Source organism: Camelus ferus, chromosome 9, assembly GCF_009834535.1.
Source record: "Camelus ferus isolate YT-003-E chromosome 9, BCGSAC_Cfer_1.0, whole genome shotgun sequence".
In the NCBI taxonomy this organism is placed as follows: domain Eukaryota; kingdom Metazoa; phylum Chordata; class Mammalia; order Artiodactyla; family Camelidae; genus Camelus; species Camelus ferus.
The window spans coordinates 16,390,496-16,627,079 of record NC_045704.1 but is presented as its reverse complement, the minus strand read 5'-3'; the positions used below and the strand labels follow the sequence as shown (position 1 = coordinate 16,627,079).

General features: G+C 44.4%; 11 protein-coding genes, 2 long non-coding RNA genes and 1 pseudogene across 21 annotated transcripts; 10 read left to right on the top strand and 4 right to left on the bottom strand.

The window, feature by feature from the left end:
- The first annotated feature begins 17,942 nt into the window (after positions 1–17,942).
- On the top strand, positions 17,943–31,460 carry LOC102514759 (interferon-inducible GTPase 5). Its single transcript, XM_032488174.1, has 2 exons — positions 17,943–18,062; positions 28,398–31,460. Exon 2 carries the CDS (start codon positions 28,465–28,467, stop codon positions 29,857–29,859), a length of 1,395 nt encoding a protein of 464 aa, XP_032344065.1. The 5' UTR covers positions 17,943–18,062; positions 28,398–28,464; the 3' UTR covers positions 29,860–31,460.
- A 1,491-nt stretch (positions 31,461–32,951) lies between these two features.
- Positions 32,952–34,983, top strand: LOC102522852 (annotated as a pseudogene).
- Positions 34,984–36,688: 1,705 nt separating this feature from the next.
- SMG9 (SMG9 nonsense mediated mRNA decay factor) lies at positions 36,689–54,284 on the bottom strand. Its single transcript, XM_032485886.1, has 14 exons — positions 54,031–54,284; positions 51,271–51,426; positions 49,057–49,131; positions 48,704–48,968; positions 48,511–48,608; positions 46,782–46,894; positions 44,771–44,882; positions 42,829–42,924; positions 42,365–42,450; positions 39,749–39,855; positions 38,953–39,060; positions 38,665–38,793; positions 38,252–38,396; positions 36,689–37,203 (listed from the first exon to the last, which is right to left on the bottom strand). The coding sequence occupies exons 2-14, from the start codon at positions 51,418–51,420 to the stop codon at positions 37,125–37,127; spliced, it is 1,563 nt and encodes a 520-aa protein (XP_032341777.1). The 5' UTR covers positions 51,421–51,426; positions 54,031–54,284; the 3' UTR covers positions 36,689–37,124.
- Positions 54,285–54,431: 147 nt separating this feature from the next.
- Positions 54,432–80,280, top strand: LOC116665683. Of its 2 annotated transcripts, XR_004322318.1 has the most exons (4): positions 54,446–54,537; positions 56,252–56,393; positions 79,801–79,946; positions 80,095–80,280. It is a non-coding gene; the product is annotated as an uncharacterized LOC116665683 (long non-coding RNA). The 2 variants fall into 2 exon arrangements; XR_004322317.1 differs by lacking the exons at positions 79,801–79,946; positions 80,095–80,280 and having other exon boundaries at positions 54,432–54,537; positions 56,252–59,216.
- Positions 63,097–75,350, bottom strand: KCNN4 (potassium calcium-activated channel subfamily N member 4). The gene is made up of 9 exons (XM_006175036.3): positions 74,984–75,350; positions 72,023–72,118; positions 70,399–70,829; positions 68,684–68,819; positions 66,235–66,345; positions 65,999–66,117; positions 65,574–65,643; positions 64,170–64,337; positions 63,097–63,737 (listed from the first exon to the last, which is right to left on the bottom strand). Exons 1-8 carry the CDS (start codon positions 75,140–75,142, stop codon positions 64,173–64,175), a joined length of 1,287 nt encoding a protein of 428 aa, XP_006175098.1. The 5' UTR covers positions 75,143–75,350; the 3' UTR covers positions 63,097–63,737; positions 64,170–64,172.
- A 4,102-nt stretch (positions 80,281–84,382) lies between the features above and the next one.
- LYPD5 (LY6/PLAUR domain containing 5) lies at positions 84,383–89,584 on the bottom strand. Its single transcript, XM_032487399.1, has 6 exons — positions 89,425–89,584; positions 88,216–88,458; positions 86,541–86,669; positions 85,778–85,954; positions 85,423–85,569; positions 84,383–85,198 (listed from the first exon to the last, which is right to left on the bottom strand). Exons 1-6 carry the CDS (start codon positions 89,582–89,584, stop codon positions 84,939–84,941), a joined length of 1,116 nt encoding a protein of 371 aa, XP_032343290.1. The 3' UTR covers positions 84,383–84,938.
- A 13,023-nt stretch (positions 89,585–102,607) lies between these two features.
- LOC106728492 lies at positions 102,608–120,837 on the top strand. Its single transcript, XR_001364738.2, has 3 exons — positions 102,608–102,782; positions 108,833–108,935; positions 119,112–120,837. It is a non-coding gene; the product is annotated as an uncharacterized LOC106728492 (long non-coding RNA).
- Positions 114,667–136,393, bottom strand: LOC102513040 (zinc finger protein 404). 4 transcript variants are annotated; one of them, XM_032485884.1, is made up of 6 exons: positions 136,334–136,393; positions 135,384–135,462; positions 127,364–127,477; positions 123,670–123,728; positions 121,258–121,384; positions 114,667–118,021 (listed from the first exon to the last, which is right to left on the bottom strand). In XM_032485884.1, exons 4-6 carry the CDS (start codon positions 123,676–123,678, stop codon positions 116,490–116,492), a joined length of 1,668 nt encoding a protein of 555 aa, XP_032341775.1. In that variant the 5' UTR covers positions 123,679–123,728; positions 127,364–127,477; positions 135,384–135,462; positions 136,334–136,393; the 3' UTR covers positions 114,667–116,489. The 4 variants fall into 4 exon arrangements, with proteins under 4 accessions (XP_032341775.1, XP_032341774.1, XP_032341776.1 ...); XM_032485883.1 differs by having other exon boundaries at positions 136,257–136,363; XM_032485885.1 differs by lacking the exon at positions 127,364–127,477.
- Positions 136,394–140,136: 3,743 nt separating this feature from the next.
- ZNF45 (zinc finger protein 45) lies at positions 140,137–154,472 on the top strand. 5 transcript variants are annotated; one of them, XM_032485878.1, is made up of 8 exons: positions 140,137–140,210; positions 142,732–142,814; positions 145,088–145,250; positions 145,340–145,414; positions 146,796–146,842; positions 149,013–149,139; positions 149,685–149,780; positions 151,858–154,472. In XM_032485878.1, exons 5-8 carry the CDS (start codon positions 146,828–146,830, stop codon positions 153,684–153,686), a joined length of 2,067 nt encoding a protein of 688 aa, XP_032341769.1. In that variant the 5' UTR covers positions 140,137–140,210; positions 142,732–142,814; positions 145,088–145,250; positions 145,340–145,414; positions 146,796–146,827; the 3' UTR covers positions 153,687–154,472. The 5 variants fall into 5 exon arrangements, with proteins under 5 accessions (XP_032341769.1, XP_032341771.1, XP_032341768.1 ...); XM_032485880.1 differs by lacking the exon at positions 142,732–142,814 and having other exon boundaries at positions 140,149–140,210; positions 146,802–146,842; XM_032485877.1 differs by lacking the exon at positions 142,732–142,814 and having other exon boundaries at positions 140,149–140,210.
- A 498-nt stretch (positions 154,473–154,970) lies between these two features.
- ZNF223 (zinc finger protein 223) lies at positions 154,971–162,994 on the top strand. Its single transcript, XM_032487398.1, is given in 7 exon segments — positions 154,971–154,975; positions 156,746–156,849; positions 156,852–156,931; positions 156,934–156,996; positions 156,998–157,207; positions 157,209–157,439; positions 162,848–162,994. Coding segments are annotated over 7 exon segments (840 nt in total).
- LOC116665681 (zinc finger protein 234-like) lies at positions 162,972–173,886 on the top strand. Its single transcript, XM_032485876.1, is given in 7 exon segments — positions 162,972–163,129; positions 165,935–166,029; positions 168,665–168,791; positions 169,960–170,052; positions 170,816–171,513; positions 171,515–172,450; positions 172,452–173,886. Coding segments are annotated over 6 exon segments (2,103 nt in total). The 5' UTR covers positions 162,972–163,129; positions 165,935–166,014; the 3' UTR covers positions 172,686–173,886.
- A 4,956-nt stretch (positions 173,887–178,842) lies between these two features.
- ZNF226 (zinc finger protein 226) lies at positions 178,843–190,602 on the top strand. The gene is given in 7 exon segments (XM_006175033.3): positions 178,843–179,184; positions 180,918–180,998; positions 183,606–183,651; positions 185,451–185,577; positions 186,182–186,274; positions 187,309–188,786; positions 188,788–190,602. Coding segments are annotated over 5 exon segments (2,409 nt in total). The 5' UTR covers positions 178,843–179,184; positions 180,918–180,998; positions 183,606–183,636; the 3' UTR covers positions 189,484–190,602.
- Positions 190,603–196,006: 5,404 nt separating this feature from the next.
- Positions 196,007–213,891, top strand: ZNF227 (zinc finger protein 227). Its single transcript, XM_032485875.1, is given in 8 exon segments — positions 196,007–200,456; positions 202,922–202,994; positions 203,191–203,335; positions 203,426–203,487; positions 205,133–205,271; positions 206,049–206,171; positions 210,851–212,676; positions 212,678–213,891. Coding segments are annotated over 5 exon segments (2,451 nt in total). The 5' UTR covers positions 196,007–200,456; positions 202,922–202,994; positions 203,191–203,335; positions 203,426–203,427; the 3' UTR covers positions 212,981–213,891.
- A 10,280-nt stretch (positions 213,892–224,171) lies between these two features.
- ZNF233 (zinc finger protein 233) lies at positions 224,172–234,510 on the top strand. Its single transcript, XM_032485882.1, is given in 9 exon segments — positions 224,172–224,255; positions 227,578–227,638; positions 230,332–230,455; positions 231,148–231,231; positions 232,646–233,736; positions 233,738–233,923; positions 233,925–234,077; positions 234,079–234,355; positions 234,358–234,510. Coding segments are annotated over 8 exon segments (1,962 nt in total). The 5' UTR covers positions 224,172–224,255; positions 227,578–227,623; the 3' UTR covers positions 234,390–234,510.
- Positions 234,511–236,584: the final 2,074 nt, after the last annotated feature.

The window sequence follows — 236,584 nt, the reverse complement described above, 5'->3', positions numbered from 1 at the left end:
TGTGGTTGTGTAGGAAAATGTCTTTATCCTTTAGACGCTGAAATATTTGGGGATGAAATAATATAATGGCTCCAGTTTACCTTAAAACACTTTAGCCAAAAAGTAGGTATTGCTGTTATGATGGTTTTGTGGTTATGCGGGGAAATTTTTCTTATTTTTTACAGATGCTCACTGAAATATTTAGAGGTTGAATGTCATTGATGTCTGCCTTTCCCTTAAAACACTTTAGGAAAAAAGAAAGGCAAAATAGCAAAATATCTGTATCAATTTTATCAAAGTAACTTACCTGTCTCCTCTGTGTTTGTAAAGATTCAGAATAAGTTTTTTAAAAAGGAAAATGAAGTGCAAACAATAAAATAGTCTATCCCTCTCAAGATGCTTCTAACCAGTCAGAGCAATTTAGTGCAGTTGAATTAAATGCCTGAAACAGTCACTGGCCCATATGCAAGGCTCAACAGATTCTTTCAACATTTACCGAGGACCTGCCAGGCACAGGTCCAGGAGCTGGGAACACAGCAGGAAACAAAATCCCTGTCCTTGTGACTGTGACAGTAGGGAGTAAATACCCGTTGTCTAATCTATCGCTGTCAGGCAGTGATAAGTAAAATGCAGAAAAACAAACCAGATTGAAGTTACTGCAAGGGTACAAGTGAGGCGAGGTTGGTTTTAAGCCAAGTGATCCAGGAGGGCTTTCCTGAAGAGGTGGCATTTGAGCAGAGACTGAATGTAGTGAGGGAAGAAGTCGGACAGATGGTCCAGGGAGAGTTCTAGGGAGAGGAAATAGCCAGTACCAAGGCCCTGACGTGGGAGTGGACCTGATGAGATCTAGGGACAGCAGAGAGGCCAGTGTGACTGCAACAGAATCAGGAGGGACACAGTGGTAGGCAGTGAATAAACAGTAGCTCTGTCTACACTATGGTAATGATTATACAATTGTGATTCTTACTAATTCATCAGAGCCTTAAGGTAATCATTTTAAGATAAAGTGAGAAAAATCCCAAAGAAATTCTCTCTTCTAAGAGGCAGTATAGCTTAGTGGTTAAGAGTGTGGGGGTTGGGACCAGACTGTGAGGGTTCAAATTTCAGCTGCTCATTAGCTGTGTGGCCTTGGGCAGGTTACTTAACCTCTCTGTGCCTCAAGTCCATTATCTGGAAAGGAAAGCTCAGTACCTCCCTCCCAGGGCTGTTGGGCTAGGGACATAAAAGAGGCACCTGCCACATAGTACGTGCTCAATTTAAAAAATCATCGTCACTATTGTTGTTACGCCTGACTCTAGACTCTGGCCCTGCAGTTCCTCTCTGGGGGATGAGCAGGGAGGTGAGAAGTCATAGTCTGAGGATGGCGGTTGTCATGCTGACCCCCTAGCTGGATCACCCTAGATCAACAGATACCCTCCTTCTCGAGCTTCAGTTTCCTCATGTGGAAAATGGGACCCCTCCCGGGACTGGCATGAAGACTGAAGGGGATATTAATGCATATGAGGTGGGGGGATAGAAAGATGGGGTGTTGGTCCAGGTGGGTTTGAGACTCAGCTCACCCACTTGCTCGTGGGGGGCCTTGGGCGGGTGGCTTCAATCCCTGGATCCTGCCTTTTTCCAGCTATGAAATGGGTCTGGGGTGGGTGGTGGCGTCTCTCAGTGGAAGGTAAGTTCAGGTCTGGAGACACACAGAGCTGCGTGGTCTGGCACTAACCACTTCCGGGCAGGATGACCTCACTGCTCTGGGCCGCAATTTCCTTCCTGGTTGGGAGAATGAGAGCTCTGTCTGGGAGCCCTCCCATCTCTACCCAGGCTGCTCTGGTCTCCCGAAATCCGTCCATCTGTCTCCCTGTCTGTGTCTGTCTGTCTTTTTTCCCTCTCTGTTTTGATCTTTTTCTTTGTCTCTGTCTTGCTTTGTCTCTCTCCATCCCTGTCTCTCGTTCTGACTCTGTCCCACTCCCTCTCTGTCCCTCTATCTCTGTATCTTTGTTTCTTCTTTCCGTCTCTTTCTGTCTCTCTGTCCGTGTCTCTCTCTGACTCGTTCTCTCTCACACACACAAGTGACACACACTTGTGAGGCCCAGTGACGTGTTACAGGAGGGCGCAGGCAGGAGGCTGGGCCGTGCTTCATCCCAGAAAAGCGGCAGGAACGTCCCTCCTCCTCGTGACTCACCTGGGCCTCACCTGGCTCCTACCTGTCTGCTGGGTCCCCAGGGAGGCCCCCAGGTTTTGGGGGCTTCCCGGGGCTGAGGAGAGGAGACTCTCGTGTAGAGACAAAGAGGGAGAGAGATCAAGAGAAACAGAGACACAGACAGAGGGAGACAGGAAAGGAGAGACAGTGAGAGAGTAAGAGGCCAAAGACGGACAGATAGGGGACATCTGAGAGGGACAGAGACAGAGACAGAGACTGAGAAAACAGCAACTGAGAGCTGAAGACAGAGACAGCAAGAAATAGAAGGACAGAGAGACAGAGAGAGAGAGAGAGAGATTGACAGATGGAGTTATGGAGAATGACCTCCACTTGCCTTCAAAGAAAGAAAAGCAAAGACAGAGACTGACAGATACTATGCGCATGCAGGCTCATCTGAGAGCCCCTCAGCCTCTTGCCACCTGCCTGAGGAAGTGACCATCTCTGTCCTGGGCTGATTGTGGGGGCAGGTCTGTGGCCATTGCCTCCCTAACTCCAGGAGGCCTGACAGGCAACACTCATGAGCTTTCCCATCCTGGCCTGATCACCTCCTAAATGGGGGGCATCTCCGCTTGGGGCCTCAGCTTTCCTCTGTAAAAGCGGGGGCACAGAAGAGGAATCACCCTCGGGATTGGCAGAGCCAGGAAACCCCTGAAGTCCACACCCTTCTTCCTCCACTTTCCAGACAGAGAAACTGAGACCTGAAGGGGGAACTTTATTTATTTTTTATTTAACCAATTTTTAAAATTGAAGTATAGTTGATTTACAACCTCGTGTTAGTTTCTGGTGTACAGCAAAGTGATTCAGTCATATATATATATATATATATATATATATATATATATATATATATATACATACATATTCTTTTTCATTATAACTTATTACAAGATATTGAATAAAACTCCTTGTCCTATATTGTAGGAACTTGTTGCTTATCTGTTTCTTTTTTAAATGGAGATACTGGGGATTGAACCTGGGACCTCATACATGCTAAGCATGAGCTCTACTGACAAAAGGTAAGAAGACCATTGTTCCCCTACAGCCTCCGGAGGGAGGGCTCTGTCAACCCCTTGATTTTGGCCCTTTAAATCATTTCAGATTTCTGACCTCCGGTGCTGTAAGAGAATACATTTTTTGTGGCTTTAGACGCTAAGCTGGTGGTAATTTATCATAGCAACAATAGCAAACGAATACAGGAGGTTAAGCCACTTGCCTATAATGACTTGTAAGTATAGAGTCAGGATTTGGACCCAAGCAGTCTGGCTCTGCCGCCCGCGATCATAACCACCATGCTGAGTGTCGCTGCCCCAGGCAGACAAGAACCAGGAGTTAGAAGCCCCCAGCCTCTTTCCATCCCGTCCTCCACCAGTCCTCTTTGCCATGCTTCCCACTGGCTTCATGGGGTTGGGGTGACCTGGGAAGAAGAGGGAATCTAGAGGGAAAAAAATGTGCTGAGTTTGTGCAGAAAAGAAAGGTTCTCCTGCCTCCAGCACGTTGCAGTTCAAGTTCCACTGCTTAGCTGCCATAGCAGAAATAACCATTGCAATCCAGGGGCCAATGCTGCTAATGGGTAAAGAGCTCCTATTAGGGGTTAAAATGTGTGCCCACCCCCCCCCACCCCTGCCAGGAAAGGAGCGAAGGAAGGAAGGAAGGAAAAAAGAAAGAAAGAAAGAAGGAAAGAAAGATGTTGAAGTCATAACTCCAAGTACTCAGAAAGTGACCTTATTTGGAAACAGGTTTGTTGCTGATGTAATTAGTCAAGATGAGGTCATAGCAGAGTGAGGTGGGCCCCTAATCCAATATGACCAGTGTCTTTATAAGAAGACAGACACTGAAGACAGAGACACAGGGAGAAGGCCATGTGATGGTGAAAGCAGAGGTTGGAGTTATGAGCTGCCAGCCCAAGGCAGCCAGAGAATCACCAGAAGCTCGTAAGGGGCCAGAGAGGATCCCTGTGTTTCAGAGAGAGCACAGTCCTGCCAACACCTTGACTTTGGACTTCCAGCCTCCAGATCGTGAGACAATATATTTCTGTTGTTTTAAGCTCCCCCTACCCCCGCCTTGGTGGTACTTTGCTGTGGCAGCCACTGAAAATGAATACAGATTCAATGAACTAATAGAAAAATTAGGAAAAATGGGAAGCACAATGGCTCTTATAGAAATGAAACTGGAAAGGGGGGAAGGTATAGCTCAGTGGTAAAGCACCTGCTTAGTATGCACAAAGTCCTAGGTTCAATCCCCAGTGCTTCCATTTAAAAAAAAAATTTGACACTAAAATACCTTTTGCATTAGCTGGCTTTTGCTGTTACACCACCCCCAAAATTTAGCGGCTTGAAACAACAAAAATTATGCCTTATGCCTTAAGATTGTGTGGGTTGGCTGGGCCCATCTTGGTCCAGGCTGGCTCAGCGAGGCCTGGTTAGTCTTGGATGGCTTCACTTGTAGGTCATCGGCTGGAGTGGCGGGGGTGCCCAGAGCCCTTCCCATCCTCCGGGAGGTAAGCTTGTTCACATAGTGGCAAAATAGGTTCTCAGGAGCAAGAAAGTGATAACAGAAGCTGCAAGTTCCCCTTAGGCTGAGGCTCAGAACTCACACAACATTATTTCTGCCACATTCTATTGGTCGAAGAGAGCTCCAAGGCTGGCTCACAGTTGAGGAGAAGGAAAGAGATTCAGCTCTTGATGGAAGGGGATGCACAGAATTCATGGCCACTAGCATCTTACCACGCCCTTTCACCTACAGACTGGCAAAACTAAAAGAGTCAGATGATGCACAGAGTTGGAGAAGCCGGGTGGAAATAGACACTCCCACATGCAGCTGGTGAGAGTGTAAATTGTTACAACCCCACTGATGGTCATTTTGCAATCGCTCTCAAAATTACAAAAGTAGAAAATTCTTTTGATGTTGCAAAACCACTCACCTCTTCTGGAAACTTGGTACACATGTTCTTCACTGCAACGGAGATTGTAATACTGAGCCATAGGAAAATACCTGGCTGTACAAGAGGGACTTTTATCCAATGGGAAAAAGAAAGAGGAAATTGTATAATTCAGATTACACGATGGTCAGGTGGAAAAATCCAAGGGCAGAACAGTGTATGACATACCGCTGTTTGTAGGTAAAAGGTGGCTGGGGAGGGGATGCCCAGCCCTTATTTGTTTGGAAGCGCATTAATTAAAGAACTCTTCTGATATCCCCTCACCTCCAGGTTTCAAATTAAGGGCAGGAAAATGTCCCTTCTCTGCCTCCCTGCCCTTCACGCTCTTCACTCCAAAATCCTCATATTTGTGCAGCTTGTGGCCTGTTTACCCAGACCGAGTTATCAGCTAACTTTTGCGGAGACTGGCTTCTGGTCACAAAGCCTCCAAAACACCAGGCGCCACTCCTTCCTCCCCTACTCCAGCCTCCCTGGGGACTGTTCTCCCTTCTTCCCACTGCCTAAACCAAGGCACTCGGGATTCACCTGGGAAGGAGGTGGGCTTCCTCCCCAAACTTGCCCCTGCCTCAGCACCCCATCAAGAAGAGCTGCCTCCGGGTTCCTGTCTCTCTCCCTTAGGACCGGCACCTTTCAAAGATTGCTCCTTGACTACACACCCTGATTGAGGGACCTGCCCCAGCGTTTGGGAAGCCTGACAAGCCTGCGGAGTGCCCTTGGACTGGTCTTTTCTCTTAGTTGAGACCTCTCCTCTGAGCCAAGGGGAGAGGCCAATTCCAGCCTTGCCAGGCCCACTGCTAGATGATGATGGTGATGATGGTGATGGTGGTGATGATGGTGGTGACAGTGATGAAGGTGATGGTGATGGTGGTGATGGTGGCGATGGTGGTGATGGTGATGGTGATGTAGCGTTGACTGTTCTCAGCACTCTGCATAATTCAGCTCATTTTACCCCCACAGCAGCCCTTTGATGTAGGTCCTCCTAGCTGCTCTATTGGAAAAACAAGAAAGCTGACGCTCAGATGAGTGATTTCTCCAAGACCACCCATCTTGAAGCAGCAGAAGTGGAACCTGAATCCAGGCTTTCTGGCTTCAAAGTGCTCACCCCTCTCTGGATGGGTGTGTGGTTTCCTTGAAGCTTGAGCATCACTAGTAAAAATCCCCCCAGCTGTGACATAGCCAACACTTGTCGAGCGCTTATGGGAGGCCCTGGGGTTTGCCAGTTTAGTGGCTGAACACACTGAGGCCCCAAACAGGGGAAAGGATATCCCCTGAGTTACCCTTCAAAGGTAGGGACCCAAAGCTATTAATAATAATAACAACAACAACATGCCCATCACCCTTCTCCACTATGTAGTTTCGGTCTTGTCCCACGTGCCCCTTGGGACTCAGTTTCCCCATCTCCCTGCTCCCTAACACCCCTTCTCCCCTGCCTGGTATCTCAGTGGCCAGGGTCACAGGTGGGGCCACTATTTCCTCAGCCTATTTGCTTTCCCACGTCCAGGACTGCCACCCCAGCCAAGGCCCTTGAATAAAAGGCCAGGGCACCTGGGTCTGGCTTCCTCCTCTGCGGTCTAGATCATGCTCTGGCTCCTCCCTCCCCTGGCGCTCCTGGGCGCTCTGGCAGCCCCAGAAGGTAGGTGCATTGTGTGTGATCCCTCAGAGAGGGGGAGGGTTGGCTCAAAATCAAGCGGGTGGTGGGATTCTGGCTTCAGAGTCTGAGCCCCGGCTCCTTCTACACTCGGCTGTTCGTCCAGCAGAGGCAAGTGGCGGGAGTGTTTGAGAGCATAGTTCTGAAGCCCAGCTGCCTGGGTTGTAATCCTGGCTCTGCCCCCTTCTTAGCTCTGTGACCTTGAGCAAGCCACTTAACCTCTCTGGGCTTTAGTTTCCCCATCTGTGAAATGAGGATGATAATGACCTGGCATCTGGGGACCATGGGGGGCATTCATTGAATCAATACATTTGAGGAGTTTTTTAAGAGCTTAGAGTAGTATCAGGTGGTATGTAGCCTTGTCTGAAGGTGAGCTCTTATTAATAACTTATTATTCCTTTCCTTGGCCTGCCTGTCTCCCCGTTGGTGCTAATTCTACCACCTTTGGCTCAGGCTGGGAATCACAGGATCCTAGCCAGGGTCTCACTGTGTGATCTTGGGTGAGATGCCAAGTCCATCTGGCTTCAGTTTCCTTATCTATAAAAGGAAGGTATGAGATGAGGTCAGCAGTTTTCAGACTGCTCCTTGGAGCCTTGAGGGTTCTTGGAAAAGCTTCAGGGGTCTCTGGGAGGTTAAGAAGAAGGCTTAGTGGACAGACAGGACTCTTCTCAGCCCAGATGATGAAGGGAAATAACACTTTAATCTATCCTGTTCTTCAGTTGTGAGGGAGATGTTGAGAGAAGGCGTTCCATGGCGAGCCCTAAAAGATTAGGGAGACTGTCAGCAGCTCCAGCTTGGAGAGGCTGATTCCATCTCCAGACCTTTGCCCACACTGTTCCACCCACCTGGAATGCCATTCACACACCGCGGGGAAAGTCATTCTTAATGCTCTCCACACATCCCTCCCCTCCCACCCTCAGTCTTTAGATCTATTCTTGAATCATGTGTGAGTGTGTGTGTGTGTGTGTGTGTGTGTGTGTGTGTGTGTGTGTGTGTGTATGAGTGTATGTGTTTGTTCTCTTTCTCAAATTGCAAGGTCTGAGCACACCTCTCTCCCCGCAGGGACCTCCAAGATGTATCCAGTCTGCCCTTGGCTGGGAAACTGCACTGAGAGAACCTGTCCTCCGGCCCAGGACTCCTGCCTGTTTAGCCAGCTGCAGCTGGGTGGGGGCAGAGAGGATGGACAAAGTGCGTGGGCAGGGGGTTGGAGGGGAGAGGCATGGACGGGCCGCCCTGGGCCTGGAGGTTCCCAACTTTGCCTGGTAGCACAGCTCAGTACCGCAGGGAGTGGCAGCGGGGAGGGGTGGTGTCCACACCAGCTGAGGTCCCAGGTTGACCTCCGGGATTTGCTACAGAGTGGGCAGAGGTCTGGGGGGGCGGTGTTGGAGGGGTCTGTAACCTCTCCTTAAATTCTATCATCAGCAAATGGGACTCTCATCAAGCACGGGCCCTGCGTGGCCCCTAGGGAATGCTGAGAAGGTGTCTATGCCCTGACCTACAGCCCCGACTTGGTCTCCGGGTCAGCACAGCCTGCTGTGAATCAAACAACGGCAGCAGGGCTGCCCAACAAGGTCTGTCAGCGGGGCCTGGGGGTCACACACCCGGGTGGGGTGTCACGGGAACCTGGCCCTGGTTGCCAGCTCTGCCTGGCTGCTTGAGGCAAAGACAGCCTTCATTTTCTCCTCTGGAAAATGGGTGTGAAATAACTTTGGCAGGGGGTGCCTCCAGCACAAAGCTGTCGGCACTTGAGAAACGGTAGCTGTGCTTGTTGAGAGCTCGGGGTGGGGGTGGGGGGCTGCGCAGAGGCCCCAGACTCTTATTTTCTCCTTAGGAGAGGGGCTGCCCTGAAGGTTAGCCAAGCAGAACGAGAAATGTCATGCGCGGGGACGGGCCCAGATCCCGGGTGAGGGGAGGTGCTCGCTTTCAGGTGCTGACGCTGCATTTGCTCCACCTGGACAGTGAGCCCCTCCTCACCGGCCTCACTCTAGACCTGGCTCTGAGTGGTGATAAAGATCAGGTTTTTGGCTGCCGGGTTCTTTTTCCAAAGAAGGCATTTGTATCTATTTGACAGGTGTAGCAGTGGGGAGAATGAGGCCTTTCCACACTCGGGGCTCCTAGCCTTCCTTCTAAACCCCTGGGATTTCCCTTCTCTTAAACTGTCCGCATCAACCAAATAAAATAGCCAGGGGCAGGTGGAGAGGCGGGCATGCTATTCTGTACATAAAATGCCAGTTATGATCATAACTGCTTCAAACAAAACTCCTATGTGCAAGGAAAGGTTGAAGGGACCACCTAGGAATACTTTGATCACAGCTGTGCTCTCCGTAGAAACTTTTTTTAGTATTTTTTGAGGGTAATTAGGTTTATTTATTAATTATTATTATTATTTTTAATGGAGGTACTGGGGATTGAACCCAGGACCCTGCGCATGCTAAGCACTGCACGCTACCACTGAGCTACACCCTCCCTGCTACCACAGAGACATAATGTGAGCCATACAGGGAATGAAAGCTTTTTGAGTAGCCACATTCAAAAGCACAAAGAAATGGATGACATTTATTTTAATAATAGAGCTTATTTAAAGCAACAAATCTAAAATATTATTTCAACAGGGAGATAATCAATATGAAATTACTAATGAGATATTGTACTTTCTTTTTTCAAATGAAGCCTCTGAAATCTAGGGTGTGTTTTATACTCACAGCACATCCCAAAGGGAACCAGCCACATTTTAGGTGCTCAGTAGCCACGTGGAGACACTAGTCACGTGTCAGCCAGCGCAGTTCTCTCATCTGCTTTTCTGTATCTGCCAGTGTTTCCATACAAACCTCCATTAAAACGATTCATGGTTTAGTTTTGACTCAGGAAAAATATGCTTAGACAGCTTCCTCTTAAGTGTTTCAGGTTTCTAAGAAAACTCTGCAAATTAATCAGATGGTGGAGAACCTGCAAGCCACGGTCCTACTCTTTTGCAGAACACCACAACATCTTAAAACCTGAAACACCAGCCTCACTTTTTCATCACTTTTGGAGGCCGGGGTCTTTGAGGGAGGGCTTTTGCCTGTGTGGTCAGTGTTGCATCTCCAGGACAGAACCTGGCACACAGTAGGTCCTCGAGAAATCTTTGTGGAATTAATTAAAGAACATTTAGGATTCAGCCTGAAGGTTTGTTTAGGACAGAGGAGCAATTTAGGACCAACCCCACCTAGAGGTGCTGTTCACTGCTCCTTGGAAAAAGTCTTCAAGGGCTGGAAAGAGGTGGCTGAGACTAGGCTGGTCCCACTTTGGAGGAAAGTGCCCCGGGGGGTGTGGGTGGAGGCAGCAGGTCCAGAGGGCTGGTGGGGGAAGGAGGGCTGAGAGGTGGGTGGACCTCAGCCCCGTCTCACCCTGACTATACCCACTCCCACCAGAGGCAGGACCCAAAGCCCAGCCCAATGGGGTGAAGTGTCACTATTATTCTGGGGATAAGTTGGCCCCATGTGACTCCCTTTCCATCATGAACTGCACTGGGAACCAGACTCTGTGTCTCACCCTCCATGGGACATGGTCTGGATATAAGAGTTCCTTTCCAGAGGTTATTTGCATGGCTGGCCTCGCTCCCACCTGCACAAATGTGTTGAGGTTTATTTGCATGTCGGTTCTGGTTATCTATTGCTATTTAACCAATCACTCTCACCCGTAGTGGCTTAAAACAACAAGAATCGTATTATTAACTCTTACGGTTTCTGTAGGTGGGAAATTCAGAACACAACTGCAGGAAAGTTTTGAGTCTCTCATGTGGCTGCAGTCAGAGAGCGGCTGGCGCTGGAGCTACAGGGTTGAGAGCAGCCAGGGGCTTGCTAAGCATCTCATCCATGTAGGCTCTGGGCCTTTCCATGTGCTCTCTCCACATTGGTTAGACTGGGCTTCCTCACAGCGTAGCTGCCGCCATCTTTACATGGCAGCGGAAGACTTCAAGAACAAGTATTTCAGCAAGCAAGGTGGCAGCTGCATGGCCTCTTATGACCTAGCCGTGGGAATCACACGATGTCACTTCTGCCACGCTTCACTGGTTGAAATGGTCGCAGAAAGTCCATCTGGTTTCAAGGAGAGGCGATACAGACCCGCCCTTCTTGGTCTCAAAGAATTTGCAGATGTATTTTAAAATCATCACTGTGTGTTTGCAAATGGTTGGAACAGAGGCTTTTTGAGCAAAAGGCTTAGAATAGAGCTACACTGAGCAGAGGACAAACTATGAAACCAACACAGTGATAGAGAGAAGTGGCCTGGGCTTCTGCTCCTGGCAGTCTCAGGGACTAGCTCCCCCAAGAACTTTTCCTGCTATAAGCTGTAGCATGCTGGGAAAGTAGGGTGAGAGGAACCAGAATGGTGGGAGTGGTCCACTCTGGTGGGGAGAGGCATTTTACCACTGCCATTATTTAGAAATGCTGGTATATGGTGATGATAAAAAACAGATTGACTTTCACTTGATTTTATTGTTCTTTTAAACTGCTCTGCAAACAATGCACCCTCTTATATCCTGCTTCTGGGATGGATTGCTCCCACTCCCCATCTCCCTTGGTATTCTGATGTTTACAAATGAACTAGATGCTATAGAAAAAAAAATGTTCCCATGATTTTGGGTGCTTACAGGAAATTAGGGAAATTTCTGAAGGTCTCCAAACAAAACAAAAATGTGAGCAGAAATAAGGAGAGCAGTGAGTAAACATGGATGGCACAGTGGCCCTGAGAACGAATGCTGTTAACAGCCTGCTTTGAGTGATTAGATTTTGGGTCCACAGCATGGTTGTGGAGCTGACCCTTTGACTCCCACATAAGCCAAGGACCTTGGAAGGAGGTTGAAATGATGCCAGCTTGGTAGTACTCCCGGGCTTTCAATATAACCAAAGGCAAATCCCCATCTAGGGAAAAGTCTCCAGGACTCCCACAGATGGACATCAACCGAATATGAACTCATAATCCAGAGCTCAGGAAATGCGCAAGGAAACAAGCCACCATGAGTGATAGCAGAAGTAACAAACAACAGATACAGATCAACAAGGAGCTGTTGTAATTAGCTGCTACAGAACATAGATATATGTGACACATGTTAAAAAAAAATGAAGCTAGGACTGCTCCCCCACAAATGAGCAGGCAACAAGAGGTTGTAGGAAACGACCAGAAAGATTTGAAAATGAATCATATGGAACTATGGGAATTTTCAGACAAAGAAAGGCAGACATCAATGTGAAAAGGCTCAAGCTCTGAGTTTCCCCCCTGCAGCTTACCCCTGTTTCTGCAGTGGATCCCCAAATCCTGAAGAGCCGTGCTACACCAGAGATCTGCCATCTGCAAGCAAACAGCACCCTGGGCCCAGAAGAGTCTGGATTTCATCTGACCGACAAGCCTGAATGCTACTATGTGGCTTCTCTCGCTCAGCCAGGTGTCTTGAACCCTGACTTCCTGAGACCCTACCCTCTCTATCCTTTCTGGATTCCACATGCCCTTCCCAATCCTATATGTTCCCAGGGTACTCCCTCCCACTACCATAATGCTCCCAGGGAGTTCAGTTACCCATATGCACACACACACACACGCGCGCGCGCACATACACACACACGCGCGTGCACACGCACACACACACGCGCGCACACACACACACACACGCACACAGATTCACACCACCTGACACCTGGAAGTAGAAAATTCCGTTGGCGCATATCCACACATCCACAAACATCTACATTTACATCCCAGCACCCAAAACACACCTACAGAGGAGCGCACATTTCAAAACACACACATCCTGTTGTGTAAGCGAGACTAAGAGATCTTGGTTTAAATAAGAAACCTGGTGGTCTTTTCCTTTTCTTCACTTCCTTGCTTGTGAAAGAAGACAGATTTGCCAACAGTCTTCTCTGGGTTGAACAAAGAACATGGACAATAATTTTTGTCTTCCAGAAAAGAGAGATGTTAATTGAGATAGTATTTACCAGGGCAACAGCTATCTAAGTGAGACAACTGAACAGAATGACAGGTGTTTCAGAGGCACAAAGGCAATTTTCAAACCTGGACAGAACAGCATCTCGTTAGCTCTGGGGACATAGAAGTCGCTTTTGTTCGAACCTACACAGCAAGGACAGTTCTGTGATGCAGAAGAGGATGTGTCTGCTGAATCTGCGGGCAAAGTGGGAACATTCTCACCAACACTTCCTCAGATTACCAGCTGCTAGGAGTTTTCCTTTTCAAAACTAAGCCCAGGATTAAATGAATGATCACAGTGAAGAAAAAAAAAAGAGGTAGACTCAATCTACAGATGCTAAAATTTGCACCATGGAAAGGGAAAAAGGGCAAAATAGGATTGCTAACAACTGGAACAAGGGACATGGAATTTTTGTGTATACAACCCCTGTGGACATGTAATATATCCATGCAGGGACACGTTGGTTGTCAGAGCCAAACACATGGACTGGGAAAGAGACAGGTACAAACACAGAAACATACAAAAGTACAAAATATACACAGACGTGCTGAAACACTTAGTAACATCCACAAACATTCGCATCTGAACACCAACGTCTACATCCAAGCACCCCAGACCTTGCTGGAAACACAGACACACCCAGACACAGAAATATACACAGACCCACAAAACCAGCCTTGTACACATACACATAAACACGTGCTCTGTTCACACAGATATGCACGTAGACACCTACACGTACAGCAACTCACGGAGGCAGACACACGAACATCCCCACCCTTCCTTAGACCATTTCAGAACGTATAGACAGAGCGCAACGCGGGCATGCACAACCACGTGTGCACAGAGAAATGGGCCTGCGTGCTTGTACACACAAACTGCATAATCACAGAAGTGCACACAGCAGCGTATTTGCGTAGTCACAGGTACATACCGATATGCTCAGAAATGCACACACACACACACACACACACACACACACACGTTGTCCTCCAGCCAGCTCATCTGCCTCTTTCCCCAGGTTCCCAGGTACCTGCAGCCCACTCCAAGGCTGAGGGCACCATCTGTTTCACCTGCTCAGACATCTACCATTGTGACCCTCTCCCCTGCACGGAAGACAGGAACTACTGCCTTCAGATGGCAGGCGTCGCAGGTGAGTGCCCTGCGGACAGGACTGGGTAGGAAAAAGCCACAGAGGCTGGTGTCAGTGGAGGATGTGAGTTTAAAGTCTGATGCCACGTTTGTCATAGTTATTTATTGCTGAATAACAAATCAGCTTAAGACGCAGTGCCTTAAACAGCCACCAAAGGACAAATACTGCATGATTCCACTTACATGAGATACTGAGAGAGTTGTCACAATCATGGGAAAAGAAAGAATGGCAATAGTTTCAGTTTTGCGAAATGAAAAAGTTCTAGAGATCCATTACACATCATGTGAATATTGTTGTCACCACTGAACCATACACTTAAAAATGGTTAAGAAGGTAAATTTTGTATTATGTATTTTTTCAACAATAGCTCCTTTTTTTTTTTCTTTTAAAGTTGGGGAGGTAATTAGGTTTATTTATTTATTTATTTTTAGAGGAGGTACTGGGGATTGAACCCACCTTGTACATTCTAAGCATGTGCTCTGCCACTTAGGCTGTATCCTCCCCCCTTAATTATGTTTTTTTTTTAAACCACAATGATAAAAAAATAACTTCATGGCTCAAAACAACTATTTATTATTTCTCACAACTTGTTGAATTGACTGAGCTCAGCTGGGCTGTTTTTTTCTGCTCTAAGGAGTGAAGGCTGAGGTCCAAGGTGTTGGCTGCATTCAGCTGGGAACTCAGCTAAGGCTGAATGTTCGATAGAGCCTCTTACCTTCTGGGACCTCTCTCCATGTGGGCTGTCATTAGTCTGTAACCTAGTTGAGTTTCCTTACAAGACGGCAGTTAGCTTCTGAGGAGAAAGAAGTGGAAACCATCTGCTTCTTAAGAGACAAGCCCGGAAGTGGGGAGGGTAATAGCCCAGTGATACAGTGCATGCTTAGCAGGCATGAGGCCCTGGGTTCTATCCTCAGTACCTCTATTTAAAAAAAAAAAAAAAAAGGAAGTAAATTTTGAAAAAAAAGAGATAAGCCGAGAACTGTCATACTGTCACTTCTGCACAGTCTACTGATCAGAACAAGTCACAAGGCCAGCTCAGGGGTGAGGAAATAGATATCACCTCTTAACCTGGGAGTGGTAAAGTCATGTTGCAAAAAAAGCATGCAAAAGTCTGCATCTACTGAAACATTCTGACCAGGGAGCCCCCAAGTCCCCTGTCAGTCTGCCCCATAAAGGGAAAAGCTGGATCTTCTGTAAATGGGATAAAGAGTTGAATTGAAACCAGCTCTTCTCTGGCATAAATTCCAAGAGGCGCATGAATGGGAGAAATAGGAATTCCAAACCAGGAGGAATAGTAAGGATCATGTACCAGACCCAGCGCTGGGCATTTCTGGGGTTCTAGAGAAGTTCCTGGCTAAGCCCATGCAGGACTCACAGAGAGGTTAGGGAGAGATTACAGGTACAGAGCAACCTTGTCAGGGAAAGAAAGACTTTCTGAACCACGTGTCTTGATGAACAATGTCAGCAAGTGCATTAGAGGGCACCTAACGCATCTCAGTGCATCTCAGGCAGAGTGAATGCCAACAATGGCACCCAGAGGGATTTAGGGAGCTCAGCTGGGGGGTGGCTCATGACTACTTCTCCCCCTGCCCTCCATATCTCTCCAGCCTTAGGCAAAGATAACTGTGTTGCTTGGACAAATTATTCCTGCGTGGCCTTCAATGACTGCACATTTGACAACTTCATCTCTACCTTGATGTACAGCATTGGCTTTGGCTTCTGGATCAACATTACCTGTTGTCAAGGCAACTGCCAAGAGCCCCCTCCTCTCGGTATGCTGCCACCAGAAAGCAGGCAAATGGGTGGCCAAGGAGGTGATGGGGTGACTTTGGAGGAGAGTTTGTCCTGGGTTGGGGAGGGCAGGCACTCAACCCCCATTCCCCAACCAAGCTGCCCTAAGGCACCCTGACCCCAGCTCAGTGGGAGAGACCGTTGAGGTCATTAATTCCCCTGTAGTAGAGCCCATGAGTGCACGAAGGGCCCTGGGAGGTCCTGAGAGTCCTCCCTTTTGCCCACGCTCCCCTATACAGCCACTCTGCCAGCCTCAAGAACCCTGAGCACGTTCTTGTGTCCTACGTGTCCTGGGGGCCACTCAGGGCCCTGCAACCACTCCTTCTACATGCAGTGTCCCAGCGGGGAGACTGAGTGTGTCCAGATGAACCTGGTGTCGGAAGAAGGTAAGATGGGCGTGATTGAGCCTGAGTGTACTTGGGTTTGGATCCAGGCATGCCTGGGTTTGGGAGTTCATCTCTATCATTCACTCTGTGTGGCCCAAGATAAGTAACTTCACCTCTCTGAGCCTCAGTTTTCTCTCCTGATAAATGGGAGTGGTGGAAGCACACCTCACAGGGTTTTGGGAGGAGGAAGTGAGCTTATGAGAGCGGTGATGTAGCAGAGGGCATAAAGCAAGATTCTGGGGCCAGGCTGCTTGGGTGCAAATCCTAGATCTTATGAGCTGGATCACCTTAGGCTGGGGGTTTCCTTTCTCTGTGCCTCAATCTCCCCATCTGAGAAAGGGGATAATTAGAGTCTCTTATCCATAAGACTGTTGTGAAAATTAAATAAGATCATCCATTAAACTTCTAGATGAGTGCTGCCCAGAAGAAATACAATGTTCACATGTGTAATTTAAAATTTTCTAGTAGCCGTATGAAAAAGTAACAGGTAAACTTAATTTAATAGTACACTTTATTTAACCAATATATCCAACAGTTATTTCAACATGCAAATGATATAAGAAATTATAAATGAGATATCTTATTCATTTTTTCCTACTAAGTCTTTGAAATCTGGTGTGGATTTTACACTCACAGAATGTCCTAGTTTGTTTGTTTGTTTGTTTATTTATTTATTTTTGGATGGAGGTACTGGGGATTAGAACCCAGGACCTCCTGCATGCTAAGCATACACTCTACCACTGAGCCATCCCTCATCTCCATGTCCCAGTTTAAACCAGCCACATGGCAAGCACTCAATAGCCACATGCAGCTAGTGGCTACTGTATTGAAAAGCATAATTCTAGAACATAGTGAGGGCTATGTATGGTGTTTCAGTGAATCTAAAATGATATCCTTGCAGGGGTAGGGTCTAGCTGAGTGGTAGAGCACGTGGGTTCAATCCCCAGTACCTCCATTAAAATGATATTGATGGGAAGACAGGAAGGCAGCTCTATTCAGAAACGTTAAAGTGTATGTGTGATGGGAGCATGGGAATATGCGTCTTGGAATTGACAACATTCAATTTTAGTGGCCATGACTGTTATGTGTGCGTAAGGCTTACATGGACAGACCTTCAGTCAATCACTGTCCAGAGATGGATGTGTCGGCGAACTTGGGTTTGTGTGTACAGTGGCATGTGTGTATTGTGTGTATGTGTGTGTGTTTCCTTAGAGGGGTGATGTGTCAGCAGGGAACCTGGGTGTGTTTGTGCAGATTGTTTGAGCCTCTGGGGGCATCTTGGGTGCTGTATGTGATTGAGATGTGCCTGTGTGCATGTGTATGCGCTTGTGTATATGTGTGTGTGGGTGGGTGTGGGACCATGACTCACAAACACGGCTCTTTGAGGAAGTGTACTCCAGTTCAGTGCAAGAGGAGATAAATACAGACCATGCCGTGACACTAACATTTCTTTCTCAATTTTGTATTCTAGAGAAATTCAAAGATAAATAAAAGAATGAACCATTTAGTAAGCCCCACGTACCCTTCATCCAGCTCCAGTAATTATCATGGCCGATCCTGTTTCATCTCCACCCTAGCCCCATCTAATTTTGAATACACACTCAGATATCCTATGACTCAACCCTAAGTATTTCCACACATCCCTAAAAGATAACTGACCTAAAAATAACCAATCGTGATGAAGTGTTTTACTGTTGGCAAAATAAGGCTATTTCACTTTCACATTCCCCATCAAATCCTCAGTAAACTAGCTACATTTGTATATTTACCTTTATACATAAACAGATCACATCCTATCGTATTTACTATGTCATATACGGCCCTGAGAGGCACAGAAAATAGTTGGGAAACCAGCTGGAGGAATGTGCGATGCAGCGTGGCCTCCAGGTGTTACAGTTTTCATTCATATTGAACACAAGTAAAAGAGCACCTGGAACGTAAGTGTAAGGTGTAAAGACTAAGAACGGAAGGCACGGCCGTGACCAGTCGCAGCTCAAGAATCAGAACATTCCTGGTGAGTTTTCCCGAAGGACATGGATTTGAGGGCCTTAAGTTCCCTCCGAGGTTGGCCCGGTCCCATGTGTCCCTTTCCATGTGACAAAGTCTTTTACGCAGGCGACCCCGCGGGGCTGGAGGGAGTTGCAGGGAAATCTGCTTGGTTTGGAGAAAACCCCGGCGTCTGGGGATGGCGGCGCGGAGATGGTGCCAGTGGTGACGCACGTGTGCCAGGCGCGCCCGTGCAGGGGGGACACCTGCCCGCGCGCATCCTCACGTCCCGGTCCCCACGCGCGTCTCCGCAGGCGGCGGGAACGTGAGCTTGGGGGGATGAGGCACGAGCGACCTGTGCGACAACGAGGGGTTCCCCGAGCTCCCCGGCTGCCGGCTGGCACACCCGCCGGTCTGCAGGGCCAGTCAACGCGCGGTCATGGACTCCGAGTGCTACTCGGGCGCGGCGCCTGGCGCCCCCATCGCCCTGCCTCTGCTGGTGGTCGCGCTGGGCATCGCGGCCCTCTCTTGAGCCCTCCCACCCCAACCATCCTCCCCGTCCCCGAACCCCGCTTGTTGTTCGGCTAGATGGCGCTCTGATCTATACTGGGGCATTTCTAGGGGCCTGGAAGATTCTGGTGAGAAAGTAAAAAACCAAGAGTGAGCCTCCTCCCTTAGATGAAGGGCTTCCTTAAGGCTAGTCCTCTGTCCTCACACCCGGAGCCCAGAGGCTATACCTCCCCCCTCAGACTAGGCTGTTTTTCTTCCTCATAGTAGAGATGCTGTCATGGTTACACATTCTCCTTCAGGTTGGGGGCCCCAAAGACTAAGCATCCTTCCACAAAGTAGGGGGTCCCCAACACCAGGATACTCCCTCTGGCTAGGGCTGTGTCTCTTCTCGCCAGCACTGGGAAACAACTCCTGCCTCTGTCTTCCTCTTCAGGGTCTAGCAAAGTCCTGGGCAGCCAAGGCGGAGCTTGAAGACCAAATGCACACCCAAGCCCCCAGGCTTTTAGAGCAGCCCATTCCACTCCCACCATGGGCTCTCCTCAGTCTGGACTCAATCTCCCAGTTGTAACCAAATCTGAATGAATCGCATCCCACAATGCCGAGTGCTTTGGGTTTCCTTTTTCTGACATCATACCCTGGAGCCCCTTATATGGTCTGCTCTCTCTTCTGGGGGTTCTGGGATCTGAGGGGATGTGCAGATGACAATGCCTGGGAGCCAGGATGGGCATAAGATCAAATGCTCAGTCTCGAGTGAGCATCATTTTAGAGCAAGCATTGGACCCAAAGGATTGAGCAGAGAGGTAAAGCTGGGGAACTTACAGGAGGCAGAATGCCAGGAACCATTTGCTCTCAGCTGGCAGTAATAGAAAGTCCAACTGAAAGAACTGAAACAATTCACCCCGCATTCATTTAACCACTATTTATTGATCACCGTGCTATGCACCAAGCACAGTTCTAGACACTGGAGACACCTAGTAAACAAAATCCCCAGCTCCCAGGAAGGTTATGTTTTCGTGGGGGAGGAAGATGATAAACCTCTCATAGGGTATTCGAGACAGTGATGAGTACTCTGGAGCAAACAGTGCAGGGAAGAGGAGTGGGGACCACTGCTAAAGGAGTGCACTTACGTACAGGGCAGGTGAGGAGGCCTCGGTGAGGTGACAGCTGAGTACAGACCTGATGGGGCTGTAGGGAGGGCCATGCAGATGTTTGGGGAGCCAGCTGGGGGCATTCCAGGCAGAGGGAATGGCAGAGACAAAGGCCCTGAGGCAGGAGCAGTGAGGAATAACTAACGTTGTACAGAATAATAGAAAGAACGGAGGTGGGGGTATCCAGGGGTCATTAATTCAACAGTACAAAGTACTGCTTTTTACTTGTTAAGTAATATGCCTAGAAAGCAAAGATTTTGTGTTTTATTAAAATTATTTCCTCTGCTTCATGTGATCTTAATCAGATCTTTGATTCCTTAGAAAAACAGAAACTTCTTAATATTTAAAGAGCTAAGTTTTGCTCAGAACTATGTAACCTTCTATATTTGCCTTTGAAATCTTTTTGTTACTTTGGTGAAGTAGGCAAGTGTCATTGCATGATAATCTGTGATCCAATTTAGTCAAGTATCCAAAACCTTTTGATGTTTTTTTTTGACAAACTTCCCCCAAATAAAATTCTAAATAAAATCTTTTTGACCTGAAAGTAACTTTGGGAGTTTCCAGAGGGCCTCTGCAACATCTTAAAAGATGCATTCCCTTTATTAAAAAATAGATATTAAACTTATTAGGCTAATTTGGAATGTTAAATGGCATGGTAAACATTGTCAAATAAGTGATGGTAAACCTTCTTAGGTTATATTGCATGGGTGAATATTATTAATGTGTGTTCTAGAAATTGTATGAATTCCTAACATTCTGATATGTCCTGGTATGGTATTTTGGGACATAATTCTGGTTACTGTCTTAAAATGTGTGTTTCAGAAATAACCAAATTTCCTTGTCAGTTGCACTATACTGAACTTTCTCTCATCAGAGCCCTAGCCATTGCCATTTTTGAGTCCTTTCTCTTTTATAAACAGTTATTGTTTTATTCAGGTGCTTTTACAAAAGCATTCCTGCAAAAGCACTTCCTATTCAAAGCGATTCAAGGAAAGGACTTTTGACAAGTACAAGTTTCTGCTAACTTTAACATCATAAAAGTGACCTAGGTAAGAATTTCCAGAACTAAAGAAAAAACTGGATTCAAGCAGAACAAGTATTCATTACATAGGACTGAATGAACTGAGGATGATTATAATGTTTAAAATCACTTTTTGTTTGAAATAATACTGTTCTTTAATGCTTTGTTTTCTCATATTTAAGGAAATCTTTCCTCTTAAGCTATCTATGGCTTAACAATTTGACAAAGTACACCTTTGTAAACAAAAATTAAACATTTACTTTCTCTCTCTACTTGATCTCCCTCAAATTTGGAAATTTTTGAGTATTATTTTTATGGCGATATAGTTATTTACAAAAGTTCAAGAAAAACCTATTCTCCTTGTAGTGGGACAATTAGAAACATTGGCTGTGTGACCAAGGCTTTAACTGGAATATCATATTCAAGTGAGATATGCTTAGACTCAGATAGGACCAGACAACTTTAAGGAACTGCTTGAACTTGGGCTTGGCTTCCTGGCCTTGAGAGGTTTTTAAGAGTTCCATCTGAGATTCCTTACAAAAGTTCCAAAAAAAAAGAGATTTAGAAAGAGCTTATATGATCAATCACTATTCTTGCTGCATTTATGTAAATTTATGTAAATAATCAGGCCAAGTTTAATGCAAATAAATTTAATTTTACTCTGTATCTTTGATAAAAATGGGAGCAACTATAGAGAGAGAAATTATGTTTGCATCTTTGTCTATAATCCAATCTGTAATGGTCTCTGAGGTTTTGCTATATATCTCTAAATTGGACTGGATCCCGAATACTTCTAGTTTCTTCAGATATCTGGCTATGAGTCTCCAAACTAATGTTTCAGTCACTAAGAGCAAAGATTGCCCTTGGATCTCCTTGGAAGGGACTATACCAGGTACTGCTCATTACCTGGATGGCAGCCAAAATTCAGGGACTTGAACCTTAGAGACGCATCTCACAGCTGAGAAAGTCTCTGCTTTCTGCTAAGACCTGTCTGTCTTGGCTTAAAAGCCAGCCTAACCAGTTACTAGTTTTGTGACCTTGGGTGAGTATCTAGACCTCAGCTTTCCCGTTGGTGAAATGTGGTAATGATGGTTTCTACTTATAGAACTGATGTGAGGGTTGAATGAGTTGATACGAGCAGAGAAATCAGAAGAGCACACGTGGTAAAAGTTCAGTCCAAGTAACCAGGAGCCTTTACTATTATTACTGGGGAGGAGGATCCCCTTTGGATCATGCAGCCAGGATATGCATTTGACTCCCAGAACCCCTTTCTTTCTGCTCCCGACATGGCCTGTCTAGAGAATGCCTGCCCTGAGGTGTGGGTGCGGAAGAGCCTGGGGTGGCAGGGCGGGGATGAGGAAGGAAGGAGATGTTTCTGTGGGACTGAATCCCCCACAGATGGGGCCAGGATATGATCCACGTCGCTGAGCCAGCAGCCCGTGGCAGGTGTTCAGGAAATGCTTGCAGGCGGAAGCAGTCATTGAATGAATGACCGTGACCCTGGAGTCTGCAGCGGGGAGAAGGGGACTTTGGGGGTGGGGGGGTGGGGCCAACCTGGACAGAGACTTTAATTTTATTGTACATTTCTACTGAAATAATCATGACACTCCCGGAAAAGCCTTTGGTTCCCCCCACAGGTGAAAGGTGTAAAATCCTCACTGTGGGCTGTCATGATACCTGGGGCCAGGTCACCTCTCAGGCCTCATCTCCTCGAACTCAACCCCTCGTCACTCATTTCCCTCTGTACTAGCCACCGTGATCCTTCCTGGACACACCAGGCTCACTTCTGCCTCAGGACCTTTGCACTTCCATGCCCTCTGCCTGGAATGCTCTTCATCCTGATGCCCACGGGGCTTGTTTCCTTACTTCATTCAGATCTCTGCTCAAATGGAATGTCACCTTCTCAGACAGGCTTTCCTGGACCACTCTCAAAAATAGCACACTCCCTCCCCCAAATCACTTGGCTATTTAGTGACCTAAAACTTGTTATTTCTCACAAGTCTGTGGGTTGGCGGGTCTCAGCCAGAAGGTCCTGCTACTTCCATGTGGTGTCAGCTGGGGTGATTCCTATGGCTGCATTCAGCTGGAGCTCAGCCTGGCTGGAATGTCCCTGATGGCTTCAGGCTCATCTCCACGTGGCCTCTGTCTTCTCCATGGGGTCTCCCCAGCAGGGTAGCAGGACCTCTACATGGTAGCCCAGGGCTCTGAGGAGGAGAAAGCAGAAGCTGCCCTCTTAAAGTCTGGCTGTGGAAATCCCAGAATGTCATTTCTGCTACATTCTGTTGATCACAGCAAGTCACAAGGCCGGCTCAGGTTCCGGAGAGCATAGAGACCCTCTCTCTTGATGGGAAGAGCAGCCTGTGTCTATGGAAAGGGGAGAGATAGTTGGCAGCCATAGCTACAGCAAATACAGGAAGTACCATCTCCATCACTGCTGTGTTCCTGGACTAGCAGACGCCTAGTAGACACTTGGGAAGCACCTTCATTGATTCTGTGATGTGCCTCCCACCTTTGCCGCATTTTAGCAAGTCTGAAATCAGGAAGAGTCACAGTCGATGGCGCCTTACAATCGCCATCAGCCAGGCAGCCATGGTTTCGTAGCTGTCACCGCCTGGATGTGATAATCCAGCTGCTTTGAATTGCTTCACGGCTGCTCCCCAGTGGAGGACAGAGGACTTGTGGTGTGCAACAGCAGGGCTGTCCATGGCTCAGGGGCAGGAGTGACTCCATGGAGCCAGACTCTGCTTGTAGGTACAGCTGAGCCAGTTCACATCCCTTGCATTTTCTTAGTTGGCACAGACAAGATAATAAGACACAGATGGCCTTTGCCTTCATGGAACTTATATTTTTGGGAAGATGTAGATAATAAACAAAAATATGATAGTGTCAAAGAGTATTCCTAGATAGACACATGAGTGGTATATGATAAAAATCCATATATTCTAAGTCTACAAAGAGCTCTTGCAGTAAGTGTAAAATAAACATTTTAAGCGATAAAAGGAAATAGAATTTTATTGGCAGTAACCGCCTCCCCCCCCCCCCCCTGCTTGTTAGTGGGATAGAAAATGATGCATCTGACAACCAGTGGCACCTCAGTTTGGATGATCTGGGGAGCAAACTGGTGGAAGGAGTGGATGATGGGAAGATGTGTTCATCTCGTGTGTCTGTCTCCCCTCAGCCTCAGCTCCTGGGTTTTGTGTCTGTCTTGGGAAGACAAGTGGGAAATCAGAATTCTAGCCCTGGTTAGATGAGCCACTCCTTGTGACAGGCTTCACACCCACACCTGGCGCATCCTAAATGCTCAGTAAGGGAACACTGGGCCCTAGAGTGTGATCACATCAGCACCCCCACCAGCCCAGGAGGTCTGTAGGAGCAGAGATGAGTGTGAATCATACATCTGGACCAGCACAGGGACTGGCCTAGAGTCGGGTCTAAACAGATGTTTGTGGAATGACCAAATAACTCAGTGAATTATTGGGGGAATGAGCTCGCTCTCGCGCTCTCGCTCTCTCTCTCTCTCTCTCAACTCAGCTTCTTTGCACGGGCTGGTGCCTTAGCCTGGGAGGCAACTCCCTAGCAGGCCATGATTCACTCCTACTCATCCTTCAGATCTCAGCTCAGATGCCTCCTCCTCCAGGAAGCTCTCCTTGACCCCTGAGCTGGGTCAGGTGGCCCCTTTGTGCTCCCACAGACCTCCAGTGTTCCCCATTCCAGTCCAGCTGGCTCTGGGCCTCCACTGTCTGGGGATAAATCTCTGAGTCCTGTGGGGGCAGAGGCTGGGGCTATCTGGGACATTGCTGCGTTCCCAGCACCCAGCCCAGGACAGGGCCTGGAGAGATGCTGAATGTTTGATGAGTGAAGAGAGGAGAGGAGGCTTGGCAGACAGGCATGGGTGCAGCGTCTCTGGCTGGCGCTCTCAGGAGCTGAGAGAAAAACCCCTGGCAGCATGCCAGCCAGTATCAGACGCATCTGTCCTGATGGCCCTGCAGCTGTCTTGGCACACAGTCACCCTGAGCTGTGACCACCCCCTTTTCCTCCGACATGGAGCCCCCATGGGCAAAGCCTGTCCTGATGCACTTCTGGGGCCCTGGCTCATGTCTGGGCACATGGGATCAGGAGCTGGAGGAGAATGAATGGACCTGGTGGGTTTCTAGAGATGCCATCCGAATTTATTGTCTGCATGTAATCGTGACTCTTCTGGTCTGGAGGTCTGTGTGCGCCTGAATGCGGGTGGTTTGCGAGGCTGTTGCATCATGTTTGTCTAAGTTTGGTGTTTCCATAATGACTCTGTATTTGAGGATCTGTGTCCTTGCTTTCCCTCGTGGGCTAGAGGTGTGTGTCTGTGAATTTGGCGGGGAGGAAACCAGGTCTGTGTGTTTGCTGCCTGGAAATGTCTGAAACTATTTTGCAATCTCAGGGTCTCTGCTTTTGCGTCTGTCAGCGAGGATGTGAATGAATCTGCGTGATTGCTGGTCTGCATTTCCCTCTTGACTGTGGTTTAAGGACGCTGTGCTCTGTAATCAGCAGACTACTCTTCCCCATTCTCAGTGTGGCCTCGAGCTAGTCTCTTCCCCTTCTGGGCCTCCACTTCCTCCTCCGCTGTTTTTGGAGGCTCCTTTCCAGAACTAAGCTTCGAATCCTTCAGGAAAATCCTTTGAGTAGAAGGGACCTCGGGTTACATCGCAGGAAATGGGGGTGGAGGAAGGCTTGGGCAGAGAGGAGGCCAGGAGGAGACAGTTACAAAAGGGCCAGAGGGTCCAGGGGAGGCTTAGAAGCTGCAGAGATGGGGCCGGAACTGAAGGGAGCTGGGGGAGTCCCCTGTGGCTGGGGTTCGGGTATCTTGATCTCTAGAACTTCAGCTCCTTCTCTGTGTGCATCTCAATCCTGTCCCTAGGGTCCCGGCTCTCTGACTCTGAGTCTGTTCTGTCTCTGAGCTGGTCTCTCATTCACTGTGTTCTCCTGCCTGACTCTCCCTCTGTTTTTTTTTTTTTCCTGGGAGTCTCTTTCCCACCTCAGCTCTCTTCTCTCTCTCTCTTATTTTTTTTTTTTTTTGGAGGGGCAGGTAATTAGGTTTATTCATTTATTTATGTTTGAGGGAGGTACTGGGGATCAAACCCAGGACCTTGGGTGTGCTAAGCATGTGCTCTCCTACTTGAGCTACACCCTCCCTGGCACCCCACCCCTCTTTTTTCTCATTCACATCTCTTCCTACTTCCGTCTCCCTCCTTGTCCCACTGATGCCATTTGTAATGGTCTTGAGGAAGCCGAGGAGGCAGAAAGCAGAATGGAGGAAGGTGTCCTGGAAGAGTCAGCACCTGAGTTGGGATTAGAAGGATGGGCTGGGGGCTTGGGAGGAGAGGATGTTCAAATTCCAGGGCAGGAGGAAGGCCAGGGTCAGGTAGCCTGGAAACCAGATACTGAATTGGGGTGTGGGCACTGCCCCACCGCCACCTTGGGCCACAAGTCCTGGCCAGGGCCAGGCAGGGTCATGCTGGCACAACCTTTGGTGAGGTGGGTAGGTGAGTAGACAGTGCAGAGAAAGGAAAGTGAATGACTTGTTTGGAAAACTGAGTTCTGGGATGGAGGAGAAATAGAGGGTGGAGTGGCCAGCAGGGCCAGGTCCTCAGATGCCAGGCTGCTGAGCTGGGACTTTGTCCTGGGGGTGATGGAGACCACTACCAGGTTTGAACAAGTCTTGGTGTCAGAAAGATCTCTCTGGGTCGCTGGTGGGGAACTGGGGGCCCAGTGAGACCAACCAAGTGAGCAGCTGGGGGTGGGATCCCTGCCCCACCATGGGACCCCGCCCCCTGACATCACTCACATTATTGCACTAGGGCTGGCTGGCCAATAAGCTGCAGCTTGCTATTATAATGGGTCCTAGCAACGGGCCCCGGCCTTGGGCTAACAGGGAGGAGACCCCACCAGCAGGGAGAGTGTGAGGGGAGAGGGAGAGCCTGCAGGGCAGGTGAGTCCCCCCGAGGGCAGAGCTCTCCAGCTGGGCCCCTTGGGTCAGCCAAGGCAGCTGTGTCCAATCCCAATCCCAGCTCCCTCAGCCCTAATTCCACCCAGTGGCCACTGGCTGTCCACCCCTTGCAGTGGGACCCAGGATCTCCCACTTCTCTACCCAGGCCATGCCCAGGGTGCAGGAGGGACTAGGTGGAGCCTGGGGGAAATACCCCTGCCTGGGATAGAGAATCAGACCTGGCGGGAACAAAGGAATAAGAACCTTCTTCTGCAAGGGGTGGGAATGGTGGAGGGGATGGGGGCAGCCAAGGAGATGAGAGGGGAGGCAAAGACACATGGCTGAAGGGAGAGCAGCTCTTCGGAGGGACCTGGGTTTGAATCCTGGCTCTGCCTCTAAGCGGGGACATCACTTTTCTAGTCTGAGTCTCAGTTCATCTCCATCTGATTGGGACAATGATCCCTGACCTGAGCGTCTCTCCCAGGGTTCCCTGAAGAGCCTTAGTCAATGAGGAAGTGTATTTTAGAGGCGATGGACAAGAAGAGAGTGTGACCAGGAAGAGGGAGGGCCAGGGAAGCTCTAAGGTGAGGAGAATGGGATCTCAGGAGAGAACATCATGACGGCTCCGGGAGGTGGGAGGGGACTTGGCCGAGCATGGCCTGCCATGCAGGGCTCAGTGTTTAATGAGATGCCCGGTGTGGGGGTCTCCCCTACGCAGGCACTTCTACCAGCTGAACCCAAGAATGTCTCCAAAGATGACCTAGGGACAGACAGATGATGGCCCTCATGATGGTCACAGCAGCCCCACAGGGTGGGCAAGGTTATCTTCCAGGGTGCAGACCCTGCAGCTGAGGCTCAGAGAGGGCAGGAACATCACATAGCTAGGATTGTTCATCATGATCATAATAATGACAATGCCGATAACACAGACTACCTGCTCTGGGTCAGGCACAATTTTAAGTGCTGTCTATGTATGAACCCATTTCATTCTCAACAGCCCCGGGAGGTGGTTTGCTATCATGATCCTTATGATCTTACAGTTGAGGCTAGTGAGGCAAAGTTAAGGAACTTGCCCCTAGTCACTCAGCCCTTCCGTGGCAGAGCTGGGGCTAGGTCCTAGGCAGCCTGGCTCCAGGGTCTGGGTCTGATTTGCCATCACTTCACGTTGCTCCCAATCGCAGCAGCAGGAACGCAGTCGCTCTCTGCCTGGGCCCAGGAACTGGGCTGAAGTCCCTTCCTTTGCAGTCCTGGCTATGTAAATTGAAGGACCAAGCTTCAGATATTTAGAAATTTCAGTCAGTGTCAGTAGAGCATTAAGCCAAGAGCTGGGCCTTCTAAGTGTGGGGCCCTGTGTGACCGCACGGGTCACAAGTTGCCCATAAAACGGTTCTCATTCCTAGATTATCCCAGAGACTCCTTAGCGCCTCAGAGGCTGGTCAGTCACTAGCAGAGAAGCAAACAGGCTCAGAGAGTGCCTCATTTTACCCCAGGTCACACAGCAAGTTAGCCGTGGAAATGGGATGTGAACCGGAGCCTGCCAGACTCCAAAGCCCCCCACCCCACCCCACCCCCGTCCAAAATGCACCCCAGGTTTTTAAGGAGGAGAGGGCTGTGGGGTTCTCGAGGGACTTCCTTTCTACCCCTGGTGTATCTCTCTCTCTCTCTGCCTCATGCCAAGGCCCAGGAGGCGTGAACTGCTCCCTTCCCACCCCTCCCCCGCAGACGCTGAGGCTCCTGCGTCAGTCCGTGACTCTCCCACATCCCCCGCGCCGCTGAACCGCTGGTCACCATGGCTACTTCCAAGTTGCCAGCGGTGCCCAGGGAGGAGGAGACCACCATACTGATGGCCAAGGAAGAGCTGGAGGCCCTGCGCACCGCCTTCGAGTCGGGCGACATCCCCCAGGCTGCCTCCCGCCTCCGGGAACTGCTGGCCTCCTCGGAGAGCATCAGGCTGGAGGTGGGCGTCACAGGCGAGTCGGGCGCCGGCAAGTCGTCCCTGATCAACGCCCTCCGCGGCCTGGGAGCCGAAGACCCCGGCGCGGCTCTCACCGGCGTCGTGGAGACCACAATGCAGCCCTCGCCCTACCCGCACCCGCAGTTTCCAGACGTGACCCTGTGGGACCTGCCAGGGGCCGGCTCTCCGGGCTGCCCCGCCGACAAGTACCTGAAGCAGGTGGACTTCGGCCGCTATGACTTCTTCCTGCTGGTGTCCCCGCGCCGCTGCGGCGCCGTGGAGATCCGCCTGGCCTCCGAGATCCTGCGCCAGGGCAAGAAGTTCTACTTCGTGCGCACCAAGGTGGATGAGGACCTGGCGGCCACGCGCACGCAGCGGCCCTCGGGCTTCAGCGAGGCGGTGGTCCTGCAGGAAATCCGCGAGCACTGCGCCGAGCGGCTGCGCGGGGCTGGCGTGAGCGATCCCCGCATCTTCCTCGTGTCCAACCTCTCGCCCATGCGCTACGACTTTCCGCTGCTCGTGTCCACCTGGGAGCACGACCTGCCCGCGCACCGGCGCCACGCCGGCCTGCTGTCGCTGCCCGACATCTCACTGGAGGCCCTGCAGAAGAAGAAGGACATGCTCCAGGAGCAGGTGCTCAAGACGGCCCTGGTGTCGGGCGTCATCCAGGCTCTGCCGGTGCCCGGGCTGGCGGCTGCCTACGACGACGCGCTGCTCATCCGCTCGCTGCGCGGCTACCACCGCAGCTTCGGCCTGGACGACGACTCGCTGGCCAAGCTGGCGGAGCAGGTGGGCAAACAGGCCGGGGACCTGCGCTCGGTCATACGCTCCCCGCTGGCCAACGAGGTCTCCCCTGAGACTGTCCTGCGGCTCTACTCGCAGTCTTCCGACGGTGCCATGCGGGTGGCCCGGGCCTTTGAGAAGGGCATCCCTGTGTTTGGTACGCTGGTGGCTGGAGGCATCAGCTTCGGCACCGTCTACACCATGCTCCAGGGCTGCCTCAACGAGATGGCCGAGGACGCCCAGCGGGTTCGCATCAAGGCCCTGGAGGAGGATGAGCCCCAGGCTGAGGTCAGCCTGGAGGCGGCTGGTGACAATAGTGTGGAAAAGCGGGGGTCTGGGGAGGGGAACAGTGAGGAAGCCCCGCTCTCGGCCCGCCGGAAGCTCGGCCTCCTTCTCAAGTACATTCTGGACAGCTGGAAGAGGCGGGACTTGTCCGAAGACAAATGAAAGTGCAGCCCCCACCCCCGCCTCACTCACACACCAAGCCTTAACAAAACCAACCCAGCAAACAAAAAAGGCTGATGAGAGATGCAGTTGCTGAGGGGCGGGGTGTGGAGGGCCAAGGGAGGCAGGTGGGCCCAAGTCCCAGAGGGGATATCCTGACCTGGGGAAGGAACTGACCTTGGGAAGGAGAGGTTCAAGGTGTGGATAGGGGGCCAGGGCTCTTTAATGGTCTCACTCTTCCTGGTCCCCAAGTGGCCAAGGGGGATTTGTGGGGCGAAAAGGCAGCCTGGCCTGGATCCAAGACAAGAGCACACTATCAACCTAGGTGGGTGGCTGAGTAGGGACTGGGGCCTGCAACCTTGTGTCCTATTTGGAGACATCACCCGTGTCCCAAAGGCAGCCTTTGGCAGGGGAGGGGCAACCAATTGGAGCCCGGGATGCGCACAATGCTGCCTAGCAACTGAGTTAAACAGGAAGATGGGACATCCTGGGCCAACCCTGCTGCCTGTGAGTGATGGTGGGACTGGGTGGCAGAGTAGGGGAAGCCAGTTGGCCACTGGGCTGGCCTCTGTGCGTAGCCTGGGGAAACAGAACGGGAGTGAAGGTGGAGAGAGGGTGGGTGGGTGCTTCTATGAGCATCCAAAGGGGGAGGATGCAGGGGCACAAGCGGCCACCTAGAACAGGTCTCGTTTCAGAAAGATGGTGAGTGTGTCTGTGGGTGGATGTGTGTGGCGATAAGCTTGCTGATGTGTCTGTGATTGGGAGGAGTCTTGGTAAGTCTCCGTGATTTTGATGCTGTGGGTCTAAGATGGTGAGTAGTTGGCTGAGACTGGGGTTCCCAGTCTGTGTGCTTGGCTGCTTGGCTGCGTGGCCGTGTGTGAATGATGAGATGGGTCTGAGAGTGAGGCCACCTGGTGGGATTTCTGAAGCTGCACGAGGCTTCGAATGACAGAGAGTGTGCAACACACTGAGTGACGGTATCGGTCTGGCCCAGGCATCCCTGGAAACCCAGCTCCTTGGTACAGCCTCTCGGTCTGTGCTTGGCTCTCCAGCCGGGATGCAAGAGTGAAACTGACACCTCATCTGCTCAAGCTGAATTTATATGCTGAGTCAAGGGTCACAATGTTTAAAAAATTAAAGAACCACCAGACTGGAGGGCTTGGACAGGAAAGATTGCCCCAAGAGCTTCTGTGGGCTTAGATGAGGATCAGGGAAGAGTGGAATTTAGGTGCAGTTCTCTTTAGGGTGAGTTTCCAGGAATTCACTAGGCAGCTCTGGTACAGTGGAGGTGGCCTTACCCCAGGTGCCCACCAGTACTCCCTGAGGATATTCCGGGATCTGGTGATGGTTCTAGCCTCATCTGGGGGCCTCAAACTACCCCTGAGTCTGGGAAACAGACTAAGAGGTTCCACTTATACTTGGAGGATTAAAGAGAGGGTGTCAACGCTTGTTCCTAAAGAGCTCCTTGCTTTGCAAAAAGATTTTTTTCTTCCCAGAACGCCTCCCACTGTCTCCATTGGGACTATCCGGGTTTCACATGGACCTTTCTGCACCAAAGCTTTGTGGGTGATCATGGTAGGGATATCTCAGACCTCCAGATGCACAAGAAAGATGATTCCTTCCAAATCCATTCCAGAAACAGCCCACATCCCTAGACCTGTGAACCCTCAGACATCATTTTGAGCACAGGGCGACTGGCCTCCAGTGTCTTGGACGGAAAGGTCAGGCGTGAATATAGTGCATGCTCTCACCGCACTGGGTCTAAGGTCAAGAGAGAATGGGTTACTTTTGTCTCCTGCCTCCAACTGTTGGTCTAGTCTGGTCCCTTCTTTCTCCATCTCTCCCTTCCCCATCCCCGGTCTCGACCCTTGGCCCCTGTTCCAGCTCAGACGTCACCCTCCCCACCCAGGTCCTGCCCCCCAGGGCCCTCACCTTGCCTCCCAGGCACCAGTCTCATGTACCATAAATAAGGCCACAGAGGGCTCTTTCTAATGTCCACAGACCTCCCCCTCCCCTGCTCAGAAACCTTCCATGGCTACTCACAGATCAAGATCCAAGCCCATCCCATGCTGGCCTCTGCCTGAACCTCGTCTGCAGTGAGACCCTGAGTCTTCCTAAAACAGCAGAGCTGAGAGGGCTCTGAGGAGTCCGCTCTCCATTCAATAGGTGAGGAAACTGACGCCCCCACCCCTCACAGAGGGGAAAATGAAGGCTACAGAGGGGACCTGACTTGCCCAGCATCATCCCGCAAGTCCCTGGCATGGCTGGCACTAGAAGCAGTTGTGCAATCCCAGGAGGTGAGTGCTGCTGCCCCGTCCATCATACCAGCGAGGACTCAGAGGCCAAGTGGCAGGACAGGGCTTGCCTGAGTGCCCACTGTGGTTCCTGAGCAGACGTGGGTACTCACAAGCCAGACAGTGCAGGTGAGCAATGTGTCCACTAACGTACCAGACCCATCGGGTCTCTTTTCTTAAAGTGGTCCTGGCACATAGTGGGGCTCAATTGTGCAAAGATTGGGGGCGGTTTGTAAGACAAAAGCATCAGAGGGAGCTGGTCCATATCCTGGCTCCGGTGCAGGCTGTGAGACATTTAGCAAGTGACCTTTACCTCCCTGAGCCTCTGTTTTCTGCTCTGTAAAGTGAGGACTTGATGAAATGATGCATGTGGTTAGAACAGTGGCTGGCCCAGGGTGAATATTAAACATTAAGCTTACCAGCAATGGATGAAGGATTCCAGCTCTGAATCGCTGCCCTGTATGGCAGTGATTGATCCTAGTGCCTCGTGCATGGTCAATGCCCCCCAGAAGTTAAGAACTTGAATTCTAGCATCAGGAGACCTCATTCCCATTCCCAGTATCCCCATGCATGAGCTGGAGGCCTCAGGCACGTGATTCACCTTCTCAGTGCCAAGTGTGGGTAGGAAGGGAATCTCCTTTTCTGGCTCTTCTGAGGCATTTATGAGATACTCCAGGAGGAGAACCTGGCAGTGATGAACAAATGTGAACTAAGATAAAGCACTAGCGCTCGGCCTGGCATACTGTAGCACTCTCCGCGCTATTACTGGTGATGCCTCAAATATTTCGGGCATGCTGAGGGATGGAGAGAAAGCAACTCAGAGTGAAAATCCTCCCTTCCCTGTCCTCTCCAAGGGCAGCAAGTCCTGAAGACAGAGAACTGGGGGTCGGGCAGCCCACGGCAAGCGAAATTTTCCTATCATGCCTCAGCCAGTCCAAAATACTGGAGCTCTCAAGGGACACCAGGGCTCTGAAGGAAGCCTTTGAGGCAGGGGACCTGCCAGCCATAGTCACTAAGTTACAGTCTACACTTCATTTGCTGGAGAATGTCCACCTGGACATTGCTTTAACTGGGGGGACAGGCTTGGGCAAGTCAACCTTTGTCAATGCCTTCGGGGGGCTGGGGGACAAGTACTCCAACTTGGCCTACACAGGCGTGGTGGAAATGACTGTGGACCCTACGCCATCCCCGCACCCCAAGTACCCCAACATTGTCATCTGGGACCTGCCAGGCATAGGCGCACCGGCTTTCCAGGCTGACAGATACCTCCAGTACAACTTCTTCCTCATCCTTAAGTCAGAGAGCTTTACTGCCAGCCACGCCCAGCTGGCCCATGAGATCCTGTAGCAGGGCAAGTGTTTCTACTGCGTCCGCTCCAAGGTGGACATGGACATCGCCGCCTCGCGCAGTTGACCTCGCCTCCTTCTTGGAGGAGAGGGTGCTCAGCCAAATCTGGGATGACTGTGTGCGGTGGCTGGAGGGTGAGGGCCAGGCTTTGGGGGGCTAGATTATAGAGGGATTGCCCACCCCTTCCCCTGCATCATCTCGCTGAGGCCCAGAGTGGGGAAAGGGGCCGCCTAGCGTCACAGAGTATCACAAAGTGGGACATTGCTTACAGCTGCCATTTCCTAGGAGTTGGCACTTCTGAGTCACTGGTGACAGAGCCCAGTCACTTGCATTAAGGAACCAAAATGTAGGTACTGGCTTGTGTATTTCCCAAGTTAGAGCAGTGCCAATGTGATCCATCCATGTGGATGCTGGCACGTGTCGCTGGTGGCAGGTGACGTGTCTTAAGGGCTCACTGCAGGCCAGGCACCACTTTTTGAACTCAGTTCCCCACCATGACGACATCCCCAGGAGGTAAGGACAACAATCCCCTTATTTTACAGATAAGAAGCCCAGAGAGGTTTCGTAACTAGCCCGAGGTCACACAGGGAGTAGGGAGCAGGCTGGGATCTGAACTCAGGCAGCCTGGCTCCAGGGCTGATGCTCTTAAACCACGTGCTGTACTGACCCCCGGCAAATGCTTGCGCAAGGCAGCTGGGCCTGCTGGGCGCAGACACCCACTGAAGGTGCTCTTGCCTCCGGCAGCGGAGGGCCTCAGGGACCCCCAGGTCTTCCTGCTCTCCTTGTTTGAGCTGGGCAAGTATGACTTCAGCCTGCTGGAGGAGTCAATGGTGAGGGGGCTAGAGAGCTGCAAGTGGCCCGCATTCCTGGTGGCCCTGCCCAACGTTCCAAAGCCCACACTGGAGAGGAAGGCAGCCTCACTGCAACATCACATCTGGCTGGTGGCCACCGTGGCCTGTGGAGCCAACCCGAGTCCAGTGCCGGGCGTGACAGAAGTGGCGTGCAACCTGTACACACTCACCTGCTCCCTGGAGGGCTACCGCCACAGCTTAGGCCTGGACAAGGGCTCCCTCAATAGGCTGGCAGAACAGACAGGCGACCCCTGCACAAGGTCCTGGAGGCGCTTTGGGGCCCGAAGACCAAGTTCAGTGAGGCGCTGGTGGCAGAATTGCTGGGTCAGGCCTCCAGGGATGCCTCAGCGTTCAGCCAGGAGCTCCTCAACATGCCCACCCCGGGTCACCTGGCTGCCTGTGGCCTCTCCTTCGCCATTGTCTACCGGATGCTCCACACCTCCCTGGAGGTGGCCGTCAAGGATGCCCAGAGTGTGCTGGCTCAGGCCATCAACAACCCCGAGCACAAGCTCCTAGATAAACCTGATCAACAACCCCAGCCCCGAGCCTAGGCCAGCTGCAGGTGGCAGCAAGGGGTTGGGAGCATGCGGGCGCCCATCTGTGGTGTTGGGGGATGGGAAGGAAGAAACTCCAGCTCTCACTCTACTGGACTGACCTGATGTGCTGTTTTGTGCTTTTGTGCCCTGGGTCTCATGCCCTCTGGCCATTGCCCCTGCTTTCCCTACTCCAGTGAACTCCCACATCAACCAGCGGTCCCCCTGGGAAGCCGGGGGAGGGGATGGGACATGGGAGTGCTCAGTTCTGACAAGGCAGGGAAGAGCCACTAGTCTGGTGGAGAGCAGTAAGGAGGGTGTCCATGCAGGTTGGGGCATGGGGACAAAGCATTTAGAAGCACTTCAATAAGAGGGCAGTGAATGTCACAGCCCTCTCGAGCCTTGGGGGGTCATTAAGGGAGGCTTCCACCAAAGGTTTCAGTCAGCAGGTGGCAGGGCCAGAGCCTGCCCTGGGTGTCATATCTCCCGACCTGCCCCAGGTCTGCAGTCTCACATCCCGCCAAGAACCTCTCTGGCCTGAGTGCTTTCTTCACTGCCTACCACCCTCTTCAGCTGTGCATTTTTTTCAAAAGACCCTGGGGATTCCCATGACCTGGACACCTGAGGGCAGGGGGAAGGCATGGGGGACTGGACAGGTGAAATCAGCTGGTTAGATGGGGACAGGCTGCTTTACTGAAGGGTGGAGCGGCCTGATTTGCGCATCAGGACTAATTTGGGATTAGGGTGTGTGACCTGACTCATCTGGAGGTATACTTTGGGAAACACTAAGATGATGTCCCTTGTGTAACTGAGCAGGTGAGGGTAGATATTGTAATGAACTGTACGGTGTATTTAACTGAGAGGCAGGCTCTGGATTTAAAGGTAGGGACCACTTCTCAGCAAGAGTAGATGAGGCTTATAGGGGACAGAGGCCACCATGTTTAACCAACAGTAGGCATCGTGTGGAAAGGTAACACCTGAGGACTTGAATGAGGGAAGAACCTGTTTTGACTTTAGGGGAAGCACACTGGGCCCTCTGCATCCGAGGGCTCCACATCCATGGATTCAACCAACCTGGGATTGAAAATACTCAAAGAGAAATTTCAGAAAGTCCCACAAAGCAAAACTTAAATTTTCCAAGTGCTGGCAAGTATTTACATATCACTTACAGTGTATTTACAACTATTTACAAAGCACTGACACAGGATTAGGTTTTTAAAGTAATCTAGAGATGACTTACAGTGGCCAAGAGGGTGTAGGTAGGTTATATGCAAATACCACGCCATTCTACACAGGGGATCAGAGCATTCAAGGACTTTGGTATCTGCAGGGGGTCCTAGAACCAATCCCCAATGGACACTGAGTGACAACTGTACTATATTTAATTAACTGTATTTAAATTAAGGACATGTTCTATTTTTTAACACTGAATTAGGCACTGTATTTAACTAGGCACCAAAAGGCAGGCACCGTCTTCACGTGAGAGTGGCCGACACAAGGGTAGTCACTGCATTTAGCCAGTGGAGGACCCTGTACTTTCCTGTCCATGACAAGGGATGGAAGGCTTGATGTCACCCCAGGAAACAGAACTCCTCTTTCCAGAGGCTTCCTCCTTAGCGGAGACTGGTCTCATCTGCTCCCAACTCAGTGACCTACAGTGGATGTGTCTCCATGGGCGGTTCATTCAGGCTCCAATGGGTGGCCACAGCTCATCTGTCCCCCAAGGGCTGGGACCTGAATTTGTGAAGCTCCCCAGGACAGCATGCTGGGGAAAGGGGAAGAAGAGGAACCCCAGAACAGGCTTGCTTGACAGTTTTTATTCCAACCATCAGATCTGCTCCAGTGAAGAGCCCCTAGATCCTGCCTCACCTAACAGGAAAGGGCCTGCCGTCAGGGGAGAGGGACCTGCTGCTCCTGCCCCTGCAGAGGGAGGCCAAGATGGAGACTGGGCTTCCTGGTGACCATCCAGGCTCCTCCCACTGCCTGTCCCTGTAGGGGACTGAGGATGGGCTGCCCTGCCCACCTTGAGGGCAGGATCTCAAGGTCATCCCCCTAAACAGCGCTCCATTGAGGGTGGGGGGCCTGGCCCTGGACACCTCGTGTCTCTGGGCGAGGAAGTTGTGGTCCCACGCCTGGGAGGTCTGCTGCCACTCTCTACTCCGTGAGGGGAGGACGTGCGTGCCCCTCGCCAACCCCTGGGGCCCGGAGGGGGAGTTCGCTGCCTTACATTCTTCCCCTTGGCTTTAAGCCAGCAGGCGGCTGTACTCTGCCAGGGCAGAGGACTTTTTCACCCCGTCCCAGATCCGGGCGGCGTAGTGGAACCTGTGAGAGGAGGTCAACAGTCAGGGCTGCCCTGCCCGTGGTCCCTGCCTGACCTGAGAGGTCAGTCTCCTCACCCAGGATGCAGGGCAGACGCCAAGCTGAGCTGAGGCAGCCTGGGCGCCTTACTTCTCCCAGAGGAAGAGAGCCTGAAGGTGCCTGGTCTTGGACTAAGACCTCAAGCCCCCACCTCTAAGCTCAAACTTCTTCCCGCTCCACTCGGTGTTGGCCTTTGTGGGTGGCGGGTCTGTCTCCACCTCCCTCCAGAGTCTTGTGATGATCAGAAACGTCTAGCAGCTGTGGAACCCCCCTACTTCCCCGATTCTCCTCCTCCCCACTGGGCTCTGGTTTAGATCAGTGAGAGCAGCGCTCTGACCCCGCTGGCCCTGCCCTCGCCCGAGTGGCCGCCTGCTGCTGTGTGTGCACCCCTGGCCCCTTCTGGCCACAGCTGACTGCAGACAGACCCAGGGGAACCACGCTGGAGCTATGCCTCAAGTTTCTGTTTCCCTTGGAAATTAGATGATGTAGACCTGAATCTGTGGCAGATCTGCTGTGGGCTCTGGACACAAAGTCATGCAGAATTGGGGCTGGGGCGGTGGTGCAGGGCTCAGTGAGGGCAGGTGGAGAAAGCCCGCTGGCAGAGGAGGAAAACTGGATGAGACTTCACTACCCTGTGGGGGCCGATGGAAGCTGCAACTCTGGCTCCCGATGGCTTTTCCATTTCCTCTTCTGTAAGACTATGCTTTCTGCGCTCAGGATCTTAGAACACATCTTTAAACTTGACCAGGCTCACTGGTCTTACTCTGTGCAATCAGGTGACACCTAACCACAGGTGTGTGATCTCCCTGGGTGACACTTTCTCTGAGCCTAAATTTCCTTACTAGGAAAGCTGGTGACAAGATCTACACTCCACTGGCTCATAAGGATTTCATCTTAAAGCAACAAGATGGTAGTAGTCACCTTGCTGCCAAGGTATGGAGGGATTTCTGAAACCCTCGATGTGGTCCAGGTGGGGGCCTTCACCCTGACCCCCTCTGCCAAGTGTTCTCACCAGTTCTTCTCAGTGAGGATCGTGTGTGACAGCTGCGGCCGGGCCATGGACATCACCTGGCTCCGGAGCTTGCTCACTAAGGACTGGAAACTGGGGTGGCCACGGTACCCAGGGAGCAGGGAGAAGAGTGGGCTGGAACCGGGTCCTGGAAAGTTAGAGCAGGATGAGGGGGACAGCCTGCCGAGAGAGGAGGCTTCCTTCCCGTCGACAGCATCCTGGGCTTCCAGGAACACCTTCCAGGACTTGGAATTGTGCTCCTTTGAGAGGGTCCAGGTACCTCAGGAACATGCCAGAGTCTCCCCTCAGACCAGGGTGGGTTCCTGTCACCCCCAGACCGGGGTAGCCTGTGTCTCCCCTCAACCAGGGTGGGCTGTGTCTCCGCAGGGACCAGATCCCTTCAAGGGGGGCTGTACCTGCTCTTGGTGGGTTTTCACTCTCTGCTTCACTGTCCATGAAGGGGACCAGGAACAGGTTGACCTCGGAGTCCAGGAAGTCAGGCGGGAGCCCCGGGAAGACGTTGCACTGTAACATGGACAGAGTACCTGGCGGAGAGAACCTATCAGGCTGCAGGCACCGTGCTGCAGGGCAGCGGGCGGGGTATGCACGTGACGGTCAAGCTGGGGTCAGGAGCGGGCTGGGGCTATATGACCAGGAGCCAGGAGGCCGCTGGCCAGCCTGGGGGACAGTCGGGGGACCCTCACCCTTGTAACGCAAGTGGGAGTGGGCCATCAGCTGGTCAATCATCAGGTGCATCTGCCGCAGCTTCCGGGGACAGAAGTCCTCTCGGCGGGCTTTGTTCTGCAGGAAGACTGAGGGTCGGGGGGGAGACGGGCCTGTGGGGCAGCGCGCACTCGGCCACGTGGACGCCCCTTCCCACATCAAAACTCTGCCTTAAGCCCGAGTTCCCACCACTCATCGTGTTTACATGACCAGGAGCCTCGCTTTAGTACCAGGCCCTGTGCTGGCCCGTGCTGGGGACCAGAGAAATGAGGCAGCTCTGGTTTCTGCCCTCAGGAAGCCCCCTGTCTGCTGCAGACAGAGGCAGAAGAGGAAGACGGCCATGTGATCAGGAGCAGGACAGAAAGACTGAGGGCTTGGTGAGGTGGAAGGAACTGGATCTTTACAGAAGCAGTGCGTCCAAGAGCAGAGCAAGGACAGAGCAGGCCAAGGAGCTGCAGGTGCGGGGGCCAGAGCAGGAGAACAGGGTGCACAGGGCCTCTGGGGCTGACTTGACACTCACTCCCTGTGCCCCGCGCCGGGAGATGTCAGGGACCCAGAAAGAGGCAGACTAGGGTCCTGTCCCCAGAGCCAGACTCGGGGGTCCCACTCCTGATGGCCAGGGGCACCTCAGAGGAAGTGGCAGCTAATCCTTTTTGACTTCCCTCCTCAGAAACCTCATAGTTGCTCCCCCAAGCACCCCACTTCCCTAGAGTGCTCCTGGATTTTGCCCGCCCCTCTCCCCACTGCCCACCCTCCAGGCCCCAGAAAGCCACTCACCCAGGTGGGGGTAGTACTCAGTGCCTTCATCGGAGCCTGAGGAGCTGCTGGACTCGTGGCTGGGGGATGGGGTGGAGGGCTTCACCATCTCTGCTGTCTGGAGGAACCTTGGGGTTGAGGGTGAGAGGTTGGTGCTCTGGCCCTGGCCCTCCATGTCCCACAGCCTGGGGAAGGAGGGGGCTCCCTGTGCAGATCCGATTAAAGCTACAGCCACACTCAGAAAAATGCAACATACACACCATATTCCTCATACAATTTCAGGGAATCCGGGACAACCTTGTCAGATACCACTCCATGGTATGTCAACATACGTGTGTTTTTTAATGAGTTTATGCTATCAAGAAAAATATTTTTTAGAGAAGTTTTAAGTTCATAGCAAAAGTGGGTGGAAAGTACAGAGATTTCCTATAGACCCTCTGCTCCCTGCCACAGCCTCCCCATTTGTCAATATTCTGATGACACATCATCATCACTCAAAGTCCATGGTTTACTTCAGGGTTCACTCCCGGCATTGTATGTTCTATGGGTTTTGACAAAAATCACACATATCCACTATAGAGAATCACACTGAAGGGTTTCATGGCCCCCTAAATTCTCTGTGTTCTACCCACTCACCCCTCCTTCCCCCTCCCCACCCCTGGCATCCACCATTACTTTTAGGTCTCCATAGTTTTGCCTTTTCTAGAATGTCACAGAGTTGGAGTCATACAGTATGCAGCCTTTTTAAATTGACTTCTTTCATCTCATAGTATGCATTTAAGGTTCTTCCTGGTCTTTCGTGGCTGGACAGCTCATCTCTTCTGGGCTCTGAGTAGTACTCCACTATGTGGAGGGACCACAGCTCATTTACTCATTTATCTACTGAAGGGCATCTTGGTTGCCCCTTGATTTAGGTCATTAGGAATAAAGCTGCTATAAACATCTGTATGCAGGCTTTTGTGTAAGCTTTCAGTTTATACGATTTTGAAATAATTTGTCCAAATATGTCAAAGTAAACAGAATAAACCTGTTACCTAAGGTTAAGTGATGATGGGATCTGATCAACTCTGGGCCCTCCCCTCACACAGACACACGTACAAATACGTGGTCCCCAATTTCAAGGGAGTCACCTGCCCTGAGACGCCCAGTTGTAGACTCTGGCTTCAAACCAAGGCTCTGTGCGTGCCAGCCAGGGCCCGTACCCCTACCAGATGTAAACTCCACAGAGCAGTCTGTCTTATCTATGTTTGTCCACACCTGTGTCCCCAGAGCCCAGGACAGCGAATGGCATGCACAAATGTCCAACACATCTGTCATGTGAATGAATCCCAATGAATGATGGTAGCAGGAGGGGGAGTGCAGGTTTTAGAATCAAGTCCCTCAGGTCACAACAGCCAGCTCACCCGGCAGGTCGTTTCAACTGTTGGCCAGACCTTCAGCTCACCCCCAGGGTTACTGACACAAACACTAAGTTCCCATGTGTCAGTTGTTTGCTATGTACCAAGCACTGTGCTGAATGCTTTACATTCTTAAACTCACCGAGTCTGCATGAAAGTTTGCCTATGAGGAACTGTGGGAGAAGCAGGCCCTTGCCTAGCAAGAACTGGGATTCAGACCCAGGGCTGCCTGACTTGAGACATCTGCTTCCTTCGGGTTGGCTCTCCCCTCCCCACAAGCACCTGTTCCTTCCTGCTGTCTGTCTAGGCTCTGGGTCCCAGGCTGCCAGCCTCCCCAGAGCTACCTCCTGGGGCCTGAGGCCAAAAGGAGCCCATGCGGCCACAGGATCAGGATTTTTCCAAGGGGCAGAGCCAGGAGCCCAGCCTGACCTGACTCTTAAGGTCCGATTTGGGGGCATTTCTGGAACCTCCAGCTGCTTCACGCAGGACTCCTGCCAGGTCCTGACTCCCTCCCTCTCCTGTCCACCAGGGTACCATGGGGATGGTGCACACGACTGGAGGAGGACAATGAGCCTCCAAGGACCAGACAAACCAGCTCCCCAGGACGTTATTCGTTCAACAAACCTGGATTAAATATCTGCCTTGTGTTTGGCACTGTGTGAGGCACTGGGGATTCTGTCACCCTGGGGCTTACGTTCTAATGAGGCAGCCAGACCAGAAAGAGGTCTGTGCCATCCCGCCAGGGAGCAATCCGTGCAATAAAGGAAAACACAGCAGGGTGTGAGCGGGAGAGTCACAGGAGATGCAGTGTGAGCAGGTCAGGCAAGGCCTCAGGGTGACCTGAAGGACATGAGGAAGGGAGTCCGACACCTGCAGGAGGAGTGCTTCTGGCTGAGGGATGGGGTGCAGAAGTCCGAAGCTGCACTAGGAAAACCATGAGGCTGCTGTAGCTGTGATGGAGGGGGTGAGGGGAGGGAGGTGGCAGGAGAGGTCAGTGCGGTGATGGTGACCCCATCACGTAGGGCCCCATAAACCACACGTGGGAAGGACCCTGGATTGTAGTCTGAGTGACGTGTGCAGTCATGCCGGGTGGTCCGTGTATTGAGGGAGGTGAGGTGGCTGTGTCCTACTCCAAATTACATTCTCAAAGGGTCCCTATGGCTGCCGTGTGGAACTGTGAGAGCTGGGCAAGGCGCCAAGCCTCAGGGCCTGCCCGGCTCCCCACCCACCAGCTCCTCACCTGTACAGGCTGAGGTCCGTGAACCAGTCCTGGACGACAATCACCACGTGGCACACCGTGAAGAGGAAGGCAGCAATCTGGAGTGACTGAGGGTAGGCGGGAAGGGACACTCGAGTTGAAGCTCCACTCGGCCCACCCTGGGGTTCCTGATCCCAGGACTCAGCTGAGGGGGCAGCAGAGCAAGGGCCTCGGAGCCTTTAAGTGCCTACTATGTGCCCAGACTGTGCTGGCACTTCTGCTACAGACCATCCCTCAATTGGGCAAGGGGGGCGTGATCACCTCACTTTACACAAGCGGATATGGAGGCTTGAGGGGGGATTTTTCCAAGGGGCAGAGCCAGCAGCCCAGCCCGACCTGACTCTCAGTGCTGGGGCACCCAGGGCTCTCAGGAGGCAGAACCCAGGCCGACCCACCCCAGCTCCCCGACAGGAGGTGAGGAGCTGCAGGCCTGGCTCGGCCCTCACCTGCATCTCCACGTAGGTGTGGGGCAGGCTGTACTCCGGAGGCAGCTTGCGGTCGTTGTTGATGAGGTGGTCCAGGATGGACGGGCTCAGGATGGGCTGGAGCAGGAAGAGAGGGAGGGGTCAGCGAAGGGCTGGGGGCCGGGATCCCAGGGCACATGGCCATCTGAGTTCCACGTGATGATGGCAGATGCAAAATAAGGTCGGAAACACAGGCAGTTTCTAATTAGTACAGAGCCAGTCAGTGGGAGGAGGTGAAAGAGAAGTTTCCAAGCAGACACTTTCCCCAGCTCTTTTACAGAACACCGCTGCTCTCGAGCGCCGCGCGCCCCCGAACTCTCCTCGTGCTCATCCATCCAACGTCTACTTGAATGAGTCACATCCCTTGTTGTGTTAGCTGTTTCAAATGCTTTCAAAACTTCACTAAGATAATGACTTAGGTCAGGAAACAATGATTAGTGTGAAGACTGGTGAGGATTTAAAAACTGCATCAGTGGCTGTAAAAGAATTAGTGGTGAGCTTGTCACCTTTTCTTAAAGGAAAATTCCATTTAAAAATTACAAGAACCAAAATGAACTGGAGAGTCTACCCACTTCTTACTGCAGTGAGTGGAATTCTTTAAGAGAGGCTTCCCTGACGGCTCACTTTCTAAGACTCCAGACTCCACAGTGTTTCACTCTGTCTGGTTTTAACTTCTCCGCCCCACGTGGGCATGGCCCACGCACAGCCGGTTCAGTTCACCTCCAGGTCCCCGGGGTTCCTGGCACTGGGCCTGGCACACAGGTCTCACACCACATCTGTGAAAGGTTTCCCAATCTCCATGTGATCAATGTGCACAGTGGCCAGAACTCTGTTCCTCTAACAGTCAGTGAGCATCAGCGGAGGGCCAGGACCTCTCCCTGGGGAGCTGCGGGCAGGTGGGGAGTGGGTGCAGTGCACAAAAACCAGATCCATCAATCCTGCTGCAGTGGGAGGTGCACATGGGCACTAGCAGGCGCTCAGAGGAGGGGAAGGCTTCCGGGAGGAGGCAACGCCCAGTGGAGTCTTCAGGGAGGAGAAGGGTTAAATTAGCCAGGCAAACAAGGGGAGAGAGTTCTAAAGACAGGGACACCGACAGCCAAGAGTACTGAGACCCTGTTTCATGTCAGGCACTGTTAGGACTTTACTTTCATTAACATGCTGAAACCTCACAAAGACCCTGTGAGGGAGGTAACATTGTTTTTTCCACTTAAGAAAACTGAGGCATGGAAATGTTAAGAAACTCGGCCAACGTTGCACAGCCTGGGAGAGAGACTATGGCGAGGCCTTGTGGTGTGCGTGGTGGGGCCGGTGACTACCCCTGAGAGGAAGCCAGAGTCTGAAGGAGGCAAGCCACACCAGCCCTGGGTGCCAGGCTAAGGAACAGGGACCCTGGGGAAGCTGAGGACAGTGCCAGTTAAACGCAGGGCAGGTCATTTCTAACAAAGAGGAGGAGCCTGGAGGCACACCGCGTGCCCAGTCCCATGTCAAGCCCTCTGCCTGTGCCATTCCCGACTCCTCACAGCCACCTAGGGAAGCTGAGAACAACTGTCACCCGTTTACAGACGAAGAAGCTGAGGGAGGGTGTGTGTGTGGCTGGGATGAGGGAGGGTTAAAACTTACTCAAAGTCACCCAGCTGGTAAGGATTAAAGGCCAGATTTGGATACAGCCCGACTCCAAGGCCCACACTTTGAACTGTGTGTGATTCTTTAGGCGCCTGTGCACACGCTGGATGGGAGGGGAGGGGGGTTAAAACCTGGTAAGAAGAGACGGAGGGCCAGGAAAAGACACACTTGCCCAAGGGCACTAGCAAGGTCATGGCTTGGCTAGAGCCACGGGGCCTCCAAGCAGGGTTCTGGCTTAGGTACACTCGGGGATGGAGCTGAACACAGCACGCGCCAGAGTGAGGCGAGTGGAGGCCGGTACCTGTGTGTCCAGAAAAACAATCCGCTCCTGGGTAATAAAGAAGTCGATGCCACTGGTCTGGTTGCCCCCTCGCTCCTTCATTTCTGCGCTCTGGGCCCGGAAAACATACGCCCTGTGGAGAGGAGCAGATGGGGGCACTAGAGGCCTGGTTCTCGTCCTTCGACGCCTTCAGAGTGTGGCCCAGTGAGCAAGCACGCAAGATGTGATTCCCGCCTGCTCACAAAGCCTTCCATCCATGGCCCCTGCGGTCTAGGGGCTACACTGTATACCACATGACTCCACTCCTATCCATAAGTAGATCTGTTAACATATTCAACAAAATCAGTAAACAGAGGTGTTTAGGAGCAGGGATCCTGCCAGACTGCCAGGATTTAAATCCCAGCTCTGCCTCTTCCTGGCTGTGTGGCTTGAGTAATCTCCTTAATCTTTCTCCTCAGTTTCCTCATCATCAATGGGGATACCAATAGTCTCAAGTTCTCAGGGTGACTGTGAGGTTAATATACGAGAGAGAGGGTAGAGGCTTGGACCGGGAGGTGGGAGTAAAGGAAAGAAGCAGGCAAATTCTCAAGATAATTAGGAGGGAAAACTTAAGAGACCTGATGGCAAGAGCTGGTACCAAAGTCCACTGGCTGACCTGCCTCAAAAAGGTACGTTACGCCTATAAGATTCTCTCTAGCTTGGGAGTCCTGAGTTGAGAGCTGTGGGGAAGTTCTTCTAGTTGAGGGTGGAGGCTGACATGAGAAGAAGGCTACCCAAGAGAGTGGCAGCTCTCCCAGAGCAGAGCCGGGCTGCGCTGAAGCCAAAAGTGAGAAGAGAGGGATGGAGCCGACCCGGGAGGCAGAGCAACCCTGCAGTTCTGGTTCTGGTGATGCATATTCTCATGACAGTGGTTCTTAACCTGTGGGTTTCCATCAGGCCCCTCTGAGATCTGGTGGAAACCACAGACCCTTCCCCTAGAAGAAAAGCCTGATTGTAGATGAGTGTAAAATTCTGCATATTCCGTCAGAGGGTGCATGGACCCCTGATGCCCATTCATGGAGTCCAGGGTAGTATCACCTGCTTTGTAAGAAACCAAGCCCCTGTGTTTTTTAAATAACCCCAAGTGCCTAATGCCCCTCTCACTCCCCATCTGGATTCTCCCTTATTAGACTGTCTCTGTCTCCTACTTTGCCTTCTCTCTTTCCTTCCCTGCCCCTAGTCTGGGGCCCTAGTTCTTAAATTCCCTCCTCCCCCAAATCCTCTCCTGTGACTTCATCCTTTATCTTTTTTTAATTTTAATTCTTTAAATTTTGGGGCAGGAGGTAATCAGGTATTTATTTACATATGTTTATTTTTAATGGAGGTACTGGGGATTGAACCCAGGATCTTGTGCATGTTAGGCATGCACTCTACCACTGAGCTATACCTTCCCCCCTCATCCTTCATCTTTGCAATCACTCCCCATTCCTGCAGGGGAATGCAGGACTGAAGCTGGTCTAGAACTCATGCCCCTCATCCAGGTCTCCTGCCCCACTGTCTCCCAGGCCACGTTGGCCACATCCTGGAGCATTTGCTCTGTGTCAGGTTCTTGTTAACTTTTGCCTTCCTGATCTTGTCTCAGCCTCTAAAAACCCACTTTGCAGAAGAGGAAGTGAGATAGTAGGAGGTGAAGGGCCCTAACCAAGGTCAACTAGCTGGTGAGTGGCAGCGCTGAGACAAGAGGTGAATCTAAATCCAGACTTAATGAAGACATCATCCCAGTTCCTGGCTGGGCCCTGTACCATTTTCTGGAGCAAAGCAGGGAGGGAAGGATGGAAGAACAGGACTGGTTACCTTGGAGCTACATGAAGATTTGGTCCAGCCCCTAATCATCCTCGTCTGACAAAGACATTGAGGTCAAGGGAGGAGAAACAACTTCCCAAAGTCCTTGGTGACACCACTTACAATACCCAGGCCCACGCTCCCCTGACCCAGGTGGGTGCCCACCTCCCTCCCAGCCTCTTCCACACACTTCCCCAGTGACTCCCCTCACCTCTGGTCCTCCTCAGGAGTGTTGGCTGACAACAACGACATGACCATGGACTTGCCTGTCCCCTGGAGGCCCAGGACACCAACCACCAAGACATCAGTCTGATCCAACAGGTACTGTGGGAAGATGCAGCAATGTGACCCTGAGAAATCTGTCAGTTGCGGGAGCAGAACGGAGAGAGGGGCCCTGGAGGCTTCCGTGGCTCACATACCTGCCTTGTCAGATATGAAGGGAAAACTGTCATGGCCCCAAATCCCCTCAATTGGGCAAAGGACCTCTGTATGTGCATGGTAGTGAGGCATATGATTGTTCTGGGCACAAAGAATGGCATCTGCGAGAGCTCCAGAGTAGAAAAGAACCTGGTGTGGTCAAGACACTAACAGGAACGCGGGTGGCTGGAACACAGTGGGAAAGGGCTGCTTGACTTTTGGGAGAGAAGGGCAGAGGCACAGAACAAGACAATGGGGGAGGACAGGACTGGGTAACTGAGGACAACTGGAGCAGACTCCCGGGAGGTTTTTGGCTTCAGGTAGGTTGGGAAACACGGGGCAGCAGTGAGCAGGGAGGGGAGGCCAGTCTGTCCTGTCTGTGGGACTTAGAAGAGTCCTGGAGAATCCTGAGATCTACACCTCAGGGCCACTAGCTCTGCTGACTTTCACCACCAGGGGGTGTAAGAGACACGCCTTAAGGAAAACAGTCAAGTACTTAAGGTGGCTGCTGCTCCTTAGAGTCACCTGGAGAGCTTAAAAAAAAAAAAAAAAGACAGCTAATCCTGGGCCTAACCCTAGACACGTTAAGCAGAATATGGATATCTAGGGTTTGCTTTGTTCTATATGATAGAACCTGATTAAGTCTGGCTATTTAAATTTAAATTAATTCAAATTAAACAAAACTAAAAATGTAGTTCCTCAGTTACACTAGCCACAAATGGGGATGTGTGGATCAGTGCTCAATAGCCACACACAAAGACAGTGGCCACCACATCAGATGGCACAAATACAGACCATTTTCATTACTGCAGAGAACCATCAAGTAGAAGGGTGGGGCCTGGACACTGGCTCACTCGCTCTTTTTTAAAGCTCCCCAGTTGATATCAATGTGAGCATGGACATAGAAAGGCAGCAGGGGCCTGAAAACAGATGGGCTTGGCATGCTGTCCTCATAAATCCAAGCTGCTGGAGAAGGAGAGGGGACACCTAGCAGAATCTGAGCAGGGATGTGGTGACAGGTCGGGGGGAAGGCAGCAGGAGAGGGGAAATGAAGACTGGAGATACAATGGTCCAGGAGGAGATACGTAGGAGATACGACAGAGATACGAGGTCTGAACTAGAGTGGGGGCCGCTGGGATGGAGGGAAACCTCTGGAGCGTGACATTCAAACCAGTTAACACTAGGACAGCGCGGGTCTCAACCACTTAGGGGAAGGACTGGAGCAGGCCCAGGAGGGATGGTGCAGGAGATCCCAGCACATCTGCTGTGGTCGTGGCTCCTTCTCTGCTAATCAGTATCAATGTATTTCAGTAGTTCAATGACCAGCACAGCTGAGCTAGTGTAAGCCACTGAAATTCAGCCCAGCTGGCTGAGGACTTTCCAATCCAATCCCTCTCATTGCTGCAATTGCCTGAAAGCTGTCCAGTCTGGCATCACCTACCAAGAGGGTGGGGAGTGGGGAGGAGGCGAGGGTGTGAGACCCGGAGAAGGTGGAGCAGGGAGGACCTCCAAGCCCCCGGTACCTCGATGGCACTGTCGCACCAGTTCATCTGGTCATCCACCAACTTGATGCTGTGTTTCATGCGCTCAGGGGGCAGGAGTTTGGCCTGGCCCACAACAGCTGGAGACAGGAGAAAGCAGGAGACAGAGGGTGTGCTGAGGGCCTGTGCGAGGGGGTTCCAGCTCCCATCCAGACCCCGCCTGGCCCCAACTCACGGTCCATGGCTGCTGGTGCAGCAGTGCCCATGCCCCGGTTCTGAATCTGGTACACAGGCTGCGTGGGCCTCTGCCCTTCCTTCTCCCCCTTGGGTGGCGCGGGGGCCGCAGGGGGTGGGGGCGCGGTGCCCTCGGGGGTTGAGGCACTTGTTGAGGCCACAGGCCCTTTCCCCTCCTCCCGTGGTTTCATGAGGACGATGGGTTTCTCAAGAGGGGTCGGAGCAGGCGGGGCAGCAGGGGCTGCTGGAGGCGGTGGCTGTTTTGACTACGGAGTGAGAAGGTTCCAGTCACTGGAGGAGATCTTGGCCCTAATTGCTCCCAGCCTCCCTTTCCAAAAATTCTTCCCCACTCACCCGCTCTGCTGGAGGTTTGGAGAGGATTATGGGGGTTTTCTGCATGACCGACGCGCTTGCCTCTTCGCTGCCATCCTGCGATCAGGGAGGGCGGTTACTCAGGAACGGCTCCCCTGACTCCCTGGCCACTCCTTTCCATGCCAGGTACCCACCATTCTGAGTAACTCCTTCAATCCTACCAACAACTGTGAGAGATACTATTATCCCCACTTTACAAATGAAGGAATGGAGATCCAGAGAGGTTAACTGGCTTGCCCAAGGTCACACAGCCATTAAACTGTGGAGCCAGGATGTGAAACCAGGCAGCCTGGCTCCAGAACCATGCTGTGGGCCCCTCCATTCGGCTGCCTCTGCTAGACAAACCAAGGGAGGAGGAGCCAGGGCTCTGGAGCTAGATCGAGCCAGGTTCAAACTTGGCCCTGGCTTTTGCTGGCTATGTGAGCGCAGATCAGGGACCGCCCTCACTTAGGCCTGCTTCTTCATCTGGTGAATGGGGATAGAATTCCTTTCAAGGCTGAAAGTAGACAGGACTCATTGAGAGCTGTCCACTGGCATTCAGGGCATGGCAGGTGCACACTACCCTGTCCCAGCCTCTCCTCCTTGGCTCTGCTCCAGGGCTGGCCAAGTCGGCGAGCTGATTCCCACACCTTGTCCTCTTCATGCCTCTGCTGACTCACCCCCGATCTGCTTCAGAAAAGGGAGAGACCCGAGTCTGAGTCTTATTCTTTCTCTGGTTCCCTGAGTAAGACAGAGTCCTGACACCTTTCTGGGTCTGTTCCTTCACCCACATATTGAGGCTACTTACTGAAATCCCGTTCACTCACTGGCCTACGGTGAAGGGCAAACAAAAGGATATGAAAGTGCTTTGGTAGGAATAGTTGAGTGGGGAGAGAAGACAACAGCTGGGAGGCACCATGGTGCCTGACGGCGTGGGGGGAGTCCAGGACGAGGCCCGCTGGGCTATCACTGACACTGGGAGGGAGAGGAATGGCAGGAAGATGCTGAGGTCAGCGGGAGACATGGAGGATGTGAGGAGTCCTCTGCCAGTCAGAAGGCTGCCAGGGCTCAGTTCCAAGGTCAGGGTCAAAGACAAGAGTCCTGGGAGCTATTGTTCAAAGACTGAAGCTGAGGTGCAGGAAGATGGTAATGTTCCCCAGAAGGATGTGTGAGGGAGACTGCGTGTTCTCACTTCTGCTGCAACCCCAGGGGAGGAACAAGCAACAGCCAGGCTCACTGTGAATAAATTTCCTTCATGTTTATAGTTTTATGGCTTCAGAAACTGGTCCCAACCGTTACCTTCTTCAGCCCCACCAAATAGCCCTCAGAGGTGGGTGGAGCCCTGGGGAAAGAACCCGGGGGAGGGGGCAGGTTCTGGCAGTGAGTCACCTATGCCCAGGAGAGGAGCCAGGCAGGGGCCGGACCAACACCGAAGCCCACGATTCCCAGGCCGGAACACTCTATGGCAGGCAAAACACTGCTGTGCCTGAGGCTCCCTTGGTTTGGGGTTCGTGTCCTGGCCCCAAAGCTCATTGACTCTGTGACTTTCTAAGCCTCCTCTCATTAGTGAGAATTGGATCTGCCGTAGGCTCCACTTCATGGAGCTGCAGGAGCTCAGGAAGACCCAAAGGGTAGAAAGCACTCTGCACGGGGCCAGCGCACTGCATGCTGCTCAATAAACAGAATCAGCTGCTATGATCATACGACTCCTTCAAACATGAGTGCAGGGCACCTCTCGGCTCAAACTCTCCAATGCCAATTCCATGCAGTGAAATTCTAAGTTTTTCAGGGCCTACCAGGTCCCATGTATGTGGCCCAAGTTCTCCCTCTGACCTCATCCTCTAACACTTTCCCTTCTTCTTCATCCACTGCAGCCACACTGGCCTCTTGGCTACTCCGTGAACTCACCAGGTGAAGGCCTCAGGGCCCTCGCATCTGCTGTTCCTTCTGCTCTGAGTGCTCTTCAATCAGATTTTGTCATGGCCAGTTCCCTCCACCTCCTTCAGGTCTCTGCTCAAAAGTCAGTTCTCCAGAGCGGCCTTCTCTGACTGCTTCATCTACAATAGCCCCTTTATCGCCCTCTGAGGGAGGGCAGTCCGCTTTGTCCCCAGATGTGTCCCTAGCATTAAGATGATGGCCTGGCACCTGGCAGATGCTCACCAAACTGCTGCGGAAGGAGTGGACACATGAATGCTGCCCTTGGGCCCAGACACTCACCCGTCTCTCTCTTTCCCAGGGTGCAACGTAGTCCCTCTCCCGACCGCCAGGCCCAGAGAGATTCTGGGGGCCACCAGGGCCTGGCTCCTTCCACCGTCGTCGCCTCTCTATCCCGTAGAGCCCAGGCTGACTGTGCCCAGACTCAGACATGGTTACCTACAGGGAGAAAGAGGTCAATTCCAGGGTGAAGAGAGTCTCTCCCTACTCTATTTGGCTTACTCTGGACTATTAAGAAGGCACTTCCTTTCAAGAGAGCTCTGTGGCTGTGGTGGTGACTGCTAGCTGGCTCCCAATACCCATTCTTAATTTCTTCAAAGAAAGAAAACCTCCAGTTCTGGGTACATGGCTATCCAGAATACACTTCTCAGCCTAGTCTGCAGTTAGGTGTGGCCATGTGACTAAGTTCTTTCTGGCCAATGGTATGACACTAGAAGTGTGTCATGGCAGCATTCAGAAACTTTTCTTCACAGACTCTGGCACATGTCTTTTGTCCCTTCCTCCTCCTAGCTGAAAGGAATGTGGGTATGGAGGCTGGAACTCAAGCAGCCACTGTGGTCTGTGAGGCAACTTAATGGAAGGAAGGCATGGCAGAACAAAATACAAAGTTCAGGGGTTCCCTACTAACCAACCTTACATTGCCTATCTCTGGAGGCAGTGAGAAACAAATACCCTTCCATTTCTTGTAGCCAAAACTATTCCCAACTATTAACCACTTAGCCACAAAATAAATAATAGCCCAAAGGAGGAAAGTCACATAAAAATGGGACATACTCTTTCTCAAAGTGCAGCAAAGTGTTTCCTTACAAATCTATAACACGATCCCCAGTCTGAAAACTACTCTTTTGATTACACAATATGGGCACATGTTGGGGTGGGGCTGCAGCATTCAAGGGCCTATTTTCATCTGGTGTCCTACATCTCAGCATATTTACCTTCCATTCCTAATGGTCTGCCATCCATCACACTCCAAGGTCTCACTAGTGTTTAATCTAAGATGTTATAAAATGTAGGATAACCTATATGACACTCCCTACCATTCAACTAGCTGTTTACAGGTCCCTAGGGAGTTTCTTCAGCTATTTATACTTCATTCCAGGGAAGTCTTTGTCTGCAAAACTGTGAGGCCAACCGCTGCAGCTCACAGGTCAAGTGGCAAACTGTAACCTATGAACCAAATCTGGTCTGCCTTCTGTTTTTGTAAATAAAGTTTACTGGAACACAGCCACATCCCTCAATTTACACACTGTCTATGGCTGCCTTCTTGATACACTGGCAGGGCTGAGTAGCCGAGACAGAGACAGTGTGGCCTGCAGGGTCTAAAATAATTAGTCTCTGGCCCTTTACAGAAAAAGTTTGCTGACTCTTGCTTAGCTCTTAAGTGCCTTCATATCATTCTATGAATCCCCCCACCTTCCACCCCAGTATACAGTGACATTAACACGTCCCTGGGAGACACTTTCCCCAGAACTGAGGTTTCTGTTTACAGGATGCAAAAATAATTTTGCTAGCCAGGAAGACATTTGTTTAGCTCCTCTCTCACTGCTGACCTCTCCTTCAAACACAACTAGGTGGAAGACTGTCTTCTGAGACAAAGGAAGGCAAGGCCAGTTTACAGATGCTTCTGCAAACTGATTTATTCAGCACTTAAATGTTTAGTCTCAGATGGAGAGTCCCTTCAGAAACTGGGATTCCGCCCTCCTTTGCAATTAAGCGTCTGTTTACATATTATTCTGGAAACCTCCCTCACACTTACTTACATCTGTCTTCATGCCTCAGTGGAGATCCCGCTCTAGCACTAAGGTGTCTGTTTAAATATCTGTGAGGACCCCCTTCCCACCCGTTATTCTGGGAACTTCCACAGTATTTGAGTCTATTCAACAGTCTCTATGGGGAGCTCCCCAGAATTAAAGGATCTACTTACAAGCATTTTGGGGACCCCCCAATAATTTCCAGGCTCCTCTGGGGATTCCCCCCAAAATTATAAAGCCATCTCTGTTCATTTACAGGACTCTTACAGTAACCTCCCAGAGATTGAGTCTTAATTACAAATTCTCTGGGGGGCCTCCTCAGTACTTAAGCATCTATTCACATGCCCCTTTAGGGAATCTCCCAGAATCTAAGCGTCTATCTGCAAATTATTTGGAGAGACTCCAAATTCCTAACTCCATATTTACGGTCTAATGAAGCACCCCTGGCCGAGAACTTAAGTCTACCCACACTATTTTTCTAAGAACTCTTGAGCACTTACACATACAGATACAGTCTCCTATATGGGGCCTCCTCTAGAACTCAAGTCTACCTATATTTTATTCTGGGGATGCCCCACCATCAGGCATGTGTTTATAAGGCCTCCCGTGGGGAACTCCAGAAGTTCAATTTCTATGTACACAGTATCTGGAGATATCTGGAGGACCTCCCTGTGTTTAAGGATCTGTTTGGACGCCCGCTCCAAGTGCTCCCAGAACTTGTTTCTCTTTACACGTTATTGGAGGGATCTTCGAGGAACTTTCTGGTCAGTTTACAGGCCCTCTCTATTACGGTCTACCAGAACTGAAGTTCCTACATACACATTATTTGCCTTCTTTCCACCCTACTCCCGCCAACCCGGTATTTAACCGGTTACTCTTGGCTCCGTACACAGTTACGCACACCCGCGGGGCGTCCGAGCGACCGGTTAGCGGTCGAGGAGGGGGCGGGGCCCCGAAACGCGCCCCCCGCCCCGCCCCGCGCCTGCCCCGCGCGGGCACGCGAGCCCCTTACCTAAGGCGGCTGCTGATTGGTTCCTGGGGCGCAGCGGGGCGCGCGCTCTCCGTGACGGGGGTGGGTGGGCTGGGGGCGGGGAGTACCACCACAAGCCACCGGCCTGTAAATGGAGTCTGGGGGTGCCGGGAGTGTGGGAGAGAAAGGGAGAGAACCCGCACCAGTTACTCCAGAACCGGTGTGGGCATTCCAGAAGCGGCACCCAAGGAAGGACAGCCCGAAGCAGGAAGAGACAGAGGCGATATCGCGAGGCAAAGCCGAGCTCAGGTCTCGCGGGCTGCCTTACGCACGCGCCGCGGGCTGGGCGCGCGAGCTGGGCGCGCGAGAACCGAGCGTGAGCGCCGGGCTGAGCATGCGCTGATGGAGATGGTTGGACGCAGCACGCATGCGGATTACGGAGGGGCGAAGGGAGGGCGTTGCGACTCGGCCTCAGTGCGCGTGCGCTTCGCTGGAGGTATGAGTGGGCGCACAGAAAAGAGGAAGAGGGGGCGACCCGGGAAATTCGAGGTTCGAGTCCCACCTTCTCAGTGGTGTTGGCGGGATGCGGTCGGGTGGGGCGGCAGGGAGGAATTTCAGTGTCCTGGGCTGAGTAAGTGGTGAATGAGTCAGACCTGGCGTATGCGCTGGAAGATGTCCCGGTCTGTGGAGGGAGACAGCTAGGGGATCAAATCACTTAGGGAAGGGCGAAGGTCTGGTTAGACCTTGAAGGGCAGGGCGAGGGAACCCCAGGAGAAAGGTCCAGACTGACTAGGACTCATGGAGTTCCACCGGGGTGGGAGGTGAGGCAGCTGAGATGGGCAGGTCAGATCTTGAATGCATGTGAGACGCGGAGTGGTCCCTACGACCGCGTAAGTCTCTCAGGGGCCGCGGTGGAGGAGGGATCCAGTACAAAGAGTCGAGATTCAAACGCCTGCGGGCGGATCCCTGAGCGCGCCAAAAACGAAAGGCCAGAGCACCGCCCGCGGAGAGCGCATGCGCAGGCCGAAGGGCTTCGCGACTTTTTACCTGGAGCGGGTGGTTGGTTGCCAGGGGGAACGACAGATTGTTCAAGAGAAGAGAGGAGTATAAATATATTCATAGATACGTGAGTGGGGAGTTTCCCGTTTTTAATTTGAAATCTTAGTAGTTTTTTTTTTTCGGGGTGAGGGGAGGTAATTAGGCTTATGTTATTTATTTTATAATAGAGGTACTGGGGATTGAACCTAGGACCTCGTGCTTGCTAAGCACTCACTCTACCACTGAGCTACACCCCTCCCCAGTAAAGTCTTAAAAGTTATATTTGAGCACAGAATGCATGTACATTCTGACAAAGTTCAAGCAGCCAATGGGGTACATGATAAAAGTAAGTCTCCACTCTGGTTTCCATATTCCTCCATTCCTAGAGCACCAGTTCCCAGTTTCCTGTGAGCTGCTGTTACAGCAAAGCATTGGAGTTGAGAGCTTGAGCCTGGGTTCCCATAAATGGTGGGGGACCTTGGCCAAGTTCCTTAACCCTCTCTGCCTCTAGGTCCCTGTTTTTTTGGAGGGGTGGGTAGCGGGGAGGTAATTAGGTTTACTTATTTTTCTTTTTATTAGAGGTATTGGGGATTGAACCCAGGACCTTGTGCATGCAAGCATGCTCTCTACCACTTGAGCTATACCCTGCTCCTTGGGTTCCTGTTTCTGAAATGGAGATGTGGGGCACCGGCTGATGATACTGGCAGAGTTAAATGGGTGAAAGTGCCTCGAAGAGCGCCTGGTAGCACTACGTGCTGTCATTTTGTAGTTTACGAGGATAATGATAGTGATTGAGTCTGAATCGCCCCCTCCCCTCCATCCCTGCTACCATTTTCTCAGCACAGGTACCAAGTGGAACCATATCTCCAGGCTGTCACAGGCTGAGTGAAAACAACCACCAGATAGACTAAGTTGAGAGTCCTGTTGTTTATGGATTCTCCAGAAGACTGGGTGTTTGGTGGAGATATACATGACAAGCTACCTTAGTGTTGTTTCTGTCAGTGTCCCTTTTAAGCATCTTCATTTGTTAGCTCGTATCGTTTTCTTACTTGAATTTCTCAACCCCATGTTACCCTCCATGCCAGTTTCACATATGGGCAACCCTCAGAGGTGGAACTTTGACTTAAGGGAAAAGGAAGGACTTGGCGTTGGACCACAGGCCCACTGAATACTAGGTTCTGGCTTACGTACCTCACTCCAACCTTCTCCCCTCCTCATTTAACAGATGCAGAAAATGAATCTGAAAGAGAAGGGCTTACTGAAGTCCCCATAGCCAGGAAGCATCAGGGCCTGGACTCAAACCCAAGCCTGCCTGCCTCTAGGGTGAGCCCACAGTTTTTCCCTGGCAACAGGCAGCCTGCCTAGCGGTGAGTCAGTGGTGCAATCAAACACCCAGAGAGCTGCCTTTTCTCTTATATAGTGAGATGGAATGCTGTTGTGTGAATGTACTTTATTTAATCACTTCCTACTGATAAACATTTAGGCTGTTTCTGAACTTTTGCTCTTGTGAACATTTGCCACAATTAATATGCTTGTACATCTGATTGCATGTATATGATAGTATTATCATTAGAATATCTTACTTGAAGTAGAGTTGCTGACTCAAAGGGTGCATGCACTGGGAATTTTAAGAGCCATTGCCCAATGACCTATTCATTCCTCAGTTCACTTCTCTGTCCATTTCTTTCATTTATTTGTATATACTGAGTGAATTATGGAACTCCAGTCATCTGCCAGGCATGGCTGTCAGCTGGAGATCCTATAGTGAATAGGACAGAGTATCTGTCCTTTAGGAACAATTATCGTAGTGGGGCTAGCTGATGCCAGGTAAAAGATGCTTGAAAGGAAAAATCAGGATAAAGGAATTGGAAGTGATGGAGGTCACAGAGAGTGACAGGTCTGTCAGGGAAGGCTGCTCTAAAAAGGTGACATCTGAATAGAGGCCTGAAAGACTGTAAGGAAATGAGCTTCATGAAGATGCTGAAGAACAGTAAGTAGAAAGACCACGAAGCAGGAGTGAACCTGGGTGTTCTTGGAATATCGAGGTGACCAGAGTGGCTGGAGCAGAGTGGAAGAGGATTATTTAGAGATAGAGCTGTAGAGAGGGCCAGGTTGCATGGGGTTCTTATGTGCCATGGTAAGGGCTTTTGAATTTACTTTCAAGTGTAACAGGAAGCCTTTGGAGGGCTGTGAACAAGGACCAGGATGTTGTGATGTATGTTTTATAAAGACTTCCCTTGTGAACATGAAAAAGTAATAACAGGTTGCATGTGGGGGTGAAAGTTATAGGTCAATGTGGATCAGAACCATGAGGAAGACTTCTAAAGACTTACATTTTTGAACCATGTGACTGTCACCTATGCACATAAAAGCTAAAGCGGTCCTGGCTGCCATGAGGAGAGTAGGATGCAGCTGGGCAGGCCTGGAAGCAGAAGATGAGGAAGCTGCTGTCCCTGCCCGGACGAGAAATGATGGTGACTCAGGAAGAGGGTTGTGTGAGAGGAAGCATGAATCAGGGATGACTTGAAAGTTATCCTGAAGGTTTGGGCCCCACCAAGTGCGTGAAGAGTGATGCTTTCTTTTGTTTTAATTAATTTTTTATTGACATATAGTTGATTTACAATATTGTGTTAGTTTCTGGTGTACAGCAAAGTGATTCAGTGATACACACACACACACACACACACATACACATATATATATACTCTTTCAGATTCTTTTCCATTATGGTTTATTACAGAATATTGGGTATAGTTCCCTGTGCTCTACAGTAGGACCTTGTTTCGGAGTGATGCTTTTTACCAAGTTGGGGAGGAGTAGTCTTGATGGGAAACTGACAAGCTTTGAACTTCTTAACTTTGAGGTGCACATAGGACATCAGTTAAGTGGTTGCAGTTGGGAGAAGCCAGGGTTTGTAGATACAGAATTTTTACTGCCTTTTCATTATGAAATTTTGAAAACATATATAAAAACATATAAAATTATTTTTAAAAATGTACCATAAAACCTTTGTGTATACTTGGTATGTGTTTGGTCTAAAGAACTCCTACCTACCCACCACCCAGTATGGACAGTCATCTACATTTTACTTGTTTCTTCTATTTCCTTCTGGTACATACATATAAGCACATTTTTTCCTTTAGTTTCTTTCCTAATTTTTTAAGCATTTAGGCAAATTGCAGCTGTCCTGCCATTTTATCAGTAACTATACAAGTATGCTATTTGAGGGGGTTGTTAATATATAGATGGTATTTAAAGCCTTGGGATTTGCTGAAACCAATCCAGACTGAGGGGCTGTAAAGAGCAGAGACTGGGCCCTGGGCCTCTCACATTTAGGAATCAGGGAAAGGACCAGCATTCTGGACAGAGGCTAACAGGGAGCAGGAACATTAGGACAAGCGATGACCTGGGGCCAGGGGAACAAAGGGTTCCAAAAAGATGGTGATCAACTAGAGGAGCAGCAGGTGGGGAGGGCAGAACTCAGTGGTAGAGTGGGTGCTTAGCATGCACCAGGTCCTGGGTTCAATCCCCAGTCCATCCATTAAAAATAAATAAATAAACCTAATCCCCCCCCCAAAAAAATTAAAAAACAAGAAAACAAGCAAAACCTAAGGGGCAGAGTTACGGGCAGTAGCTGGAGGTGGACATGGTGTCTGCCATGAAGAAAACATGGCTGTCTTATCCCCCTGTCACTGTGTTATGGAAATGTTTCAATATCATAATACAGATTTTATAAGGAAAAGTTTATGGGTACTTATTTTTCCTTAGCTTTTTACTGGTGAGGTATAACTTAAATGTGGCAAAATACAGAAAAGGCACAGATCTTAAGGGTACCGGTCAATGAATTTTTATAAATATATATACTTGTGTAACCACTATCCAAGTCAAGATACAGACCATTTCCAGCACCCCAGCAATTTCTCTTGGGCCCTTTCCCTGTCAACTCCCCCACTCCAGAAGCAACCACTGGTCTGATTCTGGTCACTGTGGTGAGTTGTGCCTGATCTTGAACTTTATATATATGAAATCTTACAGCAGGTCTTCTGTGTTGTCTGCCTTCTTTAGCTCTTTGGTCTGTAAGAGTCTTCCCTTTTGCTGAACGTAACAGGAGTTAGTTCTATAGAAACTTTGAAAGGATTTCCACACACTGATTATTTTGCAATATCTAAAATAAAGCCTCTGAATATGAATTCCAGATGTTTTGCAGTTTGGTGACTCATAGGGAGCTTTAAGGATAATGGAGGATATAAAGTGCTTCATGTCCCAGTGGCGTGTTTTTAAGATGAGAGGGATGACAGCACGTTTGTGTGCTGATGGAAGTAAGAGCGGGGAAATGGACAAGAGAGGAGACTCAGGACCTGGGTCCTCAAGAAGATAAGAGAAAGTGCAGACGGGGTACAGGTGGAGACGGGGTTGGACCTGAATAGAAGGAGGGCCAGCTCATCCTGGTAAAAGAAAAGAAAGTGTTACCATTTGACATCCCCTCCAAATTATAAAAACCACTCTCCTTATCTTTATATGTTGGAACTATTCCACACAGCATCAATGCTCAGAACAGGTCCTTGGCGTGCAGTCTGGTGTTGATGGAGATGATATGGCTTCCATTATGGATCACAGTGAAGAACTGGCCAAACACTGGCGATGTTTGTTCTATGTGGGTGAGGCAAAATGGATGCGAGAGTGGTGTGCAGTTACAGCGAGGAGTCTTTGGGAAGGAACAGGAGTCCTGGGGCAGGAGCAGCTGTGATACTGTCATTTGTAATAAATATGTACTTAGTCTTTGTCCTGGAGTCTGGCACAGAGCTCCCAAAACTGTCGGAACTTCCTGTGATGAGAACAGATGCCAGAGTCTTTTGTTATGTTAATGAGGTGGCTTTTGGAAAGCACCTAGGTAACCTAAGGATGGCTGGTTGCCAGGGGACCCGACCATGTGATTAGAGGGTTGAGACTCCTAGTCCTGCACCTCAGCCTCCAGGGAGGGCGGAGGGGTTGGAGGGCAAATCGAGGGCCAATGGTCAATGATATAATCAATCATGACTATATAATGGAGCCTCCATAAAAAACTCAAAAGCATGGAGTTTGGAGAGCTTTCGGGTTGGTTGAACGTGTGATTTGGAGAGAGAGGTACCTGGAGAGGATATGAAAGCTCCCTGCCCCTTCCCTGTACCTTACCCTAGGCATCTCTTCCCTAAAGTAGTTCCTGAGTTACTTCTTTTCATAATAAACCAATAATCTAGTAAGTAAATAGTGTCTCTTGGTTCTGTGAGCCACTCATCAAACCCAGTTGCTGGAACCTCTGATCTGTAGTCAGTTGGTCAGAAGCACAGGTGACAACCTGGATTTGCCATTGGCATCTGAAGGGGGAGGGTTGGGGGAGTCCTGTAAGACCAAGCCCTTAAGCCATGGATTCTGATGCTGTCTCCAGGCAGTGTCAGGGTTAAGTTGAATTGTTGTGTCTGAGAATTGCTTGGTGTGGGGAAAAACCTCACACACTGGAATTGGGTGCAGAATCCTGAGCAGCCAGGACAGGGAGGCTGGAGGAGGGCTGGAGCCAGAGCCTGGAGAGCCCCTGCTCTGCTACCCCCCACCCCCAGCCACAGGTGAGGCCTGTGGGTGTATTCACACTATCCCGTAGTGAAAACAAATGCATACCTGGCTGGTCCCAAGAAGCAGGTACCAGGTGTGCAGCACGGTTCTTTCAAAGTTGGGCAGAAGGAGTCAAGATGGGAGGGACGTGAGAGTTTTCGGGACCAGAAACGTCAAGCTGGAGCTGTGTGGTGGCTACTTGGGTGAATGCATTTGTAAAAATCAACTAAGCCTACACTTAAAATTTGTGTACTTTATATAAAATCAGTCTCAATGAAAGAGAAAGTGACTTAAGCCTAGGAGCTAGACTTTGACAGAAGGGCAGGTGGGAGCCATGGAAAGGTTTTGAGCAAGAGAAGGGCCCAGTCGTGTCTGGGGCCATGTAGCAGGGGAGAGGGGGTTGTATGTGTGGGAGAGGCCCTGCCCTGAGCCTGGGCTCCTGACTGCCTCTCTAAGCCTGGTAAGCCCCAGGCCTCTCTGGACCCACTTTTCTCCACCCAGTTCTCTTCTGGGAGAGGAGGCAAGACAGAAGGAGGAGAGAGAAATGGCCAAAATCACTGTGAGACAGAGTCCCTCAAGGACGGAGCCCTCCGACTCATGCCTACAGCCCCCACCCCTGGTGCAGGGCCTTCAAGAAGTGCCAGTTGGTTGAGGGGATAGCAAAGGTTGAGGGGTGGGGATCAGGACCCATGCCCCACAGTGGAGAATGGGGGCAGGGAGGTGAATCTGGATCCGAGATAATTCAGAACAGGAGCTCTCTTGCATGTGCCCTTAGTCACTTAGGCAAAGCCCCCTCTAACCAGTTCCCATCTCAGCGAAACTAACGTGGCAGGTGATGAGCCTCTGGCCATCCCAGGTGGTCAGCGTGTTCATTCAGTGCTATTCACCGAGGCTCTGCATACGCCAGGCCCTTGACATTGAAGACATGATAAAGAACAAAAATGAAAATCTTGGATGTAATGATCTCCGAGTGTCTGAATGGGCAGCTGGCTAAGTGCTGGGGCGCTCCAGAGCCAGGCTGCCGGGATCAGATCCCAGCTCCCCCGGCTCTTTCTTGTGGTTTTGGGCAGGTTTCTTAATTTCTGTGTCTCAGTTTCTTCATCTGTCAAATGGGACCAGTAATACCCACCTTACCTCCTTTTGCAGAGGTTCTGTGAGATCATTTATATAAAGGACTTAACATGGGGCTTGGTGCAGTAAATATTCTTGTGATAGAGGCAGGTTCATGGGGCTCTGGGAGCTTCAGAGAGGGCCTCCTGGAGGAGGGGATGTCTAAGCTAAGACCCAAAGGAGAAGTAGGAAGGAGTTCACCAGCTGAAGCAGAGTAGACTAGGAAGGGAATGAGTCTGCAGGGGATCTGGCAACACTGAGGAGGCCTTACTGCAGGGGGAGGGTGTTGGAAATATCTTTGGAGGGCCTGTCTAGTTCCCGTTGACTCTCCCCCCCAGATAGGCTGGCGGCCAGAGGAAGGGCAATCAGTGGGAGTGGGTGGCATAAGCCCCAGTTTAGCTCTGGGGGCTGAGGGGCAAGGCTGGCTGTGGACCTGCAGGGAAATCCAAAGATAGCTCAGCAGGGGATGACTGGCAGCCTGGGCTTCCCCACAAATCAAAGGAAGTGAGGATGAGTCAGCCTCTCAAAATGGAACTAAGTGGCGGTGGGAAGGGAGACCTAGGTCTGGGGTCCAAGGCCACTCTGCCTGTGACTCACCTCAAGTAGGGCAGAGAAGGCGGGCTCAGGAGCAGAATGAGATGGGTGTGAATCTGGGCCCTGCAGCCCAGATTCTCTCTCTGTCTCTCTCTTTTTTTTTTAAATTATTTTAATTTTTCTTACTTTTTTCTGGCCCTACTCTTGAAACTTCAGTTCCTGTGTCTGTACAGTGGGATGGAGTGGGGCAGGGAGTGGGGGTGGTGATTTATAAAAAGAGAGCGCAGAGCTGGGCATACAATAGACCTCCCCTTTTCCTGTCTGAGTCCCGGCAGATACGAAAGGAGTATATGGGATGGTCTGGGGTTCCTGTTAAGTCTCCTGATGGGTGAGTTGTCGTCTAGGTTCTGGTGGATATGAGTAGAGGGAAAAAGGCAGCAGAGAAAAGAAAAAGGGCCGCCATGCATTCCTTGTGTCTGAAAATCAATAGCATAATAAAAACAATTAAGTATCTCACTTCGATTTGCTTCTTACTAAATGCCTGACCTCCCCGCTGCCCCGCTGTGCCACTCCTGGTTTTAATCTTCACAGCAGTCCCATGGGGAGGTTGGCTTCATCTTACAAGTGAGGCAAAATGTTCAGAGAGGTGAAGCCACTTGCCCAAAGTCACACAGCCAGTGGATGGCAGAGCCAGGATTTGGACTGTGATCTGTCTAAATTGGAAGCCCTTGCTCTTAACCTCAGATCTGGGCGAGGCAGGGGGCTGGTGTTGAGGACTCACTAGCCTGCAGACCTGGGAGGGCACTTCTGGAGGCCTCTGTTCTATAGATGAGGAAACAGGTTAAGAGAGGGCAAGGGCCTTTCAGTGGCCGATCTACTTGTTTGGAGTGTGGTTATGTTTAGAAAGAAACAATAACTTCTGACTTTAACATTTATTACAAATAATGCACCCTCCACCCCCCAGTCCACCTTATCCAGACAGGTAATTCTCTGCTGCTCTGGAAAAATGGTGTCCTCCTCGCTCTCCCACCAGGGGACGCTGCCTCCCACCTCATCCCAGCCTCAGGCCTGGTTCCTTTGGCTCTGCCGGCCAGCGGGTGACTGAGGCAGCCCAGGATCCTGGACGCCCCCACTCCCCTCCTCCTCTGGGACCCAGGAGTCCCAGCTCCCAGGCAACTCCACGTCTCACTGAAAGCAGGTGGTCGTCTGTAGCAGCAGACTGAGGGTGTTTTTGTCGAGGGTATTGGGGTAGGGGTGACCATTTTCCCATTTGGGGCCTCGGTGGGGGTTGGGCCATGGCCTCCCTCCTTCAGCCAGTGTCCCCTCCAGCAGCCAGCAGCAAGTCAGCCCACCCCAAGGTGGGGCCCCCTTAGATCCTCACACTTGAGGTGCTTTCTGCCTGGGGCTGCGACAGGAGTAGCAGGGAAAATGTCCTTGACCTCAGTCCTGGGGAAAGTAGTCTGGTTCTTCCTCCGTGGGTCCTGGGGAGACACAGAGAAATGGCTAGACAGGCAGGCCAGACACCAGAGGGAGGGCCAGAGCCGGGGCACTGAAGTAGAGACAGACAGGAACCAGTGGGTGGAGGAGGAGGGTAGGTGGTCTTGATACCAAGAGACAAGGGTGTGGATGGGCACTTGGGCAGAGCCAGAGAACATGTCCAGGGACAGGCAGAGACAGAGACCATGCAAAGAGAGAGGGAGAGGGTACTGATGGTCAGCGGAGGGCAGAAGGAATGTCTGCTTCTTTTGCTGCCAGTTCAGCCCGGAACTTGGAGTCCTTTCCTCCAGACAGAGCCAGAGCAGAAGAGAAAGAGTGGCCGGATCCCCATCTCCCACACCCTTAGCCACGTGAGGTGCCAGCCACAGGCATCCTTCCTCCAGGATGCTCTCCTGCCCAAGTCCCAGCCCCCTCACCAGCTACGTGGCCTCCTGGCTTGGTTCTGGAAGCTGCCGGGGCCCCAGGGCCGCACTAAGCAGCTCGGTCAGGGTGTCCAGCCTCCCTGCCAGCACGTCAATCCGCTTCTCCAGGGCCTGGTGTGAGCTGCTCAGACCCAGCTGCAGGTCACACAGGATCATGTGCATCTGGGCAGGGAGAGGTCGGAGGGATCAGGGGGCTGGGGAAGGTGCCCTCCCGCCCTGTGGGGTGAGGCAGCAGAACCAGCATTGACTAAACCCTTACAGGCTCTTGGGGATTATGCCCAATAAAAGCAGTTACCATTCCTGCCACATCCCAGCCACCTGGCCCAGTGCTTCTCATATATAGTTTAAAATCCTCCTAAAAGTGAGGGGAGCGAGAATCTTGTTTCCATTTTTAACTGCTGAGGAAACAGGCCTGGAGCTGTTAAAGGACACGCCCAAGGCAGCACCTAGAATAGGGAGGCCCTGGGACGTAGTAGGTGCTCACTTAAATCTTTGTAGCCTTGATGACCTCCTGGCTTCACAATCCACACAATCCGTGTCCCCTGCCTTCTCAAACTAGGATTCACAGCTTCATCCTTGAGGGTGTGCGAGCTTTCTATAAGAACTCTTAACTTCCGTGTTTTGGGCCGGATGGATAGCCTTGGAAATCAGGACCTGCCAATTCCGGCACATCTAGGCCACCACTGCCTCACGGAGGCCTGCCGTGCAGTTCAGGGGCCAGCATCTGGGACTGTGTTTACCATGGCACAGGTGCCAGGGGCCACTGTTTGAATTGTCGCGGACTAGTGAGAAAAAAACAAAGGCTACCGGATTAGCAAGAGGTTCAGTGAGCCAAGCTGTGGGGCCACAGGGCAGGGTGCTGACGTCACCACCTCCTCCTAGCACTTCAGAGTCAAGTGGCCCCAGCAGGGAGGGCCAGCTGACTCACATCTTGGCCAGGCAAGGGTGCCCAGGATAGGAGCACCCAGGGCCTGGGGCCCCGTCTTCACAGTAACAGCACAGATTGAGTTTTCCCGAAACAGTGTCACCCTTTTGTGTGTCGGGGCTGTTAATTTTCATTTTATTGCTTTGCCCTTTATGTTTGAACTTGGTTTGTCAATTTGCTTTGGTTTTATTGTTGTACAAGAGTTGTAGTTGAAAGGAATTTTTGTATCCGCCTAGTGCAAATAATTTAACATCAAACACTGGAGTTCTTTGTACAAGTTCTTTTAAGTTTGGAGGAAGCTGCATCTTACAGGAGGAACTCTGTTGCATCATTCACTCACTCATTCACTTATTCATTCAACCACAAACCTTTATTGCCTGTGTGTGCCAGTGGTCCCTATTCCCAGGCCAGATTTCCTTACCAGCTGCCCCTAACCTCCCTCTTCCAGACCCCCATTCAGGGGATCCTGGTACCTTGGAGATGTCCACCATGGCATTCACTTGTTCCCGGAGCTTTCTGTGTTTCAGCCGCACCTGGCGGAACCTGTAGGACAAGGAAATGGGGGATCAGAAGTGGCCCTAGCTCGGGGTGAAGTGAGGGGAGGAGAGACCCACGGAGAAAAGTACAAAGAGGAAAAGCCAGAGAACTGAAGGGATGGGAGAGGGTGGCTGCACCTGTGAGCCTACCTCCCAGGTAGAGGCCCAGGCATCCAGTCCCCCAGGCCCTCTGAGACATGCAAACTGAACTGTCACAGACACACACAGTCAGTGTGAGGTCCAGGTGGGCCCGCACGTGGGCATCCCAACCTGGGCACTCATTCCTGCTCGGACACACAAGCTGTGCATAGAGGAGGAGACGCGGACACAGATGCACACGGCATGCACACACAGGCCCTCACGTGTTGATGGCAGCCAGCAGCCTGCGCTGGTGCCTGCGGGCAGGTCTGGAGTCCTTCCTGCGCGTGTGTTTGTAGAACATCCAGGACTCTTGAAGCACCCGGGCGGCTGACTCCTTCATCTGGGGGTGGGCGGCACAGTGTTGATGGAGATGGACCCCTGGGGCTCTGGGAAGACAGGGCGGGGGTGGGGCCTCCCGAGACTGAGGGAGGGGTGTGCCCTGGGCGCTGAGCCTCACCTCTTTGGCATACTGGATGTCCATCATGAAGTTGTGCACATGCTTCTCTGCCTTATTAAACTCCAGCTTCCGGGCCACCACAGCCACCAGCAGGGCCGTGCAGCAGACCCCCTGTGGGCACAGCAGAGCAGTAGGGCTCTGTGGGCAGCCATGTGCCACCAACTCTCTCCCCTTGAGCCCTCCCCACAGCCACAGATGCAGGCATGACCACCGCTAGTTGACAGAGAAGCATACAGGCCTAGAGAGAACCAGGGTCTCACAGCTCCGACAAGCAGAGCCAGGATCCTAAATTACATGTCTGGGGTCCAACCCCTGGGTGTGGCTTTTACACCATTAGACTGGCCTCTTTTGTTAAGAGTGTGATTGGAGATAGGAGAGAAGGGCTGGTTTTGAGTGAGGGGCCGAGCTCTGGCTCCTGTGGGACCCCCTCCTCCCCACAGCCCAGCCGGCCATCAGGTCACCAAGGGTGTCCCTCCCCCTCCTTCCCACTTCCACAGCCTCTGCCCTGCTCTTGCTGTGTCCTTTCCCTCCTGGACATTCTTTAGCCTCCTCCTTATCCCACCCAAACCCCGGGGAGATCTAATACCCAATTATGACCCTGCCCCCGTCACATTAATCTCCTAGGCTCCAACTGTCGCAAACTTCATAGAGAGGCTTTTAAGGCCTTCCAAGGTCTAGGCTGCTCTTCCTTCTCTGCCCAGCCTCCCTCCCAGGCAACTCAGCCTCAGCATCATTCTTTCTCACCTGCCTGAGCACCTTGGTCTGAACAGTCACTCTTTTCCCTTCCTTTTCCCAAGGCCTCTGGTCCTTCAAGGCCCCATCAAATCCCATTGCTCTATAGCACCTGTTCACTCTCCCTGGAGCTGGAATCGGTCTTTGTAGCCTTCCTCCACCCTATGTGTTTCCGCTTTGGACCATCAGAACTGGCTTGTCATTTACCAGTTACCAACATTGGCTTGGGGACTGCCTCGGTTCCAAGTCCAGCTCTGCGCAAGTTATCTAATCTTGAGTTTCTTATCTGTAAAATGGACACACCCTCACACTATTACTCCGAGGATTCCATAAATTAACACCTGGAAAGTCGTCAGAGCAGGGACTGCACGGAGTCTGTGTCCAATAAAAGTTAGCCATTATTACTATTATTATTATTATTGTTATTGTTATTATTTTGAAGCTGGGGAAGGTAGCCATTATTATTCCGTTGTGCCATGGAACCTCTGGGCCAGGAGTGGGCTGTGGGCTCTAGTGCAAGTCACTTTCTCTGTCTCTGTCTCAGTTTCTCCTTTTCAAATGAGACAGGAGGTCCCAGGCAGCCCTGAGGGTCCCTGACCCTTTGGGAGTGTTGTGCTGGCTGAGCCTCTGCCCCACTTCCTAGTTGGAAAGGCTCACCAGTTGGTGGGGAGGGGGAGTTGTCACATTTCCCTGCCACCCCATCCAGCACCTGTGGACCCAGGGCTGGAAGATTCAGCATGTCCTTCCTGGGACGACAACAGGGCTGGGGGAGGGCAGCTTGAATCCCTGAGGGTGAGGGGAGCCAGATCTCATGGGGACATGAAGGCCAAGGCATTGGGGGCTGGGTACTGGAGGGGGATAGAGGCTGGGTGGGGGGAACTGGAGGCCTGGGTCTCTGAAGGGAAGGGAGTGGTTGTCTAGATTTGGGAGGAGGCTTGAGTCTGGGGCTTGGGGAGCCTCTGCCTCATCCTTGAGGACACAGGAGCTGGGGTAGGGATAGCTGGATGCTTGGAACCAGTTACGATAACAGTGTCAACCATCCCTACCCCCTGACCCATTTATGGAGCATTTCCTATGTGTTTTAGACCCTTTACATGGTTTAATTCATTTAATATTCTCAGGAAGCCCATGAGGAGGACAGTGGTATCAGCAGCCCTGGTTTTATAGATGAGGAAGCTGAGGCCCAGAAAGGTTATATGGCTGACTCCCAGCTAGGAAGTGGCAGGAGCAGGATTTGGACCCAGGCAGCCTGCCCGCACAGGCTGCTTTTGATGATTGGACTCAGTCGCCCTAATGGAGGCTGGGAGACTGGGTTCCTGGATGTTGGAGGAGCCTAGACCTAAGAAACCAGGTTCTTGAGTGATTGAGAGGGCAAGTGGCGGGGGAGACAAGACACCCACGCCTTAATGGAGCTCTGCACTGGATTCCTGGATCCTGGGAGGAGACAGGGCTGGGAAGTCAGGGGCCTTTGTTCCTGAGGAGGATGACGGCTGGGGTCCTAGGTTCTGGAGAGAGCAAGGACTTTGGGGGTGGATTCTTGGGTTTTCAAGGGAAACAGGCTGGTGTCTGTGTCCTGGACTGGGAACAGGACTGTAGGGACAGACACCCAAGTTTCTCAGGGATGTCCCTGAGTGCCTTTGTTGGCTCCATGGTTTCCTGGGGCCCAGGGTATGAGCAGTTTGGGATAAGGGTAGGGTCCCTGAACAGGTAAACTCACCATGACCCCAGTGCAGAGGCAGACAATCTTGCCCCAAATGGTACCCGGCACCACGTCCCCATAGCCGATGGTCAGGAATGTGATGGGGATGAGCCACAGTGTGTCTGAAAGGTGTCCGGTGGCATTAACAGTCTGCCTGTGGGGAAGGGGTGGGGGTTAGTTCTGAAACGCCACCCCAGGGGTTTCTGTGATGTTTGATACCGTTCTTATTAACATGTACCCACTGTCCCAAGAAGCATTCAGAGAAAAAGCCAGTAAGAACTGGGCTTTGGCGCCTGGCTTCCTCTTTGCTGTGAGATTTGAACCTGGATCCGGCCAATTCCTAAGCCTGTTTGGTTTTAGCTAGGCTACCAGGGCTGCCAGGCATGTGATTGAGGGGGTTTAGAGGGGGCCACTTGTCAGACTGGCAGGAAGCTACATGACCCCGAGGAAAGGGCACCTTTTTCTAACTTCTCAAAAACTCCCAGATCCCTGATATGACCTGGAGACGTCCCTATCAGGACTAGAAAGGTGGGACTCTCAAAAGGCTTGGCAGGACTCTACCCCCTTTCCCCCTCATTTCATAGAAAGGGACATTTTAGGCAGTCATGGAAGGGATTGAAAATTAGGATTTGTCTAACTCTGACCCACAGTTAGACCAAAGCAGGGAAAGCATCATTCATCAGCGCCCCAGATACCTCAGACCCACTGAATTAGTGTCTGGAGGTGGAGTTGAATCTTCACTAAGCCCCACCCCCCTCATCCCAAAGTACATTCCAGTTTGAGGACTTCTGTCTTGGGATTTAGAAATTTGACTTCCTCCCCATCCTCCCATTTTTCAGCTGAGAGAATTAGCAGGAGGATCACTTACAGATCCTGACTGATTTCCCCACTGAGAGAACCGAGATCTGTAAGATGAATGAGATTAAAAGCTTGAAAGATTAGAATTGCCAGGGAGATTTTAAAGATGGTGGAATTTGACACCCATTTTACAGAGGCTCAGAGAGAAGAGATCTAAGGGCAGATCTTCTCATTCACCACCTCCCCTCAAGAATCCTTTATCAAATGTACTAAAGTAGAAGTTCTCAGACTTGAGACAGCATCAGAATCAACTGTTAAAACAGATTGCTGGGCCCCTCCCACCAAGAGTCTTGGATTCCATAGATCTGGATGGGGGCCTGGGAATTTGGATATGCAACCAGTTCCCAAGTGATGCTGCTGGTCCTGGAACTACACTTTGAGAACCACTGGCCAAGACTACCCCTGATTTCTTTACCTGTAAGATAAATGGAGGCCCTGAAAAGGTACAGGCCCAGCACCAGGTCAAAGTCTAGCAGGCAGCCTGGAATTCCATACCAATTCCCTGCAGGGCAGTCCCTTCCAGAGCAGCCCCCGGGTCACCCGGAGTGCCTACGGTGCATCTGTGCTAATTCGGAAAAGGTGTCCGGTTCTTCAGTGCAGATGCAGCCCTTGGCCAGGCCCCAGCGCCTAGCTTTGGAGACTGAACAGATGCCTGGAAACCTAAGGTAGGAGAGGTTTGAAAGCAGGAAGGGCAGGGCTTCCTGGGGTCTGTGTGTGTCTGGGGAGACTGGAGGCTGCAAGTGGAGGAAAGGGTCTGGGGCTGGCCTGTGGTGTCCTCCCACCCCAGTGGGTGAGAGTATGGACAGATAGCTTTCCCCAAGTGGCTCCTCCAGATGCTCCAGGTACCCTCACTCCACACCCTCCAGCACCCTCACCTCTCGGCCACCGACAGCACCCAGGCGGTGGTGAGCCAGAGGCCAAGCGTGAGGCAGAGCAGTAGGCGGCCGGGGTGCGTGTTCATGTACAGCTTGGCCACGAACCAGTGGCGGAAGCGGACCTGGTTGAGCGCGCCAATGCTGCGGTAGGAGGCGTTGAGCAGGACGCCGCTGCGCAGGAGCACGGCGCGGGGCACGAGGTAAAGGCGCAGCAGCATGACCAGTGACAGCACTGCCTCCCCCTGGCCCAGGAAGCCCGGCCAGGACTGCGGGACCGCTGTCTGCTGGGACCTGGAACGCAGCGTGCACGGCGGGCCACTCCCAGGCACCGGGTGCAGCCCGCATACCACCAGCTCCAGCACGATCTGCGCCACCTGCCGCCCGGTCAGCGCCACACGCCAGTCCCGGAGCCCGTTATCCGTCATGAACAACTGCGGGGAGGGGGCGGACGGAGAGGAGAAGGGGTCACACGAAGGTCAGGTGCTCGCTCCCCAGCCTGCACTGGAAGATAACGGGGGTGTGCCTGCTGGGCACAAGAGGGGATAGAGCAAGGCCAGGGCATGGGGCTGGGGAGGGTGGGGAAGGAGCAGGGCAGGACCGAAGGAAGACATCTCTCCACCTTCTCCCCTGTCCTAGGTTTAACCCACTTCCAGAGCTTACAGCCCAGGAACACTTATTGAGTGCCTACCGTGTGCCAACATTGTTCTATATACCGAGGATGTGGGCGAACAGAACAGAAACCCTGCCTCCCTGGAGCTTACGTTCCACATCCATGGAGCCATGTCCTGCTCCTTTTTGGGGGGACACTATAGTAACTGCAGTCATCCCAGTAGCAAAAACAATAGTTAGCATGTATGGGGCACTTTGGAGGTACTAGGCATTGCTCCATCCCTTTTATGGGTTGTGACTGCACACAAGTCAGTGAGGTTGAAAGTATCCTTATCCCCATTTTATAGATGTGGAAACTGAGGTCCAGGGCTCAAATAACTGCTATTAATGATAATGTGTACTTATTGAGCGCCACTTGTGTGCCAGGCACTGCAAGGGGCACTACCTCACATGGCCAATAACCCGCATTTTATACCCAAAGGTATGGGGGAAAGAAGGGCAGGCAATGTGATTGGGGATGTGGGGGATGGGATGAGAGGGGAAAGGGTAGAGAGCTGAGTGTCCAGTGAGGCATGAGATAGGAGGCAGGATATGGGTGGGAAGGGCTCCTGGGTTTGGGGGTGGGTTATTGGGAGCTCAGGTGTAGGGAAGGACCTGTGGGCACACAACTAGGATCTTGGGTTGCTTGGGACTGGAATAGGTGAGGACTCAAGGATGCAGAAGGAAGATCTGGGAGGCTGCGCCCTGCCTGAGTCTGCCTGAGGGCAGGAACTCTCAGCATCTACAGGAGTGCAAGGTGAGACCAAGGGCAGCAGGTGGAGAAAGGTCAGAGCTGCTCCAGGTGGCTCTGTCTGTCTGTCAGTGGTTCATCCCCTCCGGGTGGATGAGGGTGTGGATGCATTGCAGGGTGGAGGAAGCACATTACTCAGCCCAGGAGGTGGAAAGTGTGAGCCAACAGGGTGTGGTGGGGGCAGGGGGGAGCAAGGAAGGGACTCAGGGGCTGGGCCTGCCCTACCTGGACCTCTTTGGCGTGAAAGGCCGCAATAAGGCATAGGAGCAACAACGTGGAAATGCTGATCATACATTTAACCAGGAACAGGTAGACCGCCCACTGTCGGGAGGGAGAGAAAAAGGGGTAAGATCCTAGGTCAGTTCCCTCTACCTGCCTCCCAAACCCACATCCCTTCTCAATCCCCAATTTCCTAGTTTCTTAATCCCCAACCCAGTTCCTCCCAATGTCTCAGGTCTGGGGACGTCTCAAAACCATCATCTGGTCCTCAAGGAGAGCACCCTCTTCTTTCCCACTGGGACAGCCCTGGCCTAGATGCCAGTATCCACCCTCCTCCTCAGCTCTTCTAGGACCACACGCCTGAGGAAAGGCCTTGAAACGCACATTCCTTCTTAAATCCCCATACCCTTCCCCGTCAAAAGTAATTCCTCAGTTTGTGTGTGTGTGTGTGTGTGTGTGTGTGTGTGTGTGTGTGTGTGTGTGTGAAGGGGTGTCTAGAAACAGACGTTTAGTCTCTAAAGAGCACCCCGCCCCTTCCCTTCCCACTCAACTGGTTTCTGCCCTAGAGAGCAACTTCAAGTCCCCCTGAATCCCCCCCACCCAATCCCCAAGGAATGAGTGACACCCTCCACTGCCCTCATCCAGGGAGCTGGGTCCCTGAGACCCGAGCCTAGCTCTGAGAAGGGCCCCCCAGTCCTGCCCTGTGCATCTCCTCTCCACCTGCCCCCGCAACCTACCTCCTGCCCTCCCTCCTGGCTCTAAGCCCAGGACAGATCTGGCCGGAAGCACATGGCCTCCAGAAACCACGGGAAGTTTTTTTTCCCTCTCTTTGTGTAACAATAACTTAGAGGAATCTAGAATTCTTGAGCGAAAGATTTAGAGGAGACTGGGGCTGCTGGATTCCCTAGGAGGTGTTGGGGGGGGGGGTTCCTGCCTGGGAGGTGGTCTGGGGACGAAGGGGCCACCTAGGCTCCCACACGGAGCTCAGCACCTGTTTCTCCTAAAAGGCTGCCAGCTCCCCTCGCCTGGCCAGCCTCTGCAGGGGAAGAGGGCCAGTTTCCTGCCCCAGGGAGCCTACCCCCCCTCCCTGAACAATGGTCCTCTCTTGTCCTTAGCCCTCCCCCCCCTTTCATCCTTCCATGGCTCCGCAGTTACCTGTCTTCTTTGTTTTGTCCCAAACAACACCCCACTAGACACAACCCCCTCCCCACTCCCCAATCCACTTCTCTGGTGGTCCTATCTCCTTTCCAGTTCCTCTTGCCCCAGATCCTAGACCCCTTTCTCTGTGGCTGTACCACTCTGTCTCTCACTGCATCTGTGTCTTGGTCTCTCTCTGTCTTTGTCTCTCTGTGTATCTCTGTCTCTCTCAGTCTCTGCCTCTGTCCCTCTCTCCATCCTCCCCTTTTCCCCAACCCCTGCTGATATCCCCGTCATGTTCCCCTGCATCCGTGGGATTTGGCACCTGCCTCTGCCCCTGTCCCTCCCCTCTGGTGAGCAGGTGCCTGGATCTCAGCAAAATGAGCCATTAGATTGCGATGGAGGTGGAGAGAGGACATGGATGTTGTCAAGGCTGTCACAGAAAGGGGGCTGAGGAAGCATGTATTTCAACCCTTACCCCCAGTTTCCAGTTGGGGAAACTGAGGCTCAGAGAGCTGCAGCAGATTTCAGAGTCCCACTGCTGGACGGAGGCAGCAGCCTGGCAGGTGGTGGAGGGAAGGCAGCCATGGGAGGTGAGAGGGCCAGGGGACAGGGTGGCGAAAGAAAGACCACCCCACCCCCCATCCTTCCCATCAGCCAAAGCTCTGTCCTCACCTCCCCTGCTGGCGGGGCACTGAAGCATGGGAGCGGTGGGTCGGCCCAGCCATGGGCTTCCTGTTGGCAAGGGCTTTAGCGGCCCCGCCCCCTCAGTGCCCGCTGCCCTCGCCTGGCTACCCAGCCAGAGGAAGCCAGCCTGCCCTGACCCTCCGTGTGGCTTCCGGTCACTTCCAAGCTGTCTTCCTGTCCCACCTGCAAATTTCAGCCTGAGCCTTGTCCCCAGGAATCCCCCAACTCAGTCCTCAAATCAGTGTGCCCCAACCAGTCCCAATTCCTGGTCCCTTACCCCAGACAGATCCCCAACCCCTCCTTTCCTGTTGAGTAATTCTGTCCTGTCCTTAAGCCGCCAATTTTGACCTGGGTCCTTCATCTGCCCCCAGTTGCTGCCTGGACTGGGGCTGAAATGTGCTGGGAGCCTGCTCAAACCTGTCCTGGGGCCCCATCTGTTCTTTCCTTCCCCACTCACACTAGCCTCAAAGTCAGTCCCTCTTCCCCTAAAGATACTCTAAGCCTCCTTCAAACTCAGGAGTCAGGACCCCCCCAGCCCCTCCTCCCCTGGGACCCAGGAGTCCAGGCTACTATAAACCTACCTCTCCCTTATTTCCCAGCCTGTAGATTCTGGGGAAGCTGAGCTGCTTAATGATAGAGAAAGGGGAGTGGGAGGTGGGGGCTGGTTGTTTTCCATTTCCCATCCCCACTCCAGCCAGTCCTTTGGTTTCTGCCCTTTGCTTTTGAGATACTGGGTAAACGTTAGAGTTTAGATAAGGACCAAGGAACTGCTGCCTACTGGAAGAACTTAATCTCTCTTCTCACCACCCCCTTCCCTGAACCTGGGGTTACTGCTCCACTAATCTGTTCTTGGGAATCTCCAGTATCTTATCAGCCAACCCTGGTCTGCAGGGGTCCTGGACCTCCAACTGTCTAATTGCAGTACCTTTAAGACTGACACTCTGTGACCCCTATTCCCTTCCTTTTGCAGAGAGGGCTGCAAACATTTACCTCCCTAGGTCCCAAGAGTCCAGCCCATAGCCTCCTCCACTCTCAGACCCAGGAGTCTTGGTCTCCAGCCCCTCCTCCCTCAGACCCCAGAATCCCAGTCCCCAGCTCCTCCTCCCTCAGACTCAGCAGTCTCAGGCCCCAGCCTCCACTCACCGAGCACCCCCCAAACCATAACATCTCCGCGTGCAGGACCATGAGTCCGATGCCGATTCCTGCCAGTGCCAGTGCCCAGCCGGCCAGCCGCTTCTCCTGCTCCAGCAGGCGTTTTCGCCGCCGCAGGGCCCCCAGGCCCGGCACCAGCTCCCCGCCCATGGCCCCCGGGGTCTTGGGGCTCAGCCAGCTTCCTGCCCAGGGTCCCGCACCTCGCAGCACGCAAAGGGCAGCCACTGTGGCTTGCAGGTCCCTGGCCTGCACTGCTCTCTTGCTCTGGACTCTTGCTTTGAGGCACAGCAAAGCCTGTGCCCTCTGGGGGGTGGTGACTGCTGGGCAGGGCGGGGAGGTGCTGGGGAGGCCCCTGGGCAGAACGGAGGCTCCCCAACCCTCCCTCTCAGACTAAGGAGGGGCTGGGGTGTGTCTTGGGGCCGAGCAAGGAAGAGGCGTGCGTTCACGTGGATGAAGACACACACTGACACACAATGGGCTTTGTCACACAACCGTCTGCAGCGTGTAATACACACCTACACTCAGGCCACACCCAGACACCACGCGACACTGGGTGATACACTCTCACACACAGCGTGGCCGGAGACAGAACCTAACACCCATGAGCACACAACACAACCTACACTGGGTGACTCACAACTCCCGGCAAGCTCTGAAACCCACAGCCACACCCAGACACCACACACATGGTGTGACACACGCCAGCACTTGCCGAGGCAGTCAGCGCCCCGTGGCACACATGGCCACCCAAATACTGTCCACACACAGGCACACACGTTGCAATCAAAGTTGGCACAACCTCCTCGGACACAAATGGCCACACTGAGACGCCACACAGGGTGATGCCAATTCATAGCTACACAGAAACAACAGATACCATGTGTTCCACAAACACACAATCTGTATTGACCTAGCAGTATCCAAATGCCACATGCAACATATCTTTGTGAACAGGGCACTCATAGCACCTAGATGTCACACTCCCGTGGAATGATAACCAACAGGTGCAAACATACAATTAAGGACACACCCCTGGCAGCCTCCAATCACTCAGCATGTAGAGGAACACACAGACGTACTTCATGGCACACGGTGACTCCAGCACATGTGTTCATAAAATGATTCACAACACACATGGATTCACCTCAACACACCATATACCCGGCGCACAACACCATTCAAATACACAGTCAGAGAGCAGGATGCATGTAGGGACCTACAGGCTTAGTGACACACAGAAACCCCAGTAGCACTTGCCCCATGTAAGACATTCTGATCTACTTTGATGCATCATGTGGCACAACCCAGAATGGTGCCCCACGGGGCCAGGCACAAGCTACACGGACCCCGATGCCCAAGAGCAATGTGCACAGAGTAAATCAGGCACCGTCGCCTCAGACTGACAACACATACCGCACCTACACACGGCCTGGGACACCACACACTCCGACACGGGTGGCCACACAAACACAACATATACAGAGTAATATGCAAAGACAAAATGACGCAGAACACATTGATACAGTCTTGCCAGCACAGCCTTTCACAAACACCACGTGTCACACGAATCAGCAGATGCGACCCAGTGACACAGCCGACACTTAGAGCTGCATCAGCACCACACATTGCATCAGGAGACACCCTCTGGTACAGTGAGATCCATAGCCCTGCAAACACAACACTCCAAGTGTGGGTACTTGGGCTGTGTTCTTGGCAGGGAAAGGAGCAGCCCCTGACATGGACAGGTACCTCAAAGGAGACACAGGTCACATCCCTGAGTGATACACAGCTTTACACACACGATGCCATAAAGAGACACAATACACACTGACAGGCAGGAAAGCAAATACTATGCAGAGTGATGCCTGGTGACTCCCAGAAGTCACAGCGACACAGCGTGTGACCACATGCAGCAGCACAGAAGTCACATACGGACCCGTACACACCATACACCTGGACACAGATCAAAACCGTCTTACAGCAATGCACAGGGACCCACTGGCGCAGTGACACAAAACTCCTCGCATGGTGTCACCGGTGGCCCTCTGGACACCACTCTTGGGGGAACACACGGATGTAACTCCTCGCCCCTCCCGTGTCATATGTCATGCAGGAACGTGGACCCGCCAGCCACAGCGCAATAAGACACACAGAGGCATGCCTGGCATCACACCAACGCAACCCACACAGACACACCCAGAGACACCAAACCGCACACATAGACCCACCCAGTGACAAAAACAACCTATGCTGGGGCCCCGCCCCATGGCACAAATGTGATTCCCACTCGGGGTGAGATGCGGTAGTGGGAGAGTGATGGAGACACTCCTGGACGTCGCTCGCATATCTGCTGGAGAAGATGCCGCCCATCTGTCTCTCCCTCTCTCTGTGCCTCTCTCCTTCCTCTCACCTTCTCGGGGCCTCACCCCAGTCTTTCCAGCTCTGGAAGCCTCTGGGTTCGTCCTTGTCTCTGACCCTGTCTGTCTTCCTCTCCTTTATGCCTTTGTCTCCCTCGGTCTGTTCTGGCTCTGTCTCTAAGTATCTCTCTGTCTGTTTGTGTCCGTTTCTCTCTCTGGCTCTGCCTCTCTTTGTGCCTCTCTGGCTCTCAGCAACTCTTGTCTCTATCTCTGCTTTTCTATTTCATTCTCTCTCCTTGGCACTGACTCTGCCCCCTTGTCCCTCTCTGTGTTCCTCGCTCTCTGTCTCTGTGCTCCCGTCTCTGTCGCTCGCTCTCTGATTCTATCTCCATCTCTGTGCTCTTTTCTATCTCATTCTCTCTGTCTCTAGTGCTTCGTATCTGCATCTCTTGTTGATTCTAGGTCTTTCTCTCTCTGTCGGTGACGCGGTTTCTCTGTCTTGCTCTCTCCCTGCCTCTAGGTCTCCCTTTGGGCCTCTCTCTATCTCTCTCTTTGAGAGTCTCTAAGCTGACCTCGGCCTCCGTTTCCCTCTCCTGTTCACCAGCGCAGCTGGGGGACAGCCTAGCCCCTTCCAGTCGCGCTCCAGCCTCGCTCAGGTGTCAAGGACCGGAGACGCAGAGAGTGCAGCTGCCTGAGAGGGTCAGCAGCCACAGAACAAGACCACCAGCCGCAGGCCCTCCACAGCCTCTGTGCTTCAGTGCAGGCAACTGTGAAAAACTGACCCAGACAGAAGAGAGAGGGAAACTTTGAGTTCTGTAGCCAGAGGGGAGGGAGGGAGGGAGACAGACAGAGGAGGTAGGGGAAGAGGTGAAGGAGAGAGAGAAAATTTTTAAAAATCTCAAAAGAGACAGAGACAGAAGAAACCCAGAGGTAAAGAGAAAGCAGGAGTCAGAATGAAGACATGGAAGTTAGAGCAGAGGGAAATTTTGTCTCCAAAGAGATCATGACTAAAAGAGAAAAACAGAGTGAAGGCTGGGTGTGGGAGACGCCAGGGTGGGCAGCAATGGGGTCGCAGTGGGAAGGGCACCTGCCTCCAAAGGGAAGTTCTGGGCTGTGTGGGTCAGTTGGTTGGACACGCGGCTCCAGAGCCAGCTCCCTCCAGCCCAGAGAGGGTGACTCAGGGCCCCAGCGCTTCCTGTGACTCAGTCTTGGTCTCAATCCTGGAGTAGGGAGTGGAGGGGGAGAGGGGTCTCTGGAAAAGAGGGAGGGGGGACCACCAGGGGACCCCTGTGCCGAGAGGAGGGGGTGGGGCAGCTGAATGGGACTTTGAGGGGAGGAGGGGCTGTGGGCCTGGACTCTTGGGTCTGAGGCATAAGGGGCTGAATCCCCTATTCCTGGTCCAGGAAGACTAGAAGAACTGATTCCAAAGTCCCTAAGACTTTTCCTTTGGCTTCGTCCCAGCTGCCCCACCTTCATCCCAGCCCCATCTCCGGGCCTGGAAATGTCCCAGATGCCTTGGGGCCCAGCCGGAAGGGGCCAAAGACAAAGAGTTGTTTAACTAGGCAGGGTGGCGGAGGGGTGAAGAGGGTGTCTCAGACGGAAAGGTCACTCATGGCCCAGGGTTGTTCAGGGAAAGGCGTGGCTCAGCCCCTGGGGGAAGACATCCTGAAAGTCTGAGGTCTGTGGCAGCAAATCCTCCACCGCTGTTTTTTGGATTTAGCCGTTTGGAGGCTTCAGGGCATTGGGGTACTGCCACCTGGTGGTGTCTTTGGAACTGCAGGCTCTCTGCTTGTCTAGCCTCGTTTCTGGCTGGCATTGATGGAGCGTCAGGTACTGCTTTAAGCGTTGGGGATACAGTCTTAACAGATAAAACCCCTGCTCCCATGGAGCTGTCAGGCTAAAGGATGGAGACTTTGTGGCTCTGTCAATCTCTCCCTTTTGCTTTTCTCTCTGTGAGTCTTTCCTTCTCTTTCTGTATCTCACTGGCCTTACTTCTTAGTTTCTGTCTCCCTGGTCTTTGTCTCCAAGTGCATGCCTGTTTTTACTTTCTCTTTGTATCTCCGTGTTCCCCACCAATTAAAAATTATGTATTTTATTAGGTTAAATTTATATATATTTTGGGGGGAGGGTATAGCTCAGTGGTAGAGTGCCTGCTTAGCATGCACAAGGCCCTGGGTTCAATCCCCAGTATCTCCATTAAAAAAAATAAATGGAAAAAAAAGAAAGAAAAAATATATATGTATAGCTCTATCACAATCTGGGTGTCTAGAGACTTTGGGTCAGTTGAGTCAAGCCTTAGTGTGACCATGGCCACTGACTTTATATTTTTGTGTGGAACATAACACATGTTCAGCCTGATTTAGAGACAGACCTAAGTTCATGTCCAGCTCTGCTATCCCTATGTGCCCTGTGAAACCTGTCAAATGGGGATGCTTGTATTCTGTTTCACAGGGTTGTTTGAGGATTAGGTGAGGTGGAATATCTGGATCCCTCAGCACAGGACCTGGCATATGTAAGCACTTGTGGTACATTGTCTCCCAAGCTGGTTCCAGTAATTCCTCCTCTCTGTGCCAATGTGTGGCTTCTCCAACCAACAGGTAGGCTCTTTGTTCCTTCTCCTTCAATCTGGCTGGCTTTTGGATTGTTCTGACTAATAGGTTGTGGCAGAAATGCTGCTGGGCCAGTTCCCATTCCAGTTCTTAAGAGATCTAGAAGCTTTTGCTTTTGTTCTCTTCAAACTCTAAGACTGCCATGCTGTGAGGAAGCCCGACTGGTCGAATGGAGAGGCCTTGCAGAGGAGGATCAAAGCATCCTGGCCAAAAGCCCCAGTCCAGCCCCAACTGAATTCAGCTGCTTGAGTGACCTCTGAAGAGACCAGAAGAAGTGCCCAGTCAACCCTCAGAATCCTGAGAAATAATACACAATAGTAACAATAAGTTATCATACTCATCTGTTCACTTTTATGTTTTATTAAAAGTTTCCATAATAAAAGTATATATGAATATGTATATATGAATAGCTAATGGAATAGATAGTAGAAATTGCACTTTCTAAATTGCAGCTAGTATCATTTTGCTTCTCTCTTTTTGCCTCTTAGTCTTTCTTGACTCTTTCAGTCTCTGCTTGTCTTTCATATTTTCCTATCACTCTTTATCTCTTGCTCTTGGTGTGTCTTGGTCTACTACTATCTTGCCCAAACCCCTCCTGCCACTTTCCCCTCCATTTACTTTGCTCCCCCACATTGGCCTTCTTGCTGCTCCTCAAACACGCCTTGCCCTTTCCTGCCTCAGGGTCTTGGTGCCTGCTTTCTCCTCAGCCTGTGTGCTTTTACCTCCAGTCTACTCATGGATCATGCCTTTCCTTCATCCATTTGCTGCTTGATACGGTCTCCTCCTTGACCACCTCTTCAAAAATGGTCTCCTCCCACCTCATAAATAACCCTATATCATATTTCATTGCTTTGTCTTTATCATGGCACTCAGGACTACTCAAATGATCCTGTTTTCTTGTTTTTCTAATTGTTCAGGACAGGGATCTTGCCATTCCCAGCATTCAGAACAGTGCCTGGCGCATCGGAGATGCTCACTGGCTGTTTGTTGAAGGAATGCTCTTATTCAATAGTACTGATTGGTTCTCCTTCAACTCTACCCTCTCACCCTGTTCCATACTGTCCTGGAAATGGGAAGGATGTCATTTCCTCATTTCCTTTGTCCCACCTATAGGAGTTGAGTTGCTGTCTGTGGTTCTGAGACCCAGTGCTGTGGATCTGTCCTTGGTCCTGACTCAGGCTCCCATTTCCATTAATCCGGGGAGGGCAGCAGAATGTTAGGAAAGGGACAGTGTGTGCATGATCCAGGCATTGGACCATCTGGATCACCGAGAGAAGGCAGGCATCTGAATTCTGAAGGGAGGGAGTGCCTGGGTTATTGGGTTCAACAGGTATGTGTTCTGTCTATCATCTATCTATTCATGCATACATACATTTGTATACATATTATTATCATGGAAAACTTCAAACAAACAGAAGTGCACTGAAGAATACAATAAACCTCCATGTACCCATATAACAAATACCAGCTCATGGTTAATTGCATCTCACCTGTGCCTCCTCCCACTTTCTCACTTCCTATGTTATTTTCATGCAAATCCCAGACATGATATCACTTAATTATATGTCGTATTTTGTATTTTGTTTCTTTTTGTTGGGGTTTGGCTCATACATTGTAAAGTTCACAGTTCTTAGGAGTACAGCTTGATGCTGTCCTACCTGTGTATAGACACGTGTGACCATTACCTCAAGCAAGCCATTGAGCACCTTCATTGTCACAAGAGGTTCTCCTGTGCCCTCTCCCAGTTGATACACCAGAGGTAGCCAGTATTCTGATCTCTGTCACCAAAGATTAAAAAGCCACACTCGGAGAGTCCCAAGACCTGGGCTCTAGCCTTGACTTTACTGTTGGCATTAGTAATTTTTTTGGTATGAAATATACCATGCGTGCAGAGAGTGCATAACTATAGAGCTATATATTGGACAAGTGACTATATTTGTGAACCTCCATGAAATCACCACACACCGAGAGAGAAAACTGCCACTCCCCAGAATCTTCCTGTGTGTTCTTTTGTGACCACATCCCCCTTCCCAACCTCTAGAGGAAACCAGTCTCCTCACTCGTCAGGAATTTTACTCCTCAGCCCTGACACATTCTGTTTTCTTGGTTCTTCCTTCTCCCTCTGAGCCCTTCAACACTAAATGACCTCTGACCCTGGAAACCGTGAATGAGAGACCCCATCACCAACCTCTTCCTGGTCTTGCTGCCTCTTTCCCTGCCGTGGGTCCCCTGCAGGATCACAGGGACAGCTGGCTTTGACCATGCTTCTCCCCTGCTTGAAGCCCTTCTGTGGATCTCCATTGGCTGCAGGGTAAGTTCTGGAAACTTTATCCTCATCTGACATTTTAAGCCCCTCAGGGGTGCTGCCATCCTCTCCATCCTCATCTTCTTTTCTCACTTTGTACACAGACCACGCCCCGCCCTGATGCATACAGTCCTTCCTACCTGGAATGCCCTTCCTCCTGCTCCTTTGCCAATTCCTGCTTGTCATTTAGGAGTCTTCTCAGAGATCCATTCTCATTAAGAGCCTTCTCTGGTCTACCTCTTTGGAGTTCCCTTAGACCTTCGTGCTTTGTGATTCATCAGCCATGAGCCTCCAGGTTTGGGACTGTCTCTTTCCAGGCCAGGAGGGCTGGGTTGGGTCTGACTCATTGCTGGGTCCCTGGCATCACCCAGTTCAGAAGAAGAGGTTATAAATGTTTGCTGACTGTCCTTCCCTGTAGCTCCCTCTGTCGCTTATTTGTTCCTGCTTCTGTCCTGCTGTCTCTCTGCCATTTAACAAATGTTTTCTGAGACCTTGTTGTGGGGTGGCCCTCCTGCCTGGAATGCTCTTCCCTACTCTGTCCACCTGGTGACCTCCTACTCACCCTTCAGGACCCAGCACAGGCTTCGTCCTCAGTGAAGTCACCCCCGATGCCCCAACCCCTAATCAGAGTAGCATATCTATCTATCTATCTATCTATCTATCTATCTATCTATCTATCTATCTATCTATCCACCTGGTGTAAATCCTCCAATGGATTCTGTATCACTCTGGAATCGAACAACAGAACTAGTGGGAGATATATATTAAGAGATTGATTGCAAGGAATTGGCTTATGTGATTTTGGGGGGCTGCCAGGCAAGTTCAAAATCATAGGGCAGACTGTCAGGAAGGGCAGGCTGTCAGGAAGGACAGGCTGGAACTGTTGGTCATGGGCTGAAGCTACTGTCTACAGGTGGATTTCTTTTGCAGGGAGGCCTCAGCTCTGCTCTTAAGGTGTTTGAACTGGCTGAATCAGCCCCTGGCCAGATGATCTTGGATAATCTCCCTTAGTTAAAGTCAACTGATCATGGACTTTCATCCCATCTCCAAAAACCATTCACAGCAACAATGAGATTAGCATTTGAATAAATAACTGGGACTGTAGCCTAACCAAGTGGACACATCAGACAGACCACTGTAGCTTTGAACCACATTTGCAATCAAATTCAAAGTCAGCTTTCCCCACTAGAAAGGCTATTTCCTAGACGGTGGGCACTTTTGCCTGTTTTGTTTACTGCTGTAGGCCCAGCAACTGGAACAGTGTCTGGCACACAGTAGGTGCTCAGTAGTTGGGACAAATGTACAAATAATGACATTCAGCTTCCCCATCTTTGTCAGGCTGTAGGGACACCTAGAGCCCCTCTCCTTGTCCTCACAGGCATGTAGCAGCGTTTCTGAGATGCCCTCCTCCCCACAAAGCTGCCTGGCAGAATAGAGTTGAAGATGTGGAAGTCCATCCTTGCTATGGCACTTACTTGGAAAATCACTCTCTCTTCCTGTGCCTTGGGCAACTTGTCTGCAAAACGGGGATGCAGCGCCCTTTCTTGTTTACCTCACCAGGTCATTGGGAGGATTAAGTTGGGGGGAAATGATGGGAAAGGACACTGTAAAGCACGTGCACAGAGGATGTGCTGGAGGATTCCATGTCTATGAAGCTCACTTGCTTGTGTAAGTGTCCTGCACACCCTGGGTCCCTTCCTACCTCCAGCTCTTTGTCCAGGCTTTCTCCTTGACCCAGAATGCCCTTCCTCCTCCTTCTCTTTGCCATTTCCTCTTTATCCTTTAGGATTTTGCTTAAGGTTGCTTCCTCCAGGAAGTCTTCCCTGATCTCCATTGGTTGGAGAATTTTGCCTGGTTCAGCTTTGCCTCCAGTGTTTTTCTGTCAGTTTAATCAACACTCATGTGTCTGGGAGGTGGAGTTGCCTAGCAGTTCATAGGGCTTGAAGTCACACTCCAGGTTCCCCATTTACTGGATATATGAGCTCAAACAAATGCCTTCACCTCTGATTTCCTCATCTGTAACATGGGGATTAAGGCAGTTGGCTACTTGGGTGACTTTTGTGTCCCTGGGACTCCATATTCATCCCATTAAATCCTGATCACAACCACTCTGAAGTAGTTCTTGTCATTATGGTAGGTTTTATTTTCACCCCTGCCTGACAGATGAGGAAACATAGGCTCAGAGAGGTTAAGGATCTTGCCCAAGGTCACCCACAGGCAAGTAGAACTAGGGTTGGAATCTATGCAGCCTAGCTCCAAGGTCTGGGCTCTGAACTTCTAGAATATACTGGATATACTGCTTCTTGAGGCTCCCCTGATGATACTAATAAAGACATCATCGTAGCTCCTTGCTGGAGCTGGTCCTAGGCTCTGGAGAGAGAGCACAGGAAATGGGTTTTGAGGAACCAGGGCTTGGTGCTGAGCAAGTGATATCTACGATCAGGTCTGCTCTTCATGCAGGGTGGGATGTGGCTGTTTCTTCCCACTCTGGGATGCTGGGGACTCTGCCAAATTTCTCCTAGGCCTGCTGACCAGGTAAGGACTGGGCATTGGTGGGAAAGTAGGAGGAAGAAAGAGACAGACAGGAGTGCAACATTCCAGGGACTGGGCAGTGAGACCGGGGTGCGTGTGCCCTGCCCCCAGCATCCTGCCTGTGGAGAGGCTGGAGGGGCTGTCTATGAGGAGAGCCCGAGGGGCCCTCTCAGAGTGCCAACCATTAGGGGGACCGTGAGGAGCAGGAGCAGGAGGTGGGGCGCCCGGGGAGGGGCGGTGGCCGAGGCACTGGTGAAGGACTGGCTCACGGAGTCCTTGTTGCAGAGATGCCCCTCACAGCAGGAGCCCTGGAGGTCGATGTTGGTCCACGGGCTGGTGGTGCCCTTGATGGTACAGGAGGGCCGCTGGCAGGTTCTGATGTACACAGGGACTGAGAGATTGCCTGGGGGTAGAGCAGTGGGGAGGGGTCAGAATCGAGGGAGGCAGCTGCACCTGAACCTCCATCTCAGAGGCCAGGGTCACGACTGGGCCCTTAGATCACCTTCCAGTCTCCCTCTTTAGAATAGGGCCATGCCTCCTCTTTCAGACCGGAGCCACGTCTCCCTGTCAGGCCTGCCCTGTCTCCACACCGGTTGCCCAGGCTTTCCTACAATCCCAGGTCCTCACCAGCGGTCATTTGGCCATTGCCCTGGAAGCAGACGCTTTGGTCCTGGTGACACTGGACCCGTCGGGATTTCTCCGGGGTGCAGTCCTCTGGATGGATCCCCACGCAGGCGTAGCACTCGATGCCGCTGAGCGTGGGTGGGTTGGGCGCTGGCAAGAGTGGAGACGTACACTCAGATAATGGTCCTCAGGTACGGTCGTGCGGGTTGCGTGCGCACTGCCTGGCTCCAAGTAGGGGCTGGAATCCTAGCGGGCCTACGGGAGGAGCCCGGCGGAAGCCACGCCCCTCCCGCCTGGGCCTGGGCCCCTCCCAGCCCGGTTGGTCCCGCCCCACGCCCAGCCCCGCCCCCTCGCACACCTGGGCTCAGATTGGGGAGGGAGTCGTGGGTCAAGAGGTGCGCGTTACAGAAGTCGGTCCCACAGCCGCGCACCACGGAGTAGTCGGGCGGCAGCGCCTTGTCGTTCCACTGCATCTGGCCCGTAGGCGGGCCTGTCCAGCACCCCTTCTGTACCAGGGTCACTGCGGCGCGGTACCCTGGGGGCAGGAGGGGATGGGGTCTGGTGCACTGCCTTCTCCTCCCCAGCCCTCTCCTCCTCTCCCACGCCCCCTCCTGTCTTACCTCTCCACCTCTCTCCCTCCGGTCTCTAATCTCTCTCTCCTCTCTCTTCCGCCTTCTCCTCCTCCCCTCCTCCTTCTCCTCCAACTCCTCCTGGGCTCTCCTCTCTCACACAGCCCCACTTCTCCTTCCTGCCCTGCCCTTCCCTTCCATCGCTTTCTCCCTCCCTCTCAAACTCCGCTTTCCCCTACAGCTCCTCCCCTCGCCTCTTCCCCTCCCTCTCATCACCAACCCTCTCTGCCTCATCTCTCCCTCCCGGCTTCCTTTCTGCCCTCTCCCACCTCCTCTTCCTGGCCTCCCACTGTCTCCTCCTCCCATCTCCTGCCCTCATCCCCTTTTCTCTCTCTCCCTTCTCCTCCCTCCACCTCCCTATCTCTAGCCTTATCTTTCCCCTCCTCTTCTACCCAATTCCACCCCCAGCCCCCTGACTCCTCTCCCTCCCCGCATCTTTCATCCTTGTCCCTGTCTCACAGCCCTCCCTTTTCTGCACTTCTTGCCCCTCACCTGTGTTCAGAGACAAGACAGCCTCAGAGCATCCGTGGAGACAGGAGATGTTGAGGAATTTCGTGCCACTGAGGTCAAAGGGCCCAAAGTAGATGTGCTGAAAACTGTAGCATTGCAGGGCTTGGGACCCTGGGGAGAGGAGCAGGGGTGGGGTGAGAGGAGCAGGCCAGAGATGAGCCTGTGCCAGGAACTCAGGGCTCCACCCTGCAGGTGACAGTCACACGGGCCAGGTTCTTCTGCTCTGAGGGGAGACAGGCCTTATTGCCTTGAGTTAAGCAGGGTGGTTCTCACAGGATGCTGTGGCTGGTCATGGCTGTGTCTACCTCTTGACACAGTAATGACCTCTGCACCTGTCAGTCCAGTTCTTTCCCCCTAGGCTGTTCCAGATCTCCACCCTCTCTGGAAGCCCACTGAGATTTTGATAAAGGAGGAAGTGATTCACTTCTGCTCTGTTTGTCCCTCTCCCAACTAATCTCACCATGTCCAGCAGCACCAAAAGGCCACCAGTTGAAAACAGACACTTTAATACAGTCAGTGGGATGTGCAATCTCATATACAAATACACACACAGCCCCAGCAATACACACACAGAACAGATACACAAACAGGCCACACAAAATAAGTACCATACAGACCCTCCAGTAGAACTCCCCCAAACTAAGGCACAGCATCTCACACAAGCAAAATCACAATCACAGGCAGAAAAACATATGGATACAGAAACAGTCACAACACACAGACCCAGAAACAGAGGAAGTCATACCCAGAGAGAGACAGATACAGACCCAAGAATCACAGACTCACAAATAAAATGAGAGACCACAATTAGGTGAAGTGAGAGATCCACCAAAAAGAGACCCACAAAAATAGACAACTTAAAATTGTATTCATATGCAGGATACACAGAGACGCGTGACACAGATACACAGAGAGACAGACACACACATCAAAGCACCCAAACATAGGTACACAGAGAGAAATACACGCCTGCCAATCACAGAGATGCACAGACACAAAGAGAAACAGATATGCAAATTGATACACACATCTCTTTTACAAAGAAACCGAGGCTCAGAGATAAACAGACCCATAAAAGCATTTGTTCAAACACGCAGACACCAAATCTTGATACAGAGAAGCACACACAAGCGCAGAGACCCACAGGACATGCTAACACTTAGACACAAACAGAAATCAAATTCTCTTCTGTGAATGAGCGCACACACACACATACACAATCACTGGGAGCAGGCGTAGCCTCCTTCCGGCCTCTTGAATTCCCTGTCTTTGTACTTGCTTCAGTCCTGATATGAATATGTCCCTGTCCTGACCCAAACTGGGGGAGGGGGTTGCCCAAGGATGAGGCTAAGGTTCCCCGCCAGTTCTGGAGGGAGCCTCCATGATTCTCCAGAAGAACCTTTGAATGGGGGCGTGGGCAAGGAGGATGGGAAAGGCTGGGGTGGTGGACGAGAGACAATAGAGGAAATCAGTGATATCGGAAGAATGGAGGAGGGAATGAGAAATGGAGAGGACACGGTCTCCAGGCCTCTTCCTACCAAGACCCAGGATTCAGGCCCCCAGCCCCTCCTCCCTCAGACCCAGGATCCAGGCCCCAGCCCCTCCTCCTTCAGACCCAGGAGAATCCTACGTCCCCCCACCCAACTGCCCTTCTTACCATTGGACTCAAAAGTCTGGACACCTGTCAGGCAGAGAACAGTCCCAAAGAGGCACAGCTGGACGGTTCTGGGGACTCCCATTGCCAGATTGTGGAGCTGAATGGAGACACCGAGGACAGCTCCTCTTGCTCTGATTTCTGCCAGGCTGGTTCTCCCAGCCAAGCCCCAGGCATGCCGGCTACCCAGCCTGGCCAGGATTCCTCCACCCCCGCCCTCCCTCCCTCGCTTGGGCTGGTCTCCTCCTAGATAATCACGATGGGGTTGTGTTGTGTCCTGGGTTTGAGGGAGGAGGGGCTGGGGCTCTGGATCCTGGGTCTGAGGGAAGAGGGGCTGGGGGCCTGGATCCTGGGTCTGAGGAAGGAGAGGCTGGAGCCCTGGATCCTGTGTCTGAAGGAGCAGGGAGCTAGGGGCCTGGAACCCTTAATTTGGGGGGGGATTTGTGTTTTGCAGGCTCTTTCTACCCTGTTCCCCACACTGTTCTAGTCTGAGGTTGGCACATGTGGTCTCTTGATTTCTCTCCTCTTCTTCTGCCCCAGCACACACCACCTAAATGGGACCACGTCTCCAGGCCCAGAGACACAAACATCACCTCCTTCCTGAAGACTTCTCTGACTCTCCCCACCTCAATCATCCGCCCACCCTCAGCCTCAAGCACCTCCCTGTCTCCCAGCCTTGGTCACCCTGGGTTGGGCTGGTGTCTGTCTCTTCCATCAGGCTGTGAACTCCTCAGAGGCCTCAGGGGATGTTGGTGATGTATGAATGAGTGAATTGATGAAACTTACAAGCAAACAGAGAGGCAGAAAGAGAGTGACAGGGAGATAGAGACACCTGGAGAGGCAGTTACACATGGGATGCAGAAAGACAGACAGACCTGGTGTGGACAAATGCAAAGGTAAACAAACCCAGACTTGATGAACGGGCCATGCCCACAGAAGGTGCTTAATAAGTGTGTATTAGATTCTTAAATGAATGAATTAAAAAACATTGGGGGAGGAGGGGGAGAGTATAGCTCAGTGGTGGAGTGCATGTCTAGCATGCACAAGGTCCTGGGTTCAATCCTCAGTACCTCCATTAAATAAATAAATAAACCTAATTATCGCCCCCACCCCAAAAAAACCCCCAAACCCAACCAAACAAAAACATTGGAGGAGATGAGACACAGGCAGACAACCAGAGGGATACACTGTCCCCTAAAGACACAGACAAACCCACATGGACACTCAGACACTGGTCCACATGGATGTCCCTGCAGGCGGTGGGAGCCAGGGCAGAGACCCCAGGTCGGTACCTCCTAATCTGCCTTGCTTCTCGCGGCTTGGAGGAGCACCAGGCAGGTGCAGAGGCCGTTTGGATGGGCAGAGGCGACATAATGGCAGTGACGAGCGCAGCCTTAAGAGTCCCCTGAGCTCACCGAAATTTTACATGGATTTCTTCCTGACTGGGTCCGCGACCTCCCTTTTCTTAGAACAGTTACTTGGGAACACGTGTCACTGCAAATTCTTCCTCTGTTCCTTTGAAATGGAGGTAAATCTTCTCCCGGCTCTTGCCAGTTATACAACCCAGGAATGACTTTCTTAGGGACCTGGAGCCATCCCTTTGAGATATCATCAAGGAATATAGAAGCCCTGTCCCTCGGGCTCTGTGAGAAGGTAGGAGTTGAACTTGAATACACAGCAATTAGCAAACACAGATGGCCAGATCACAGACAAAAACATTTGCAAACTCAGGAGCAGGTCAGTGTGCTATCTACTCCCATGGATCAATCTCCCCTCTGTCTCTGGCACTTTCCCACGAGCCCATCCAGCGCTGAAAGCCCCTCCCATCTTTTGTTTCAGCGGAGTTGAGTTTAGTTTCTTTCTCCTATTGCCATAGTCTTGAATAAAGTCTGCTGTGCCTGTTTAACTTTTCTCAGTGCAATTTTCCCTTGACAGCAAACACCCAGGCACGGTGGACACTCACCAGAGTCCTGGACCCACTCTTGCCAAATCCCTGCTCCTCCCAGCAGACCCCAGTTACCCAAACCTGTTTTGTATCTAAATTATTCTTCCTGTTTCTCCCATCTCTGCCCCAGGCTCTCTGTCAGGGGCTGGTCCCTCAGGGGCAGGGTGGAGCTAAGGGCCCCTAGAGAGTAGAGACTGGCCAGGGGAGGAGGCTGGGTTTTCTGAAGCCCGTTTGAAAGGTGGAGGCATTGGAGGTGTCCACAGAGCTTCACAGTTTCAGAGTTTGAGTTGGGCAACCAGTGTGGGAGTGTGTGTGTGTGAGAGTGTAAGTGGCTGTGTTAGTGTGTGGTTGTGTCTGTGTGATTTTAACTCTGGCCACCTTCAGATCCCTTAGGATGCTGTGAGATATCAGGTGGGCAGCTCCCCACTGCAGGAGGTTGTTGACCAAAAAAATTAATCAGTAGTCCATCTAAGAAATAAATGAAAAATTGTATTCAAGCCAACCCGAGGATTATAACTCAGGAGACAGTCTTTCCGAAAGCTCGGAGGACTGTTTCCACCCATCAGAGGTTAAAGCACAGTTATATACGTTTTTGAGACAAAGGGGTAGCTGTCAAAATGTGAAGGAAAAGCCCAGCTGGGCTAAGAAGCTAAGTCACAAATCTAAGTGTAACAAGTGTCGGATTACTGATGTGAGTTCTGCTGGGCTAACTCGTAAATCTGAAGTTTAGTGTCAGTTTACTGGGCTAACAAGCTAACTCGTAAATCCAAGCTCTATAAGTGTCAGTAACATGATCTGTTCCAAACTGATAAGCTCCAGTGTACTGATTCCTTGCTTTTTGTTGTTTGAACCTTATTGGCTAATAGCCCCATACTTGTAATTAACCCTATAAAACCTCATGTGCACGTCTTGGAGGTGCTCAGAGCTTCGGAGCAGAAGCCCCTCTGAGCCCGCCGGTGTAATAAATCTGAGTATTCCAACCCTCCGAGTGGTGCTTGTTTCTTGGCTGGCCTGTCATTTCCATAACAGAATGACAGATTGACAGTTTACACAACCCTGATCTGCAGGTACAGAGCAAGTCCTGGGGCTTCATGATCCTTTACACGTTGAAGAAGGAAGTTATCTCTTAAGGAGGTCTGGTTAATGCAGATGTACAATATACACTAAGGGGAAAGGAGGATGCCCAAATGGGCAGAGAGAATTTTTATGTTTAGATTTTTCTTATCTTGCCATAAAATAGGAATTTTATTTCATCAAGGGTAATCACGTGGAGACCCAGTGATCTAGGTCTAGAGATCTTGGCAGGGCTCCTGCATCTACAGAGGATGAACTCCGAGTTCCCTATGAACCCAGAGGTTCTTCTTCTTCTTTTTTTTTTTTTTTGGTAATCACTTTTTAGTAATTAAACTGGCAATTAAGTGATTAATTATTTGAGAGATTGGGGAAAACTGAGGGTGTTTTGTGGTGGCCATTAAGGTGCTACTTTTCAAACTTTTCAAAAATTGTCAAACACACACAAACACGCAGAGAATAGTGCACCCATCACCTGGACTTGGCAATTTTTAACATATCGCTAATCTTGCATTATTCTTCCCAGCTTCGGTGCTCTTAACCAAATCTTGAATTGGATTCTTGCATTTGTTTTCTCAAAATATTAATTTTACTGAAAACACCATTTCAGTGTAGGTGATTTTCAAAAGGTAACTTTGGCTTATGTTCTAAGGTACCAATCTTTAGGAACATCATGAACAATTTCTAAAAGGGTGCCACTTGCTACCTTGAATTGAATTCTTAGTGTGTTCATGTCACCAAATCCACTTTCTCTTTGCATGTTGAATAGTTTCAAGTCTATTTTCAATAAATGTATTTTCAATACACTCATTTATTAGAAGCTGGAGAGTGGTTGTGGAGTGCTTGAATAATGTTTAAAAATTCAGTGGTATAGAAAGAACTTTTTGCTGCATTATTCGTTACTCGGTTTAAAGAATGGGCAGAAGAAGGATTAGCTCTTCCAAGAAGAGAGAAAGGAGGCAGATCAGGAGGTGTTACCCAGTCTCTGCCCAACTCCAACCACCTACTGGAGCATCTGTGTGGATGTCTTCAACTGCCTGTTGTTGGAGCATCCACATGGGTGGGTTGAATGCTTTGAACAATTGTCAAGGATCTTTGGTTGTATTCCATAAGTCCCCATGAACTTTTCCATTCCCATGCACACTTACAAAGCCCTGGCTTCTCAAATGATTTTTCCCCCAGATTTGATTTGTTTCAGCAGTTTACTAAACGCAGGCATCATCTGTGTTGGTGTGTATCCTCTACTGGACAAAAGTCCCCGAAGCGCTTACACATACGAACAGGTGCAATCTAGAAATTCACCTACCTAGCAAGAACTGTTAACTGGCTTTTAACTACAAACAGGCTTTTGTAGCCAAAACAATTAAGAGTTACTTAGTATTCCTTACCTTATTCGAAATGATTCCACTAATCCTTAACATGATATAATTGTAATGATTTGTGTTTTTTTAAAATGTCATCTCCTAAAATAGTGTGTGACTTCACTTGCTGACAATCTTTATATTCTGCATAAATGTTCTTTGATACGTTATTAGAACTGGGGAGTTTTCTTCTGGAACTCTAGTCACTGACTTGCCAAAAAACTGAATTGTGTGTATTGTGTGCCAGTATTTTCTTTTATTTTCATGTAAACTCTGCCTGCCACATCAATATTTCTTTTTCAGATCAGATTTACTTTTTTTTTTTTACAGTTTAGTAGTGTTAAGTATGTTTATATTGTTGTGTGACCAATCTTTCGACCTTTTTCGTCCTGCAAAACTGAAACTTTAGACCCATTAAACAACATCTTCTCATACCCTCTCCCCACAAACCTGAGCATCCACCATTCTACTTTGTGTTTCTATGAATTTGACTACTCTAGATACTTCGTATAGGTGGAATCGTACAGTGTTTATCTTGTTAGGACTGGCTTATTTCATTTAATATCATATCCACATGGTTCATCCATGTTGTAGCATGTATAAGAATTTCCTTTCTTTTTAAAGGTTGAATAATATTCCATCATATTTATATACTGCATTTGCTTTATCCATTCACCCATCGAAGTGCACTTGGATTGCTTCCACCTCTCGGCCATTGTGAATAAGGCTGCAGTGAACATTGGTGTACAGATGTCTGTTTGGGACCTTGTTTTCAATTCTTTTGGGTGTATACTAAATCAGATCCTAACTTTGAATACTGCAAACTATTGTGGATGTGCCCTTCACTTTCTTGTTTTTAAATATGTGATCAAGGCTACCAGTTTGTGTGTGGCCCCTTGGGAGGCAAGACTGAGGCAGAGATTAGTGCTAAGGACAGTGGGACCCAAGGTGTGGAAGGGAAGCAAAGGGTGCAGGTCCAGGAGAAGCAGGGCTGTGATGCAGTCCCAACAGAAGACTCAGTCCACCCCAGGAAGCTCTGGTGTGTGGGGCTCTCAGCAGCTGAGGCAAGTCTTCAAGGGGGCATCAGCTGAGAGAAATCCTTCGTTCCTAAGCAGTTCTTGGTGGCAGATCACAGCATCTGCCACACTCTACTCATTCTCTTTTTTAGTGTATTTTTTTTCCAGTCTCCAGAGTTTGACATAAAGATGGGTTACAGGAATCTTTGAGATGAAATAAGCTTACCCGAATCTGATCATTTATTTCCCAATTGGAACGATATGGTGAAACAACATTTCTGTCTACCATATTGTCTTTTGGAAGTTAAACATTCTTATTTAAAGGGAATAATTTTAAAGAGTTTAAATTTGAGTTTGATATCGTAACATTCAAATGTTGAGTTTAGATTTAAGACTCTAATATTCAAATTAGATGGCTGGGTACCTGAATTGAATTAAAGATGCAAAAACCATATTGAATTAAAGGATTCTTCATTTTCATTTTTCTCCTCTTCCACTCATTTCTTGAAATTTTTCCTTCATGGTTTACATGGAGGTAGGAGGTAAATTCATGCCAATCATTAATGGGTCTGGATTCATCTATATTCACCTGAAATAACATCTGTGGAAAATTTTTCCCCGTGCCACCTTATTTTTCACAAAATGTATTCAGTGAACCAGTTAATTCTGTAATAGTTTTCCACTTTCTGATCCTGATTATTTTTCCTTCTTGATAGTGTCAAATAGAGTTAGTTTTTTTCTTTTAAGAATTTTAACATCTTAAAATAATATGCAGGTAACAAGTCATTAAATTTAAATAATTGTTAATTTTTATACTGTTGCAATTTCTAAAGCAATAATAAACACTGCTATAATAATATAATTAACAGACTATTGTGTAATACTCTTTAATTTCCACCCACCTACGTTCTTTGTGTATTACTAATGGTAATTGGATGTTGGTTATTATATAGTGATTTATGCCAAGTGAAAAGACATATGCATTTAAATTTGGAATTCAATAATTCTGGTCTGGTGCAGTAAATAATTTGTAGAAATATGAACTGCAATATGAAACACTGACTGCAGCCAAAGCACAGATACCAATAGGGATTTTTTTTTTAAGATTCTCTGTATATTGGGTGGAAAAGTAGTTCTTTGTTTAGAAGCATGGGCTATTTTAGATGCTATGAGATCGACAAAGTCTTTCCATTTTCAGACTTTTCCTTTGTAAGTGGAAGATGAATGGGTGCTACCAACTCTGTTGGAACAAGACACTTTACTGCCATCTGCTGGAAAGTGGTTGCAATAAATTATAAATCACTTTGAAGTCAGCAAAAGAATAACAATATACACAAACATTTCCAAAAATTTGTTTTCAAAATAATAAAGATGTCCATGATGTGAATGGTACTCCCTTAGGTGTAGTGCTCTTGTGCAGTCCCCAACACAAACAACTGTACATGGTGACACTGGAAAGCCACACACAGATGAGGCAGATGTGGGAGAGGGATGGGAGGATTGGCTCATGACAAAGAAGTCAGAAGGCTTCTAGGAAGAGATCCACAGCCAGAAGTAGCAGGACTTGGGAGTTAGATAGGAGTGGGTTTTAAGACCATCTCAGTGGATGATTGGGATCAGGGACAGGCAAATCAAGATGGCAGGTGTTGTTGGAAGGTCATCATTTGTGGGCCAGGAGAGCCAGGCTCTACCCTGCATTTAATGTGTCTCCTTAAAAGAATCCCTCCTTCTCCCTGAGTTTCTTTTGCTCCTTTTGGATGTGGGGGAGGGCAAGATTTGCTGTACTCTGGGAGCCCTGACCTTTTTGACCTTCCAGGTTTCTGAGAACTAAAGAGACTGGGGTCTCCAGGAATGGATGGGAGGGGGCAGGGATCATATGGTGTCACTGTAGGAGCAGAAATGGCTGAACTTCAGGGAAAACTTGGCCATGTTCTGGCCACACCAATGTATACACTCACTCATGGTCTACACTGGTGGGGTGAAGGACTAGGGGATCTCAGATAGTGTTGGGAAGAACACTCAGAAGAGTCTCTCTTGATCCCTGGATTTCTATCCACAAATTTTTTGGGGGGAGGGCGGTAATTAGGCTTATTTATTTATTTATTAATGGAGGCACTGGGATTGAACCCAGGACCTCGTGCATGCTAAGTATTCACTCTACCACTGAGCTATACCCTCCTCCCTGCGTCAGTTAGCTTCTGCTGCACAACAAGCAACAGACAGAACTTAGTGGTTTAAAACAACAAGTATTTTATGTATCTCCTGATTCTGTGTCTCCCGGGTTGTTCTTCTGGTATGGGCTGATTTGACTGGTCACTGTTGGGCTCTCTCACGTGTCTGTGGTCAGCTGATGGGTTGGATGGTGGCTAGATGATCTAGGCTGGTCTCACTCACAAGACTGCTAGCCAGTCAGGCCTCAGTTCTCCTCCCCATGGGAATGGCAAAATTCCAATGGGCAGCGAAAAAGGACAACCTCCAGTAAGCAAGTGATTTTCATGCCTTTGCTCTGCAAAGTTATGTTTGCTAATGTCCCTGGCCAGCAAGTCACCAGGCTTGCTCAGTCAGTGTGGAAGGGCACTAACAAACTGTGTGGACAGAAGGGAGGGGAATAATTCATGGTTATTTTTGCCCTGTCTGTCTACCTATCTGGGTTGAATCACTAAAGTCCAGTGACAGATATCATTTTGCTTCACTTCTAAATATAAATCCTGGAGTAGGCAAGGGATCTTTCCTCAGTGTGACTCTCCTCTTCCCTCTCTGCAGGCGATTTTTAAAAATTTTTTTTAAAATTGAAGTATAGTTGTTTTACAATGTTGTGTTAGTTTCAAGTGTACAGCAAAGGGATTCAGATATATATCTATATGTAGAATATCTATATATTCAGATTCCTTTCCATTATAGGTTATTACAAGATAACCCTGTGCTATACAATAGGTCCTTGTTGTTTTTCTATTTTATGTATAGTAGTGTGTATCTGCTAATCCCAAACTCCTAATTTATCCCTCCCCTCCTTTCCCCTTTGGTAACCATAAGTTTGTTTTCTGTGTCTGTGAGTCTGTTTCTGTTTTGTAAATAAGTTCATTTTTACCATGTTTTTAGATTCTACATATAAGTGATATCATATAGTATTTGTCTTTCTCTTTCTGGCTTACTACACTTAGAATGATGATCTCCAGGTCCATCCATGTTGTTGCATATGGCATTATTTTATTTTTTATGGCTAAGTAGTATACCATTATATAAATATACCACAACTTCTTTATCCAGTCATCTGTCCATGGACATTTCGGTTGTTTCCATATCTTGGCTATTATAAATAGTGCTGCTGTGAACATTGGGGTGTCAAATACTCACTTTAAATAATCAGTTATTGGTGTTTAGCCTCTCTGTTGCATCAGTGTTTTCTACTTAATTTATGCTTATTACTTGCTTTGACACTTTTTTTTGTTATTCACTCTGGTATTCTTTGTTTTCTAACTTCCCAAGTTGGACAAAGCCTATAATTTTCATCCTTTTTACTTTTCTTTCTTTTGAACTTATGTTACATTCTGTACGCAATAAATGTAATACCTAAATTTCTTGGTGTTCTATTTATGTTGTTTGTTGTTTTTGCTACTGAAATTCATGGTGGCTTGTCTCCTTATGTTAAATTTAGGGTCATCTGTAAAAATTCTTCAAGACATGAATGGATGTTAAAATCCTCCAGAAATTTCCTTGATGATTTCTCCAAACATCCTGGCACTCCAAGCTGAGGATCAATTTTATACTAATATCTCAGCCCAAGTTTCCCAGTACATGCTGGCAATATAAGTCAAGCTACTAACAAAGTATTAACAGAAGTATACAACAATTTACAAAAAGGATCTTACATCATGCTGTAGTTGGCTTATTCCAAAAATATAAGGTTGGTTTAACATTCAAACAACCAATGTATTCTTACCATGTTATCAAAATAAAGAAGAACTTTACGGTCATATTAGAGGATACAGAAAAGACATTTGATGAAAAATCAGCATAAATAATAATAATAATAACAATAACAACAACAACAATAATAATAAAATAATAATGATGAAAACTCTTAGCAAACGAATTGAAGTGAACTTACTTCTTCAGATTAAGAGTGTCTATTTTTTAAAAAGAAAGAGCAAACATAATACTAAGCAGCGCCCCCAACAAACGTACCACGCAACAAACGTACCACTCAACAAGCACACACAATACTTGTCACACATAGTCACAGAGCTATATGCTGACGTGTCGCAGGCATTGATGGTCATACATACACACTTGTACCACATAATCACAGAGCTACACCCCAGACCTGTCACACATCACACAACACGTTCACACCCCTGCTCATGATACACAAAAACACGGTTCCATCACAGTCACAGATTCAGCCTGATCCTGTCGTGCAGAAAGTGCTGTCTTCTCTCTGGTGCACACACACATACAGTTTGTCACACAGTCGTGGAGAAACACTCCAGATCCGCCCTGAGCACCAGATAAGCACATGCAACGCATTCTACATACAGTCACAGAGACATACACTGGCCATTTCGTGTGCACAGACGCCCTCTTTTACAAACACTTACACACACACACTCCATCCGTCACAGGACATCCCAGTCCTGTCATGTGCGCAGTCATGCAAATGCAACATCATCTTTCACACAGTGAAAGATGTGGCTCTACCATGCACACGATGTTCACACACAACCCCTACACCATGTCTGTCCCTCACCATCATGGAAACGTCGTGTCCCATACCTGACTCTCCGTTGCACCTGTCCAGGAGACACCCTGACCTGTTTTGACCACCCCTCCCCGTCACATCTGTCACACCAGCAATTCCTTCAGCAGCTTGCGTTCTCCTGGAGCGCTTCCCTCCCGCCAGTGGCCGCCGGCTGGGCTCCGAGTTCCCAAATTTCTCTCCGCTTCGCTCTGCATCGATTTGTCCTTCCACTGGACCTGCTCACACGCGGAGCCCCAAAACCACTAGGATGCTGTAGGGACACTTGGGAAATTCCAGGTTGTTTGGGCCCAGTGGCCTATGGGAAATGTAGTCCAGAGCTGGAAAAGCAGGAGACACAGGAATCCCAAGGTCCATGGAACCACCCGCCTCGGGGGTTTCTGGGAGTTGTAGTCGTTGCTAGCATTGCGCAGGCGCCTGCACCTGAAGGCCTTAGAGGGGGGTATGCGTGTGTGCGTGCGCGCGCGCGCGCGCGCGCGCGAGCGATTAAACGGCTGTAGATAGATGTAGCTTTGTTCTGGAGGCAGTTCCTAGCGGCAGATTCTCACAAAATTTGAGATGGTATCCACTGGGGTTCCAGGGCTCCCACCTGGGATTAGTGCTGAGGATGCTTAAGTCCCTTACACAAAACGGTGTAGTATTTGTATGTAACCTATGTGCATCCTTCCTTATACTTTAAATCATCTGTAGATTACTTGTACTTAATACAATGTAAATTCTATGTAAATAGTTACTACTTGCAGCAAATTCATTTTACTTTTTGGAAATTTCTGGAATTTTAAAAAATATTTTGGATTAACGGTTGAATCCAGTGATGCCGAATGGGTGGATATGGAGGGCTGACTGTATTTAAAAATTATGTAGACTTACAACAAAGTGAATACATTTAGAAAACTAAGGTAATAAATATCCAACATGTTACTTCCTAATTATTAACTATCCTCTTGAGATTATGTCTATTGCATCTGTATGGTGGAAATACTGTATCATGGTATACTACTGTCCATCTCTTCCCAACCCCACCTGCAGGAATACCACATTGGTAGCTAGAAATTGGCCATGACCAGGACTGTTCACACCATGGGAACTGACAATTGCAACAAATCAGGGCTTGATTTACTGTTTGTTGATTGGGGGTTGGGGAGCTCCCCAAAGGCCTATCTCCTCCTTCTGCAATGTCCCCCTAGTGCCGTTTCCTGGTAAGGCTTACCATTGTGAGCTGAGGCAAAAAACTGATAACAGAAAAAAATGACATACTACATTTTCACTTATCAAATTTAAAAAACATGTACATAGTATACAGTATTGTTGAGAATGTGGCAGAAATGAGAACTCTCATAGGTAGCTATTGGTAAGGACAACAACCTTTTGACAATTGAGTTGAATTAGTAACTATTACAATGTCTGAAAACAAACCCCTAATCAATGAGCATTTTTACATTTAAGAATACAGCTTACAAAAATGCTGACTTGAAGGGAAAAGGTGTGGATATAGTAATGCTAACTGAAGCCATGTCTGTAATACTGAAGAACTGAAACCAACCTCAGTGTTCATCTTTTGAGGAATTGTTACTCTCAGTTGACCAATATGGTAGCTATTTGTGGCTATTTAAAGTTATTAAAATTAAGTAAAATTTAATAGTCAGTTACTTAGTCAGTCTAGTCACATTTCAAATCCTCAGTAGCCAGTGTGACTAGTCATTACTATATTGGACAACATAGATATAAATAAAACATTATCAGCATCACAGAAAGTTATATTGGACAGTTAGATAATAATTCAACATTTAAAAGGTGTTAAATCTCTATATTCCACACTGGGAATAAATCTGAAAAAAACCAAAAACACTAATTTGAAAAGATACATGCACCCCAGTGTTCATAGCAACATTATTTAAAATTGCCAAGGTATGGAAGCAACGTGTGTCCGTCAACAGATGAATGGATAAAGAAGATGTGGCATATATATATATATATATATATATATATATATATATATATATATATATTACTCAACCATAAGAATGAAATTTTGTCATTTGCAGCAACATGGATGGACTTAGAGGGCATCATGCTAGGTGAAATAAGTCAGAGAAAAAACAAATGCTGTATGATTTCACTCATATGTGGAATATAAAAACCAAGCAAAAAACAAAATCATGAACAAATCCAACCAAATCTAACCAAACATGTAGTTACAGAGAACAGAATGGTGGTTACCAGAGTGGGAGGCAAGTGGTGGGGTGGAAAGTGAAACAGGTAAAGTGTGTGTGTGAGTCAACCACACTGACTCCATTTTGCCAGCTCCATCTCAGGCCCACAGTCCTACTCCCACGCCTCTCTGCATGACTGAAACTTAGCCCACTCACAAGGGCTGCGCCCAGTGTCACTGTTTGCTTCTCCGGAGTAGATCCTTGGAGCTACATGAGAGGCTGTCTGCTGGGCTATAGTTCTGAGTTTGGCTCAAATGACTCTTTTCTATTCCAAGTATAGGTGGCTTAGTGATGATTTCCGTCGACAGATGGATGTATGGATAAAAGGAAAGATGGATTGATGGATGAATAGAGAAGAAAGCAGGGGTGGCCATACTTACATTACACAAAATACACTTTGTCAAAATTTCAAGCAGGGCATAAAAATACCAAGAGAAAATACGTGAAAGCCTACTACCTTGTGATAATGATTTTGAGTATTTCTTAGTATCTTCTAATGCATACACATGTAAATAACAGAGATGTATGTATGTATTTTATTTTAAACTTTTAACAGGCATTTTTCTTACATCACTTACCAGTTTCTCCTCTGTACCTACTTTCACAAGCCCCTGCACTCTCCTTGTGTAGAACAATGTTAAAAATCTGGCATACATATCCCATAACTTTCTCCATGTTCATACAATTCATATACAAATGCACACAGTTCCCTTCAACCTCTATATCAAGACATATTTAAATTTCATCACAAGTAAATTATTTATAACTAATGAGGAATATACTTTGAAAGTATACAATTATGTAAATACAATCCAACTTAAGAAATAGAGTACACAAAGTAACTCAGAATCCTTCTGCAAACTTATCTCTTCATCTTCCTGCCTTCCTGTAGTTTCCGCATTCCTGAATTTTGTCATATCCTGTTTTTTTAAAATTACGTACCATTTATGCATAAAATACCATTTATTTTGCCTCTTTTTAAAGTTTTGTGAATGGAATTATACAGTATGTATATTTCTGACTCGTTGCTCATCGTATTTGTTAAATTCTGTAGCTTTCACTGCTGTGCACTATTTCACTGTAGAGGTCCTCCACACCTAATTATCCATCTTTGATTCATTATAAAATATCCAAATTTTTGGCAGGTAAGTTGCAAACCTTTTTCTGCATGTTAAATTTGATTCTTCCAAGACGATGTAGTAACACTATTTTATAGGTAACAAAATTGTGGACTATTGTCACTCACTGTCACAACACACAGTCACATATAGTGGTTGGTAGTCAGATAATCAAACTAACACATACCAAGCGAGGCAACGTTGTACAGTTTTTCAGTCCCAGCTGGATGGTGGTCTACTTTCACAATCAAAAGAAAAGCGTATCAGGAAAAATATCTCACAAATATTGTCACCTTCAGTTACTGACATTAAGAGAAACATACAAAGTCACAGACCTCAAGTCTCAGTCCTACAGACACCTCCTCAAGGTCCCCATGGGCACAATTACCATTCACGACCACTTATTGTTGCTTTCCAACAGTGGCATATAATATCTAATATAAACCACCTTACCCCAAAGGAAACAAGATTCACATTTGCAGAAACTACCCCATGAATATAAACAACTCTACACAGATTTCCAGACACCGAATCGGACCCACAAGCTCACGGAAAGCAAGACACACTCATTTTTTCAACTGCCAGACCCTGCTCCAGTCTCTCGTACCCCGATTAACGCGCGATGTCTCAGCTCACCGAGGGGTCCCTGGTCACCTCCCACCCCATTCCCATCCCCACCCGCTCTGGATTCCACAATGGGTTCCTCAGCTTTCGCTGAGAACCTTTTAATTCGCCCTTGGCCACGATAAAGACAAATGAGCCATCAGGTTCGCGCAAGACACAAATGTCTCCCTCCAGCAAAGACCAGAAATCCCGGCGACCTTTGGAAAACCTTCCTCTGATAGGCAGAGCCGAGTTGCATGCTGGGAACTTCCGGGGCTTCACCTACTGCGGACTACATTTCCCAGAAGTCGCCGAGCACAGGTTTTCGCTGGGTGGGGCCAGTTTGCCTAGGAAGAGTGCTTTGAACCGCCTGGCTCCGAGCCTCCGAGGATTTTCCGGCTCTTATTTCCCATGAGCCTCTGGGCCCAAATTAACCTCCGTCTCTAGGTCCCTTTCCGGTGTCTTCAAGGTGCTTGGACTCTGGGCGGTGAGTTGGACCTGTCCGAGGAAGTAGTCAGTGCAGAATGAGGGTGGGAGGGCTCCGGCGACTTCACCGGAGCCGAGTCGCAACCGGCAGTGAGGGTGGGGTGGGGTGACACTGGGAGGCGCTCGGGGTAAGAAGGTCCTTGTCACGAACAGGCGCCTCAGGGCGTGTCGTGTCTGGAGCCTCAGTCTTGTATGTGAGAAGAGTAGTGCGTGACAGATGGCGTGACAGGGCCCGGGGGTGTCTCCCTCACGATGTGTGCCTTTGGGAATATGTTGGTGGGGTAATGAGATGCGTGGCCTTATTTGTAGGTTCAGTTTGCTTTGGCTGTGTGCTCTGGGTTCCCTCTAGACTGTCTTAGGGACTGCTGAAGTTAAATGACCGCAAGAAAAGAAGTCCTGTACTAAGCCCTAGAATGTACATTTCCAGCAACAAGGCAGAGATCTAGTCTTGGAATGAGAATTTTACATCTGGAAGGGTCCTCGTGACAGGTTTCTGGGAAGACATGATGGGGAAGTCCAGGAAGTAGAATTCCTAGAAGGGGGCACTTCATTTGATACAGGAAAAACAAATGTGAGGCAAGAGCAGGGCCATGTCCCAGGTCTCAGTTGAGCCCCTGGGATGTGCCCCGGCTTCATAGAGAAAAGAATTCAAGAGTGGACCACAGTTGAGTAAAGGTAGGTTTATTTAGGGAGATACATATTACATAGAGTGTAGGCTTTTTCAGAAGATGAGAGAAAGGCCTTGATGTGTAGGGGTTGGGTGCTCAAGTTAAAGTGTAGATACACACTGTGTAGGCAGAGTGTGGGCATCTCCCAAGAGGAGGGAGCAAGAAAGGCAGCAAGGTGCCGTGTTGCTAGTTTTTATGGGCTGCGTAGCTTCATGTGCCAGGAAGTGGGAGGACCATTCCAACTACCCTGGGGAAGGGGCTGGGATTCCCAGGAATTGGGCCACCACCCACTCTTTGACCTTTTATGGTCAACCTCAAAGCTGTCACGGTGCCAGTGGGAGTGTCATTTACCATGTCAGTAACATAATGAGCATATAATGAAGCTCAAGGTCTACTAGAAGTCAAATGTCCTACCATCATGAGCCTCAAGGCCTACTGGGAATTGAATCTTCCACCATTTGGGTGTTAATTGCTCTATCATTCCTTGAACGGCTATGCCTTGCCCTACTTTCCTCCTGTCTCACCCTGGGGGCCAGCTACATGTTTCACTGGAACCAGAATCCTGTCCCCAAGAACTGCTGTCAACTCAATTCCAGCTTCCCCTTTAATTCCATTTGTTTATGTGTGGATAAGGCAGATGTGGCCCTGGAGGGTGTTTCATTTCTGTTTTGTTTTTGGTTTTGTTTTTAGTTAAGTCTCCCAGTGTTCCAAGAAATACTAGCGTCTTGTGGTTTCTTTTTTCTCCCTCTTGCTGCTCGGTTTCTAAAAAGGACCATGAGGAGGAGTGGAAATTGTTGCATATTTAGAAATCACAGATCTGAGTTTTCCAGAGAGATAAGATGGAATGTGGGATTTCTTGGTCTCAGCCTCAACTTGTATGAGATCACAGGCTTTGTGAGCTTTCAGGATTAGAGTGGGGAGTGAGTGGTTCTTTCCAGGGACTCTCTAGACAATAAACACCAGTGTCAAAGTCCATTTTGTTATTGGCCAGGATGTGCCGTCTGTGCCGTGTCTGATATCCTTTATCAATATCCTCCAACTTGGGGACAAGGAATATGTTAAGTGATGGGTGGTTGATGATACCATGTAAGAAAATGATCTAGACTCCTAACTGCTGGGTGATAATAGACTCCTAGAATTAAGAAAATCTTTAGAAGTTTTGTTCAAACTAAATGTATAATAGTTATTGGTCTCATATATCAATATGATGAACTGAATTACAGCTCATAAACATTTTGTGTATTCATCATAATAAGAAAAAATGCTTGTGATATAATCTAATAGAATCATTCACTTGAGGCTTAATGGTAATTCTTTATGGAAGTCACTTTTCTAAAACAGATTTTATAGTACATTTGCGAAAAAAGTCTTTTTTTGTGTGTTTCTTAAAGGGAAAAGATGGTATAGCAATTCACATTTATAAGGAATTTATGAAACAGGCACTTAGCAGGTTGTATATATGTATATACACCCATAAACATCTGTATCACTTCCCCCAACACACACTATTTTTATTTAATAGAAGAGAAACTGGGATTATTTTATATATTATTAGATCTGGATAGCTGAGTTATCTCACAGAATCCAGGAAGTTTTTTTCTGCTGTAACTGGATTCTTCTAGAACATGAAAACACTCTGCTTTAGTCCTATTAATTTTCTTACTTTTCCCTACCTGTACATCTCACAGTGATTGTTATATTTTCCTCTTCTTATAGTTTATTCTTCATAGTCCTCTTTTTTTCCCCTTGGAAATATTTTCTGAAACTCTTAAATGTCTTTAATTTCACAAGTAATGTGTGGCCATCATTTAAAAAGTCCACACTGTCTCCAACATTTATTATTCATGGACTTTTTAACGATGGCTATTCTGACTGGTGTGAGGTGATACCTCATTGTAGTTTTTCTTTGCATTTCTCTGATAATTAGCAATAAATTAAGGAGTTTTGTATGTAAACTTTTTCTCAAAATCTTGTGAATATCAGGAGAAAAGACTGTCTCTTCGATAAGTGGTGCTAGGAAACCTGGACATGTAAAAGAATGAAATTAGAACACTCTCTAACACCATATACAAAAATAAAATCAAAATGGATTAAAGACCTAAATGGAAGATCAGATACTCTAAAACTCCTAGAGGAAAACATAGGCAGAACACTGACATAAATCACAGCAATATTTTTTTTTTAGATCTCTCTCCTAAAGTAAAGAAAACAAAAGCAAAAATAAACTTATGGGACCTAATTAAACTTAAAAGCTTTTGTACACAAAGGAAACCATCGACAAAATGAAAAGACAGTTCTACTGAATGGGAGAAGATCATTGCAAATAAGGGGTTAATATCCAATGTATTAAACAGCTTATACAACTCAACGTCAAAAAAACAAGTAACCTGATTAAAAATGGGCGAAAGAACTGAATAGACATTTTTCTAAAGAGGACATGTAGAAGGCCAATAGGCACACAGAAAGATGTGTGTGCCTCAACATCACAATCATCAAGGACATGAAAGTCAAATCCACCATGAGATATCGCATCACACCAGTCAGAATGGCTATCATCAAAAAGAACACAAATAACAAATGTTGGCAAGAATGTGGAGAAAAGGGAACCTTTGTACATTGTTGGTGGGAATGTAAATTGGTGCAGCAACTGTGGAAAACAGTATGGAGGTTTCTCAAAAAACTACAAATAGAACTACCATATGACCCAGCAATTCCTCTTCTGGATATATATCTGAAAAAAAAAACACTAATTCAAAAAGATACATGCACCCCAATGTTCATAGCAGCATTATTTACAATTGCCAAGGTATAGAAGCAATCTAAGTGTCCATCAACAAATGAATAGATAGAGATGTGGTATATATTCACAATGGAATACTACCCAGCCATAAAAAAGAATGAAAATCTGCCATTTGCAGCAACATGGATGGACTTGGAGGGCATTATGCTAAGTGAAATAAGTCAGAGAAAGACATCACTTTTGTGTGGAATCTAAAAAATACCACAAACTAGTGAACAAAAAGAAGCTGACTCACAGATAATAGAGAACAAACTAGTGGTAACCAGTGGGGAAATGGGAGGAGGGGCAGTATAGGGGTAGGGAGGACAAAAGGGTTTTTATGAGATTACATGAAGTCATGTGTGTGAAATTTTTGAAAATTGTAAAACACCACAGAATTTAAAGAACCTTTTTATTCAATAAAAATCAACTAAAAAAGAAACAAGTCTTGTGAATATCATTTATTATATCTACATAATTAAAATATCTATCAAGTTTTCCAAATTTTTTTGGAATACAATACTTTATCTTTCTGTACATAATTGTTGTTGATCATTTTCAAACCTTGTTAATAGAAATAATTGTATAGAAATGTACTTTTTTCACTCTAGTTTATCTCATTAACATGAGATACATAGATGGATTGCTGGACTTAAACATATGCTTATTTTAAATAAGGATATAACATACTCTCTACAAAAGTTATGTATGATTTATTTACCACCAAAATTGATTAGGGATTAATAGCACATCAAAGTTAAGGTACAACGGATATTATTTTAATAAAAACTTGCTAGTGTCAGTTTTAAGGCCAATATGGCATATTTTATAACATTTTTATTTGTCGTAAGCTAGACAGTTTTTATGTACACATTCATTCATTTTTTATTCCTCTTTTATTAAATCTCCATTTCTATCCTTAGCTCATTCTTTTTACATTGATGTATTCATATGTATATTATTTTAAAAATTAAGTTCAGTATTTTGTTTCTCATAGTTGGAACAAAAATTTTCCACTTAATTTGCTTTAACTTTGCTCAAGGGAATATTGAAACAGGAGCTTTACTATTTTCATAGGTAAGTTTATTCATTATTTACTTTGTTTTCTACTTGGATGTCATGCACCCACACATGGATTATAAAAGCCTTCATTTATATTTTATAAATATATTGGTAGTCTATGTTTCTTTCATTATTTTTCTTATTATAGTTAAAATACATATTATAATGTTTACCATTTTAACCATTTTTAAGTGTTCAGCTCAGTAGGAACTAAGCAATTCACACTACCACTATCCATCTCCAGAACCTCTGCATCATCCAAAACTGAAACTCTGTACTTATCAAACAGTAACTCCCCATCACCCCAGCCTCTGCTCCTGTAAGCCCCTGGTAACCACCTTCTACTTTCTGTCTCTGAATTTGACTGTTCTAAGTACCTTATATAAGTGAAATCATACAATATTTGATATTTTGTGTCTGGTTTATTTCATTTAGCGTAATATTTTCAGGGTTTCCATGTGGTAGCATGTATTAAAATTGTACTCCTTTTTAAAGCTGAATAATATTTCATAATATGTGTAAACTACATTTTGTTTATGCACTCATCTATTGTGTACATGTGTTTTTTTCCACCACCTTTGGCTATTGTAATGTTGCTATGAACATTGGTGTACAAATACCATTTAAATTCTTGCTTTCAGTTCTTTTGGGTATATACCTAAAAGTGGGATTGTTGGATTACAGGGTAATTGTATGTCAAAATTTTCGAGGAACCACCATATTGTTTTCCACAGCAGCTGCACCGTTTTACATTCCTACCAGCAATGCACAAGAGTTCTAATTTCTCCACATCCTCTCCAACACTTGTCATTATCTTTTTTCTTTTATAATAGTAGCCATCATAATGCATGTGAAGTGGTATCTAATTGTGGTTTTGATTTGCATTTCCCCAATAATGAATGATATTGATCATCTTTTCATGTTCTTTTTGGCCATTTGTATATTTTCATGGAAGAAATATCTGTTCATTTGCTCACTTAACAATGGGGTTGTTTGTTTTCTGTTGTTGAGTTGTAGAAATTCTTTATATATTTTGAATATTAATCTCCTGTCAGATAAATAATTTGAAATTTTTTTCCCTTTCTGAGGGTTGCCTTTTTACTACATTTATATTTACCTTTGATGCACAAAAGTACTTAATTTTGATGAAGCCCAATTGATTTATTTTTTCTGTGCTTTCGGTTTCATGTCCAAGAAATCATTGCCAAATCCAGTGTCATGAAGATTCCCCTATATGTTTTATTTTAAGAGTTTTATAGTATTAACTCTTACTTTTAAATCTTTGATCCATTTTGAGTTAATTTTTGATTATGGTGTGAGGTACGTGTCCAAATTCATTCTTCTGCATGTAGGTGTCTAGTTTTCCCAGCACCATTTGTTGAAGAGACTGTTCTTTCCCCCATTGAATGGTCTTAGCCCCCTTGTCAAAATCAATTGACAATTGATGTGTGAGTTTTTATGGACTCTGAATTCTATTCCATTGATCTGTATGCCTGTCTTTATGTCAGCAACACAGTTTTTTATTATGATACCTTTGTGTAGGCCCCCGCTGAAGGCTCTGGAGAATAAGCCATGGGCTGAACTGATAAACAAGCTATGAGGAATATCATGTATCCAGTATGGATGGCTGGATAGCCAATGACAGGTAAGATCCTCAGAGGAGGACAACCTAAGACAGGCACAGCCGGCTGGATGAGAGATGGCCTACTTAATGAAGTTTCGTGATGAACTTTAAAACATAATCTGTCCTTGATCATGTAACATCCTGTGCTTACTGCAGGAACTTGGGGACCTAAATAGATTAAGATTATTAACATTGTCCTAACTTAGATGATATGTGAGGCATCGTGCATGTCTGATATAAACCCTTTTCCAAGCATCAATAAACAGAGAACTGCTTCGCTTCTCTCCACACGGTGTTCGTGTGTACATGATATCACACCACCGACATTTGGTGACCCGATGTGATATCAGCGTGGCAACTACATGTAAGTAAGGGGAAAAATTTATATCGGGGACTTTCAGCCTATCAGGCATGCCACAATGTAACTATGGGACAGCAGCTGACAGTACAGCAGACAATTTATTTCCGTATTCTGCAGCAATTGTTAAAGGCTATTTCAAAGCAGGGCACTCTCCCAGGTGCCCCTCAAAAACAAATATAGGAAGTCACTGTCAGCCAAAGTCCCATCTCACCATTTCTGACCTCATCACAGCTTCCCCCGGGAGCGCAAGTTTAGCTCTAATGACTATTGATAATGAGTTGATACATGACAGTAATAAAACCTACTTAATCTCTACTGGAGTTTGGGGACCTTTACCTTCTGGGTATTTTGGATTGCTATTAGGGAGATCATCTGTGGGCTTAAAAGGGTTAACAGTTTTACATGGTGTTATTGATAATGATTATACTGGAAAAATTAAAATTATGGTTCATGCCTCTTCTTATTACATTATTCCTAAGCAATCTCGAATTGCTCAAATTATTTTGATACCTTATTTACCTGCTCAAAAATTTGCTGAAAATAATAGAGGAGATAAGGGCTTCGGACATACAGGACAGAAAGCTTTTGGGACACATCCATTAACCGATAACAGACCTGTTTTAACAGTTTCAATACAAGGAAAGCAATTTACAGGGTTATTAGACACAGGAGTGGACAAAACTATTATTTCCAGTTTCCATTGGCCTTCTTATTGGCAAAAACACAAATCTGATGTCACTATCAAGGAGTTGATGGACTGATGGCACCTAAAATAAGTTCTCACCCACTAAAGGTCCAAGGGCCTAAAAATAAAATGGCCTTTGTAACTCCTTTTATATTACCAATACCCTGCACTCTATGGGGCAGGGACTTTCTTGCTCAGTGAAACCTGACCTTAAAGATGATCCTTTTTAATAGGGGCTGCTGCTACTATCCCAAATATTATTCCCATTGCTCTAACATGGACCCAACAGCAACCTGTTTGGGTGGAGCAATGGCCCCTTCCTAAAGAAAAATTACAAACATTACAAAAATGGGTTGCAAAACAACTAAAGTTGGGTCATTTAAAACATTCTACTAGTCCTTAAAACACACCTGTTTTTGTAATAAAAAAAAATGGAGGTTATTGCAAGATTTGCATGCAAAAAATGCTGTAATGCAACCTATGGGACCCTTACATAAGGGGCTGCCCAATCCTTCACTTATTCCTGACTCTTGGCCCTTACTTGTTTTTAACATAAAGGATTGTTTTTTCTCATTACCTTTGCACAAAGCTAATAAGAAAAATTTGCCTTTACTGTTCCTACCTGTAACAATCAGGAGTTTTCATACTACTTCATGAAGTCCTGCTAGACTCTGTTTTTGGTGCCTACCTGCCTCAGCCCCCTTTCTTAGCTCTTAGTTGCAATACATATGAGTATCTTTTTATTGATCTGCCTTTCTAAATTAACAGGCAGATCTTTGTAGGCAGATACATTTCAGATTTGTCTGTATGTCCCCTTAGAAAGGCTATCTTAGGCTAGAAGAAGGTCCTTGGTCCCAGCATCCTGATAGGAAATGAAATCACAGAGACAGAGTGTCAGAGGTTGTGATTAGAACTTATGCAAATTTAGTAGATGGTAGGTTGGTGGAGGAAGGAGTTGAAATATTTGTTTCTGGGCTGAGAGGGGTAAGGGCCAATCACATGTCTACAGGGGTTAATTTGGGTATAGGAGTTCACGGGAGTATTTATTCCCGGCCTTAGGACAGAAACTTCCATCCTTACAGTGTGAAGGACATACGTCTTATATCTGGTTCTTTATGTCAGGAATTTACCTCAAAATAGGTCAAGGATGGACATCATAGCCTTAATCCCCAGACTTTTCTGTGGGTCTAGTTTCAGTTCTGCCTCTTTAAAGAAAAGCTGTAATCACCCTCTGCAAACTCTGAATGAATCAGAATATGGCATCCGTTTGGCTAGAGTTCTATCTTCACTCTTGAAAGAAACTAGGATTCCCACAGTTGGAGTTAGGAGTCCAGAGTTAATAAGTCCAAGTGTCAGAATGGTATTATTGTAAATTGGTCATTTAGGAGATGGCAAGACAAGACTGTTCCCTCCTGGATTGTAACCCCCCTTTCTCTACCTGCCTCAAAGCATTGCTCTATTTCAGTTTCCCAAAGACAGACATGGGGGAACAATCAGTTACTCTAATCATAAAAGCCAAAGATAGCAGGGTTTGATAATTCCACTTACTTCTGCCAATGCCCACTACTTGTGTTTCTCAAGCTTAGGAGCCTTTATTTCCATAAATCAACATGGCTGCTCTTCTTCCCTCAGGGATAATCTCAAATAGCATCCCCTAATGCCTTTACTTCTAAAAGTCATGCAACTTTCAAAAATGTCATTTAGCACTTCCCTCATCCTGCCAGAAAAACATGTCCTAGAAGGAAAATATAAGTGCTTCCCTCTTGCAGGTACTTGAGTTTTTGATGAGGTGGGGATGAGTACTTACAAGGGAACATTCACGGGAAATCTTTACTCTGCTTTTGATGGAGATGAGATAGGAGGGTTTGATGACTGTTCTTAGTGTACAGCAACCTGGGTGCACTGATAAAGATTATGTTTGGCTGTGAGTAAGACAGATAGACCCAGAAGGACAGTGGTTCAACCAAGAAAAATTTTCTGTCACATAAAATTCTGGAGGTGGGCAATTTAAGTCTGGCATTGTGGCTCTGCTCCAAAGCCCTCCAAATCATCGTATTCAAATCCGGGCAGCAGAATGGAGGCATAGAGGAAGAGAGAGAGAAAAGGGGATGAGCCAGGTACACTTAAGGAATGTTCCCCCAAACTGCCACACAATTCTAATTATCTCCAATTGGCCATAACTGAAGATCCATGGACCAATAAAGTGGGGAAAGAACCATGAACCTAAGTGGCTTACATGAGCAAAATTTTAAAAAATTTTTATTATTGGAAGAAAGGGGGATAAATACTGGGAGTAATTAGCAGACGTGGCCCCTAATTCAGATACCAGTGACAAACACAACTTCCTGGACACTAGCACTGGTATAGAGGATCTAGCAGATTGGAATAAATTAACTGAGATGGAGGCTTACAGGTATACTTTACAGTATTTGAAAATCTTTCCGGAATTTTTGGTTTCTCACATCCCATTAGTCACCATGTCTTGCTGATTCTACTTGATACATGAAAAATATTTGACATTTTTCTATCACAGCTGTAGTGGAGCTTCCTTATGTCCAATCTGGATTATTGTGATAATCCTAGTGATAATGTGCAGATACCTTGCATTTAGTTTTTTCTGATACTCCTCTTATTCCCACACTACATCTAATATATTATATATTTCCACCAGGTTGAACTTTCTAAGACATAAGATTAGTGTGACTAAAGAACTAACTTTTTAATTTTATCTGATTTTAATTAATTAAATCTAAATTTAAGAACTGAAGCAGCATCAAATATTTTCCTATTATTGACAACATTGTTTTGCTAAGACTGCATTTCACTGTAGTCACTGCATTGCATAGATATTTTGTACAAGTGTTCATGTTATATGTATATGTTGTGTCTAGCATTACACAAATACAGCACTGATCTAGTTGATGTCATGAAATTGATGTGTTTATCTGAATATTTTATGAAGACAACATGAGTTCTGCTGATATGAAGGAAATAATAGTTGGTAACTAAATTAATTATGATTAAATTAGTATTCTAGGTTTAAAAATAAGTATGTACATATTTTTAAACTTTAAAGAAAAATGTACTACTGATGCAGAATCAAATGGAGGTCAGTGCTGTGGCCAGAACAGTAAAAAATAATAGACTGGAAGTAGATATACTGTGAATTTCATGACTAATGCCAACTACAGTTTGCTGTGGCAGAGCAAAACAAAAAAGCTGTTTAATTATGTTAAAAAAAAAAAAGGTTACGTTAATAAAGTGGAAAACATTGTGAGACATTTTCAGCAGATACATAGCAAATTTGATGAGAAATTTCCTCTTGATAAGCAAATAAGAATAAATGAAATTAGTTGCCTGAAATCAGAATTAAATGTGCAATGAAAATTTTAAATAAATTTTAAACAAATAAAATTTAAATAAATTTAAAACATAATCTGAGCCTATAACTTTGTCTAGCTATAAAATGGCTTCGGTCTTGCACAAAAGAATAAATCAAATTTTAGATGGTGATATAGCAAGATAAATGATTAGTTTTAATTGTGGAAATTTTATTATGATTTTATAAGAGACTAAAAATTATACAAAAAGTGAAAAAGTCTTCAATTACCATCTAACAACTGCTCATAGAATACAAGATCTTTCTAACAATGTAAAAAATCAGCTATCTCAACATTAGAAAAGCTACACATACTCTTCTTTAGCTTCAGATGAGTTGTACAGTATAAGATACTGCTCAGTTATTACTCTGGGTATATTTTATCTCAAAATATTTCCAGATCAAAAAGAAATGTTGTCCGTTTGCAGCCTACAAAATCAGATTCATAGCATAGATATTTTCAAATTTTTTATATATGTCAAAAAACAATTTCCACTAGGTATGAAAAAATTCATTTCTAAAACAATGCTCTAGCTATGTTAGGTTAAAAATGTGGATTCCTTAGAATTTTAAGGCAAAAGTCTAACGTCTCCCTAATTGCTTTGCTCCACAGTATGAAAAGTATCATGGTTTAGTATATACACATAGATATTATGAATCATTATTACTTTATGGAACTGTTGAAACAGGAAACAATGAATTAATTTATCATATGTTCTTTGCCAATGTGCACTGGTTGAATGATTGAGTTTTACAAAGATTTACCATACTTTGAACTTTGAGACTTAAAAAAAATTTGCCAAATGTTTCATAATCAAAACCCCCAAAATGACAATGTGATGTATGTTTTCTCACATACCACACTGCATATAAACAAACAAAATCTGAAACTCCAAGGAGAGGAAAACTTTTTTGTGGCCTAGATAAAAAAGTAGGAACATTTGTTGAAACTGAAACTTTTCATACATTAATAAAAATAATTTTACATATTTTCTAGATGAATCAATATAGAAAATATTTTCACTGTAATCAAAAGCATTGTGAAAATATTGCTTGCAATGAAGAAATAGGAAATCTTAGTTAAGAAATAGAAACTATAACAAAGTACTAAATAAAAAGTCTAGAATTGAAAAGTGCAATATCTCAAAATTTGATAAAACATTTGATAAAAAAAGCTTAACAGCAGAATTGAGAGGACAAAAAAAAAAAATCAGTGAATCTGAAGACAGAGCAATAGAAATTATCCAACCTGAAAAACTGAGAAAAAACATTGATAAAGAACAGAGCCAATGACCTGTGAGACAGTATCAAAAGATTTAACATATGACTAGCTACTTGGAATCCCAGAAGGAGAAGTAAGGGCAGAAAAAAAATCTGACACATTACACACAGAGGAAAAACAGTTCAAATGACTTCTTATAACCTATGGAGACCAGAAGTCAGTGATATAATATCTTTAAATATATCTGTATCTGTATCTATATGTGTATAACAAACCTCAGAATTCCATAGCAAGAAAAAAAATCCTTTAAGAACAAAGGCAATCCAGAAAAAAAAAAAAACCTATGAAAATTCATTAGCAGACATGTACTCCAAGAAATGCTAAATTAAATTCCTCAAGCTGAAGGGAAATGATACCAGATGGAAATTTAGATCATGTGGAAGGAATGAAGAGCATGTGAAAAGGTAAATATATGAGTAAATATTTAAGATGAGGGGTTTTTTTTGGTCTTGATTTTTAAAAATACGTAAGGCTGCTTCAATTTCCAAGTGGAGTGCTGATGTGATTTTCCATGGATTACTTCTTAATTGCAAAGAAAAAACTGTACCAATATAATGGAGAGAGCTGGTGGTCAACACATGAACCAAGAGATCAAACATAGCTTCACTTTATGTCACCTGCTCTTGTACAAATATTGAATACACAGTATTATCTATGAAGTTATCTTGCCAAAAATTTAAAATCTGAAACATAATGAGGCCTCTAGACGTAACAATCCAGTTCACAATAAATAGGAGGGATAGAGAAACCAGTTAAGCCTGCCTGGAGAAAAATTAGGGCAAATACAGAATGTGGAACATTATATGCGTTACTTCTCCTGAGTCTTCAAAAAGTTTAAGTTACAAAGCAGGTGGAGGATAAGTTCTTGACTAAAAGAGACTCAATAGCCATAATCATGTAAAATATATGGGCTTAGCTTGGTTTTTGGCTTTTAAAAAAAGCCAGCACTTTTAAAAGACATTCTCTAAACTGGAGAAATTTGTAAATGGACTGATTACAGAATGGTATAGGTCTACTGTTAATGTTTTTAAGGTGACAGTGGCTCATTGGTCATATAGATTATCTTTAAATCCAGGAGTTGTATGTTGATTTTTTAGAGGTGAAGTGATGCCTAAATCATTCACTCCAAAAGCACAGAAAAATGATTATGCAGTATATATATTCAATATGTGATAAGTGTGATACATGTGAATCTGTATATATACATTTTTATATGAGAGAGAGAGAGAGAGATACTGAAGGTAGAGGGAGAATAAACAAACCTAAACCTTCATTGGACCACTGTTGTGTCTTTTCTGTAAATTTGAAAATTTTCAGAAACTTGAGGGAAACTTTTCCATGTCAACATCTGTTTTCTGTCAACCTGTCACTGTTAATATCTTAAGTTCCCTGAATTGTAGAGAATGTAGATTCTGTTACCTGTATTATAGAACTTATCATAAGAAAATTTCTTCAAATCACTTTCCAATTTTTCATTAGCTATGCTCTCACTCTTCAACAAAAGCATAGAGTTTCTTCCCATTATTAATCTTCAGGGGAATAAGCTTTGAATAAAACAGTTTCTTGTTTAATATGTTCTATGGGAATTTGTCCAAAATGAATTATCTAAAGTAAAATATGGATAAGTGATGATAGAAGGATTTAAAAAATATACTCATAGGGTCTTCCTTCCACATGAATTTGTTTATAGTAATGCTAGTAATTATCATTTTAAATGATAACAATATTTAGTAAGCAAATACTGTATCAGACGCCCTACCAAGCATTTATAATTTACATTAAATAATTTAACCTTTACCATAATATCATTATGTGGTGGAAGAGTGATAATGTTAAAGGATGTGCCATGGCTAACAGCTTTCTGACTCTCATTCCATTAAGAGTTTCTCACCTGTGTGAAGTCTTTGATGTTGCGTAAGTTGATAGCAATGAGGAAAGGCCTTCCCGCATTCCTTACATTTGTGTGGTTTCACACCAGTATGAATTCTCTGATGTTGAGTAAGTCGATCGCTTCGATTAAAGGCCTTCCCACATTCTTTACATTCATAAGGTTTCTCACCAGTGTGAATTCTCTTATGTTGAGAAAGACCTGAGATAGAACGAAAGGCCTTCCTACATTCTTTACATACATATGGTTTCAAACCAGTATGGACTGTCTGATGATAAATTAGTTGAGAATTAAGTCTAAAGGTTTTTCCACATTCCTTACATTCATAAGGTTTCTCCCCGGCATGGATTGACTGATGTGTTTTAAGGTCTCCTACACGACTGAAGGCTTTCCCACATTGTTTACATTCATACGGTTTCAAATCACTATGAATTATCTGATGTTGAAGAAGGTATGAATGGAGCTTAAACATCTTCCCACATTCTTTGCATTCATGTGGCTTCTCACCAGTATGAATTCTCTGATGTTGTGTAAGTTGAGATCCTCTACAGAAGGCCTTCCCACATTCCTTACAGTCATAGAATTTCTCACTGCTATGAACTCTCTTATGTTTAAGAAGGCTTGAGCCCCTACTAAAGGCCTTTCCACATTCCTTACATTCATGAGGCTTCTCACCAGTATGACTTCTCTGATGTTCAATAAGCAGATAGCTGCGAACAAACACCTTTCCACATTGTTTACATTTATATGGTTTCTCACCAGAATGAATTTTCTTATGTTGATAGAGACTTGAACGATGACCAAAGGACTTTCCACATTCCTTACAGATATAGGGTTTCACACCATGATGAATTTTCTGATGTAGACACATATGTCGATATAACCTAAAAGTTTCCCCACATTCGTTACATTCATAGGATTTCAAGCCAATATGAATTTTCTGATGTTCAGTAAGGTGAGAATGACGTCTGAAGGCCTTCCCACATTGCTTACATTCATAAGGTTTCACACCAGTGTGAATTATCTGATGTTGAATAAGCTGTGAATAAAACCTAACGGCCTTCTCGCATCCGTTACATTCATAGGGTTTCAAATCAGTGTGACTTTTTTTATGCCTAATAAAATGCTGGAGAACTATAAAGGCCTTTCCACATTCCTTACATTCATAGGATCTCACACCACTGTGGTCTCTCAGATGTTCAGTAAGGTGTGAATATTTCCTAAAGCCCTTCCTACATTCCTTACATTCATATGACTTCTCTCTAGTGTGAATTTTCTGCTGTAGGGGAAGGGATGTATGTTTTCTGAATATCATTTGACTAAAGTATCCCACTTTAGGTGCCTGTTGTCTCTCAAATTCAGTTCTGATCCATGAGTCATTCCTGAAAATAAATCCCATAAGGTTGAGAGTTGAAGGTTTACTTCTTTTCATTGGCTCACAATGGTATGAATTTACTTCATAGCTGCTTTTTTCTGAAGATAATCCTTTGCTCTCAGTTGTGAAGTCAATGTCTGAAAGAAAACGAGAAAATGTTAAACAAATGCTATCTTCCTATACTGGGGGTCAGAAAAGGCCTTCCATAGTGAGAACAGTGATAAATTGACAAGTATATCCATTAGAAATGAAAGGGTCGTCAAATCCTAAAATACAGTGATGAAATTGTTTAAAGGCAAGAAGAGCTCAGAAAATTATGAAAGTTCACACAAAACTATAAAGTTTGTGAGGAGGCAAAGAGAAAAAGTCAGCAGTTCTCATATTTAGTGTGGATCAGAATTACCAAGGGAATTTATTACACATACTACCCTTCCGATATCCACTGAGACTAAGCAAATCAGAATGTATGAGTGGGTCCTGTTCGTCTGCATTTCTAATATTCTCTACCAGATGGCTCTCTGTGATTTTTTTCAATGGTCTGTCTTCACCTTAGAATGAAACCCAACCACATAACCATGAATAAGAAGACTCTTATCTTATTTCTACAAATTTTCATTTCAAGCCCCTGACATCTTTGTTCCCTAAATCCGACAACACTGCATCTTTTCAGCTACCAGAACATACCACAACCTTTCCCACTGCCTGGGGCTTCATGCAAGATGCTCTACCTTTCAGGAATCCTCTTAGATGGCTTCTTTCCATTACTGTCTCCAGGTGTTGCAAGTTAGAAACCACTTCCTCAGAAAGGCTGGCTCTGCTAACTCTGTGTAAATTCATATCCTTTATTCTACCTCCAACAGCTAAGTCTGTGTCTTCATGGTACTCTTCTCTATTACATATTTATTGTCTCATTTGTTTTTCTACTTATTTTCTTACTCTAAAACTCACTTATGGACTTGAAATTCCTTTCAACTACCACTGAAAAACAAGTTCTACCACAAGGTAAGTATTAAATAATTATCTGTAGAATAAAATACTGAATTAAAAAAGTAATGGGTGAAAAATCAAGGTAAGGATGAAAATCAAGGTCACTGGAGAAGGCAGCTAAGTAAAATAAACATCTAGTTTCTGAAAATTATGCAACAGTTACCAGCTATCTTTCTTTGACTCTAGTCTCCCACCTCTTATTATTGTAAAATGTGCTTTCCTCTCTCATTTACCTTACAGATGAGAAAAGTGCACATCCAAACCAACTCAAAAACATAAACGGAAAAGTTGATACCTGACTGTTCTCCAGCTGCCTGCCCCCTTAAAACTATACACATCTTTACCACTGTTGTTTAATCCTTCTGTGCATGGCCATGATTGGTTTTGTTTTCAAGTAATCAGATGTTATACTACCTTCATCAGGATACTTTCAGTATTATCCATCCACCCTACAGATCTCAATGTTTTGTCTCCAAGGTCTTTCCCCAATTGTCCCTTTTATTCCTTTATAGCCAAGGCCAATTGTTTTTGAATTTTACAGAAATGTGTATCAATAATTTATCAGGAATTCTATCAATTGATTACAAAAGTCTAAGCAAATGAACTTGGGGATGTTGAGGGAAAAACAGAGTAACTGAATGGGAGAAACTTGAGTGGCTAGGACTCTACAACAAGGGATATGCTGAATGTAGGCTGAAGACTGGTAATCCAGATGGTGGAGCAGCCTGAGGAAATCTGATGTGCTTAGTGGATCAAGTATGAATTGAAGACAAGTGGAATTCTTCTTTGAATAAAGTATGATATGTTTAAAATGTCAAAATAATACAAGCAATATTCTCTGAACCAATGAGAAATGAGTAACAATCTCAAAAAGCCAAAACATTTTCTATTTATAAATGAAAAGCTCTCAACAACTGCTGTTAGGTCAATGAGAAAATACAAACTGAAACCACAGAACTTCTTGAAAACAATGATAATGAAAACACCACACTTCAGAATCTATGGATTTCAACCACAGTGCAGCAAACTCAAGAGACTAAAGACTAATGTCTATTGAAAAATAAAATAATTAAAATGAATAAATTAAGCATTCCATTTAAAGATTAGGAAAAGTAAACAGAGAAAGAATGGTAAATTACACTGAAAGAAGACAGAAAAGGGAAGTTAATACAAGAAAAGCAAAATGTAAATAAAATAGTATAATTAACATACAAACCACTAGCCTTATTCAAGGAGGCTAGTGGTTTGGATTTTATAGGAGGAAAATCCAAACATAACGGCAACAGAGAAATAGTCATCAATCAAGAAAGAGAAAATTTAGGAAAAAAATCATACAACTATGCAAGTAAATTTGAGATGTACATGAAATGATGGCTCTTTCTGAAAATATAATTCATCAAAACTGACACCAGCTAAATTTACTGACTTGCTTCTAACAAATAAGAATATAGAAAGGGTAAAATAACTTTACAGTGAAGAAAACTGACAGGAACCACCTTCAACAAGTTTTTAAGGCTAATACCCCAGTATAAATCATGTTGCTATGTACCCCCAATATCAGAAAGGTACTTCTCTGGTATTCTTCCCACAAATCTATAATCTCAGCTTAATCATAAGAAAGCATCAAACAAACCCAAAATGTGGGGCAATTACAAAATATCTGACCAGTATTCTTGCAAAGTACCAAGGTTATGAAATACAAGGAAAGACTGAGAAACTGTCACAGATTGGAGGAGACTAAGGTCATGTGTTGACTAAATACAATATAGTATCCTGGATTGGATCCTAGAATAGAAAAAAAGAATGCAAAAACTGGTGAAACCTGAATAAAATAGGTAGTTAATAGTATGGTAAAACATTAATTTGATAGGTTTATAGATGTACCATGGTTGTGTAAGGGACCAGTACATTGGAACTCTCTGTACTGCATTTGTAACTCTTCTGTAAATCTAAAATAATTTCAAAATAAAAAGTAAAACAACAACAACTACAGACTCCAGAACAGATGAAAAATCTAAACAAACCGATTTCCACAGAAGAAATAGGGGAAAAATGTGAATTTATCCCCACCAAAAGGCAATCGCAATGAGCTCCCCCTGTTGGCCAGGTTTCAGTCTCTATAAATTATTTCCACTAATATGAACTAGGGTGCCTAGAAGAAGCAACTGCAGGATGGATCAGAGGGAAGTAGGAAGGTAAATGAAGGAGGGAAAATTTAGGTGCTGAATGCAGATGCCCATTTCAACCTAACAAAGCTCAAACTAGTCCTTTGAGACCATGGAGCAAAAACTTAACTGGTTTCTTGGCACAGAGCATAAAATATAAAGTAGAGAAAGTGGATATTTCAGATAACAGATTCTACATTATTTCAGCCAGATGTCCTTACCCAGTGATACCAAGTTAGTATAATTCTCCAACATCACATCTCTGTACAAATTCTTCTGATCTGAGTTTAGGCATTCCCACTCCTCCTGAGAGAAGTCTATGGCAACATCACTGAATGTCAGTGGCACCTGAAATGACAAATCCATGCATTATTTGTAAAAGTAAAAAAAAAATTTCAAGATGGAATACTGAATTGCAGTATGAGCGATATATAAAAACAATAGGCTTAAGTTAAAGATCATGACATGATTATATGACAATAAATAAATTAGCATATCTGAAGTAGGGTGCCTACACGATCTTTAAGAATACTGTTAGAGTACACAAACTTTCTCTTAAAATATAGAAAAACTGATATATCCAAATGTATGAAAATGAAGAAAGTAATCAGACTTTCCCAATTAAATGAAATCGTATATGTAAGCACATACTTATATACATACCTGCTATGTGCCCTAGTCACAAGCTATTAATAAATGCAAGTTCTTACATGTTTTCTCTTCAAGGAATATGTAAAAAGAATTGATTCTTCCCTAAAAGTGAATTATAAAATCCCAGCCAAAATGAGATAACAGGGCTTGGATTGACCCTCCCAAAAATGAAAAAATAACCAAAAACCTGGACAAAATGTATGAAACAATGGTTTTTCAAGACATAAGTCATTGGGCAATGAAAAACTGATCCCTGAGAGACAAGTAACAAATGAAGTGAACCCTATAATTGCCCTCACTTACTACCAGGAGAGAGGACTCTTATACAACTATCAGAATGGCTATATGTTTAAACACTGACCATTTTAAGCACTGGTGAGGATGTGAAAAAAATAGAACTCTCATACACTGCTGTGGGAATATAAAATGGTACAATCACTTTAAGAATAGTTTGTTGGTTTCCTAAAAGGTTAAACATCCATATGACCCAGCTATTCTACTTCCAGTGTTTACCCAAGAGACATGAAAGCATATGTCCATGCAAAGATCTGTGCATGAAGGTTCACAGTAGCTTTATTTGTAGAAAGTAGAAAGAACCCAAATGTCCATCAACAGAGAACAGATAAATTGCAGTACATCCTGAGAAGACTAGTCAGCAATTAATATGGAATGCACAACATGCATGAATCTCAAACTAAATATGCCAAGTGAAATAAGACAGACAAAAAAGAGCACATAATGTATGGTTCTATTTGCATAAAATTCTAGAAAAACCAACTAACCTATAGTGATATAAAGCAGAACAGTGGTTGCCTGGGCATGTAGGGTAGGAGGAGGAAGGGACACATAAAAGGAGAAATGAGAAAAATGTTGGAGCAATGGATATGTTCATTATCTTAACTGTGGTGATGGTTTCATGGTTGCATACATCTGTCAAAACTTATCACATTCCACATGTAAAAGATGAGCAGTTTATTGTCAGTTACATTTAAGTAAATATGCCTTAAAAAGATAAAATACATACAACTAATTTTATGTCAGATATCCCCCAAAAGCTGATGAAGTTTCCTTCTTAGAAATAGGGTTGTATAAAATTAAGTAATTTTACCAAGACACAAGTTTATTATATGTCAGATTATATCATAAGCATTTCCTTTATTCTGACAAATTAACATTTTCATTTAGTCTCTCTTAAAGACATCAGATTTAATCTTAAAGTACTAAGGTATTATTAATAATATTAATATAGAGAGTATTATACTATAATAGTATTTAGGTGGGCATAAATCCTAGCCTCTTCCCCACTGTTCAGTATTATCCACCAGACATGGTTCTAGATGATCTTCCTCTCTACAATCCTTTACTGAACTTCTGGTTCATGAGTTAGAACACACTAACGTTGGATGACTCAGAACAACGCTGAATCACTCAAGACCAGCAATTTCTCTTCCACCACAAAGTGGACCTCCAAACCCTACTCATTTCTCAGAGACTCCTTAGCCAAACCATTCCCCTCACCTCTAGGCAGGCACCAAGTCCATTTCTATCCCAACCCAAAAGATTTTCAAAGCTGAGATGAGACCATTCATTACCAAATTCTCCCTTATCTACCTGGAAAATTATAGAGGAAGTTCTCCCTCCTCTGGTCAGACAGGACCACCATTTCTATATAACAAAACTGTAAATCTGACAAGGGAAGCTCAAATATTTCCTTCAAGGTACTTCAACCTTTCACTGCTCCAATACTGCTCTCAAGAGAAGACTGAACACAGAAGATGAATAAATTATTTGATGGATAAGTGAAAAATCAGTTTGAAAAAAGGGGGCAAATAAGAAGGGCACCATCCTTCTCCTTAAGGAGAGGAACTCTGAAATAGGTTCAGAGATACAGGTTTCCTAGGAGGAAGGTTTGGGGATAAAGAATGAAAATATTACCTGAATTAAAAATCCTAATATTTCAGGAAGGAGAGACATCTACTTACCTGGGACATGGTTTTTGAACTGCTGTCCTCCTCAGAAACTCAGTCCAGAGAAGCCAGAGCTGAGGGAGGAAAAAGAAGCCTTGAGACGCAACATATCTCAGAACTCCAAAAATTGTTTAAGGTAAGAGAGCTTTCTTTTTTCTTATTTATTCCTGCTTCCCACCATCCTCACCCACTCCCTGCCCTCCCAAACACATAAACACACTTCAGGGGATATGAAAAGGAGTCCAGACAAATCCAAGCCCCTTCCATGCCTGGGGAAACAAGCCACACAAGCATGGATGCAGAGCAGAGGCCCTCATGCACCAAAGCCAGATCCAGACACCCAGCTCTGGTCTGTTTCTCATTCTGATCATGCCTAATGTACCCAGCCTGGGTTGCCCGGTCATACTGAGTAGATCCCAATCCAGCCCTACCTTCCAGGGTTGAGACTGCGCCATACAACCCAAGCTTCAACAACCTTATTGGCCCCAAGGTGGACCTGGACTCTGCCAGTCAAAAGGCAGACAACAGTAGAGACCAACCTGGAAGCCTTGACCACTATAAATAAAACTGCCTGTCCATGTGAAGCCTGAACTTGACTCCCATGATCCTCTGGGCTGACGAACCTGGACTTCCCCATCAGGGTCCACTGTGCTTGCTGATACGAACCATTGCCTGTGACCCCTCTCCCCTGCTCCCAACCCACCCACTACCCACGAGGGTGGAGTGGATTCATGCTCACTGAAGCTGTATGGCAACACATAGATTTTTGTAACCTTCTGTGTGATAGATGTAACTATCTATCATTAACATGTAATCCTGAAATGTACTGATAATCAGTTCAATAGATAAGGAAATAGAAGCTCAAAGAAGTAAAGATATTTTCCCATGTCACAACAAGTAGAAGTGATGTGTTTTTAATCACATTTTTTTCTATTTTTAATTTTTAATTTTTTTGGTTTTTTTCTTCATTTGTATTGAATCACATTTCTGTAATTATAAAGCCAACTTTTTTTCCCAACTGTTGCCCCTGATGGCCAGACTTTGTTCCATTGTATGAAACCTGAGCGTAGGTGTTTAAGACATCACCTATCAAAAGATTTACTAAAGAGATGTTTTAAAGCAATAAAGATACTATCATTTTACAGGTATTCAGCTGTCAGATTTTAAAAGTTGATGACGCACTACATATTAGTAAGGTCGTAGGGAGAAGCACATCCTCATTGCTGTCCTGTAGACCTGTGAAAACCTAGTGCAACTGAGACACGTAAGTAGAATTCTGCATAAGAATTTAACAATGAAGGGCCATTTCTGAGATTCCATCCAAAGGAGGTAAACCATAAAATGTGCCTAGAGATGTATAAAGGAATATGGTGATGGACACTTACTAAAATGAAAAAAAAAAAAGCTGCAGGAAAATCTAAAGGTACTTAGATGAGCAGTTAATTAAATAATTGAAAGTGTATTCATAATTGCACCTCTTGGGGAGTGATGGAAATGTTAGCTATCTTTATTGTGGTGGCGGTTTCATGGGTGTATACATCTATCAACATTCATCAAATTGTATATCTGAAATATGTGTAGTTTACTGTACAGGAACCATAACACAAGGGTGTTTAAAAAAGTATGTTCATATAATGGAAAATGAAGTAGATACTGAATATATTTAAGCAGATCATTGGTTCTCAGTAGGCAGTGATTCTGCTCCCCAGGAACGCATTCACAATGTCTGGCGACATATTTGGTTGCCAAGATGTGTGGAGGGGTGCTCCTGTCTCTAATGGGTAGAGATCAGGGATGCTGCTGACCATCCTACAATGCACAGGAAAGCCCCCCACCACAAAGAATTACCTATCCAAAAATATCAACAGTGCTAAGGTTGAGAAACCCCAATCTAGACTTATTGAAGGAACATAACATAATCTAGAGTCTCAATAATATATTATCCACAATGCCAGCATATGATAAAACTTATGAAAAATGAAAAGAAACAAGAAAGAGTTACTGATACTCAAGGGAGAAAAATCTCAAGAGAAACAATCTCAGAGATGATCCAGATAGTGGAGCTAGTTTACAAGGACTTGAAGATACTATGATTAACATGCTAAAGAAAATAGAGGAAAAGACAGGTGAGGTGGAATGCAAATGGAGTATATCAATAAAGATTTAGAATCTTTAAAGGGAAAATCACTTGAATGTTTTATAGTTGTAAAAACATCATATCAAAAATTAAAAATGTATTGGATAGATTTAACAGCAGAAAATTCTATTAATTAACATAAAGTCAAATTAACAATAATCAAACAAACAATAAGAGAAATATATGAAACAGTCAAAATGTGAAATTGGACACCTAAAAGAAAATAGAACAGAAAATTTATTTGAGGAAATAATGGACAAAACATTCCAAATCTCATGAAATACCCTGATACACAATTCAAAAAACTCAGCAAAATACCTAACCAAATGAAATAAAGAAACCCCCACCTAGGCACGTCATGGCCAGATTGTTGAAAAACAAAGTTGAAAATATATCGTAATGTATGTTTTTAAATTTTTGTTTTGTTTTGTTTTTACAAATGCTGTAGAAATGCCATTCATTACTTAATCACCATTGGTAGTTACTAGGTGCACTGAAAACATACGGACATAGCAAATCAATTAGTAGTGAAGTCATTATGAAAATCCTTTGTCAAATTACTTCAGTGCCAAATAAATCCATAATTTATTTTCTACCAATAGATAGCATGAGCATTGTAATGTTTGTCCATTTATTTTTTTTCCTTTTTGCCTTTTGACCCCCTTCATCCAAACATAAATGTATGTTTGGTAATAGCAGAATAGTTAAAAATCAATGATCTACCTTTGGAAGCTAGAAAAGGAAAAGCAAATTATAGAAAGTAAAACACTAAAAGAAACCAATGACATAAAAACTCAAGTACACAACAGAGAAAAATCAATAAAGCCAAAAGCTATTTCACTGAAGAGATACAATTAATAAGTCTCTAGCTGTACTGATCAAGAAAAAATCGCCAATATCAGGAATATAAAAGGAGATATCACTACATATATTACAGGCATTAAATTGATAACAGAATTTTATGAACAACTGTAGGACAATAAACCTGAAAATGTAGATGAAATTTTAAAATTTCTGGAAAACACAATTTAATGAAACTGATCTAAGAAGTAGAAAATCTGAATATTATTGTATTTCTTAAAGAAGTTAAATCTATTTTAAGGACCTTCCCACAAAATGTCAGGCCCAGAGGCTTCAAATTTGCAAATTCTCCAAACATTAATTAAAAATTAAAAATGCCAATCAAATTCAGTCTCTTCTAGACAAACCAAAAAATGGACCATATCATGAGGCCAGCATAACTGTGACATCAAAACTTGACAAGGATATTACAAGAAAGGAAAATTATGGTGTATCTTTCTCATGAACAAAGGTATATGCATATTAAACAAAATCTTAGCAAGGAGAAACCAGTGATACATCTGACCAAGACATTTATTCGAGAAATTCAAAAGTCACTTAATTTTCAGAAAGCAGTCAATGTAACCTTCCAATTTTAAATAATAAAGGAGAAAAATCCGTTCATTAGATGTAGAAAAACCAGTTGATAATATGAACATCAGTTCGTGATAAAAATTCTCAGCAAACTAGGAACAGAAGAGAACTTCTTTAATCTGATAAAGGGGATCTTACAGAATAAAACTGAGAGGTGACAATATGGACCGCTGTCTTTCTGAGTTCAGGAATAAGGCAAGGGTTGTCCACTTTTATCACTAGTTCAACTTTGTGCAGAAGACCTATCCAATACTGTAAGAGAAAAAAGTGAAATGAGTGGTATGAAGATTGGAAAGAAAGAAGTAAATCCATCTTTATTTGCAGATAACATCATTTTGTACATAGAATACTTCAGTTCTACAAACAACTAGAATTAACATGAATTTATTAGCAAAATTGTGAAATAAAAGGTCACAGTATAAAACACAATTGTATGAAAGCAAAGCTACTGAAAAATGAAATTTTAAAGATCCCAACAGTTTATAAAAAGCATGAAAAATGTAAAACACTTTGGAATAAGTCTAACAAAAGAGGTGCAAGACTTTTAGACTGAAAGCAAACATTAAGGAAAGAAATTAAAGAAAAATTAAATAAATGGAAACATTTCATGTTCATGAATTGGAGGAATCACTTTTATCAATTCTCTCTAAATTGATCTATTGATTCAATGCATCTCCAAACAATGTCAGCAGATTTTTTTTTAGAACATTAACACACTCATTTTAAAATTATATGGAAATTCTAAGAATCCAGAAAAGTCAGGACAATTTTGAAGAACAAAGTTGTCAAGTACATATTACCAGATATCAAGACATAATGTAAAACTATTGTAATTAAAACAGGAGGACTGACACAGGATTGATAAACAGACCAACAGAATAGAGTCCAGAAAGAGACCTGCATATAGTCACATTTTTTAACAATAAAAGTCTGACTGCAACTTAGAGCAGAAAGGATAGTCTTTTCAAAATAAAAAATGGTGCCTGAACAATTGCCTACCTGCATGAAGAAAATGATTATGACCCTGATCCCACCACATACACAGATATAAATTCAAGATGGATCACAGGCCTAAACGTGAAAACTAAAGCAATAAAGTTTCTGGTAGGAGAAACACGAAAATATCTTCATGATCTCAGGGTAGGCAAAATTTTCCTTTTTTTTTTTGTTTAATTTTATTTCCACTTACTTTAGACTCAGAGAAAAGTTGCAAGAGTATTACAGAGAGTCCCTGTATGCGCCTCAACCTGATGTTAACATCTTACATAGGACGATGATCAAAACCAGGAAATTAACATTGGTACAGTACTACAGATGGCATATCTTATTCAGATATCACCAGTTTTCCCCATTAATGTCCTTTTTCTTTCCAGGATCCTATATGTGATCCCACATTGCATTTAGCTGTTATTTCTCCTTAGTCCCTTCCAGTCTCCACAGTCTTTCTTGTGGTAATAGTTGTCAGTGGCTGCCATAACAGATTACCACAAATTTAGCTTAAAACAACACACATTTATTATCTCACAGTTTATGTGGACCCGGAGTCTGGACACAGTTTCACTAGGTGCCCTCCTCACGCTGGTCTCATAAGCTGAAAACAAGTTGTCAGCTGGGCTGTGTTCTCATTCAGAGGCTCAGCTGGGGAAGAGTCCATTTCCAAGTTCATTCAGATTAGTGGCAGGATTCACTTCCTTGTGGCTGGATGACTGAGGGCCCCAACTTTTTGCTGGCTGTCAGCTGGAGGACACTTTCAGGTCCTAGAGGCTGCCTGCAGTTTCTTGCAATATGGGCTCCTCCAAAATTGCTACTTAGTTCAAGTCCACAAGAAGAGTCTCTTGCTCCAGTCTGCTGTGATGGAGTCTTTTATGACATAATATAACCACAGCAGGGACATCCTATTACTTTTGCCATAAAAACTAACCTAATCACATCACAGGAGTGGCATCCGTTCACCTTTGCCATTTCCTATTGGTTAGAAGCAAGTCACAGGTCCCGCTTGCACTCCAAAGGAGGGGATTATACAATGGCATAGGCACCGGCAGGCAGGAACCATGGGGTCACCCTAACGTCTGTCCACCACATCTATCTTCATGACCTTTTCACTTTGGAAGAGTACCAATCGTTTATATCATCAAATGTTCCCTCCACTTGGTTTGTCTGATGTTTTCGTAATTGGAATGAGGCTCTGCATTTTCGGCAGTACCACCACAATTCTGTGTCCTTCTCACTGCATCATATGAAAGGGCTCACGATCACGATGTCAGTGCTTTACCACTGATGACGTTAACCTTGATCACTTGGTGAAACTACTTTCTGATGGGTTTCCCCACTAGAAAGTTACTCCCTTTCCCTCCGTAGGTATTATCTTGAGTGGTGGAAAATACTTTGACACTATGCAAATCCTTTCTCACTTCAAACTTTCACCCACTAATTTCAGCATCTATCCATGGATCTGGTCTGAACCAACTGTTACTGTGGTGTTTGCCTAATGGCTGGTTTCTTTGTCCCTCTTTCCCCCTATATTCAACAACTGGAAATCTACTGTAAGGAAGAGCTGTCCCTTCTTCCTCAGGAAAAGATGTTTTAAGGAGAACAAAAATGCAATAACCATAAAAAAAAATTGGTAAATGAACTCTGTTAAAATGAAGAACATCTCTTCATTATAGGACATCATTAAGAAATTGAATAAGAAGCGTCAGGCTAATAGAAGATACTCCCTTTGTCTCTGTCTCTACACACACACACACACACACACACACACAGGTTTATATACACACATAGAGGACTTGTATTCAAAATATATCTAAAATCCCTATAAATCAATAGGAAAATGAACAAAAGCCAGGCTAAAGAAATGGACAAAAGATCTGAATAGACACTTAAGAGTATGTCAGAATGGGCAGTATCATATGAAAAGATGCTCACATCATTATCAGAAAAATGCAATTTAAAATCACAATGAGATACAGTTACACATGCATCAGAATGGCTAAATTTAAAATGACTGACACTATCAAGTGTTGGCCAGTTTGAAAAGGAACTAGACCCTGCACACATTGCACTGGAGTGTTAATTAAGCCAACCACTTCCACCCCCAGGTATAGTCTCCGGAAAAACAAGACCGTATGTCCACAAAAAAGACGTGTACAAGAATTTTCGTAAAAGGTTTATTCATATTAGGCAAATACTGGAAACAATTCATCATCATAAGAATGAATAAACAAGTTGTGGTAAAGGCATTCAGTGGACTACTATACAACACCTGGGTGGCGGGGGGACCTACTGATTGACAACACAACATACATAAATCTCAAAAGTACAATTTTGGACAAAAGGCAGCAGATACAGGAGATTCCATTCACATGAAGTTCAAGAAACAGCAAATCTCAATATGAGTGATAGAAGTCAGAATAATATTTACTTCTTGTGGGCGAGGGGTGTTCTAACTGGGATGGGACAGGTAAATCCTCCAAGTGGGGATAGAAACACTCAATGTCTTGATCTGAGTGGTGTTTTCAGATGTAAAGATTAAGCTAAGTGCACAGCTAAGATTCGTGTACTTAAAAAAATGTGTATTTTATTATACATATTAAATTAAAAAATTATATATATGTATTTCAATGAAAAATGATACAGACCTTTATTTGATGATAATCAGTAAAAATATTATATTTCTAATGTTATCCTGTTATGGCAAATAAAATAACACGTGTGAATAAATGCATGTGCATTGGGGGATGGATTAAAAAAATTTGGAGTAAAATGTTTACAGAGGTTGTCTCTTCACTTTGGTCTTTTCTGTATTTTCTGAATTACTGTATGAGAATGGATTGCTTTTATAATAAAAATTATAATAGAGCTAATCACTCTCTTTTGAGATTGGGGGGTGAAATAAAAGAGATATGAATATGGTGATATTTCAGGTATTATGATAAGGCTTTTTTTTTCTCCAAGGGCTTGAAGTCTTTTTTTGTTTTAATTGAAGTATAGTTGGTTTACAGTGTTATGTTAGTTTTTGGTGTACAGCACAGTGATTCACTTACACATACATACGTATGTATATATATTCATTTTCATATTATTTTTCATTATAGGCTATTACAAGGTATTGAATATAGTTCCCTATACTATACAGTAAGACTTTGTTGTTTACCTATTTTATGTATAGTAGTGGGTATCTCCATGTCCTGAACTCCCAATTTATCCCTTCCCACCTGCTGTACCCTCCTGGTAATCATAAGTTTGTTCTCTATGCCTGTAAGTCTGTTTCTGTTCTGTAAATAAGTTCATTTGTGTCCTTTTTTTTTAGATTCCACATATAAGTGATATCATATGATATTTGTCTTTCTCTGTCTGACTTACTTCACCTAGTACGACAATCTCCAGGTCCATCCATGTTGCTGCAAATAGCATTATTTTATTATTTTTGGTGGCTGAGTAGTATTCCATTGTGTATATACACCACAACTTCTTTATCCAATCATCTGTCAAAGGACATTTAGGTTGCTTCCATGTCTTGGTGATTGTAAATAGTGCTGCTATGAACACTGGGGTGCATGTACCTTTTCAAATTAGAGTTTCCTTTGGATATATGCAAGGGCTTAAAGTCTTTGAGTTCATTGTCTCCTATTGGAATATCAAGGTTCTGTGTCTTGAGTCATGAGCTTTGATATGCAATAGTTCTCCCTTTACTGGTTTCCCCTGACTCACCCGGACAAATCCGCTTGTCACTACACTCTCCACCTACTAGGTCTGGAACCCTTGTTCCAACTCAGGAATTACACCTGGCTTGGAAACAGAAAAACTTGCACATAAAAGAAACAGTGCTTAGGCCTGTTGTGGCTGTCAGCGAATTCAGATACAGTCCTGTGGTGAAGGGGCAGGGAAGTCCAGTACAAGAAGGGCCAAAGGAAAGCCACTCAAGGAAACAGGGTGGTGATGCTTCAAGGAACACAGAGTAGAACATCACTGAATCTCAGATTCCTCATAAACTCAAACACTTCAGCTTCCCTAGAGGGTCACATTAAGGGACTAAAAAAGCTCCAGAGATCAGATTTTAAATTTAAAGATTTGATCATAAAATAAGAAGAGAAGGTATAGCTCAGTGGTAGAGCACATGCTTAGCATGCACGAGGTCCTGGGTTCAATCCCTAGTACCTTCATTTAAAAAAAATTTTTAAATAAAGATTTGATCATAAATGCTCTGCTTCTGTGTTTCAGCATCGCATCCCTATACAAGTTCTGAGAGGGTATGGTCATCAGTACTGCACCCAGCAGAGGCTGTTGCCACATTCCCAAATGTCACTACCCTGAAATTACAAGGACCTAAGTTCCCATATGGCCCTGAGAAACTGGAAGAAGTAAAGTTGATCAAGGTATGGAAGTGGAACAGCATGGAGAGCAGGTGTGTTTAGCATTCTGAATTCAGCAGCAGCTGATTGGCTAAATGTGTAACAGAACATCCATGTAATGAAATATTAAGCAGTCATTAAATGCTAAGTCTGAGAACCTGTTAAGGGAATGAAAATATTCAAAAATATCATGTCAGTTGAAAAAACCAGGTTACAAAAACAAAAAACTCAATTAAAAAGTGGACAAAAATGTGAATAGACATTTCTCCAAAGAAGATACACAGATGGCCAATAAGCACATGAAAAGGTGCTCAACCTCACTAATCATCAGAAAAAATGCAAATCATAAACCACAAGACCCACTTCATACTCACTAGGATAACAACAGGCACTGGTGAAAATGTGGAGAAACTGGAACCCTCACACACGGCTGGTAGGAATGTAAAAAGGTATAGACATTTTGGAAAAGAATCTGACAGGTCCTTAAAAGAGTTACCATATGACACAGCAATTCCACTCCTAAGTATATACTTAAGAAAAATAAAAATATATGTCTACACAAAAACTTGTACACCAATGTTCACGGCAGCGTTATTCACCACAGCTAAGTAGAAAAAACTCAGACGTCCACCAGCTGATGAATGGATAAGTAAAATGTGGTATATCTGTACAATGGAATATTATTCAGCCTTAAAAAGGAAGGAAATTCTGAAGCATACTACAACATGGATGAATCGATGTGAATCATATTGGAAACACCATGCTAAGTAAAAGAAGCCAGTCACATTCAGGAATTCACAATAAAAATATATATTTATTCAAATTATACATTGAAGGGCTGGGCTATTAGCTAGAGACATTTATATGTGAAGCAGCTCTTTAAAGAAGTAAAATGCACAAATAGGTCTGTAATACACATATTTGGTATAATATACATAATTGAAATTAATAAAACCTGGAAGACCAACTATTATTATGCTACGTTCTGTTAGGATCTTTTAAAAAGCACACATTTAGTAGTCCATTTGTGCTTAAAATATTCCTATGCGTGAGAAGCTTAAAGAAAAAAAAAACAGCTCTGTACATGATGATGAAAAGAAAGTAATAAATTTTTTTGAAATTGCACTGTTGAAAAAAAAAAAGCCAGTCACAAAAGACCACAGATTGTGTAATTCTAGTTCTACAAAATGTCCAAAAGGGGAAAATTAATAGAGACAGAAAGAAGATAAGTGGTTGTGGGATACATATAGTGACTGCTAATGGGTTAGGGTTTCCTTTTAGGGTGATGAAAATGTTCTAAAGTTGACTGTGGTGATGGATGCACAAAAATTGTGCACTTCAAATGGGTGAATGGTGTGGTGTGTGAATTTCATCTCAATAAAGCTGTTGAAATATCAGGTTATGAATGCACAAAATTATACACATACAAAATATTATTATGAAATATATGTACTTATCAATATAGAGAGAAAAGTGACAGACATCAATAAACAGATAAACGTATATAAAAGCATATACCCATTTATTAATATTTCTTATTTGTGTGTCATAGCCCTGGTTTTCTTCCTTTTCCTAAAAGTATATTTCAGAAAATTTTAAACAATAGCCGTTCCTTAATTTGATATTCACATACAGAGACACACAGACACAGACACACACGTTTTTTATTTTCTAAAGGAGAAACCTCTTCTCCAAACAGGTGGGAGAAAAAGTCTCATCCCTCTCTCCTTTTAATATCCCTGAACCTGAAGATTAAGCCTGGTACACTCTAGAACAAAGGTCCTCAAAATTTTGTCTCTGGGAACTTACCAGAAATGCCGGTTCTCAGCTCCATCCCAGACCTGCTGAGTTGGAAACTCTGAGGCTGGGGCTCAGCAAACTGTATCTGAACAAGCCCTGCAGGTGACTCTGATGCACCTGACATTTGAGAACCAACACTGTTCTAAAAACAGTTGCTGTGTTTTTACTGAAAGATTTTACTTCATTTCTGTCAGCTCCCAGGACCTGAACCAACCCTAATTTGTTTGCCTACAGAAATGTACATCCGTGTAAACTGGAGGCTGTGATGGTTTGTATATATTAGTAGGAGTCTCAGTGCTGCTTCCTGGAATTCTATGTTCCTGACTGATAGGTTTATTTTGATTCTGAACCTGTCCTCCTAGCCACAATGTCCTACAAACAGCTGATAAGACATCTTGTCACATTTAATGTCACTAGAATAAAAAGTCTAAGGTATAAAATCCATTATCCTTCACAGATTTCTCATAGTTTGACCATATTCTGGCAGCGCTACTATAGAGAGAGTGATGTCTCTTTCTATCAGCTCCAAGGCAGGTCACCTGAATTTCTCTAGTGGCATTTCACATCCTCTATCTTACTTATTCCTATTCTGATTTCATTTCTTTACTGGATAACAAGTCATTTAAGGATAGCAGCTATATCTTTTTGTCATTGCATTCCAACAAGTACAAGCCTAAATATGTGGTATTTGACTCAAATTCCAAACTAGAAATTTATCCTTAGGAAATGACTATAAAAGGGCATAAAGATCTATGCATAATGATAGTTCGTTGTAGACAAATTTTGTTTTTAATTAAAAATTAGAAATATAATAGCTAACAGTAGGCCACAGGTAAATAAATTATGGTGAGAAGGGTTTGGGGTTCTGACAAGGGTGATTCATCTGTGTGGCCCTACAATTTACAGATATGTCACTATCAGGCAGGACATTTCAGCAGAAGGAAAAGAAGGATCTCATGCCTTTAAAATTAAAGTGTTTTATGAATAATGAGGAAACACAAACTCACCTGAACTTAAACTTTTTGAAGTGTAACAAAAAATTCTTTCCTCTCTCAGGATCCTTTTTTGTGTAAGAGACAAGCAGCACTGGGAAAAGAGAAGGCAATCATGAGACATCAGGATGTTCTTGGATAGCACATTCACTTACAAAACACCCTCCCTCCATGACCACACCTCACCCAGTCCACCGCAACCAGATGGGAGGAGGAAGGAGACTGAAACAGCATTGACTTTTCCCAGTATGAGAGAGGCCAGGGTCACTGATGTCGAGGGTGAAATCTGTCTAATTCACATTAGGTTCCTGTGGCTAGAGTTCTGGAAATGTTGAGGTTCTGAAACGTATAGCTGGCCTCTCGGAGCTTCCAATGGGGACCCTCCCAGGAGGGAATCCTACTTCTGGGACCTCATCAGGTCTTCCCAGAAGCCTGTCTTGCGGCTACATCCCGCTTCAGAAAAGTCTCATCTCATGATCAAGTCTGTGTCTTCTTGCTGGGATCCTCCATTCTTACATTCGAAAGCTCAGAACCTGGTTTACCGCCTTGATCTGCGGCAGACACCAAGTGGCTGTGAGGGGAGAGAGCTGAGGACTCAGTACAGCCTAGAGCCAAGAGTTCCAGCGACAACCCACAAGGACACACAACCCTCGCTCATCCAAAAGCCACGCAGTTAAATAAGCACAATCACCCAGTTAAATACTGACACAAACAGACACATCATCATGGAGACACGCCTACACACACACACACACACACACACACGCACACGCGAGTCTCAATAGGCACACAAATCTGCTGCTCAAGCAGACACGGGCCTGCGACTCGAGGCCCGACACGCCCTGTCCGCGCCCGGAGAGTCCTCGCCTTGAGCGCCTGTCACCTCACCACGGGTTCCAGTCCGGCTGTAGTCAGGGACTATGAAAGCCTCCTCCGATTTTTTTCTTTGGATACGATCTACTCACCACGTAGGGACCACAGCTGCTGGGCCACCGGAAGAGGACCCAGGACCGAGGCTGAAGCGATTCCGGTGGCTTCTGGGAAATGCAGTCCATCCGGAATAGCCCCGGCTGCAGGGAACCCGCGGTGCTCCGTGTGCGCAGGCGCAGGCTTGTGTCGGCGGGCGGCCGAGGTAGACCCCTATCCCGAAGGACCGTGGTTTCAGGTGGTCCTGCGAAAGTGGAAAAGGAGAGTGGAATCGGAGTCTAGGATGTAGAGGGCAGAGCAGGCGGTTGCTGACTTCAGAGCCTCAGACCTGCGTGCAGAAGGAGGAGAAGGTGGTGGGCTCCTGGGTAGGGTAGTCCCCTAGGTGTGAGCTCTGTGAGGACAAGGTCTTTATAGTCTTTCACGCCCCCGCCATCAGCACCTGGAGTAGCACCAGGAGCACAGCAAGCGTTAAGTGTGCATTTGTTTTAAAGAAAGAATGCCTGGGCATGGGTGGGTGTGTTCGAGTCTTCATTCTCTGTGACATTGTGGGACCCACTGTGTGTCTGTAACCGCGTATGTGGTTGTGTTTCTGTTTGTGGTTTGTTTCGTTGAGTGTGGATGCGAAAATGGTTTATGTTTCAGATTTTGAGATATTATACGATTTATTAAGCACACTTCCTCCCCGCTTCTTCATCCCACCGCGAAATTCCACATGCCCAGTAATTTGCCTTTCTCTCCATTAAAGGCCCAGTCTGGCTGACTTGCCGAAGACACATCCTTGCAGGGCAGACTCGTCCATTAGGCACAGTGGGCAAAGTGCCTAGGGCCCACAATACTTTTAGGGGCCCACAAGTAAAAGTCTTTAAATGTCGGAAATAAACATTAAGTTTTAGGTCAAAGAAATGTTTAATTGGAAGAAATTATTTATCTACTATTAATTTATTATTATTACTATACCTGAACAGTTGTAAAATACTGTTATGTTTATTTTATGTTTCATGGAAGAAGAGGCCGACGAAAGTCATAATGCAGCCATGCATCTTAGCCAAATCAAATCAGATTTCAATCTAGCCTTAATCCTCTCCCAACTCCCCACTGGAATTTGTGAAAACACCACAGTACCTGCTGACCTTAGGTGAACTGCGGTGAACTCTGAGCTTCCCTCTGATACCAAAGACAAATAAGGACACTACCTCAAGAAGACAAGAGAAAACAAGCGTTGGTGAAGATGTGGAGATAAGGGAACTCTTGTACACCATTGATGGGGATGTAAATTGGTGTATCCATTGTGGAAAACAGCATAGAGGAAAAATTCAAAAATAGAATTACCTGACATTATGACACTAATTCTACTTCTGGGTATATATTGAAAGTAAATGAAAACAGGAAATTGAAGAGATATGCACTCTCATGTTTATTTCAGCATCATTCACAATATGGAAACAACCTAAGTGTCAACAGATGAATGGATAAGGAAGTTGTGGCATATATACAATGGAATATTATTCAGCTGTGAGAAAGAAGGAAATGCTGCCATTTGCAACAGTATGGGTGGACTTTGGGGGCATTATGCTAGGCGAGATAAATCAGACAAAGACAAATACTGTATGATATCACTTATATGTGGAATCTAAAAAAAACAAACTCATAAATATAGAGAGTAGAATGATGGTTATCACAGGTTGGGGGAGGGGTGGGGAAATAGGATATATTGTTTAAGGGTACAAATTTGAAACTAGTAGATAAATAAGTCCTGGGAAGTTAATGCATTGCATAGTGATTATAGACAAAATATTGTATTTTAAACTTCAAAGTTGTTAAGGAAGTAGATCTGAATTGCTCTTACCACAAAAAAGACATGAAAATTAGGTGAGGCAATAGAAGTGTTAGCTAACACTAAGGTGGTAATTATCTTGCCATATATAGATGTATCAAATCAACATGTTGTATACCTTAAATTTACACAATGTTATACGTCAGTTACATTTCAGTTAAAAAGGAGCAAGAATTACCTGATGTGATTTCTTAATTGGAACTCAAAGAATAACTTTTCAAGATATTACATAGGGTGGACTCCATTCTATACTATAATATTTTCTCCAATTACCTAACAATGCATAAAAAACAAAGCAAAGGAAAAGCAGAATATTTTGCTGTTTCTGCTTCACATCACACTAGACAGTTTCATGTTCTTTTTTTATGAGCTTTTGGAAAAGGGTGAATCCAGGTCTATGTAATAAAGTCTTGCTCAGTATAGCTCAGCCCATCTCTTTTGTTTTTTTAATTTATTTTTTTATTGAAGTATAGTCAGTTATAATGTGTCAATTTCTGGTGTACAGCACAATGCTTCAGACATACATGAATATACATATATTCATTTTCATATTCTTTTTCAATGTAAGCTACTACAATATATCAAATATAGTTCCCTGTGCTATACAGTATAAACTTGTTTATCTATTTTATATGTACCAGTCAGTAGCTGCAAATCTCAAACTCCCAATTTATCCCTTCCCACCCCTACCCCCTTCCCCCCTGGTAACAGCTTACTTCATTTAGTATGATATTCTCCAGGGCCATCCATGTTGATGCAAATGACATTATTTCATTTTTAATGGCTGAGTAGTATTCCATTGTATAAATATACCACGACTTCTTTATCCATTCACCTGTTGATGGACATTTAGGTTGTCTTCATGTCTTGGCTATTGTAAATAGTGCTGCTATGAGCATTGGGGTGCAGGTGTCTTTTCAAATTAAGGTTCCCTCTGGCTATATGCCCAGGAGTGGGATTGCTGGATCATATGGCAAGTCTATTTTTAGTCTTTTGAGGAATCTCCATACTCTCTTCCACAATGGCTGCACCAAACTGCTTTCCTACCAACAGTGTAGGAGGGTTCCCTTTTCTCCACACCCTCTCCAGCATTTATCGTTTGTGGACTTTTGAATGATGGCCATTCTGACTGGTGTGAGGTGATATCTCATCATAGTTTTTATTTGCATTTCTCTGATAATTAGCGATATTGAGCATTTCTCAGGTGCCTATTGGCCATTTGTATGTCTTCATTAGAGAATTGCTTGTTTAGGTCTTCTGCCCATTTTTGGATTGGGTTGTTTGCTTTTTTCTTATTAAGTTTTATGAGCTGTTTATATATTCTGGAAATCAAGCCCTTGTCAGTCTCAACTTTTGCAAATATTTTCCCCCATTCCATAGCTTGTCATTTTGTTTTGTTTATGATTTCCTTTGTTATATTCTTTTTCATTAAAGGTTATTACAAGATATTAACTATAGTTCCCTGTGCTATATGGAAGAAATGTTTTTTATCTATTTTTATATTCAACCCATCCCTTTCATGATCTCTTTTTACCTCACACATAGCACGCCGTTATCATTATTTTCCATTTATTTTTTCATTTACATTTCCAACGTCTGTCAGGGAAACAATAAGAAAACGAAAACGCAAGCCAAGCCCTACAAACACCCTATGGCTTATTCAGACTCCACCTGCTAATTCAAAAGTAAAATTGCGCAGGCAGGCGGGAAGCTCAGCCCCACAGAGAATTCTGGGACGTGTAGTCTCCACGCTTCCTGTGATTGGAGCACTTCCGCTGCGAGAAAGTTCGGTTCTGTTCTTTGCTCCGCTGCGGACATAGGAGCGTTTAATCCAATGCTATGCGTGTTTGGAAGCATTTCGGCTACTGTAGGGCGAGAATAAGAAGCTCGCTCCTTTCGTGGACTCTCGGAACTTCGATTCAGGCCGTGGCTGTTGGAGCCCGCACTTCCGCCTCAGGGGGCGGGGCAGAGGATCCTATTCCTCTCGAGGAAGCTGGGAAATGTAGTCCAGAAGCTCCGCGTAATCGAAGGTATTTCCGCTTCAGAAGGTTGAGTTTGCGGCCTTCGGTTCTCTCCGGGAGGTGAGTGATCTCTGGGACCGTGCGATCTCTTTTAACTTTTCTGACCTGGTGGTGGGATCAGCCAGTCAGGGTCCTCAGTCACAGGGCAGAAAAGCCTCGGCCAGCGGCAGAGGGCAGGGTGGAGGGGCGGGGCGGCAGCTTGCCTTCCACTCATCGGATTCTTTGCGTTTGAGGCGGTTCTCGAGTCCCCAGGTTGTAGGTGGACGGGAATCGGCAGTTTGACGGCCTCCTGTGCTCTGCGCTGTGCAGCCCGCCTCCCCTCGCACCCTCCACACGCTCTGTCACTTCCTAGCGAGGATGAGAATTTAATCTTTCTGTGCCTCGGTTTCCTTTTCTGTAAAACGGGATATTTCGCCTTATATAAGTGAAATGTCTGGAACAGATCAGGCATGTGGCAAGGCGTTAACTGTTAAGATTAATGGCTGTTATAATAATTAGAAAAGCAGCCCTTCCTCTGAAAGCTCTTTTAAGTGCCCCCTGGCTTCTCCTTCTCATCCCTACGGAAAGGAGGCTGTGCCTGGACTACTTCTGACCCATTTTTAAAGAAAGAGTGCGTCACGCATACATATCCTCAGTGGTTTTTCCAGGACCACAGAGTCGTGGCATCTCCCAACCTCCTTTCCTTTCCCGGCCCTGACTTCTGAAAGAGGGGCTGTAGGAAGAGGGGAGTGAGCGCAGGGCTCCTGGCAGCAGAGCCCCACCGTGACAGGACTTAGCATCTTCCTTTTCTGTCCTGAGTGGTAAAAGGTATTTTATTCATTAGTAAATGTTTCTGCTACAGAAGTATTCGATTACTGTTAAGTAATTGTGAAAGTATGTAGATCATGTACAGGGCAAAAGTGATGGTCATCATAGTTAAACAGTGAGTGCATAAGTATCCTTCTAAGGGCTTTATAAAAGTTAGCACATTTAACCTTCACAAGGCACTATTAAGTGAATATTGTTATTACTTATCTTTAACAGATGAAGAAATGGAGACAGAGAGAGCATAAGTTACTTAAGAGCAGTGGGATTTGAGTCCAGGGCCTGTATTCCTTATATCTTAGGATATCCTTGGTTCCTTAGTTTAAAATCCCCAAATTGGAATTAGGAAACAAAATAGAAAAACAGTCTATCAAAATATGCAACCATAGGAACTGGCTGCAGAGGTGGCATTTGGGATCAAGTTGTGGAGGTAGGATTGGAATTATATTGTAGAGGATTTGAAAGCAGGGTTAGTGAGTTTGGGCATTTTTCTAAATTTTTGAAAATCTCATTTAATCTTGTTTGAATAATATTTATAAAATAATATTTATAGTTCTTATTTTGATTATAGAAGATATGCACATTCATTGTAAAGAATTCAGAAAACGTAGAGATATGACATAATAAAAAACATTAAGAATTAACCATATAGACGTATATGTTATAACGTGTAGGATATGTGTGACATATACAAGATATAGACATAGAGTATATAGATATTATTAACATTTCAATGCATTTCATTTTAGCAGCTTTTCAGTGTGTATTTACCTATGTTTCATAGAATTGTTATCAGATTATTCATATCCTTAAGTCTTTTTTTCTTTCTTTTTTTTTAAACTTTTTTTATTGAGTTATAGTCATTTTACAATGTTGTGTCAAATTCCAGTGTAGAGCACAATTTTTCAGTTATACATGAACATATATATATATTCATTGTCACTTTTTTTTCACTGTGAGTTCATATCCTTAACTCTTAATTCTGGACATTTCTAGATATACCCAAAGTATAATATTAATGAACTACTCTGTAACAATCACCCCACGTCAATCCTTGCTAATCTGTTGCTTCTCCCTCTCACCATGCACGTATTTTTTTCCCATTGAGTATTTGGAAGCAAAGCCAGATGTTGACTCAGAAGGACTTAAAAATTAATTATTATAAGTTGCTTGCATATAGAGACCTAGAGAGGGGAGGTCGTATTAGTTTGCTAGAGCTGCTGTAACAAAATATCACAAACTGGTGGCTTAAACAACAGAAATTAATTTTTCTCACAGTTCTGGAGCTAGGAATACAAGATTGAGGTGTCAGCAGGTTTGGTTTCTTCTGAGGCCTCTGTCCATGGCTTGCCGGTGGCTGCCTTCTTGCTGTGTCCTCACGGGCTCTTTCCTTTGTGTGTGTGCATGTCCCTTTTTGTGTCCACATTTTCTCTTAGAAGAACACTAGTCAGATTGATTTAGGGCCCACCTTAACGGCCTCGTTTTAACTTAATCACCTTTTTAAATGCCCTATCTCCAAATAAAATCACATTCTGAGGTCCTGGAGATTAGGACTTTAACATATGCATTTGGAGGTGGTGATCACAGTTCATCCCATAACAGGTATTAACCACGACTTCGAGGTTTTTCACACTTGGCAACTAGGAGAATGTTATTTATATGAGCAAGTTAGAAAGAGTTGCAGTTAGGGAAGGAAGATGATGGAGTTTTTTGCTCCTTTGGCGTTGCACTGGCCACTAGTGTATAACTCTCAGTTTCATTTCTCTTTCCTATTAAGTTACAAGGACCTCTTTCATGGATCTGGTCATGTTCTTTACAGAGTGCCCAGCACAGGGCTGATGGAGAGGAGTTATTTAGTGGGTAAGTGTGACTCACATAGCCATCCAAAAGGGTGCTAAAGCCTGGGACTAGAGAACAAAATAGAAACAGTCTATAACCATATGCCTTGTCTTGTACCTCACTTACTTTAGGTGAGCTGTAGAATCCATCAACTTTTTCAGAGTATTCAAAAGTTGATATATCATCATGCCTAATATTGTCTTGCTCTAAACAAATTTCCTTAGAAACAAACTGATGCTAATGTTTAATTTTTTGTTTATTCCTTTGGGATCATAATGAGAATGATGAGGATAGCTAACATTTTGGGGGCACCTCTTATGACTCATCGAATTTCCAATGCTGTCTGTACACAGATGCGTTTATCTTTCATACTAATGCTATTACTATTCTCATTTTTAAAATGAAGAAACACTCATGGACAATTGAAGAAATGACAGCGAGGTATAGTCAGTGAGGGGCAGAGCCAGGATCAAACCTCAGAAGCTGGGTTTAAAACCTCACTCCAGCACTGGGAGACTGGATAACCTTGGGCAAGTTACTTAACTTCTCTGTGCCTCTCTTAAGGTTTTTCAGTGATTATGCATCTCTTTGGTTAACTCAGTCATCCTCCAGGGCCCAGATCAAGCCACACTGATGTAGAACCTGATCTAATCACATGTGGACCTCAAGACCCATAATTTGTGCTTCCCAAGTACCCTGTCCACTACCCTGGTACTTAGCATTATGTAGCATAATTGCTGGTTTCCCAATCACTAGACTATGAACAGCTTGACACTGAGTAATTGCATCTCTTTGAGCCTGGTTTCCTTAAGTGTTCATTGAATTAATAGACTCATTTATTTAATAAAGAATTAGTAAGTTAGCCTACCTAGTGCTAATCGTGCAGGCAGTGAAATTGTTATTCTCAATCTTTTGATGGACACATTCTGTGGATTTTGTAACAGGAGTTTCTTTAGGCACTGACTTTGAAGAGTAGAAAGCACCTTCCCAAGATGGTATTAAAAATCCAGAGGCCCTTTTCCTTCCACAGATGACCTTGCAAATATCTTGCAAATATTATGAAAGACCTAGAGGGGAAACTTGGAAATAAAACTTCCACTGTCCAAATTTCCCAGGTGGGACCAGCTTCACAATTTCACATCTCAAAGAGACCTTGGACTGACTAGTCTAGTCTTTCCATGTGCCTCTGCTGGAATGTTCCTGGATGGTGGGCTTGACACGTGTCAAAATTCCAAGATTGACACCGACACTGACTGCCGAGTGTCTGCTGAGTGATTACTGTATTACAGGCATTTTTTTTTTTAATGGAGGTACTGGAGATTGAAGCTGAGCATGCGCTCTACCACTGTGCTGTACCCACCCCCCAGGCACTGTTCTAGGTGCTTGGAATATAAAGCTGAGTAAGTTTCAATCACAAGACACATAGTTGATTTACTGATTATCCCCTTTCCCCAGAGGTGGTGGAAAGATCTCCCTGTAAAACATTTTCTAGTGAGCAGAAGTCACTGTGCAAACACAGAGTGAGAGCAAAGTGAGTTCCAGATTCTGAAAGGATCCTTCCTCTAAGATGGGAAAGTTTTACACAGCCTTTTTCCATACAGGGTTCTGTCTGGAGTAGGACTAACTAATCATAATTAACTAATAAGTCATAGATTAACCAATAATTAACTAATAATAATCTCTTGACCTGGATATTTTACTCTCAATTTCCACCTTCCCCAGAATCAGAATCATACCCCTAGAGCTACACGGACTTGTATTAGGGCCACCACGTGTGGTGGGGCGGGCCGCTCACCACACAAGGGCTCTTGGCTGAAGGCAGGGTTGGTGTCTGGAATCCAGCCCACGTCTGCTCATCAAGCCGTGTACGGCCGCAGCCGCCCTGAGGGAGGAGGGCTTCCTTGACTGTTTTCTGTAAAACAGCCAGAGTGAGTGGTTAAGCTGCCAGACTCTGATCCACATGTTTTATATAGTCACTTAGATTGACTAACCCTCCTGTGAGATTGGTTGTTTTATATTATTATTATCCCCAATTTATAGATCAGTCATTCAGACACGTTGAGACTAAGTGGGAGCACGTTGCAGATGCCAGCATTCAGATACTGGTGGTCCGATTCCAGAGCCCGTACACTGAGCAAATCTGTTCTTTTCTCCTTCAGGCACATCTTCTGGCTTCAGGGTCCTGTCCCTGCTTATATCTGTCTTTCATCCCTCACTCTCAAAACTCTCATTTCTCTTTCCGTGAGACCTTAGACTCCCGTCTGTTTTTTGCTTTGTTTTGTTTTTCTCTTTAGACGCCACAGAGAGACAAGATCTAGCAGGCTGGCTCCAGTGTGAGAGCCGGCTTTGTCTTCCGCCCCTGCCCCTTGACATCACCAAGCCTCTGCTTCCTCTTTTGTTCCGTGGGAGCAACAGCCATCCCCGCCATCATTTCTTGAGAACTTCGTAAGACACCAGGTACAGCACCTACGGCATCGCATAAGTTAGCTCATTTATTCCCCACCTTAATCCTATGACTGATGTTCTTTTTTCCCTCCTTGTTACAGCTGTGGAGCGGCACACAGGTGTAGGTGATTGGACCAGAGTCAGGCGACTGTCAGTAGGTGGCAGCTTCCTCACAGGTGTGTGGGAGGCACCTTAATGAAACAATGCATGTCAAGTGCTTCTCAAGGCCCCTAACATGTACTTAGCGGTCATTTAGTGTTAGATACTGCCGTTTTGTTGTTTTATCATTACTATGATTACCATAGCTTGGTGATTTAAATGACATATTGATCACCTAACTGACAGTTAGATGTAGCTTGCAGAGTCACATGGGTTTATTGATTTTTCTTTATCTCTACAGTAGAGTCTTTTTAAGGGCCTACTGTTAACCAAGTACATTTAAAAATTTTTTTATTAAAAAATATTTTGTGTGGGGGGTAAAGTTTACTTATTTATTTATTTTTAGAGGCGGCATTGGGGATTGAACCCAGGACCTTGTGTATGCTAAGCTTGCACTCTACCACTTGAGCTACACCCTCCACTCCAGCCAAGTGAATTTGACAAGGTCTTATATCATTTAAAAAACAGTCATCCATCATGTCAAACTCATAGAGAAAGTAGAATAGCGGTTTCCAGGGGCCGAGAGGAGAAAGAATGGACCATTATTGTTTAACGAGTACAGAGTTTCAGTTTGGGCTGGTGAAAAATTTCTAGGAGGTGGATAGTGGTGATGGTTACACAACCACGTGAAGGCACTGAATGAACTTTACACCTAAAAAATGGTTAAAAGGGAACATTTCATGTTATATATATTTTACACAGGAAAAAAAATGAAGGAAATCTTAAATATTACTGCAAAGGCACCAAATTCAGTATGACAAACCGAGAGAAAATAACATATTTCAGAGGTTAAAGGTGATTTTCATATGACAAAGCAACAGCCTCTTAAGGCTCCATTGATGGAAACTATTTATGAGGGCAGGTTTTATGTCACTGAATGTTACCTGCTTTTCCCCTGCTACTGAGAAATAAGGTACCCTGAAGGTGTTCTTTGAACTTTCTGCCTACTCATTTAATTGTTAAAACAGTCCTATGAGGTAGGCATTGTTAATACCTCCATTTTACAGATGGAAGAATTGAGGCACAAAGATACTAATAATTTGTCTAAGATTTCACAGCTAATATGTAGCAGGTCCATGAACCTAGACAGGTTACTCTCCTAACCTGGGTACTTCATTCTCAATTTCCACCCTCCCCAGAATCAGAGTCATACCCCGAGAGCCACACAAACTTGTATTGGGGCCACCGTGTATGGTTGGACTGCAGACTGTTCACTGCGCAGGGGCTCCTGGCTAAAGGGGTGGGTAGTATCTGGAATCCAGCTCACGTCTGCTCACGAAGGGGCCTCAAGGAAGGGGCACCGTTGCTCTTTCACACTAAGCGGCCACGTGGGTTAGTGACATCCTTTGGCCAGAATCTGACGGCTTTCTTCTCCTTCCCCCATTGTGCCTTTCCAAGACTCAGTGCTTCCCCAGAAGGAGAAGGACAAAATGACCAAGTTCAAGGTAAGCTGGGCTCGCCTTTCCAGGTTTTAAATTCTCAGCTCATTTCTCAGTGATTAGGCACATCCTGTTTCTCCTTCTTGGAAAGGATTAAAGAGAACAGCAGGCATTTGGAAACCTCTTATGTACCAGATACGCTGTCGCTACTTTTTGTTTTAGTGTAGTTTCATTTTTGTTGTTTTATCCCCTTTTCTAATTTCACAAAGGAGAGTAGACTAGACAAAGTTAATAGCAGTGAAAAACATCTCCCGCTTTACCACCATTTTCCTTACAAAACAACTGTCTTCATTTTCCCGTGTTCTTTTCCTTATATGCGTTTATAACGTATATTTGTAATCCCTGTAGTATAGTTACAATTCTCAAAGTGTACCTTTTATAATTAATATTTTATACCCCACATCTTTAATGGCCCTATCATATCCCCTTGAATTTGTGTACGCTGTGTGTGCGGCGTGTGTGTTATGAATGTCTTGTAACTTTTCCCCACTCATGGACATCAGGTAGTTTAGAATTTTTTCTATTTTAAAGAACATTTTAGTAACAGTTTTCCTACTACAACTATTTTCCTCAAAAGGGAATTTGAAAAAGTTTACCATTTTTTGGTCTTAATGTTCTAGGAACTTTAAATTGAAAAGGTACATTTGATATGCGGTACCTCGCGTATTTTGTATGTAGAGTATTCAGATATGGCTTAGTGCACAGGATCTAAGCGATGCTTCGCACAGAGAAATATTATTAGATATTTTCACATAAGCAAGCTAGGTAGTTTCTTATATCTGGGTCATGTCGTGTGCATGCTTTATTTACTGATTTATATTTTTTATTCATGCATTAATTTTATCAAAGTAATAATATACTTAATTTTAAAAGTACAAGAGGACTTGCCAGATAATTCTCATTTCCTAGTGCATTTAGTCTCAAACCACCCTTTCGAGGCAGAACTTGGTCTCATCTGCATTTTAATTACAAAGAAACAGGATTGTAGAGTTGGAGAGAACTGCTTAAGTTCACATAGGAAACCAAAGATTCAACTGATCCAAAAATACTCCTGGGTTTTTTACTTGGATGAAGAGAGCGAGGCCAGGGAAAAGAATTCACCAATCAGACTTAGCCCTTTCTGTGTCCTGGTGGGTGAACGGTAGCACAGATAACAGCCCCCCCTCCGTACCATAGGTCACTCTCGGTGGCCCCTTCTCCATGATCTCTGTTGCCCATTTAGGGCAACCAGGTGTGCTGTGTTTCAGCGATGAACACAGTCAAGACAACACTGTATACAAGTGATTCTTAATCACGGGCAATTCTGCCCATAGGCAACGTCTGGAAACATTTTTGGTGTCACAGCTTAGGGGATGCTACTGACATCTAGTACGAAGAAGCCAGGGGGGCTGCACCCATCCTACAGTGCACCCAGCATCCCCCCTGCAACAAAGAATTATCTCTCCCCAAATGTCAGTAGTGCCAAGGATGAGAAACTATACTGTACCCAAAGCTGTACAAGAACAATAGCAAAATGTGGGTAAAGAGTTTATAATACACATGCTTTTAAAAAAAGCTTTAAATCTCTAATAGAAATTTTATATAATCATAAGATAAAACCCCAATTGGAGCATGAGCAGAGAACATGAGCAGGCAAGGTTCTGAGGGAAGAAAATTAAGATGGCTAGTAAATAGGTGAAAATATGATGAGTTTATTCATGAACAAATAAGTACGAACAATCAAAATAAGTTGTTTTTTACTGATAGGATTGCCTAGGATTTAAAAATGTGGTTATATTCAGTGTGTATGGTAGGAAGAATCAGGGACACATATTCTCTTGGGGGAAGGGTGAAATAGGGGAAAAGTTGAAAAGAAAATCTGTTGTCCGTCATAGTTTTGAAGCTGCATATTTGACATTGCAGTTTTCACTTTTTGGAACTTACCCTAAGGAAATAATTAGATGGGAAGCTGATACCTATGTAAAAAATTGTTCCTTTCAGCACATGTTATGAAAAGAAAAAAACCTAAAACATAGATGCATTATTGGAAATGTTTAACTACCTGACAGTGAAATTCACTCTGGTCTCTCAGAATCTAGAACTACTTCGTACACATCCTCTTCCCTTTTCTCAGTGCTACCCTTCCTCCAGGGAACCTCTGTTGCAGGATTCACTTGGGATGTGTTTGATGTTGTAGGAGGCAGTGACATTCAAGGACGTGGCCGTGACCTTCACAGAGGAGGAGCTGGGGCTGCTGGACCCTGCCCAAAGGGAGCTGTACCGAGACGTGATGCTGGAGAACTTCCGGAACCTGGTCTCCGTGGGTGAGAACGGGCACTCTGTGACTGAATGTCCTTGGATGTGCCGGGCTTTGGAGCTCTTGACCTGGTTTCTAGTTTCCCGATCGGCATGAGATAGAGAGATGGCATTTTTCTAATCTTTCTCCCCTGGCCAAAATGTGTCTACATTGACAGCACGACTGCTATACATTTTTGGCTTTTCAAATTGTGGTCATCTCCAGTTAGTGGGTCCTGACACTCATTAGGGAATTGAAATACAGTAGGGTAGAGAATATCAGTGGCCTTGGCAGTAACTGCTTGCTGCAGTAAAAACTGCCCATTACCAAGAATAGCATGAGAAACTGTGAAAAGGGTGCAACGAAAATAGATCATTTTCTTCCAGTAATTTATATTTATGTCTGCCTGTCTTAGGTTTTTGCATAAGATACATTTCTTCCCGTGGGTCTTACTTAAAAGTTGGGAAAACACTGATTTGGGTGTCCCAAAGATGATGCAGTGAGAACCACAAGTTTTAAAAATTTTGGCCTCTAATGCATTAATTCTAAATGTTTGTCCTTGCCTTCTCACAGGGCACCAATGCTTCACATCAGACGTAATATCCCAGTTGGAGAGAGAAGAAAAGCTTTGGATGATACGGACAGCAGCCCAGAGCCGTTGCTCCTCAGGTGAGAGCCATGTGACTCTGAGTCTGTCCCGCTTTGTGTCACTTCCACAGCCACGGCTCTGGTCCACATCAGTGCCTGGACTGTGGACCACCGCAGCAGTCTTCGTATTGCTCTCTCTCCTGCTCTGCTCATTTATAATCGATTCTCCACTCAGAGTGTTTCTTCTAAGTTCAGATCTTGTCATGTCTCTGCTCAAAACCACTCGGAGTTTCTCACCTGATTTAGAGCACAGTTCAAGTACTTAACGGGAGTCAGGATGTCCCATGTGTCCACCAGTTCCGTAGTCTGCTTTCAGATACAACATTTCACCTGAGGCTCTAAATACCGACTCCCCCTTGAAAAAGGAGAAAGTTTACACACACAGGAAGATAGTACAAAAATTTCAGAAGCACTCAATCCATGGCCATTTTTACGCTTTATGCTTTTTTTAAAAAATTTTTTATTGATTCACAATGCTGGTTTCAGATGTACAGCAAAGTGATTCAGTTATACATGTACATACATATATATTTTTTCTTTCCATATTCTTTTCCATTATACGTTATTATAAGAAATTGAACGTAGTTCCCTGTACTGTACAGCAGGGCCTTGTTTAAAGTGATTCTTGCCATGATTTTGTGATCATCATTATGTTCTCATCCCCTTAGTTTAGCCATGCATCTAGGGAAGCCTTTCAGCTTCCCAGCAAGACTACTGTTTCCAATTCCTTTCCTGTTGTGGGTAACTTGCTGGAAAAAGCTCTTTTATTTTTCTAACATGGCTCAGACTCTCACGAAGAAGTCAGACCGGGATTCACTTATCCTTTCAACGTGTATTTGTTGAACACCATGTCAGACAGTGCCTTGGGAGTGGTGACAAAGATATAGAATGCTTGTCCTCATGGATATTGCATTCAAGGGGGAGAAGACATAAAAGGAAAAAGATCAAGGACATTGACAGTGTGTCGGACAGGACCATGTGCTGGGTCAAAACAAAGCAGGGTAAGGCAAGTAGAGATTACCTAGACTGTGGAATGAATAGGGAGAATTTACTCTTATGATATTGGATGGTAAAAGCGGCCTCCCTGATAAGGTGCTATTTGAAGAGAGACCTGAGAAGAAGTAAGTAGCCAGCTATATGGCTAATTGGTGGAACAGAGTTCCAAGGACAACATAACTCTTCCTGTCCAGTAATGACTTTAAGTATTTGTACTATGCTCTGTTTATTTCCTCCTCACAGATTCTTGCTCTGTGGTGAAAGATTACCTTCTGTGACATTGTGCCTACACCAGAAATTGCCACATTGTAACTGACTGTACTTCAATTTGAAAAAAATTTTTTTAATTAAAAAAAAAAGATTACCTTCTAATTTTTCACTTATTTTCCCCCCTGGAGGTTGTAGGAAATTTATTACCATGAGGCTTTAGAATAATGTATGTTATTACAGTAAACCTCTTCCCCCATTTGTCTTCCTGAAGTATATTTCTTAGCAAGAGATGGCAGGATCGCTCTCTGCTTATACTGTGAACTTTAGGCACTTAGGTATAAGGTATTTTCTCCCAAACATGTATCTTTCCAGCCTATCCAATGTCTCCCACCATCGGAATAAATTTCCAATAAAATAAAGCAAAGATTTTTCAACATTGCCTGGGAACATCTTCTGATAATCTGTCTGTAAGGGCCTTGCTAGAGATTTGGAGCATTTTGATCGGATGTGCATGCAATAGGCAGAATTATGTGAAAGCTGTTTATCAGACACCAACTGCAGCAAAAAAGAGATAAGGCTTATCATAAGGTGCAGCTTCATCTTTGTAAACATTGCCTAGGAGGTATTTTTCTTGCTCTGTAGCCACCAGATTTCTAGCTTGTATCTCACTTATGAAACTTACTAGGATTCAAAATGGATCCCGTTAGTGTGTAGTGAACCCCCAAGAGATTTATGGAGGTGTGCGAATCAGAGAACATGATACATGATGTTAAAAAATGGAAATTTTTGATGGTTCAGTAAAGCCTGGGGGTGTAGGCCTAAGTTTATAACATTGACATCTCTGGACAAGGCATTCACATGCCCCATCTCCAAATTCTTTTTATCCTTTTAGGAGACAAGAATCTAAGTGATATGGATGCTCTTCAAGAAGTTGGATTAAGGTATCTCCCACACGAAGAGCTTTTCTGCTCGCAAATCTGGCAACAAGTTACCAGGGAATCAACCAGGTGTCATGATTCTGTGGTAAATAGTCAAGGATCTGGCTCTCAGTTGGAAAAACAAAGTGATGCTCTCTATAAAGATGTGGAGTTCGGTGAAGACTTTAATCAGAGTCCACATCTTCAGGTTCACCGCAGAGACCACACTGGGAAAAAACCCGACAAAGGGATAGAGTGTGAGAAAGGTTTCATTCGGGGCTTTCAGCTTCAAATTAACCCAAGAGCCCAGGTAGGAGAGAAGCCCTATACATGTGAAAAATGTGAAAACACCTTCCGTCGGCTTACAACTCTTCAAGCCCATCAGAGAGTCCACAGTAGAACGAAGTCTTCCAAATATGATACATCACATAAGGGTTTCAGTCGGAGGTCATATCTTCATCATCGTCCGAGAATCCCCACTGGAGAGAATCCACACAGGTATGAGGAGTGTGGGAGGAATGTCAGGAAAAGTTCACATCATCAAGCTCCTCTTATGGTCCACCCATTGGAGAAACCCTATAAATGTGAGGAGTGTGGGCTGGGCTTCAGTCAGGCCTCCTATCTTCAAGTCCATCAGGGAGTCCATGCGGGAAAGAAACCTTATAAATGCGAAGAGTGTGGGAAGGGCTTCAGTTGGCGTTCACGACTACAGGCCCATCAGCGAATCCACACTGGGGAGAAACCATACAAATGTGATGCATGTGGCAAGGGCTTCAGTTACAGCTCACATCTTAACATTCACTGTAGAATCCACACAGGTGAGAAACCCTATAAATGTGAAGAGTGTGGGAAAGGCTTCAGTGTAGGTTCCCACCTCCAAGCCCATCAGATAAGCCACACAGGAGAGAAACCATACAAATGTGAGGAGTGTGGGAAGGGCTTCTGTCGGGCCTCAAATCTTCTAGACCATCAGAGAGGCCACAGTGGTGAGAAACCATATCAATGTGATGCATGTGGAAAGGGCTTCAGTCGTAGCTCAGACTTTAACATTCATTTCAGAGTCCACACAGGAGAGAAACCCTATAAATGTGAGGAGTGTGGGAAGGGTTTCAGTCAGGCCTCAAATCTGCTGGCCCATCAAAGAGGCCACACTGGAGAAAAACCATACAAGTGTGGTACCTGTGGGAAGGGTTTCAGCCGGAGTTCAGATCTCAATGTTCATTGTAGAATCCACACAGGTGAGAAACCCTATAAATGTGAGAAGTGTGGGAAAGCCTTCAGTCAGTTCTCAAGTCTTCAAGTGCATCAGAGAGTCCACACTGGAGAGAAACCGTATCAGTGTGCTGAGTGTGGGAAGGGCTTCAGTGTGGGCTCACAGCTTCAAGCCCATCAGAGGTGCCACACTGGAGAGAAACCCTACCAGTGTGAGGAATGTGGAAAGGGCTTCTGTCGGGCCTCAAACTTTCTGGCTCATCGTGGCGTCCACACAGGAGAGAAACCATACCGATGTGATGTGTGTGGTAAGCGCTTCAGACAGAGATCATACCTTCAAGCCCACCAGAGGGTCCACACTGGAGAGAAACCATATAAGTGTGAGGAATGTGGGAAGGTCTTCAGCTGGAGCTCATATCTTCAAGCTCATCAGAGAGTCCACACTGGAGAAAAACCATACAAATGTGAGGAGTGTGGGAAGGGCTTCAGTTGGAGCTCAAGTCTTATAATTCACCAGCGAGTCCATGCTGGTGATGAAGGTGACAAGGACTTTCCCTCATCAGGGAAGGCATACAGCAAAGAAGCTCCATAAAGTTACATGTTTTAATACCTCAAATGGGTGCTGAACTAGTCCACTTATCAGACCTGTCATAGAAGACCAAACATTTGTTTCATAAAAGAGTATTTCAGCCAGAGCTTGACATGTCATAGTGGTTGGGTGACCATACAGCAGAGAAGCCTCATGAAGGTGGAGACAAAAGGACTTTATTCAGAAACTTGACATCTAGCAGATGTCACACAGAACGGAAGAGAGCCTTAGGAAGGATGAGTCTGATCTGGAGTGAACCCAAAGTACTAAGACAGAAATGCCAAAAATCTCTTCCACTAGAATATAAGCTCCCAGAGGGCAGGGACTTTGTTTACTGCCAAGTCGCTTCTGCCTCTTCAGTGCCTAACACACTGCAGGTATTAAGTAAGGTTAAATGAGTAAAGGGGAGGACAGTCACATTGGAAATTTTTACTCAGTTCCTCTCTAAAAATTTCTATTAAGTTCTACTTAGAAGAAGAATTCTCCAAGCCTCGGAGGACATGAATTGAGACTCATGGGCTCATTTTCCCAACCCTGCAGGTCCTGTAAACTAGTGTTTATCAAACTGAAGGTGGTAACCCATTAGTGGGTCCAGAAGTCCATTCAGCGTGTTGTGACCAGCACTTTTGTATGCTAACAGTACTTTACTGAAGTGTAATTTGCATGCAGTAACCTGCATAAATCTCAAGTTTACAACTTCATGAATTTTGACAAATGTTATCTACTTGTGTAATCATCACCAAGATCAATATCTACAATATTTCTATTAAACCAGAATGTTTCCTTGTGTACATGTCTCATCATTCCTAACTCTGGTGGCCACAAGTGTTGTGATTTCAATGTCGTATATTAGTTTGATCTGTCTGTTCTTGAGGTTCATACGTGTTCAGTACATACTCTTTTATGTCTGGATCCTTTTCATCAAATATATGATTGTCTTGGAGTCACAGAAAGCAATTGATAAAATTCAGTATCCATTCATGATAAAAATTCTTCAGTGAGATAAAAGGCATCTATGAAGATCTTGTAAGCTAATCCTTTTTTTTTAAATTGGGAAATAATTTATAGACAGTAAAATCAACTCTTTGGTGGGTTATTCTGTGTTTTGGCAAATGCTTACTATCTTATTACCACCACCACGATCAAGACATTTAACAATTCCAGCACGCCCTGCCCTGAAATTCCTTTCTACTCTTGTAGTCATCCCCTCCCCCCATGCTCTGCCCCCTCCCCATCTTTAGCAACCACTGACTTGTTTTTTTGTCCCTATAGTTTACCTTTTCCAGAATGGCGTATAAATAGAATCATACAGTATGTAAACTTTGGAGTCTGGCTTCTTTCAGTTAATGCTTCTGAGATTCATCAATCTTAATGTATGTTTGGATAGTCATTCCTTTTCTTGCTGAGTGATATTTTATTGTATGGATGTATCATATTTTCTTTATCCATTTACAACTTGAAGGATATATTTGGGTTTCCAGTCTTTAGCACTTAAGAAAGCAACTATAAGTATTTGCATACAGATTTGTATGTCAGCACAAGTTTTCTTTGCCTTAGTAAATACTTAGGAGGGGGATTTTGTTGGGTTGTACAGTAAGAAAATGTTTCACTTTATGAAAAACTAACAGATGTTTCTAAAATAGGTATACCATTTTGATTTCCCAGCATCAGTGCATATCAGATCTTTGTTTTGTTTTTAGCATTTCAGTAGGTTTGTAGTTGTATCTTATTTTGGTTTTAATTTATATTTCCCTCATGGTTAAGTTGAGCATCTTTATATATGAATGTTTGCTAGCCATATAAATATTTTCTTTGGTGATATGTTTTCTTTTTCTCAATTTATGAGAGTTTTTAATATGTTCTGGACACGTGTCCTTTGTCAGTTATGTGTCTGCAAATATTTTATCCCTGTGTGTGGTTTGTGTTTTTATTCCATAAATGGTATTTTTTTAACAGAGTGAAAGTGGGTTTTTTTTTTTTTTTGGATGAAGTTCAATCTTTGTCTTCTGTGGGTTGTGTTTTTGGTTTCACATATAAGAACTCCACCTACTCTAAAGTCACAAAGATTTTTCTCCTCTTTTTTTTTTCATCTAAAACTCTTGTGCTTTCAGGTTTTACATTTAGGTCTGTGATCCATGTGAATTAATCTTTATAAAAGTATGAGATCAAGGTCCATTTTTTTGGCATAGGAACATTTAATTAATCATCCTTTCAACATCAAATTGCTGTTGCACCTTTGTGAAAAATCCATTGATTGTACATGTGTGGGTCTATTTGTGGTCTCTCTTTGAATCCATTGATCTATGTGTCTATCATTTTGCCAATATATATGCAGCTTTATACACTAAATCTGGAAATCAGATAGTATGAGTCTTCCAACTCCATTCTTCTTTTTCAAAACAACTTTGGCTATTCTGATTTGTTTTCTTTTCCATAACTTTTAGAGTCAACTTTGTGATTTGAAAAATAAACTCTAGCTGGGAGTTTTATTGGGGATTGCATTGACTATATACAGATGACTCTGGGGACAATTGACATCTTAGCAATATTCTAAATGATTGACAGTTTATCTGCCTATTTTTAAAGGACTCCTTTGATTCTTTCATCAGTAATTTGTAGTTTTCAGCATATAGATCCTGCACAAATTTTGTTATATTTCTACCTAAAACCTCTTTTTTTGGTGCTAAATTAATTGGTACTATTTTTCAAATTTTAATTTCCAGTTGTTCATTACTGGTATATAGAAATATAATTGATTGGTTTATGTTAACTTTGCATCTTACAGTCTTGCCAAACTTGCATACTGTTCTGTAGGTTCCTTGAGATTTTCTGTGTAGGCATGTCATGTTATGTCTTTGACTTCTAACTTTTACCTCACTCTGTGAGACCTGGTGTGGTTCTAAATTGGTTTCATTGATGTTTAGTGGATAGGCGCCTACTGGACTACTTCTTGGTGGCTGTAGCCATGCAAATCAGAGACCATGTTATACATCCAAAGGATATGGTGGATATTCCATGGATTCATTAGAGTCTCATGCTCTTTCCTAACTAAAATCTTGAAGACACTGGACACAGTATTCACTTGTCCAGATCTCTGCATTCCTTGTCCTTAGAGGAGGCAAGATCCAGCAGGAGATGGAAACTGTTTCACAAGGAGAAACACAAGAATTTCCTGCTGGCAGATCTGGCAACAAATTGCCAGTGACTTAACCAGATGTCAAGATTCCATGATAAAAAGTTCTCAGTTCCACCAAGACAAGGTGATTCACTTGACCAGGTTGGGGCAGGACTATCTATAACTCACACTGGCCAGAGACCCTTACCAAGGAAATGAGTGTAGAGAATTATTTGATGATTTCTCCAAGTTTGATCTTCATCAACAGTGGAACTCAGGAGGGAATTCTCATCCATATTGTGAGTACAGGAAAAACTTCTTTTACAGCTCAGCGCTCCACATTCATCAGAGCACTCACATAGGAGAAAAACGCTGTAAGTGTGGTGAGTGTGGGAAGGAATCCAGGAATTCAGAAATCACGTCTGCAAACTCACCAGAAGATCCACACCAGAGAGAAGCCATTCAAATGTGAGCAATGTGGGAAAGGCTTCAATTGTAGACCAACACTTAGTGACCATCATAAATTACACTTGGGAGAGAAATCTAAGTGTCAGGAGATGTGGAAGGGTCTTCATTCATGGTTGCCATCTTCAGGACCATCAGAGAATCCACACTGGGACCATTCAAATGTGATCTTTGTGGTAAGAACTTTCATCATAGATTGGCACTTACTAGTCATTGTGTGGTCCACGCCAGGGAGAAAAACTGTACAAATGTGAGGAGCGTGGAAAGAGCTTCTTTTCTAGAGCAAATCTCTATAACCATCAGGGGATCCACACAGGTGAGGTAATCCCCTGATTGTCACAGTATTTAAGATACAAGATAGCAAAGAGGAAGAGTGAACATCACCCAGAACTTTGCATCCTGTTCTAGAAAAAAGACATAATGTGTTTTTTATTGTATGCAAGATACTTGTATCAAAGTAGATTGAAGTATGATTTTGTTATGGTATTTATTTGGAGATTAAGTATGGCTTAAGGAGATGTGTATAGGTGCCAATTTAACAGAGTGGACTATGATGATCAGCATCATGTGTCAACTTGGCTAGACCACAGCAACTAGTTATTCAGTCAGACACTAAAGTATTTTGTAGATGTGATTAACATCTACAGTTGACTTTGAGTAAGGGAGATTATCATAAATAATCTGGATGAGCCCAACTCCATCAGTTGAATGGCCTACTCAGGTTCCCTTGAGATGGTATATAAATTTTAGGGTGGATTTCTCTATTTCTGCAAAAAAGGTCATTGGAATTTTGATGGAGATTGCGTTGAACCTGTAGATCACTTTGTGTATTTGTGACATTTTAACAATAGTAAGTCTTTCAATCCATGAACATGGGATATGTTTTCATCTATTTATGTCTTCTTTAATTTTTTCATCACTGTTTTCTGATTTTCATCATACAAGTTTCCTTCCTTGATTAACTTTATTGGTAAGTATTTTACTCTCTTTGCTACTATTATAAGTGGAATTGCTTTTATAATTTCCTTTTTAGTTTGTCCACTATTTGTATATAGTAATGCAACTGATTTTTATATGTTGACTTTGTATCCTGCTACATTGCTGAGTTCATGTATTCTAACAGTTTTTTAGTGGACTCTTTAGGGTTTTCTACATATAAGATCATGTCATCTACAAACAGAGATAATTTTACTTCTTCATTTCCAACTTAGATACTTTTTAGTCCTTTTTCTTGCCTAATTGCTATGATTAGAACTTCCACTGCTGTGTTAAATAGAAATGGTAAAAGTGGACATCCCTGTTCCTGATCTTAGAGAAAAAGCTCTCAGTTTTTCATCATTGAGTGTGATATTCACTGTGGGTTTTTAATATATGGCTTTTTTATGTTAAAGTAATTTCCTTCTAGTCTTAGTTTGTTGGTCATCTTTATCATAAAAAGGTGATAGATTTTGTCAAAAGCTTTTTCTGTGTTAATTGAGATAATCATGTGTTTTTCCCTTCATTCTGTTGATGTGGCATATTGTATTGATCCATAATCATATGTTGAACAATCCTTGCATTCCAGGAATAAATCCCTCTTGCTCATGGTATATAATCCTTTTCATATGCTACTGAATTTGGTTTGCTAGTATTTTGTTGAGGATTTTTGCATCAATGTTCACAAGGGATATTGGCCCTTCCTTTTCTTGTAATGTCTTTGTCTGGCTATGGTAACAGGATAATGCTTGCTTCATAGAATAAGTTAGAAAGTATTTCTTTCTCTTCAATTTTTTGAAAAAGTTTGAGAAAGACTGATGTTAGTTTTTCTTTAAATGTTTGGTAGAATTCACCAGTGATACCATTAGATCCAAGGCTTTTCTTTGTTAAGAGATTTTTTTTATTACTGGTTCAATCTCCTTACTAGTTATAGGTCTGTTCAAATTTTCTCTTTCTCTTTGATTTTAGCTTGATAGATTTTGTGTTTCTAAGAATTTGTCCATTTCACCTAGTATATCTAATTTGTTGGTGTACAGTTGTTCATAGTACTCTTACAATTCTTTTTATTTTTGTAAAATCAGCAGTTATGTCCCTACTTTCATTTCTGGTTTTAATAATTTGAGTCTTCTCTCTTTTTTTCTTGCATGTATGTGTAGTGAGAACATATAATACCTACTCTTTTAATGAATTTCAAGTATTTAATGCAGAATTATTAACTATACTCACAATGCTGTACATTAGATCCCCAGAACTTACTCATCTTATGCTGATGTGTCCTTTGACCAACATCTCATTTCCTCACCCCCCAGCCTATTGCAATGACTATCCTATTCTTCTTTCTGTCCCACCCACTGGTGGCATTTTGCAGGGGAATTGAGATATCACTGTAGAACCACAGTAAAAGTGTACTGCTCCAGGCCATTCCATGTAACAATCTCAGGACAGTTGCCACTGTCCTGATGATGGGGATGATATCGGGTGCTGCAGGGCCAAAAGGCAGAGCCTTGGCATTCAGCCTGCAATAGTTCACTGTCGGTTTCCATGCCCCAGGGTCCTTTTTGACTGGCCAAACCAGGCTGTTAAATTGTGACAAAGTGGCATGAAGCACTCTGGCTTGCACCAAGTCCTGAATTAAAGTAATGTTCTTTTTTCACACCTGGTATTTAGTACCGATTTTGTTGGAAAACCCATTTGTGCTTGGGTAACTTAGATGGCAGGCAGGAGTCACACCCCCAGCTATGGCTCAAGTTCTTTGCTGTGAGTGGGCATACCCACTGAGGAGGTGGTGACATTCTGTACCACAAGCAGCAAAAATGACAGTGTCTATATTGCACTCAGCTATGAAAACCACAGTGATCAGCACCTGAAATGTCCCAAAGGATCCCACCCACAAGCACATCAGGCATATAAGTAGATAAGCACCATGGGTCACTGTATTCACCCAAAACCCCCCCAGTGTCACCAGTTTAATCTTCAGACCTACAGGGGCCTGGAAAAACTGTCACATGGGCCTCAGTATCTAAGAGCTTCAGAAAAGTCTGAATTCCTCTCTTCTCCCCTTTCATTGTGACAGGAGAATAGGGCCACTGATCTCCAGTGGGGAAATGGAGACCTTGACCCCATGCCTAACTGCCATTTGGCCAGAGACATTTGGATCTGCAGTGTTCCCTTATCAAACAGACAGACCATACAGGTAGCATGAGATTTTCTTGGCTTCTGCCTGTGTCTGTCCTTCAACTTTTAAATTTCTCCCTCAGAGAAGACCTTATTTCAACAGTCTCATTTTCAGCAAAGCCATCAGTTGTATGGTGTTGCATGAAAACGGGTCTTACTTGAGGTTGTCAAGCAACACAGACCAGGAAAAGCTTCTATTTCCCCCACACATTGTTGGCAACCTCTGGGATACTATGGGAGTTGGCAAATGGTGTTCAAGTTTAAGGTTGGCCAAAAGTCTGGATATAGTTTCCCTGCTCTTCTTAGGACTCACCTCTCATACTTCTGCCCACATGCATTGTACCAACTCATCCCTCTTAACAGGGAGATTATCTCCATTCCATTTGTCCCCATGTGGTCAAAGAGTGGCCAGAACCTCAGTTAGCTCATCACCCCCTTGGGATCTGGCACCACTGTGGGGCCATTGGGACTAACAAGGCATTGCATTTCCATCATGCCATACTGTGTTTCCTTGGTGACTGCTTGCTGCACCAAACTGTCAAGCAGATACCAGTGCATGGTAACCTATTCCCTTGGGGTTGATAATCAGTGTATAATAATCTGCTCCAACAGTATGTCATTGGCCAGTTTTATTTATGGACACACATATGGCCAGCTTCAAGGACGGTGGGAAAGTAAGCATTTAGCTTTTCTATTCTCTACAGTGGAGGTAAGTAAAACAAAAGGGATTATGACTGGCATTTGGTTCACTAGCCAACAGTGTCTGTCCCAGAAGAACATAAAACAATGTTCATTGCAGCTTCATACAGAATAGCAAATGTAGTACTCATGAAGGGATGTTCCAAAATGCTTATTTAATTCATCCAGAAACACCAGTAGTTTGATAAATTGAGTTTATTATTTGTTTCAGTGAGAGACTACAACCACCACAGGAAGCCATGAGGTGTCACAAGGGTAAGAGGGTGTCAGCAAGAATCTATTATAGGATTTCGGCTTTGGTTGGGTGTTTTGGGAGACGGCCTAGGGAAGCAGGATTCTAGATTGGGTGCTGTCAGAAAGCAGGAGTGATTTTAAGATTTAGTATCTCAATAAATTTTGTATTTTGGGAGTGCATACTAGAACAAGGATAAAGCTCTAAGTGGTAAAGAAGTAGCAGTGACTCATTTAGCCAAGAAGGAGATGTTTGGCATTGTGTGGGTGGCACAGTGACCTTGTTTTTGTCTGTCTAAACAAAATTATGAAAGGGCCTTGTGCGTCCTTTTACCATGGTTTCAAAGAAACCTCATTTGAGGATGATATTCTGTTATTTATGGCCCAAAGAAGAATAACATTGGTCTAGTTGTGAGTGCCATGCCAGCTTCCAGATGTCAGGGGCTGTTTTGTTTTCAGTTCTCACTTCATTCCATGAAAGATTATATAGCCATCATTTGGATGGAGTTAGATTTTCAGTGGCTCATACTGGAAAATGTCTAGCTCATACTGAGTTGAGGAAAACAGATACAGAACATGAGACTTCATTTAAAAATATGTATGTTGATAGGTACGTGTATATTTACTGGGAGAAAAAAGTCTGCTTATCTTCAAGGGAAAGGAGTCAGAGTGTGTCCCCTCTCCTCTTTATTTTGCTTTATACTGTTTTTAATTAGTGTAATTTAATTTCAGTAACATGTTTTCAAATTGCTAACTATAATAAAGATATTTTAACCAGAAAATATAAAGGAAAAAACAATATAAAACGTGCTCCCTAACCTACAGAATCCTCCTCAGTGTTCTGGCAGTAAATCATAGGCTTTGGGAGTGAGAATGACTCCAACGCCAAGCTCTTCAGGCATTATGCTTGCTTTGAAATAGAGGACAATTTCTTAACTTCTCTGAAATGTGGTGTTTTCCCCTCCAAAGTAGGGATAATAATAACTTAAGTGAAACGTTTAAATGAGGGAAGAGCGCTTTTCCTTCAGGACAAGCTTCCATTTTGGCCCTCTCAAGTTGCTTTTCCTGCGAAACCGGTGATAGGTACCACAGGGTCTGGAGTAATGGCTGGTACCAGCTTTGCTCCTCATTGCCCCTCCCAAATCATTCTACCTCATCTATTCGTTAACCTCTCAGTTTTAGCCTCACATCGTGAGATTATACTAAAATTATCCTCCTTTCAATCACCTAGTTTTCCCCTAAACAGCCATTCCCCATTAATTTCTCGAAGATTGTATCTCCTCACTTGTTCACTTTCCAAAAATACTCCTGCCCATAATTGGAGGCATTTCGACTTCAGAAAGTCGTGTCTATAGAATATTTTCGCTGGACGACTAGGGGAAAGGTAACACCGCCTACTAGCTCAGGCATCAACGTGACCGTCCCGGAAGTCGGGAGTGTGGGACTTCCCTACTCTTCTTCCCGGAAAGTGAAACTCTGGACTTTTTTTTTTCTTTTTCCCCAGCTCTGGCATTCAGGGAGGTGTAGTCCAGGCGCTCTGTGTAGTCGCTTGCACTTCCGCTCAGGAAGGCTGCCCTGGTGGATTCTGGGAAGTGTAGTCCAGAAGCAACATAGACTCTTCGGCACTTCCGTTCCCGAAGTGAGAGGTTGATGGTGTATTTTCCGTGAAGGCGGTGCGTCAGTTCCGTGTCTCACTGACTCCTCCGAACTTCCTGGATCTATGCTTGGGACCCGCGACGACCCGGCAGTCGGTTTAGGGGGAAAGAATCCACGGCAGAGAGCGCAGGTATGGGGGCTCCTAGGGCGGCGGTGTCCGTTCCCCTCGGCGGAGCCTCTGTGCGTTTGAGGCATTCTCACGACCCAGAGAGAGGGCGGGCTCTGGTCGCGTATCCGCTGAGTTGAGAGTTTCCGCGGCTCTCTGCTCTCCCAGTCCGCCTCCCTGCATCTTCCACGCGTGCTCCTATTTTCCTCGCATTGGGAGTTAATTTCCTTGTGCCTCCTGTTGCTTTTCTTTATAATATTAGGCTATTACCTTCCTAATAGAATTCTTTTGGGAATTGAGAGGTGGTACACCTAGAGGTCTAAACCAGTTCCTGGCTCGTAGTGAATGGTGATCTTTCCTTAGTGTTGTTTTCCCCACGAGCGGTCAGGTCCCCGGGTTAGGGTCAGAGATACAGCTTCAGTGAGTGACCTTATTCTTTTCTCTATCCCTGCGTGACACTGGATAATCCCAGACTGCATCTGACTTTTTTGAGGGGGAAGGTAAGGGTTGCTTTCAGATTGCTCGTGGGGAATGGGGAGACTTTTAACTTTATCTGGGACCGCGACTCGTTGGTGGCATTTCATAGCATTCGTTCTTTCCCCAGCGTGACTTCTCCAAAAGGACTACACGGAGGTAGAGGCAGTGACTCCAGGGCTACTGACAGCAAAGCTCCACCTAAGTGGGACTTGACACTTTTTTTTACAATAATATTCACGTCAATCAGAGGATGTGTAGGAAGTGTAATTGGACACGGGTATTGATAATAGTTGATTCTTAACTAGTAACTTCAACGATGACAGCTTTATACAAATAAATACATTAAGCCACACCATGATTGTGAAGAAATAGTGCTTTTTTCCTTTTCTGTAAAATGATACTGAGACCCAGGGAGCTGGAAGTTAGTTGCCAATAGTCACCCCTCTAGTAAGCGACTGAGCTGGGGTTGGAATTCAGGCAGTCTGATTCCAGAGTTCATAATCTCTTGGATGTAGTCTCCTTAAATCGTAGGAACCAAGTGGAATCAGGCCCTGTAGCTAGGACTTGATTGTGAGGGACCTTAAAAGCAAAGCAAATGGGCTTGGACTTTTCTATGAGTTTTTAAAAACGTTGTCAACTATTTTGCTTCACTTGTTACAAATAATATTCCATAGTCTTAAAGAACCATGCCGTTGTGGATCATTCACCAATTGCAGAAATATCTTAGGAAAAAAATTATTTTAAATACTTATCAATCCAGGATGTAAAGATAGCAACTGTTAAGCTTCTAATGCATTTCTGTTTATTGGTTCTTTTGATATATTTGTTTATAAACATTTTACAATTTGTTTTATCATCCTTTTCTGAATGGTTTTTACCTCATGTGTTTTAACTATGGAAATTTCCAAACACTGACAAGAAAGAATAAACAAATGGACTTCCATATAATTTCACAATCATCCTTACTATTCTCATTAATATTGTTATTCCTGTGACTGTTTTTGATTTTTAAAAACTTTTTTTATATAATTTTAAACCTATAGAAGAGTTGCAGAAATAGAGTAAGGAACTCTCATATACTTGTTACCCAAATTCACCAACTGTTTACATTCTGCCTGTCTGCTCTGTGCTCCATCAGCCAGATGACACCAAGAATGTACCTGTATTCAGTGGCAACTGGTCTTAGCTTTCTGCATGAAGGATGCCGGCATGTCCTGGGTGATCAGGAGGTGTCTTGTTAAGAGGGATTTAGAGAAGACTGATTAGAGGATTTCAGCATCACATGCTTGGTAATATTAGACACTATACTAGAGGATAGTATGTATCTACTAGGTATCTATTGAGTTATTGGTAATTGTAGCTAGCAGGTAACAGTAGATAATGCTGGATGGTACATTAGATGATGTACTGATATATAATCCAGGGTCCTATATTTATTTTGTTCTGTTTTTCATTGGAAGTCTTCATAATTGAGTTTCCTTCAGTTCAAAGTCCAGGTTTGTGCCTTTCCTTAAGTTGTAGATTTGTTTATAAACATTTCGCAGAACTTTTGTCATACTTTCTTCATGTTCTTCTTTAACACAGAATGATTCCACAGCCTTTGTCTTTTTCATTCTTGAAACCCCTATTTTATCCCCTCCTTTTCCCCTTTGGTAACCGTAAGTTTGTTTTCTATGTCTGTGAGTCTATTCCTGTTTTGTAAGTAAGTTCATTTGTATCATTTTTTAGATTCCACATATAAGTGATATCATATGGTATTTGTCTTTCTAGTTTTGCTAATTTAAATGATTTGTAGATTAACACTTATTTTTACCAACTTGAGATACGGGGTACATATTTTAGAATTCCCCCATTTCAGGTGTACAAATCAATGATTTTTTTGTAACTTTGCTGGGTAGGGCCACCATCGCCATGATACGGTTTAGAACATTTTCATTTCGCTAGTTGGATTCCTCAGTTAATCCTCTTTCTCTCCACGGGTACCCGGGCTACCACTCACCTACTTTCTGTCTCCATAGATTTGCCTATTCTGGATATTTCATATAAATGGAATTGTACAGTATGACGTCTTTTGTGTCTGTCTTCTCTTGCTCTCCACAGTGTTTGCAAGATTCATCTGTGTTGTAGTGTAATCAGTACTTCATTCCTTGCAGTTGGCACGTGAACACTCCATTGTATGGATCTTGCCGCAGTTTGTCTGTTCATTCACGCCTGGGCCAACATTTCGGTTGTTTCTGGCTTTAGGTTATGAGTCATGAGCTGTGATCACGCATATGCTTGTTCACAGTCCAGGTCAGGGCAGGTGAGCAGCATCCCAGGCCACTCTTTGATGTCTTTTTCCTGCCTTCCCAGGCACCCTGCTGTGCACAGTTTTGACTTCCCAGGATCTGTGTCCCTTGGGACTCTGCTTGTCCCCAGAAGTGGGAGGAACAATGACCACGTTCAAGGTGAGTAGGGCCAGCCTTTCTCACTTTCAAAATTCCATCCCATTACTCAGATTGTCGCACGCTTTTCTTGGGACGACTCAAGCAGAACAACAGGCATTGGAAGGCCTGTTCTGCCCCCAGCTCTTACTTTGCCCTTTGAGTTCTCTTTGCATTTGTTTTTATTTTTTGCTTTATTTTATTATTTATTTTATGGAGAAGAAAAACTTCTAGAAATACACGACTCTCCCACTTCGCTACTTCTCTTTGGACAGACTAGCTGTTTTTATTTTCTTGTACTCTTCCTCAGAGACATTCATAACTGTATTTGTATTCATGGTATACATCTAATTTCATCTACTTGTTTGTGTATTTTTTACTAGAGAATTTTTTAATCTTTTTTTTAATTGAACTATAGTTAATTTACAGTGTTGTATTAGTTTCAGATGTACAGCAAAGTGATTCAGTTATGTCTGTATATGCGTGTATATATATTTCCTTTTTCAGATTCTTTCCCATAATAGGTTATTACAGGATATTAAGTATAGTTCCCTGTGCTATGTATAGTTTTATATATAGTAGTTTTATATATTTATATATATAGTGTGTGTGTGTGTGTGTATATATATATCTTTTTATATATAGTAGTATGTATATGTTAATCCCAAACTCCTAATTTATCCCTTCCTCACCCCTGCTTTTGCCCTCTGGTAACCATAAATTTGTTTTCTATGTCTGTGAGTCTGTTTCTGTTTTGTAAATAAGTTCATTTGTATCATTTTTAAAGATTACACATATAAGTGGTATCATATGGTATTTTTCTTTCTTTGTCTGATTTACCTAACTTAGTGTGATAATCTCTAGGTTCATTCATGTAGCTGCAAATGGCAATATTTCATTCTTTTTTATGGCTGAGTAATAGTCCATTGTTTACATACACTACACCTTCTTTATCCATTCATCTGTTGATGGACATTCAGGTTGCTTCCATGTCTTGGCTGTTGTGAAAAGTGCTGCTGTGAGCACTGGGGTGCATGCAGCTTTTTGAATTAGAGTTTTCTACAAATAGATGCCCAGGAGTGGGATTGCAGGATCATAGGTTAACTCTATTTTTAGTTTTTTAAGGAACGTCCATACTGTTCTCCTGAGTGGCTGCAGCAGTTTGCATTCCCACCAGCAGTAGTATATATACATCTAATTCTAAATTGTGACTTCTTTCCTTTAATATTATATAACGTTCATTTTTTAATGGATACTCTGCAGTCCCATTGAATTGATGTACCTTTTCATTTTTAACTACTTCCTACCTGTAGACATTTAGGTGGCTTAGGAATTTGATGGTTTTAAGCAATACTGAGTGATTGCTTTCCTGCATAAAGCCCTTCCCCCCAAAATCAGCTCTGAAAGCAATCTGCCAATTTTTTGTCCTCATAGGCTGTGAGCTCAGTATAGACAGAGTACATTTGGTATGTGTCGTGTTGGCTGTTTTCTAGGTAGAATATCCGAATACGAGCTCCAACTGCTGCTTCACACAAACACGTTTTATTCATTAGGCACTTATACTGTGCCATTTACTCTTCCAAATGCTGTAGATATTCCCTCATTTAATCCTTGAAAGAAGTCTGTCATGTAAGGACCACTCTACAGAGAGGAAACTCAGGCATGCAGGCACACTTGTCCAAGGTCACACAGCTAGTAAGGGTTAGGGCCGCCCAGACCTTTGGGAATCGTGCGGAGGTGTGCTGGTCCCAGAGCGGGACACTGAATGCTCCAATTAGGTGTACTGTGTGCAAGATGGGAACCCTCGTCTCCAGGAAGACCCCAGAACCAGGGAGGGATCTGCAACCTGTGGAACTCAGAGAATAGAAATGTTGTCACGAAAGCCCTTTATGGGGCAAGAAGTCCTTTAAGAAGGAAAATCTGGCTTCCAACCTCATGAGTAGTTTATATGGACCAATTCAAGGCAGCCAGTCACCTTCCAAGTTTGAAATGCCCTCAACCCCTTAAATTTTGCCCCAAACTGTGGATCAAGTAGATTGATTTGAGAGCCTTGCCTCCTGCCTCTTTGTCAGTGGACTTTACAATAAAGCTTTTTCACAAAAAAAAAAGAGAGAGAGAGATGTGGTGTGTGCCTTGAGGATACATAGGACGAACTACATAGCTCTCCCACACAGGTTCCTAAAAGCATGTTAGTTTTTCTGATAGAAAAATATCAGAATTTGACACTAAAGAAAAGGGCTAGCTTTTCTGTCACAGGAGGGTTTGTGTGTCTAAGAGGAAGAAGGCAGGTGCTATCAAATATGTCTGGATTAAATCGCTCAACTCTTCTGGGGACAAATAGCAATATTCACAAAAAAGTAAAATGCATGTAGCCCAGGATACACGTTTAGGGTTTCAGGGGTTACTTGTAAGTAGACTCAATGAGGTTACAAAATATATACAAAGACTGTTATCACTGCTGCATTTGGGACGTGGCTGAGGAAAATCAGCATGTGGCATTGGCAGGAGAGAAAGAGAAGGGTCAGGGAGTCTACAGATTGACTTATATGCCTCAGAATCTGGACTCACTTCTCACCCATCCTCACCACCACCTCAGTGCTGTCTGTTTTCAAGTGGCCATTGATTGTAACATTGAGGTTGCGTGTGTTTGGTGTTGTAGGAGGCAGTGACTTTCAAGGACGTGGCCGTGGTCTTCACAGAGGAGGAGCTGAGGCTGCTGGACTCCACCCAGAGGGAGCTGTACCAGGACGTGATGCTGGAGAACTTCCAGAACCTGGTCTCCGTGGGTGAGCACAGGCTAAACCTCTCTAACTAAATGTCAGCTCCCTGGTCTGGCTTTGTGTCCTCAGGTGTTGAAGGGGTCTTGAAATGGTCCCCTTGCATTGGTGGACCTGACTTTTATGCCAACGATTTTTCTTTATTGTACATCTTTTTTATTTTATTTTTTATTGATGTATAGTCAGTTTACAGTGTTTCATCAATTTCTGGTGTACAACATAATGTTTTAGTCATACATATATATATTCATTTTCATATTCTTTTTGATACATATACATGTGTTCATTTTCATATTCTTTTTCATTATAGATTACTACAAGATATTGAATATAGTTCTCTGTCCTATACAGTATAAATTTGTTGTCTATTTTATATATGGTAGTTAGTATCTGCAAATCTCGAACTCCCAATTTATCCCTTCCCACCCCCTTCCCCCACTGGTAACCATAAGTTTGTTTTCTGTGTCTGTGAGTCTGTTTCTGTTTTGTAAATAAGTTCATTTGTGTCTTTTTTTTTTAGATTCCACATATAAATGATATCATGTGGTATTTTTCTTTTTCTTTCTGTCTTATTTCACTTAGAATGACCATCTCCAGGTCCATCTAGTGTTGCAGCAAATGGCATTAATTTATTCTTTTTTATGTCTGAGTAATACTCCATTGTGTATATATACCACAACTTCAGCTTCTTCATCCAGTCGTCTGTCAGTGGCATTAGTTGCTTCCGTGTCTTGGCTATTGTATATAGTGCTGCTGTGAACACTGGGGTGCATGTATCTTTTTGAATTTGAGTTCTCTCTGGATATACGCCCTGGAGCGGGATTGCAGATCATATTATGCCAGCAATTTTTAAGGAAATAAAATAAGATAGAAAAATATCAGAATTTGTAAGGAAGAATGGAATCCATTGCAGCAAAAACTCTAGCCAATTAAGTGAATGATATAAGAACCGAGGGGAGGAGAGTTAATGAAAATAGACATTAGTGAGAAACAGGTTTTTGTAATACTTATGCATATGTGTCTACGTCTTGAAATGTCAGTGTTTCTTCAAGTACATCGTGTTTTGAAAAACATCGGTTTTGATTAATTGATCAACATTAAATTCAGGAATCTAAATTTCCAGTTAATTATACCTTTGGTGTATTCATTTTAAATAAGTAACTTTTCATGTTCACAGGGTGTCACCCCTTCAAACATGATATATTCCACTTAGAAAAGGCAGATGGACTTTGGTGGGTAAAGACAGCAGCCCAAAGAGAAAGGAAGTCAGGTAAGAACCGGGTGGATGGGAGTCCCTGTGGATGCTCTCCCACGTATCTGACTTCTCTCCAGCCATTTTGCTCTCATCTGCTCCATCTGCACACCTCTCTGCTGAATTCTTTCAGTCACCTTCGTACTGGTTGCCCCTCTGCCACTCCTCCCCTCTTATAGTCTGTTCTCCGTGTAGCAGCCAAAGTGATCCTTAGGAAATGTAAGTCAGGTTATAATTCCTCTATTAAACCCTTTATGGCTTCTTATTTTTCTTAAAGTTAAAACCTCTTAAAGTGGCTCCTGGACTCCTCCAGACTCTGCTCTTGGTTGTCCCTCCCCCCACCCCACCAAGCCTTCTTGATGCATCTCCCCTTCTGTCCCTCTTCCTCCATCTCTTGCAGCCACACTGGCCTCCCCGCTGTCCTCAAACCTGCTAGGGATGCCGTGTCACCCGTGGCTGCCCTGACAAACTACCACAGACCTCATGGCTTAGCACAGCACACGTTGATTGCCTCACAGTTCTAGAGGTCAGAGGTGTGGTATGGTTCTTACTGGGCTGAAGTCAACTGAGGGGTTTTATGGGATGCTACATGGATACTGGCCAACTAGACCTCTTGGTTTCCATTGTCAGGCAAACCAGAACACGTGGTACACAATGGAAGAGACAAACTGAACATTCTCTGGACTCATTCTAGTCTCACACTCTCTCCTGAATGTGAAATCTTGAAAACCCTGAACAGAGTCTTCAGATGTTCACGTCTCTGAATTTTGTATCTTTACAGAAGGAAAGATCCCAAGTGAGATGGAGGCTGTTCCAGAAGCAGGACCACATGGAGAGCGTCCCTGCTGGCAGACGTGGCATCAGATTGCCAGTGACTTAAGCAGGTGTCAAGACTCCATGATAAAAAGTTCTGAGTTCCACAGGCAAGGCGACTCACCTGGCCAGGGTGGGGCAGGACTGGCTTTAACTCACATAGGCCAGAAACTTTACCCATGTAATGAGTGTGAAAAAGCTTTCAGCGATGTCTCCCACTTTGATCTTCACCAACAAATGCACTCAGGAGAGAAGTCTCATACGTGTAGTGTGTGTGGAAAAAGCTTCTGTTACAGCTCAGCACTTCGTATTCATCAGAGAGTCCACTTGGGAGAGAAACGCTATAAATGTGATGAGTGTGGGAAGGAATTCAGTCAGAGCACACAGCTGCAAACTCATCAGAAAGTCCACACCATCGAGAAGCCATTCAAATGTGAGCAGTGTGGGAAAGGCTTCAGCCGTCGGTCCACACTTACTGTTCACTGTAAATTACACACGGGAGAGAAGCCTTACAGTTGTGACGAATGTGGAAGGGCCTTCATTCATGCTTCGCACCTGCAGGAACATCAGAGAATCCACACTGGGGAGAAACCGTTCAAATGTGATATATGCAGTAAGAACTTCCGCCGTAGATCAGCACTTAACAGTCACTGTATGGTCCACACCGGGGGAGAAACCATACAAATGTGAGGAGTGCGGGAAGTGTTTCACTTGTAGCTCCAATCTTCATATCCACCAGAGAGTCCACACGGGAGAGAAACCTTATAAGTGTGAAGAATGCGGTAAGTGCTTCATTCAGCCTTCACAATTTCAGGCCCATCGGAGAATCCACACTGGAGAGAAGCCATATGTATGTCAAGTGTGTGGTAAAGGCTTCATTTACAGTTCAAGTTTTCAAGCCCATCAGGGAGTCCACACAGGAGAGAAACCATACAAATGCGGTGAGTGTGGGAAGAGCTTCAGGATGAAAATCCATTATCAGGTTCATCTGGTCGTCCACACAGGGGAGAAACCCTACAAATGTGAGGTGTGTGGGAAGGGCTTCCGTCAGAGTTCGTATCTCAAAATCCATCAGAAGGCCCACAGCATAGAGAAACCTTTCAAGTGTGAGGAGTGCGGGCAGGGCTTCAATCAGAGTTCCCGACTCCAGATTCACCAGCTGACGCACACCGGTGAGAAACCATACAAATGTGAAGAGTGCGGGAAGGGATTCAGTCGTAGAGCAGATCTTAAAATTCACTGCAGAATCCACACAGGAGAGAAACCGTATAATTGTGAGGAGTGTGGGAAGGTTTTCAGTCAGGCCTCTCATCTCCTGACCCATCAGCGAGTCCATAGCGGAGAAAAACCATTCAAATGTGAGGAGTGTGGGAAAAGCTTCAGCCGCAGCTCACACCTTCAGGCCCATCAGAAAGTCCACACTGGAGAAAAGCCGTACAGATGTGAGGAGTGTGGGAAGGGCTTCAAGTGGAGCTTGAATCTTGACATGCACCAGAGGGTCCACACGGGAGAGAAACCCTACAAGTGTGGGGAGTGTGGGAAGCACTTCAGTCAGGCCTCGAGTCTTCAGCTTCACCAGAGCGTCCACACTGGGGAGAAGCCAGTACAGATGTGATGTGTGTGGGAAGGTCTTCAGTCGGTCTTCACAGCTTCAGTATCACAGGCGCGTTCACACAGGGGAGAAGCCTTACAAGTGTGAGGCGTGTGGTAAGAGCTTCAGCTGGCGCTCCAATCTTGTGAGTCATCACAAAATTCACACAGGCGATGCATTTTACGAAAGTGACGAGAGTGGTCAGAACCTCAAGGAACTATCAGAGGAAGGAAGTCCTACAGAATGATGCTTTCAGAACCCTCATGTGCTGCCTGAGTTCTTGTCATCATTAGGTCTCAGAGGAGAGAAAATATTGGAGGTTAGTCGGTGTGGAAGCAGTCGCTGAACAGAGCCCAGTTCTCTCTAGACGGCACAGCAGAGAACCCTTCTAAGTGGTGCAGTGGGGGCTGCTGTCAGAACTGTGACATGTCACTTCGGAGATAGGACTTAGAAGGGAAAAGAGTTTGGCCTGGCCTTTAGCAAAAGCATAGGGACGGGCTCGTCAGAATCTCTGTCCTTAGAGTGTGAGCTCGAGGAGGGCAGGGACCTGCCTTCTCGGTCTCCCCCGTCTTAACACTGCCTAGCGCTTGCAGGTGTGCTCAGTGCTTGGCTGTCAAGTAATCCAAAAGGCGAAAAGGTACAACATATGAAAATTATATCCAGAGGAGGAAACCCGCAAAATAAGATTAATTCAGGAAAGGAACATTTGTTGAGATGCAGAAAACCACTCGGTATGACAGTCCATGAAATTAACGTGGTGTTAGTCGGTTGCAGTTGGCGTCTTTCCTCCCACAGCGTCTGTTCTACAGGTCAGGGGATTATTTGGGGCCCTGTCTGGTTTTCCAAGGATTGTGTCTAGTGTAAACTGAACTATCTCATGATTTTTTTTTCTAACAATGCAGACTGAAAAATAGTGGTTAACTCTACAACAGCAGGTTAAATGCATATTATACAATTGATTTTTGTCTATCAGTGTTAAGGCAGGGCTTACTGTAACACTTTGAAAGCATCGCAGGTGGTTACCAATGACAAGCATGTTCTTAGTCGATCTGGAGATTTTTATGGATTTCTAATTGTCTGTGTTTTCAGCCAGAAATGTTTGCATTCTAATTATGGTAGCATTTCTTCTTTAAGAACTTCTCAGGGGTCTTTGCCATAGTCTTCCCCCACATCCATGGGGCAAATCACCAGAAAACTTGCAGGAATTTGATCAAATTATCAAATGTATTACTGAGGTGAGACTGGCATTTATATGCTTTTCCCTATTGGTAGCAGGAAAGCATGGTTTGGGGAAAGGAGAACATATCAGAATATAGATTGTACATCTCTTGCAACTGGAAATCATATCATTGGATGCTATGATTATGAAATTAAAATACCAAAAATTGAGCACCACATCCATGATGTCACTGAATTTTTTAATTGAAATAAATGTGCATCTGTAGAAATTCGAGTTTTGCTATATTCCTGTGTGAATCTGAAGCCATTAAAATTATGGCAGATACCTGTAATGGCAGAAAAAATACATAATCCAGACTTTGAGAGATCACAGATTGTAGTCTTCTTGATATAATCAACCATAAATCTTTGTGTGTGTGTGCGTGCGCACATGTATGTGTACGTGCATAAAGTAATTTGTAAAAGATACTCTTCCATAGTGGATTTCCTTGGCAAGGAACATTTTACAGGTTTTTTTCCATTTTTTAATTTCAGGTTATGTTTTCATTTTTCACTGAACATTGAATATTACCAAAGCAGTAAATTCTTACAACAGAATTTGTAAAAGTACTACATATTTTTTTTTAAGTACTGAATAATTATCCCTTGCAGTTAAGACCTCTTAATATGATTGTTCTATATTGTCATTTAGGTTGTAAGATCAAAATTAAGGTATGGACTCTGGAAGGCAATTTCTTTTTTTGTTTGTTTGTTTTGGTTTTTCTTTGGGGGAGGTTGGGGTTTGCTTTTCGGGAGGCAATTAGGTATTTATTTATTTATAATGGAGATACTGGGGATTGAACCCAGGATCTCAAGCATGCTAGGCATGCACTCTGCCACTGAGCCAAACCCTTCCCCGTGGGAGGCAATTTCAAAAGGAAAAAATTCTCAGATTCTTTTCCATACACATTTAAGTTGATGAGTTTCAACAATTGAATCTTTTTTAAAAACATTTTTTATTGAAGTACAGTTGATTTACAATGTATTAGTTTCTGGTGTACAGCATAGTGATTCAGTTATACATATACTTTTTCATATTCTTTTTTTATTGAAATATAGTAAGTTTACAATGTGGCAATTTCTGGTGTACAGCATAATGTTTCAGTCATACATATATATACATGTATTCCTTTTCATACTCTTTCATTTCAGGTTACTAAAAGCTGTTAAATATAGTTCCCTGTGCTCTACAGTAGGACCTTGTTGTTTATGTATTTGTACATAATAGTTTGTATCTGCCGATCAAAAACTCCCAATTTATCCCTCCCTCCCTTCTCTCCCTCCTGGTAACCATACGTTTGTTTTCTATGTCTGTGAGTCTCTTTCTGTTTCAACAATTGAATGTTTGTAAGTTATGCTACACTTTAATTATAAATCCATAACAGGGAGAGGGCAAATCCTGGAGCTAGAAACAAAATGGATGTACATATATTCTGGAGGTTTGTTTTTTTTTTTAAAGGTTTCCTGTGAAAGGATGTACATGAGGAGAGAACATAGCATAATAGTGGAGGACGCTCTGGATGTGGAGCCAGTAAAGACAAAGGACAAAGCCGGTTTGGTTGTCATTCCATACTCAGACACAGTGGTGATATTTTCAGTGTAATTGGTTAAAGGGCTTTACTCATCACCAAGTTACAGCTGACCCTTGAACAATATAGGTTTGAACTGGGCAGGTCCACTGATAAGACAAAATTTTAAAATAGTACTGCAGTGCTACACAGTTTGTGGTTGATTGAACCCATGGAAGCAGGACTGCAGATACAGAGGAGCCACAGATATAGAGGTCTGACCATAAGTTATTTATATATATGGAGAGAGAGAGATAGAGCATGAGTGCACGTGCTAGGTGTTTACAGAAGTAGATGCAGATGTGTGTGGGTGTACAAACACGTGTATGTGGTGTAAGTAAGCATATATATCCACATACCTATTTCAGGGCTAGAGCAGGAAAAGTACAAAATAATCATGGAAAAATTTTGCTGTGCAAGAAAGTGGGAAAGAGCAATGGTACATATAAAAAGATCCAGCTCAAAAGGATTCACACTGGGGAAATCTGAGCAATTTGACCATAAAAAGAAATAATTAGCAAGATAAAATATGAATTAAAAAGGAGAGAGGGAAAGAAGGAAGGAAAGAAGCAAGGAAGGAAGGGCTCTTATAGTAGAATGCCCAGCCATAAGTATAGTGTTGCAGGAAAATGTGCTACAGCTCAGCGTTACAGCTCGGTTTTACAGCTCAGTTGTGACACCTGGATCCTGGCCAGAGAGCACCTGGAGAGTTGGAGGACTCAGGTTTATTATGTCAGCCGGCCCAGAGGAATTAACACTCCAAGCTCTGGACCCGGTCTGTAGGTTTACACAGGCTCTTACAGGCTGCCAGTTTACACTTTGCAACATCATATGCAAGTAAGGTATAACAAAAGTTGACTAATTAGGAACAAACTTTGTAGAAATGGACCAATCAGGAGGGAGAGAAATAACCAATCAGGAGTGAGCTCAGGGAACCAACAGAATTTTAGGGGTAAGTAAGCCGTTTCAGAGGCAAAAAGTGAGATAGAGCTTCCCAGTCAGGGAACCGGATGGTGCTGGCAGGAGCTTAGTGGCCCTGCGTGGGGGTCCTGCTGATCTTTTTATGGGCTTCCCACCTCAATAGAAGGAATTATATAATTTAAAAATCATTTACAACTATCATAGTAATAATTGATTCTGGCAAGAATAATCAATGAATTCTAAAACTGTTGGTTAAAAGTTAATAAGTAGGAGGAGGATGCTACAAAGCCCAAAATGCCTCTCCACAAAGTAGTGTTAATTTCAAAAGGAAATATAGTAGGTGTATCATGGAGAAATTTGGTGAACACGACCTTAGCCAAGATGTTCACATTATCAATAATAGAACAAGTCAACATTTTTAGACCTCCTGATATGTGCTGAGAATCTCAGGACACATTGTTGCTTCAGTATTAGTCCTGCTGAAAATATGCAACCAAATATAATGACAAGGAAAACCCAAATTAAGAGACAGTCTACTTCATACTGATGACTGCTGGGAGCATAATTGACCAAAGGTCCCATCTTCTGTGCTCAAATCCATCACCACGTTTGCACGGAGACCCACAACTGCTCCTGGTGGACTCAGCAGGAATCCTAAGGTAGGTGCATTTTTGGAGGCCAAGACTCTTCCGTCCAATGACTTTTTTTTTTTTTTTTAAGAACAGCCTGGAGGAATTTTACTTAGATTACAAAGCAGTCTAGGGTGATTCACCAAATCTTTCTTCCAAATCTCCTTCATTCAAAGTCAGACTTACACCATGATCTGATGGTTCTGCCAACCTCCCAGAGCTCCCTGCCATTTTCTCTCAGATGTGTCCCCTAATAAAACATTTGTTCATTAAAGTCTTTCTTAGCATCTTGCAGTCTACTTCTTGGAGGACCAGGACAAAATACCCCTTTTTGGCTCATTCTAGTAATGTCACTTTCCATATGGTAATCACTAACTTGTAATGGCATAGGTTCATTTAGCCTGTTTTGTATTTTATATAAATGGAATTATACAATATGTACTATTCTGTGTCTAGCTTCACTTGCTCAACATTATGTCCATGATGTGCATCCATGTTGTTAGGAGTGTATAACTGATTCACTTTCATTGGTGGATATTATTGCAGTGGGTAAACATACCAAAATCTATTTATTCATTCCGTTAGTGATGGATATTGGCTAATCTTTCCAGTCACAGTTAGTGCTGATCTGAACAATCTAGAACATGTCTTGTGCCTAATGTATGATATACTTTATCTGAGGGATCTTTCTATGGTTGGAACCAGTTATAAGGTGTATGTTCAACTTTAGTAGATATGGTTGACCCTTGAAGAACACACAGGACTTAGGGGAAGGAAGGAAGAGAATGAAAGGAGAGAGAAAGAAAAGGAAAGGGAGGGAAAGAAAATTGTTGATAGGTGAATTATTTTTTCTAAAAATATATCCCATCTAAATTTACATATATATTTTTATAAAGTTGTTCACCACATCCTCCTATATTTAATGATGGTCACTTATAAAATTTCTGACTTTGGCAGTTTTTCATATCTGTCTTTTTTCTTGGTCATTCTCACCACACTTTTTATCAGTTCTATTGTTTATGCATAGGATGATCTTTTGGTGTGTGTGAGTGTGTGTGTGTGTAGGATCTACTTTATTTTGTTTGTTTTGTATTTCACGAATCTGCTGTTATTTTCTACCATCTGCCTTCTTTGGCTTTATTATTCATTTATTAACTCCCTGAAATGGATGTTTTCTGAATCAATTTTCAGCTTCCTTTCTATTTTAATACATGCATTTAAGGCTCAACATTTTCCTCTATGTATGTGTTAAAATCTCCAGAACCAATTATGAATTTGAATCTTTCTTTTAATGGCTGTCAATTTCCCCTTTATAAAGTATGAACTGAAATTATTAGTTTCTAGTAACTTGAAACTTTTATCACTATGAACTGTCCCTCCGTCTGTCAAGTAGTACTTTTTTTTCCCCTTAAAGTTCACTTGGACAAATATCAGTATCACAAATATTATAATTACAGAAATAACTTGAGACTTAGGATGATGGTATCTTTCTTTTCTAGAAACGATTTTCACTTGCTTCTGCAAGGGTTGGAAAATGCTAACAAAACACGTTCACCTTTCCGCAGTTTCAGGGATTGAGGTGTTTTGGCGTTTGACTTCAGTTCCTGCCAAAGAAAGCCCAGTTTCCTCCTGCTCTTTTTCCAACGGTGAAACTCTTTGGGGTTTAGAAAGAGGCCTCTGCGGTAGGCAATGCATTTATGTCGTTTAGCACCCTTGAACATGTCCAACGTGCTACTGAGCTTGTAAGCCTTAAAATAAACAGAATCTACACTCTTCTAAGGCCGACACGCGAACAAGATTTTTGCCCCACACCTTCTCCGGGATTCCGGGAAGTGAAAACCAGGAGAGTAGGGCACTTCCGCGTCAGCCGGCGAGGCTTCGCCCGTTAGTACAGTCCAGGAGGGCGGTACTGTAGCCAGTGCACACACGCTCCCCTTGCATTCTGGGACATGTAGTCCAGAGCTCTGTGTCGTCCCACATACTGCCGCTACAATGAGGCCACTGTAACCGGTTTCCCCGTGGAATTCTGGGAAATGTAGTTCAGGTGCTTCGGATAGCAGCAGGCACTTCCGCCCCAAGAGGACTGCGTAGCAGCCATCTTTTCCCTGATTAGGGTGATTCACGTCAGCTATTTATGATCTGTTCAGACTTCCCCAAAACGCGCCTGGGGCCAAAATTAGCGACCTTTCATTTGGGGAGAAAGAGGAGAAGCGGCTCAAGGCGGAGGTTTGGGGATCGAGAGTGGTGGTGTGCGTCCCCCTGGGAGGAGCTTCTTTCCGTTTAATGCGTCCCCGGGATGGGGCGGGCTCAGGTCGTGCTTCTCGGGTTTGAGGGTCTCCGGGGCTTAACGCACCACTAACCGTCTCCCATCTATGAGCTAGCCCTACCACTTCCTACAGCATCAAACTAGGTGAGTTACTTAACCCCTCTGTGCCTCCATTTGCTGTTCTGTAGAAGGGAGATAAAAGTAATGCCTTCCTAATACAGTGTTTTGAGGAAAAAAGGAGACAATACAAGTAAAAGGTTTACAACGGCCTGACACCTTGATTGTTGTGATTAATACTATCGTAATTCTCCGAGAAGCACCCATCTCTCAGTGAGGTTCTGTGAGCGTAGGAAGCTGAATTGTCCTCGACTCGTGACCTGTTTTGGAAGGAGAGAGCTTCTAGCTGGTAGCGGGGGTTATGAATTACAGGGGATGGAAACACAATCCTGGTATTTCACAACCTCCTTTCCTTCCCCGGCCCTGACTTCTCAGAAAGTACTGCACGGAGGACTTGGCACTCTTCTCCTTAAGATGTTCACATAAATTGTAGAACGTATGGGACACAAACTTGGGCATAGGTAATGATTATAACTAAGCCATCGTCTCTAAGTTTCATTCGAAAAACTTTGTACAGATGAACATATTCTGTCACACAGTGGCGGCTCTGTGAAGTGGGGCTGCTATTTTCTCTACTTTAAAGATGGTGGAGATGGAGGCAGGGAACACAGCCTGTTGGCCGGTGCTCACCCAGATGGTAGGAGGCAGAGCTGGGGTTGGAACCTAGGCAGTCTGAGTCCAGCACCTGATTGTATTAATCTCTTTGGTATATTCTCCTTGAGCATAGGGAGCTGGCTAAAATTTTTGTGAAAGTAGGTGGGACTTAATTGTGGGGACCTTGAGAGCAAGATTTAGGCTATTATATGAGTTTTTACAGATTTTCTCAACTGGGTCGTTTACTTTATTTCAAATAATATTTATATTATAGGAGTGACGTAATCATTGTGGAAAATGCAGATATACATAAAGAAAAATGTTAATTACCCATCACCTTAAGCTGTAGAAATAACAGTTGTTAATGTTTTAGTGCCTTTTTGTCTGGTTACTCTGTGTGTGTTTCTGTTTCATGGAGGCTGTTTTCTTTGGAACTGATGTTACGGTTCCATGCTGCTCAGATTGTGGTCCACAAGCCAGTGGCATTGGCACTGGCATCACTCGTGTAGAAATGCACATCATTGGACCCCATATGAGACCTTCTGATTTAGAATTTCCGTGTATGGGACCCAGGAGTCTGAATTCTAACCAGATCTTGCGGTAATTCCTATGCACGTGAAAATTCGAGAAGCTCAGGAAAGGGTCTTGTCTGGAAACTGGGGCCTACCTATAAAATTGTCCCTGCTGGGTGTCCCAGATAAAACTGAGCTGGATATCCCGGAGCCCTACTCAGTCCAGTGATTTTATTCCCCAACGAATTATTGTCAACTGTCAGGTCTCCTTGCAAAATCCTGACCTAAGCAAAAGGCAGCTGGCAAATAATGAGTCAAAATGGAAGGAATTAGAAGTTGTGAAGATGTATTTTCCCAAACTATGGGGAGTGGATTCATTGCCATCTTTTATACTAGAGGGCTTCTGCCTGAAGGGGGAAGATGAACTAGGAGTTACTGGTAGTGACACTAGATATTTTTGCTATAGTCATCATCATTGGACCTACTACTACTGTTATTACTATGACTGTTTCCTAATTTCTTTAACTTTTTATTTTTATATAATTTCAAACACATAAAAAAGTTGCAAAAGTAGTATAAGGAAGTCTCATATATTCTTTACGCAGAATCATCAATTATTTATGTTTTGCCCCTTTGCTTCTTTGTGACCATCAGCCAGAAACCACCAGGAATGTCCCTGTAATCGAAGAGCTGAGTTGTTTCAGTTGACGGCGCTGAGAAAACCCACACGCCACGGTAAGAGGCAGTTAGGCAGGGCTGCTCACAGGGTTTTGGCTTGTGTTTGCTGAGTTGGGGAGGGTTTTAGGCAGGGAGGGTTTATTCTGGATTGGATGCTGTCAAGAGTCAGATGCAATTTGATGACTGAATATCTCAGTACTTTTTGTCCAGTAGATGGGAGAAACAAAATGAGACTGGAGTTGTCACCGCTGTTCAGGAAGTAATCACTCCTGTTAGCTGAGAGGGGCAGTTCTTTGGTTATTTTTGTCATTGTAGAATGCCTCTGCATTATGGGATGGCTTATCTTTTTCTTGTTCAGCACAATTCTTGTTTCACAGTTAAAAACACCGAGTCCTAGCTGTTGCTGCTCTTAGCTGTCCGTGCTGTGTAGTTTTTTCTCTTTCACAGCTGTATCATGTTTATATATTTTTTTGTTTGCTGAACCAGTTGAGAACAAGCTAAAGACTGATCAAAATGAGATTAATTACATTGACAACACAGTTACCTAATCCGCAATCCATAAATTTTTTCTGTTTTCCTAATACAGTCTTTGAGAGCTAGTTTTCTTTCCTAATTAAGGGTCCAGTCCAGTTATATGCAGTATGCTTAGTTTTTGTTTCATTAGTCTCCTTCAATCTAGAATGATTCCTCAGACTTTATTTTCCTTTCTGGCTCTTGATATTTTTGAAGAGCATTGGCCATTTATATTGTAAAATGTCCCCTTTTTTGGTTTGCTTGATATTTGTTCACAGTGAGATTCAGGTTATGAGTCATCAGCAGGGATGCCGCAGGAGTGGTGAGGCAACCTTCTCAGGGCATCATCCGAAGCCAATGTCAGTTTGTGGGTTTGTCCCAACTGGTGGTTTCAACTTTGTTTTCTTGGCTAAGGTGTCTGCCATGTTACTGGTTTTTTTTTTTTTTTTTGCAACAGTGTGGCTATCTTATTCCTCCCCCAACTTTCCCCGATGTTTAGCATCCATTGATTTTCTAACTATCTTTGATTCTACAGTCACTAGTTTGCATCTTGCCGTAGGAAGAGCTTTCTCTTCTCATCCATTTATTTCTTGTACATTCATCTATTTATAACTACATATTTATAACTCAGATTCTTGTCGTTTTCATTTAAATTAGGTACAGGGTGTCAAATAGTTTTGTTGTTGTTGCAGAATCTTGGCTTTTACTAGTTTTCTTCACCTCTGTGCATAGTTGTCAAAAGAGTACTTCCTGTTTAAAAAGAAACAAAAGCGAGGAAAGCATAGCTTAATGGTAGAGTGCATGCTTAGCATGCACAAAGTCCTGGATTCAATCCCCAGTACCATCATTTAAAAAATTAAAAAAAAAAAATAGAAACAACATATTGTTACACCTTTTATAAAAAGTCGTCCATGTCAATTTAAGTATATTGCTGAGGTAACAAAATTCTTAGGAAGACAACCAGAGATTTTGAGAAATCTAAAGACTCTTGCATGACAGAGCAACAACCTGGGAACTCCACATGTCTTACAGTATTCTGTTGGGAGAACTTGCCTTTATAAGGATAGTTTCAAACTATAAAATATCATCTGCTTTACTGCAGTTGCTGAGAAGTAAGAAACCCTGACAATGTTCTCAGAGCTTTCTACCTCACAGCAGTCCTACGAGGTGGATACCACTGTTCCTCCCCCCACTTGCAGGTGACAGATTTGAGACAAAGAGACGTTAATAATTTGCTGAAGATGACACTGCTGGTGAAAGGCCTCACTAGGATTTCAGCCCATGCATATTGACTCCATAGCCTACTCTTGTTTTTTTAATCGAAGTATAGTCAGTTTACAATGTTGTGTTAATTTCTGGTGTACAGCATAGTGATTCGGTTATGTGTGTGTATGTATGTATATTCCTTTTCATATTCTTTTTCATTGTAGGCTATTACGAGGTATTGTATATAGTTCCCTGTGCTGTACAGTAGGTCCTTGTTTATCTAGTTAATATATATAGTAGTTAGTATCTGCAAATCCCAAGCTCCCAATTTATCCCTCCCCACCCCCTTTCTCTCCCAGTAACCATAAGTTTGTTTTTTGTGTCTGTGAGTCTGTTTCTGTTTTGCAAATAAGTTCATTTGTCTCACTTTTTCAGATTCTGCATATAAGTGATATCATATGATATTTGTCTTTCTTTGACTTACTTTACCTATTGTGACAATCTCCAGGTCCATCCATGTTGCTGTACATGGCATTATTTTATTCTTTTTTATGGCTGAGTAGTATTCCATTGTATGTATATATACCACAACTTCTTTACGTGGTCATCTGTCAGTGGACATCTAGGTTGCTTCCATGTCTTGGCCTCCATAGCCTCCTCTTATGTTGTCTAGTTTACACCATACCGGGGATGAGAATGACCACTGTGGAAGCTGCAGGCACATCGTGATGGGGCCACTGTGTGTATTTGGGTGGGTTGTTCCTTGAACTAGCTCCAGGCTCATGGGGGCATCTGGTATCCATGCTGGGCTCTGCTCATCAAGCACGGTCAGCTGCAGCCACCTCGAGGACTGGGTGCCTTGCTGATTCACAGCGAGCAGCCATGTGGCTAGTGACATTCTTGACCAGTGTCCATTGACTTCTGTATCCTTTCCTGTCTTCCCAGGGCTCTGCATGTCCCCAGAAGGAAAGAGGAAATGAGCACTTTCCAAGTGAGTATGGCTTGCCTTTCTTGCTGTTAAAAAGGCCAGTTAGTACTCAAAGATTGGACACAAGTTTTTATTTTTCAAGGAGAGTCAAGGTGTATGAGGACCTGAGTGCGTCACGTGCTTTTTTTAAATCCCTGTTAAGTTTAATTAGTTTTGGTTTCAGTTTTTATTTTATTTCATCTTTTTTTATTTCGCAAGTGAAAGAAAAATTAATAGAAATGAAGAACATCTACTTACTTCTCTACTTACAAATTAGCCTCTTATATTATTGTATTATAATATATATTATAGTACTGTATAATAGTGCACATTCTAAATTTGTACATATGCATTACAAAATTGTATAATAATACATAATACAATATAATGTATTACAATGTATTATATTTCTGTAACCTTTTTTTAGGGGGAGGTAATTAGGTTTATTTATTATTTTTTTAGAGGAGGTACTGGGGCTTGAACCCAGGACCTCGTGCATGCTAAGCACACACTCTACCACTTGAGTTATACTGTGTCCCCTGTAATCTCTTAATCATATGTATTCATAGCCATGCATTTGTATTTATAACAAATACACTTTAAAATTTTTTTCATTTGATACTATACAACACTTTCTTTTTTTTAATTTATTTTTTATGTTTTGACATTCACTTTCAATTGCTTTTTCATGTTCCCGCAAACTTATGTACCTATTTTTTTTTTAAGTATTCTCTACTCATAGACACTTCGTTTAGGACTTTTACTGTTTTAGGAACACTACAGTGACAGTGTTCCTGATCGAATCTTTTTCTCAAAAAAAATCCATTCTGAAAAATATTGCCCCCATTTGCCCTTAACGAACTGTGGCTTCTGTGCGGTGCCCCGGGTGTTTCGGATAGAACATCCAAGCAGGGCAGGGCACAGCACGATCGCACTGCTGCTTCACACAGAGGAAGTAGGTCTTGTTAGCTGTTTTCTCACTCGCAGAGCAACAGCCTGTCTCCCCCATGCCTGAGTCATATCCTGTGTGTATTTTATTTACTGGTTGGTTTGTTTTCCCATTTTTTTTAATCAAAGTAATACATGACCTTAGTTTTAAAAGACCCAGTGGTCCTTAAAGGATTTGTTATTGCACTGATACCTCAGAACAATCGTATAAAGAGGTGCATGGTTTCCTCTTTATTTTATTTTATTAAATTTTATTTTATTTTATTTTTAATTTATTTAATTTTTTAAACATTTTTTATTGAGTTGTAATAATTTTACAGTGTTATGTCAAATCCTCTTCATTTTAAATATAAAGAAAAGGAATTGTGAGAAGTTAAGAACCTGCTCAGGCTTCCCTAGAAACCCGAGGATCTGGAGGCAGAGAACTGCACTCGAGCAAGAGACAGGGAAAGAGAGTTTCCCTGGGAGGCCGGGCACACCCTCTTGGTTCATTTCCACACATGCCACCCCTCCTCACCTGGTTCCCTCTGTGGGAAGGCAGGTGCCGTCGCGTGCCCCTGGGACTAAATTGGGAAAAATTTCTGGGGCACTTGGCAATATTAAATAAAAAGTAAGACCTCTTCAGTTCAGGAGGCAGCAGTTAGAATTTTAGGGAGTTTACTGAGAGCATCAGGTGAGTACACAAACTTTCTCTTTCACAGCAGCACTTGGGGTGAGGCCGAGGAGAGCCAGTGTGTGGCACTGGCAGGAGAGGAGGGGGGCTGGGAAGTCTACAGATGGCACGGGAGCCACAGCAGCTTCCCACCCATCCTCCTCACCTTATTGGCACCACCCCTCTTCTGTGGACATGGCGTTTATCGTATTGTTTGTTGCAGGAGGCAGTGACCTTCAAGGATGTGGCTGTGGCCTTCACGGAGGAGGAGCTGGGGCTGCTGGACTCCACCCAGAGGAAGCTGTACCAGGACGTCATGTTGGAAAACTTCAGGAACCTGGTCTCAGTAGGTGAGGACAGCCTTTCTCTGGAGTGTCTTTGTGACCTTGGCATTTTAAGGCTTTGGGACCCTTAAAATGGTTCCCTGAGTTTGGGGACCAGACTGCCAGTTCCTGTGCAACACAAGGGGGTCTTTCTAAACAGGATGTTTTAGGTCTTTTTCTTTTGTGTTTTGTGGAAGAACTGTAAATGGATAGGATGCTGCTGCACCTTGTCTGTTTTTTTCAGGTTTCACTCCTGTCCCTTAGTGGATTAGGAAGCCAATTTATTGAGTCCTATGTGCAATTTTTAAAATATAGGAAATATCAGCGCTTCTTAGGGAAGGTAGAACACACTGCAGCAAGAACTCTGGCCGATTGCATGAGTGGTGTGAGAGCCAGTGGGAACGGATTTAATGAAAATAGAAATTGCTTAGAAATAGATCATTCAGCCTTCATTTTAATAATACATATTTTTACACATCTGGGTCATGAAGTAAATGCTGTTTCTTCAGTGGGTCACGATACAAAGTTTGAAAGACACCGCTTTCAATCTCTTGAATACACAGTTGGAGATCAAATTTCCAGTGAATTTTAGCTCTAGCATGTTCATTTTAACTTGTGACTTTGTTCTCAGGACATCAACCCTTCAAACGAGATACATCGCATATAGAAAGAGAAGAGAGGCTTTGGATGACGAATACAGCATCCCAGATGGAGAGAAATTTTGGTAAGAACCAAGCGGTTACAAGTTCTTGTAATTAATTCTCTGTTTTGCTTCTCATCGTGCCAGTGCTGTCCGCCACCTGGTCCAGATCAGAAATCTCTTTCTTGGGTTATTGCATGGTCTGTACTGGTTGCCTGCTCTCACCCTTCTCCTGTAGCCTGTTCTTTAACTGGCAGTCAGACTGATCTTTTGTGACTCTAAGGCAGGTTACGTGAGTTCTCTGTTCAAGATTCTCTTATGGCTTATTTTACTTAGAGTAAAAACCACTTAAGGTGGCTTCTTGAGTCCTCTGTGGTCTGCTGTTCGGCCCCCACTACCTCTCTGAGCACATCTCCTGTCCTCTGTCTTGGCTCTGTCTTTTCCACATGTATTGTCCTCCCTGCTGCTTCTCAGACCTGCAAAGGATGCTTATGCCTCACGGCCCTTTATGTATCCACCCCTCTGCCTGGAATACTCTTTTCACCTGCAATCCTTCAGGCCTCTTTACTTCATTCAGGTCACTCACTTTTAATGTCATAAGAGGGCTGTCCTTGACCATCCTATTGAAACTACAGTCTCCTCTTTATTATTCTCTCTGCCCTGCCTAATTTTGTATCCAAGCATTGGTCATCACTCAGGTATATTTTTGTTCATTTGTTTCTCACCTCTCTCCTTCACTGGAGTGTAATCCCCAAGGGTAGAGGAATTTTGTCTGTTACGGCAGTGTCAAAGCTGTGAGCACAACAAAACGCTTGCCTTTACTGGTACTGCGTTAAGGTAGGAGTGGCATGTTAATTTTTTAAAAATGACTTAAATAGTATGTCAGATGGTGATTTTATTTTCAACGGGTTTTATTAACGCTAAGTATTTGGGAGTTTAATGGACCATCTCTTGATCTCTGTCAGTATACAAACCAAAGGACTTCATAGGTGGTGAAAAAGAAAAGATGAACCATGCTGACGTTCATTAAAGTCTTACACTGTGTCTTAAGTGTAAAGTCTCAAATCTGTAAACAGAGCTATCAGTTGTCCACATCTCTGAGTTCTCTGTCCTTACAGGAGAAGACCATCCAAGTGAGTTGAGAACTGTTCAAGACAGAAGATCACATGAAGAGCTTTCCTGCTGGCAAATCTGGCAACAGATTGCAAATGACTTAACCAGATGTCACGACTCCACGGTAAATAGTTGTCAGTTCCACAAACAAGGTGATTCCCCCTGTCAGGTTGGGGTAGGGCTATCAATTCCAATTTCTGAAGATAAGAACTATATATTAAATGATAAAGTAGATGGTCCCAATGGTCCAGGGAATCCAGAGTTTGCCCAGGATTCTTGGAGGAAGACTTCCTTGACCAAGTCACAGAATTATCAAGATGGATACCAGCAAATTGCCATGAAAAATAAACTGTGTCTGGGTAAAGAGGATATTGACACCACCAGTTGGATTTCTCATCACCTTGATCATGGAGTATACAAAAGTGCAAAGTCTTACAGCCACAATGATTATGGAAAAGACAGCATAAGGATTTCAACATCAGATCAGAATAGAGTGATTGGCACAAGACAAAAACCCTACCAGTGTCATGAATGTAGAGAAACCTTCACCAGTCTCTCCACCTTTGACCTGCACCAGCAATTACACTCAAAAGAGAACTCTCATGTGTGCCGTAAGTGTGGAAAGGGCTTGTGTTACAGCTCAGTTCTCCACATTCATCAGAGAGTTCACGTGGGAGAAAAACACAGTAAGTGTGATGCATGTGGAAAGGAATTCAGTCAGAGCTCCCATCTGCAAACTCATCAGAAAGTCCACACCATAAAGAAACCATTCACATGTGAAGAATGTGGGAAAGGCTTCAGTCGTAGATCAGCACTGACTGTTCACCGCAAAGTCCACACAGGAGAGAAACCTTATAATTGTAAGGAGTGTGGGAGGGCCTTCAGTCAGGCCTCTCATCTTCAGGACCATCAGAGAGTCCACACTGGGGAGAAACCGTTCAAATGTGATGCATGTGGTAAGAGCTTCAGTCGGAATTCACATCTTCAGTCCCACCGGAGAGTCCATACAGGAGAGAAACCATACAAATGTGAGGAATGTGGGAAGGGTTTCATTTGTAGCTCAAATCTGTACATTCATCAGAGGGTCCACACAGGAGAAAAGCCCTACAAATGTGAGAAATGTGGTAAAGGCTTTAGTCGGCCTTCAAGTCTTCAGGCCCATCAGGGAATCCACACTGGAGAGAAATCATACGTATGTAATGTGTGTGGTAAAGGCTTTACTTTGAGTTCAAACCTTCAGGCGCATCAAAGAGTCCACACAGGAGAGAAACCATACAAATGCGGTGAGTGTGGGAAGAGCTTCAGGAGGAACTCCCATTATCAGGTTCATCTGGTCGTCCACACAGGGGAGAAACCCTACAAATGTGAGGTGTGTGGGAAGGGCTTCAGTCAGAGTTCGTATCTTCAGATCCATCAGAAGGCCCACAGCGTAGAGAAACCTTTCAAGTGTGAGGAGTGCGGGCAGGGCTTCAATCAGAGTTCCTCGACTCCAGATTCACCAGCTGACGCACACCGGTGAGAAACCATACAAATGTGAAGAGTGCGGGAAGGGATTCAGTCGTAGAGCAGATCTTAAAATTCACTGCAGAATCCACACAGGAGAGAAACCGTATAATTGTGAGGAGTGTGGGAAAGTCTTCAGGCAGGCCTCAAATCTTCTTGCCCATCAGCGAGTCCATAGCGGAGAAAAACCATTCAAATGTGAGGAGTGTGGGAAAAGCTTCGGTCGGAGTTCACACCTTCAGGCGCATCAGAAAGTCCACACTGGAGAAAAGCCGTACAAATGTGAGGAGTGTGGGAAGGGCTTCAAGTGGAGCTTGAATCTTGACATGCACCAGAGGGTCCACACGGGAGAGAAACCCTACAAGTGTGGGGAGTGTGGGAAGCACTTCAGTCAGGCCTCGAGTCTTCAGCTTCACCAGAGCGTCCACACTGGGGAGAAGCCATACAGATGTGATGTGTGTGGGAAGGTCTTCAGTCGGTCTTCACAACTACAGTCTCATCAGAGAGTTCACACAGGGGAGAAACCTTACAAGTGTGAGATATGTGGTAAGAGCTTCAGTTGGCGATCAAATCTAACAATTCATCACAGAATCCATGCGGGTGATAAATCCTACAAAAGTGATAGGGGTGATAAGACCATCAGAGGGTCCACTCAGGAAAAAAGTTCTATAAAGTGATTAAAAAAATACTCAAGTGTCATGTGAATTCTTCCAATCATCAAGTTCAAGAGGAAAAACTCATTTGCTTCATTAAAGTCCGTGTTTCAGCCATAGCTCAACACGTCCCTGTAGTCAGGAGGCCACACAGCAGAGAACCCTTATAAGTGGTATAGTAGGGCTTCAGTTTGAACTTTGACCTTTATTAAATATTACTCAGGGGAGAGGCCTTAGTATGAGTTGTGTCAGGCCTTGTACAAAAATATGATGGACATGCCACAATGAATGCCCATTGGGATGTGAGCTCCATAAAGGCAAAGACTTTTGTTCTGAATCTGTGTAGTCTGAACATTGCCAAGCACTTCACAGGTGCCCAATATTTATTAAATTAAGAAATGAGAAAAAAATTTTTGAAAATTATGTTGAGAGCACTTCCAAAATTTCATAAAAATTTGTATTCAGAACAGGCAACCTAAATGTGGCCTTAAAATTAATTCAGGGAGGCAAAGAGTTAAAGTGTTAGAAAATCACTCAGTTCTGTAATGTTAATTTGGCATTGTCCTACTCTGATTTGCTCCTGTTCCATCAGCCTGACTTCAGGTTGGATCTTTCCATCTTGGACTTTGTCTATTGTTCTGTTGATTGTATACCATACAAATTATGTTAATCTTTTTTGACAGTATAGACTTAATGGAAAATGGATTGTTAATCTTGCAATACAGAAAACATGTTATACTACTGACTTTGTTTCCAGAAATGTGAAGGCAGAGGTTTTAGTGTCAGAGTTACTAATGACAATGACAAATGATAAACATTTCTTCACAGAGTTAAGAAATTCATTTGTGAGGGGGGCACTGGCAGTCTTGGAATGCTCTGTAGTGACTTTTCTCTGCAGGCCAGCAATGAGAGAAGGAAATTATGACATCAAAATGAGCTTCCTAAATCCAGTGAGGATGGGGAGTTCCTAGGGCATCACTGATAAAGTGGAGGCATTCATTAGCAGAGATAAAAGTGAATGTATTTTTCACAGTGAACAACAAAACCAGAGAGATCATTAGAATAGTTTGATACACAGAGACTTTTGAATTTTCTCATTGACTGTGGTATCTCTGAGACTGAAATAAATGGGAAGCCTATTAATATCCTGCCTGATTTGAATCAGTGGAAAAGCTCCAGGTCTGGATAAACAAGTCAGACCTAAATCAACATGAGAGTTGTGGCCCCTCAGCCAATTCCTTAACATCCATTCCCATTTTTAGAGCATCTTGAATGAACGGCAGGCCGGATCCCCTTGAAGAAGGAAGCATCCTGATAATGCTACCAAAACTGTATACCGTAAGTCAGCCCCAGACTTCTTCAAAGTAACTTCCAGCTGTATTTTATGGAGGTTGTGCCTCAGGTAAGTGGAAATAACCAGAATATGGAGGAATCACTAGACACTAGAGCTGACGTTAAGTCCTGGACCCCACAATGGCATTGCGGTTTACCAGTTAGTAGAGGGGTTTATAAAAGACAATTAATGGACGTTTTTGCTCAGGTCCATATGTGGTGGTCTGAATGGATCCCTAAACTCATCCTATGATTATTTCCAAAGTTCCAGAATGCTGAGTTGCAATAGAAATAACCAACAACTGGCAGAATCCTCACACTGGTTCCCTGACCCGTGGTGCAGGGGCTACTTTGATAAGAAAGAACCAAATGAACACTGTAACTACCTTGTATGTACCAAAATAGAAAACCAAAAGCAATATTATATTCCTGGAAGGATTGAAGAGATTAGTGCCACTAGCAGTATCTTGAAAGCTGGAGGGGTCATGGTGTCTGTTATATCCCATTTCAGTTCACCCATTTGACCTGTGCAGAAGACAGGTGAGTCTTGGATAATGACATGGGGTTATTGTAAACTTAATCAGGAGTTGATGCCAGTTTCAATTCCAGATGTGTCTTTATTGCTAGAGAATCAACATCTACTAGCACCTGATATGCAGCTGTTGAACTGACATAGTGCTTGTTTTTCTCTATATCTGTTAGTAAATATCATCCAGTGAAGTTCAGTTTCATCTGGTAGGGCTGTCAATACACTTTTATGACCCCAGCTCAGGGCTGCATGAACTTTCCAGTCTTCTTTCCAGTTGAGTCCAGCATGGAGATCGCAACACAGGTACTTAGGATTTAGGGGCAAAGTTATGTCATTCTCTGCATATGGCATTACTACTTCTGTGAAAGCAGCTTCTGGTTTTATTGGTCCCTAGTTAAAACTAAGTATGTGACCATGAGCCAGAAAATTATCATTTAGTGAAGTCATAAACTTGGGCATGCCAGAAGCACTTCATCATCAAGTGGAAGTGATGCATGTGACACTGGGCTCCAACAGAAGCCACAGGCAAGCTGCATGAGCAAGTGGCTCAGATTCCCACAGCTCCAGTTCCCTCTGCAATGACTCACGTCTCTCCACCCATGCCTGTGACCTCAGGAGGAGTTCTGTGTGGTCAGCTGAATGAGGAGGAAGAATGTGCTCTTCTCCAAAGAGCGCTCCCCAGCCCCCCGCTGGGAGTTTGGTTATATGAGACCACTTCCATCAGGGAAGGGACAGCATCTTTCACCGGAAAACAGTTGCTCTAAATACGAAGGAAACCGCCTTTTCTGTTACGGTGCTTCTGCCAGAAGCACAATCTATGGACCTTACAGAATGCCTTATTCTTTGTATTCCACCCATCATTGCTTGTGAACAGTGAAGTCATTTTATGAAAAATGAATTGCGGCAACTGGACTCAACGCTCACAGAATTCACCTATCTCATACCATGTTTCCTCTTAAGTTCCACTTCAGTGGTTGGATTTGCCCGGATTCTCAGGATTCCTACCAGCTCTGATTGCTCCTGCCACATTTGTTTCTAATTCCTATTTTAAAATTCTCTTATTTCTAAAATCATAGTGACACAGCTTTCCTGACTGAACCCTGATACTGAACCCTCCAGTGTAAGTGGCTGACATTAAACTTTTGATGGCCAAGGCTTCCATTAAAAATGATATCCATTTAGAGTAAACGTATGGCCAGCTGTGTGACACAACCAAATAAGGAATTGGGCCACCCGCACCCATGAAGTTTCCCTTTCAGAAACCCTTGGCAATCTAGATAACTGATCGCTTGACTGACCCTGCCTCCATTCTCCCACGCCCTAATTTTCATTTATGCTTCAAATTAGCCAATAATGAGTGAAACCCCACACACCCCACCTTTGAACCCGAATACAGGCAGGGCCCCAGGTCCAAGGTCTCTACTGAGTAGAAATTCTGAGAATCCAGCCACATCTAGCTACTGAAATGGAACTGTTAACAGGGAACATGGTGTAAGATCAGTGAATTTGCATTCCCAAAGCCACCACAGCAAGGTGGAAAGTAGAGAGCATCTGTGAGTGATAAATCTTGTTTTTCAAAGTTCCCTGAAGGTCTTTTTCTGAGATGTGTCCTGTGATCGTAATAACCATAAAGGCTGGCCCAGCCACAACATTTGGCCCCAGTGTCTTGGGGGCTCTGTGCGGGTAATACGGAGCTCAGGCATTATAGCCCAGAGAAATACCATCAGTAGACTGGGACAGACACCACAAACCCTTTCTGCTGCTTTTTCAGTTACTACCCCTCTTTCTCAAATGCACTTTCCTAACTTTTAACTCCATTGACTATTTTTCCTTTGGTTTATATAAATAGGATCATGTTGTATATATTCTCTGGGGTTTTGCTTGCTTTGCTCAGTATTGAGTTTGTGAGGTTGAACCATGTTACTGTTTATAGCCATTGTTCACTTATTTTGTAGGGCAGGGGTAGGCAAACTATTATCTTATGGGCCAAATCCTGTATATATTTTGGGGGTGTATATAGTGTGTTTCTTTTTCTACTTCCAGAGGTAGAATTCTTATGTCACAGGGGAGGCATATATTTAACTTTTAACTTTATCAGATACTGCCAAACATTTCCCAAAGTGATTGTACCAGTTTACACGCTCACAAGCAAGATGATGGTTAGTTGCTCCATATCCTTGCCAGCACTTGATACTGTCAGATTTTTAAAATTTTTAAAATTAATATGTATTTTAAAATTAGTCACTCTGATATGTGGGTAGCGGTGTCCCATTGAGGTTTCTGTTAGGACTCTAATGACTAATGAAGTTAAGCATATTGGGGACCTATTCAAAGGCTCATTGTACAGTTGTGTATTCTCCTTTATGTAGTGCTGGTTCAAGTAGTTTGTGGATTTTTCTATTGGGTTGTCAGTCGTACTCTTGGATTTACAGGGTTTCTTTATATTCTGCTTACAAGTATTTCAACAGATGTGTGTAATGTGATTATTTCCTCAATTCCGTGGCGTGCATTTTCCCTTTCTTCATGGTGCCTTTTGATGAACAACCAATCTGAATTTTAAATTTTCTTTTTTTTTAAGTTAGTGACTTTTAGAAATCTTTGCCCATCACAAGGTCACAAAGATATTTTAATAGCTAGTTTTAATTCTTTTACTCTTCAGATCCACAATCCATTTCATACTGATATTTGTATGTGGGATGAAGTAAAGGTCAAGATGAATTTTCTTCCCATATGAATTCACAAAGGACTAGCCCCACCACTTCCGGAAAAGACTATAGGTCCCTCATTGTACTTCAGTGCCATCTTTGTCATATATCAAGTGACTAGATGTGTGTGAATTTGTTTCTGAACCTTCTATTGTCTTCCATTAGTCTTTTCATATATCCTTGAATATATACCACACTGTTTTACTACTGTAAATTCATAAAAGTCTTGTAGTATAAATCCACTTCTTTATATTTTCTTTTGGATGGTCCTAGTTACTATTTTAAATATATATATATTTAAATAAATATATATATACACACACATACAGTAGTGTGTATCTGTTAATCCCAAGCTCCTACTCCCTGCCACATACCCCTGCTACCAGCTTTTCTGTTTGGTAACCATAAGTTTGTTTTCTATGTCTGTGAGTCTGTTTCTGTTTTGTGAATAAGTTTATTTGTATCATCTTTTAAGAGTCCACATATAAGTGATAGCATATGATTTTAGTCTTTTTCTGATTTACTTCACTTAGTATGATAATCTCTAGGTCCCTACATGTTGCTGCAACATGTACTTTGAGTGTTTTAAAATTTTACCAAGCACTTTTATTCTTTTTTATGGCTGAGTGGTATTCCATTGTGGAATCTTCTTTATCCAGTCATCTGTTGATGGACATTTAGGCTGCTTCCATGTCTTGGCTATTGTAAATAGTGCTGCTGTGAATATTAGGGTGCATATATCTTTTCAAACTAGAGTTTTCTCTGGATAAATGCCCAGGACTGGATCATATGGTAACTATTTTTAGGAAACTCTATACTGTTCTCCATGGTGGCTGCACCTTCAGAACGTTCCCACCTTCAGTGTAGGAGGGTTCCCTTTTCTTCACACCCTAGCCAGCATTTACTATTTGTAGAATTTTTGATGATGACCATTCTGACCAGTGTGAGGTGATACCATCTTGTAGTTCTGATTTGCACTTCTCTGATAATTAGTGATGTTGAGCATCTTTTCATATGCCTGTTGACCATCCAAATGTCTTCTTCAGAGAAATGTCTATTTAGGTCTTCTGCCAATTTTTTGATTGGGTTGTTTGTTAGTTTATTTTGATATTGAAGCTGTATGAGCTGTTTGTATATTTTGGAAATTAATCCCTTGTTGGTTACAACATTTGTAAATATTTTCTTCCATTCTATAGGTTTTTCATTTTGTTTATGGTTTCCTTTGCTGTGCAAAAGCTTGTAAGTTTGATTAGGTCCCATTTGTTATTTTTGCTTGTATTTCTTTTGCCTTGGGAGACTGACCTAAGAAAGCATTGCTATGACATGTAAAATTTTCAACATTTAAAAAATTACTTATTTATTTTGTCTTTTTGGGGGGAGGAGGTAATTAGGTTTATTCATCTGTTTATTTAATGGAGGTACTGGGCTTGAACCCAGGACCTCGTGCATGCTAGACATGCACTCACCACTGAGCTATATCCTCCCCTCCTAAAATTTTCAACATTTTATCACTAAGCGTTATGCGTGATTTTTGTGTCAGTTTATTTCAGTTTTAGGGGGATTTTTCTAGAACTTAAAACCATTTTACATAATTTTCAAATTTACCATAATATTCCTCATAATGCTCTCTTCATATCTTTAGTGATGTTTCATTTTTAATTTTGGGAATTGGTAATAATGTCATTTTTGTCTTTGTTTCTTGGTCACTCTTACTGGACTTCGTCAATTTTATTGCTTTATTCACAGAATGGCCTTCAGCCCTTTTAAAAAAAATACACTTATTTTGTTTGTTTTCTATTTCATCAATCTCTTATCGTCATCAATTTCTTCCATCTACTTACTGCATTTTTTGTTACTAAATTCCTGAGAGAGATGTTTTCACTTTCATATTCAGCTTCTCTTCTATTTTAGTATATACTTTTAAAATTCTACAAGTATGTATTAAGAATTCCCTTTGTGATTGTGAATTTTGTTTTTCTCCTCGTGGTTCTGTCAACTTTTCTTTTTAAAGTTTGCTTTATATTATTTGTATTTGTGAAGCTGTTATTCTTGATAGTTTAAAACTTATGAAGTCTTTTCTTTGTATTTCTTATAATGCATTTTTCTTCGAGGACTACTTTGTCCAATATTAATGTATTTTTAGATTATAGAAATAGTTGGAAACCTAGGATGATGCTCTCTTCCCTAGAGAGGATTTTCCTTTGTTTCTGTTAGGTCTTTGAAGATACTAACAAAAAAGTTTCACTCTAATCCAATTTCAAGTGCGGCGGTAATTTGGAGTTTGTCTTCAGCCTCTATCAAAGAGAATTCATTTCCTTTTATCCGTCTTCCTATAAGGCAGCTCTTTTGGGTTTTACCGCGGACTCTTCTCCTCCCCATTCAGACCTCGTCCCAAGCCCCTTGAACGTGGCTAAAGTGCTGCTTAACTTTCAACAACAGAATGGGTAGGAGTCACCAAGGAAGACACTAGCAGCTCACAACAGCACAACTTGGCCGGGCCCCGCGCATACATTGTAGGAATCAGTCGGTAGAAGCTCAAGGTACTTGGTAGTCTTTCAGCTTCAGGGGGCGGGGCCGTGGCCGTCGTTTCTCTCAGGCATTCTGGGAAGTGTAGTCTCGTGTCCGTGCGACCCAGACCACTTCCGCTCCTGGACGTCGGGGGTAGGGAATTCTGGGAAGTGGTCCTCGGGCTCCCTCTAGTAGCCTCGCTTTGGGTAGATGAGTCATCCATCACCCGGGCTTCTCCACACCTGGGACTTCCCAAGCCTGGGCGGAGAATCAGCGAAGCCCGGGCCCTCGTCCCGGGGAGAGTAAGAGAAGCTGCGGCCGGCTGCAGAGCATGGTGTTGGGGAAAGTTTGCGTTCCCCTCCGGTGAACCTCCGGTTTGGAGCAGTCCGTGCGGCCCCGGTTGGGGGGCTGCCCTGGTCACCTGTCGCCTGATTTGCGGGCCTCCTGGCTCTTCAACCGGCTTCCCTCGCCAACGAGCCGGCTTTGCGTCTTCCTAGTGGAATAACATTATGCGAGTTACTTAATCTCTCTTGGCCTCATTATCCTCATTTAATGTCATTAATAGTAGTAACCCCTTATCGTTTTATACGAATTAATTCATTAAGTGACTGCAACAGCCTTATGAGGTAGGTAAAGCCATTAGGCTCTTTTTTGTTTTGTTTTGTTTTGTTTTGTTTTAAACAGATAAAGAAATGAACGTTGTGTTGGGGAAATAAAGCATCCTACCAACGCAAAGTCCTCTGTACCCAATGTAGAAAAAAGAAAGCAATCTTATTACTGAGTAAGCATTTCTAGAGTACAGTATTGTAGATATTTGCGGAAAGATATTACAAAGAAGGGAATTTAACCCTATTTATATAGTCAAGCAATTATAAACTTTTTCTACTATTCTATTTTTAACCACTCGGTACATACATTCTCAACATTAACGGTATCTTGTCTTCCAATAAGAGGTCGTGACTGTCCCATTTGCTGCAAGTTCTTTGATAAATTCATCTTAAATTTACTTGGGAGTCGGATCTTTGTTAGTTGACTTCATCCAAAGGAATAATAAAATTTACCTTATCTCCTCTGCCAGCACGTTTACAGCTCAGAGAAAGGCACCTTCGTCAAACTCCACAGTGATAGGGACACTGGATTGTTATTTTCTCAGATGTTTATATTCAAAAGGGACAAACCTCAGGACTTTGCAAAACATTCTTGGGTTATAAACTTGGTAAGAAGCTTACTTAACCTTTAACAAAATTTACATGCAAATCGAAAAGGTTAGAGAAAGGATCTGAAAGCACTTGGATTCTTATGGAATTACTCTAAGAAAAAGGACAGGGAAAATGGACCCTTTGGACAAAGAAAATTCTTTTTTATGTTTTTCATTTACTCTTAGTGAGTTTATCTTATGTGTCCAAGACTTAACAGCTAGTAAGAGGCAGAACTACCATTTGAACCCAAAGAGTTGGAACTTCAAGTCTGTGTTTTTAATCTCTATTTTTTTTAATCATAGGAAATAGTCGTGTATATGGTTTAAGGAAATCTTTTTTCTATCAGGTTTGGAAGGCGGTTTGGGGCTTTGTAGTTTATATCTTCATTATAGAAGGAATGTATGCCCATTATGGAGAGATTATGAAATACAGAAATATAAGAAGGAAAGAATCCAAATTACCCATAATCTTGGGGTTTGAAAGTAACCACTGTTTACATTTTTAATGCATTTTATGTTGGAGCTGTACTATGCATGATATTTTTTCCTTAAATTTTATTAAGAAACAGCCCAGACATACACACAGAAAATAGTGTAATGAAACCTGCCCCCCTCCATCAGTCATCTGCAACCCTTGTCAGTGTTTTGCTTGTCTTTTTGTATCCATTCCCTTTGTCACACAAAATACTTCTGGGGGATATTAAGGGGAGGAGGAGATGGAATCTTTCAAATTAAAAACAAACCCCAGTCATGGAGTCACTATTTAAAATCCACTAACATAAAATTATCTAAAACAGAGAGCAAAGGAAAAGCTCTTTGTTAACTTAACAGTTTTCATTCTTGACAACCAGGAGGATCGTAGTTATGTATGTAAGAAAGCTAAGGGACATAGAAACATTGAAATTTGAAGAGGAATAATTACGAATTTGGTTTCTTTAATTGGAGTTTGACTTGAAACAGTCTTCTAGATCTTGGTCTCTGATCTGTTTCTCCGTTAGGCTTTGTGGTACTTTGTTGCAGCGAGAATGTCACAGTCTTTAAAGTGTGCTTCGCACCCAGCAAAGAGACGCTTTTCAGTGTTTGTGGCTGGTGAGGCTGCCCAACATCCTGAAACAGGGACCTGCAGCCCAGTTAGATTTTATTCAGAATTCCTGAAATGGATTTCGGAAACAATAAAGGGGAATCATACAAACTTTATCGATCCTAACAGGCCACGAAACAGGCTGTTCCCGTTAGCATCAAGTTTAAAGTTAAATTATGTACAAGCTAGAATGACTTCCCCATACCTCAATATGTGAAAATTTCTTCCATCAGTACATTTGAGCAAATAACAAGTCTTTATCGTGACTGTTGTGTAAACACTTAACAATAACGTGTTCATCTTTCAAATTCAGAAACTCCCTGAGGAATGATTACAACGGACCTGATTGTATTGAGAAATAGATCACATAGGTCCATGCGGAAGCTTGTTTTTTTCACCCCATGTCTAGCTGTCCTTAGCAGCCAATTTCTGAATTATTTGACTATTCTGTTAACAGTAGTGGGAATTTGCAATATAATCTGTCCCCATTGGGGAGAGGGGGGTTTTTCATTCTTTTTTATATCTAAAAAGTGTCTTAAAACTTCATTTTAAAAGCTCTCATTTTTTTCCTCTTTTTTCTTGTAGAATAGGTACAATTTTATTACAGTGTTCTGTTACTTACAGTCCTTTTAAGATTCTGACTTTTCAAATATATGCTATTATGTTTTGTTTGTCAGTGAGAAAAAGCTAAATTCTACTGGCGCCAGAGAACTGCTTCAGGTCGGCAGGGAACCATAAAGGGGATTCGTGAAGTTGTTGGCCAAGAACTTCCGAGAGATCGGGGTTGTTTTGAAGCTCTGAGGGCGCGGGCGTGTCCCTCACTCCTCTTGCTATTCTGAGAAATGTGTTCCCCGAATTCTATCCGGAAACAAAAGGCTGAGGCACTCTTTCCCTGGGGCTTCTGGGAAGTGTAGTTCCGGAGCTCAGTGTAGTCAGAGGCACTTCCGTCCTTGGGAAGCGAGACTGCCACCATCTTAGTCCGGGAGGTGAGTTAGCCCTGCGTCCCCACGACACCTCTGAGCCTTTTCGGCCTGAGCGTGGGACTAGTCGCTACCTAGCCGGCTGTCTTAGGATGGAGAAGTCGCGGCCGCCGGCGGAGGCTGAGAGGCGGAGGGCAGAAGTGTGGATTCCCTCAGCTCTCCTCCCCCACTTACCAAGCAGCGCTGCTACTTCCATCGGTACAATATATGGCGAGTTGTTTATTATCTGTGCCCTACTTTTCTCCTATAAGATAGCGAGAGAGACAGTAACTCCTAGGTAGGGGTGAGATGAGACGTAAACGGGACCACACGCGTCAACAGCATAGAACCTAGCTGGTGGCACCTAACGGGTTGGCTCTTGCTATTGATCCTGTTAGTTTTCTCACCAGCGCAGTTTCTGTTGGACGCCCCAGTGAAGGGAGAGAGCGAGGAGCAATGCCGCGGCCCGCCCGTCATCCGTCAGGAGACTGAGCTCTTTCCGAACTTTTACTGATCCCTTTTTTAGGAAGCATCGAGCCCCGCGTCAGTGCCTGGAGATGTTCGCTGAAGTTTATCCGGGAGACAGATACAGCCGGGCTGTCCCACCGCATCCTTCTCGTTCCACTCCTGAATTCGGAGAGGGGAAGAAGGAGGGAATTCTTGGCTTCTCACAGCCTAGCCTCAGGTACATACTCCTTCCTGAAGGTTCTTTCTTGCTCCATCATCTTTCAGTTAATCAGATTTCCTTCAGTCAGTAAATTACTGCTAGGAAAATGTTTAATTATTTGTTGAATAAACCTGAGAATGTTTACTCTGCTTGTTAATATGCACGTGTGTATTTCCACCATACATATATTTTTAAATAAATACATAACTTTTTATTTATTTTTTTAGTGTTTTTTGTATTTTTATTGAAGTATAGTCAGTTTACAATAATGTGTCAACTTCTAGTGTACAGCACAATGTTTCAGTCATATATAAACATACATATATTCGTTTTCATATTCTTTTTCATTTTAAGTTACTACAAGATATTGAATATAGTTCTCTGTCCTATGCAGTATAAACTTGTTTATCTGTTTTATATATATTAGTTAGTATCTGCAAATCTCGAACTCCCAATTAAATACATAAATTTTTAAAATACATAAATACAGACATTTTATTTGCTTGTTTTAAAATTTTTTAAAAATATTTTAACATATACATTTATTTTTAAATCTATCATGCTTTCCTTTTCTTCCTTTTATTCTTTGCTGTCTTCAGTTCTGTTTACTCCCCCCCCCTTTTTTTTAACTCTCAACTGAGTTGGAAATTATGTGGTCTTGTATTATTTTTTTAACTTTTGAAAACGATGTATGTCTCAACAAATACTAAATTTAATCAGATTGTATTCTCATTCTGAAAAATATAGAGACTGAAAATATATTTGAAAGTTGATGGCTTCCCAAACCCTTTTTTTTTTTTTTTTTTTTTTTGACTGTAGGTTAGGTTATAGGTCTACTAGGTTTAGTTTTTATTGTAACTACCCTCAAAAGTTGTCATTGCGGTCTTGGGTTTTTTTCCTTTTTTCTTTTAACAAAGATGTTACCAACATGTTTACGTGTTTTCTTGCCATTGCTTCTTTCAGGGTTCATTTAGTCATAAATTTTCTTCATTTTTTTTCAGCTAAGATGCCTTTGTTCCTCTCCTATGTACATAATCATTTAGTTGAGTGTAGAAATCAGGTTCACAAATTTTCTTCTTCATTTTCCCACTACTCAGTTATTTTAGCTCTCCATTTTGCTTCCTTGTTTCTGTCAATGTAATGATCATTTCTATGTGGTAAATTATACTCTCTCTGGGAGCTTTAAGGATTTTTGTCACTATTTTTAGTTATTTATTTATCCTTTGCCTTCCTGATTTTCACTCTGATTTGTTTGGGAATACACTTATTTTTATTTCTACTGATCAGAATCTCGATATATGAACTCAGCACTTGTCTCCTGAAATGAGACCTCTCTGCCATTGCTTTTGTTCTCTCCTTCTTACACTCCTATTGGACACGTGTTGGAGCCTCTCAGTCTCTCTTCTATGTTTCCTGATTTTTTTTTTTGTCTTTTTCTTTTCTCTGTGTTTTTCTTTATCCCCACGCAGATAGACTAAAAGCTTTCTACCAATAAGCCTTTTCTGGTTTCAGTGAAATAAATTGACCTGCAATGATTTGTTTTAGAAAATTAATAATAGCATGAATATAATGTTATTAGCTCGGCAGTAAATTATTAAGTAGGGAGAAATTTTAAGTCAGAATCGGGGCTTTTGACTCTGGAAAACAGTATGGAGATTCCTTAAAAAAACTAAAAATCGAGTTACCATAGGATCCAGCAATCCCACTCCTGGGCATATAGCCAGAGAAAACTCTAAAATTCAAAAAGGTAATGCACCCTAATGTTCACAGCAGCACTATTTACAACAGCCAAGAAATGGAAACAACTGGTTTCCATGAACAGATAACTGGATAAAGAAGCTGTGGTGTATGTATATATAGTAGAATACTGCTCACCATAAAAACGGGTGAAATAATGCCGTTTGCAGCAACATGGATGGACATGGAGATTGTCACACTAAGTAAAGTCAGACAAATATCTTATGATGTCACTTATATGTGGAATCTTAAAAATGAACAAATGAACTTACTTACCAAACAAAAACAGACTCACAGACGTAGAAAACAAACTTACGGTTACCAAAGGGGAAAGGAGGTGGGGAGGGCTAAATTAGGAATTCGAGACTTGCAGATACAAACTACTAGATGTAAAATAGATAAACAACATGGTCCTACTGTCTAGTACAGGGAACTACATTCGATATCTTATAATAATGTACAATGGAAAAGAATCTGAAAAAAACATACATATGAATATGTATAACCGAATCACTATACTGTGCACCAGAAACTAATACAACATTGTGAATCAAGTATCCTTCCTGTTTTTTTTTAAAAAAAAAAAAAAAGGGTGGGGGAGAATCAGGGCTTTCAGAAAAGAAAGATGACTTTCATAGGAGAGCAGTCACATATGAAGTCCAGATGCCTTTCAGGTCTTTTTTGTTGTCATTAAAAAGGCATTTGCAGATACAGTGATGCCAAGTATCTCATCTGCTTTTTTGCAGCTGCAAGAGAAAGGGACTCCTGGTTTTTTGAACTTCCCGTCTGCTCATTCACTCCTTGGAACAGCCCTATGAGGTGGGTATGACTTAACAATTCTTATCTTCTCGTCATTATGCAGGTGACCAAGCGAGGCACAGAGAGATTTTTGGAACACCCCTGATGTTACCCAGGTGGGAAGTATCATTTCCAGGATTGAAACCCATGCCTGGGGCCCCCTTTTTTTTCAGCCCCACATGTTGTTACAGTGCCTCTCATTTCCTACTATCCCCAGGATCTGAAATCTTTATGGCAGGGATACCGCGTTTGGCTGTGCGAGTTGTTGACTGTCCAGTGGCCACTGGCTGACAGACCTGTCAGTGGCTGCCGTGTCCCCCAGGCTCCGCACACCGAGCTGTGCGTGGCTGCATGTGCTGGAGGTAGGGTGCTCTTGTATAACTTCTGCAGGGACGCACGTGGGCTAGTGGCAGCTCTGGCCTGTGTCTCATGGCTTCTTTGTCCTTCCCCAGTTATGCCTTCTCAGGACTCTGCCCTTCCGCAGAGGGAGCGGGAGGAAGTGACCGAGTTTCAGGTGAGTGAGGCATGGCTTTCCATCCCCTAACGTGGGACTTTGCTTCTCAGAGTTGAGGCATGTCTTTTTTCTCTGCCTTGGAAAGGTGAATGGAACACAGCAGATCTGGAGAGCCTGTTGTCTGCCTGACTGTGTGCATGTGCATGTGTATGTTTGTTTTTATCGTCTTTATTATTTCACAAAGCAATCTTTGAAAAAAAATAGAGAAATCTGAAGTCGGCAAAAATAATTCACAGTACAGCCCTGCTCACAAACTAGCTCTTTTCGCTTTCCTATATTCTTTTTTCACATGCGTTCACAGTTGCATATTTGCATTATTAGAGTCAATGGGATATACTTACAAACATTAGATAAAGGCTTACTGTCTCTAATTCTTATTAAAATTAGTGAGATAAAGTAAGACCCAATTGGAATATGAGTGAAAGAAGTGAATGAGAGTGTCATAAAAAAGGAAAGTAGATTCATGAGGAAAATACTGATCATTAATACCTAAATGTGTGCAAACGTTAATAAAAGCTCTCTGTTTTTTTATCTCACTTAGATTGTTGAAGATTTCTTTAAAAAGGGAGGTGTGTCTTATTTGGCCAGTATAGAGATTCAGGAACATTTGTGCTCTCACATGCAAGATGAATTGGGAAAGGCCCCCCCCCCCTTTTTGTTTTAAATATTTCCCCTTAACAGAGGCCCTGGGGACTGAACCCAGGACCTCGTGCATACCAAGCATGTGCTGTGCCACTGAGCTATACCCTACCTCCCGGGAAAGCCTTTTGAGAGGGAGATATGCCACTATGGTTTCAAAAATTTTAAAGTGCATGTTTTGTGACTTTGCAGTTGCTACCACTTGGCTAAGGTCTCTGTAAAAGGATCTTTGCAGCATTGATGATAAATAAAAATCTGTAACTGATTATACCTTATTTGGATTGAGTGAAGCTAAATCGCCGGTTCTAAGGAATACTATACTGTGTAGTTCACAACATGGAGTGAAAGATGATCATGACGTGACTTGCTCAGATGTGTGAGTGCTTGTCACGTGCTAGGCATCATTCTAAGTGCTTTACGTGTACTCACTCATCTAACTCTTCCAAACACCTTGTGATTTGGACACCGTTATACAGAGGAAGAAATGGAGACAGTGAGAGGTTAAGGAATTTGCCAAGGGTCCTGTCATTAAAACCTTGACATTTGAGCTCAGCCTGTGTCCTCACCACCTGTGCATGCGGTGGATACGGCTTGTGCCTCAAAAACACAAAGGAGGAGCTAGATGCCTGTCTTGGAGGGTTGCTGAGGGCCTGGGAGCTTTGCCAACATTAAAAACAGTGATGGAGTGGGGAGGGTATAGCTCAGTGGTAGAGCGTGTGCCTAGGATGACAAGGTCCTGGGGTCAATTACCCATTAGCTCAATTAAAGATAGATAAATAAAAACCTAATTACCGCCCCCCCAAAAAATAATTTAAAAATTAAAAAAAAAAAAAACAGTGATGGGGTAGGCGGGGAGGGAACATCACCATCACCGAGAGGGACAGTTTTGGGGACTAAGGACTGCATGGAGACCTCCAAATTGGTAACAATTTGGGGGGAAATCTTTTTTATCCTTGTCAGTGCTGCCCTTCTTCCAGTGGGGTTGTACAATTGAAGTTACCTGTAGTTGATGTTGCAGGAGGCAGTGACATTCAAGGACGTGGCTGTGGTCTTCACGGAGGAGGAGCTGGGGCTGTTGGACTCCGCCCAGAGGGAGCTGTACCAGGATGTGATGCTGGAGAACTTCCGAAACCTGGTCTCTGTGGGTGAGGATGGGCGCCCTCGGACACTGAATCCCAGCCCCCTTGAGATCTCTGGTCCTCAGTTGTTCAAAGCTTTGGACCTTTTGAAAGGGCTCCCTGACCTTGAAGACACAAATCTTTCTAATCCATAGATTTTTCTGGTCCCTCTCTGCTCAGGCAGAGTTCTGTTCAGGGGTGATTTTGCCTCCCTGGGAACACTTGACAACGTCTGGAGACAGTTTGGATCGTCACAGCTGAGGGTGGGGTGCTACTGGCATCTAGTGGCTAGTGATGCCGTTGACGTTCCGGCAGTGCCCGGGACAAGCCCCACCACAGAGAAGCAGCCAGTCCGGACTAGCAGTAGCGCCTCTGCTTAAATGAACTGTAAACGGGCAGCCTAGTTTCTCTACTTTGTCTTGCAAATACTTTCATGGGAAATGGAGTCCACTGAGTACATTGTACTGGGGTTACTTTCTTTGGTTGAATCAAATAGAATAAAATAGAAAAAGGATAGAAAGGATCAGCATTCCTTCTCAAGACCTCACGTTGCAGCAAAACTGACCATTAGCAGTACATGGTGGGAGGGTGTGGGGACTATGATGAAAACAGGCAACTCTGGCTAAGTCTGATTTTATCTCTATTTGGATGTGAACTAGGTCATAACTTGAATTTATTTCTTATTGCAGTTCATAATCAAAAAGTTCTTAAAATATCACTTGAGAGGCCTGAGGGTTATAGAACTTGGACTGAGGTCTGTATGAGCCATGTATTCATCTGAAATGTGTGTCTGTCTTTTCATAGGACATCTTCCCTTCAAACCAAATATGGTGTCCCAGCTGGAGGCAGAAGAAGAGCTTTGGATGACGGAACGAGAAACGCAAAGAAACGGGTGTTCCGGTGAGAACCGCGCTGCCGTTCTTTCAGGTACCTGCCCACCCGCTTCTCACCACGCCCGCGACGTGGTTATCACCCTTGTCCAGGCACTGTCGTCTCTTCCCTGGACTCTGACAGCTGCCTCCACGCTGGTCTCCGTGCTTCTGCCTTTGCCCTCCTGTCTTCTTTCCTTCCTAGTGGCCAGAGTGGTTCTTTAGAACACTGTTCCTCTGTCCCAACCCTCCCAAGGATCCACGTTTCACTCACAGTCTTACGTGATCTGGCCTCCTCACCAGGTTCCTCTTCGCTCTCCCATCCTTTCACCCTTGTGGGGATCATTCCTGCCATCCTGGCCACTCAGTGTTCACCTCTGTTTCCTGGCTTTGGACTAGCTCTCCCCTCTGCCTCGGTGTGCAGGTCCCCGGCCACGCCCTTACTCACTTGGGTCTTTGCTCAGATTTCATGTCGTCAGACAGGCCGTCTGCGTCTGCCCCAGGTGAAATATTGTCCTCTCTCCACTCTCTGTGCCCTCGCTCTGCCTTCTGAGCCCTGATCACCTCGTGCCCTGGTAACCTGTTTTTGTTCACTTGTTCATCACCTGTCTCCCCATGAAAGTAGGAGTTTGGGCAGTTTGATTTGCTGTCAAGATTTCTGCTCCTAATCTGAATGAGTATAACTTGGAGACACCAGCCTTCTTGAATAGTTAGTGCCTTTGTTGGATGTATTGAGAGAACCCAGAGTGGGGTGGAGAGATGGCAGCAGTTCTCGGATGTAGATTCAGGACTTGGAGAATCTGTTACTCGTCATATTATTTGAAATAAGTCACTTTCCTGTATGCCTTGGTGAATACATTTTAAGTTTTCTAGCACATGCTGGGGAAAAAAAGGCCTCTGATGGGCCCTTTGCATAGTAGGTGCTTAGCACGTACTTGTGGGATGAATAAATTGTTTTAAAAGTTACTCCTGTTTTGAGCAGAAATGAGGACTCTCCTGACAGCTCCTCCTAACCTGTGAGCCCCGCCTCCCCTCTCCGTGGCAAGCACCTCATCCAGGTCCCCAGTGGCCGTCTCACTGCTCTGCCTTGGCTTTCAGTGCCCTGTTGCCCTGCCTTCTCTCAGTTCTTCACTTTTTAACTTCACTTTATTTATTTATTCATTTATTTATTTTTTATTGTAGTATAGTTGGTTTATAATGTATTAGTTTCTGGTGTACAGCATAATGATTCAGTCATGCATACATGTATATATTCCTTTTCATATTCTTTTTCATTATAGGCGATTACAAGGTATTGAATATAGTTCCCTGTGCTGTATAGTAGGACTTTACTGTTTATCTATTTTGTATATTGTGTGTGTATCTGCAAATCTCGAACTACCAGTTTATCCTTCCACCCTCCCCTTCGCCCCGCCAGTAACCATAAGTTTATTTCCTATGTCTTTGAGTCTCTGTTTTGTAACTCAGTTCGTTTGTATCTTTTTATTAGATTCAACAAGTAACTGATATCATATAGTATTTACCTCACTTTTTTACTCCTTTCCTTTTTCTCCACGTCTTTCTTTTCTCTTTGCATATTCTGCAGTTCTACCCATTTAAAAATATCAGCTCTTCCTAGGGAGTGTAAATTTATATACTCTCCCTCTGTCTGAAAAACAAAGCAGAGACGCTTCTCTGCAAACGTGATGGATTAGGCCCTGAATTCTGTGAGTAGGCGGTGGATACAATTCGTCTGCTCCTGTCCGTCTCCCTTCTTGTGTATGTACATAGGATGCGCACTTGGTGTATTCAGGAATGTGAGACACTTGCTTCACTTTACCGAGGCTCATCTTCATAGGCAAACAGCCTCAGGAATCGTGATTCTACGTATTGTCATGTTTCAGTTTGGTGTGGTAGACCAAGTCTCTTTTTAAATAACTCTGGTGGCTTTTTCTGCTACCCTTTCTCAAAGGTTTTTTTTGACCTCCTCAACATCAGTGTGTTTCTGGATTTTGCAACCGTGCTGCATGTTCAAATGCTACCTAAAATACTCTTTGTAGGTCGCCTGAGCGCAAATTGAAGGGCTTGTTTCTGTAAGAATTCTTGAAACCCGAAACCCTGCAGATCACAGAGACAAGAGGATCTCATGTCTCTGTTACCTCTAGAGATGGCTCCTGGGCTTAGAGCACACGAATGTGATTAAGTGGATAATTTCAGAACTTTGTCTTCCTGTGAACTTCTAACGTACTTATGATCTTTTAGACATCTTCATATAAGTAAAGATTCACACTTACTAACCATAGAAGATAAAAGCTGTTTACAGTTATCAGAATGTATAACTACATTATCAAAAATTATCAATACCACGGAATAGAGAAACAAAGTCCTACTGAGTAGCACAGAGAACTATATTCAGTGGCTTGCAGTAACCTGTGATGAAAAAGAACATATTTACATGTATACCTGAATCACTGTGCTGTATACCAGAAATTAATACAATATTGTAAATCAACTATATTTCAACAAAAAATTTACAAAAGATTACCAACACCAATGTGCCAGGCATTACAATTCATCGGTTCTCAGGTAGCAATTTCAAGTCAGCTGCTTATGAGTGAAAACTGCCTCATCCGTGCAGCTGGTGTCCCACTGGTACCTCAGCACCCAGGACCTAGGCGGTCATGTAACATACATGGTAGCTGTGCGTAGATTCCGATTGGGTATTTCCAGAAGTCAGAAGACACTGGCATATGTGGAGATGAAGAGTCCTGGTTAGGAAAGAAAATTACAGAATTTCTAAGTAAGTTCTCCAGTGTAACTTGCATCCTAGTGGGATGAACTAGTTGATGTCACAGGTGACACAAGCCTGTTACATGTTGCAGAGCGTTCTGATCCCAAACCTCCAAGATTCACCCCAACTTCACAGATTAAGGGCACAGTCCTCCACAAGACTGCCCCCCGAGACTTCAGGCCCCCGCTGGGGTTCTCTTCTGACCCAGCTGGCTATAGATTTGTGGGTTCTGATGATAGTTGGCTAGAATGGCTCACAGAACTCAGGGAAGTGCTCTGCTTAAAGTTAACCATTTCATTATAGCAAACAGTACAAATTGGAACTGGCAAAAGGAAGATGCATAGGGTGAGGTCTGGGGGAGTTCCCTCCCTTCTGCCTCTTGTAAGGACCCTTGTGATCAGTTTGGGCCCATCCAGAGAATCCAGGGTAACCTCATCTCAAGATCCTCAAAGCAATCAAATCTGAAGTCCCTTTTGCATGTTAACTTACTGTTAATTAACTGGACAATTAATATGTTAATTGTATAATTAGCTGTACAATTAATATGTTAATCACACAGTTAACTGCACAATAAACTATGTTAATTGTACATTGACATAGTCACAGGTTCCAGGGAATAGGGCACGGGCATCCTGAGGGCATTGGATTCGCCTGCCTCACCCAGAAACCTGCACGTACCTGTTGAGACTGTTCCAGTGTGTATTTGAATGTAACTTTCCGTTTAAGCAAATGAATCATTAAGGACTTGGTACCCCCATCCACACTTCAAGCCAGTGGCTTCCATGCATTTTTAACTACGCTCCTCAATAAGGAATACTTCACATCTCACCCCAACATAAATACAATGTATGGGCATATTTGTGTGTGTGTCTACAGCTGAAACAAGCATCTCCTATAGTGGTACCCTTTCCACTTGTAATGCACACTTCATGTTTGTATTCTTTTAATTTTTCTTTTCACGTGTCACAAGGTCTGGAATGGGTTTCACAGTTCACTCATACATGCCAGCAAGTTAAAAAATTCTGTCACAGTGGGGCTAAAGCAATGAAAAAAAGGGCATGTCTTCCTCGTGTCTTTTCCATTCTGATGGGTCTAAAAAGACGAGCACAAATGAGGAAGGCTGGAGGGAAGCAGAGAGTAAGTGCTGCAGGGGAAGATAAAGCAGAATAAGGCAGAGGGGAAGGTGAAGGTGTGTGCAGCTGGGGAGGAATGACTTTCTGCTGGGTGAGGAGGACGGCCCCCCTGCCTTGACTGACATGTGCGTAGAGAGACCTGCAGGGAGTGAGAGGAAAGGCCAGCTTTGCAGCCCTCTGGGGGGAAGCTTTCCCAGCGGAAGATGACTCTTCCCTCTCTCTCACTTCAAGGCTGCCTTTGAGAGTCTGGACGGTGCCCTGTTTCTTTCCTTTGCCCAAGTGCTTTCTCAGCCACAGAAGATGAGTTTTTCCCTTTTCCACTTCTTTCAACAGAGACCTAAATTACTACCAGGTTTAGAACAATGAATGTAATTATTCCAACCACTTCCCAAGTTTTCTCTGGGAATATCCTATCTACAAGGACCTAAAATACCTTCATAGGCCCATAGTCTGAGCTTTTGGGACCTAACTGGGTAGAAGCCCACTTGTCCTAAGCCCGCTAAGGAGAAGGTGAGTAGGCTTTTCATTGATGTTGTTGTAGGTTGGAATGTGGGTTGTCTTGGTTGCAGCCATCTGGTTTCAGCCTTAGAGCCCAGGTATTAAACTGTTAGACTTACGGTTCTCAGTGGGTCACATGTACAGAAGAGTCTGTTGACTGCATTCTTTGCTTCCACTTGTACAGAAAAGCATAACAAAACGATAAATGGTGTTATACAGTCATGTCCCTTCCCCTGGCCTATTAAGGCCTTATCTCCTGGCCTAAGTGTGAAATCCTGATACTTCTGAACAAAGCATTTACTTGTCCTGGTCTCTGAATATTGCCTTTTCTCGTAGGCAACAGGAATCAAAATGAGATGGAGAATCCGCGAAAAGCTGCGTTAAAATACATTTCATGGGAAGAGCCATCCTGCTGGCAAATCTGGAAACAGGTTGCAAGTGATTTAACCAGGGGTCTTTACTGGAAGAGTTCCCCATTACTACAGGGCGATTCTGTTCAGGTTTCTGAAAATGGGAACCATGTAATGAATCGTAAAGGAAATAACTCCATTTGCCTTGAAAATCAAGAGTTTTTGGTGTTGAGAACACAGGATTCTCGTGTGAACACCTACCTGAGTGAGTCGCAGAATCAGAGTAGAGCTGAGCACATCAACAGGAAAAATGACCTGCGTGTGTGTGAAGGCTTCATGAGGAAACCACCACTCAGTGAGCCCGCTGAAACTGACACGGACCAGAAACCCTCCAAACGTAATGGATGTGGCAGGAGCCTTGGTGACGGCTTCACTCGGCACTGCCCCTTTGGAGAGAGGCTCCGTCCATGCAGAGAGTGTGGGAAAGGCTTCAGTCATCGCTCGGTGCTGCCAGCTCACCAGAAAGTTCACACAGGAGAGAGATGGCCCTGTCAGAGCTCACACCTTCAGACATGTCTGAGGATTCCCCGAGGAGAGAAAGTCGATGAATGTCATGAATCAGGTGACTGTTTCAGTAAGACGTCTTTTTATCCTCATCAGTCTCATCATATGGGAGAGAAGTCATATCAGTGTGGCAGTTGTGGCAAAGGGTTCAGTAGCAGCACGGGGCTTACCGTCCACTACAGAACGCACACGGGAGAGAAGCCTTACAAATGTGAAGAGTGTGGTAAATGCTTCAGTCAGAGTTCAAATTTTCAGTGCCATCAGAGAGTCCACACAGAAGAAAAACCATACAAATGTGAAGAGTGTGGGAAGGGCTTCGGCTGGAGCGTTAATCTTCGTGTTCATCAGAGGGTCCACAGGGGTGAGAAACCCTATAAGTGTGGGGAGTGTGGGAAGGGTTTCACTCAGGCCGCACATTATCACATCCATCGGCGGGTCCACACTGGGGAGAAACCTTACAAATGTGATGTCTGTGGCAAGGGCTTCAGTCACAATTCCCCTTTAATATGCCACCGGAGGGTCCACACCGGAGAGAAACCCTACAAATGTGAGGTGTGTGGGAAAGGCTTCACCCGGAATACCGATCTTCACATCCATTTCAGAGTCCACACGGGAGAGAAGCCCTACAAATGTAAGGAGTGCGGGAAGGGCTTCAGTCAGGCTTCCAATCTTCAGGTCCATCAGAACGTCCACACCGGGGAGAAACGATTCAAATGCGAAACGTGTGGGAAGGGCTTCAGCCAGTCGTCAAAGCTTCAGACCCATCAGAGAGTCCACACCGGAGAGAAGCCATACAAATGTGACGTGTGTGGTAAGGACTTCAGTTACAGTTCAAATCTTAAACTGCACCAAGTGATCCACACCGGAGAAAAACCATATAAATGCGAGGAGTGCGGGAAGGGCTTCAGCTGGAGGTCAAATCTTCACGCACATCAGAGAGTCCACTCAGGAGAGAAACCCTACAGATGTAAGGAGTGTGATAAGGGCTTCAGTCAGGCCATAGATTTTCGGGTCCATCAGAGAGTCCACACTGGAGAGAAACCCTACAAATGTGAGGTGTGTGGGAAGGGCTTCAGTCAGTCCTCTGGTCTGCAGTCCCACCAGAGAGTCCACACTGGGGAAAAGCCGTACAAATGTGATGTCTGTGGAAAGGGTTTTAGATACAGTTCACAGTTTATATACCATCAGAGAGGCCACACTGGCGAGAAACCGTACAAATGTGAAGAGTGTGGGAAAGGCTTCGGCAGGAAGTTTGAATCTTCGCCATCACCAGAGGGTCCACACGGGAGAGAAACCCCATAAGTGTGAGGAATGTGGGAAGGCCTTCAGTCTCCCCTCAAATCTTCGAGTCCATCTGAGTGTTCACACTCGGGAGAAACTATTTAAATGTGAGGTGTGTGGTAAGGGCTTTAATCAGAGTTCACGTCTTCAAGCCCATCGGAGAGTCCACACTGGAGAAAAACCATACAAGTGTGATGTCTGTGGTAAGGACTTCAGTCACCGTTCCCGCCTCACGTACCATCAGAAAGTCCATACTGGCAAGAATCTTTAAAAATCAGAAACATGTTATTGACTTCGGTCAGGATGCATGTCTTCAAGCTTTTGGTGATTCCATGCTGGTGATAAACTCTATAATAAAGTATTGAGGGTGGAGAGGGATTTCTTCAGATGGAATCTTTCTAACAAATCCATTAAAATGACATAGACCCACACATTGTAACAGAAGAATTAAGTTGTAACCCTCCTGGTGAGATCCACTTGATATAAATCATCTTTCAAAGTGAATATATGCCTGAAAATAATGTGTGATAAGGCTATTTGCTGTATACTAGCTAGGTTTTTGGGGAATTAAGGGGATTATTTTCCCTTCAGCTTCCATTTTATACTTACTTACAGTGACCGTTATTTTTACTAAAGCTGTAAAACTATGAAAAATGAATAAAATTACTGACAAAATTTCCAGTAGCCAAGAATTCATAATATGATCACTTCATTCCGTATGGTAGATTGGATTAAAATTAAAGAATAGATCCCCAGAGATGAATCTTTGATCCTCAGAAGTAAAAATCTGTCTACTGTAGATGTATATGAAGGGATGTTCATTGCATCATTGTTTATAATAGCAAACATAGAAATAATCAGTTGGATTGCCAAAGTATTTTATGATTTATTGACCCAGTGGATCTCTATACGGACATCAAATGAGAGAAGGTAAATTTGCATTACGTATGTTGGAAGATGCCCAGGACACATTCACCTGGAAAAACACAAAGCATGGGATTTTCGCGTGGTCTCATTTAAAAAAAAAAAAAAAAGCATATGTAGATGTTTATTTCTAGTTATTTCTAAATGATGAGAGTTTGCTTCTTATATATTTTTTACCTCTTTTTAACTTTCTTGTCTTGAAAAAATTTAAAACTTCCCAAAAGTTGTAAAAATTATATAAAATCTCTCATATACCCTTTACTCAGATTCACCAGTTAACATGTTTGAGTCGTTCTCTTTTTGTGTATGAATGTGTATACATGCACGTGCATATTGACATATTTTTCTTTAACCACGAGTATGTTCCAGACCTCTTACCCTTTGCATCTAAATACTTAAGTGTGTGTATCTTAGAGCAAGGATATTTACTTAACATACCTACATGAGGAAAATTGAATTTTGATACACAACATTATCTAACATACAGACCTTACTGAAATTTTATCAGTTGTCCTGATAATATGTTTATCACACATTTTCCTGGTCTAGAATCCAGTTAATGATTATATATTTCACATAGACTCCTTTATTCTGGTTTAGAACTCATTCTTTGTCTTTAATGACCTTGATTAAAATTTTTTTTTGCTTGTTCTTTTTTTTAATTGAAGTATAGTCAGTTTACAATGTGTTAATTTCTGGTGTACAGCATAGTGTTTCAGTTATACATACACTTTTTCATATTCTTTCTCATAGGCCAATACAAGATATTGAATGTAGTTCCCTGTGCTATACAGTAGACCCTTGTTTATCTGTTTAAGTTACTATCTGCAAATCCCTAACTCCCAACTTATCCCTCCACCCCTCCCCTTCCCCCCAGTAACCATAGCTTGTTTTCTGTCTGAGTCTGTTTCTCTTTTGTAAATAAGTTCATTTGTGCCATTTTTTTAGATTCCACATGTAAGTGATAGACCTTGGTATTTTTGAATGTCACTTAACTTGGATTTTTCTAAGGTTTTCTCCTTACTGGATTTAAATTGTACATTTTTGGGTACAAGGATTCCATAAGTGAAATGTCCTTGGCGTATCATGTTAAGGAAACATGATATGTTTGTCCCGTTGTAAGTGAGGTTAATGTGGTTAACTTGATTAAGGTAGACATGAACTGGGGCTTTCCACTGTAGAGTTACCATTTTTGCCTTTGTAATTAATCATTTGTGAGGAGATAATTTTCTGGTTCCTCAAATGGCTTGTTTTTACAAATATTCCTATTCTAGTTTAAGCATCCATTGTAAAACCTAGCCTAAATAGATTATTACTGATGGTTACAAATGGGTGATGTTTCTGCCTTCCTCATTCCCTCAACATTTGTTAGCAGACATCTGTCCATTATTCACTTTTTGTAAGTTTGAGCATGTCTCTCACTCTCTGATACAATACGATATTCCGTATGCATCTTGTACCCCACTGCCCCAGCCAGGGGGTTTGCTCTTTCTTTGAGAGCCCTGGTTCCTTATGGTGGGGACTGGTGTTTAGAAAGATCTGAGTAATAGATGTGCTCATTTTCACTCCTGTGGGCAGAGAGATGATAGGCAGGCAGACAGGTGGGTAGAGAGGGAGGTACATATGTCAAAAGAACAAATCATGAGTTCATACTTTAACCACCAGTAATTCCTCATTCAACATCAGTGTTCATCCTAGCCTCCCCCAAACTGCAAATTCATTCTCCAAGAATCAGAAATGTGGCTCCCGATATTATCCACATACACCAGCTAGGACTTCACAGGAAGAGAAAATGGAGTATTGGACAGCTGATGCCAGAAATGATTGTTGAATGGCATAGCTCCCCTCAATCCCCCAACTAAAACTTTTCCCATCGTTATGGCATTAACTCTTTTTTGTTCAATTGAACTACAGTCAATTTCTGGTGTACAGCACAATGTCCCAGTCCTGCTTATACATACATTCATTTTCATTTTTTTCCATTAAAGGTTATTACAAGATAATTGCTATACAGAAGAAACTTTTTTTTTAAAATCTATTTTTATATATAGTGGCTAACATTTGTAAATCTCAAACTCCCAGATTTATCTCTTCCCACCCCCTTTCCCCAGTAACCATAAGATTGTTTACTATGTCTGGGAGTCTGTTTCTGTTTTGTAGATGAGTTCATGGTGTCCTTTTTTGATTCCACATATGAGTGATACCATAGGTATTCTTCTTTCTCTTTCTGGCTTCACTTAGAATGACGATCTGTAAGTCCATCCATGCTGCTGCAAATGGCGTTATTTTATTCTTTTTTATGGCTGAGTAGTATTCTATTCATTCTCTCTCTCTCTCTCTCTCTCTCTCTCTCTCTCTCTCTCTCTCCATATGTATGTGTATATACATTTTCTTTATCCAGTCATCTGTTGATGGACATTTAGATATTTTCCATGTCTTGGCTGCTGTAAATAGTGCTGCTATGAACATTGGGGGGGGTGTTTGCAAATTATAGTTTTCTCTGGATATATGCTCAGGAGTGGGATTGCTGGGTCATATGGTAAGTCTATTTTTAGTTATTTAAGGAACCTCCATATTGTCCTCCATAGCAGCTGCACAGTTTACATTCCCACCAACAGTGTAGGAGGTCTCATCTTGATTTCTAAAAAAATTTGCTGAGATTTTGATGGGAAGTGTGTTAGACGATTTGGTATCTTAATTTAAGTCTTCCAATCCATGGACATGGTGTAGATCTCTGTTTAGGTCTTTTATTTCATCAGTGATTTTTTGAGTTTCAGTACACATATGTTGCCTGTGTTTTGTTAGATCTATATTTAAGTATTTTCTGAAATTTTTGTTCTTTGTAGCTTCTTTATAATAGAGTGTCTGCAAACGGAGACAATTATTTCTTTTTTTCCAATGTGTTTTTGTTGTTTGTTTTTTCCTTATAGTAATGTCTGGACCCTCCAGAAAGCTATTGAATGGGAATATTGAAAGCAGACATCTTTGCCTTTTTCCTCATCCTAGGGGAAAACATTTAGTCTTTTAAGTGTTATATTAACCTTAGGCTTTTGTAAATGCCTTTTATGCCGTTAAGGAGAGTCCTTTTATCCCTGGTTTGCTGAAAAATTTTCATCATGAATATATGTTAAATTTTCTCAAGAGTTTTTTTCTGCGTCTGTTAAATGGTTATATAGTTTTTCTTCTTTAGACTATTACTATAGTAAGTTACATTAATTTTCAAATATTGGAACAACATTGCATTCCTCGGATAAACCCACTTGATCATGATGTATTATTATTTTCAAATATTGTATTCTACTTAATATTTGTTGAGGGATTTTGCATCTATGTTCATGAGGGATGTTGGCCTGTAGTCTTTCTTCATGTAATGTCTTTTTCTTATTTTGGTAACAAGGTAATGCTGGCCTCATAAAATGAGTTGAGAAGTGTTTTATTCTGTTCTCTCAAAATGCTTTTGTAGAATTGTTTTTTTTTTTCTTTTAATGATTGGTAGATGTAAGCAATCTAGGCCTGGTTTTGTTGTTGTTGTTTTAGAAATTTTTAAAACTTGAATTCAGAATGGGTACAGAAATACTCTGGCTATTTATTTTTCCTTGAATGAGTTTTGGAAGTTTGTGCTCTTTTAAGGAATTTGTCCTTTCACCCACGTTGTCACATGTGGCACAACACTGTTTACAGTATCCTTTTAATTATCCTTATTTATATTGAATTATCTTACTATCCTTTTAGGATCTGTAATCATATCTTTCTTTCAGTCCTGCAATTGGTAAATTTCTATTTTATTATAGTTCTTTTCAAAGCTTACTGCTTTTTCTCTATTGTTGTTCTTTCAGTTCCAGTGATTTCTGCTTTCCCTCTTTATTATCTCCTTCCTTCTTTTCCTGAATACCATTATTAGAACTCACTTGAAGTTCCTGCTATGGACTTTTGTTCATTTTTTCCCTCCCCAGCATTAGCTCCCTTATCCATGCCTATGTTCCCTCCTCACTCGGTTGTGTTACCCAGCTCTCTGGGGGTTATAGAGAACTCTGTTTTGCCAGGTGTTTAAACTACAGGAATTATTGCTACATTCAGCCCCTCATTCCAGTTATACTTGAAAATACATTTTTAAAATACATCTTAACCCATTAAAGTTAAACTGCTTTGAGAGTTGTAGAGTTGACACCAGTGAAAATGATGGAGTAGGTAGTTCCAAGGGCCCAACCTCCATAGAAACAACAAAATCAACAACTGTCAGAATCTGCTTCTTTGGAACTCTGGAAAAATAGCCAAAGGTTCACAACAACTCAGTGAATGTTGAATAGAGAAAACAGCAACTTTAAAATGGTAGAAAGGCTTTGTGGTATTTTTACGTGCCTTTGCTTCACCCTTCTCTCCAGATCAGTGATGGTCTTGAAAGTGACAGCCTACATTCCCAGTGTAGGACCCTTATCCTTGGCTTCTAAGGAAGCAGAGCTGAACTTGTTCTCCAAGAACTGTGTTTGTCTGTTTTGAACTCTTTGGGAGCTGGCTGGAGGACTAATGCAAGGTTTCTGATTCTGTTTCACCTAACTTAGAAGTTTCTCATAGTGGAAAAGCAGCTAAATGGAGACTTCCTTGAAACATCAAAAGGCAGATGAACAAACCACTGCCATCTGTGGTAAGAGATTACAGTTGAGGCAAACAATAGATGAGCTGAAAGCCTGGGAGGAAAATCTGGAGAGAGATTCTGTGGGAGAAGTAGGGCATTGAAAAGCTCTGTGTATACTGGGGAATTTAGAAAGCCATGAGTATGCCTTTCATGTCTTCAGAAATGACCTGTTAAGCCTCTAAACTTTTACCTGTGGCTGATCTTTGGCTACCAGTGAAACAAGAGGTGAAAGCTAAGGCAGGGTTGTAAATGGTTTGGCTAAGTGTGAAAGGAGGGTTCCAATACAGAGCCATTAGCTAAAGACTGGGAGTATTTTTTTTCTTTTATTTCTTTTTCTTCCCTTCCTCCTCCTCCTTGTCCTCCTTCTCTTCGCCCTCCATATCCTCTTCCTCCTCTTCCTGCTTCTCTACCCAGATATTCCAGGAAATCTCTATTAGCACTGTAGCTGAACAGAAACTAAAAGAACAGTGACTTTAGAGACCACATAAGACAGTTTTTAAAAGAGTTTAGAAAAGTCATTATGTTTATTCCTATTCTACTGTAACAACATACCACAAACATGGGTGGCTTAAAACACAGAAATTTGTTCTCTCATATTCGGGAGGCTAGATGTTTAATCAAGGTGTCAGCAGGGCCGTGCTCTCCATCCTCATGTCTTACTACCTTCTGGTGGTGGCCATTGATCCTGGTTCCTTGGCTTTCAGCTGCATCACTCTAATCTCTGTCTCTGTAGTCACATGGTGTTCTCCCTGTGTATTGTTCTAGTCACATGGCATTTTCCTCTCCTTACAAGGACACCAGTCATATTGGATTATGGTACACTTAACTTGATTATATCAAGTTGCCCAATAAGGTCACATTCACAAATACTGGAGGTTAGGACTTCAGTGTATCTTTTGATGGCACACAAGCCCATAACAGTCACTTAAAAACAAATCATTGCAACCCACAGCAAGCAATAAAAAACAAGTGGAAGAATCTGATTTCAAGAAATAGCACATTATAATATTCAACAGAAAATTACACAATGTGAAAAGAAACAAAAAATATGAACCATCCACAGGAGAAAATCCAAATTATCCCCAATGAGGTACAGATATTGAGCTTACTTGAGAAAGATTTTAAATCAACTGTCTTAAATATTCTCAAAGTACTAAAATCCATGGACAAAGAATACACAGAAACCAGGAGAATGTTCTCTGAACAAATAGAGAATATCAGTAGATGAAAATTATAAAAAGGAAAAAAATTCTGGGGCTGAAAAACCTTTTTTTTTTTTCCTGGAAAAAATACTAGAGGGCTTCCACATCAGATTCTTCAGCAGGCAGAAGAATTGGTGAACTAAAAGATAGGTTAATTGAAATTATTTAGTCTGAGGAATGGAAAGAAAAATAAACAGAGCCTAAGAGTACACCATTAAACATACCAACATATGCATAATGAGAGTCTCATAGGAGAGGAAGGAGAGAAAGAGGCAAAAAGAACATTTGAAGAAATAATGATCAAAAATGTCACAAAATATATGATATAAATCTACACATCTAAGGTCAAGAGGGATAAATGCAAAGAGATCCACACCAAGACATTTTAATCAAACCGTCAAAAGCCAAAGCCAAAGCATCTTGAAAGCAAGAGGGATTATGACTCATCATGTACAAGGGATCTACGATCCAATTAACAATTAAAAAGGAAAAACCTATAGTTCTCCTGTATAGGAAAAGACATGATTCTTCCCCACTGTTTGTTTCCTCCCTGTGAGTCTCCTTTACTACTCACATAGAACACATTCCTTCTGACACTTCTGGTCACCAAATGTGTGGAGGTTTTTGCCCACAGCAAGCACTCTCCTGTGACACCAGCTGGGTGTCCTACAATTTAGCTCAATTCAGACACTATTTACCAGGAGATAGCATCAGAGCCCACAGGTTAAGGGCTCAGTTCCACAAGTCTGTTCCCAGCCCACTTCTAATGCCAGTTGCAAATTGTAGGTTCCCAGGTTACCAATAACTTCTGTCTGATTTGGCTACAAATTGGAGATTCCCATAATCTCCTTTCAGTTTCAATTAATTTGCTAGAGTGGCTCACATAACTCAGGGAAACACTAACATTTACCAGTTTATTAAAAGTATATAATAAAGGACACAGATGAACAACCAGATGAAGAGATACAGAGGGCAAGGTATATGGAAAGGGGAACAAAGATTCCATGCCCTCTCTTGGCAAGTGACTTTCCCTGAAATTCCACCTGTTCACCAACCTGGAACTTTCCAAACCCTGTCCTTTTGGGATTTTTATGGGAGCTTCTTCACTTAGGCATGACCAATCATTATTTCAATTTTCAGCCCTTCTGCCTTCTTAAGAGAATGGGGAGTGGAGCTGAAATCCCAAGCTTCTAATCATGGCTTGTACTTTCTGGTGATCAACCCTTACTTAGGAGCTGTCCAGGTGCTCAGCCAGAGTTGCGTTTTAGATTAAAAGACACTTCTATCATCCAGGGAATTACAAGAATTTCAGGAGCTCTGTGTCAGGAACTGGAGTTAGAGACTAAATATTAAAACAAAAGATGCTCCTAGTGCTCTTAACACTTAGGAACCTACAAAGGTTTCAGGAGCTCTGTACCAGGAACTGTGGGCAGAGCCTAATACACAGTTTTTATTATCTCAACCAATTTCTCATCAGAAACCATGGAATTCACAAGGCAGTGGGGATGATATACTTAAAGTACCAAAAGAAAAAAAAACCTGTTAACAAGGAATCCTATACCTGGCAAAACAATCCTTCAAAAATAAAGGAGAAATTAAGACACTCCCAGATAAACAAATGCTGAAGGAGTTCATTGCTAGTAGACCTGCCCTACAAGAAATACTAAAGTGATTCATTCAGGTAAAAGTGAAAGGACACTCAGACAGTATCTTGAAGCCATATGACTAGTAAAGAACACTGGTAATGCAACTATGTAGATAAGTTTAGATAAAGTAACTACATAGGTAAATATTACAAAAGCCAGTATTACTTTATTTTGGTTTGTTACTTCTATATGATTTAAAAGAAAATTCATAAACAATACTTATAAGTCTATGTTAATGGGTATGCAATGTATAAAAATGAAATTTGTGACAACAAAAATCTAAAGGAAAAAGAGGTGTGTGGGAACATAGTTTTTCTGTACTATTGAAGACTGGCAGGTATTCATTCAAAATAAGCTATAATACATTTAAGAGGTTAAATGAAACCTCAGAGTAACTACCAAGAAAATAACTTTAAAACATGCAGATGAAGAAATGAGGAGGAAGTAAAAATGATGTATTTTTTAAAAACAATTAAAATTTAAAAAGGCATTAATGGAGGAATCAAGCAACAAAAAGATGACATATGGAAAACCAGTAGCAAAATGGCAGGGATAATCTTCCTGATCAAGAATTAATTTAATGTGAGTGGGTTATACTTTCCAATTAAAAAGCAGAGATTGGCAAAATGAATAAAACATGATTCAACTGTATACTGTCTGCAAGAGACTCATTTTAAAGCCAAAGTTGTATCTAGATTGAGTGTATATAAATTTGTATATGGATTGTATATAGATTTGTATACAGATTGAGTGAAAGGATGGAAAAAGATATTCCATGCAAATTGTAAACAAAGGAGATCTGGCATGGTTACACTAATATCAGATAAAATAGGCTTTATGTAAAAAACTTTATGAGACAAAGAAGTATATGGTATATCCTTAAAGGGTTAATCTATGGAGATACAACAACTATAGACATTATGCACCTAGCAACAGAGTCCTAAAATGTGTGAAGTGGAAATTGACAGAAATGAAGGGGAAAATAGTTCTATAATAAAATTTTGAGACCTCACCAGCTCCACTTTCAATAACACATACAACAACCAGATCAATAAGGAAATAAAGAATTTGAAAGCACTATAAACCAAACACATAACAGATATATACACAGTACTCCACCTAAAAATCAGCATAATACACATTTCTCTCAAATGGACACAGAATACTGAACAAGATAGACCATATATTAAGTCACAAAACAAGTCTCGATACATTTAAAAAGAAATCATACAAAGTATATTCTCTGACCACAGTGGAACTAAATTAGACTCCATAGAAGGAGAAAACTGGAAAATTCACAAATATGTGGAATATAAACACCACACTTGTAAAAGCTAGTGGGGCAAGAAAAAAATCACAGGGAAATTATGAAGGACTTTGAGATGAAAACAGGTCCACAGCAGTTAGTAAGTTCTTAGGGCTGTATTTTCTACATAAAAGATGGTTTATCCATCTTTATTTCCTAAAATTTACTCAAGCCTGGAAGGTGGGGCAGTTGTTTCTGTGGCTTCTCTGGCTGTTCTTCCACCTCCATTGTCCAGGCCACCATGACTGCCTCTCCTGTCTGTCCTGCGACTGGCTCTGCTGCACTTTATCCCTGACTCTGGCTGGAGCCATGTCCCACACTAACCCAGATGTAATTGTAATGTGATTATTATCACATATGAATAGAAGTCTGGGGAAACTCATCAATGAATTCAGTAAAGTTGTAGGATACAAAATTAATGTACAGAAATCTCTTGCATTTCTATACACTAACAATGAAATATCAGAAAGAGAAATTAAGGAAAAATCTAATTTACCATCACATCAAAAAGAATAAAATACCTAGGAATAAACCTACCTAAGGAGGCAAAAGACCTGTGCTCTGAAAACTATAAGACACTGATGAAAGAAATTGAGGATGACACAACAGATGGAAAGATATATTGTGTTCTTAGATTGGAAGAATCAATACTGTTAAAATGACCATACTACCCAAGACAATCTACAGATTCAGTGCAATTCCTATCAAATTACCAATGGCATTTTTCACAGAACTGGGACAAAATTTTTGAAAAATTTGTATGGAAACACAAAAGACTCTGAATAGCATAAACAATCTTGAGAAAGAAAAACAGAGCTAGAGGAATCATGCTGCCCGACTTCAAACTATACTATGAAGTAATCAAAACAGTGTGATACTGGCACAAAAAGATACATAGATCAATGAAACAAGATAGAAAGCCCAGAAATAAACTTGCATTTATGGTCAATTAATCTATCTAATCTATGGCCAATTGCACACTGAATAGACTGCAGTGTAGTGTCAACATAACTTTTGTATGCTCTAGGAAACAAAAATTCATGTGATGCATTTTATTGTGATATTTGCTTTATTGCAGTGGTCTGGAATTGAATCTGAAATATTTCTGAGGTATGCCTATATTCTAGGCTTTTCTTTTTAAAATTACAGTATTTCTTTTACTTCTTGCCAATGCCTCTTCTTTCATTTGCCAGAAAACCCCAGATTTCAAGTGAGCAATTTAAACAAATAAGAGTGTGAAACTTTTTAAATCTGTCCTGTTGTTGGATCAAAGGTTACTTTTTCTTTTCACGAGTCTCTAGCACTTAGAATAAATACTCAAGCCCGAAAAAACTATCGGGGGTCTAGCTGCATTCAGGCACAAGTAAAGTAAAGCAAAAGCATCAAGCCAAGTTTGGTAGACTTTCGTCAGCTTTAGTTCCTGTACAGCCACATTTACTTTTCAGTCACACTTATTTGTAATGTGGTTTAAGAAGAAAAAAAAAAAGGGAAGAAAGGAAAAATAAACAAACAGCAAAATCAAGCTCTAATAGCGCCTGTAGACTGAACCGAACCATCTACATATGTCTAAAAAAAAAGTGGCACTTTCTTGCCGAGGATTCTGGGAAGTGTAGTCCACGAGGGCCGGGTAGTCAGAGCCACTTCCGCTCTCCAAGGGAGGAGCTGTAGCCCTTGTTTCCGCTCAGGAATTCTGGGAAATATGGTCCAGGTGCAGCTAAGAGTCCGGGCACTTCCGCTACAGGAGAGGGAGGCCGGCGTTATCAGTACCTGCTGGGAGGTGAGTCGGTTTCTAGAACCTGCGTCGCTTCGAGCCTGCCTGGGCGTGGGAACTGCAGGTACCACTCTCGCCCTTGGGGAATAGAAGCCGCGGAGGGCAGGGGCGACAATTTTGGTCACTTTGGTGTTTAGGGCGGCTGGCGGGCGGCGGTCGTAATCTCCGTTTTGAGAGTCTCTGGGACGCAGGTTTTCCCTCGCCTCCCCCACCTTCCGCACGCTCTGTCGTTTTTTTAGGGATTATATCCAAGTAGAGTTATTTAATTTCTCCGTTTCTCTTCTATAAAGTGGAGTTAATGTAGTACCTTACTAGTAGGCGTGAGGTGAGATTTACGTGACGTAAATGGATGTAAAAATGCTTAGAACCGGGCAGCGGCACATGCTGAAAGGCGGTCGGTTGTTCCTAGTCTTTTATGTCTCTCCGAGAAGCACTCAGTACCTGAAAGCCTCTGTGAGCCCGCACTGGGTTCTGAGCTCCAGTTGCAGAGCCACTGGCTCGTCTCTGACCCCTGCGGAAAGAGGGGGTTTTCGTGGATTCCTAATGACTCCCTGCAACCCCGCCTCCCCCCCCCCCCACACACACACTTTTTTAATGGAAAGAGTGGGTCTCACCCCCTATCTGGTGCCTGGGGATGTCAGCTGTGATTTATCCTGGACGAGAGATATGGTTGTAATATCTTCTAGCCTCCTTTCCTTTCTCCACCTTGACTTCTCAAAAAGGGCGCAGAGAGGATGGAGTGACCCTTGACGCCAGGTAATTGTCCCAACGTGAGAGCATTTATCGTGTTATTTCTGCTCTCAAGTGAGCAAGACTTCCTTCACTATCAGGTTTTTTTCTACTGGACAAGTATTCAAATATTTATAGAGTAAATGGGATGAGACGTGTCGGTGAATGAGTAATAATAATTTGTTAACATACTGAATGCTAAATACTCTTCTACAGGCTTCATATGCATTAATTAGCATGATCTTCACGACAGAGATACTGTTAGTATCTGTATTTTACAGATGAGAACATTAATAGTTGAAGAATTTAAGTTGTTTTCCCAAAGCCGAACAACAGGGAAGAGACAGAACTGGGAATCTGAACACAGGCAGCCTGAGTTCTTGACCTTTAAGCCATACTCTTGAAACTGCAGGACCCTTGGGGGCTTCTCAAGGTTGTTATTATGTATCAGGCACTGAGCCAAGGCTTTCCCCCACTGTTTTTAAACTTGAGATGTAATTTACATATCATAAGATTTCCCCCCTTTAAAATATACAACTCACTGTTTTTTAGTATGTTCACAAGGTTTTGCAGCCATCACCATTGTCTAATTCCAGAACGTTTTTGTCACCCCCAAAATGCCCCTGAGCCATCACTTCCCACCTGCTGCACTCCCAGCCCCTGACAACCACTAATTTACTCTCTGTCCTTGTGGACTTGCCTAGTCATGGCTACTGGACTTGCTCACTTAATCTCCAAAGCACCCTTATAAATTGTTACCTGTTATGGCCACTACAGCCTTGTTCATTTAAGTGAGGCAGACTGTCGGACTTTTGTTTAAAATGAAGGAGAAAAAATAGCAGTCATATTTTAAAACGGTTTTTCTTTACTACTGTCAGTGTGGGAGAGGACATGGGCCATTGAGACTCTTCTGGCTGCATGAGGAAAATTCACAAGTACTCACGTCTTTTACAAAACCAGATGCTGATATCAATGAAATATCATTAGAGAAGAACAAATGACTAATTAATAAAGCCAGTCAGAACTATGGGCTTGTCGGAGATAGAGGTGAATTTCTGAAGACAAAGCAGTGTACAGTCTCTGAAATCTGGATGTTGTAAAAGCCCCCTTTGTTGGAAAGGATGGTAGAAGATGTTTGCAAGGACAGTTTTAGGATGCATAATATCACCTTCTTTTCTGCAGATACAGTGAGATCAGTTTTAAGTTTCTGTCTACTCACACATTTGACCCTCATAGCAATCCTGTAGGGAAGCACTGTTTTTTTGTTTGCTTGTTTGTTTGTTTTTTTAATGGAGGTACAGGGGATTGAACCTAGGACCTTGTGCATGCTAAGCATGCGCTCTACCACTGAGCTATACTGCTTCCCCTGACCCTGCCAGAAGCACTGTTCTTATTTTGCAGATGACAGCTTTGAGGCATAGGGAGGTTAATTAACTTAAGCAGAGTTAGTAGCAGCGTAAGAAAAACTCAGTCTTCCTCCTGCTTTTCTCCTTTATTCTTACACTGCTAGCCCATTCACCACATTTCTTTTTTTCCCTTAATTTTATACTATTATTATTTTTAATGGCGGTACTGGGGATTGAACTCAGGACCTTGTGATGCTAAGTAGCACTCTACTGCTGAGCTATAACCAGCCCCCTTCACCACATTTCTGACACCAGATGTGGATGGTTTCCTGCCCCCCACACCAGGCAATTCTGCTTTACCAGCTGGGTGCCCTACAATGTAACTCAATTCTAACACTATCTACTTGGGTATAGCTTCAGATCCCACAGGCGAAGGACTCAGTCCCACAAGATTGCCCTCCCCCACTTCAGGTGCCATTCATAAGTAGTAGGTCCCCAGGTGACTTCCGTCTTCTGACTTGGCTACAGATCAGAGGTTCCCATGACTCCTCCCCTTTGGATTTGATTGTTTGCTGGTATGTTCACAGAGCTCAGAGAAACACCTACTTAACATTTACCAAGTTGTTAAAGGATATGTTAAGGTTACAGAGCCAGATGAAAAGAGCTACCTAAGGCGAGGTCTGGGAGGGCGGGTCCCAAGCACGGGCACGTCAGTCCCTCCTGGTGTGTGCATGTACTCACCCACCTGGAAGCTTCCGGAACCCCATACTATTGGAGTTTTATGGAGGCTTCCTCCGTAGGCGGAATCAAATGTTAACTCCATTTCCAGCCCCCTCCCCTCTCTGGAGAATGGTGGGGTGGTGAGGCTGAAAAATTCCAAGCTTCAAATCATGGTTTGGCCGTCCCGGTGACCAGCCCCCATCCAGGAGCCCATCAAGAGTCACCTCATTAGAACAAAAACACCCCTCCACCCCCAGGAAATCACAAGGGCTTCTGGGGCCCTGAGTCAGGAACTGGAGGCAAAAACCAATAGATGATTTCCCAGTTGCTTTACCATGATTGACCTGTTGGCCCCAGAGTCTACTCTTATAGCCAGTATATTCCACTGCCCTTTCATTTTCCCTGATACCGAGGATAAGAATAAGGATCCTGAACCCTGGAGACCACAAGGGACTCGTGTGTGAGCCCTGCTGCCTAGACCTGAGCAGAGTGTCCACTGCACAGGGGCCCCTGGCTGGGGGGCTAGTGACTTACACACGGCAGGCACGTGGGCTCGGACCTCCGTCTCATGGCTTCTTTCTCCTTCGCCAGCTGTGCCTTCCCAGGACTCTGCGCTTCCACAGAAGGGGCAAGAAAAATGACCAAATGTCAGGTGAGTTGATGTTTATCTCTTAAGATTACATCTCTTTTCTCAAAGATGAGACACATCTTTTTTCTCTTCCAGGGGAAGGATAAAGGAAGAGAACAGGTGTCTGTTATGTGCCAGTTACTTGCTTCTTTGTTGGTTCTAGTTATTGTTTTTGCTTTTAGTTTTTGTTTCATATTATTATCATCTTCATTTCACAAATAACAGTACAGAAATTCACAGAGACCAAGAAATTTTAAAAGCCCAACTTAATACATTGCCTGTGAATCAGCTATACTTGATATAATTACAATCACAGTATACGTACACTTTTCAGTTTTATTTTTTCATCTAATGTTATCACTTGAGTTTTTTATGATTCAGTATTCTTCTATGAATTGTCTCAGAAGGGTTTTGATTTTTTTTTGTCTGACATTTCAGAAGCTCCACTTCCTCACACAGACTGCTGTGCCTCTGAGCAAATTTTGTTTTGATTCATAACACTTGCACAGGGCTTTTAGAAATGAAATATAATTTACTTGAAAAAATGACACAGATCCTAAGTGTCAGATCAGTGACAGTTGTAGGCCCCATTTTGAAAGTTGTGTAATTGCATTAGCCCACTACCCAAAACAGAAATAGAACATTTACTTTACCTTCCAGAGTTCTCTCCTGTCTCTTTCAAGTCAGTTTCTTACCCCTGGAGGGCATCAACTGTTCTGATCTGTCATTGCATCATTAGATTTCCTTGTTTTCAAATTAAATATCATCAGTGAAATCATACTGTATGTACTCTTGTGTCTGGCTTTTCACTCAGCATAATGTTTTTGAGATTCATCTATGCTGTTGCTTGTGTCAGTAATTCAGATCTTTATCCTATTCCATTTTCTGAATGTATCAAAGTGTGCTTATCCTTTTGAAGGAGCTTTGAGTTGTTTACAGCTTTTAATTGTTATGCATAAAGCTTCTTTGAGCATTCTGGGCTGGTCTTATAGACATATATTTTTGTATCTCTTGGGTAAACATCTCGAAGTGGAACAACTGGGTTTGTAGGTGAATATAAACTGTTTTCCAGACTGGTTGTACCATTTTACAACCCATCAGCGGTGCATAAAGGTTTCAGCTTGCTCCTTTGCCGCCATTTGCTGCTGTAGATTTTTATTTTAGCCATTCTAATAAAATGACATCTCACCGTGACTGTGACTTGTATTTCCCTCATGATAAATGACGTTGGATGCTTTTTCATGTGTTTTTGCCATTGGCAGATCCTTTTTGAAAAGTTTATTGAAGTCATTTGCCTGTAAAATTTGACTTCTACTTTTTATTATTAAGGAGTTCCTTATATTTTTGGAGTTCAAGTCCCTTGTCAGATATATGTACTGTGAATAATTTTTTTCCATTCTGTGGTTTGTCTATTTTTCTTAATTGTGCCTTTAAAAGTCATTTCTGAGGTGAAATTTACATATAACTTACATATAATAAATGTATTCAATCACTTTTGACAAATATGCATACCTGCGTGACCATTGTCACAATCCAAGTGTAGATCTCCATCATCAGAAAGGTTCTCTGAATACCAAATGTTATCACTTATATGTGGAATCTAAAAAAAAAAAGACACAAATAGACTTGTTTACAAAACAGAGACAGACTCACAGACATAGAAAACAAACTTGTGGTTACCAGGGAGCAAAGGGGGTGGGAAGGGTTAAATTGGGAGTTCGAGATTTTCAAATACTACTATATGTAAAATAGATAAACAACAAGGTCTTATTGTATAGCACAGAGAACTATATTCAGTATCTTGTAGTAATCTATAATGAAAATATATGTATATATACGTATGACTGAAGCATTATGTTGTACACCAGAAATTGACACAACATTGTAAACTGACTATATGTCGATTTAAAAAAATAATAAAATCACAAAAAAAGGTTGTCTGGTGCCCCTTCCCAGTTAATCACAATCCCATATCCCCAGCTGTAGGCAACAACTGATTTACTTTATGTCACTGTAGGTGCGATTCATCTCTTCTTGCATTTCATGCTGATGGAATTCTACAGTGTGTACTTTCTGTGCCTGGCTTCATCTGTTCTTCATGATGTTTGTGAACACGTGTCAACAGTTTGCTTCTTATTGCTGCATAGTGCTTTGTTGCATGGGTATACCACAGCTTAGTTATTCATTCACCTGTTGATGGACATTTTTGATTGTGGTAAAATATATATAGAAAGTACCATTTTAAGTGTACAGTTCGGTGGCATTAGGTACATTCACTGTTGGGCTACTGTCACCACCACCCATCTCTAGAACTCTTTTTCATCATCTCAAAGTGAAATTCCATACCCATTAAACAGTCATTCCCTACCCTCCTCTCGCCCAGTCTCTGGCAACCATCATTTTACTTTCTGTCTCTGTGTATTTGACTACTCTAGTCTATCTCATGTAAGTGGAATCATCCACGTAATCCTTTTGTGACTGGCTTGTTTCAAACTTCATCCATCTGACCAGGATTTTAAATCAGCCATCATAAATAGTTAATTCTAGCATACAGGATTGATATGCGAGGTGGAGAAGAGGAGGAAACAACATAAGGTAGACTCAAGGCCCTCAGAATCCAGAACAGCTTCCCACCCATCCTTTCCACCCACTCAGTGCTGCCCCTTCCTAGTGGCCGCTGATCAGAAGATTGAAGTTGTATGTGCTTCATGTTGTAGGAGGTGACATTCAGTGATGTAGCTGTGACCTTCACCAGGGAGGAGCTGGGGCTGTTGGACTCTGCCCAGAGGGAGCTGCACCGAGATGTGATGCTGGAGAACTTCCAGAACCTGCTGTCAGTGGGTGAGGACAGGTGCCTGCTGTGATTCAGTGTCAGCCCCCAGGAGTGGCTTTGTATCCTTGGTTTCAAATGTTTAAGACTTTGGGGCTCTTGAAATGCTTCCCTGGGGCGTGGGTACAGCTCAGGGGTGGAGCATATGCTTAGCATGCATGAGGTCCTGGGTTCAATCCCCAGTACCTCCATTAACAAAAATTTTAAAATAAAAACATTTTTTAAATTAAAAAAGTTTAAAAAAGAAGTGCTTCACTGAATCTAGGGGCCTGAACATCCTAATTCCTGTGGAATATCTCATCTATACCTTGTCTGTTTTTTCAAATTGTATTTGTGACATCTTGGTGGGGTTTAAAATCAGTGAGTGGATTGCATCAATATTGCATTTAATGCAATAGGACAGAAATAGCATAGCTTCTTGTCAGGAACTGCGTATAGTGCAACAAAAATTGTGAGTAAAAGACAGGAAAGGAAAAGAGGTAGGAGCAGATGATGGTTAGGATCAGGTCATTTGATCCCTTGACTCAGTGATGTGCATCTGTGTGTTTGCATACTGGGTCACAGCATAAAAGGTGTTTATTACAACGGGTCACCATCAGAATTTGGAAAAATACTACTTAGCCGCATGAAGATCATTACATTGGAATGAAAATTTTTGCCTTTAATGCGTTCACCTTATACATGTGCCACTTCTTTTTCACAGGCCATCCATCCTTCAGGTTAGGGTTGATATTACAGGTCGGGAGAGAGGAGAAGCTTTGGGCGATGGAGACAGAAATCCAAGGAGGTGGGTGTTCAAGAGAGAACTGTGCAGGTGTGAGTCCTTGCAGCTCACAGAGTGGATGATGAGGCAGTGTGATGAAAGAATTATTTCAGAACACTGGTAATCTCCTGTTGGATGTCTAGCCTAATTTTAATTTCTGTGCTGCTTGTATTTGCCATCTATTGCCGAAGGGCAAATTACTCTTAAACCTAGCAGTTAAAACTACAGGCATTAGGCCGCTCTCACCTTCTGAGATGGACTGCATTCTGCCTACGGAATGTGTAGCTCTCTAAATAAACTCGCTTTCACTTAAAAACAAAGAGTACAGGCGTCACGGATTCTGTGTCAGGAACCTGAGGGCAGCTCAGCTGGGGGGTCCTGGCTCAGGGTCTCGGGGAGCGGTTGTGAGGGAGGTGGCCAGGACTGCAGTTCTCTAAAGGCTTCAGGGGCCTGAAGGATCTGCTTCCAAGAAGGGCTCATTCCCAGGGTTATTGACAGAAGGCCCCAGTCCTTCCCCGGCTGTTGGCAGGAGACCTCAGTTCCTTGCCACGTGGGCGTCTCCCTGGGGCTGCCTGAGTGTCCTCAAAACATGGCAGCCGGTTTCCCCAAGCTAATCGCACCCAAGGGAGTGGGAGGCAGAGACCACAAGGCCTTTTGTGACATAACCTTGGAAGTGACACACCATCACTTCTGCCATATTCCATTGGCTTCGCAGACCAATACTGAAACATTGTGGAGGGGACTTCAGTAGGGTGTGGGTATCAGGAGGGAGGGATCCTTGGGGACTGCCTTGTCTGCTGGCTGCACAGCACCTTTTGATATTTGCAGATGGATGTCTGCAGGACCTGGAAGATAATTCAGTTTTGTCAAAAAATTCAGCTGAATTAAGTGGCAATAATTATCATAGGATTTTTACTCCAATAGGATGTATCAGTTATGAGAGGAAGTTTTCTGGTTTTTTTTTTTTCAGTTATAGTGTTCACTAGTCGAATATTATATTTTAGGACATCATTGAATCAAGGGGAATTTTCTCAGATCTAGCCTGTGTATAACAAGTGTGTTTAATGGCTAAATTAAGGAAACAAATTTACCATCTCATGGGTTCATCATCAGAACAGAGGAGATATTTCCCTTTGCCAATATATTCTTTTCACTTTTGCTGAGAACATCCCCTGCTCTGTAGCCTTGTATTTCTAATTTTGACCTCGTTCGTAAGTCTCCGTATATTAGTTCTCAATGAGTCTCATTAACACTTAGTGGATGGGAGCCTACTTATCACCTCTTTGTTTCCATAGGCATGAAAAAACTAAGATTGTTTCTAGCTGAACTCTGCACTGATTGAATAGAATCTCCCAATAGGGCCGACTTGTTAAATATTTTTATCCCTGAACATTCGTTTGTCCTCACTTCCATCTCTGAATTCTCTTTGTCCTTCCAGGACACAGGAATCCAAATGAGCTAGAGATTCTTCAAGAAGGAGGGTTAAGATACCTTTTACATGAAGACCTTATGGGCTGGCAGATATGGGAACAACTTAAAAGTAAACTACCCAGAACTCAAGACCCGATAATAAATCTGCAAGGTAGGAAGTCCAAGTTGCCAAAACAAGGTGATGCCTCCTGTCAGATGTGGGCAGGAGAATCTACTCAGGTTCCTGAAGATGGGAACTATGTAGCAGAGCCTCAAGGGGAGAGTTCCAGCAGTATCAAAAATCAAGAATTTCCAACTCGGCCCTCCTGGGATTTCTGGAAGAAAATGTACCTGAGAGAGTCACAGAATTATCAGAGGAGGAGTCAGCAAATTGACATAAAAAATAAGCCGGGTAAGTGTGGTCATTGTATTATGAGAAGGATACCTGCTCAGCGTGGTGACCAGGAAGTACACAGAAGCGGGGAGGCTCGTAGCCACAATAATCATGGAAAAGACTCCACAGAGAACTCATCCCAGCATGGTATGATCCACCCAGGAGAGCAGACCTCTGATGAGAATGGAAAAGCCTTCAGCCTTGACTCTGATCTTGAATTCCATCAGCAACTGCCCCAAGGAGAGAAGCCCTGTGTGTGTAGTGAGTGTAGGAAGGGCACCAGTTCTAGCTTAGTGTTTCACATCCATCCGAGTGTTCACACAGGGGAGAGATGCAGTAGGAGTGATGAGTGTGGTACAGACCTGAGAGCCAGCACAGATGAGAAACGCTTCCACTGTCAGGTGCGTGCTGAGAGCTTCCATCAGAACTCCTCCCTTCCCACCTGGGAGCCTGATCACCCAGGGGAGCATCGGTATGTGCGTGGCAGGCATGGGAGGGCTGCCAGTCACAGCTTCAACCTTAACAGTCACTGTATAGCCGACACTGAAGGGGAATCCTGGAAACATGAGCAGTGTGATACAGGCCTCAGTCAGACATCACAACCTCAAGGTCATCAGAGAGCCCAACCCAGAGACAAAACATACAAAAAGGCATGTGACAGGATATCCAGCCAGAACTCTGCTCCTCAGCGGAGAGTTCACACTGGAGAGAAACTGTATCAATGCTGAGGTGTGTGGGAAGGACTTCAGTAAGGCCTCAAACCTCCAGGCCCATCAGAGGATCCATACCGGGGAGAAACCATACAAGTGTGATGTATGTGATAAGAACTTCAGCCGGAATTCCCACCTCCAGGCCCATCAGAGAGTCCACACTGGAGAAAAACCCTACAGATGTGACATGTGTGGCAAGGACTTTCAGTCAGATCTCCCATCTCCAGGCCCACCAGAGAGTCCACACCGGAGAGAAGCCCTACAAATGTGAGACATGCGGGAAGGGCTTCAGTCAGAGCTCACATGTGCAAGACCACCAGAGGGTCCACACTGGAGAGAAACCCTACACGTGTGACTGTGTGTGGGAAGGGTTTCAGCTGGAGTTCACACCTTCAGGCCCATCAGAGAGTTCACACTGGGGAGAAACCCTACAGGTGTGAAGCATGTGGGAAAGGCTTCATCTGGAACTCCTACCTTCATGTCCATCAGAGGATCCACACGGGAGAGAAACCCTACAAGTGTGGCATGTGTGGGAGGAGCTTCAGTCAGACCTCACACCTTCAGGCCCATCGGAGGGTCCACACAGGCGAGAAACCCTACAGATGTATTGATTGTGGTCAAGGCTTTAGCAAGCGTTCCTGTCTTCAAGTTCATCAGAGAGTCCATAATGGTGGTCAACCCAGTTCACATGCCAAGTGTGAGAAGAGTGTTCTTCAGACTGCAGACTTCCCATTTCCATCAGAAAACCTGCACAGCTGGGGCTATTTATAAAATGTTGGGTTTTCAGAATTCAGGAGTGAGCTGCATTTTTTACAATCATTCCATCGAAGGAAACCTATTGGTTGTATGAACATGGCCAGTGTTTCCCACAGAGCCCCAAACTTCACAATTCTCAAAGAGAATGCACAACAGGGAAACCTGGTCAGAATGGTACAGTTTAAGTTTCAGTCCAAACCTTCATATTCAGTAGAATCCACACCGGGAGAGGCTGCCAGAATGATACAGGGTCAGGATGTCAACAAAAGTAATGATGGGGGAGGGGCGGATACAGTATAGGTCAGTGGTAGAGTGCATGCTTAGCATGCATGAGGTCCTGGGTTCAATCCCCAGTAACTCCACTAAAAAAAAAACAAACAAAAAACCTAATTACCTCCCTGCACCAAAAGCCAAAATGACAGATGCGGCAAAATCCACAGCCACTAGAGTGTCAGCTCCATGGGGGCAGAGGGTTTGTTTACTGCTGTGTGACATGGCCCGGAACCAGTGCCTGATGTACAAGGTGCCCAGGAATTGTCTAACGTGGAGAGGAAAGCTATTATAAGGAAGACAAAACAGTTGAACATCTCAGTGAGCTCAGCCCCAATTAGTCCAAGTAAATTGTCCTGGGAGAAAGATTCTTGTAAGAAGCCTTCAAAGTAAATTCAAGGAAATGATCATTTAGTAAAAATAAGTAAAATCGAACAGTCTGCAATTTGAATGTTAGATTTTTGCCGCTGGCTCCTGTTCTCAGCCTCACCTTTCAAGCAGTGAAGGGCTAAAGTATTTAATCTCATCATTTATGACTTTCTCTGTACCGGGTACCATCAGTTGTGTCCAGCCTAAGTTTCACTATTTTTCTTTCTTTGGGTCTTTGGTGACAAGAACAGACTGAATGAAAAAAAAAAAAAAAAGAAAAACTCATTTTTAATTCCATCAAGCTTCATGAGCAAGAGGTGTGCAAAAAAGGGGGAAAATATTAGAGCATGCATTTTTTCTTACTTTTTATTGAAGTTTAAGTGTAGTTGACTTGCAACAGAGCATGCATTTTGGGTGCCGAACTAAGCTATTAAGGGCCAGGACATTCTGGACACCACTACCCCCTTCTCAGATGCATCAGTAGCTTTCAAGATGGTTGAAATGGTTTTTGCTTGGTTGAACAGTTTACTCAGGTGTCTTATTTCCTGGAGGTAGGGGATGGTTTCCCACAGTTTCTTCTGGACCTCACCTTCCTGGACACTGGAACCCTAAGTCCCACAGCTATCTCAAGTTTCATGGTTCCATCGGAAATCCAGGGCCAGTACCAGACCCTGGGGGTGACTACTGGAGCTTACGGTTGTTTCTGTCCATTAGGACGTTTTCAGCTGTGAGAAATGGGAAAGCCAACTCAAACCAGTGAGACAAAGAGGAGGCTCAGTCCTTTAAAATTCTTGTCAGCAAATCGCCACATCTCAGTTACCTTGGTGTGTCTGTCTGTTGACTGCCTTTTCTCTTTCAAGTTCTGATTGTTCTGGTCTCCGTTTGATGGGTGGTGGGTTTTGGTTTTGGTTTTGGTTTCTGTTTTATTGTATCCTGGATATTTAGGTTGTAAGACTTTGGGTCCCATTTAATCTTTTTGAGCAGGAAGTCACCCATTTGGGTGTAGTCGACAGGTCCAAGTGGGGGTGGAAGTTCCTTCCCTCTGGGCCCTTTTAATACACTGTGTGTGGCGGAGGTAGGAGGGGTGCACGTGGCAGGTGGGGGTGGGTGGCAGAGAGCCAGCTGCCACCATCTCCTTGCTGCTGGGAGAGGCTGTCCCTGTTCAGCTGTCCCCACTCAGCCTCCTGACACTAGTCTGGTGGGGGGAATTAGAGTGTGGCCTGGGCCAGCCTCATTTCTGTGAGTGGTGAGGGTGAGGTGAGGAGGGGAATTCAGCCCCACTGACACTGTCTGGCTGGGGAGGGGCAGGCAGACCCAATATTACGGTCTCTTCTGTCATACTTGCCTTCTCCTGTTCCAAAAAGGATAGTTCAGTCAATTGCAGAGGAGTAAGATTTTCTTTCTTGCTTAAACACCTTGTCCATTTTCAGAATAGACATGTCTCTTATGAAGGGAGCTTAACATCCAC

Bases quoted from the DNA above. Each gene is read 5' to 3' on its own strand.
- LOC102514759 (XM_032488174.1), top strand. From the start codon at position 28,465: ATGGCTACTTCCAAGTTGCCAGCGGTGCCCAGGGAGGAGGAGACCACC.
- SMG9 (XM_032485886.1), bottom strand. From the start codon at position 51,420: ATGTCTGAGTCTGGGCACAGTCAGCCTGGGCTCTACGGGATAGAGAGG. The intron at 39,061-39,748 runs GTGAGTGGCTTT...CCCGACCCTCAG, and splicing joins TGAGTACTACCCCCACCTGG to TCTTCCTGCAGAACAAAGCC. The intron at 38,794-38,952 runs GTGAGGGTCCCC...TCTCTCCGCCAG, and splicing joins CTCCCACTTGCGTTACAAGG to GTACTCTGTCCATGTTACAG.
- KCNN4 (XM_006175036.3), bottom strand. From the start codon at position 75,142: ATGGGCGGGGAGCTGGTGCCGGGCCTGGGGGCCCTGCGGCGGCGAAAA. The intron at 72,119-74,983 runs GTGAGTGGAGGC...CCCTCCCGACAG, and splicing joins TATGGTTTGGGGGGTGCTCG to TGGGCGGTCTACCTGTTCCT. The intron at 70,830-72,022 runs GTAGGGCAGGCC...CCCTCCCCGCAG, and splicing joins TTCACGCCAAAGAGGTCCAG to TTGTTCATGACGGATAACGG.
- LYPD5 (XM_032487399.1), bottom strand. From the start codon at position 89,584: ATGTCGCCTCTGCCCATCCAAACGGCCTCTGCACCTGCCTGGTGCTCC. The intron at 85,955-86,540 runs GTGAGGGGCAAG...TCCTGCCCCCAG, and splicing joins TGTCTTGTCTCTGAACACAG to GGTACCGCGCCGCAGTGACC. The intron at 85,199-85,422 runs GTGAGGACCTGG...CTCTACCCCCAG, and splicing joins CAATGGCCAAATGACCGCTG to GCAATCTCTCAGTCCCTGTG.
- LOC102513040 (XM_032485884.1), bottom strand. The intron at 118,022-121,257 runs GTAAGGACATCT...GTTTTCTTTCAG, and splicing joins TACTAACTTGGTATCACTGG to ACATTGACTTCACAACTGAG.
- ZNF45 (XM_032485878.1), top strand. The intron at 149,140-149,684 runs GTGAGAACGGGC...GCCTTCTCACAG, and splicing joins CCGGAACCTGGTCTCCGTGG to GGCACCAATGCTTCACATCA. The intron at 149,781-151,857 runs GTGAGAGCCATG...TTATCCTTTTAG, and splicing joins CCAGAGCCGTTGCTCCTCAG to GAGACAAGAATCTAAGTGAT.